This window comes from Oncorhynchus masou, chromosome 27, assembly GCF_036934945.1.
Source record: "Oncorhynchus masou masou isolate Uvic2021 chromosome 27, UVic_Omas_1.1, whole genome shotgun sequence".
Lineage (NCBI taxonomy): Eukaryota > Metazoa > Chordata > Actinopteri > Salmoniformes > Salmonidae > Oncorhynchus > Oncorhynchus masou.
The window spans coordinates 28,278,010-28,566,367 of NC_088238.1; the positions used below are offsets into that span (position 1 = coordinate 28,278,010).

The window sequence follows — 288,358 nt, forward strand, 5'->3', positions numbered from 1 at the left end:
CTGATCTGCAACTACAGAAAACATTTGGTTGAGGTTATTGCTGCCAAAGGAGGGTCAACCTGTTATTAAAAAGGGTTCACATGCTTTTTCCACCCTACACTGTGAATGTTTAAGTGGTGTGTTCAATAAAGAAATGAAAACATATAACTGTTTGTGTGTTATTAGTATAAGCAAACTGAGTCTGTCTTTTATGAACAATTTATGCAGAAATCCAGGTAACCAGAGGGTTCAAATACTTTTTCTTGCCACTGTCGATCTGAAAATAAACACTTTTTCATTCCCTGAAAAGTTTTGTTTTTTTCCAGGAAGCAGACACATTTATTGATGTTGAATACTGTTGAAGAGATGTTGAACTGATGTTGTGTACTGTTGAACTGATGTTAAGTACTGCTAAACTGATGTTGAGTACTGTTGAACTGATGTTGAACTGATGTTGAGTACTGTTGAACTGATGTTGACAACTGATGAACTGATGTTGAGTACTGTTGAACTGATGTTGAACTGATGTTGAATTAATGTTGAACTGGAGTTGAGTACTGTTGAACTGATGTTGAACTGATGTTGTGTACTGTTGAACTGATTTTAAGTACTGCTAAACTGATGTTGAGTACTGTTGAACTGATGTTGAACTGATGCTGAGTACTGTTGAACTGATGTTGAACTGACATTGAACTGATGTTGAGAACTGTTGAACTGATGTTGAACTGATGTTGAGTACTGTTGAACTGATGTTGAATTGATGTTAAACTGATGTTGAGAACTTTTGAACTGATGTTGAACTGATGTTGAACTGATGTTGAATTGATGTTAAACTGATGTTGAGTACTGTTAAACTGATGTTGAACTGATGTTGAGTACTGTTGAACTGATGTTGAGTACTGTTGAACTGATGTTGAATTGATGTTAAACTGATGTTGAGTACTATTGAACTGATGTTGAACTGATGTTGATTATTGTTCAACTGATGTTGAACTGATGTTGAGTACTGTTGAACTGATGTTGAGTACTGTTGAACTGATGTTGAGTACTGTTGAACTGATGTTGAGTACTGTTGAAATGATGCTGAACTGATATTAGTATCTGCTGAATACTTAAGACACTTCTGCCCCTCTATATTTTAGACTCGAGGTTCCAATGGACAGTGAGGACAGGAAGTTACATTATGTGAACTTCCTGAAGGCATTTGACCACGGGACAGGGAAAGGGTGTGAGCACCCCCCTAGGCCCTGTGGATCCCCTGATCTAGCCGAGAGTCTGGAGTGGCTCTGTCCTGGGAGAGCTGCTGATAGGATACGGGAACTGGTCACTGCATCGATGGATATACTCCACAAGGTTAGGCCTCTCCCGACACTCTATCCCTCTTCTTCCCTGGCTCTCATTGTGAAGGCCTCTTACACTGTAAACCATCAACAACATATACAGTTAACGTCAATTTGTTTTAGCTACTTACAGTAATAAACTATTTAAATTGTAACAAATGAAATGTGCTTTTAATATGTATTAAGACTGAGGAAGGTCCTTTCTACTTGCGTAAGCTCAGACATGCTCTCGTCTGGTCAGCCACACCTAATCCTACTTACCTGTCTCTCCGTCTGGTCTCTCAGGCCTTCTCTGCCTTCGACAGGAGTGGGAACGGGACAGTCACCCCTTTGAAGTTCCGGCGGGTGCTGGGCCATTTCTGTGCCCGCCTCTCGGACCCCCAGTTCAGATTCCTGCTCGACAGAATGAAGCTGAACTGGGAGAACCACACGGTGTACTGGAGAGACTTCCTCAACCAGTTCAACCTATGCAACCTGAACGTGTGTGTTTGGGTCTATGTGTGTGTATGAGGGGGGTCCGTACTCTGTTTATACATAGGCCTTAGCATGTGCATTATGCATCTGTTTTTATGTGTGTGTGTGTGTGTGTGTGTGTGTGTGTGTGTGTGTGTGTGTGTGTGTGTGTGCAGACCCCTGAGGATTGGTTAGACAGAGTAGGTCAGTGAGAAAGTTGTCTCCGCCCGCCTGTACACCATCACCAAGGAGCAGGTCACGACACCATCTCCAAAGAGGACTTCAGAATGATGTGTGACCGCCATTTCATGAGGCTCACCTGTGACCATGTCACGCCCTGGTCTAAGTATTTTTGTGTTTTTCTTCATGTATTGGGTCAGGCCAGGGTGTGGCATGGAGTTTTTGTATTGTGGTGTGTTTTGTCTGGGGGTTTTGGTGTGTATGTATTTGGGATTGTAGCTAGTGGGGTTATCTAGCAAAGTCTATGGCTGTCTGGAGTGGTTCTCAATCAGAGGCAGGTGCTTATCGTTGTCTCTGATTGGGAACCATATTTAGGCAGCCATATTCTTTGAGTTTGCCGTGGGTAATTGTCCTTAGTGTCTTGATGTCCTTGTGCTGTGTTAGTTGACACCAGTTTAGGCTGTTTCGGTTTTCATTTTCATTTATTTGTTTTGTAGTGTTTTGTATTGATTCGTGTTACGTTTGTTTTATTAAACATGGATCACAATAGACACGCTGCAGTTTGGTCCGACTCTCCTTCACCATATGAAAACCGTGACAGAATCACCCACCATAAACGGACCAAGCAGCGTGTCAACAGGCAGGAGCAGCCCAAAGAGGAGCTGCGTATTAAGGATTTCTGGACATGGGAGGAAATCCTTGACGGGAGAGGACCCTGGGCTAAACCAGGGGAGTGTAGCCACCCAAAGGTGCAGCAGGAGAAGAGGAAACAGGAGCAGCCCAAAGAGGAGCTGCGTATTAAGGATTTCTGGACATGGGAGGAAGAATTGGACGGAAAAGGACCCTGGGCTCAGCCTGGTGAATATCGCCGCCCCAAGGAGGAACTAGAGGCGGCTAAAGCGGAGAGGCGCTGGTATGAGGAGGCAGCACGGCGACGTGGATGGAAGCCCGGGAATCAGCCCCAAAAATTTCTTGGGGGGGGGGCTATCAGGGAGTATGGCTACGCCAGGTAGGAGACCTGCGCAAACTCCCTGTGCTTACCGGGGGGCTAGAGACCGGGCAGGCACCGTGTTATGCAGTGGTGCGCACGGTGTCCCCAGTGCGGGTGCATAGCCCGGTGCGGTATATTTCAGCTCCGCGTATCGGCCGGGCTAGATTGAGCGTCGAGCCAAATGCCATGAAGCCGGCTCTACGCATCTGGTCCCCAGTGCGTCTCCTTGGGCCGGCTTACATGGCACCAGCCTTGCGCTCGGTGTCTCCGGTTCGCCTACATAGCCCAGTGCGGGCTATTCCACCTCGCAGCACTGGCAGGGCAACCGAGAGTATTCAACCAGGTAAGGTTGGGCAGGCTCGGTGCTCAAGAGCTCCAGTGCGCCTCCACGGTCCGGTCTATCCAGTACCACCTCCACACCCCAGCCCTCCGGTAGCAGCTCCCCGCACCAGGCTTCCTGTGCGTGTCCTCAGCCCAATACCACCAGTGCCAGCACCACGCATCAGGCCTACAGTGCGCCTCGCCTCTCCTGCCCTGTCGGAGCTTTTCTCCTCTCCAGCGCTGCCGGAGCCTCCTGCCTGTTTGGAGCAGCTAGAGCTGCCAGTCTGCATGGAGCTGCCAGTCTGCAAGGAGCTGCCAGTCTGCCCAGCATCGCCAGTCTGCCCAGCGTCGCCAGTCAGCCAGACTCTTCCAGATCTGCCAGTCAGCCAGACTCTTCCAGATCTGCCAGTCAGCCAGACTCTTCCAGATCTGCCAGTCAGACTCTTCCAGATCTGCCAGTCAGCCAGACTCTTCCAGATCTGCCATTCAGCCAGACTCTTCCAGATCTGCCAGACTCTTCCAGATCTGCTATTCAGCCAGACCCTTACAGATCTGCCAGTCAACCAGACTCTTCCAGATCCGCCAGTCAGCCAGGATCCGCCAGTCAGCCAGGATCCGCCAGATCTGCTAGTCAGCCAGGATCCGCCAGGATCTGCCGGAACCACCAGCAAGCCAGGATCTGGTAGATCCATCAACCTGCTTGAGCTTTCTCTCACTCCCGAGCTTTCTCTCACTCCCGAGCTTTCTCTCACTCCCGAGCTTTCTCTCACTCCCGAGCTGCCTCAGTCCCGAGCTGTCCTTCAGTCCCGATCTGCTCCTCAGTCCAGTGGGGTTCTGGGTGAGGACTACTGGGCCATGGTCGGCGGCGAGGGTGGTCTATCCAGGGACGCGAGGAGAGGGGACTAAGACATTGACTGAGTGGGTTCCACGTCCCGCGCCGGAGCTGCCACCATGGACAGACGCCCACCCGGACCCTCCCTATTGTTTTGAGGTGCGTTCGGGAGTCCGCACCTTAGGGGGGGGTTCTGTCACGCCCTGGTCTCAGTATTTTTGTGTTTTTCTTCATGTATTGGGTCAGGCCAGGGTGTGGCATGGAGTTTTTGTATTGTGGTGTGTTTTGTCTGGGGGTTTTGGTGTGTATGTATTTGGGATTGTAGCTAGTGGGGTTATCTAGCAAAGTCTGTCTGGAGTGGTTCTCAATCAGAGGCAGGTGCTTATCGTTGTCTCTGATTGGGAACCATATTTAGGCAGCCATATTCTTTGAGTTTGCCGTGGGTGATTGTCCTTAGTGTCCTTGTGCTGTGTTAGTTGACACCAGTTTAGGCTGTTTCGGTTTTCATTTTCGTTTATTTGTTTTGTAGTGTTTTGTATTGATTCGTGTTACGTTTGTTTTATTAAACATGGATCACAATAGACACGCTGCAGTTTGGTCCGACTCTCCTTCACCATATGAAAACCGTGACAGACCAGGTAAACTGACAGGGTTTGGTCTCAGTAGGCTCATACAGTATAGCTTCTTACATTTTTTATTTATTTAAGAACAATTTAAAAAAATACTTGGCACAATTCAATTCTACTCTATCAATGGGTTGTCATGCAGAAACAACAGGAATAGGCATACGTGTGTGTAAATGAGCTTTTTACACTTTTGATGCATTTGCCAAGTTCTCCTTAGTTTTTAATTATTGCAATCCAAAACAAATTTGAATGTGTTGATAATTATTGACTACTTATTGAGAACGTTAGCCATCCGTGAAGTTCATTAAGCTTGTGTGTAAATGACAGGGTGTGTGTATGTGTGAATATCAGTTTGAAAATGTGGGGTATGATGTGTGTGTACTAAATGTGTAATTCCTCTCTCTCCTCAGTTCGAGAGGGTGTGGGAGAAGCTGCCAGTGAATGTGCTGGGGGATCTGGAGTACAGGGACTTCCTGAAGCACGCCAGGGGAACTGTTGCGATAAGGGACAAGACCACAGACCCAGAGGACATCTGTCCCCTGAAATCCGCATCACCATCATCCCCTAAACTTCTTCACAACAGTATCTCGGACCTGCCTGGTGTGTTCCTTGTTCTTCATGATGCTCTCTGCACTTTTAATGGACCTCTGAGACTATCACAGTGCAGGTGCATTTATACGGAGACTTGAGTACACACAGGTGGATTGTATTTATCATCATTAGTCATTTAGGTCAACATTGGATCATTCAGAGATCCTCACTGAACTTCTGGATAGAGTTTGCTGCACTGAAAGTAAAGGGGCTGAATAATGTTGAAGAATCAACAACAAGTGGGACACAATCATGAAGTGGAACGACATTTATTGGATATTTCAAACTTTTTAAACAAATTAAAAACTGAAAAACTGAAAATTGGGCTTGTTTTCAATCATTCCCATTCCACAGATGTGACAGGCTTAAATAAAAAGTAAAAAAATATAATAGTACATTTGAAAAATAAAAATACAATGCAACATTATTCAGCCCCTTTACTTTCAGTGCAGCAAACTCTCTCCAGAAGTTCAGTGAGGATCTCTGAATGATCCAATGTTGACCTAAATGACTAATGATGATAAATACAATCCACCTGTGTGTAATCAAGTCTCCGTATAAATGCACCTGCACTGTGATAGTCTCAGAGGTCCGTTAAAAGCGCAGAGAGCATCATGAAGAACAAGGAACACACCAGGCAGGTCCGAGATACTGTTGTGAAGAAGTTTAAAGCCGGATTTGGATACAAAAATATTTCCCAAGCTTTAAACATCCCAAGGAGCACTGTGCAAGCGATAATATTGAAATGGAAGGAGTATCAGACCACTGCAAATCTACCAAGACCTGGCCGTCCCTCTAAACTTTCAGCGCATACAAGGAGAAGACTGATTGGAGATGCAGCCAAGAGGCCCATGATCACTCTGGATGAACTGCAGAGATCTACAGCTGAGGTGGGAGACTCTGTCCATAGGACAACAATCAGTCGTATATTGCACAAATCTGACCTTTATGGAAGAGTGGCAAGAAGAAAGCCATTTCTTAAAGATATCCATAAAAAGTGTTGTTTAAAGTTTGCCACAAGCCACCTGGGAGACACACCAAACATGTGGAAGAAGGTGCTCTGGTCAGATGAAACCAAAATTGAACTTTTTGGCAACAATGCAAAACGTTATGTTTGGCGTAAAAGCAACAAAGCTCATCACCCTGAACACCCTATCCCCACTGTCAAACATGGTGGTGGCAGCATCATGGTTTGGGCCTGCTTTTCTTCAGCAGGGACAGGGAAGATGGTTAAAATTGATGGGAAGATGGATGGAGCCAAATACAGGACCATTCTGGAAGAAAACCTGATGGAGTCTGCAAAAGACCTGAGACTGGGACGGAGATTTGTCTTCCAACAAGACAATGATCCAAAACATAAAGCAACATCTACAATGGAATGGTTCAAAAATAAACATATCCAGGTGTTAGAATGGCCAAGTCAAAGTCCAGACCTGAATCCAATCGAGAATCTGTGGAAAGAACTGAAAACTGCTTTTCACAAATGCTTTCCATCCAACCTCACTGAGCTCGAGCTGTTTTGCAAGGAGGAATGGGAAAAAATTTCAGTCTCTCGATGTGCAAAACTGATAGAGACATACCCCAAGCGACTTACAGCTGTAATCGCAGCAAAAGGTGGCGCTACAAAGTATTAACTTAAGGGGGCTGAATAATTTTGCACGCCCAATTTTTCAGTTTTTGATTTGTTAAAAAAGTTTGAAATATCCAATAAATGTCGTTCCACTTCATGATTGTGTCCCACTTGTTGTTGATTCTTCACAAAAAAATACAGTTTTATATCTTTATGTTTGAAGCCTGAAATGTGGCAAAAGGTTGCAAAGTTCAAGGGGGCCGAAAACTTTCACAAGGCACTGTATATGTATACAAAATCTGGCAGCAGTATGTATATGTATACAGAATCTGGCAATCTCTCTACAGCTCCAAAATACATGCAAATAGGTTCCACTTCCAGAGGTACATATTTTACAGTTAGGAGACATATCTGTTTTCATTCTAAGGAGTCTCAAAGGAGTATAATAAAATTTGTACAAAAATTTGTAATTAGATTCTTTCATTTTTACATTGGTAGAGGAGCAGTATAACTCATCACTGATAGTCAGACCAAGGTCCTTTTCCCAGATTATTTTCAAAGGAGTAAAGGAGGAGCCTCCTTTCTCAGAAAGGAGTCTATAGATGTAAGATAGTTTGCCTTTAATGGATTGTGCTGTGACAAGAAGGGTTTCAACTTCATTCAACTGAGTTCTAAACCTCCTCTTGGAGGTAAATAACGAAATTACATGTCTAATTTGAAGATGTTTAAAAAAAATGGATCTTGGCACATCAAATTCACTGCAGAGCTCTTGAAAGGATTTCAGTGTAGTGGTTTTCTGATGAAATAGGTCTGAAAAGGTCCTGATTCCTAGAGTATGCCAAAGATTAAAGTTGGTATCCCTCAGGGCTTTTGGCAAGTCTGGGTTGCCTACTATAGGCGAGTGAGAACATATTTGGGAGGAAATGCCCAGGTATTTCTTACAGTCCCTCCACGCTAGTAGGGTGCTGTAAATCACAAAGGTTTTGGCTATGTTGCCCACTTCACTAAAGTTATTAATGAGTTATAATTGAGCAATGAACCACAGGATTGGGCTTCTATCTGAATCCACGTTGACTCTTGTCTGTTTGTGATCCATGTTAGCATGTTGCGGATTTGGGGTACATCCCTGTTTAACTACCTCTCCCTACTACACCGGTACTGTACACCCCTGTTTAACTACCTCTCCCTACTACACTGGTACTGTTTACCCCTGTTTAACTACCTCTCCCTACTACACCGGTACTGTACACCCCTGTTTAACTACCTCTCCCTACTACACCGGTACTGTTTATCCCTGTTTAACTACCTATCCCTACTACACCGGTATTGTACACCCCAGTTTAACTTACTGTCAACACGGTGCTGTATGAACATAAATGTTTTTACTGCAGGAACTGTGGTAAATTAGTATTTGGGGAGAGAGAGAAAACAGACATTTTATATACCTTTTTTGTCATACTACTCTTTTCTCTCTCTCTGGTCCGTTGTTGGCTCATTAACTGTCACTTTTTCTGGGGACGGTGTCCGGGGAGTGGCTATGTAAAGTAAAACGAGGGGGCGGTGGTGGTGGGTTTCCAGATTGTGTACGCTCAGTGGGGACCTCTCCAACCCTCGGGCTCTCTGCTGTCTCCTTGACAACCATATTTGTCAAGTTTGGTGATTTGTGTGCTTTTGGCACAATGAGGTATGTTAATAAAAGCTTATAAAAATGACACGCGGGTGGCCAGGTTGGAGAAGATCCCCGCCCAATGGGCTACTAAACATTAGCATTAAGCAGGGCCCCAAGCCTCACCAGAGTGAGTGGGTGAGAGCTTGTCTGGCAACCTGCGAGCTGCAAACCATCCAAACCCCCTCTCGTACTGGCTTTGGTTCACAATTATAACCCTCATTATCTACTAACCAAACCAACCATCTGTGTGATAAATCAGAGACCAAGCCTGACGACTCACACTAAATGATTCTGCTGCTGCTCTGTCGTCCGCCACATACTTTAGTCTGAGACTGCCATCATTCCAGTCGTTTGTGGCGACGAGGATCTTCTCTAACCAATCAAACTGTATCCATGTGTGTTCCAATCAGACAGCCCAGAATGTGTTTGCATTCGGTGAAGAGTCGGGGAGGTACTCAGATCCAGACTCATTGCGGAGAGGAAACTAACATCCGTGGGAGTGGCGTAGTGTTTGGCCAGAGCAAGGAGTCTGGGTAGCCAGGCAACCAGAGACCCCTTGTGTACTTAATGCTGGAACGGTCCTTCAGAACAAGTTCATAAAGACTGCTACTTTGCTGAGTTAAACTCATAATCTAATGTGTACAAAATAGTGATATGATTGGAATGATTACATCCATGCAAATAGTCTTTGGGTGTTTGTTAACTCTGCTCCTGTGTGGTCCTGATGCGGTCTGGTTGTGGTTCCCTTGCGGTCCAGATGAGTGTGGGTGTTTTCTGTAGACAGTGTGTGGAAGCCATGCTGAGGCTCTATGACCCGGTCCAGGAGTTCTGGCACTCCATGAGGCAAAACTTTGTTACCTTCGACCACACCCGCAGTGGCAAAATCTCCATGAAGGAATTCAGAAAGGTATAGTCCAACAATCTACTGTTATTTAAAAAGCTGTTGACTAATAACATGTCACACAATCACAGACACACACACACAGCAGATAATCCTGATTGTGTATTTCTACAGGTGCTAAGGCAGTTCAGAATGAACTATCCGAGGAGGAATTCTTCCATCTCACCTCTTTCTTTGACAAAAACACTACGGGGAAGTTCTCCTACAATGACTTCCTACAGGGCTTCCTACACTGACCTCTAACCTCTGCCCTCTAACTATGGCCCTACTGTAGGCTCCTGTGAAAGTTTAGCTAGTTATCACTGATAATTCCGTCCATATTGATCGCTATAATGTTACTGCACCACTGAGTGAAGGAGGGATACACAGAATTATTACAAAATCATGCCATATACATTAAAACATATAAAGTGATGTATTATCAAAAATATATACTGTTGAGGGTTTTCTCCCAAAATCTTGCCCTGGCATATCTACAGCTTTTTCTCCCTCTAGCATACAGATTTATCTCTGCTGTATGACTTTATGATACTGATTGCTTTCCAAACCAAACCCAACCAAATAAAGTGCTTTTGGATGATGTACGGATGCTGCTACACGCAGGGGACTGTCTTTGTTCTCATCTAACGGGAAGCGAAATGGATGACAAGGAGAAGGAGAGGGCATTTGTCATTCATGAGATAGACGGCATCACCGTTGCAAGACAGAACCCAGAGAGAGAGAGAGATATCATTATTTAAATAATCTACAGAAAGATGGAGAGCGAGAAACGGAAGGGGGCAATGGAGATGGAGTGTAAGACCATGGAAAGATAGACAAAGAGAGAGAGGGAGGGATGGATAGAAGGAAAATAAAGAGAGAGAGGAGATGGGAGTCCATATGAAAGGTACTGTATTAATGGTGTAAAGCGAAAAACCATCCGCAAATAAATTACCCCATCTCCTCCGGGATTACTGCTGTAATTATTTGAACGAGGGTTCTCATTAGAATGTGCAGAGGTGTGTAAGAACCAAGCTATCAAATGAGACATGAAGAACCCAGGTTGAGACACTGGAAATTACCTCTGGTCCCGGCCCACATAATTGATATGAGACACAGATACGTTTGATTGGTGCAAAAGAGCCATGTTAAAAAAATATATATAATAATCACGAGGAAAAAGGAAAACTTGCATAAAGAAAGAGTTTGGGGAAGAAAAAGAGGGATGATCCATTGGTCACAGATAAGGTTTAATTAAATTTGTGTAGATAATCTCTCAGAAAACCAGAAGCAGGTAGTTTTAAGAAAGGTATTTTACATTTACAGAGTTGTCTCCAGGGGCAACACATTATACAATACCATTCTAAAATGGTTGGACTTTTTTCTCTTTTCACATGAAAAAATATTGTACATCATTAAAGCTATTTAAAAAAACAATAGTTAGTATATCCCAAACAATGGTAACAATGACATACAATACAAGCAGATTGTCATCAAAAGTTATTAGATTCAGAACAGCATGCCCCAAGGAACGAACGAGAAATACAACGGCAAAAATGTTGAGTTTTCAAAGAAAACAGGAAATACAGAATACAGCTATTGAGGCACAGTGCATAAAAAGTGAGACATTTCAAAGTTATGGTTGAGAGAGAATAGTAAGAAATGGCGAAAAACATACAGACATCCCCCCCCCCGCAGAAATCTTTAAAAGAAAGTACTATGATACAGACATCCCCCCCCCCAACCTAACCTATTCCTACAACAGCTCACTAATCTGCCCCATTAAGACATAGCCCAGATAGCACAATGTGCAGAACAGCAGTGAAAGCCCAGTGACCCTGGGAATAAAATGTAGCCAGAGGGGATGTTGATATATAATGTCTAATGAGAGCAGAGAGAGAACAAACAGGGATGTTGTCATGTTATGGTAACCACACTTTGAGCTCAGCTAGCCAACCAAAGACTTCCAGACGAGCAGAGGAAGGACGCTCATTCACAAGTGCTTTCGAAAGAAAAATGTTACCCTTTTTTACACAGACAACTGCTTGACAACATGAACGCGTTAATAATAGCTACACAAGGTGTGGGTAACCCCGTGCACTCTAAAAAATGATAGGCTAAAAACAACCCAATTTAGCGTTGGTTAAATAGTGGACAGAACGCATGTTGGGTTATTTTGACCCAGCCAGTTGGGTTGCATGAATGACCCAACATGTTGGGTAGTTGGGATTACCCAAACATGGGTTAATGTAACCATCAGTTGGGTATTGTTTACTCTCATGCTGGGTTGACCTAGAAGCTGGGTCTTATTTAACGTAATCCTTAGGTTATTTTCAGGAGGCGTGGTTTATTAGGGGAGTGGCTTTAAGCAAGATCTTATTGGCCATCCGTGAGACTAAATGTCACTCCTGTTCATCATCTTAAATTTACATACTGCAAATTAAAATGTCAATAACATGCTTTTCACACATTCGTCTGTAATATTAAGATTCTTTATTACTTATTATAAGGTATACCATCTTATTGCCTAATAAGGTATACCACCTTATTGCATCCCAACAATGGGATTTACATATACACTTCTGTAAGCATCATTGAAGCTACAACATTTTAAATGTTCGACCTTAATATGTGATAACTATGCAACCGAACAGATGAATAGGAATGACATTTACTTTCATGGGTGGTTAAAAATAACTATCTGAAAACCACGCCCCTACTAAACTACGCCTCCTGTCTTCTGATCTGACCCGCTGGGTCATAACTCAATAACCCAGCATCAATAACCCTGAAGTTTTTAAAGAAAACAACTCGTGAGTTGAGTCAACCAAACAACCCAGCATTTTTTAGAGTGTAACATAGTGCAGCTATTATTATACATGAATAAGCATTTATTAGCCTATTCAAGAAAGAACTGAACTTAGAATAAAATGTAAACATTGTTTCTGCACTGGCTCTTTTTTTAAACAACACACACACATATTTAACAACATTTGAAGTAATCCTTGATTGCTAACATGTTTTTACAATGACAGGTGATGTAGATACAGTTCCCGACTTCATGACAAGTTACGGTACATTAGGCCTACACCGCATCGTCATCCATTGGTCCACTAAGAGTTCAAAGTTCATTCCCATGATACATCTCTCCCAGAAAGGGCACCATGAAGCAGCAAGAACATTCCAGACACCGCTGCTTCTGTACAGGGTCGGGAGCGAACACATTTGCCAATCCGCTCCGTTGGCTATTACGTATTTCCAGTAATTCGTACCAGGAATCAAAATCGTGCAGACTTCCCAGCCGGTGACCTCGGAATAAACTTGTCAGGATCACGGCACATGAGCCAGGGATGAGAGGGTGAGCTGATTACACATGCAACGAGGGATGGAGGGGGGAAGAAGGAGAGAGGGGGAAAAACAAGGGAAAAGAGGAAGAGAAGAGATCCCTCTCCCCTGGTTAAGAGGCTTACTGAGAGTTGTAATGAGACCCAGGGGAGTGGTGTCAACACGTTTGACACTTATACTCACACACAGCCCATGGCAGAGACCTCCCGCTGCCCTCACACACACACTTTGATCTCTCTCTCTCTCTCTCTCTCTCTCTCTCTCTCTCTCTCTCTCTCTCACACACACACACACACACGAACACGCACCCGCACACACACACACACACACACACACACACACACACACACACACACACACACACACACACACACACACACACACACACACACACACACACACACACACACACACACACACACATACCACCATGCCCAAGGCCTGAGAGAGAGAGAGAGAGAGTGAAACTAGAGGGGTAGAGGAAAAGAGGGATCAAGAGAAAAAGGGATGAGGGGAAAGCAGTGTTTTAATCTGCAGTGCAGGAAGTGTGATATCAGAGTACTGGCAGGGGTATCCTTTCTGTGCTGGCAAACAGCTCCACGAAGTCGAACATGGACATTGGGTTCATGTTCTGAAACCCTACTGGTAAGTGTTCAATCACTCCTCAGGGAAGGTCTCAAATGAAGGGTGGACCACAATGTCGCCACTGAGCAACTTCCACTGGTGGCTTAACAGAGTCCTCTATGAGGAACAAGAGAGAATGAGAGTTATCCAGTGTCTTCTTCTGAGAGAAAGACTGTGAGTCCAAACAGTGACACAGGAGACACTGTTCCCCCTGTCCTCTTCTCTATCTGACAGCCAGGTCAGATTGTTAGTGCAGTAGAAGTGCAACAGAAGATTTACAGACTAATGCTGACATGTCCTTATGAGAAATGAGGCATCTGGGGTCTGTCTTTTGCCTTACTTTCGAGTTTGTAAGAGCTTTTGTTGAAATAAAGGAATGACAGTATATAAAAGAACATCGATGGATTTGCCAAGTGAGGATTGGCAACAGCGCCTGTCTCTTTAGACACACACATCGTCTGTAAGAGACTTGGGCTTGTGTGTGTTGTGCCACACACACCCACACGCACACACACAGCATCCGTTAGAGCCTTGACTATATACAGTACTCCACCACACCTGCCCACCACCCTCACCTACCTGCCTTCCCACCACTAGGCTCCTGATTGGAGGGGGGCTCAGCAGGGCGGGGCTTCTCTAGTCATGTGGTCCTGGTGGGATTGGGCAGGTCGAAGACGATGGGCGGGTTCATGGGCTGGAAGTTGACGGTGCAGGCCGAGGCGTTGACGAACGTGGTGGTGCCGTCTGTCATCATACCATAACCTGGAGGAGGTAGAGGAGAGAGGAAGGGAGACAAACTGTGACAGTAACACTCATTTGTTCATTGACTTCTTTACACTCTCTACATTTCCCTTTATTGACAGAACTATCCACATCTAACACTGACAACTGCATCTCATTTGACATGTAGTAAATGATTTACAGGTGAGATATTTTTTGGCCTTTTTCAATCACTCAGAATGAACAGGTCTGATATAAAGAACGTGTGACAAATGAAAAAAGCTACAATTCCTTTTCTCTCCCTTCTTCCTTGCTCCCAATCTATCTCAGTCGCACAGATCCACACGCAGGGCTAAATCCGGCCTGTTCCTCCCTGTGTGAATCTGATCTAGTTACTAATCTGGTCCTCTCCAAAGGGGCCATGATGCTCCGGGGGACCCACGCTGACCTGCTAACCCCAAAAAAAGAATCACTCAGCCTGGAGAGAAGGCCTCCCAGTCCCCCCTGGCCTGGATGAGACGCTGTAGTACCACTTCCAGGCATAATGTATGCCTTTAATAGAATCAAATACAGCCTCGTGGCAAGAATCCATAAACGAGTCATAAAGACGCACTCCAAAGACCTTGTGCTACAAGATCGATAATCTGATTTAAATATGTAGGCTTGTGTAGCAGTATGAGAAACCTCATTCATACAGAATGAAAGTGTGTATGTGTGTGTGTGTGTGTACCTTCGTGGATGTGTCCGAACACGTGCAGCTTGGGCTGTACTCTCCTCTGGACAGTGTTGAGCAGCTCCATACAGCCCACCCGCTGCATCTTCTTAGGAACCCAGTCCAGGAACCCTACACACAGTGTGACACGGGTGAGAGAGAGAGAGAGAGAGAGAGAGAGAGAGAGAGAGAGAGAGAGAGAGAGAGAGAGAGAGAGAGAGAGAGAGAGAGAGAGAGAGAGAGAGAGAGAGAGAGAGAGAGAGAGAGAGAGAGAGAGAGAGAGAGAGAGAGAGAGAGAGAGAGAGAGAGAGAGAGAGAGAGAGAGAGAGAGAGAGAGAGAGAGAGAGAGAGAGAGAGAGAGAGAGAGAGAGAGAGAGAGAGAGAGAGAGAGAGAGAGAGAGAGAGAGAGAGAGAGAGAGAGAGAGAGAGAGAGAGAGAGAGAGAGAGAGAGAGAGAGAGAGAGAGAGAGAGAGAGAGAGACTGATTTAGTGTCACTTCTATAGGAAGCATACCGCTGAATCTATAGAAACACTATCAGGACTGGTCTTTCTCGTGCCATGCACACATTGGTGCTTAAAATCTTGTGAAAAGCTCGAAATAAGTAAATGTAATTCAGCAACAAAAAAAACTCAAATCACTTTGGGCTACTTTACAAGTCCATGGAGACTTTTGTGATGTGAAGAGTAATGGCTCTGTCTCCATTTCTGGACACTCAACTAATTCTCTGCTTGTTTTAAGGCAGCTGGTGAGTAAACAGCTTTCATATAGATTTGTTCCTCCTATGTATCTTCCTCCTCATCGTTAGATTAAAAAAGGCCATATTCCTCCTTTCCTCCATCTCCGTTCCATCGCTTTATCGCGCCCCATAAAAGACGACGGGTTTTGCCGCAGTGCGAACAAACCGCGCCTCTCACTCTTTTTACTCGGTCACTTTACGTCTAGCCCCTTGCTTTCTGTTGTATCCTTCTCTTCCTCTTTCTCTAGACCAACGGTCTCTCTGTAGTTCTCTGTTCATCTATGTCCATTCTTTCCCTCTGTCTCTCTATCTTTCTCTTCCCCACCTCCTTCTCTCTCCTTCTCCTCCCCAGCCTCCTCTCTCTCGACCTGTCTCTCCTTCTTCCCCACCTCTTTCTCCCTCTCCTCCTCTCTATCCCTCTCCCTCTAATAGGCATTAGTGGCCCGCTGTAGCTGCTCCATATGCCAGTGGCTTATGAGGAGAGGGGAGCTGGAGACACTTGGCTAAACTGAAGGGAAAATAACTCCCTGTGTTTAGAGGCGAGACGCCACGCAGCAGCCACAGAAATCAATCACACACACTCGTCTGAGCATCTCCCAGCTGCAGCGGGAGATGAGCTGTGAAAGTGTGCGTGTGTTATGCAAATGGGTATGTAAGTGTGGGTAGATATTTACACGAGGATGATAACAGGAATAAATGACAGATTATTCATAAAGTATTACTGATTTGACAGTCTATCAAAGCACTGAGTGTGCGCACATGTGCGTGTGTGAATGTGCGTGTGTTTGTAACGTGTGTGCGATGATGTCTCATGATTGTGTCCCCCAGGTGTAATGTCTCCCTCACCCAGTGGGGGGCAGTGTGTGACCAGTATGTCGGTGGAGTCGGGGATCTGGTTCCACTTGTCCAGCAGAGCCTGACCTCTTGGCAGGTTGAAACCCCAGCCATAGTACCATGGCTGCCTGGCTCAGAGAAAGAGAGAGAACGAGAGAGAGAGATTAATACAGTATATCATATGACTGTCAACAAAATCACCCAGCAGATCATCATCTCTAATAAGGGAGAGCCCTGTGGGGGGAGAACCCTGCGGGGGGACAGATTAAGTGTGATAGCCAAAATGGCACTTAATCTCTGAACCTCAATCATCTGCTCTGACAAATCAAATCAACTCCCTCCAAACTTTAATCAAACACCACTGCTGCCACGTACAAAGTGCAATAGTATAAATTAGACAGTACCGTAGATGAGCAGGCAGAAAGCGCTAGGATATAAAACCCCAACATTAAACATTAACGTCCGCTTGATTCAACAGTCGGCATTGGAGCTTTCCAGGACGGGAGGGGAAACGAGAAGAGAGGAAGAGGAGAGAGGAAGAGAGGGACTTGGCGGCTGGGTCCGTGTCCCTTCACTTTGATAGCGGACGCCTCTGGTGGGTGAGTGACGGTGGAGAAATTAACATGTCACTAACAATGAGTCCTCAGATCCATCTTCCTCTGTACCGTAAGGCGAGCCACGCGTGTGTAACCACGATGACGCCGCCGTTAGCTCTCTTACCGCCGGCTTTTGTTAATTTGCAGAGAGCAGTCACTGGAAAAGCCAACTTTTATCGGCGCCACGCCGTCCGTCGCTTGGCGCTTCAGTGGAACGTCAGATGGAGGCTGTTTTATCATTTCCTGCCCGTTTGTGTACGTATGCAAGCGAGAGTGTGCATGTGGGGGGGCACACACACACACATGTACACACACACTTGATTAAAGAGACCTAGTGGTATAATACAGCAGGTGATGGTGATGGTGATGGTCCCAACCCTGGGGTCACTGCCTGAGAGGTTAAGGAGACAGAGAGAGATGCATCATGGGAAACGGTGTCCCTTTTCAGCTTGAATCTACTCCATTAAAATTCCATCACTTCAGGACATCAGAGCCTAAACACTTTATGAAACATCTGAAGTTCCCAGTGAACGCAATTTCAATAATTTACACAGTGAATTTTAAAACATTTAAATTGGCCTTAGCATATTAATTGGGCCGGTTAAATATTCATGTCCGTCTTAACATGGATGTCTCAATTAAAGTGAGATGAGCTGCCAGTCTCATCTGCGTTCCAAATGGCACCATATTCCCTAGTGCACTACTTTTGACCAGAGCTATATTGAGAATAGAGTGGCATTTGAGACACAACCCATCCATCCCCTCTTCATATCTGAATGGAGAGATGAAGAGGAAAAACACTTTTCTCTGGTAATCGCAATTGGACTGTAATTTCCCTAAGAGGGTTCGATAAAAAGAGAAAGAGAGAGAGACAGAGAGATAGAGAAGGGGGTAGAAAGGGAAAAGGGGAGATGAGAAAGGGGCTATTGAGAGAGACATGAGATGGAATGAGATAGAGATGAAGGGAATGAGAGAGAAAAGAGTGAGTTTGTACATTATGTAAATACTTGTTCCCACTTCCAGCTCATATCAAGTTAAGTCTGGGATTTTCTACCACTAGGGCCAAAATCACATGCTATAAAGTATCTAGCCGGCTAGCAGATACCTATAGACTTCCAGGCATTGCGCTAACGCTAGTTAGCATTGGATCATGATACTACCACCAACTTCCTTCATACTGGATGCAGAGACATAAAAATGGTATCCACGAGTTCATCTGACTCTGAGGGTGCACCTGACTGTATTATTTTATAAGCACATGGACCATATAAAATGTCACATGTCAGCAGTGTAACATGTCACATCCTTATCCCAGTAGCAAAAGGTAGATACACTGAGAGACACTGTGAGAGTGCAACTTCACTCCAGGAAAAACCCTGATTCTTCTGATTGCAGTCTAAACACGAAAACTAAAAGAACATAATACTATGGATAACATCTCCACGATATGAATAGGATTTGACCAGGAAAGGGATTAGAAATAAACTAGCGTTTTTTGGTGCAGTTAGGGAGGAGAATTGGGGACGTGCTCAGCATATTAAAGATAGGTTTGTTATTTGTTACGGATATGAAAAAGAAGGAAACAGATGTTTGAGTTAGAGCGCTGGATCCCTAGGCGTCGTCTAGGGGCAAAGCAAAGCACGCTGGGAAAAAAACAACGGCGTAAAAATCACTTTCATTTGATGTGATTCTTTTCCCCCTTTTCTAAAGCGAGAGAGAGAGAGACCGACAGAGAGATAGAGAGAGAGAGAGAGAGACTGACAGAGAAAGAGAGAGAGAGAGCGAGAGAGAGAGGTTGAGTCAGGTTAACCCAAAACACCACTTTACTTAAAACAGGGTAATATTATAGAAGGTTTGAAAACAAATAAGAGATCAGTCTCGCTCTCAGTAATGTGTGCGTGTAACTATTTCAGTGTGTGTATGTGTGTGTGTGTTTCTCCATTCTGAAGCTTAATGATATCATTGGAGAAAGCCCATGAATGATTAACGAATCAGGCAGTGCTGAGGGGAGCGAGGCGTTAACCACACACACACACTTTGGTTAACTTCACAGTCGTTAGGAAGAAAAACAGCACGCCAGAAGAGGAATTTTAAATCTAAATCAATTCCAGACTTATTGTGAGGTCTAGAGAGGAACAGGCTTGGTGAGAAATAGAGAAAGAGAGACAAAAGACGAAAGAGAGAATGAGGGAGCTTGCTTTGGTGATGTTGTGAGACGGGAAAAGAGAGAGGTAGAGAAAGGGAGGTGAAGAAAAACGGAGAGAAAACACAGAAGAGAGTGGTATCTATACAGTATAGAACAAGTCTGGGTTCTCTCTATATATCTTTTGACAGACAATATGAAGAGAAGCAGAATAGGAAGACGGAATAGATGAGGGAGGCGCAACCAGAGAGACAGCTAATGAATGTGTGTATGCTATAGGAGTGTGTGTGTGCGTGTGTGTTCATTTCAAGTTTGTTATTTCTCAGAGAATCAGAGTGGATGCAGTCACACCCCACCATCATCACCTCAGCTTGAGTTAATTAAGAGCTACTGTCGACTTAACGACCCTAATAACAGCCTGGAAGGAAGGGGAGGAAAACACACGCACACACACACACTCTCTGCTTGTGTGCTCTTATTAGACTGTGTGTATGTGCGTGTACTGTATGTGTGTGCACGTGTACGCATGTGTGTATGCTCACATCTGGGTAATACTAAAGGGGTTGCTGTCACTTGTCACTCCTAAGAGCTGAGTTTTTCTTATTAAACCCCCTGCCTCCCCGCACCACTTGACGTGTGTCTCCGTACCCCCCCCCCCCCCCTCCTAACCTCGTTAAGAGCCTGTTTCAATTAAAAGTGTTCCGGGGTGGGAGAGGTCCGTTGGGACGCCACTGCTCAGATAGAGGTCAACAGAGCTGCTTAGAGATGCTTTTAGCAGCCTTCCTGTTCTCATTTACTCATTCACTAGCCTGGAGGCTAGGTGGGCTAGTTCAAACAAAGGCTACTGACTGTTAACACTGCTTCCTATTACTGGGTAATTACACACAAACAATACATTCTACTCTGAGGGAACTTCTCTCTGTCAGTATTAGATACTAGTAAATACTGCTAGGTACTCTATGTCCTCTGACTATCTGATATCTCCCATTGTCCTCTTTGTTTAAGTCTACTCCATGAGCCAATGAGGAGCCATTTTAAAATGAGTAAGTTGAAGAAGTAGCATCAACACTGCTTCTGTCCCATTCTCTCTATCACACACAATAGGATTCAAATCTTTCAATAGGACAGTTATAAGTTAATTTACAGACACATAGCCCGCGCTGGTACATGGGAGAAGCAGGAGAGAGTTTGACTCCAAGAAGACGCTATTTCATGTTACAGAGAAATACGTTTCTTTCTCTTTTCCATTATTAGTCCCAACTCTAAACCTTTCTCAGCGCACAGTATTCTCCCTCCCACACACAATGGTTAATGTACAGACTTTGATGTTTAATCACGACTACCACACACACACACACACAAGCCAGTCCACCCGGCAAGATTGATCCTCACAGCAGGACTATTGAGACGGAGGGAGAAAAAAGGGGAAGGAGAGGGATAGGGAAAGGGACGGACACCGACACTGATGCAGAGAGAGAGGGGGACAGAGGGAAAGAAAGGGAGTGGGATAGAGGGAAAATAAGAGATGGGGAAGGAGAGAGAGAGAAGGCTGAAAGGCAGAGTACTGTATATCTGACTCTGACAGTCATGAGGATAAGAAATGTGACAGGGCCCAGCCTGCAGTAACCGAAAGGTCGCTGGTTAGAATCAGCCGTTCTGGCCTTGAGCAAGGCAGTTAACCCCCAACAACTGCTCCCCGGGCACCGATGATGTCGATTAAGGCAGACCCACGCACCTCTCTGATTCAGAGGGGTTGGGTTAAATGCGGAAAACACATTTCGGTTGAATGCATTCGGTTGTACAACTGACTAGGTATCCACCCTTTCCCTGTGTGAGCTACAGAACAGTCCATACTTCAACACCACCGTACCCTCCTGTTCTTCCCGTCACCATCTTTCTTCATTTCCCCATGTCCTTACTTAATCTGTCATTCTCCATCTTCATTGTATCTATCCGTGTACCATAACTCAACCCATCTATTCCTCCTTCTATATTTCTGTCATCTAGTGAGCACCCACTCTCTCCCTCCCCCTCTTCCTGTCTAATCTCACCTCTCCACCTCTTTACCTCTACCTGCCCCCATCCCCACTTCCCTTCTCTCTGTGGAGAGGCAGATTGGGGACATATTGGCCCTCAGCATGACTTATGTAACACCCAGCAGGGTCAGGAGGAAGCGGGCTGACACGCTGACACACACACACGCAAATCATTTAGAAAGAAATATGAACACACACAAGACACCGAAACAGGGAAACTTTATCAGTAAATGTTGACACACGGGAAATCAAGCAATGCTGTTTTGTAGTCTGTCTCTCCTCCCATCTTTCCCCCTCTCAGGGCTTGTGTGTGTGTCTCTGTAATGGCTTAATTGCAGGCGAGTGGTGAGCGCAGTAGGGGTTCTAAGCACTTGGTGGGTGGAGGATTAGGTAACGGACTACCACAGAGCTCTCATCCACTAAACACAGTACAGTCACTGAGCTACACCAGTCAATGTCTAGCCCCGGGGCTGACACACACACACACACACACACACACACACACACACACACACACACACACACACACACACACACACACACACACACACACACACACACACACACACACACACACACACACACACACACACACACACACACAGACACACACACACACTTGCACAACCCCCTCTGAGCTGATATACACATTTTGTTATACACAGACACACCCCTGTACAGCAGTAGTCTCAGAGTGTCCAACCATTCTGGTGAAACTGGAGCAGACATACGTGGCGTCGCAGAGCCCATCTGTGACAGAGTGCAGGAGATCCCCCCCCCCCCCCACACACACGCACACATCAAGCCTCATCAACAAAACAGTGATGGGTACAGAGACACTTGTCTTGTGTGAAGTCTGAAAGGCCTGGTGCTCTGGACCAGTAGCAGTCAGCCTCACAGCTGTGCTCATTTACAGCTTCACACTCATCAGCAGCAGCAGCACACAACCCAAGAACCCCCACCACCTTCAATGTTAGGTTTAAAGCCAGACGTGTGTTCTTATAGGGTTTTCTCAAAGGAGAGCATATATTCTGTCAATAAAAAACTCATCTTTATTAAACTAGCAGCAGCACACAACAATATTATACAGATGTGAAGCTGCCTGTACATTTCCTCTTGAAAATCTACATTTCTTTGTCAAATCAAGCTGGTTTCATCCATTCCCACAGCGAGCCCCATCAATGAAGCGCAGCTGCTGTCTAAACCAACCACTACCCCCCCATAAATCCCAGAGCTCCCACCTCTCTCTCTCTCATATCTACACCTCCACTGTGTCATTAATTCTGCTTGTTTGGTGAAATGCTGAAACATTGTTCCCACCGCCCCGTGTCGATCACATACTCACATGCACACACACTCGAGCTCACACACTCGCATGCACAAACACTCTCGCCCACTCACACTCACACACACACACACACACACACACACACACACACACACACACACACACACACACACACACACACACACACACACACACACACACACCTGGCCGGTCTCAGTCTCCCTATAGACTGATGATTCCCACATTTAATAAAACGCAGGCAGACTTCCTCTAAAGGGGAACGATGAGGGGTGGAGGGAATTAGGAGAGGAAAAAATAGGGGGAAAAGAAATATATGATATACTGTAGGGAGAAGGAGAGATGGATAGACAAAGACAAAAAAGAGAAGGAAGAATTAGAAATGGGAAAAAAAGAGTGATACAGACGTACCACCAGATAGCTAAAGAAAGTGAAACGAGACAGACACAGAGAGAGAGAGAGAGAGGGCAACAGAGGGACTGATGCGTAAGGTTAGTGACAGATGAATAGATGTGTCTCTTGTTCCTGCTCTCCTCTCTTCCTCTGTCACTCTTCCTCTCCCTCCTGCTTGCTGCTCTTCCTCTGTAATCAAGTTGGATGTCAGAAAAGACAAACGCATCCCTGTCCATCCTCGCTTCCCTCTTCTCCGTGCCTCTCCCCCCTCTTCTCCGTGCCTCTCCCCCCTCCTCCGTGCCTCTCCCCCCTCTCCTCTATGCCTCTACCCCCCTCTCTTCCGTGCCTCTCCCCCACTCTCCGCCGTGCCTCTCTCCCCCTCTCCTCCGTGCCTCTCTCCCCTCTCCTCCGTGCCTCTTCGCCGTGCCTCCCCCCCTTCTCCATTTCTATTTATTTTATTTATTTTTTAGAAACAGAAAAGTACAGATCAGCAGAAACTAGCCCAGTCAGAATCTCCGAATCTCAGAGGAAACCGTGTTTGATCAGGGACTGAGCCTCTCACACACGTCTCTCCTATACCCGTGCTATAGCTTACGCTTCATAATTGTACATCTGCCCACACGTCAAATCTACATCAGTGACATGCAATAAAGTGGGACTTAGGAAAGACTACTAGTAGTTAAACATACACAGGACTTTGTAGGAACTTCGGGCTACATGGCAGAATATGACATCTGGGTCGTTCACTATCGTATTATCACCAATATTTCTGGTGTTTTACATCGCACCATAAAACAGAAAGTGAAGCTCTGACACTAAATCAGGCTAAAAGCATTTCTTACCGTATTAACCCGAGAGAACGAGGAGGAAAGAACGCTTCTATTGACAATGTTTCAGCAATTTACTGCCCTTTTTCAAAATAAGTATTTTTACCATGAATTTATTATAAGTTACAACACAGTCGCCGATGCAATCTCAAGCAATATGCGGTAAACACAATTATGTCACCTTGTCCTCACAAGGTTCCAATATTAAGACGCGTAGTCACACTATGACACATCTGTCATGGATCCCTATGACATGCACTGTCAGGAATAGTTACCCTGCAACGGTCATGAAATGCTCTGTGAGTTTCTCCAGATTCTGTAGCCAACTACCCCGAACAAAGACCCCCCTCCTCTCTCCCTCTCCCTCTCCTCCCCCTATCCCTGGATGGGTAGTGCGAGGTACTGAGAGATGACAAATCTGCTGGGTCCTGACAGACGACTTCATGCCCAGCGATAATGAGCTCCCGTCGGATGCTGATCTCACAGGATGCTCAGAGACACGTTACACTAACGTTGCCGCTAGGGTGGGGGGATTCATGTGGACGTCCACATGCCGCCACCTACGTCTTCTCGCAAAGTGGATACACTTGACAGAAAAGTGTGAAAGAGAGAAAGGAAGGAGAGAATGAGAGAAGAAGAGAAGCATGGGGGGAGAAATGAGAGGCCGACGGACAAACAGACAGAGACAGGAAGATTGGAAGACAAAGAAAGACTAAGGGGATGAGGAAGTGAGTCTCTCTGTGGAAGTATGTGTGTGTGTGTGTGTTCAATGTGTGTGTGTTCAATGTGTGTGTATGTCAGCAGCATGTGTGTGTGGAGAGGTAGGGGTGTAGGCAGCGCCTGCTTCCAACATCGTGTAAACCTCCCTTGTTGCAGCAGGTGGAGGAAAGCTGCAGCAGCCCAGTGTGTGTGTGTGTGTGTGATGAGAGCAGGTGGGTGAGAGCTGTGTCATATGGAGGTGCCTGGAGCGGCAATGGAGAGAGGGGTCCAAACCCTGCAGGCTTTGGGGGGGGGGGGGGGGTGAGGACAGAGGAGGGCCAAGAAAGAAAGAGGGGAGGGGGCAGAGTGAGGAACAGAATACACCCAAATATGCCAGCAAGGTTCCCCTTAAAGATTTGTCTGTGCTTTGACCCGCCTAATGCTTAAAGTAGGGATCTTGTTTCAAGCCGGCACTCATGATGTTAAAGCCATGAGTTGACCTCCCATTTGGTTAACACTGATATGGGTCAACATGGTCATAAGGTCCAATGCACACTGACCACTTTGAAGTAAGCTGCAGGTTGAGTAAAAGATCGGACATCTCTAGCCTCTTATACCTGACACTAGCCCTCCTAGACGTTCTCCTGTGTCCATACCTGCCCATACACCCATAATCCACGGTCTAGTCTGACTCCATTCCAAACACCTCTGTAGAGTGTCACAACAGGTCTTTGTCGTATTTTGATTCCCATGGTTGAGCCTAGACTGCCGCCTGCCTGCTTGTCTCATTTCCTCATTTTCCCTAATAACAGCCGTGGCGCTAGGCGCTAACCCTGTTAGCGTAGAACATAATGAATTCCCATTTAAATAGCATTTAGAAGTGCTAGGGAAGCACATTTGTCCCTTCCTGTTCTAAATAATGACCAATTACCATGGAGGAAGAGGTGGCTTCACAGAGGAGGAGAGACAGTTGAGACGGCAGTGGGGGAGACGGGGGAAAGAGTGGAGAGACGGGGGAGGGGCTTTCCTTTTTAATTGGTGGCAGATCTCAATGTGACGCGTATCTTTTTCTTCTTATGATTCTGCAGAGGGGGGGAGATAGGGAGGGAGCGGGGAGAAGAGATAGGGGGAGAGAAAAAGGTAGATGAGGCAAAAAGTGAGGGGAGGAGGGAAAGAGCGAGAGAGAAAGAGGGCGAGTGACAGAGAGCGAAAGACAGAGGAACTAGCATGTGTCTAAGCTGTGTTTGTCTTGGAGGGATAATGTGCGTTAGCTACATCCACTACGGTCTAATTCTGTCCAGAAAAGCTGTTGGACTTCTTTTTTCCAACTCCTTCAGAGTGATAGTTGCCTTGGCAACCGTGGCAAATCTTCCCTTTCTCAAACAGATGTCCCATTTAGTTGGAAATTAGAATGTGCAAAAACCCACGAGACACAAATTATTTCAAAGTTCTCCATTGGACAGAGGGAGGGAGAAGAACAGGAAAGAAAGGAAAAGAAACAGGAGGGCCTTCTACTGATGCTCCCTCCCTCCCTCCCATCCACCAGTCTCCTGTGCATAAGGAAACACACTGATTCGCCAAAGATGGAGGTTGATGGGATGGTGGAGGGTGGGGTGAAAATATGGCAGGTGGGAGTGAAGAGGGACCCCTGTTCTGAACCAGTGCTGGGCATCATGGCAGCACGCGTGCCAGCACAGCAGAAGGGTCTGATATAGAGGACAGAGACACCCTAAGGGGGAAGAAATCACCCCACACACACAAACACTCACAGCATCATACAACCCCACTCACACCCCTGATGCCTTTTTGGACAAGCATTCCTGGTCCTCTAGACTGGTTCTGACTATGTTGTCTAATTGTGGTCAACAAGGACACTGACCAGTGACTGCTCACTGCCTGACCCAACTGAGACCGCAAGGGAGAAACTATACGCTGAGAACAACACTATATATGTGTGTGTGTGCAAGAAACAGAGAGGAGAAGAGGGAGAACATACAGACAGAATCACTTTAATTCAAATGTATTATGAAGCCCACATGCCTTGGAGGGGAAGCATTTGTGTGTAACCAAAGAGGATGGCCTACAGCACCACACACACAGACACACACACACAGACACACACACACATACACACACACACACACAAACACATGCCTTCCTCTTGAGGCCATTTAACAGGTAATTTAAAGAGAAATCCCTACAGGAAAAAGACACACTAAACGCCATCTCCTCCTCTCCTCCCTCGTTCATTCTCTCTCTCCCTCCCTTCTTAACGCCTCACCATAAGTGTGTTTACTCACCGGCAGGGACAGAGACTGACAGCACTTAGAGAAAGAGAATAGAGGAAAGAGATGAAATAACAAAGAGAATCTACAAGTGCTGAAGAAGGTAGTTTTTCTCTCCCTTTTCCCCTCCAAAGCTTAAGTGTCCGTGTATTACTACTCAGTGTTCATCACAGGCTACCTCACTGTCCCTCTTGGGGAATACACCTCAACCACTGGATACAGGCGATGTGGACGAACAAGAGAGAAAGAAGAAAAGAGGAGGGGAGAGAGAAGGATGGGTAGAGCACAGGGGTCCAGGGTTTTTGGGACAGTCTCTGAGCACATCAATGTTAATTTAGCAAGGCCTCTGGTGAGCAGTCCTAGACAATTAACACCCACCACAAGACACTACTGTAGCCAGATAGCTGGTTCCCACAGGGCAGGACGACAAGTCTCCCCTGCTCTCTTTCTCCCCCGCTCTCTCTCGTTATATCCTGTAAGAGCTGTTCAGCAGTAACAGCTAGAACTCATATACTATTTCCAAAGAGGTCAAATTACCTTCATCATTTCTACATGATCATTAGTCCTGCTATTAACAACCCCTCTGAGTATTCTGTCTCTCTCTCCCTCTTTCTCGCCCCGCCACTATCCACCCCTCCTCTCAGTCTACATCACAACACCTGTTCATTAAAAACAGAGCGCAAAGAGATCTCTCCTTCTTGCCATCCCTCCTTCATCAGAGAAGTTTTCAAAACAGGGGGAGCAGGTATTCTGTCCCTCACCATGAATCAAAGAAAGCAGAGGGGGAGGAAGAGGAGAAGACTCTCTTCATCTCTTTAGTTTTTCTGATGAGCTTTCTTAATTGGGCCACTATAGAAAAAAGTGAATTCCTAAATAATTAAAAAATCTAATTAAGGAGTCTTTAGCATCTCCATGCTTAATTATTCCATTCGGAGAGCAGTGGGGAGCGATACATTTCTCCCGTTTAAATTTTTCTTTTTTAAGTCTCTCCTCTCCTCATCCCACCACTCCCCCATCAAGAAACAGCTCCTGATTTCTCTCCTCTGTCCTCCCCCTCTCTCTCTCCCGTCGCTCTTCAGATGTGTGTGTGTGTGTCTGTGTCTGCCGTCCTCAGAGACGGTCATTATGAACACTTAAGAGTTAACTCCACAGAGAGGGCCGCTATAAGGCCTCTGTTACTCTCTCCACCCCCTCTTCTACACCTCTCCCCCTTTCCCGCGCTCCTTTCGCCATTCCTGCCTCTCAATCTCTACATCTCTTTCTTTACACCATTCTCTTACCTGCTTTCTACACCCTCTCCCGTTTACTATCTCCTCTCTGTAATAACATTCCTATCTCCCTGCTATATCTCTCTCTCATTGGTGTTCCAACCTCCCTGCCGAGTCCAAAAGAAGCGCAAAGCTTCTTTGAGAAAACCAGTGAAGAGAGTGAAATACTCGGAGGATCTACGTGGAACTAAAGCTGTAGAAAGAACATGTTTAAAATGACATTTGTTTAACTACAAGGCCGATCATTCATTGGTCAGTCCATGATCAAGGTGAGGGCGACACAGTTGTGTTGAATTGAATCATCGGTGTGGAGATTACCACTGAATCCCAAATCAATTCATCGTTTAAGGGACTGGTTTACGATGAATTGAATCATCGGTGTGTGGAGATTACCACTGAATCACAATTCAATTCATCGTTTAAGGGACTGGTTTACGATGAAATTAATCAGGCCCACGCAGTCTCTGCTAATCATTTAAATAGGCTACATCATTTATAGTTCACTTCTTGGCTATACCAGCAGGGCACACACACACGCACACATGCACACACGCACCACAGTGTTGTGATCTCCTTAATTAGCCATGTGATTAGCTACATTGGAAGTCTGCAGTGAAGCGAGGAGCTCTCTCCCTCGTGTAAAGCAAAACATGTGTTCCCGAGACCTTATACATTCTGACACACACACGCACACACAGCTGTAGACTACACTAATGCTGCCACCTCTGCCCTCTCAGACACACTCAAAAAAAGAAATGAATAAAATCCCAAACACAGTTCAGCAGGTCTACATTAAAACTCCCCTCACTCGTTCCAGTTTCTCCTCCTTCTCCATCGTTCCGCTGTGTTTCTGTGCTTGTGTTGTGTGCAGCGGCTCTGCCTCGTTTGGGCTTTGAAAAGACGACCACTGTGGCTAATTCCCATGCCTCCTACACTACTGTTAGACTATGGTTCGGGGCTCTTCTGTTCTACCGCCATCACAGACACACACACACACACACCTTCCATTCTGCCTCCATGTCCCTTTAGCTCCGAGACGCGGGGTGGCTTTGCGATACGCCCATGACAAATGACTTATAAACTTGCATTACCGTCAGAACAGGAACAGAGGCACACACACACACACACACACACACACACACACACACACACACACACACACACACACACACACACACACACACACACACACACACACACACACACACACACACACACACACACACACACACACACAACTGCTCCCCCATGCTGTCCTTTTGATTCCACATTTCAGAGAATGACAAATTGTTAGGATTTGGGTAGGATGCAGCATGCTATGTTCGGATCTAATTTTGGCTGGAGACTGGGGCGTGGGGATAGGGATTGTGGAGCTGTGTGTGTGTGTGTGTGTGTGTGTGTCTGTGACAGAGACATGGGACGGACAAGAAAGCACCATGCTGCGAGCCACATGCAATCAGACCCCCATGAGGAGAGAGGGATGGATGGAGCGATAGAAGAAAGAACAAGTGATTGAAGGATGACAGAACAGAAGTAAAGATGGATGGAGGGATGGGGAGAAGGAGAGATATGGGCTTGGAGCATGGCTTTGTGGAATAGTGATTGCTGAGGGGATTGAGGGAGAAGAATGGAGGAAATGAGACAGGGAAAGATAAGGGGAAGAAGGGAGATGGAGGGAGGGTGAGAGGGGAGCAGAGGAGAGAATGACTGGAGCAGAGGGGAGAACGACAGGAGCAGAGGGGAGAACGACTGGAGCAGAGGGGAGAACGACAGGAGCAGAGAACGACAGGAGCAGAGAACGACAGGAGCAGAGGGGAGAACGACAGGAGCAGAGGGGAGAACGACTGGAGCAGAGGGGAGAATGACTGGAGAAGAGTGGAGAACGACAGGAGCAGAGGGGAGAACGACTGGAGCAGAGGGGAGAACGACAGGAGCAGAGAACGACAGGAGCAGAGGGGAGAACGACAGGAGCAGAGGGGAGAACGACTGGAGCAGAGGGGAGAACGACTGGAGCAGAGGGGAGAACGACTGGAGCAGAGGGGAGAACGACTGGAGCAGAGGGGAGAACGACAGGAGCAGAGAACGACAGGAGCAGAGGGGAGAACGACAGGAGCAGAGGGGAGAATGACTGGAGCAGAGGGGAGAATGACTGTGCGGTTACAGTTCATTCAGGGCAGATGACTCATCAGGGCAGGAGACACAGACAGACAGGCAGAGAGGCTTCTTTCCTCCCACCACCCCGAGGCTACAGTACAGGCCGGTCACGGGCCATAAAGCAGTCCCAGTCTGGCATCGCCATGGAGACGGGACTGGAGTGGGTAAAGCAGGCGCTGTCCCACTGCTCCTGACAGAGATTAGAGAGAGACAGAGACATCCTCGTTCCCCCGTGTTCCCCCGTGCTCCCACTGCCGAGCCAGCGACATGTGGAGCGCACAGACAGACAGGTGGATTGAGGGAGAGAGAGAGGGATGAGGAGAGGTAGAGAGATAGAGGGAGCAGACAGTGTAGAGAGAGAAACACACGATGCCTCCAGCTGGAGTCCCTCTGTGCTGGAGGAACAGAGCCTCGGGCTGCTGCAACACACACACACACACACACACACACACACACACACACACACACACACACACACACACACACACACACACACACACACATTATTTAATCTACCTTCTGTAGCAAGCCTACTGCACCAGCCAAGCCCGGCCGGTGTTACTGAATTGAAGCTGTGTGCACCATTCTTCCTCTCACCCCCTCTGTCTTCAGTTCTCTCCCTCTCTCCCCCCATCCCTCCTTCCTCTCTCTCCGCCTTCTCGCACTCTCAACACACCTGAGGCATCTCTCCATAGCGGCTATTCCTAACTCAAGGGACCCCACTATCTCAGCAAACCAATTACCTAGCACAGGGGTCCCCACACCCATCCCAGTGCCTACACACTGCCTCTGGGGCCCCTCACCAAAAACACATACTGCATTATGGGGCATCGGTAAACCAGCACCACACACAGGCGCTAACCAGGGAGAGAGAGGAGAGGAGAGAGGGAGGGAGGCAGTGAGAAAGAGAAGAAGGAACCATAGCTAGAGAGGTAGCCAATGAAAAAAAGAGCATGGGAGGAAGTGTGTGGAGGGGAGGGTGAGTGAATGACTGACAGGAAAGTAAGTGGAGAGGAAGGACAAAATGGTTGTGAGAGAAGATTGATAGATAGAAATAGATCAAGTAGTAGGAGTGTTGTCAACTATCAGGTATACTGCAGTTACAGAGTCACCCACCAGGGGGAGCCGTAGATACGGAAGCCTCGTACAGTGACCTCTGAGTCCTGCAGGTAGATACAGTTGGTGAGCAGGGACTGGACGTTTTCGTAGTTCTCTGGTTTCAGCTTGGAGGCCGACGGGAAGTAGTAGAAGTCCTGCTTGATCAGGTCAGCCATGAACTCCTGGTCAAAGGTCAACTCATGGTTCCCCGCAATCACTATCTTTATGTCATACGGCAAGGTGCCTGGGAGGGAGAGGAGAGAAAGGAGAAAATGGACCATCAGTTCAAAAGTAGTCCACACCCATTCAAAAACTTCTACAGGTGCAACAGAGTACCAAACTCCAATGGAAAAAGAGAATTTAATTGAAACGGAATTTCTTTCTTTTTGTCTCATCTGTCATAGGTCATAGGTCTTACTAGCTCCGATCCATCTTAGTTGCAATAGTGTCAACAATCGAATTTGCTTTGTTCGTTCTCACAAAGACATCTCTTATCTGACAGTTACAGTTCCATTAATCACAGATAACAAAGGAATAGGAAAGGAAATATTTCACAGAACTTTTAATACAGTTATTTCATTATTTAGCATTTTAGGAATATAGTAATTGTTTTGATTTTAGGAATATTATAAATAAAATGATTTTAGGTCTATAGTAAATAACAAACATATTCTATCTGAATAACTATTTTCTACATGAGCCATTGCTTGAGCATCTTTATCATAGAATGGACCCTTCATCCAAACTCAGTCAATAATCGTGTACTGTAACTCCTCCTCTTTAATTGGCTATTCGATCCGTGCTGCCTGTCAAACACTGGCAGGCCAACACACACATCTACATATCCCCTAATGGTTTCAAAGGGTTGATGAAAAAAACCTTGTGAAAAACCATGACAAATTTGGGGGTCTTCTTTGTCTACGAGACGTGAGATTCTTCGCCGTTTGTCAGGTAGCACAGTTGATGGAGACTTCAATCACTGTGCGTTTTTTGACAATTACTTCGAGAACGATGTGGCATGCTGTGTGTGTGTGTGTGTGTGTTGTGCTGCTGAAAAGGAGTAATTAAACTCAGCTTTAGCAGAGGCTGCCAAATCAAGAGACGGCTCTGTCACAACAGCCAGTCAGAGAACAGTGACAGCATCCAGAGAGACAGAAGGTGGGGGGGAAGGGGGTAGGAGAAATGGAGGAACCCGAAAATCCTTGAGTGGAAAAGAGGAAGAACTAGCTAGGCTGGATGTAACACTTTTTTATAGGGTTATTGTACAGATAGACATAATGGAAATAAACTTTATGGACCTTGATTTTAGTTTTTCTTACTTATGGAAACAACAAAATAACCTAAACCATAAGAATGATCTTACAACGATTTTTGCACCTGAAAACAAAGGCAAGTTTACATACTGGCATGATTTAACAGCAAAAACACGTGTGGCCTAATGTACACCTCACAAAGAAGGGTCATAACCCAACTTGTAACAATCATATAATTACAATTATAATTTTTCTATGGTTACAATAAATGTTCACAATGTGTAACCATAGAAATAGTGGAATGTGTTCAGGAACAGATAAATAGAGCAATGCCTTTAGTACAGTGCCTGCAAAGGTGTTCATGCCCCTTGACGTTTTTCCTATTTTGTTGCATTACAACCTGTCATTTAAATTGATTTTTATTTGGATTCAATGGACATAAACAAAACAGTCCAAATTGGTGAAGTGAAGTGAAATGAAACAAACAAACAACGGAATAGTGGTGTGTGCATATGTTTTCACCCCCTTTGCTATTAAGCCCCTAAATAAGATCTGGTGCAACCAATTACCTTCAGAAGTCACATAATGAGTTAAATAAAGTCCATCTGTGTGCAATCTAAGTGTCACAAGATCTGTCATATGATCTCAGTATATATACACCTGTTCTGAATGGCCCCAGAATCTGCAACACCACCAAGCAAGGGGCACCATGAAGACCAAGGAGCTCTCCAAACAGGTCAGGGACAAAGTTGTGGAGAAGTACAGATCAGGGTTGGGTTATAAAAAAATATCTGAAACTTTGAACATCCCACGGAGCGCCATTAAATCCATTATTAAAAAATGGAAAGAATATGGCACCACAACAAACCTGTCAAGAGAGGGCCGCCCACCAAAACTAATCAGAGGCAACAAAGAGACCAAAGATACCCATTAAGGAGCTGCAAAGCTCAACAGCAAAGATTGGAGTATCTGTCCATAGGACCACTTTAAGCTGTACACTCCACAGAGCGTGGCCAGAAAAAAAGCCATTGTTCAAGAATTGTTTTTGGTGTTTGCCAAAAGGCATGTGGGAGACTCCCGAAACATATGGAAGAAATATGGAAGAAGATACTCTGGTCAGATAAGACTCATATTTAGCTTTTTGACCGTCAAGGAAAACGCTATGTCTGGCACAAACCCAACACCTCTCATCACCCCGAGAACACCATGTTTTTCATCGTCAGGGACTGGGAAACTGGTCAGAATTGAGGGAATGATAGATGGCGTTAAATACAGGGAAATTCTTGAGGGAAACCTGTCTCAGTCTTCCAGAGATTTGAGACTGGGACAGAGGTTCACCTTCCAGCAGGACAATGACCCTAAGCATAATGCTAAAGCAACACTCAAGTGGTTAAAGAGGAAACATTTAAATGTCTTGGAATGGCCTAGTCAAAGCCCAGACCTCAATCCAATTGAGAACCTGTGGTATGACTTAAATATTGCTGTACACCAGCAGAACCCATCCAACTTGAAGGAGCTGGAGCAATTTTGCCTTGAAGAATGGGCACAAATCCCAGTGGCTAGATGTGCCAAGCTTATAGATACATACCCCAAAAGACTTGCAGCTGTAATTGCTGCAAAAGGTGCCTCTACAAAGTATTGACTTTGGGTGGGTGAATAGTTTTTTTTGTCTTATTATTTGTTTGTTTCATAAGACAAAATATTTAGCATCTTCAAAGTGGTAGGCATGTTTTGTAAATAAAATGATACAAACCCCTTCAAAAAATAAAGTTTAATTCCAGGTTGTAAGGCAACAAAATAGAAAAAATGGCAAGGGGGTGAATACTTTTGCAAGCCACTTGTATATATCTTCATCCTTTACTGACAGACAACCCAAGTGCTATTTCTAGAAAATAAAAACTAAATCCTGAACTCTTCATAACAGAGCCAATTTCAGAAGCCAACCAAGGCCCCAGAGTTCCCAAACACCAACATGGGGTTCCCAAACACCAACACGGATTGGCTGGTATTCACAGTTCCACTCAAGAGAGAAGTGGCATCCTTCAAAATGATCGAAGTCCAGCCTAAGAAATCAACCCTCTGCATCATCCAGCTGACCCTGAAAAAGGTGTTCAGGGACATGTGGCATTTTGCAGCGATGATGAACCATCTCACAGATCTACACGACGGCATGGTTGGCTCCATCTCACAGATATAGACAAATCGTCAGCTCCATTAAGGAATGATGTAGATGCCTATCAGAGGAGCAGGGTCTTCTTGTTCAGATTCCAACATGGTAGTTTGGCACGGAACGCCGGCTCAGTTTTGTAAAAGTAGTGAGGGAAGAGATCAGAAGGAAGTGTACTCAATGACTTTCCTTTAAAGAAGAACTTCTGGTTGCTTTGAGACACCAATACCTGCAGCCAGTGGACAATGTTAGGAGCTTCAGTTCATCTGATGACTTAAAGGGACATTTAATTTTCATCATCACCAGCACCACCCCAACATCAATATGTGTGAAAATGGCGTGTTTCTATGTTTTGTGGAAAAAAAGATTTCCAATTACCTCTTCGGTCTGCATCGTGTGATTTTAACCAATTATGAGTAGGCATTGCCTACTAATTTGTTGATGTTGTCATTGGAAACACTTATCTTCCCCTTTTACCAGAAAACGTGCCATTTTCACATATGTTGATGTTGGGGTGGTGCTGGAGATAATGAATATGAAGATGAACAATTTTGAAATGTCCTTTTAACCTCTTGGAACTCCCCATCCCGGATCCGGGATCGTGACTAAAGCCTCAGGCTCATTAGCATAACGCAACGTTAACGATTTCTGAAAATCGCAAATAAAATGAAAATAATGCGTCTGCTCTCAAGCTTAGCCTTTTCTTAACAACACTGTCATCTCAGATTTTCAAAATATGCTTTTGAACCATAGAAATTGACTAATTTGTGTAAGAGTATGCAAAGCTAGCATAGCATTTTGAGTAGCATTTAGCACGCAACATTTTCACAAAAACCAGATAACCAAATAAATAAAATAATTTACCTTTGAAGAGCTTCTGATGTTTTCAATGAGGAGACTCTCAGTTACATACCAAATGCGCAGTTTTTCCTGAAAGCGTCTGTGTGTAGGAGAAATCGTTCCGTTTTCTACATTGCGTCTGGCTACCGAAACGAACCGAAAATTCAGTCACCTACAACGTAAAACTTTTTCTGGATTAACTACATAATATCGACCGAAACATGGCAAACGTTGTTTGGAATCAATCCTCAGGGTGTTTTTTCACATATCTCTTCATTGATATGCAGTTCGTGGAAGCTTGCTTTCCTCTCTGTATCCCATGGAAAAATACTGGCAGCTGTCTTTTGCGCACCAATTTCGGCGCAGGACACCGGGCGGACACTTGGTAAATGTGGTCTCTTATGGTCAATCTTCCAATGATCTGCCTACAAATACGTCACAATGCTGCAGACACCTTGGGGAAACGACAGAAAGGGCAGGCTCATTCCTCTCGCATTCACAGCCATATAAGGAGACAATGGAAAACAGAGCCTCAAAAATCCTGCTCATTTCCTGGATGCCGTCTCATCTTGGTTTTGCCTGAAGCTCACGTTCTAGGGCACGCACAGAAAATATCTTGGTAGTTCTGGACACGTCAGAGTGTTTTCTTTCGAAAGCTATCAATTATATGCATAGTCGAGCATCTTTTTGTGACAAAATATCTTGTTTAAAACGGGAACGTTTTTCATCCAAAAATGAAATAGCGCCCCCAGAGCATCAACAGGTTAAAGACGATAAGCCTGCAGATACCCCTGGAGAAAGGACAACAGCAGAAGTTGGAACCCCCATACACTGCAAGCCTGATGTCCCATTTGCAGATGATCAGATAGGCTGTCAAAAAGCCTAAGTTAAAGACGTTGGCGATTTGGAGCTTCTTCCCTGCAGTAGCCAAAGCATTTAATTGCGCCCCTGTTACCCTAGATAGGATGTGACCGGATAAAATCCATCAAATACGTTCACTGGCCCTCAGTTAGGAGTGGAGTTAGGTTGACTGGACTGAAACAAACCTCGTTCAATAAACACGCTCCCGCATCCACCTCCATTAATTCAAGTTTTATGGGTGACATTTTAAATCATGTTCTATGAAAGACTGAATCTGCATATTGTATGACTCGGATTATGGCCAGGAGCGTTTCCTGACTACATGACCTTACCAGGAAAAGCTCCTGGTCCTATGTACTTTATGAACACCACCAGTGATAAAAACATTGTGTTCTTCCAATGAGTCAAAGCAGGCCGTGCGTGTCTCTTTATCAAACATAATCTACATAAAGGCACAGTGGATCAACGTAGCAACGCTCAAATCACCATTCCACAATCCAGTCTTTCTCCCACATACCCAAAGCACACACGTTGGACACAATAATTCACTAAACCACAAAAGTAGATGGAGAAAGACGAATGCGATGCTTTTGGAAAAGAGAAAGGAAGGTGAGAGAGAGACGAGAGAGAGTGAGAGAGAGAAAGAAAGAGGCAGAGAGACTAATCCAAATATGCAGGCAGCGGAGCACTGTCTGCTGTTGTTAGCAACCATCTCTTCCCAGCTTTTGTCTTAGATTTCAAAAGCCGCTTTCAAGCAACAAATAGTTTACATTTCCCTGTGAATCACCCGCACAAAGCAGCAAGCCTTCTCTGTGTTTCAGTTCAAAAGAAGTAATCAAATAAAAACACATGTACACACACACACACAGTAAAACACACCCGAAAACATGCACAACACTTATAAGTCTAAAGCTTGTCTAAGCAGCCCTGCACTACATTCTCCTCCCAAAAGACACACTGCAGAGGCACTCTCTCTCCATCCCTCCCTCTCTATCTCTCTCTCTCTCCATCCCTCAGCCTCCCTTTATCCCTCTCATTTCCTCCCTCACTGTCCAGTGTGTGTGTGTGTGTGTGTGTGGTTTATTACAGACCCAGTGCTAACAGGGTTAGTTAAGGGGAGTGATCTGCTGTCTGAAGGGACCTGTGCTTGACTAGATACAGTGGAATGTGCTCTATACTGGCCTTTACAATAACCCCCAAATCCTCAATATCCTAGAAGCCGAGGAGGGCGGTTAGTCTGTGTGTCTGTGTGAAGCTTCCGGCGCTCCCGCCACCATTGTTCCGGTGTTCCGATGGGTGGTCCTTGCCCTTTGAAGAAGAAAATCCCTGTTTTGCCCAAATCCATGGCATGTCGAGGGGGATTACTGCCCTTTGTGTGTGTGTCTCTGTGTGTCTGTGTGTGTGTGTACATGTGTTTGTCTGCAAGCCCAACTTGTTCTAGCTGCCCATGGACATAACAGAGTGTGTATCTACCAGTAATTACTATAATGTCTCCTGTACATTCAATCAAGTCATTCTATGCCATAACAGCCTAGTAACATTGGTCTGTCTACAGAAGCAATAACTTCTGTTGATAAGAAAAAAGACATGTTGAGACTAAACCTGGATTAGCATTACAATGCCCATTCAGTGTGTGTGTGTGTGTGTGTGTGTGTGTGTCTAATCCCTCCCACCTGAACATGAAGCCATGAAGCAGACACACTCTCCTAATTTCCTGTTTAAACACCACCCACACACCCGTGTCACATACATAATCGACAAAAACACGCACACAAAAACACAAGCGACTAAGCAAGCAACACACTCTGCCCTCACACAGTACATTCCTGTAATCACACAAACACACATTTCCTTTGCACACACAACCTAAACGCAAATCCAACAGACGGTAACACCGCACCATCTCCGGCCTAGTAGGAGGTCTCTGTCTTTCCTCTCACTCTCTCACTTTATCTATCTCTCGTTTCACTCTCTCTCTCTTTATCTATCTCTCGTTTCACTCTCTCTCTTTGTCTATCTCTCATTTCACTCTCTCTCTTTATCTATCTCGCGTTTCACTCTCTCTCTTTATCTATCTCTCGTTTCAGTCCCTTTCTCTCTTGCTGTTCCGCTTTCATACCAAGCCTAGCACATACAGAAGACAAAGCATCAAAAGAGCAGCCTGTCCTGTTCTTCGTCACAATGTCACATCAATAGTACAGTGGGGCAAAAAAGTATTTAGTCAGCCACCAATTGTGCAAGTTCTCCCACTTAAAAAGATGAGAGAGGCCTGAAATCAACTGCGGGAGCAATTATTAGGAAATGGAAGACATGCAAGACCACTGATAATCTCCCTGGATCTGGGGCTCCACGCAAGATCTCACCCCAGAACCACACGGGGGGACCTAGTGAGTGACCCGCAGAGAGTTGGGACCAAGGTAACAAAGCCTACCATCAGTAACACACTACGCAGCCAGGGACTCAAATCCTGCAGTGCCAGACGTGTCCCCCTGCTTAAGCCAGTACATGTCCGTCTGAAGTTTGCTCGAGAGCAATTGGATGATCCAGAAGAAGATTGGGAGAATGTCATATGGTCAGATGAAAACAAAATATAACTTTTTGGAAAAACTCAACTCGGCATGTTTGGAGGACAAAGAATTCTGAGTTGCATCCAAAGAACACCATACCTACTGTGAAGCATGGGGGTGGAAAACATCATGCTTTGGGGCTCTTTTTCTGCAAAGGGACCAGGACGACTGATCCGTGTAAAGGAAAGAATGAATGGGGCCATGTATCTTGAGATTTTGAGTGAAAACCTCCTTCCATCAGCAAGGGCATTGAAGATGAAACACGGCTGGGTCTTTCAGCATGACAATGATCCCAAACACACCGCCCGGGCAACGAAGGAGTGGCTTCGTAAGAAGCATTTCAAGGTCCTGAAGTGGCCGAGCCAGTCTCCAGATCTCAACCCCATAGAAAATCTTTGGAGGGAGTTGAAAGTCCGTGTTGCCCAGCAACAGCCCCAAAACATCACTGCTCTAGAGGAGATCTGCATGGAGGAATGGGCCAAAATACCAGAAACAGTGTGTGAAAACCTTGTGAAGACTTACAGAAAACATTTGACCTCTGTCATTGCCAACAAAGGGTATATAACAAAGTATTGAGATAAACTTTTGTTATTGACCAAATACTTATTTTCCACCATAATTTGCAAATACATTCATAAAAAATCCTACAATGTGATTTTCTGGATTTTTTCTCTCTCATTTTGTCTGTCATAGTGGAAGTGTACCTCTGATGAAAATTACAGGCCTCTCTCATCTTTTTAAGTGGGAGAACTTGCACAATTGGTGGCTGACTAAATACGTTTTTGCCCCACTCTATATGTGTAGGGTGAACAGCTGGTTCTGAGCTTGACTTTGAAAGAGAAGAGAAAAAATAATTTAAAAAATACTTTAGTGAACTAACACTCAAACTTTTTTTCATACTAGCTCTGACCTGGCTGATAGCTACTTCATTGAAGAAAAATATACTTACTATGACTTTGATATGTGGTTACCCCAACTAGCTACACTACATGACCAAAAGTATGTGGACACCTGCTCATTGAACATCTCATTCCAAAATCATGGGCATTAATATGGAGTTGGTCACCTTTTGCTGCTATAAAAGCCTCCACTCTTCTGGGAAGGCTTTGCACTCGATGTTGGAACATTGCTGCGGGGACTTGCTTCCGTTCAGCCACAAGAACATTAGTGAGGTCGGGCACTGATGTTGGGCGATTAGGCCTGGCTCGCAGTCGGCGTTCCAATTAATCCCAAATGTGCTCGATGTGGTTGAGGTCAGGGCTCTGTGCAGGTCAGTCAAGTTCTTACACACCGCTCTCGACAAACCATTTATGTATGGACCTGGCTTTGTGCACAAGGGCATTGTCATGCTGAAACAGGAAAGGGCCTTCCCCAAACTGTTGCCACAAAGTTGGAAGCAAAGAATTGTCAAGAATGTCATTGTATGCTGTAGCATCAAGATTTCACTTCACTGGAACTAAGGGGCCTAGCATGAACCATGAAAAACAGCCTCAGACCATTATCCCTCCCCCACCAAACTTTACTGTTGACACTGATATGACGGTAATAACACACAAATGATTGTATTTTTCTTGTCTATTTCTTGTCACTCACAAAATTAGAGTTTGCTATTCACAAGAAGCATTACCAGATGTGAACTATGCCTCGAACAAAAGAGATCTCAGAAGACCTAAGATTAAGCTGGAAAGGGTTACAAAAGTATGTCTAAAAGCCTTGATGTTCATCAGTCCATGGTAAGACAAATAGTCTATAAATGGAGAAAGTTCAGCACTGTTGATACTCTCCCTAGAAGTGGCCGTCCTGTAAAGATGACTGCAAGAGCACAGCACTGAATGCTCAATGAGTTTAAGAAGAATCCTAGAGTGTTAGCTAAAGACTTACAGGAATCTCTGGAACATGCTATCTTCGTTGACGAGTCTACGATACATAAAACACTAAACAAGAATGGTGTTCATTGGAGGACACCACGGAAGAAGCCACTGCTGTCCAAAAAAAACATTGCTGCACATCTGAAGTTCGCAAAAGAGCACCTGGATGTTCCACAGCGCTACTGGCAAAATATTCTGTGGACAGATGAAACTACAGTTGAGTTGTTTGGAAAAAACACACAAGACTATGTGTGTTTGGAGAAAAAAAGTTTCAGCACACCAACATCAAAACCTCATCACAACTGTAAAGTATGGTGGAGGAAGCATCATGCTTTGCTTTGCTGCCTCAGGGCCTGGACAGCTTGCTATCATCGCCGGAAAAAATTAATACCCAAGATTATCAAGACATTTTGCAGGAGAAGGCTATCTGCCCACCAATTGAAGCTCAACAAACGTTGGTTGATGCAACATGACAACGACCCAAAACACAGAAGTAAATCAACAGAATAGCTTCAACAGAAAAAAAATATGCCTTCTGGAGTGGCCCAGTCAAGGTCCTGACCTCAACCCGATTAAGATGCTGTGGCATGACCTCAAGATAACACTTCACACCAGACATCCCAAGAATATTGCTGAACTGAAACAGTTTTGTAAAGAGGAATGGTCCAAAATTCCTTCTGACCGTTGTGCAGGTCTGATCAGCAACTACAGAAAACGTTTGACTGAGGTTATTGCTGCCAATGTAGGGTCAACCAGTTATGAAATCCAAGGGTTCACATACTTTTCCCACCCTGCACTGTGAATGTTTACACGGTGTGTTCAATAAAGACATGAAAACATGTAATTGTTTGTGTGTTATCAGTTTAAGCAGACTGTGTTTGTCTATTGTTGTGACCTAGAAGAAGATCAGATCAAATTGTATGACTAATTTATGCAGAAGTCCAGGTATTTCCAAAGGGTTCACATACTTTTTCTTGCCACTGTAAAAAGTTAGAACCAAGCCCCCATCCTCATCCACACCTCTGCAACTCCCCCATGCGGTTCACCAGGTTACCGTAGGCATGCGCCAGTGTCAGCACCAGCAACATAGCTCTGGGCTCCGTACACCCCACCCCCTGCATCGGTTGCTTCCTGGACTTCCACACAGCCATTTTCACCTGCCGCAACAAGTAATTACCTAGACGGTCCCTCCACCTGTTGACGACACTAAACCTAGGTCCTCCAACGTATTGTATTGTTAGTGTATGCCCCAACACTAGCTCTGTACACCACCCCCCTGGACATAGAAAGAACAAGAGCTGCACTGTCTCCTCCTCCCCACTGATGGATCAAGGTGCGACGAGCGAGAGACAGGTTAACATGCTGAACCTGGATCATGTAGAGAGAGCAGTATGTGAAGAGAAAGACAGCACTCATGAAATGTTTATGATTGTCTTTTCTATTAGTGAGCTAAGGAGAGGGTTGGGTTGAGGGGGGGGGTCATGGAGTGGACATAGTATGTACACTAACACACACCGTGCTCCCAAGGTGCCTACACGGCAATAGCATCATAGGAGTCAACCATCTATTATTCAGGAGAAAAAGGGAGCAGAGAGGAACAGGTGCTAAATAAAGAGTAGTAACCTAGACACAGGTGTCTCTGAACTCTACAAACCTGAGAGACAGACAGACAGAGAGACAGACAGGGAGAGAAACAGGGAGAGAGACAGACAGGGAGAGAGACAGGGAAAGAGATGGGAAGAGAGGGATATGCAAATACAGAGAGTAAAAGACCAAGGGAGAGATAGAGACAAGGAAAATGAAATAAGAGCGAAAGAGCAAAAGAGAGGGAAAGAAAGGAATGGACAGGGGAATAAAGAGAAGTGAGAGAGAAAAGAGGAGTATATAGAGCAGCAAGTTAAGAATGAAAGCAGCTCCATTCTTGACCCCTGTTGGACCCAGAAGCACAATGAGATCCATATTTAACCAGCGATGGAGAGCAGGAGGCAGCACAGAGCACATCTACTACTGGATACAGGCCCCGCTCCGCGACCCTCCACCATCACGTGATGAATGAAGACGCCACTGAAATCTAAAGCAGAACCTTCTCTTTCTCATATAGACACACAGGGACAATGTGCACACGCACTGCAACGCCTCCCCTGACTTAATGCATAGTACAGGTTCATCATATGGTTGGCGTCTTCTGTGTAATTGGTCTTGACTGCATTGATTCCCAATGGGCTGTGAAGTGTTAGGAGCAGTAGTGTGTGTGTGAGGACACTGTATGAGAGGCACTGGAAGCTGATCAAAGAGAGCGTTATTGGATAGAATTGTACTGAAGTGGTGCTGTGTACCCACTCTGTCTACCTACTCTCTCCATCTCTTCCTCCTATCTCCTTCTCCAGTCAATCTGACACCATGCCTAAGATATCATGATTATATGCCTTAACACAAAACCAGGTCTTTCTTAGAATCCACAGAATTCATTTTCACTAAAACAACCAGATCTGTCTTCTGGTTCTCAAGGGACCAAAGCTGAGGATAGCCAGCTACAGATAGACCTTCAATGGGATGAAGTTCAACTCTATCTCCCCATTTTCCTCTTTCTCTTCCACAGTCCTCTCCCCTCCCCTCCTCTCTCTCCCCCCTCTTCTCCTCATCTCCTGCAGTGTGCACCAGCTCTGACAAAGCCTTGAGCCCCTGCCAGAAGAACCGGGAGGAGCCTTCCTGCTAAAAATACTGAGAGAAGAAACGGAGGGAGCTGCCACGATGCCAAGTAGAAAGAGAGAGAGAGAGAAACGAGACCGTATCTTCATAAAGGGATGGAGAGAGAGATAGCGGAAGGGACAGAAGAAAAAGGGAGGGAACCAGACAAAAGAAAATACAGAAAGAAAGAAAGAAATAAAGAGAAGACAGACTTTCAGACAAAGGAAGAGAGGAAAGAAAGGACGGTTGGAATGAGTGTGTTCACCTGGCCATATGACAGTGTTTCCCTACAGTGTGCTTTTGTACCGAGGTACATCAGATCGTAGAAAGCCTAATACTGAGGCCAATGCTGAGCTCTCACTGGAGCCAGGCTGCAGACACAAAGTAGCATGAGCTATACATTCATCCTCTCTGAGTGAGTGAGTGAGTGAGTGCGTGAGAGAGAGAGAGAGAGAGAGAGAGAGAGAGAGAGAGAGAGAGAGAGAGAGAGAGAGAGAGGAACAGGAGAAGAATACAGATTATAAATATTTATACGAACGAGCAGGAGTGAAAGACAACTACAGGAAAAGGAGAAAAAGAGAGAATCGGGTATAGATTGAAAAAGAGAGACTTCATAAGGCACACCGGGCGTGTTTGGCGGGTTTTTATCTTCCTAGCAGTCTCTCCCGCCAGTCGAGGCGCGGGCGAGCAGGTTTTCAGCTCGTGCTCCCCGTCGACTAGCCTTGGGGGGGCTGAGCTGCCATCCCGTCTCCCCCTCCTCGAGCTTCATCCTTATCCCACTTACTCTCCATCGCCTCTACTCCCATCGCAAAGGGACGCTGGAAATAGGAATCACTGCAGCACGCTGGCTGGATTTCTAAAGTTATGGTTCTTACAAGATCTCTTAGAGTTAACGTTGGGTTCATGTTTTATGAAGACAGTAACAGTGACATGTGCCAACTATAATGTTACTGTTCTAACTACTGAACATTAACTGTGTGGGCAGTTTATTTTGCTCCTCTGTTTCCTCTTTTTATTTCTTTTTCATCAAGTATCCTTCCATCCATGACTTATTTGAGTCAAAAACACATTTTCTAATTTAATTTGTGGGTAAAAAATAGACATGTTTTCACTGGAGGCACTGGATTTTGAGTAAGCTAAAACACTTGTTGAACTCTTCTCAATGTCCATTTCTCCTTTCACTACAACAGCAAGTCTGGGCTACAGTCAAATAGAACAGCTTTAATAGTCCATTTTATATCACATTTTTATAGGGTTATTAGGAGACTTTCAGACAAAAAATGTACTTCTAAACGAGGAAGAAAACATTTTCAAATAGGATGTGTGACATTTTAAAATAAATTGTGCACCATTTCAAAAAACAAACATCTGTAGAATTGAAGAAATAAGAAATAGAGTACAAAACGTTGATGTGATTGGTCAGTCTTACCTAGCCAATCATTGAACTTCTTGACCTCAGAGGGCAGGCCCAGCTCTGTGAAGTCTCCAGCATGGATGAACACATCTCCATAGGGCATCTGAATGGCATCCGTACGGGAGTGGGTGTCTGAGATACACACAAAACGGGTGTAACCTGGCGGCTTGGGAGTGTCGTGGGGCAGGGGGTCCACCCTAAAGTCGAGAGAGAACGAAGGAGAGAGAGAGAGAATGGAGAAAAGCGTGAGAAAGACAGATAAACAATGGGAAGTCTCAAAGTGAAGAAGCAGATTTGCAGTGTTAATGTAGTCTGGATCATTATCCATCACCATCCCTTATAGAAAGTCAAAAAGAGAGAAAAAAGAGAGAAATGAAAAGTGGGAAAAAATGGAGAGGTCGGCCACAACAAGGAAAAGGAAAAGAAAGAAAAGCACAGACAGAGAGAGTCCTGTGGGAGTTTCTGTGAGTGTGCAGCAGCCCCAGAGAGTCTCCAGAGGGAGAAGGGAGCTGGTGAATAACAGTGGCCCACTTTAGTGAGCTCTCCTCCAGGTATACAGCAAGCCCTCAACACTCCACCATCACACAGAGACTGAAAGAAGGACAGAGGGACAGAGAGAAATGGAATGAGAGAGCAAATAACAGCATGCAGAAAGGATGGGTCTCAAAGAAAAAGAAAGAGGGAGAAAGGGGAGAGACGGGAATAGAGGAATAGAGAAGGGCTTGGGAACAGAGATAGAGACATAGAGACCAGGTGTCTGAACATATGTAGTGTGTATGCCAGCTTATGTGTATGCCTATGTATATCCGCAGGGGTGTGCTTCTGCCTGCCTGCATGCATGTGTTCTATTTACATGTGTACGTGCGGGGGCTGGAAGCGTCCCTGGTTGATGTTGTAGAAGGTGAAGGCCTGGGTGGGGTTGGTGCTGTATTCATCCACCTCCACGGCCACCCTGCCTGCCGCCCGCTGGGCCTGGGACTGCTGCTGCCGCCGTGCAGCCATGATCTCTGACAGGGTGAAGGCCATGCTTCTGGAGCCTGGGCCTGGGCCGCTACTGGACTGGGGAAGTGGTGGGTTGGGCTGGGGCTGACCCACTCTGGGCTGGCCTGGGGTAGACGTGGTCTGGCCTGGGCTGGAGGTGGCCTGGTCCTGGCACACACAGTAGTTAGGACTGGGAGTGAGGCCTGCTGGAGCGGTCAGGGTTGCGGATTGGCTCACCAGAGAGAGGCCCTCTGTCACAGCTTGGCCCACCTTGAAGAAACTATGCTGGGTTGCTGAGCGAGCATGTCCCCCCTCCAACTCCGGCTCAGTGTCCCCCTACTCCTGCACACACAGAGAACAGAACCACTGAGTGGAAATACAACGCCAATCTGGAATGCGCAGTTAAGAATGTAAATAAATCACTATCCACCAAAGCAACATAACCCAACCCCTAAGAGCATCTAAGGCTGTTACACTGTCAAGCAGATATCACATTTACTACTGCCTTTAAATTACAGCTCTGCTTCTGGGATTCTAGTAGGATTTCATACGGATCCTGTAAGATGGTGAGGGAGGGATGTAAGGAAGGAGGGTGATCATTTGGGGATGAGTGGGGGAACTGGATTTATCCTGGATTGTGCTGCTATGATGTCAGTGTGCCATGTCATTCATGTGAAAACGGCCACACACACCATTTCCTAATTATACACACTTAACACCATGACTCACACAGGCATACTCTTGTGTGTGTATGTAGGTATGTATGTATGTATGTATGTATGTATGTATGTATGTATGTATGTATGTATGTATGTATGTATGTATGTATGTATGTATGTATGTATGTATGTATGTATGTATGTATGTATGTATGTATGTACAGTATGTGTGTGTGTGTGTGTGTGTGAGAGGGAGAGAGAGAGAGCGAGAGAGAGGGGGAGAGAGAGAGAGAGAGAGAGAGAGAGAGAGAGAGAGAGAGAGAGAGAGAGAGAGAGAGAGAGAGTGGCAGTGCCAACAGTCCTCACACTGAGTGAATGAGAGCAGAAGGGTGCATTGGCAGATGCTGAGAGCATGGAACACAGTGAGAATAGAAGAGGATTACACTGGGACTAGGAACAAAGGGACAGGGCCGTATTAACATGAACAGGACCTTGTCTACAGGAAGAATGATGAAGAAAGATGTAGCAGAGAACATGGTGAAGAGGGACGGTTTGATAAATGAATAGGCGTGAGGCGGAATTGATTGATGCACACTCTTCTTCGGCACAGACGACACACTCAGATTTAACGACTGTGAGAAGCAGTCCCATAAAATTGTGTGACAATGTTCCTTCGTTTCACTGGTAGGCTATTCCACGCCCTGGTACGGACACACACCATTAGTCATGTATGTTGGTTAGATTCTTTATGCTGTGTAAAAATGGACTGTGTATGTGTGTGTGCGTGTGTGTGTGTGTGTGTGTGTGTCTAGGCTACAAGTCCTGTTGACAGGCTATGACTGATTCCTACAAGGCTATAGCATATAGCACTGAGTGTGCACGTCTGGCTGACTTTGAACTTGACAAGGCATTGGCAGAATTCACCCGTGTCCCATGTTAACAAAGTGAGAGAGGGGCACATGCATTAAAGGAGAACCACTCTGTCAAATGAAGAGAACAAACATTACAAGATCCACATTTGGGAAAGTAATTCACATCTGGTTAATAAGGCAATTAAGTAATTCCAAGTAATCTCGCATAAACAAGTTGATTTGAGGCATTTATATGAAGGTTTAGTTTCTTGTTTTCACAACAATCGTCATTAATTTTAATTATATCCAGTTATCTCACTAAATCTTACTAAACTAAATTACAAACAAATCAATGAAATCAGATATAATGTCAAGCCTTTATTCTTGGGTGTTAGCCTACTTCAGAAGGCTATTTTGTGTAGTTTAGAAGAGCATAGTCACCAAAACACAAAGGCATGGAGATTAAATAGTTGTCTTTGTCTTTCTAAATGTGAATAATATAAACTTAAAATGTATATTCGTAAGACATTGCTTTTTTGGGTGTTAGAATTCAATTTAGTTGTAGTTAGGACCCCAAGTAAACACTCATCAACCGCTTGAGGGGTTGTTGGCAGAGCTGTTCTGAAACTTGATTATGGCATTGACCAGATAAATATAGGCTATGTAGCATTTCATGGTTCTTTGTGGCATTGACCAGATAGATATAGGCTATGTAGCATACTGTGGTTCTGCTATTTGGATCTAGCATCAAACAGAGAGAAATGTGATACATTGCATTCACAAATGATTCATACCCCTTGACTTATTCCACATTTTGTTGTGTTACAGCTTGAATTCAAATACCCCATAATCACAAAGTGAAAATATGTTTTTAGAAATGTTTCCACATTTATTGAAAATGAAATACAGAACTATCAGAAATATTTACATAAGTATTCACACCCCTGAGTCAATACTTTGTTGAAGCCACTTTGGCAGTGATCACAGCTGAGTCTTTCTGGGTAAGTCTCGAAGAGCTTTCCACACCTGGATTGTGCAACATTTGCCCATTATCATTTTCAAAATTCTTCAAGCTCTGTCAAATAGGTTGTTGATCATTGCTAGACAACCATTTTCAAGCCTTGCCATAGATTTACATGTAGATTTAAGTCAAAACTGTAACTCGGCAACTCAGGAACATTCACTGTATCCTTGATAAGCTCCATTACGTTTATTTTTAACCATGAAAAACTCCTGTCCTTAACGATTTACAATCATACTCATAAGATGATGCAGCCACCACTACGCTTGAAAATATGGAGAGTGGTACTCAGTAATGTGTTGTATTGGATTTTCTCCAAACATAACACTTTGTATTCATACAAAAAGGTAATTGCTTTGCCACATTTTTTCAGTATTACTTTATTGCCATGTTGCAAACAGGATGCATGTTTTGTAATATGTTTATTCTGTACAGGCTTCCGTCTTTTCACTCTGTCAATTAGGTTAGTATTGTGGAGTAACTACAATGTTGTTGAGCCATCCTGAGTTTTCTCCTATCACAGCCATTCAACTCTGTAAATGTTTTAAAGTCACCATTGGCCTCATAGTAGAAATCCCGGAGTAGTTTCCTTCCTCTCCGGTAACTGAGTTTGTTAGGAAGGATGCCTGTATCTTTGTTGTGACTGGGTGTATTGATACACTATCCAAAGTGTAATTAATAACTTCACCATTCTCAAAGGTATATAGATGCAATGTCTTTTTTTTACCCATCTACCGATAGGTGCCCATCTTTGAGAGGCATTGGAAAACCTCCCTGGTCTTTGTGGTTGAATCTGTGTTTGAAATTCACTACTCTACTGAGGGACCTTACATATAATTGTATGTGTGGAATACAGAGATGAGGTAGTCTTTCCACAATATTATGTGACTTGTTAAGATAATTTACTCCTAAATGTATTTAGGCTTGCCATAACAAAGGAGTTGAATGCTTATTGACTGAAGAGGTTTCAGCTTTTAATTTTTTATTAATTTGTAAAAACATAATTCCACGTTGACATTATGGGGTATTGTGTGTAGGCCAGTACCAACAAAATCTGTATTTAATCAATTATAAACTCAGGCTGTAACACAAGAAAATGTGGAAAAAGTCAAGGGTTGTGAATACTTCCTGAAGACACTGTACATAATGAAAACAATCTGGTGGTCAAGCTAACACAGAGAGGAGAGTGGCATTGTCCGAAATCACCATCTTGGACTAGATTTACTAGACTTTAGGCTACGTGAAGTAAAAAAACAAAAACATTTCCGATATAAAAAAATACACATTAGAATAGAATCGAAATCAAGAATCTCTATTTCGGATTGTCATCGTACTAATCCTGTAGCCTGCTATGCAAAACATAGGCAACACCAATTTGCATGCAAGCAGCCACCGCGGCATCTAACCTACCTGCGTTCGCCCGGTCTCCCGGTCCGATGAGCTGAGCCTGTCAGGTTAGGGATGGACCAGTGAAGTCCCGTGGGTCTGATAGAGGAGCGGACAGCGGAGAGGGAGCAGCTAGCGAGTTGCGCTGGTCTGTTTGAAAGTGCAGCGCGTGGTGCACCTGGTTTGCGCTTTGGCTCTCGTGGAAACACTTCATCTCCCGCCTCTTGTGCTGAATGTGCTCGAGCTCTGTGTCTTCCCGCCTCTCCCTGATATGTTCTGGAGCCTTCTGTTGGATGAACAGCTCAATGAAAATGTGCAAAGGGGAGGTCTGAGCACGAATCAATTCATGTCTGACAGACAGTTTGAGCTGTACAATATCAGAGATTCGTCTCTGTTTTTCTATCATGTCCATCTATCACAGATGCAGAATTAAACTGCATTTCATTAAGATCAATTAAGATCAATGTAGAACCAACAATTACATACATTTTACTTTATATTCTCACATTTGGCCTAGTTTCATCCTTACCATAGCCCTGTGTTTCTCTAACCTATTCTGGATTAGTTTACCCCAAACCAGTCCCACTAATTTTTATGTATTGTAGTACAAGTACACCCGGTCAACTAATCATTAGGCTATTTGAATCGGTTGTACTAGTTCTGGAATACATCAAATACATTGCAAGGTGTCATGATGGATGTCTGCAACCCAACTGACCTTGGCTTCAGGGGAACTTTTCATTATTTTCAACAGATTACAGTTGCAAAACAATGATATGAAAATGTATTCTCCTTAACCTACATTGACCGTTTTACAAATAGGAATGGCTCCAAAAGTACACCTACAATTTATAAGAATTATCATGTTGCAAATGTGGACATAGAATAGTTATTGAGTAGGCATAGCTGATGTCTTTATAATTTGTGTAAATGCGACACCGTCTGGTTAAACATATGTTGCCTTTGGAGACTAGGGCCTATTACTAAACTCAACTACTCTTGAAAACATTATTTAAAAGAAGAAGCTGAAGTCAATGAACAACAAACTAGATGTCCTCAATCTAAACTCTGACTTTAATTCATACACAATGAACATAAAAAACGGATGCCGGTGCTGAAAAATAAATATTGTAAGAAAAGAGGAGAGGCATGAAGATAAGACCTAATCTACACATTTACCACTCTCTCATTTGCCTGGAGATTCTCAGCATTGATAAAGTCCTGTAAAGTTCAAAAGAAATTACCAGATTTGGCTGTCAGATTCATTTAATGCTGCAGCTAATGTAAGAAACCAAAATGCTAACGTCGCTGTGATGTGAATTCAGCCAGACTTCTTACACAGCCTCCAATAGGTTCTTCCAATAGATGCAGATTTATAGAATAAAGGTGCAGAGAAGGGATAATTGAATACTGCATTTATGTGCTCAAGACCAAAGGAAAAATAAAATAAATATCTTACAAGAAAATGAACTTTGACTCAGTGTCAATTTGCACTTTGGGTTGTGTGTTGTCTATATCCTCAGAACCGTTATCCTCATTTTGAAATAAGGGCAATATAGGCACAGTCAGCTACATATTTCAGTGTGTGTAAGGTGCCCTGCAGTCACCCATGGAGACAAAAGATGCTAGATAATATAGAAAAGGGCAAAGTAAGGTGTAACAAGTAACATTTAAACAAGGGAAGATCACAGAGCATGGTGGAGTTGTTCTTCTGCTACTGTTTTATTTGAATTTGTTCTTTACTGGATTTTCATGGACCAAACAATGGCAAAACACTGTGATACAGTTTCTCTCTTTGGGTACAACCGACTAACACAAACGTAAAAATTATCCCTCTATAAAATGGACTAAAGTACCTACATACAGTATCTCTCTTTCTCCACCTCGATCTCACAAGCTACTCACACACGGACACAAGCTGTCTCATTCTCTCACACACATACACAGAACATACACTCTTTCTGTATCACACTGTCTCACACACGCACACACACACACACACACACACACACACACACACACACACACACACACACACACACACACACACACACACACACACACACACACACACACACACACAATAGAATAGAATACATTCTCCGGAAAAGTCAGTCATACATGGTTTTGCATTCCATACCGATTTTCATCATCATCATCATCATCATCATCATCAAACACACTAAACGCCCAAAACATCCCTCAACAGGAAGTGGGCGCACCGTACCAACATTAGCTACACCTCTGCGGGCGGCAACCATTTTGAGTGGACTGAGTGGACAAACACCTTGGTTGCATCTGAAAACATTATTAGCTGTCAAATCCATGCTTCCTCCACCCTTGTTAGCTCAAATCCACTCAAAGCTCATTGGAGGAGAGGTTGCAAGGTCCTTCCCCCGGACCACCTCCTCCAATGAGCTTTGCTTTGAAGACCAGTAACATTTTCTGACACAACCCTACATGGGCCAAGTTATCATTCTGATTTGAGAGATTTTTGTAATGTCCTTGTGTAGAGATTCTGTCAAACAGAACACTGACACCTCATCAGAAGAAATTGCTCTACACACAACAGTGGGGGTCACAATTAGACTGGGATGAACAGGTCCTGGATCAGTGCTAGGGCACAATGCAGAATTTATGAATGAGTGACTATATCTGTTCCCATATCATTGGCCTTCAGTATATGGCCTCTAGGTAAGAAGATACAAGCCAGATAATTATGCTTATCATTCTTGTGCCCAGCACAAAGAATTTAAGTTGTTTATAACCGTGTAGTAGTGGAGTATTAGCAGTTTAATAGGTGTGTAATAGATGTACTGTTTATAAAAAGGGTGGCTCGAGCCCTGAATGCTGATTGGCTGACAGCCGTGGTATATCAGACATTATAAACTGGGTGGTTCGAGCCCTGAATGCTGATTGGCTGACAGGTATATCAGACCGTATGCCACGGGTATGACAAAACATTTATTTCTACTGCTGTAATTACGTCGGTAACCAGTTTATAATGGCAATAAGGCACCTCAGGAGTTTGTGGTATATTGCCAATATACCACAGCTAAGGGTTGTGTCCAGGCACTCCGCGTTGCGTCGTGCAGAGAACAGACCTTAGCCGTGGTATATTGGCCATATACCACACCCCCTCGGGCCTTATTGCTTAGACAGACTCTGCTGGGAGAGTGTTATAAGGGGGAGAACAATGAAAGTAATATTTTGTCAGAACGTTTTACTATTTGAGGTCAGTTTGGGCTCTTTCTGGGTTATGGTTACAGTTGCAAGTGCTATGTACATACAGATACTCTCATAGACATCACAATACTTTCAAACCGACCTCTGTCTCTCTGCTACTACATTCACCTCCAAATCAACAGTCTCGTCATCATACAATACATATTTTCTCCACTTGCATTGTGCAGAAATATAAACAAACTAACAGATGTGTTATAGATATTAAATCAACAGTCTAGGTTGATGACTTACAGAAACTGGGAGAAGTCCAAATAGGACAGATTGAGAGTGGACACTCGTAAAAAGCAGGTGGTTTTGAGTGTGCACTTAGTGCCATCATTAAAGAAGCTTTACACAAAACACCCCTTTCCTCTGGCAGCTAGTCACGAGGGTCTTAAAGGGATGAGGCAGAGTTAGGAGATGGGAGCACACACACAACTAAAATAGTAGTGGGTCATTAAGGACATTTCCCTTTAAATTATTACTTACTGGCAATACTGCTTTTCAGGCCAAATGGGTGGATTTGATGGTGTCTGTCTAAAGATATTGAATGCTGTTTTTTTTGTTGTGAGAACAAAAGGGGACATATTTTTGTCTCTCTCTTTGCTACAACCAAGGTGAAACATTTCTATACAACACAAAACATAAGGAATAATGTAACTTAGATTTTTTTCTACAGTTCACAATATAAAATTCAAGTGCAATTAAAGTTCCAAATATGAGTTACATCACATACATTTCTCTCTATAGCAACGTCTGTTACTTGCAGGTAGTTTTTTTCATCTTCTTATATATCTGTCAAAATAAAATTAAAAAGCGACTTTTTTGAAAATCAAACTTATTCGTTCACTGTACTCAGTTTGAGGTGGAATGGTCTGGGATGCTGAAATTAGAAATGTCTTTCGAAACGATTTCCCATGTGAAAATGTGGATGTAAAATATGATTTAAGTGCACCAATCGTTTTCTTTTTTGTGTGTGCACGCCAGGGGCCTTTTAAAATAACACAATAACGATACATCAATGTACCTGCGTGTGACGTCACTCTCACACACCATCTACGTGCACATACGTATGCTCACACAAACACAAATATACATACGTACATACATACACATACATTTTACTTGTAGCCAACATGTCTGTATACGTACATATATATCAAACATCCATGTTGTGGGCTTCTGCAAGTTCTAACACATATAAATATAACCAAAACAACAACAACAACAACACAAAAACAAACCAAACCAAAACAGAAGTACAGGGGGGAAGCTGGAAATGAGGACTGCAGACAAAAAGAGGGAGACGGTTCTCTGTTCCTGTGCAGGGAATGCTGGGATAGCGAGCACGAGGAACTCCTGGTAGGGTTGGGGGGTGTAAGAGAAGTATAGGGGTGTAGAAGAAGTGTTTCAGAGTAGAGGGGGTGTAGAAGAGAGGGATAGATTGGCGGGTTGGGTTGTAGGAGAGATGTAAGGGTATAGACGTGGGGGAGTAGAAGACATATGAGGATGTTGACAGGGGTAAGGACGTAGGTGAAGAGGCGGGAGGAGTAGACGGTGGAAAGGGGACGTTGGATAAGCATAAGGGGTAAGCGTCTGGGTAACAAACAGGGGGCGTGGCAGTTTATTTGTACGGCCGTAGGAAACGTGTGACTTTGGAGCGCAGCAGCTTGATGAACGAGCGGGGGAACATGTCTTTGGACTCCTGTGCCGTGTACCTGAAGTAGTTCTGGGGGTGAGCCAGAACATCAAACAGGGCTTTGATCAGTTTTTTATCCTGCAGGGAGGAGAGGGGGAGGGAGAGACAGAGAGACAGACGGAGGAGGGTGTTATCAGTGAAGATTTTTCTTTTACCTTTATTTAACTAGACAAGTTAGTTAAGAACAAATTATTATTTACAATGATGGCCTACCAGGGAAGAGTGGGTTAACTTCCTAGTTCAGGGGCAGAACGACAGATTTTTACCTTGCCAGCTCGGTTACTGGCCCAACACTCTAACCACTAGGCTACCCGATACGCCTCGAGATAATATACTGTACACTGTATAGTAGTATCTATTAATTACAAAACATAATATACAGTAATTGGACATAATGGAGAGTTGCTTACTTTCAGTATCTCTTGGTGATTCTCTGATGCGTAGAGTCTGCCGTCCCGGACAATGTCCTCTATCAGCTGCTGGTAGTCCTCTACAAAACAACAGACAGGATGAAAAACATCGTTACGGCATTCAGCATTCAGCTGGCTGCCGCCTGCCGCCTTTTCACTCAAAGTGTACTAATATTCCACCATCAAACACACCGTGTCACGCTGTACATTATAGTTGACTTAATAAGGCACAGGTGAATGTTAGGGAGTCTGAGGAGCTTAGAAGTGTAGAAGTTACAGCAGACTGACCATCGTAGGTGACATAAGGGACTTGGAAGCCCTTGCCGCTGTTGCCCTCATTGGACTTGAATTGAATCCAGAGCTTGCGTGAGCGGGAGGTGAAGGCGATTGGTCGCTCGTACGTCTGACACGTCTCATAGGTGGTGATGGAGGTGGGCAGAGCTAAGGGAAGAAGAGGAAGGGGCTAAATGTAATTGACAGACAGATGGACCAACCAAGAGTTTGGAATCAGCTGAAATAATACTTGATGAATATTAAAATAGCAAGATAGACTAACTACAATTAATGTAATAATCGAATTGGCTGGCTAGCTGATGAAATTAAATATCACGCTGTCTGATTGGCTGGCACATTAACGATGACTTTCTGGTTGTGCGTACCACTCTTCCTCATGACGAGCACGTCTCCACACTCGTCTTCGATGGGAAGGAAGATCTCAGGCACCACGATGAGGATGCGTCTCTTGTGAGGGGGGTTGATGGTCCAGATACAGTCTACATTGGACGGGTAGTCCCCGGGGTAGTTAGGAGACTCAATAAATCCTGTAAAGTCCCCCAGCTCACCGCCACACACCTGGTCTGAGACAGGGAGAAGAGACTTGGATGAGGCAGGGTGCACTGGAGACCATGGCTTTGAATTGAACTAATTTAGCAGCAAGGAACACATTTATAGCTTAGAGCAATGGTTCCCAAACTGTGGGGTGAGGTCCAGATCAAGCCCATGTCAGCTACTGTTTTTATATTTAGGTTTTTTAGTCCATAGATATTGTTGTAATTTTTTTTGTCACTCAAATATCACATGAATACACATTAGACATGGAAAAATGTATAGGATTGCATGAAAATGTGCTTAAAAACTACAACATTTTCTTGACAAAATGTGTAGAATTGCAGGAAATACGCTTTAAACCTGCAAGAGAGGTGTGAACAGTTTGTCATGAACAGTGCCTGTGCCCATAGAAATAGACGTGGCACGTGCACGGGATGTTCCCAAATGCTGGAAGGAAGACCCTGAGTGAAAAAGTTTGGGAATTCTTGGCTTAAGAGTACACAGAGGAAACTGAAATGTTTTAGCAGGTGTCACACCAAGACAACTTGTCATTTGTGGGCTATGGTCTAACGAGATGTCACACTTAAATCAGTCCTCTAACCATGTGCAACAGTAAAATAACTCACTGCCCTAATGAACTAATGTGAGACTGGCCTTACTCTTGCAGTGAGAGACGTTGGTGGCTCCGTCAAAGTCGGTGGTGGTGTTGCCAGGGCAGGTGATGCAGTAGTTCTGTCCAAACTCTGACTGGTAGGTACCGGCTGGGCAGCGGATACAGCGGTGGTTACTGGAGTTGTAGTGGTGTCCAGGAGCACAGTGGACTACGGAGAGAAACACACACAGACACAAACATGAGAGTAATACACACACACACACACACACATTCTCTCTCTCTCTCTCTCTCTCTCTCTCTCTGTTACCTTTGGCCTCACAGTCCCTGAAGGCGACAGAGCCCTCGTACTTGGTCATGAGGCCCCCTCCACAGGAGAAGCAGAGTACACGGCCAGGCTCTGGCTGGAAGGAGCCCAGGGGACAGGGGTTACAGGGACGGAACCCATCTGGCGAATACTGACCAGCCGGACACTGGCCTGGGAGAGGTGGAGAGAGGGAGAGGTTTAACAAGGCTCTATAACGTACACCTCTTCAACTGACCTATAATGTTGGAAGTAGAACTCCAATGTCTCATGAGATGGAGTCAGTTCCAGAGTACCGCTGGTGAGGTTTTGAAATCCCTTGTGAATCAAAAGACAACACCCAACGTGGGACTCGAACCCACCACGCTGAGATTAAGAGTGATCGAGCCATAGACTCCTGGTCTTTGCTGCTATCTAGAGGACAACGTGGGAAATGCCTTGAAACATGCCATGGTCTCCAAAAGAACTGGAGTGTTGTTTAACAACCACAGGGTGGAGCCAAACTACAGCAAACATAAGACGAGCACACACACACACACACACACACACACACACACACACACACACACACACACACACACACACACACACACACACACACACACACACACACACACACACACACACACACACACACACACACACACCTCCGCACTGGGAGACGTTCTTGGCCCCAGCGATGCCCTGTCCCTCGGTGCTGGGGCAGGGTTCACAGGACAGCTGGCCCATTGTGTCCTGGTATGTACCAGGGGGACACACGACACACTGATCATGGTCTCCACTATAGTACGTCCCCACACCACAGCTCACTGAGACAGGGAGAGAGACGAGAGAGACATGTTTAGCATATCATGGTATGGTATATCCCACATACACCGCATCAAACTGCAGCTGTGATGTCTAGGCCAAAGAAAACCCCAACATAGAGTGTCTTAATAGGGCGTTGGGCCGCCACGAGCCAGAACTGCTTCAATGCACCTTGTCATAGATTCTACAAGTGTCTGGAACTCTGGGACTCTGTTGGATGTGACACCGTTCTCCCATTAGAAATTCCATAATTTGGTGTTTTGTTGATGGTGGTGCTGTCTCAAGGTGCCGCTCCAGAATCTCTCTTAAGTGTTCAATGAAGGTGCATAAAGATGGAGGAATTCAGGTATGACGTCATTCTTTTTAGCACTACCCACAGAGTTCTTAAACTACGGTGTGCGACCTGGTTCAATGTGCCTGTAAATCAGCACAATCTACTTTTTTGGTTTTTCAAATTGCCGGCATCTTGGCATGCAGTTTACATCGTTGTCATGCTCATTAAACCATTCAGTGACCACTCATCCCCTATGGATGGGGGCATTGCCACGGTAGACAAAATTAATGGCCAATTGGGCCTGCCCAGCATTTTTATACATGACCGTAAGCATTGTTTAGGAATTGCTCAGGAACTGTACCTGCTTTCACTATACTTTGTATCTCTAATTTACTCAATGTTTTTCTTTATTTTGGCAGTTACCTGTATTTGGAATAGTAAGCTACAACAACTCCATATCCCAGGATGCCTTGCACATGATGCTCACCACACTTGCCGTCCCGTAAGACCTGTCCGGTGCTGCATTGCTCAACGTGCAGTGCAGGTTTCTGGGCCACCTCGTACTCGGTACCAGAGAACTGGATATAGAACTGCTGCTTGTTGATGGACTTCCTCAGGGTCCGCATGGCACTCTGTAACCTCTGCTTCATACGCTCCCTCACACACTCCACGTTACACGAGTCTGGGGCGTGGATACACACAGTCAGTACACACACACACACACACACACACACACACACACACACACACACACACACACACACACACACACACACACACACACACACACAACAACAAATGCACAGAGACCACGTTACACGAGGCTGGGGAGTGGAATACACACAGTCAGTACACACACACACACGCACACGCACACGCACACACACACACAGAGTCCACGTTACACGAGGCTGGGGAGAGGAATACACACAGTCAGTACACACACACACACACACACACACACACAACAAATGCACAGAGTCCACGTTACACGAGGCTGGGGAGTGGAATACACACAGTCAGAACACACACACACACACACACAACAAATGCACAGAGTCCACAGTACACACACACACACACACACACACACAACACAAATGCACGAGGCTGGGGAGAGGAATACACACAGTCAGTACACACACACACACACACACACACACACACACACACACACACACACACACACACACAACAAATGCACAGAGTCCACGTTACACGAGGCTGGGGAGTGGAATACACACAGTCAGTACACACACACACACACACACACACAACAAATGCACAGAGTCCACGTTACACGAGGCTGGGGTGTGGAATACACACAGTCAGTACACACACACACACACACACACGCACACGCACACACAGAGTCCACGTTACACGAGGCTGGGGTGTGGAATACACACAGTCAGTACACACACACACACACACACACGCACACGCACACACAGAGTCCACGTTACACAAGGCTGGGGAGAGGAATATACAAACACACACACTCCATATAACAGAAAACTCACATTACTCACACCCATACACCAACAGGTTACATGAGTCTAACATGTGGCATATATTCAATCAACGCACACACACACACACACACACTGACCTGAGGTTGCACAGTCACACTGACCTGAGGCTTCCTTCATCTCCATCTCAAACTCAGCTGTGATGTGGGAAACCTCTTTGGAAGGGGACTTGCGTCCACGCCGCCGCTTCTTGGACGAGTCACACTTCAGATTGACAAAGGTCACCTGGCAGTCGTCAGTACATGGGAGCGGACCCCCTGAGAAGAAGAGGGGGAGGATGATGAGGAAGAAGATAAGGAGAGAAAGTCGATAGGATGCTGTTGTGCATGGTTTAATATTGATTGTTAGTTATGTCCGGTGTAAGAGCACAGCTCAGGACACATCTAACTGTCGTTTATATTACAGCTACAGTATCTTACATCATGTATACCTTCTTAGTCTTAGTTCAGTCTGTATTACCTGATGCTGTACACTCTAAGTTAGGAGTAGCCTGTGTTATACAGTACAGTTTGTACAGTCATTTAGGAGTAGCAGGATTTACCTTGCAGACTCGGCTTGGACGTCTCTCTGTGTTTTTCCTTGTTTCTGGGTCTCAGATGACACTTGGCATCTTTGACCTTGAAGCGAGCCTTCTGCTTGATGGGCGGGGGTAACGTATCTTCATTTACATCAAGGAGAAAGACACAAATATACACTAATGGATAACCTTTTGACATCTTACAAATAACATCAGAATTAGGGACAGGAGTTTTATCCTGATCACCTGACCAACTCCGGGCCCTTAATGATGGTCCACTGCCCATGGCACATGATCACACACTTCAGAGCGCATCTCCAGGCCACCTTTATTGGTGTCCCCTGGTTGAGGTAAAGTTTAGGTCAGAGAGGAACTAACGCAGCCAAAATGCTTCATCGCGCTCTGCCTGTCTCTCTGGCAATGAAGGCAAAACCAAAAACCCACATCATCCCGGTGATCAGCAGTCCAGCCGACACCAGGGAAGAGGTAGACGGAATGTGTGTGTTTGTGTCTGTTTTGTCGGTCATGTAGTGGGTGGTCGGGATGGCTGTCCTTTTAACGAGGTGCTGGAGACAAGCAAGGGTCAGAATGTGTGTGTGTGTGTGTGGTTATGGGTACGCTGAGTGGAGAGGAAGATTGAGAGCGGAGCCAGGTAAACACACAGCACAGTGAGAGGTTCTGTCCATTAACCATTAAAACCATACACGCCAGGACAACACTGGCTCCAGTTTACTGCTGTGGAGCAGAGGCGCTGAATGGACTGAGCTGTTTGTCGTTCGGGACACCACATAGAAGCTGTCTTCATCATCATCGTTAACCGTCGTCATCATCTGCCACTTCCGTTATCAGAGCGTGAAATGATAGACCGTGATGGGAGCGTGGCTGAACCGTAAGCGAACCATATGTCTGGGGGAGCTGTGAGATTCTTAGGGGACGGTCCATGATTGGCACGCTGAGGTGAGCTGTATTTCATATCACTTAACACTCACACCCCCAGCCAGATGGTGAGTCTTTCTATCTCTCCATCTCTATCTCTCTCTCTCACACACACTCTCCATCTCCCTCTCTACCCCTCTCTCTCGTTCTCTCTCTCTCTCTCAATGCATTCCTCTGGCCGTGCGAGGGCCCTCTCCCTGTCCAAAATCTACAGAGTGCTGAAGGAAATATAGGAGTGACGATATGGCGAGCACCAAAGGCAGGGGAGTGAAGATTCCGATGGAGGGAATGAAGAAATTGAGGAATTTAAACCCACTGGCAACGGGAGAATTCAAACGATGACAACTGCATCGACGTCAAAAGGTCATGACCGAGCTGCGAGACCTTGATCTCACTGTATGTGTGTGATTTAACTAGAAGTGGTATGGTTAAATATCTTTATATTGAACAAAAGCATGACATCTCTGACTACATGTCCCATAATGCATTGCATACCTGCACAGGTGAGCAGGGCGGTGGTGGCGTTCCTCTTCTGTGGTGCCTTCCCAGGTTGCACTGGCACACCACAGCTTAGTGTGTAGCTGTTCTCAGAGTCTGGCGGGACACACACAAGTACATGTCAGTTACAACCCTGTCCATCCAAGGTCGATCCATTTAGACCAGCTCTGCTTACAGTATCCCTGTCTTCTGCCACTGGCTGACTTGTTTATGGCTATTAAACAAACAGCACTGAGGGACAGGGTGACATGGGACATGAGGAAATATGGGATTGCTGTCAAAGTGATAGAGGGGTCCGTCTGAGGAGCAGTGTGACCGAATCTCCCTGCTACGCTAACCGCTTGATGTGTGTGTGTGTGTGTGTGTGTGTTTCTCTTGGCTAGTTGAGGTTCTGATGGAGTGCGGAGGAGTAAAATACTTGTATTCGTTTTCTATGGCCTCACTTTCTCTAGTATTTAAGAGCTACAAGAGACTGCCATATGAAGTCTGCCATAAAAGAAAACGCACTCACACACACCTCAGTCTCACACACACACACACACACACACACACACACACACACACACACACACACACACACACACACAAACGCACACGTGCATAAATACACATTTCCTGAGGGATGGAGAAATTATGCACCGAATGACAGATCTATGCTCACTCATGAATGTTCACACACACACGTACACATGGACACACACAAACACACACACACATGTCTAGTCAGAAATGAGGGATGAAGACTTCAGAGCTCATAAAGCGGGACATGACTGAAGAAGACGCAGGACTTTGCGTGCAACCACAAGAATTGAAAAGCTTTCCTTCTCCCCCACATTAAGACATTCTCCAGAAAGATAAAAAAGCAATATTTTTTCACTTTATGTTTGAGAGCTATCCATCAGTCTCACACTACAGCAGCCAAACCAAACGGAGCAAACGTCTACTCAAAACAGTCCCAACAGAAATATGGCAGGCCCGATTAAAGAATGTAATTGTTTTACAGATGTTCGTCTGTGTTAAGCACATTCGCAGAAGGACCAGGGTGACTGCATTGACAGCAAATAGCTTTATAGTCATTTATAGCCTTAGGGGCAACACCAGACGAAATCACTCACTGAGTAAAATACTTTTATCTGAAATGCCCCCTGATGGATCCTTTGGCCAGTGACTGAGAAAGGTAGGTAGGTAGATAGATTAGGCCTTAATCTGAGCCCTTCACCCAAGTGGGAAACTTTCAGTGGAGCTCTGCTTGAATGGAGAGCAGTGTGAGTACTGGCATTGACCTCTAGGGGGCAGCAGAGAGTGTGGAGCGGCTGGAGCTCAGTTAATTAACCATGGATACACAGGTATTGGTCATTGATAAGAGTCAGCTGAAGACTAGCGCATCGGACTAAGCCTCACCAGACCAGTCCAGATCAGAGAAGGCAGAGGATTAATGTAGTTTAACCAGAGAAGGCAGAGGATTAATGTAGTTTAACCAGAGAAGGTAGAGGATTAATGTAGTTTAACCAGAGAAGGTAGAGGATTAATGTAGTTTAACCAGAGAAGGCAGAGGATTAATGTAGTTTAACCAGAGAAGGTAGAGGATTAATGTAGTTTAACCAGAGAAGGTAGAGGATTAATGTAGTTTAACCAGAGAAGGTAGAGGATTAATGTAGTTTAACCAGAGAAGGTAGAGGATTAATGTAGTTTAACCAGAGAAGGTAGAGGATTAATGGAGAGAAGGAGGGAGTGTAGATTGCAGATTGAGGAGAGGAGACAAGGTTAAAGTCTAGGATTCTGCTGGGAAGAAAGAGTGAAGGTTTGGTCTGAGTAAAACAGTTCCTCCATGCTGTAAGGTGTGTGTGTGTGTGTGTTCGGGTGTGTAGGACTGAGCCACGTACCTGCGAGGAAGAGTGCGTTGGACGGACAGGAGAGCGAGCACACCTCCACCCCTCCTCTCTTGTCACAGCTGAGCTGGGCGCGCGGCGCTGACTTCCCATCGGGCAAACACTTCACCGCCTCTGAGGAACATAGAGGGTCACATCACCGTGACAACCACCGACCCGTCACAGCACGAAATAAATGACACACACACGCGCACGCGCGCGCACACACACACACACACACACACACACACACACACACACACACACACACACACACACACACACACACACACACACACACACACTATGTCTATAGAAGACACACACACACACAGTAGATGTTTAGGTGCTTACCTGTGCAGTCCTTCTTGTTCCAGTGGAGTTTCTGACCGGGCGGACACAGACACTCATAGCCTCCCTGTGTGTTCACACAGCTGTGTTCACAGCTCCCGTTGTTAATGCTGCACTCATCTATGTCTGAGACACAACCAAAAAAGAATACAGTCAGAGGGTGTGTGTGTGTGCACATGTACGTGGTTGAGTATCATCAAAGTTCAGAGGGACATCATCAGACATGATGTCCCGGACCTGCTGTTTTCGACTCTCTCTCTCTACCGCACCTGCTGTCTCTAACTCTGAATGATCGGCTATGAAAAAGCCAACTGACATTTACTCCTGAGGGGTCGACCTGTTGCACCCTCTACAACCACTGTGATTATTATTATTTGTGAACGCTTGAACATCTGTGAACGTTTGAACATCTTGGCCATGTTCTGTTATAATCTCCACCCTGCACAGCCAGAAGAGGACTGGCCACCCCTCAGAGCCTGGTTCCTCTCAAGGTTCCTGCCTTTCTAAGGAGTTTTTCCTAGCCACCGTGCTTCTACATCTGCATTGCTTGCTGTTTGGGGTTTTAGGCTTTGCTTGTGGGTTTGCTGATGTAAAAAGGGCTTCATAAATACATTTGATTGATTGATCAGACAGAGCCTGTGCTTCGAGTCAGTGTGTGATGTTATCAGTGTGAGACAGACAGCTCATGTCCTCTCCGTGCTCTTAAGACAGTGGCCTGTTTAGTCTACCACTGAAGAACATGGTTGTCAGTCAGACAGGGCCAGGTGAAGTGGGATCCCAACACACACACACAGCGGTCAAGCCTACTCCCTCCGCACGACATGTGTGTGACAGGTACAACACACACACACGTGCACACACAGGCAGGGACGCAGGTGCGGAGGGCTATTCAGGGGAACTGAGGTATGAGGTTGCTTCCGGCACACACATTAAAAAACACTCTCCCTCTCTTCCTATTTCTCTCTCTCCTCCTCGCTCGCTGTCTTTCTTACTCTCTCGTTCTCTTTCTCTGTCTCTCAGGGCTTCTTAATTTGTGTCAGTCAATTCCTTTCTATCTGTCCCTCTCCATAGCTACCTGTCTGTCTAACTCTTTCTAAGTGTGTGTGTGTGTTTGCATGCAATCCCATGCACGCCTGTGTCGTACTCACCTCCGCAGTGTGTGAGGCCGTACAGAGTGTATCCTTCCTGACAGACACAGTCGAAGCTGCCAGGGTAGTTGACGCAGGTGTGGTCACAGGTCCTCTCAAAGGAACACTCGTCAATATCTGAGAGGAGAAACACAGATCGTATGTAATACTACTACACACGGGGGCTGTCCAGAATGACACTATTCCCAATATAGTGCACTACTTTTGACTACAGCCCCATGGCACTCTATTCCCTATAGAGTGCACCACATTGGACCAGGCCTCTAGGGAATAGGGTGCCATTTCAGATGCTGCAATGAACGGGACCATAGTGAGTCACTCTGACCATGCCTTCACCAAGGACTTATGGACAGTATAGCCAGTGTCTATATGAAACATGCTAAAGATAGACAGAGTTATCCATGTTCTCAGTACAGAGCATCCTGACCAGTTGCATCACCGCCTGGTATGGCAACTGCTCGGCATTTGACCGTAAGGCGCTACAGAGGGTAGTGGGGACGGCCCAGTACATCACTGGGACCAAGCTTCCTGCCATCCAGGACCTATATAATAGGCGGTGTCAGAGGAAGGTCCAAAAGATTGTCAAAGACTCCAGTCACCCAAGTCATAGACTGTTTTCTCTGCTACCACACGACAAGCGGTACCGGAGCGCCAAGTCTAGGACCAAAAGGCTCCTCAACAGCTTCTACTCCCAAGCCTGCTGAACAACTAAACTAATGAAATGGCCAGCTGGACTATTTACATTGATCCCCCTTGTTCTTACACTGCTGCTTCTCACTGTTTATTTTCCATGCATAGTCACTTTACAAATGACCTCGACTAACCTGTACCCCCACACATTGACTCAGTACTGGTACCCCCTGTATACAGGCTCCACATTGACTCAGTACTGGTACCCCCTGTATATAGCCTCAACATTGACTCTGTACTGGTACCCCCTGTATACAGGCTCCACATTGACTCAGTACTGGTACCCCCTGTATATAGCCTCCACATTGACTCAGTACTGGTACCCTCTGTATATAGCCTCCACATTGACTCAGTACTGGTACCCTCTGTATATAGCCTCCACATTGACTCTGTACTAGTACCCCCTGTATATAGGCTCCACATTGACTCAGTACTGGTACCCTCTGTATATAGCCTCCACATTGACTATGTACTGGTACCCCCTGTATATAGGCTCCATATTGACTCAGTACTGGTACCCCCTGTATATAGGCTCCACATTGACTATGTAGTGGTACCCTCTGTATATAGCCTCCACATTGACTCAGTACTGGTACCCCCTGTATATAGGCTCCACATTGACTATGTAGTGGTACCCCCTGTATATAGCCTCCACATTGACTCAGTACTGGTACCCTCTGTATATAGCCTCCACATTGACTCAGTATTGGTACCCCCTGTATATAGCCTCCACATTGACTCAGTACTGGTACCCCCTGTATATAGCCTCAACATTGACTCTGTACTGGTACCCCCTGTATACAGGCTCCACATTGACTCAGTACTGGTACCCCCTGTATATAGCCTCCACATTGACTCAGTACTGGTACCCTCTGTATATAGCCTCCACATTGACTCAGTACTGGTACCCTCTGTATATAGCCTCCACATTGACTCTGTACTAGTACCCCCTGTATATAGGCTCCACATTGACTCAGTACTGGTACCCCCTGTATATAGGCTCCACATTGACTATGTAGTGGTACCCTCTGTATATAGCCTCCACATTGACTCAGTACTGGTACCCCCTGTATATAGGCTCCACATTGACTATGTAGTGGTACCCCCTGTATATAGCCTCCACATTGACTCAGTACTGGTACCCTCTGTATATAGCCTCCACATTGACTCAGTATTGGTACCCCCTGTATATAGCCTCCACATTGACTCAGTACTGGTACCCCCTGTATATAGCCTCCACATTGACTCTGTAGTGGTACCCTCTGTATATAGCCTCCACATTGACTCTGTATTGGTACCCTCTGTATATAGCCTCCACATTGACTCAGTATTGGTACCCTCTGTATATAGCCTCCACATTGACTATGTAGTGGTACCCTCTGTATATAGCCTCCACATTGACTCAGTATTGGTACCCTCTGTATATAGCCTCCACATTGACTCAGTACTGGTACCCCCTGTATATAGGCTCCACATTGACTATGTAGTGGTACCCCCTGTATATAGCCTCCACATTGACTCAGTACTGGTACCCTCTGTATATAGCCTCCACATTGACTCAGTACTGGTACCCTCTGTATATAGCCTCCACATTGACTCAGTACTGGTACCCCCTGTATATAGGCTCCACATTGACTATGTAGTGGTACCCTCTGTATATAGCCTCCACATTGACTCAGTACTGGTACCCCCTGTATATAGGCTCCACATTGACTATGTAGTGGTACCCCCTGTATATAGCCTCCACATTGACTCAGTACTGGTACCCTCTGTATATAGCCTCCACATTGACTCAGTATTGGTACCCCCTGTATATAGCCTCCACATTGACTCAGTACTGGTACCCCCTGTATATAGCCTCCACATCGACTCTGTACTGGTACCCGCTGTATATAGCCTCCACATTGACTCTGTACTAGTACCCCCTGTATATAGGCTCCACATTGACTCAGTACTGGTACCCCCTGTATATAGGCTCCACATTGACTATGTAGTGGTACCCTCTGTATATAGCCTCCACATTGACTCAGTATTGGTACCCTCTGTATATAGCCTCCACATTGACTCAGTACTGGTACCCTCTGTATATAGCCTCCACATTGACTCAGTACTGGTACCCTCTGTATAAAGCCTCCACATTGACTCAGTACTGGTACCCCCTGTATAAAGCCTTCACATTGAGTCAGTACTGGTACCCTCTGTATATAGACTCCACATTGACTCAGTACTGGTACCCCCTGTATATAGCCTCCACATTGACTCAGTACTGGTACCCCCTGTATTTAGTCTCTTTATTGTTAAGTACATTTCTTGTGTTATTTTTTGATTGATTAGATTTTTTTAAACGTTAGTTTATTTAATAAATATTTTCTTAACTCTATTTCTTGAACTGCATTGTTGGTTAAGGGCTTGTAAGTAAGCATTTCACGGTAAGGTCTACACCACCTGTTGTATTCGGCGTATGTGACAAATACAATTTGATTTGATTTGTATACGGGATATTGAATGCATTGAGTTTCACTATGGGGAGTTGTATGAACTGTCTTTTGTTTAGAGTGCTAGAAGCTGTGAAGAGGAATTTCCACTAAAAGTACAATACATCTGAACTGTGAACTGTCAGTGGTGAGACAGTGGATGTGTGTGTGTGTGTGTGTGTGGTATGGGGGTTGGAGGACTGGACACTGCAGGAGCATTTCAAAATGTTCTATCTGGAATAACAGTGTACATTCAGCCTGGTTATGTGGGTGGGAGTCTAAACAGTGACAGGGTTACTGGGTGTGTGTGTGTGTGTCAGGTTGGTTGCTCAAGATTCACACACATAAACACACACACACGCGTAGTACACAAACCCTGACCATTAAGCCATCTTCCTTGGTTGTAGCAGAGAGCATGTTTGCTTCCTTCCTCTTGAGGAACCAACAAGCTGATATATGAGTCATAGATATTACTCTCTATGACTCTTCTCCACACAAACACCCATTATTCAGCCGCAGCTAATAAGACCAGTCCATTAGTCAGACTGGAGTCATTGTTAACAAACAGAGGAGTGAAAAACAAAGCAGAGCTCTGCTCACTAAACAACCCCAAGAGGTCTTCTCAGGTGAGACTTACAAGATCCAATTCAGTGCTTCAGTCAAGCCCTCCACCCCAGGCCTGGGATAGATCAGACCAACTCACTGTGGTCAGGACCAAGGCCTGATCTAGGATCAGGTCCCCCCCCCCCTATCAATATAATCATATTCATTCAGACTTAAAAGGCCAAAGCACGCCTACAGGCCCTGGTTTTGGGTTTATAGTCGTTTTGTTTTATTTGAGTGAGAAAGATGTCATGACATATGTGGGTGTCTGACAGTAGCAACAGCATTACTTCAGTCCAGCGTCTCCAACTCACCTGGGCCAATACCAAGTCATCTGGGCTGCGGAGATTTACAGAGGCTAAAAATACGGTGTGTTGTGATGAAGTTTGTCATGAGGAGGAAGTTGTTGAGGCCTGGCTTCTGTTGGCTCCTGGCTAGCTTTGCTACAGTTCTCCAGGCAACTGTCTATATGAAGGGGTCCGGTTAGACTACCCTACCTGATTAATGAAACTAGCATCAGACCACAGCCCCAGCCACCACGCAGCACTGGAACGACTCGAGAGAGGCGCAGCTTGTATAATCTCATTTCACCGAGAGGTGCCAGTTGTTGGTGTTGTCTGATGTGCAGGTGTCAGTCAGTTTGTGGGGTCGGGTGTAACACACCCAAGGTTAGTGTCCCCGTTTGTTCAAACACCAAACAATGTGGCCTGTCTATAAATAAGCATACTGTGTCTGCATAAGCTAAAGTTCCCTCTGTTCGCTTGACCTCGACTGTATTGTTTGAATACAGCTGCCTGTAGGGAGTCTTATTGGTCCTGGTGATTATTGCCCCATTCTCCATCACCCCTGCCCTTGTACAGGCATAGGGGTAAGTCTAAAGACTCTCTCTCTCTCTCTGTATCTGTCTCCCCCTCCACTTTCTCTCTCAGGAGGAGCCTGGCATAGCTGTAGCTCTTCTCAGACACGTATTACCAGAAGCTATTTTCCCTGGAAGAGCTTACCAGCATGGAAAGAATTAAAACATTAAATAAATAAAAGTTAAAAATAAAAATCTGAACAAAAATACCACTTGTTAGCAGATGGAACAACGCGTGTTTTTGGAGACTGGAAGCTTAGTTTTACAGTCAGGTAAAGCCGATGGGTGGAAGGAGCGTGTCAGTGTGTGTGTGTGTGTGTGTTCCTCCCATCAGCACACACCCAAGTTGAGTGTGTTATTGGCATGTATGGAGTTGTGTAAACTGTTTGTTGGCAGTTCTTTTTGTGTTTAATATGACAGTGTTGATGTTTAATATGACACACACACACACACACTGGGATAGAGTTGTTTGGTGTTTTTGGTTCGGGGACAAAAACACTGCAGGGTGTTGCTGTTCATAAAATAATTTGTGATGTGTGCCTCTCCTGTCTCTCTTGCTGTGACTTGTATAGAGGAATCTGCATTTGTCCTCCAAACACAACCAGGGGATTAGATATAAAGAGAAGCAGAATGCCTTAATACAACTGACAGTATATTACACCCACTGAAGGATGTCAAGTCAATTGTACTAACAAGCCTATCTGTGCATGTCATTCCAGGTGAATGATTTGTAGGCCAACCCCTGTTTTGATTCTATGTATGATCCTGCTCTGAACATAAAGCACATCACTGAGTTACTACCGTAGAGATTTACGATAGAAACTACTAGGCCGACTGCGTATTCTAGTATATCCATTCCTGCGGTCCTTATTCCGTGACACTGTGGCGGCACTGGTTCCAAAGGTGGCCGTCTTAAGGCACTGTGACGTCATCGGTCATCAGACAGCCGTCAGTCAGGCGGGCAGCTCACCCTGGCAGGTGCGCTCGTCAGTGAGGAGCTTGTGGCCCTTCTGGCAGCTGCACTCAAAGGAGCCCACCGTGTTTTTGCAGAAATGGTCACAGCCGCCGTTATTGAACGCCTCTTGGCATTCATCTATGTCTGTATGGAGAGAGGGAGAGAGGGATGGGGGGGAGAGAGGAAGAGACGGAGCATTAGGTCACAGGTACACTAAGGCAATAGGCAATACTGGTCAAAGAGAACAGAGTTTTTACACACACACACAGACACAGACACACACACAGCACATAACTATGCCGTGCTAAAGTGTTCCCCCTTTAGCAGTCTCTCCCACACAGCCACTGCCATGCTGAGATGGAGATCTCCAAATTGGCAGACAACAGGCCAATAAAAGGCTTCACTAATGCCTTGGAAATCTATTCTAAGCCTCTGTAAGAGTCTTTATGGAATAGGGGGAGGCAGGCGGGGTGAGAGTAAGGGTGAGACAGGGGGAGTCAGAGAGAAGTGGGGGTTTTCCTAATGCTCTTATTTGTGCTCGCAGGAAGAAGCCAGGAGTTGGCAGGCCTGAAAGACAACATGAACGCGGGCCGTGCTGCGTTGTGGTGGTAAAGTAGGTTTCCATCCACACAACAAGTCCTAACCGCAGTGCCTGGGTGTCAGTGTGGGGCAGCCGCCCTCAGTCACAAACGTATTGTCACAACACCGGGAAGATATTATCCCAGAGCAAACAAACCTGTGGGAGTCCCATCGCTGTTCCCTGAAGGCCTCACCTGCCTCTTTCATTCTCTTATTCATTCCCTCTTTCTTTTCATTCGTTCAGATCTCTGATAAAATGACTGAAGTCTCATTCACCGGTGGTTTCTGTTCTGCTGCCAGACCATTTCTTTATGCGGTTTCATTATTCTATTGATTTCTTTCTCTCTCTTTCTCTTCCTCTTGGCATGTGTGTCTGTGCGCACGTTTTGTGTGTGTGTGTGTGCGTGTGCACCAGGCAGTGTGTGTGTATACGTGTGCGAGCATGTGTGTGCACGCTCTTGCGTTTGTGTGCACTTGTGTGTGTGTGTGTGATGGTATCAAGTGCAATGGTAGCCTCACGGCGCTCGGCAGCAGACAGCATGGTACAGGCTCAGGGGGCTTGTTGAGAGGGATCCTCCACTAGCCTCTACTGTCTGATCCTACGACACGCTCTTTACCTGGAACTAATGGAACAGCCTGCTGCTACTGCTGTACACAACACTGTCTAGCCCACCATGCAAGGACATAGAGAAGAGGGGAGAGACACAGAGAGAGAGAGAGAGAGAGAGAGAAAGAGAGCGAGAGAGAGTGAGAGAAAGAGAGAGAGAAAGAGAGAGAGAGCGAGGGGGGAGGGGTGTTGAATGAATACATAATTGAACCCACCCCTCCCTCCTCACCCCTAAAGGCTTACCCCATCCAGGGGTTTGATGGACTTTCTCATAACTTCCATCTACCTCTCCTCCCCCCACCTGCCCATGTGCCTAGGTCTTCCTGAATCCCTGTGGAATAAAGGCCCAGGTGTGTGAGACGATCCAGAGACGTAGACCAGGAATAATAAGCGAGCCGGATCCCCTGGGGCTGTGCATGCAGTGCCAACCCTCCAGCCTGGTGGGATCTGATGTCACGCTGCATCCCCCCTAACCCCATCCCTTCTCTCTCCTCACCCCTTCCTCTTTCTAAATATGTGCCCTCAGCCGAACCCTGGAGAGGGTCACTGGGTATATTTCCCTCCTGAGAGGACTGGCAATGCCACACTCAACAAGGGAGGAAAGGAAAGAGGATGAGGAAGAGATGGAAAAGAAAGTGGAGGAGGTAGAAGGTAGATGTAGTGGACGAGGAGAAGCGTAAGGGGAAGAAAGGAGGAAAGTGGAAGGGTAGAGGGAGGAGGAAGAGACGGAAGAGAAAGTGGAGGAGGTAGAAGGTAGATGTAGTGGACGAGGAGAAGCGTAAGGGGAAGAAAGGAGGAAAGTGGAAGGGTAGAGGGAGGAGGAAGAGACGGAAGAGAAAGTGGAGGAGGTAGAAGGTAGATGTAGTGGACGAGGAGAAGCGTAAGGGGAAGAAAGGAGGAAAGTGGAAGGGTAGAGGGAGGAGGAAGAGACGGAAGAGAAAGTGGAGGAGGTAGAAGGTAGATGTAGTGGACGAGGAGAAGCGTAAGGGGAAGAAAGGAGGAAAGTGGAAGGGTAGAGGGAGGAGGAAGAGACGGAAGAGAGGAGAGAAAGTGGAGGAGGTTGAAGGTAGATGTAGTGGACGAAGGAGAAACGTGGAGGGGAAGAAAGGAGGAAAGTGGAAGGGTAGAGGGAGGAGGAAGAGACGGAAGAGAAAGTGGAGGAGGTAGAAGGTAGATGTAGTGGACGAGGAGAAATGTAAGGGGAAGAAAGGAGGAAAGTGGAAGGGTAGAGGGAGGAGGAAGAGACGGAAGAGAAAGTGGAGGAGGTAGAAGGTAGATGTAGTGGACGAGGAGAAACGTAAGGGGAAGAAAGGAGGAAAGTGGAAGGGTAGAGGGAGGAGGAAGAGACGGAAGAGAAAGTGGAGGAGGTAGAAGGTAGATGTAGTGGACGAGGAGAAGCGTAAGGGGAAGAAAGGAGGAAAGTGGAAGGGTAGAGGGAGGAGGAAGAGACGGAAGAGAAAGTGGAGGAGGTAGAAGGTAGATGTAGTGGACGAGGAGAAACGTAAGGGGAAGAAAGGAGGAAAGTGGAAGGGTAGAGGGAGGAGGAAGAGATGGAAGAGAAAGTAAAGGAGGGAGGGAATATTAAGAGGAGGGAGAAAGGGAAATAAAAGAAGAGGAAAGTGGAAGAGTGGAGGGAGGAGGAAGAGGACAATAGCATGGCAGATTACACGGGCTAAGCCCGTTTTGATTGGTGCTCTAAGTGATGAAAACGGCTGGGGATTAACACCTAAGCCTTTGAGTCAGAGTCAGCCAAGCAAGACACCACAGGGAAGACTCATCTAAGAGAGGGGTGGAGGGGAGGAGGGGGAGAGGAGGAGAGGGTACGGTAGGACGAAAAAGGAGAGGAAGGGAGAGAAAGGGGAGTAGGAGAGGAGGGAGAGGTGAGTGGAAGAAAAAGAGAGGGTAGATGGTAAGGGGTAGAGAAAAGGGAAGTCGGTGGGGAAGGCGCAGTCAGATATTGCATGTCTCCATTGTTACCTTTAATAGCCGGTCCACTGTGCAATGAGCCGAGTCATATAAAGTCAGACAAATATATACAGTTGAGTGATATAAAAGAACATCAGAATAAAATAGTCCTCACACGACAGGGCCTGTGTTCTCCTATAACAATGTATCCTGATATCAGGGAACCTCTCCATCAAGGCTGAAGTGCAGTGTAACCTCACTGTACAGTGGAAATCCATTGACTGATTTGAGGGCCTTCCTATTTGCATATAAACTACAACTACAATCAGAGACAGTAAATATTTTGAGGAGCCAGGTAGCCTAGTGGTTAGAAAGTTGGGCCAGTAACCAAAAGGTTGCTGGATTAAATCCCCGAGCTGACAAAGTAAAAATCTATCATTCTGCAGTTAACCCACTGTTCCCCGGTAGGCCGGGGAACAAGAATTTGCTGTTAACTGACTTGCCTAGTTAAATACATGTTCAACTGTCCACAGCCTTCAAGGGGATTGTCCTACATCTGGCTTTCCTCAGACTCTGGAGGTAAGGACTCTCATCTCAGTACTGTCTCACGACCTCATTGAAAGTTGTGCTCTCAAGCAATGACCTCATCAAAAGCTGAGTTCTCAAACAATGACCTCATCAAAAGCAGTGCTCTCAAGCAATGACCTCATCAAAAGCTGTGCTCTCAAGCAATGACCTCATCAAAAGCTGAGCTCTCAAGCAATGACCTCATCAAAAGCTGAGCTCTCAAGCAATGACCTCATCAAAAGCTGAGCTCTCAAGCAATGACCTCATCAAAAGCTGAGCTCTCAACACTGGCAGATTCACTTGCTTTCTTTCTCTCCTCTCCTCCATCATCATTTGCTTTTTGATGATTGCTTTCTTAGAGAGAAGACCTCTTTCTGTTCTGTCCTCTCTGCTCCCCCTTTCCATCTCCTCCACTTTCTGATCATTTCTTCCTCTTGTCTCTCTTTTAAATCAATCATGGCTATTTCCCAGTTCCGTTGCCTTGGCATGCCGACAGCAGATCACATCTCTATAGAAAGGATGGCTACCTTTCTCCCTAGAGGGGATATTCTCTCTCTCTCACACATTCTCTCTCTCTCTTTCTCTCCCTCTCTCTACATTCTTAGAAAAAAAGGTGCTGTCTATAATCGAGGGTTCTACATGGAACCAAAAAGGGCTCTACCTGGAACCAAAAAGGATTATCCTATGGGGACAGCCGAAGAACCCTTTCGGAACCATTTTTTCTAAGAGTGTACCCCCTCTCTCTCTCTCCACATCTCTCTCACGCACACGCACACACACACACACACCTCCCCCACTGTCCCTCAGATGCCAATTGCCCACCATCCCAGACAAGTCTACAGAAGGTATAACAATATCTCAACAATAGCCCAAACTTCCCCAACACAGACAAAGATCCCTAATTATTCAGTAAGTCTGGCAGCCATAACCACTGGCATAGCATAGCATAGCCACCACATTTCCCCACACTTAATGGCCACTCTGTGGAAGCCTGAGCCCAATAATGTCCTATATAATGACCTGTAATAGCCCTCAAATAAGCTTCGATCTTAAATAAAAACATTAAGCATCCACACATCTTGAAATTATAAAACACTGTGTGTGTGAGAGAGAAATTGTGTGTGTAAATGAGAGAGGGAGTGTGTATGTCTGTGTGAGAGAGGGAGATATAGAAGGGGTGTGCGAGAGAGAGAAAAAGAGAAAGAAAGAGAGAGAGAGAGAGAGAGAGAGAGAGAGAGAGAGAGAGAGAGAGAAACATGTGCGTCAACAGCAACCTTGGAAAAATCCTCTGCATTATCATTAACAGCAGACTCGTACATTTCCTCAATGAAAACTACGTACTGAGCAAATGTCAAATTGGCTTTTTACCAAATTACCGTGCAACAAACCATGTATTCACACTGCACACCCTAATTGACAACCAAAGAAACCAAAACAAAGGCAAAGTCTTCTCATGCTTTGTTGATTTCAAAAAACTCAATTTGGCATGAGGGTCTGCTATACAAATTGATGGAAAGTGGTTGTTGGGGGTAAAACATACGACATTATAAAATCCATGTACACAAACAACAAGTGTGCGGTTAAAATTGGCAAAAAACACACACATTTCTTCCCACAGGGTCATGGGGTGAGACAGGGATACAGGTTAAGCCCCACCCTCTTCAACATATATATCAACGAATTGGCGCAGGCACTAGAAAAGTCTGCAGCACCCTACCAGAATCTGAAGTCAAATGTGTACTGTTTGCTGATGATCTGGTGCTTCTGTCCCCAACCAATGAGGGCCTACAGCAGCACCTAGATCTTCTGCACAGATTCTGTCAGACCTGGGCCCTGACAGTAAATCTCAGTAAGACCAAAATAATGGTGTTCCAAAAAAGGTCCAGTCTCCAGGACCATAAGTACAAATTCCATCTAGACACGGTTGCCCTAGAGCACACAATAAACGTAAACATCAGCGCCACAGGTAACTTCCACAAAGCTGTGAACGAGCTGAGAGACAAGGCAAGAAGGGCCTTCTATGCCATCAAAAGGAACATCAAATTCGACATACCAATTAGGATCTGGCTAAAAATACTTGAATCAGTAATAGAGCCCATTGCCCTTTATGGTTGTGAGGTCTGGGGTCCGCTCACCAACCAAGATATCACAAAATGGGACAAACACCGAATTGAGACTCTGCATGTAGAATTCTGCAAAAAATATTCTCTGTGTACAACGTAGAACACTAAAAGAATTAACAACAAAAAAACAAAGCAAACTAGATGCTATTTGGCCCTAAACAGAGAGTACACAGTGGCAGAATATCTGACCACTGTGACTGACCCAAACTTAAAGAAAGCTTTGACTATGTACAGACTCAGTGAGCATAGCCTTTCTATTGAGAAAGACTGCCGTAGGCAGACATGTTTTTTTATTTTTTATTATTGTTTATTTCACTTTTGTTTATAATCTACTTCACTTGCTTCGGCAATGTTAACATATGTTTCCCATACCAATAAAGCCCTAGAATTGAAATTGAATTGAGAGAGCACCTCTGTGATTGCATTGCACACACATCTGGGCTGCCAGGGGCCAGCTGGTAGTTAGGCCTCTATTAACGACGGCATAGCTCATTAAGGCTCACCTACATATGATGTACCATAATGAGGACCTCACTCAGGGAGGGGAGAGGTGGTAGGGGAGACCTGGGGAGGGAAAGAGGGATGGAAAGGAAATGAGAGCAACGAACGGAGTGGAGAAGGAATGGGGATGTCTTATGTTCCAACCTTCTCAGTCACTCACTCTCTCACTCATTCAATCTTCCACTCTCTATGTCCACTGATCTATCTCTCACTCTCCCCTTATCTCTTGTATCTGCCTCTCATTTTAGATATCTCTTTTTGTTCCCATCTCCATCTCTCTTCCGTTCTCAATCATTTGAATCTCTCTAAGTGTCTGTGTGTGAGAACAGGGGTGTCATCTGTCAACGCATACACACACGCACACACACACACACAGACAGACAAACACCCATCAATCTCCCATCCCTGTTTGACATTTACCACCGGTTCGATCGATACCCTGCTTCATCTACGATCAATAGGTCCATTCTGAGCCCTGCTGCTCCCTGAAGATAACCAGCCAATAGCAGCTCATTACCATCTTCAAACAGCCATCTGCCTGAATGGCTTGTTGACTGACTGGCTGGTTGACTGTCTACTGGCTGGCTGACTGGCTAACTGTCTACTGGCTGGCTGATTGACCGGCTGGCTTACTGGCTGACTGGATGTATGACTGACTGACTGACTGACTGACTGACTGGCTGGTTGGCTGGCTGGCTACTGTCTACTGTCTAACTGACTGACTGACTGTCTACTGGCTGACTTTCTACTGGCTGACTGTCTACTGGCTGACTGACTGGCTTATTGTCTACTGGCTGGCTGACTAACTGGCTAACTGACTGGTTAACTGACTGACTGGTTAACTGACTGACTGGCTAACTGTCTGACTGACTGGCTGAATGACTGACTGACTGACTGGCTGGCTGGGCACACTGCTGCTGCTGGGAAGGAGGGCCAAATGGGAAGGGCTAACATCCACCTGGGCTAAGAGAAACAAACGCACTGGCTTACTGCTCCTTGCTCCTCTTAGGATAGGAGGTTGTGGGCCCAAGGCAGCACCTAGGAGCTGTGTTTGCAGTGAGAAATCCAACACTATATGAGATATGAGAACAGAACACAGTGTTACTGCTAAGTTAATTTTTTATATAACCTTTATTTACTGCTTAGTTATTGCTAAGTTAACCTGAGCCCTGAACTGATGCAGAGGAAGGAAAAGCCTTGTGACGGTGGTTTAGGGTTCAACAGACGATTAGGATCGATTGAAATGAACAACAGTGTAGGATAAATAATCGACCGGTAATGAGAATATGGCTGAAAGTTGACCTCTGGCCCTTGACCTCAATACAGTAAGTAGAACAGAGGGATCAACTGGAAGGTCATTGTTGCATAAGATGCTTGTGAGTCGATAAAAGTCCTCTCAAAAGACAAAGATAGGAGATAGAGAACGGAAAGAGGGATAGGCAGCAAACAAGACAGAAAGAAAGAAAGAAAGAAAGGAAGAAAGAAAGAGAAGAAGAAAGAACGTTTGTATTGTAACATAAACTGCAGTCATCGGAAAGAGAGTGAGAGTGAGAGAGAGATGAGGAATGTGGAAGCTCTTTGGCTGCTGCTGCAGGCTTATCTCTGAGCGCTCGCGTAGCCTTGGTACGCACCTCGGGAAAACTGTGTGGTTTTACAAAATATTTACAGTAAAAAGCAATTCATTTGAGGAAACCTGAACCTGTCCAAATAATTTGGGGACGGAAGAAGGGGGATCTACTGTTCATAAAAAGCAGCGTTTACCTCAGTGTGACCACCTCAGGCTGCTATTGTGGGAGACGACAGGCGGCCCGGGCCAGAGCCGGCCGGGTATTTATCAGAGGACTTAAACAGCCCACTCTGTTTGCTTTGTCCCTAAAGACTCTCCTCCGTCTAATAACAGAGGCTCTATGGGCCGCATCTGGGCCAAGAGCAACTTCTGTAAAGAGCAACACAACAGTAAAATAAAGCAGGAGGCAGGGCCGACGCCGGCCTGACGGAGGGAGAGCCGGAACGGTTGAGGGCCGGAGCTGGGCCAGGCTGAGTCATGTAAGGTGATGGAGATAGGAGTGTTATTGGGGAGATTACTGGGCCTGACATGTTAATACCGTGGGCTGTTGAGAGCATTGGCGCATTCTGGAGGCTTTCTGTCTGGACGAGTGGGGGTTTATGGGGACTCCGTACAGGAGCTTCCAGTCTCTTGAGGGCACAAAGTGATAGTGAAGCTACGACAATAAAGCTAGTGGGAGCGGTAGGTGGGAAAGTGAGGGTGAGAATCAAAGGTGTTGCTGACTATGATACAGTTCATTTACTGAGATTGGCTGAGCCACATAAAGTATGTCCCCTTATAACCCAACGAGCGTGTAGCCTGTCACCTGGTTTCTCCTTGTCTGTGTTAAGGGACGACAGTAATGGCTCTTTGACTGGGTTACAGGATGTGTGTGTGTGTTCTGGCGTTCGCTGGTACTGGGGAGTGGAATGCAGGCCAGTGAAGACATGTCCATACACACACTGTACAACTGAGCGGCTCAGTCTCCCTGCACCAACCAACCAACCACACTCACTCACTCACTCACACACACTCACACACAATGAAAATGTGTAAACACACACACACACACACACACAAACACACAACTCATCCACCCTCCGACATGCACCTTCTAATCAAACATCTGGAAACTGTTCCCAAAATCACTTTTCTTCTCCCTCTCTTCCCTCCGTCTCTCCCTCCGTCCGCAGGAGAGCCCTGTGATAAAAACGCCTCCTTCCATTGGCGCGTCTGTCATCGCGGAGCGAGGGAACCGTCTCGTCTGTCAGCGCAGATGAAAGGCTGTTTATCAGACGCTTGGGATTTAAACATGCCCTAAATAGTTTATATTGAAATGATTATGTTAGGGGTGGGGGGGGGGGGCAGGCAGAGCAGAGAGACAGAGAGCTCTGCCTACAGTACCTCACAGCATGACATTTACCTCCCCGCTAACTACTAACCCCACAAAACCACAAACTGCTGTCTACAATACTCTATCTACATTAACAGCACATCACTACCCACTATCTCTATACTATAAAGCACCTCTACCCCCTGGGTCTATCTGCAAATTACAACACACCACTGGCACAACCGAATATGCTATAACACATAACAAAGGAGCTGAACTACGGGAAAAGGCGGGCTGAACAGGCCCCCATTAACATCGACGGGACTGTCGTGGAACGGGTCGAGAGTTTCAAGTTCCTTAGTGTCCACATCACCAACAATCTATCATGGTCCAAACACACCAAGACAGTCGTGAAGAGGGCACGACTACACCTTTATCCCCCTCAGGAGACTGAAAAGATTTGGCATGGGTCCCCAGATCCTCAAAATGTTCTACAGCTGCACCATCGAGAGCATCCTGACCAGTTGCATCACCGCCTGGTATGGCAACTGCTCAGCATCTGACCGTAAGGCGCTACAGAGGGTAGTGGGGACGGCCCAGTACATCACTGGGGCCAAGCTTCCTGCCATCCAGGACCTATATAATAGGCGGTGTCAGAGGAAAGCCCATAAAAGACACCAGTCACCCAAGTAACCCACTGTTTTATGTGCTACCGCACGACAAGCGGTACCGGAGCGTCAAGTCTAGGACCAAAAGGCTCCTCAACAGCTTCTACCCCCAAGCCATTAGACTGCTGAACAATTCATAAAAATCGTCACCAGACAATTTACATTGACCCCCCTCTTGTATACTGCTGCTACTCGCTGTTTGTTTGTTATCTATGCATAGTCACTTTGACCCCACCCACATGTACAGATTACCTCAACTAGCCTGTACCCCTGCACACTGACTCAGTACCGGTGCCCCCTGTAAATATCGCCTCGTTATTCTTATTGTGTTTCTTTTTATTATTACTTTTTATTTTAGTCCACTCGGTAAAGTCTACACTTGTTGTATTTTGCGCATGTGGGAAATTAAGTTTGATTTGATATGATTCATTACACAGTAGAGCACAGTCACACACTACACTCCTTACGGGTCAGCTCAGCTGTGATATCGGTTAGCTTAGCCAAGACCCTATCAGCCCATTTCATCTGTCACAGATCAGGAGATCTGTGTGTGCCGTTGCCAAGGTTACGGGAAGCTTTGGTCCATGCAGGGGGCAGCATGGAGACAAGGCCAGGGGAGTTGTACATGTGGTCAAGCCCCAGTGGACATTAGGGAGCATGAGACAGACAGGCAGTCTAAATGGTCTGAATAAAATGTCTTTAATGATCAATAAAACCCCTGGCTGACTGACTGGGCTCAGGGAGAGATGATCTGTCCCGGACAGAGACAGACTGAAGTAATGCTGGCTGGAGACTGGAGAGGAGTTCAGAGTTTATGGTTGAGTTGGGTGAGTCCAGTCAGTTCAGGGTATTAATACCCCACCATGGGAAGACAATGACTCCATGGTATTTTCCTTCCTGATATGCTTGAGTGCCTGTGCATTCAGTGTATGTGTGTGTGTGTGTGTGTTTGCAGTCAGCGGCAGATGGCTCCCTCCATGTTTTCCTGCTCCATCCCTCCACCCTTCATGCCCAGCTGATGGATGGTGATGGGTGATGGATGTGGTGCTGTCTGAGCTGTCTCACAGCTCCAGCTCAGATCAGGTCAAACACTAGTGGATTTATGGAGCCCAGGGGCCTAACTCAGCCACATTATCTGGGCGGTACACAGCCGGACTGCAGCCCTATCCATCTTCTCCACTCAACTGGCCCCCGGAAAACACAGGAGAGGCTAACTTTTCATTTTCCTGCACCATAAAAGCTTGGTTGTCATGTTAAGCGCACAAATCAAAGGCCGAGACAGACGGGAGACAGACGGGAGACAGACGGGAGGCAGACGGGACACAGAAGGGAGACAGACGAGAGACAGACGGGAGACAGACGGGAGGCAGACGGGACACAGAAGGGAGACAGACAAGAGACAGACGGGAGACAGACGGGAGACAGACGGGAGGCAGACGGGAGGCAGACGGGACACAGAAGGGAGACAGACGGGAGACAGACGGGAGGCAGACGGGACACAGAAGAGAGACAGACGGGAGACAGACGAGAGACAGACAAGAGACAGACGGGAGACAGACGGGAGACAGACGGGACACAGAAGGGAGACAGACGGGAGACAGACGGGAGACAGACGGGAGACAGACGGGAGGCAGACGGGACACAGAAGAGAGACAGACGGGAGATAGACTGGAGACAGACGGGAGACAGACGGGAGATAGACGGGAGACAGACGGGAGACAGACGGGAGACAGACGGGAGATAGACTGGAGACAGACGGGAGACAGACGGGAGACAGACGGGAGACAGACGGGAGATAGACGGGAGACAGACGGGAGACAGACGGGAGACAGACGGGAGACAGACGGGAGATAGACGGGAGACAGACGGGAGACAGACGGGAGACAGACGGGAGACAGACGGGACACAGAAGGGAGACAGACGGGAGACAGACGGGAGACAGACGGGAGACAGACGGGAGACAGACGGGAGGCAGACGGGACACAAAAGAGAGACAGACGGGAGATAGACTGGAGACAGACGGGAGACAGACGGGAGACAGACGGGAGATAGACTGGAGACAGACGGGAGACAGACGGGAGATAGACGGGAGACAGACGGGAGACAGACGGGAGACAGACGGGAGATAGACTGGAGACAGACGGGAGACAGACGGGAGACAGACGGGAGACAGACGGGAGATAGACGGGAGACAGACGGGAGACAGACGGGAGACAGACGGGAGACAGACGGGAGATAGACGGGAGACAGACGGGAGACAGACGGGAGATAGACGGGAGACAGACGGGAGACAGACGGGAGATAGACGGGAGACAGACGGGAGACAGACGGGAAACAGACGGGAGATAGACGGGAGACAGACGGGAGACAGACGGGAGATAGACGGGAGACAGACGGGAGACAGACGGGAGACAGACGGGAGACAGACGGGAGATAGACGGGAGACAGACGGGAGACAGACGGGAGACAGACGGGAGATAGACGGGAGACAGACGGGAGACAGATGGGAAACAGACGGGAGTGGAAGTTGTCCACACAAGCTGCTGGGGTTTGAACTTGACATTGGAGCGACAGACAGACTAGATGTTTTCTCACACTGCAACCAACGCAGAGCTGGACCCTTCCAGTCACAGCTGACCTTGTTAGCAGACAATGACGTGGCCATGGAGGATTCTACAATATATCATTATCAACAGGTTTCAATGACCATAATGGTGTGTCTGATATGATGTGTCCAAACAACTGAATGAACGATATGCCTCTTCTCTTTGCTGGAGATGACGGATGCTGTTAGGTAGTAATGCTCTCTGTAACCCCCCTCTGTTGTATCTCCCCACTATACAGCTGGGTGGCGCTGTGTCAGTCTGTGTGAGTGTGTGTGTGTGTGTACTATATGTGTGTGAGAGGAAAAGAGAGAGACAGTGCAGCGTGGGCCTCACTGTTCAAACAGCTGAAAGTTTGCCGACGAGTCGTCTGCCTGCCAGCCAGACAGCCCCGGCTCCAGTATTTCACACACTTACATGCCACATTCTCAAACTTCTTGACACGAAATACACACACACACACACACACACACACACACACACACACACACACACACACACACACACACACACACACACACACACACACACACACACACACACACACACAGACACTTGGTCACACAGGTACACACACACGCACACGCACACTTGGTCACACAGGTACACACACACACTCACACACACACGACATTGGACATAAAGAGTCGCCGCCATGTAACCTACAAGTCATTGCTATGGCGACTCCTATAGCAGTTCCCCTCCTCAAACGTGTCTTGTCACATGTGGGCAGAGTTGGGTTGAGCAGCGAAGTAACAGCACTCCCCACATCCTCAGTGTGGATCTTCAACTATTCTGATGTGAACCAACTCAACTCAACAGCCCGAGGAAAACGTTTTGTCTTCTCTTCCCCAGTCTCTTCTTCAGATCAGGGCAGATGAAGGAAAGGAGATTAGGAGATGAGGAGAGAAAGTAGCCACTATGCTCTTGAGATGCACCCAAGTGTGTCTCATGCAAGCCAGACCACAGTGTAGCTGTTCCTCAGCCCTATCAATGATCCCTGATACAAATCAACAATACCACTCCACACGAAAGCACTGTATTTTCCATTAGGGTGACCCTGGGGTCAGAAACATCAACCACCCCCTGTTTGTTTAGGGACAAGCCTCAATCAACTATCCGCTAAAATAATCCCTTTCACTGTGTCGATGTGGCAGCCCGGTAGGGCCTTGGCCACTGCCTTTGACGTCACAGGCGGAATTTGGGAAGTGGAAACACTTAGAGGCAACATCAACAACAGCAGCACTGCCAGTGACCGCGCCGGAGACCGGAGGCTCTCTCTGCTCCACGCGAGGAGGCGAAGTGAACTTCGCCACGCAGGGTTGGTTGGTCTTGGCCCAAGATCACTCAGATACCACTCATACCAGCCACAGATACCAGACCCCTGGACCACCTCCGCAAAGGATCCTCTCAACTCAGTACCATTCAATAGCACATAACTTGCCCATATTGCGTTATAATGGCAAAATACGGTTGAGTGCTGACACAGAATGCGTCTTCATTCTTAACAGCACTAGCAGTGTGTTTTCAAGATGAAACGAGCACACTAAAGGGTTGGGTGCTATCAAGGCATGAGTTAAAGCTGCCCGTCACAGGGAGAGAGAGAGAGAGAGAGAGAGAGAGAGAGAGAGAGAGAGAGAGCTAGAGGGGGAAGTAAAGAAGATAGAGGAGCGCCGTAGGGGACAGTAGGGCCACACGGACACACACACACACACCTATACACTGACCTTTGCAGGTCTTGCCGTCTGGCTGTAGGGTGAATCCCACGGGGCAGCTGCAGCGGACCCCTGTAGCCGTGTCCTTGCACGTCCGGTCACAGCCGCCATTGTTCACCGCACAGGTTTCTGGGTGAAACAAAAATATACAGTGGGAGAAAAGAGAGGAGGGGCGGGGGGGCAGGGGAGGGGTGTTAACCTACTGACTGGCACGCATATCTAAAGAGCAGAACGAAGTCTGAAGAGAGAAACAGTAGACAGCGAAGATATGACGGGTGGGTTGAGGAGAGGCTACATACAATGGGGAAATACACAACAGGGTGACGTCGTGTACTCAGGGCATTTGGCTATTCCATCATACCCATTCAGACTTCATTTCCACGATACTAAGCCCGTGTCAAGACATTGTGGTTGTCCATCAGACCAGTGACAGGTTATGAGACGGTACACAGTTGGAATTTCATAGACGGTTCATCAACATGTCACAGACCGACTACAAACTCATACTCAGGACTCTGTTGAACATCATTGATTGGAACACCTGGCAGACCAAATGAGAGAAAGACAGATTTCTACCAAACATACACAGGAGAATAATGGGCAACATATGCTGATAAGGAGAGGAACTCAGTAGCCGAGTTAAGACAGGTGTGCCTTGTTTCCAAAAAACGTCAACATTTAGTCAAAAACGATACTGAAGGTGAAGTAGAGAAAACACGAGAGTCTATAATATAGTCAGTGGTGGGATCGAGTAGTAGTACTTAGGACTGAATGTGTGTATTTTGACTCCAGGAAAAATGTTCTTGTATGTGGCGAAGATAAGGTTTGCTCTGACTTGTGAATATTGCCTGAACTAATCCCAAAACAAACAGCGCCTAATGGCATCTCCACTTTACCTGCGCAGCCCAATGTTGCTTTAGGAAAGCTGAGCTCACTAATCCCCAATGGGTGTCAGAAACTGCTGAGGACGGTGAAACGGTACACTGCTATTAGAACAGGGCTCAATAATAGGCTACTATATTTCCAAAAGAAACGTGTCAGATGAACTATTTGGGTCTGGCAGGCTTCTGATATGTCCTGGGAAAGAAACTCAGTTGACTGGGCTTAGCTAAAGGGATAGTTCATCTACTTCCCCAAACTCGTGGATACCATTTTTATGTCTCTGCGTCCTGTACGAAGGAAGTTAGAGGTCGTTTCGAGAGCAATGCTTACTAGCTTAGCACAAAGAATGGAAGTCTTTGGGTACAGCTAGTGATAATGCTAGTTAGCATTGGCTCGCAAAACTACCTCTAACTTCCTTCATACTGGACACAGAGGCATAAAAATGGTATCCACGAGTTCAGCCAAAATCCCAAACTATCCCTTTAAAGGTGACAGAAGACACTGAAATGGCTCTGGCTATTTGGACATGGACTTGTATGCAAATGAGAGATGGTGCACTTGTCTCTCTGGCACCTATTCCCAGCTCATGAAATGCAAAGAGGTTCTGTGCTCGCTTTAAGGGAGGAGGGGAGAAGATAAACCCTTTCAGACAGGCTAGCTAACATGCCCGGCTCTAGAGGTCACAGCATTAGCATAATACTGTCAATGACTGCAGTGTCACGGACTGACGGCATCTCATCATTGGGCTGATCCGACATGGCCGTCTGTTTGCAGCAAAAGCAAACGGCAGGTGGGTGCTATGAGAGCCAGCATGGTCGCCAGTTTCTACCACCACCGGGAACCTGTCAGTACCAAAAAGGCTCTACTTCAATGAGGCTGCTGGTGTGTTTCATAGAACTGCAGACACCTTTTTGGGGTACTTAACCTGATTCCTAGAAAAGGAAAACAGAGAGAATAGGGGAAGGAGAGATACTCTATACTCCTGGTACACCACATGACCAAAAGTATGTGGATACCTGTTCCTCGAACAGCTCATTCCAAAATCATGGTCAATAATATGGAGTTGGTCCACCCTTTGCTGCTATAACAGCCTCCACTCTTCTGCTTTGCACTAGATGTTGGAACACTGCTGCGGGGACTTGCTTCCATTCAGCCACAAGAATATTAGTGAGGTTGGGCACCGACGTTGGGCGGTTAGGCCTGGCTCGCATTCCGAGTTCCGATTCATCCCAAAGATGACCGATTTCCGTATGGCCCTGGCTTTGTGCACGGGGGCATTGTCATGCTGAAACAGGAAAAGGCCTTCCCCAAACTGTTGCCACAAAGTTGGTAGCACAGAATCGTCTATGTCATTGTAGAATGTCATTGTAGCGTTAAGATTTCGCTTCACTGGAACTCTAAGGGGCCTAGCCCGAACCATGAAAAACAGCCCCAGACCATTACCCCCCCCATCAAACTTCACAGTTGGCACTATGCATTGGGACAGGTAGCATTCTCGCGTTTCCAATGCTACAGAGTATAATGGCGGCTAACTTTATACCACTCCAGCTCACGCTTGGAATTGCGCATAGTGATCTTAGAATTGTGTGCGGCTGCTCGGCCATGGAAACCCATTTCATGAAGACTAACAGGTATTGTGCTGATGTTGCTTCCAGAGGCAGTTTGGAACTCAGTAGTGAGTGTTGCAACCGAGGACAGAATAATTGTACACGCTACGTGCTTCAGCACTCGGCGGTCCCGTTCTGTGAGCTTGTGTGGACTACTACTTCGCGGCTGAGCTGTTGTTGCTCCTAGACGTTTCCACTTCACAATAACAGCACTTACAGTGGACCGGGGCAGCTCTAGCAGGGCAGAAATTTGACGAACTGACTTGTTGGAAAGGTGGCATCCTATGGTGCCACATTGAAAGTCACTGAGCTCTTCAGAAAGGCCATTCTACTGCCAATGTTTGTCTATGGAGATTGCATGGCAGTTGATTATATACACCTGACAGCAATGGGTGTGGCTGAAATAGCTGAATCCACTAATTTGAAGGGGTGTCCACATACTATTGTATATATAGTGTAGCTTGTCTGATGGGTGCTGTAGGGTACGGCAGCAGACCCCTGTAAACTTCCCACTCAGGTGTGTGTGTGTGTGTGTGCATGGGGCTGTTCATGGGTCAGAGTGATTTATATTACTGAAAGCAATGGGCCCTGTCATTAGCTTAGCGTGGGTCCTGCTCAGAGCCCCTCTCCTGCTCTGATGAGCCAGGCCCGCCCACCCCCAGGGCAAGAGGCTGCACACAGGAACACAGACCCGCCAAAACACACTCTGATTGATGTACTGGACATGCCCGGCCTACCCCCGAACAGCCCCTCTGAACCCCCTCCCCTCTTCCTCCCCTCTCCCACCCCTGAATGTTTCTGTCTCGTGCACACTGTATTGCAACGATGCTACAAAGGCTAACGCTCTTCTATTCACAGCCATCCTTTCCACTTCCCTGTGTCTCAATTTCATTGGCTCTAGTCAACATGCTGAAGCTGACAGAGGAAGAGGGACAGGGTAATACCTCTTTTTTAGAAAAGGGTAGTGAAGGTTTTGGGGGAGTTTCTGTGGGAGACATTCTGGGGGAGATTGACGGTTGGAGGGATCCGTTCAAGGGAACCAGCTCTCATCTCTGTGGTGACAGATGAAGATTACTCGTCTGTCTTGTTTGTGTGAGCAGCGGCTGCAGGGCCAGTGGTGTGTTGGCTGAGAGCCAGTACAAACCAACAGAGACACCCCTGACTTGCCCACCCCATAACCCCATCATCACGCCCCTCCATCTCACTGTCTCTCTGTCTGTCTGTCTCTCTCTCCTCTCATCCATCTCTAAGATGCCTGCCATGCTCACACATGCTCTGGGCAGACTTGACTGACCTGCTCTGCTGACGTCAGGAGTGGGGAGATAGACAGTGGGTGTACACACACACACACACACACACGTCCCACATACTCCTCACACACACAGACATGCTGACCAGTCAAATCTCCATGCAGTCTCTCGCTCTCTCTCAGTAAGACATCGTCTCTCAGAGAGGACACATGTTCTATTGATTAAGAGGGAGTCATGAGAAAAGAGGAGTGGTTGTGCTTTATTAAGCATCATGCCAAGTCCCATCAACCCTCCACACACATACTGACTGAGCTGTAGGGGCACGATCGTCTTTCAGCAGGGCCTAGCTAACAGGATCCCCCTTCACTGTTGTCATGGGCACCTAATCCAGCTGTCAGCGCTGCCCCCGTCCTGGAATCACACTATCCACACACACACACACACACACACACACACACACACACACACACACACACACACACACACACACACACACACACACACACACACACACACACACACACACACACACACACACACACACACACACACACACACACACACACGCCCAGCTCAGCCCATCTGTCCTAGGTGAGTGGTTTATTTGGACTCTTCAGCAGCCGAGGTCAGTGTAGCTACAGCACCCCCCCCCCTCTCTCTCTCACACCCAGCCTTTGAAAAGACCTGACTTTTTCTGTGCTTTCACTTTCTTCACTCTTTCCCCTCTATCTCTCTTCCTCTATCTCTCTTCCTCTCTCTCTCTCTCTCTCTCTCTCTCTCTCTCTCTCTCTCTCTCATGCTTTCCTCCATCTATTTTTCATTATAGCCCAGGTCCAGTTGAATCTGTCTTGATCAATCTGGGCTCCAGTGCTTTGGGACAAGGACTTCGGCAGTGTCTGCAGAGAAAATAGCAGCAGCAGAAGTACAGAGAGAGTCCGGAACGCTGTGTGTCAAAGCAGGCAGACAAATGAGGCACGGTGTCAAATCTAACATGCTGCTGCGGGACAGACCAGGCCAGTTCAGGGCTGTTCTAAAGACTTCCATATTCTCCTCCTCTACTATAGCAATACCTACAGTAGGTCTATTCACCCCTGCTAAAGATAATTTGCCTTACATTGGTTTCAATTATAATTTTGACTTGCTTGGAAAGAATTAAGTGAGATTAAACTAGTGAAAATTAGATGACAATGGCATTGTCATTCTGAGATGACAATGGCAATCAGACCTGTGAAGAAGGAAAACAATCTGCAACTAAAAAAGTGAGATAAAAACAATAACACAGGTCATATAGAGCTAAAAACATAAATCATTGTGAGAGACAGAGATATCAAATGTGAGATGGGGGTTATAGAAAACATGGCGGATACAGTGTTGGAATGAAGGGGAGGAGCATCAACAGTGACATCATCAGGTATGAAAACAACAGGAACTGAATCAGGCTGGGGAAAGATTCTTCAACGGAGGGAAGATGAGAAGGATGGAAAAGTGAACATTTAGAGGAGATAGGTGGAGTTGTGTTATCTACAATCACCCCCCCCCCCCCCCCACCCCACCCATTTACTGGCCAAAGTCGTCACCTGTTTAAGTAAGATCTGCCTCTGTATGGGAGAAACCTGCAGGCACGAACACATAACAGTAACAGTATATATACGAGCCCAGGATGTCTGCATGACTGACTGACTTAGGTCTCCGTGTTGGTAAACATACAGGCTGTACATTGTACTGGATCCACTTCTACCTTTGAAAACAAAAGAGTCAAATAAAGCAGACAGAACCATAGGAAACAGAGAGGGAAATGCTGCTCCGAGGCTCCCACATTTTAAGAAGTGCAGTTTTAGTTAGGTATTAGTAGGGGTTCACCCGTTTAGTCTGGTTTAGTGGTTAGTCCAGATTAGTTGAGATATTTCCATTAAAGGGAGACATATTGCAACCACACTTTAACAGTCAGGTAGAACTTCACAGGGGTCTCGAGGTCTGAAAGGGGGAAAAGAAGGGTCACAGGGACAGACTATGTACAGAACGGTGTCATCTAGGAGTTGATTGGCATACGTTGTCTGAGATCCATGTTGTTTGTCCCTTCCCACCAACCCCGTGGAGTGACTTCCATTCAACAGTCAGTCACTACTGTTGAAAGGATGCATCTTCCTCCACTGAGTCGGGAAAGGGTTAACTATTCACACTTTTTTATTCAGTTGTGCATTCATTGAAATTAGTTTTATACTAATTGACTGAGTCATCCGTTGCTGAACCTACAGTGTAGATACAGTATCTGGAGACTGTCTGTCGTGGCTCTTTATGCCACGATGTGGCTGTTCGACTGATAATGCTCACTTGAAAAGCAAGTACTGTCGGCCAAACGAGTGCATACTTGAGGAGTAGGGTGGCAGTCCGAAACGGGAAGATGGCGAGGGGCATATGGTGATAATGAACTGTTAAGGGCCCTCTGAAAGACATCCCTTGAGGAGTACGGCTTCAGATATGTTGGTACTGCAAGGGTCAGGCTAGGCCACGTAACTGGCCAAGGGGACTGAGATGGAAATGATGCTATAGGATGGATGGGAAGATAAAGATCACCAACATTAAAGACGTAGGGTTCTATTCAATCAAAACCGCTATCTGGAAGAAGGCAAGGCAAGCACCGCAGTAGAGTTTATTGAATAAATGAATCCAAAAGACACATTCTCACAACATAAGATTGATGATTTGTCTTCACCCGGAGACTTCCAGATGGTGGATTTGATTGAATGAAGTCCTATGTCATCCATTATAGGCAAAGGGACTCTGCAGATAGAGACCCTTCAAAGATACTAGCTGAGATGTTCTCCATGGCAACGCCAAAGATATAATGGATCTGGAACGCCTCCTTGTGTACTGTCCCTCCAAGCCATGAGTATCATCATGGGGAGGGGCAAGGAAGGACTGAGGGTGTTTAAAACCTCACAGGAACATTTTCGCCTTAATAGTGAACAGTGAAACCGTGTCACAATGGTCAAAGTCCCGAGTTCTTCAAGACCTTTTTCATTGTCCATCAACGTTCCTTTATGTCTACAGCCTCCGCAGTACTTGAGGAGCAGTGCCTGACCACCAGTCTCATCTTTGGAGGGACGTGTAGCTGCCTACAGGACTAACTGTTAGTTACTGCGGGAACTCGAGAGAACATGTATCTTCTGCCGAGACGGGCGATGGGGAGAGGTGGGAGCAGGGTTGGAGAAGTTTACCAACAGACTGGGGACCTTGTGGGTGGACATAGAGGGTACCAAGGACTTTCATAAAAATAAAAATACAAAATTGAGAGAGAGAGAGAGAGAGAGAGGAAAGGGGAGGATACAAGCACAAGCGCCATGGCAACACATAGAAAGAGGAAGAAAAGAGTTACCCATAAGAAGCCGCCGTTTCACCCGCTTGTCCACATCAGCTATTGACGTGGCATTGAACTCAGAGCTCTCAATTGCAGCCTCATCTCTCTCTAAAACACAAGTGACAAGGGGACAAACAGTGAGCAGTAAGGTTAATTAGAAGCCCAATGTCCACCGCCCGCTGCCGCCCGAGACGTCAAGTCAAGTCAGCCCCTCTTGGCGTTTGAGCAAAACCAAAGCCAAGAAGCAAGAAGCCATGAAAAAGCGCCAAAATCCCTGTTAGAGTGTTAATCCCAAAAACAAATCCAAAAGTCCCAGATAGCAAAAAAAAAAAGTTTAAATGAGGGTAAGGGTGGGGGTAGGGGACAAAAATAGAAGTTCAAATAAAAATATAATTTAGCGGGGGTGTGGGGGAGTTGGTTGACGTTGATGTTGTAGCCGTTGCTGTTTCTGTCTTCCATATCAAACGGCCACACACACTCAGCAATGATTCCCTCACATCCGAAAAGGAGGAAGAGGGGGAGGAGGAAAGGAAGGAGCAGTAGAGGGAAGGATGAGCAAACATGTCCAAGACAAGCTGCATGAGTGTTGGGTAAGAAGCAGGGGGGTGAGGATGACAACAGAAGGAAGGGAGAGGGTGACGCCAACGGGTAAGAGGCTATGTTGGGTAAGAGGCTATGCTCGCCACCAGATCCAACAGACACTACAGAGGGAGGGAGCAACTACAAGGACTTCAGAATGACAACATGAAGGGATGTGAGAGAGAAGAAGAGAGAGGAAATCCCGTCCCATCGTGGGCCACAATAGGAGAAGTAAATGGGAGGAGGAATAAATGGGGTTGGGGACTAGTGGGGGGGAGCGATGGAGAGGGCATGCATAGAGGAGAGGAGAAGGAGGTCGTCTGGGGGCAGCGCTGGTTGCCTGTTTGTCTATGGAACACATCACAACTGGCTTTAACAGTCAACGCTGGAAACCATGTTCCCAAGCTGGGGGGGGGGGTGAGAAGGGAGAGGGCAAAGGTCGGGGATGGGGTTACGGTTAAGATGAACATGCAGATATGCAGCTGAGCATACACAGATATGCATGAGCAAACGCTGTGTTAGAGTGGATGGGCTGGGGTGGTGAGGAGCTCTACTGGGCCTTGGGAAGAGTGGGAGTCTTTCACTGGGACGTCAGAGTCATTAGGCTCTGAATGAGCATCTCTCTCTGAAGAACTGAATGGGGGGACAGGCCAGGGCACTGCCACTCAGTACAATGGAACTAGGACTGTCTTTGATGTACAAAGTCCTATGGAGGGGGATTTTGGTGAGGAAGGGGTAACTAAAGCCCCCCCCCCCTCTCGGTCACCCCTGGCTTGGCCCGTTACTGGTCTTTCTCAGGCGGTTAGTTTGGGAAGGTTTGGTAGACAAAGTGAAGGACTCTCTGAAGCAGTGTTCACGAATGAATGGAGGCTTTCTGTCTCTCAACTAACGGTTTGGTGTGTGTGTGTATGAGTGTGTATGTGCATGTATGTGCGTGTGTGTTTGTGCCTGTCTGTGCGTGTGTATATGGGTGACTGTGCGTGTGTATATGGGTGACTGTGCGTGTGTATATGGGTGACTGTGCGTGTGTGTATATGGGTGACTGTGCAATTACGTGCTGGTGTATGGATGTGAGTGCTTGTGAGCGTGTGCATGCTTGAGTGCGAGGGTGTGTGCACGTGTGTATGAGCGTGTGAACGTGTGTGTGTGAGTGGGTGGTTGTGTAAGAAAGGGTGAGGAGGAGGAGGAGGAGAAGAGAGGACCCCAGGACTCCTAAGGGGCTCCAAGGAATCAACAGTTCTAAGGCCAGTTTAGAGGAGGCCTTCTGAGGGGGGTTGTTTAGACTGGAGCAGAACTTACACAGGAAATAATCACTGAAGAGAGGAAGGAATGAATCCATAGCAGTGCACTACAGCTAAGAGGAGAACAGTAACGGTAACCAGTAACGATGCACTGAAAGAAAACAGGAGGACAAGAGTTGGTTGCTATTAATGTAACCGCAATTCAAGGAGGGAAAAATGAAAGAAAATACAAATCTGAACAAATGTAGAACAGTAGGATCTCCCATGCAGCCGGACAGACAGAAACACAGACAGGCAGAAGGGTTGCGTAGATTAGTGACAGAAGTATGGTGAGGACAGACGGGCGGGCTGACAGACACGGAGAGCGTGTCAGAGTGAGAATGCATGCGGCTGGCTGGGGTGACGGCATGACGGAGGTGTTATTGAGAAACAGGCAGGGTTCCTGGTCCCTGTTTCTACAGGTGGATGAGGGAGGAGGTGCTGATGGGTGGGGGTGGGTGGATGACGTGGGTTTCGGGGGTTGCCACAGCAACAGGATTTCGTTTGCTTGTTGAGGCCGTTGTACTGTACTGTTAGGGGGAGGGGGGCATATTGCAGGTTGGAGGAGGGGAAGTTGTTTGGAGCGATGTTCGTTTTTGGTTTGGGTGGGTAGCTCTATGTAACGTTAGATCAGGCTGCAACTGAGATGTTCACTCTAATCCTGTATCATTGTTTTATTAGTTCCCCCAGAGTCTTTAATTGAATTCCCTTTTATAATCTTAATTAAGGATTTAACCCTCTTTGAATTGAATTTGAACATGGATGCTCAGACAAGACAGGCAATCAGTAACTATCACCAGAAAGCAGGAGGAGGTAGGTAGGGAGGAAGAGGAGGAGGAGGAGGAAGAGGAGGAGCACCAGAGACAGCACTACACAAAGGTGGGTCAAAGGTGGGCCCAGTGACAGAGCAGTTGGGACACTCAGACCACAGAGGAGCATTTCCTCTCGCCAGAGAGAAAAAGACACGGGACAGAGGGAGAAGGAGAACAGGGTTTCTCTCTCTCTTTCATTCTTTCGGAGGTTTTCCACTTCTTCCGTGGATGTCGTTGGTCCTCGCATGGCTGGAAAGGAAAATGTTACGGGCACAAAATGAAGGCAGTTCTGTGAGATTGTGTGAGAACACAGCATTGATGATACTGTATAGTAGAGATCTGCTTGTGGGGAGAGAGAGAGGGCTTCTCCAGTGTTCTAGTACAGCAGGAATGACAACACACAGAAAAGGGGTTTATTTGTGACATGACAGAAGACCTGTGTGTGTGTGTGTGTGCATGTGTGTGTTTTAATTCCAGTTAGAACAGGGATTGCAGGGATCATCAACTAGATTCAGCCGCAAATTGACTGCAAATTGACCGCAAGAAGCCCAAACATATAGAATATTTGACTAAAACAATAATTTCAAACCTTGCTTACAATTGCATCACTTCTATTATGGGTGGGAACAGATTTGCTAAATTAAAATCAATTCAAGCTGATTTCCTGGTGTTTTTACAGTCTTATGTCCAACAATGGAAAAAAATAAAAAATACAAAAAAATAATAATATATTTATTTTTTTGCTCTGAAAACTTTTAGGGCCAAATTAAACCACCCGCAGGACAAATTTGGCCCACGGGCCTTCAGTTGAGGAACCCTGAGGTATTGTGTTCAGTGTCTTGCCTAATCTCAGATGCATCTGAACTTAGTCAACTCCAGAAATGGTTTAACTCCTTCTGGGGGCAAATGTACAGACTTTGACTAACTGGTATAACGTAACACAAGAAAAAGAGTGTGTATCTGCCAATCTGCTTTAGCTTGCCACGGATTTTGCAACTCGGTGGGATAAACCTTGTTTAGGAGCTATGGAGAAACAAGGGAGTCTGTAAATCACTGTCTCGTTACGGACAGACAGACACCGCCAGGCTCCCTTCGGAACACTCCGGGAACGTCCAGGAACGTCTCTGTGCACCCCAAAAAAATTGAAGTATTTGTTTTTTTAAAGACAGAAAAAAATACTATTTGGTACGTCCAAGCCTCCACACTTGCCAAATGTGGGACTGGGGTCCGTTGGAAGGAAGGCAAAGAAGAAAAAAAACATGAAAAACTCTTTCACTTACCTGGAACCTCTCATTTATCTTCTGCAAATTCCCCCAGAAAAAAAATCATGAACATTTCCTCTCTGTTCGGCTTCGGAGCCACCATAGCCACGGGATACGGGCCACAATGACAGGCGGGCGTAAAAGTTAGCCATTTGGCAAACAGTGGCATGCAGGCCTGGCGTCTCTCGGGCTGGCGATGGGCATGCGTTACACTGACTTGGCTAGTTTTCCCGGCGTAATGAAGATGATGAATGTGTTTTTCAACTTCTGAGACGTCTCAACTATTCTTTTTCCAGTTTCCACCACAGCCCTACCTACTGATCAAACCCCCTATATTCCTTCTTTCACTCCCTGACACGTTAACACACTACTACTACTACTACACTGACTACTCTGTCGGCAGTCAAAGTACATGTTTGTCTGGGAGTGTGTATATTGGTACAGGTGTAATTGTGTGATTAAAAGAGAAAGAGAAAGAGAGAGAGAAACAGACAGCCAGAGAGAGCGACACATAAAGGAAAGTGACACTGAATGATCATACAACTCCCCTCTACGACATTGCAAATCAGCTATTTTCAACATGCGCTGGAAGCCAGGTTTTTTGAGTACACATTTAGATGGGGAGAATTCTTTATTCCGGCTTCTCCCCATGCCACGATCTCCAAAAACAGGGTGAGCAGTCTTCAGGCCCCAGACAGGAAATAATCACCATCGTCATCGTGAAACTCCGGGCGACATTTTCGGGGTGCAACAGAGCACAGATCTGTGTAAAAATACTGTAAAGCACGTTATAATCTGTCAGCGGGATTACAGATCGTTGAAGAAAAATGTATAATTGAATCACACTGCCAGATTATAATGAGGTTTACGGTATTTTCACACAGATTTGTGCTCTTTTGCACGGCGAAAATGTCGCCCTCCAATTCAATTACTCACAGCTTCAAGTTACTCACATCACTTTGTGTATATTTTCAAGAAAAAAATAAACATTTGAGAATGCACTTTAAGGTTGGTTGATTATCTAGAAAATGTAAATATGTTACTGCGCTCTCTCTAACGATCTCTCACTCATCCTGTCCATCTCTCCTGCTCTGTCTCACTCTCTCTTTCTGAATGTATCAGGGGCTCAATCTCTCCCCCTCTGTCTTTTGTTGTAAGTGTATAAATAAGATGAGGCCGGGGTAGGGAGAGAGGGCTCAGGGGTGAAGTTAACTCATCCCAAAGCCCTTCTCACCAGTTTCTCTCACACATCTATAACATCTACAGCAAAACAATTGAGAAATAATAGAGCTTTAACAGTAATATGTACTCTAATGTGCACTGAGTAACATTACCAGTCAAAAGTTTGGACACATCTACTTATTCCAGGGTTTTTCTTTATTTTTACTATTTTCGTTTTGTAGAATAATAGTGAAGACATCAAAACTATGAAATGACACATATGGAATCATGTAGTAACCAAAACAGTGTTAAACAAATCAAAATAGATTTTGGATTCTTCAAAATAGCCACCCTTTGCCTTGATGACAGCTTTGTACAATCTTGGCATTCTCTCAACCAGCTTCATGAGGAATGCTTTTCCAACAGTCTTGAAGGAGTTCCCACATATGCTGAGTACTTTTTGGCTGCTTTTCCTTCACTCTGCGGTCCAACTCATCCCAAACCATCTCAATTGGGTTGAGGTCAGGTGATTGTGGAGGCCAGGTCATCTGATGCACCACTCCATCACTCTCCTTCTTGGTAAAAAAGCCCTTACACAGCCTGGAGGTGTGTTTGGGTCATTGTCCTGTTGAAAAACAAATGATCGTCCCACTAAGCGCAAACCAGATGGGATGGCGTATCTCTGCAGAATGCTGTGGTAGCCATGCTGGTTAAGTGTGCCTTGAATTCTAAATAAATCACTGACATTGTCACCAGCAAAGCACCCCCACACCATCACACCTACTCTTCCATGCTTCACGGTGAGAACCACACATGCGGAGATCATCTGTTCACCTACTCTGCGTCTCACAGAGACATGGCGGTTGGAACCAAAAATCTCACATTTGGACTCATCAGACCAAAGGACAAATATACACCGGTCTAATGTCCATTGCTCCTGTTTCTTGGCCCCAACAAGGCTCTTCTTATTATTGGTGTCCTTTAGTAGTGGTTTCCTTGCAGAAAATTGGCCATGAAGGCCTGATTCATGCAGTCTCCTCTGAACAGTTGATTTTGAGATGTGTCTGTTACTTGAACTCTGTGAAGCATTTATTTGGGCTGCAATTTCTGAGGCTGTTAACTCTAATGAACTTATCATCTGCAGCAGAGCTACCTCTGGGTCTTCCTTTCCTGTGGCGGCCCTCATGAGAGGCAGTTTCATCATAGCGCTTGATGGTTTTTGTGACTGACCTTCATGTCTTAAAGTAATGATGGACTGACATTTCTCTTTGCTTATTTGAGGTGTTCTTGCCATAATATGGACTTAGTCTTTAACCAAATAGGGCTATCTTCTGTATACCACCCCTATCTTGTCACAACACAACTGATTGGTTCTTACCCATTAAGAAGGAAATAAATTCCACAAATTAACAAGGCACACCCGTTTATTTTAAATGCATTCCAGGTGACTACCTCATGAAGCTGGTTGAGAGAATGCCAATAGTGTGTAAAGCTGTCATCAAGGCAAAGGGTGGCTACTTTGAAGAATCTCAAATGTAAAATATTGGTTACTACATGATTACATATGTGTTATTTCATAGTTTTGATGTCTTCACTATTATTATACAATGTAGAAAATAGTCAAAATTAAGAAAAACCCTGGAATGAGTAGGTGTGTCCAAACTTTTGACTGGTACTGTGTATGATTTGAGAGGATTGAGGAAGTTGATTGCTTGAACAAAAGTGTATGATGTGTGTGTCAATTTAGAGTCTACACTGTTTTGTAAGGTATATAAATTGTGGGGAATGTGTGTGCCTCTCTCACTCTCTTTGTGTGTGTGTGTTACATAAGTGAGTGGGTGTACCTGTATGTGTGTGTGTGTGTGTGTGTGTGTGGCAGAAATGATTCAAAGAGATGAAGTACAGTCTGTTGTCACTCACCGATGCAGGTCTTGCTGTCTGAGTGCAGGGCGTACTTCTGGTGACAGCCACAAACCGGCCCCACATCCGTATCGTCACACATGTGCTGGCAGCCTCCGTTCCCATAGTTACACGTCACTGGCAACATACAAGGATTGTAAGGGAGCGGTATAGCCCCCCCCCCCCATACACCCTGACTATACACTCAAATACCTTACACCAAAAAGAGAAATCTGTTTTTAAGTGCTTGGGCAGACATTAATTCACTGTGTGCTGCTTCTTATGATCTTCAGACACAGTCCCCCAACAATAACAGTGAGAAGGCCCCAGAGTACATTCCTAATGTAGGGTAATAAAGTAGCAGAATGTGAGCCATGACCGGAGCCGGCCTCCCTCTGTTCCCTATGCTCTATCTGCTCTCTTCATGACAGGTGACATGGGTTCACCAGACACTGGGTTGGACCAGGACAGAGAGAGAGAGAGAGAGAAAGCGAGAGAGAGTGGGAGAGAGAGAGAGGGAGAAAGAGAGAGAGAGAGAGAGAGAGGAGAGAGTGAGAGAGAGAGATAGCGAGAGTGAGTGAGAGAGAAATAGAGAAGAGGGAGAGAGAGAGCGAGAGAGTGAGAGAGATAGCGAGAGTGAGTGAGAGAGAGAAATAGAGAAGAGGGAGAGAGAGAGCGAGAGAGTGAGAGAGAGAGATATTATCTACCTTACTTGCTTTGGCAATGTTAACACATGTTACCCATGCCAATAAAGCCCCTTGAATTGAATTGAATTGAGAGAGAGAAATAACAACAATGAGAGAGAGAGAGAGAAATAACAACATTGAGAGAGAGAGAGAGAGAGAGAGAGAGAGAGAGAGAGAGAGAGAGAGAGAGAGAGAGAGAGAGAGAGAGAGAGAGAGAAATAACAACATTGAGAGAGAGTGAGTGATGGGCAGAATAAAAAGGAAGTATTTTTATGGGAGTATAATCATACGCATTGAGACCTGTTAATAACCCCTGCTCTGACGTTTACAAGCTTGTCCTGGAAGAAGAGAGGGGGAGAGGAGGGGGGTGGGTTGGAGAGGAGAAGAGATAACGAGAGAGAGAGAAACAGAGAACAAGAAAGACAGAGAGAGAACGAGAGAGAGAGAACAAGAGAGAGTGAGAGAACAAGAGAGAGCGAGAGAAAACAAGAGAGAGATAGAGAGAGAACCAAAGAGAGGAGCTGAAGCCCATAAAGCTCCTCTCTGTGCTCTGCGTCTCCAGCCTAACCTGGAGCTTTTATCACAAGTTTACTACAGCACGGCTGAGAGTAGTGTGTGTGTGTGTGTGTGTGTGTGTGTGTGTGTGTGTGTGTGTGTGTGTGTGTGTGTGTGTGTGTGTGTGTGTGTGTGTGTGTGTGTGTGTGTGTGTGTGTGTGTGTGTGGGGGTATGTGTTTGTGAGTCAGCGTGTATGTGTGTCAGTGTGTGTGTGAGTCAGTGTGTGTGTGAGAGTCAGTGTGTGAGTCAGTGTGTGAGTCAGTGTGTGTGTGTGTGTGTGTCAGTGTGTGTGTGTGAGTCAGTGTGTGTGTGTGTGTCAGTGTGTGTGTCAGTGTGTGTGTGTGTCAGTGTCTGTGTGGGTGTGTGTCAGTGTGTGTGTGTGTGTCAGTGTGTGTGTCAGTGTGTGTGTCAGTGTGTGTGTCAGAGTGCGTGTCAGTGTGTGTGTGTGTCAGTGTGTGTGTCAGTGTGTGTGTCAGTGTGTGTGTCAGAGTGCGTGTCAGAGTGTGTGTGTGTTTTACTACAGCTCCGCTACAGCCGACACTCCGCTGCCGAGCACATTCCTCTTCACACCGCAAATGAAATACTAACGTCCCGACTCATAACAAACCCTCTTCCTCTTCAGTCGGTGGGACACATTAAATAGAGTGGAGGATTTCACAATGTTTCACTGGCGTTTGTAAGCAGGACAAACTGTGTTACCAAATCAAATGTAACTAATAAATAGCTTCCTTTCCCCTCCTGAATGGCTACTATGAGTTGAATTTAAATTCCATGGCTCAGCGCACAGGATGCAAATAATATGATGAGGTGAAGTTTTTTCTGAACATCCTTAATATGCTTTCATGAAGATTCAGATATGCTATACTGGCTACTGAATGTATAATTGTCTGGCCTCAGTGATAGCTAGCACTGTAGCATAAATCAATTCTAAAAACCCATTATTTAGCCCAGCCTGCCTCCCGTAGCGTTTTGCTGCTATCTAAGCAAATGAAGGTGATCTGTTCTAGGAGACACTGGTGAGGCAGAGCACAGTCCCTGAGAGAGAGACAGAGAGAGAGAGAGAGAGAGAGAGAGAGAGAGAAAGAGACAGAGAGAAAGAGACAGAGAGAGAGTGAGACAGAGAGACAGACAGAGAAAGAGAGAGACAGAGAAAGAGAGAGACAGAGAGAGAGTGAGACAGACAGAGAGAAAGAGAGAGAGACAGACAGAAAAATACAACAACACGGTTGGAACACAACACTACAGTGCATGGCTTTGACCTTGGCTCTGGAGTGGGTGACCCCAACCGGAACTGTACAAAGCGCTCGTATATAATTCACCACAGGGCTGTTTAGGGCCCCAGTGGTGGGCGATAGCCCGTGGAGGGTACGTACATGAACAGTCTCTTTGGTTCTTTGCCAACTCGAACCCGGGCCGGCACTCACAAGCTACGCCACCCTTGGGAGTCTCCCTGCAGATGTGGGCGCAGCCGTGATCCTTGTTCATGCAGTTCATTCCATCTGTGAAGGGAGTGAGCGGGAGGGAGGGAGGTGGAGGATAAAAGAGAAATCATATTAGTGGTAGATGGGTCTGTAGACCTGTAGTAGAGGACCAAAGGTCTTTGTAGGAGCCCTGCAAGATGAATCAGATGACTGTCTGATTTGGCTCATCCTACAGCCCCATGTTATAGAGGAGAACGAGCCATGCTAGAAAACATTAATGAGTATGGTTGTAAAATTCTGGGAACTTTCAATACATTTTCTGGTTTTCCATAAATCCTGGTTGGAAGGTTCTGGATTTCCTGCTTATTCCAGGAGTCCTCCAATCGTGATTGCTGGAAAACCAGTGAATTTATTGAAAGTTCCCTGGATTTTGAAACCCTATTGATGGGGGTCATAACCATGTCTGACTGATTGACTGATGGGTTACGAGCCTGACAGCAGCCAGTTGGACTAACAGAGAGTGGGCTGATGGGAGAAGGCCTATTCAAACATCCTCATGCAAAACAATGGAGGGGGTGAACTTCCCCCTCCATCACTAACACACTACAGACTCCTCGAGGGTCATGTGCTGCGAGATTTTTATGAGCAAAATAAACGTGTTAAACATTCCTGCCTCCCATTCCATCCTCTCTGGGGATAGCTCAGAGGCGTCGCGGTTAGCCCTGGCCGGACAAAGCTGAGGACAATACACATCGGTCATTTTACAATCACACTTCTCTCCTCTCTTTCTCTCTGTGTGTGTGTGTGTGTGTGTGTGTGTGTGTGTGTGTGTGTGTGTGTGTGTGTGTGTGTGTGTGTGTGTGTGTGTGTGTGTGTGTGTGTGTGTGTGTGTGTGTGAGAGGGAGGGAGGGACGGGGGCTTATCAAACGGAGGCTGTGGATCCCAATGTTTTCCTTCCCTAATTGCACAAAGCCGGTTTCATGCTCTCTGACTTCCTGCCTGAGTGCACTGCGGGTCAGGGGGACATTTTGGATTACACATTAGACACATATTCACATACGCACAATTTCTTGCGCACACAGACACATACAAGTCCCAGTCAGAGAGCATATGCCAGGATCAATTAAGCCAAGTGTTAATTTAACGAATCCACACAGTCCAACTCCCTCCTCCCCCCAGTCCTCCCCTCCTCCCTCCACAGTTCAGTGGTGATCTGAGGTTCTTTCAGTCCTAGTGGCTGTACATCCCACCCGTTTGATGTGGCTTCAGCCTCGGCCCATTGATTTACACAGCAGCCCGGCTCACTAATAACTTAAATGCCCCAGTACTTAAATCTTCATTAGAGGGGAGATGAGGGGGGAGAGCAGAAGAGACTTTGGGGGCCGGGACTCTCTAGAGAGGAGTGGAGCAGGAAAACGCAGCCGAAGATATCATTAGGGTCTGGGAAGGGTCGGGACAAGTTACACTGAGCTTTTTGAGAATATTTTGGAATCTCTCCCTGTCGGGAGCAGGGATCCGATGATGAATGTCTTATGATGAATGTCTTGTGTGTGAGTGTGTGATGAGTGTGAGTGTGTGATGAGTGTGAGTGTGTGATGAGTGTGAGTGTGTGATGAGTGTGAGTGTGTGATGAGTGTGAGTATGTGATGAGTGTGAGTGTGTGATGAGTGTGAGTGTGTGATGATTGTGAGTGTGTGATGAGTGTGAGTGTGTGATGACTGTGAGTGTGTGATGAGTGTGAGTGTGTGATGAGTGTGAGTGTGTGATGAGTGTGAGTGTGTGATGAGTGTGAGTGTGTGATGAGTGTGAGTGTGTGATGAGTGTGAGTGTGTGATGAGTGTGAGTATGTGATGAGTGTGAGTGTGTGATGAGTGTGAGTGTGTGATGAGTGTGAGTGTGTGATGAGTGTGAGTGTGTGATGAGTGTGAGTGTGTGATGAGTGTGGGCGAGTACATCAAAGTTACTTAGACACCTTGACGTTCCTAAAAAAAAATCTCAAAATAAAACCCAAAATGGTCATTAAGGTGACATGTCGGGCAGAGAAAAGAGAGATGGATGGAGAGAGAGGGAGGGCACTAAGAGGATGTAGAGAGAGGGAGGGCACTAAGAGGATGAAGAGAGGGGAGGGCACTAAGAGGATGTAGAGAGAGGGAGGGCACTAAGAGGATGAAGAGAGAGGGAGGGCACTAAGAGGATGAAGAGAGAGGGAGGGCACTAAGAGGATGTAGAGAGAGGGAGGGCACTAAGAGGATGAAGAGAGAGGGAGGGCACTAAGAGGATGTAGAGAGAGGGAGGGCACTAAGAGGATGAAGAGAGAGGGGGAGGGCACTAAGAGGAGGAAGAGAGAGGGAGGGCACTAAGAGGATGTAGAGAGAGGGAGGGCACTAAGAGGATGAAGAGAGAGGGAGGGCACTAAGAGGATGTAGAGAGAGGGAGGGCACTAAGAGGATGAAGAGAGAGGGAGGGCACTAAGAGGATGAAGAGAGAGGGAGGGCACTAAGAGGATGGAGAGGGAGGGCACTAAGAGGATGAAGAGAGAGGGAGGGCACTAAGAGGATGTAGAGAGAGGGAGGGCACTAAGAGGATGAAGAGAGAGGGAGGGCACTAAGAGGATGTAGAGAGAGGGAGGGCACTAAGAGGATGTAGAGAGAGAGAGGGCACTAAGAGGATGAAGAGAGAGGAGGGCACTAAGAGGATGTAGAGAGAGGGAGGGCACTAAGAGGATGTAGAGAGAGGGAGGGCACTAAGAGGATGAAGAGAGAGGGAGGGCACTAAGAGGATGTAGAGAGAGGGAGGGCACTAAGAGGATGAAGAGAGAGGGAGGGCACTAAGAGGATGTAGAGAGAGGGAGGGCACTAAGAGGATGAAGAGAGAGGGAGGGCACTAAGAGGAGGAAGAGAGAGGGAGGGCACTAAGAGGATGTAGAGAGAGGGAGGGCACTAAGAGGATGAAGAGAGAGGGAGGGCACTAAGAGGATGTAGAGAGAGGAGGGCACTAAGAGGATGTAGAGAGAGGGAGGGCACTAAGAGGATGTAGAGAGAGGGAGGGCACTAAGAGGATGAAGAGAGAGGGAGGACACTAAGAGGATGTAGAGAGAGGGAGGGCACTAAGAGGATGAAGAGAGAGGGAGGGCACTAAGAGGATGTAGAGAGAGGGAGGGCACTAAGAGGAGGAAGAGAGAGGGAGGGCACTAAGAGGATGAAGAGAGAGGGGGAGTGGGTCCTCCTCTAAAGAAAACATCCCTGGGACTTCAACAACCACGGAATGCATTCTCTCACAAGGGACGTTTACCAAGACAACACCCCCCCCCCCCTCCCCAGACACCCCCTCCACTACATCCTGGTCCTCTCCAAAGCTGTCAAAGAGCACTGGGTAGCCCTCTCTGGTTTTCCCTCTGTGGTGGGATGAGAATAACAGACCATGGGGGGCCCTTCATGTGCCTCATTAGGGGTCCAAAGTACCTCCTTAGATAGGGGTGCTAGGAAGCCCCCTTTACAGACAAATCTAACACCACTGTCCTCAAGCGTCTCCTTTCTAAAGACTCAATCTGAAAGATTCCCTACTCATCGGAGGTGTTTAGGCGACACTGTGAAAAAAATGTAACAAATAATGCTAAATGTTCATATATGTAGCGTGGAATATAAAGTTATTCTTGTTCCTGTACAATAATGTATTTTGGATTATGCAAGTGTACGCATTTCACATTTGAGTTATCCTTTAAATCCACTGAAAGTAAACTCGAATCGGTTAGGTTAGGAAACGTTTCCTTACGGAAAAGGAATATCTACGGCAGCCTCAACAACGCAACAGTTGACAAAAGATGCACTGTGTCTGTTTTGAAGACCAAACTCACAACAAAGCAGTGTGTACAACTTCCTCTATAGTCAAATTTAAACCTGGGAGAAGTCAAATAAACGCTCCCCACCATGTCACATGTCGAGCTCTGACGAACTCAGTTTGGGCTAAAGGTCAACGACAGGGGGGGGGAGAGAGAGAAAGACAGAGACAGAGAGAGAACAGACAGACAGAGAGAGAGACATATCTCAGGGAGTATGGAACAGAAAAGAGCTCGAAGTGAGACGGTAAAGGTTGAGTTGAGAGCAGGGCTGACTGTTCCATTCCAGCACCCTGTTCTCATTGTTTTGACTGGGGAGCCACTGAATCACTCTGTAGTTGAGAAGAGGAGAGGAGGAAGTAGTGTACTGGACGAGAAGAGAGAAGGTAATAGTAATAGTAAGAGAGGAGAAGAGGTAGTAGTACTGTATTAGGGGAGGAGAGGAGGTAGTAGTACTGTAGTAGGGGAGGAGAGGAGGTAGTAGTACTGTAGTAGGGGAGGAGAGGAGGTAGTAGTACTGTAGTAGGGGAAGAGAGGAGGTAGTAGTACTGTATTAGGGGAGGAGAGGAGGTAGTAGTACTGTAGTAGGGGAGGAGAGGAGGTAGTAGTACTGTAGTAGGGGAGGCGAGGAGGTAGTAGTACTGTAGTAGGGGAAGAGAGGAGGTAGTAGTACTGTAGTAGGGGAAGAGAGGAGGTAGTAGTACTGTATTAGGGGAGGAGAGGAGGTAGTAGTACTGTAGTAGGGGAGGCGAGGAGGTAGTAGTACTGTAGTAGGGGAAGAGACGAGGTAGTAGTACTGTAGTAGGGGAGGAGAGGAGGTAGTAGTACTGTATTAGGGGGAGGAGAGGGAGGTAGTAGTACTGTAGTAGGGGAAGAGAGAAGGTAGTAGCACTGTAGTAGGGGAGGAGAGGAGGTAGTAGTACTGTAGTAGGGGAGGCGAGGAGGTAGTAGTACTGTAGTAGGGGAAGAGAGGAGGTAGTAGTACTGTAGTAGGGGAAGAGAGGAGGTAGTAGTACTGTATTAGGGGAGGAGAGGAGGTAGTAGTACTGTAGTAGGGGAGGAGAGGAGGTAGTAGTACTGTAGTAGGGGAAGAGAGAAGGTAGTAGTACTGTAGTAGGGGAGGAGAGGAGGTAGTAGTACTGTAGTAGGGGAAGAGAGGAGGTAGTAGTACTGTAGTAGGGGAAGAGAGGAGGTAGTAGTACGATTCCCGCTAGGGCCACCCATATGTAAAAGTAGTGGCCCCAGCCGACTTGTAAGTCGCTTTGGACAAAAGCGTCTGCTAAATGGGATATATTATTATTATTATTATTACTGTATTAGGGGAAGAGAGGAGGTAGTAGTACTGTAGTAGGGGAGGAGAGGAGGTAGTAGTACTGTAGTAGGGGAGGAGAGGAGGTAGTAGTACTGTAGTGGGGGAGGTGAGGAGGAGAGGGGTTAGTAGTACTGTAGTAGGGGAAGAGAGAAGGTAGTAGTACTGTATTAGGGGAGGAGAGGAGGTAGTAGTACTGTATTAGGGGAGGCGAGGAGGTAGTAGTACTGTAGTGGGGGAGGAGAGGAGGAGAGGTGTTAGTAGTACTGTAGTAGGGGAGGAGAGGAGGTAGTAGTACTGTAGTAGGGGAGGAGAGGAGGTAGTAGTACTGTAGTAGGGGAGGCGAGGAGGTAGTAGTACTGTAGTAGGGGAGGAGAGGAGGTAGTAGTACTGTAGTAGGGGAGGCGAGGAGGTAGTAGTACTGTAGTAGGGGAAGAGAGGAGGTAGTAGTACTGTAGTAGGGGAAGAGAGGAGGTAGTGGTACTGTAGTAGGGGAGGAGAGGAGGTAGTAGTACTGTAGTAGGGGAAGAAAGGAGGTAGTAGTACTGTAGTAGGGGAGGAGAGGAGGTAGTAGTACTGTATTAGGGGAGGCGAGGAGGTAGTAGTACTGTAGTGGGGGAGGAGAGGAGGTAGTAGTACTGTAGTAGGGGAGGCGAGGAGGAAGTAGTACTGTAGTGGAGGAGAGGGGGTAGTAGTAGTGGAGGAGAGGAGAGGGGGTAGTAAGTACTGTAGTGGAGGAGAGGAGGTAGTAAGTACTGTAGTGGAGGAGAGGGGGTAGTAGTACTGTGGAGGAGAGGAGAGGGGGTAGTAAGTACTGTAGTGGAGGAGAGGAGGTAGTAGTACTGTAGTGGAGGAGAGGAGGTAGTAGTACTGTAGTGGAGGAGAGGAGGTAGTAGTACTGTAGTGGAGGAGAGGGGGTAGTAGTACTGTAGTGGAGGAGAGGGGTAGTAGTAGTAGTGGAGGAGAGGAGAGTGGAGGAGTAGGAGGTAGTGTAGTGGAGGAGAGGAGAGGAGGTAGTAGTACTGTAGTGGAGGAGAGGAGGTAGTAGTACTGTAGTGGAGGAGAGGAGGTAGTAGTACTGTAGTGGAGGAGAGGAGGTAGTAGTACTGTAGTGGAGGAGAGGAGGTAGTAGTACTGTAGTGGAGGAGAGGAGGTAGTAGTACTGTAGTGGAGGAGAGGAGGTAGTAGTACTGTAGTGGAGGAGAGGAGGTAGTAGTACTGTAGTACTGTAGGGAGGAGAGGAGGTAGTAGTACTGTAGTGGAGGAGAGGAGGTAGTAGTACTGTAGTGGAGGAGAGGAGGTAGTACTGTAGTGGAGGAGAGGAGGTACTGTAGTGGAGGAGAGGAGGTAGTAGTAGTGTAGTGGAGGAGAAGAGGTAGTAGTACTGTAGTGGAGGAGAGGAGGTAGTAAGTACTGTAGTGGAGGAGAGGAGGTAGTAGTACTGTAGTGGAGGAGAGGAGGTAGTAGTACTGTAGTGGAGGAGAGGAGGTAGTAGTACTGTAGTGGGGAGGAGAGGAGGTAGTAGTACTGTAGTGGAGGAGGCGAGGAGGAAGTAGTACTGTAGTGGAGGAGAGGGGGTAGTAGTAGTGGAGGAGAGGAGAGGGGGTAGTAAGTACTGTAGTGGAGGAGAGGAGGTAGTAGTACTGTAGTGGAGGAGAGGAGGTAGTAGTACTGTAGTGGAGGAGAGGGGGTAGTAGTACTGTAGTGGAGGAGAGGAGGTAGTAGTACTGTAGTGGAGGAGAGGGGGTAGTAGTAGTGGAGGAGAGGAGAGGGGGTAGTAAGTACTGTAGTGGAGGAGAGGAGGTAGTAGTACTGTAGTGGAGGAGAGGGAGGTAGTAGTACTGTAGTGGAGGAGAGGAGGTAGTAGTACTGTAGTGGAGGAGAGGGGGTAGTAAGTACTGTAGTGGAGGAGAGGGGGTAGTAGTAGTGGAGGAGAGGAGAGGGGGTAGTAAGTACTGTAGTGGAGGAGAGGAGAGGAGGTAGTAGTACTGTAGTGGAGGAGAGGAGGTAGTAGTACTGTAGTGGAGGAGAGGAGGTAGTAGTACTGTAGTGGAGGAGAGGAGGTAGTAGTACTGTAGTGGAGGAGAGGAGGTAGTAGTACTGTAGTGGAGGAGAGGAGGGAGGAGAGGAGGTAGTAGTACTGTAGTGGAGGAGAGGAGGTAGTAGTACTGTAGTGGAGGAGAGGAGGTAGTAGTACTGTAGTGGAGGAGAGGAGGTAGTAGTACTGTAGTGGAGGAGAGGAGGTAGTAGTACTGTAGTGGAGGAGAGGAGGTAGTAGTACTGTAGTGGAGGAGAGGAGGTAGTAGTAGTGTAGTGGAGGAGAGGAGGTAGTAGTACTGTAGTGGAGGAGAGGAGGTAGTAAGTACTGTAGTGGAGGAGAGGAGGTAGTAGTACTGTAGTGGGGGGAGAGAGGAGTAGTAGTACTGTAGTAGAGGAGGAGAGGGGTAGTAGTACTGTAGTGGAGGAGGAGAGGAGGTAGTAGTACTGTAGTGGAGGAGGAGAGGAGGTAGTAGTACTGTAGTGGAGGAGAGGAGGTAGTAGTACTGTAGTGGAGGAGAGGAGGTAGTAGTACTGTAGTGGAGGAGAGGAGGAGGTAGTAGTACTGTAGTGGAGGAGAGGAGGTAGTAGTACTGTAGTGGAGAAGAGGTAGTAGAGGAGGTAGTAGTACTGTAGTGGGGAGGAGAGGAGGTAGTAGTACTGTAGTGGAGGAGAGACGGAGGTAGTAGTACTGTAGTGGAGGAGAGGAGGTAGTAGTACTGTAGTGGAGGAGAGGAGGTAGTAGTACTGTAGTGGAGGAGAGAGGGTAGTAGTACTGTAGTGGAGGAGAGAGGGAGGTAGTAGTACTGTAGTGGAGGAGAGGAGGTAGTAGTACTGTAGTGGAGGAGAGGAGGTAGTAGTACTGTAGTGGAGGAGAGGAGGTAGTAGTACTGTAGTGGAGGAGAGAGGAGGTAGTAGTACTGTAGTGGAGGAGAGGAGGTAGTAGTACTGTAGTGGAGGAGAGAGAGGTAGTAGTACTGTAGTGGAGGAGGAGGAGGTAGGTAGTAGTACTGTAGTGGGAGGAGAGGGGGAGGTAGTAGTACTGTAGTGGAGGAGAGGAGGTAGTAGTACTGTAGTGGAGGTAGTAGTACTGTAGTGGAGGAGAGGGGTAGTAGTACTGTAGTGGAGGAGAGGAGGCCCCAGTAGTACTGTAGTGGAGGGAGGAGAGGGGGTAGTAGTACTTTGGAGGTAGTAGTACTGTAGTGGAGGAGAGGGAGGTAGTAGTACTGTAGTGGAGGAGAGGAGGTAGTAGTAGTACTGTAGTGGAGGAGAGGAGGTAGTAGTAGTACTGTAGTGGAGGAGAGGAGGTAGTAGTACTGTAGTGGAGGAGAGGAGGTAGGTAGTACTGTAGTGGAGGAGAGGAGGTAGGTAGTAGTACTGTAGTACTGAGGAGAGGAGAGAGGTAGTAGTACTGTAGTGGAGGAGAGAGAGGAGGTAGTAGTACTGTAGTGGAGGAGGCGAGGAGGTAGTAGTACTGTAGTGGAGGAGAGGAGAGGAGGTAGTAGTACTGTAGTGGGGAGGAGAGGAGGTAGTAGTACTGTAGTGGAGGAGAGGAGGGAGGTAGTAGTACTGTAGTGGAGGGGAGGAGAGGAGGTAGTAGTACTGTAGTGGAGGAGAGGAGGTAGTAGTACTGTAGTGGAGGAGTAGTGGGGAGGAGAGGAGGTAGTAGTACTGTAGTGGAGGAGAGGAGGTAGTAGTACTGTAGTGGAGGAGAGGAGAGGAGGTAGTAGTACTGTAGTGGAGGAGAGGAGGAGGTAGTAGTACTGTAGTGGAGGAGGAGGAGAGGAGGTAGTAGTACTGTAGTGGAGGAGGAGAGGAGGTAGTAGTACTGTAGTGGAGGGAGGAGAGGAGGTAGTAGTACTGTAGTGGAGGAGAGGAGGTAGTAGTACTGTAGTGGAGGAGAGGAGGGTAGTAGTAGTGGAGGGAGGAGAGGGGGTAGTAGTACTGTAGTGGAGGAGAGGAGGTAGTAGTACTGTAGTGGAGGAGAGGAGGTAGTAGTACTGTAGTGGAGGAGAGGAGGTAGTAGTACTGTAGTGGAGGAGAGGAGGTAGTAGTACTGTAGTGGAGGAGAGGGGGTAGTAGTAGTGTAGTGGAGGAGAGGAGTAGTACTGTAGGGAGAGGGGGTAGGTAGTAGTACTGTAGTGGAGGAGAGGAGAGGAGTAGTACTGTAGTGGAGGAGAGGAGGTAGTAGTACTGTAGTGGAGGAGAGGAGGTAGTAGTACTGTAGTGGAGGAGAGGGGGTAGTAAGTACTGTAGTGGAGGAGAGGGGTAGTAGTACTGTAGTGGAGGAGAGGAGAGGGGGTAGTAGTACTGTAGTGGAGGAGAGGAGAGGAGGTAGTAGTACTGTAGTGGAGGAGAGGAGGTAGTAGTACTGTAGTGGAGGAGAGGAGGTAGTAGTACTGTAGTGGAGGAGAGGAGGTAGTAGTACTGTAGTGGAGGAGGAGAGGAGGTAGTAGTACTGTAGTGGAGGAGAGGAGGTAGTAGTACTGTAGTGGAGGAGAGGGGTAGTAGTACTGTAGTGGAGGAGGAGAGGGGTAGTAGTACTGTAGTGGAGGAGAGGAGGTAGTAGTACTGTAGTGGAGGAGAGGGGGTAGTAGTAGTGGAGGAGAGGAGAGGGGTGGAGGAGAGTAGTACTGTAGTGGAGGAGAGGAGGTAGTAGTACTGTAGTGGAGGAGAGGAGGTAGTAGTACTGTAGTGGAGGAGAGGAGGTAGTAGTACTGTAGTGGAGGAGAGGGGGTAGTAGTACTGTAGTGGAGGAGAGGGGGTAGTACTGTAGTGGAGGAGAGGAGTAGGGAGGAGAGTAGTACTGTAGTGGAGGAGAGGAGAGGAGGTAGTAGTACTGTAGTGGAGGAGAGGAGGTAGTAGTACTGTAGTGGAGGAGAGGAGGTAGTAGTACTGTAGTGGAGGAGAGGGAGGTAGTAGTACTGTAGTGGAGGAGAGGAGGTAGTAGTACTGTAGTGGAGGAGAGGAGGTAGTAGTACTGTAGTGGAGGAGAGGAGGGTAGTAGTACTGTAGTGGAGGAGAGGAGGTAGTAGTACTGTAGTGGAGGAGAGGAGGTAGGTAGTAGTACTGTAGTGGAGGAGAGGAGGTAGTAAGTACTGTAGTGGAGGAGAGGAGGTAGTAGTACTGTAGTGGAGGAGAGGAGGTAGTAGTACTGTAGTGGAGGAGAAGAGGTAGTAGTACTGTAGTGGAGGAGAGGAGGTAGTAAGTACTGTAGTGGAGGAGAGGAGGTAGTAGTACTGTAGTGGAGGAGAGGAGGTAGTAGTACTGTAGTGGAGGAGAGGAGGTAGTAGTACTGTAGTGGAGGAGAGGAGGTAGTAGTACTGTAGTGGAGGAGAGGAGGTAGTAGTACTGTAGTGGAGGAGAGGGGGTAGTAGTACTGTAGTGGAGGAGAGGAGGTAGTAAGTACTGTAGTGGAGGAGAGGGGGTAGTAGTAGTGGAGGAGAGGAGAGGGGGTAGTAGTACTGTAGTGGAGGAGAGGAGGTGGTAGTAGTGTAGTGGAGGAGAAGAGGTAGTAGTACTGTAGTGGAGGAGAGGAGGTAGTAGTACTGTAGTGGAGGAGAGGAGGTAGTAGTACTGTAGTGGAGGAGAGGAGGTAGTAGTAGTGTAGTGGAGGAGAAGAGGTAGTAGTACTGTAGTGGAGGAGAGGAGGTAGTAAGTACTGTAGTGGAGGAGAGGAGGTAGTAGTACTGTAGTGGAGGAGAGGGGGGAGTAGTACTGTAGTGGAGGAGAGTGTGGGGTAGTAGTACTGTAGTGGAGGAGAGGAGGGTAGTGGAGGAGTAGTACTGTAGTGGAGGAGAGGAGGAGGTAGTAGTACTGTAGTGGAGGAGAGGAGGTAGTAGTACTGTAGTGGAGGAGAGGAGGTAGTAGTACTGTAGTGGAGGAGAGGAGGGGGGTAGTAGTACTGTAGTGGAGGAGAGGAGGTAGTAGTACTGTAGTGGAGGAGAGGAGGTAGTAAGTACTGTAGTGGAGGAGAGGAGGTAGTAGTACTGTAGTGGAGGAGAGGGGGTAGTAGTACTGTAGTGGAGGAGAGGAGAGGAGGTAGTAGTACTGTAGTGGAGGAGAAGAGGAAGTAGTAGTGTAGTGGAGGAGAGGAGGTAGTAGTACTGTAGTGGAGGAGAGGAGAGGAGGTAGTAGTACTGTAGTGGAGGAGAGGAGGTAGTAGTACTGTAGTGGAGGAGAGGAGGTAGTAGTAGTGTAGTGGAGGAGAGGAGGTAGTAGTAGTGTAGTGGAGGAGAAGAGGTAGTAGTACTGTAGTGGAGGAGAGGAGGTAGTAGTACTGTAGTGGAGGAGAAGAGGAAGTAGTAGTGTAGTGGAGGAGAAGAGGAAGTAGTAGTGTAGTGGAGGAGAGGAGGTAGTAGTACTGTAGTGGAGGAGAGGAGGTAGTAGTACTGTAGTGGAGGAGAGGAGGTAGTAGTACTGTAGTGGAGGAGAGGAGGTAGTAGTACTGTAGTGGAGGAGAGGGGGTAGTAGTACTGTAGTGGAGGAGAGGAGGTAGTAGTACTGTAGTGGAGGAGAGGAGGTAGTAGTACTGTAGTGGAGGAGAGGAGAGGAGGTAGTAGTACTGTAGTGGAGGAGAGGAGGTAGTAGTACTGTAGTGGAGGAGAGGAGGTAGTAGTACTGTAGTGGAGGAGAGGAGGTAGTAGTACTGTAGTGGAGGAGAGGGAGGTAGTAGTAGTACTGTAGTGGAGGAGAGGAGGTAGTAGTACTGTAGTGGAGGAGAGGGGGTAGTAGTAGTGTAGTGGAGGAGAGTAGTAGTACTGTAGTGGAGGAGAGGAGGTAGTAGTACTGTAGTGGAGGAGAGGGGGGTAGTAGTACTGTAGTGGAGGAGAGGAGGTAGTAGTACTGTAGTGGAGGAGAGGGGGTAGTAAGTACTGTAGTGGAGGAGGTAGGTACTGTAGTAGTAGTAGTGGAGGAGAGGAGAGGGGGTAGTAGTACTGTAGTGGAGGAGAGGAGGTAGTAGTACTGTAGTGGAGGAGAGGAGGGGGGAGTAGTACTGTAGTGGAGGAGAGGAGGTAGTAGTACTGTAGTGGAGGAGAGGGGGTAGTAGTACTGTAGTGGAGGAGAGGTAGGGAGTAGTACTGTAGTGGAGGAGAGGAGGGGGGTAGTAGTACTGTAGTGGAGGAGAGGAGGTAGTAGTACTGTAGTGGAGGAGAGGAGGTAGTAGTACTGTAGTGGAGGAGAGGAGGTAGTAGTACTGTAGTGGAGGAGAGGAGGTAGTAGTACTGTAGTGGAGGAGAGGAGGTAGTAGTACTGTAGTGGAGGAGAGGAGGTAGTAGTACTGTAGTGGAGGAGAGGAGGTAGTAGTACTGTAGTGGAGGAGAGGAGGTAGTAGTACTGTAGTGGAGGAGAGGAGGTAGTAGTACTGTAGTGGAGGAGAGGAGGTAGTAAGTACTGTAGTGGAGTGGAGGAGAGGAGGTAGTAGTACTGTAGTGGAGGAGAGGGGGTAGTAGTAGTGTAGTGGAGGAGAAGAGGTAGTAGTACTGTAGTGGAGGAGAGGAGGTAGTAGTACTGTAGTGGAGGAGAGGAGGTAGTAGTACTGTAGTGGAGGAGAGGAGGTAGTAGTACTGTAGTGGAGGAGAGGGGGTAGTAGTACTGTAGTGGAGGAGAGGGGGTAGTAGTAGTAGTGGAGGAGAGGAGTGGAGGAGGTAGTAGTACTGTAGTGGAGGAGAGGGGGTAGTAGTACTGTAGTGGAGGAGAGGAGATGGGGTAGTAAGTACTGTAGTGGAGGAGAGGAGGTAGTAGTACTGTAGTGGAGGAGAGGAGGTAGTAGTACTGTAGTGGAGGAGAGGAGGTAGTAAGTACTGTAGTGGAGGAGAGGAGGTAGTAGTACTGTAGTGGAGGAGAGGGGGTAGTAGTAGTGTAGTGGAGGAGAAGAGGTAGTAGTACTGTAGTGGAGGAGAGGAGGTAGTAGTACTGTAGTGGAGGAGAGGAGGTAGTAGTACTGTAGTGGAGGAGAGGAGGTAGTAAGTACTGTAGTGGAGGAGAGGAAGGAGTTAGTAGTGGAGGAGAGGAGGTAGTAGTACTGTAGTGGAGGAGAGGAGGTAGTAGTACTGTAGTGGAGGAGAGGGGGTAGTAGTAGTGGAGGAGAGGAGAGGGGGTAGTAAGTACTGTAGTGGAGGAGAGGAGGTAGTAGTACTGTAGTGGAGGAGAGGAGGTAGTAGTACTGTAGTGGAGGAGAGGGGGTAGTAGTAGTGGAGGAGAGGAGAGGGGGTAGTAGTACTGTAGTGGAGGAGAGGGGTAGTAGTACTGTAGTGGAGGAGAGGGGGTAGTAGTACTGTAGTGGAGGAGAGGAGGTAGTAGTACTGTAGTGGAGGAGAGGGGGTAGTAAGTACTGTAGTGGAGGAGAGGGGGTAGTAGTAGTGGAGGAGAGGAGAGGGGGTAGTAAGTACTGTAGTGGAGGAGAGGAGGTAGTAGTACTGTAGTGGAGGAGAGGAGGTAGTAGTACTGTAGTGGAGGAGAGGAGGTAGTAGTACTGTAGTGGAGGAGAGGAGGTAGTAGTACTGTAGTGGAGGAGAGGAGGTAGTAGTACTGTAGTGGAGGAGAGGGGGTAGTAGTACTGTAGTGGAGGAGAGGGGGTAGTAGTAGTGTAGTGGAGGAGAGGAGGTAGTAGTACTGTAGTGGAGGAGAGGAGGTAGTAGTACTGTAGTGGAGGAGAGGAGGTAGTAGTACTGTAGTGGAGGAGAGGAGGTAGTAAGTACTGTAGTGGAGGAGAGGAGGGGTACTGTAGTGGAGGAGAGGGGGGTAGTAGTACTGTAGTGGAGGAGAGGAGGTAGTAGTACTGTAGTGGAGGAGAGGAGGTAGTAGTACTGTAGTAGTACTGTAGTGGAGGAGAGGAGGTAGTAGTACTGTAGTGGAGGAGAGGAGGTAGTAGTACTGTAGTGGAGGAGAGGAGGTAGTAAGTACTGTAGTGGAGGAGAGGAGGTAGTAGTACTGTAGTGGAGGAGAGGGGGTAGTAGTAGTGTAGTGGAGGAGAAGAGGTAGTAGTACTGTAGTGGAGGAGAGGAGGTAGTAGTACTGTAGTGGAGGAGAGGAGAGGAGGTAGTAGTACTGTAGTGGAGGAGAGGAGGTAGTAGTACTGTAGTGGAGGAGAGGAGGTAGTAGTACTGTAGTGGAGGAGAGGAGGTAGTAGTAGTGTAGTGGAGGAGAAGAGGTAGTAGTACTGTAGTGGAGGAGAGGAGGTAGTAGTACTGTAGTGGAGGAGAGGAGGTAGTAGTACTGTAGTGGAGGAGAGGAGGTAGTAGTACTGTAGTGGAGGAGAGGAGGTAGTAGTACTGTAGTGGAGGAGAGGAGGTAGTAGTACTGTAGTGGAGGAGAGGAGGTAGTAGTACTGTAGTGGAGGAGAGGAGGGTAGTAGTACTGTAGTGGAGGAGAGGGGGTAGTAGTGTAGTGGAGGAGAGGAGGTAGTAGTACTGTAGTGGAGGAGAGGAGGTAGTAGTACTGTAGTGGAGGAGAGGAGGTAGTAGTACTGTAGTGGAGGAGAGGAGGTAGTAGTACTGTAGTGGAGGAGAGGGGGTAGTAGTAGTGGAGGAGAGGAGAGGGGGTAGTAAGTACTGTAGTGGAGGAGAGGAGGTAGTAGTACTGTAGTGGAGGAGAGGAGGTAGTAGTACTGTAGTGGAGGAGAGGAGGTAGTAGTACTGTAGGGGAGGAGAGGAGGTAGTAAGTACTGTAGTGGAGGAGAGGAGGTAGTAGTACTGTAGTGGAGGAGAGGGGGTAGTAGTAGTGTAGTGGAGGAGAAGAGGTAGTAGTACTGTAGTGGAGGAGAGGAGGTAGTAGTACTGTAGTGGAGGAGAGGAGGTAGTAGTACTGTAGTGGAGGAGAGGAGGTAGTAAGTACTGTAGTGGAGGAGAGGAGGTAGTAGTACTGTAGTGGAGGAGAGGGGGTAGTAGTACTGTAGTGGAGGAGAAGAGGAAGTAGTAGTGTAGTGGAGGAGAAGAGGAAGTAGTAGTGTAGTGGAGGAGAGGAGGTAGTAGTAGTGTAGTGGAGGAGAGGAGAGGAGGTAGTAGTACTGTAGTGGAGGAGAGGAGGTAGTAGTACTGTAGTGGAGGAGAGGAGGTAGTAGTAGTGTAGTGGAGGAGAGGAGGTAGTAGTAGTGTAGTGGAGGAGAAGAGGTAGTAGTACTGTAGTGGAGGAGAGGAGGTAGTAGTACTGTAGTGGAGGAGAAGAGGAAGTAGTAGTGTAGTGGAGGAGAAGAGGAAGTAGTAGTGTAGTGGAGGAGAGGAGGTAGTAGTACTGTAGTGGAGGAGAGGAGGTAGTAGTACTGTAGTGGAGGAGAGGAGGTAGTAGTACTGTAGTGGAGGAGAGGGGGTAGTAAGTACTGTAGTGGAGGAGAGGGGGTAGTAGTAGTGGAGGAGAGGAGAGGGGGTAGTAAGTACTGTAGTGGAGGAGAGGAGGTAGTAGTACTGTAGTGGAGGAGAGGGGGTAGTAGTACTGTAGTGGAGGAGAGGGGTAGTAGTACTGTAGTGGAGGAGAGGAGAGGGGTAGTAGTACTGTAGTGGAGGAGAGGAGGTAGTAGTACTGTAGTGGAGGAGAGGAGGTAGTAGTACTGTAGTGGAGGAGAGGAGGTAGTAGTACTGTAGTGGAGGAGAGGAGGTAGTAGTACTGTAGTGGACTGTAGTACTGTAGTGGAGGAGAGGAGGTAGTAGTACTGTAGTGGAGGAGAAGAGGAAGTAGTAGTGTAGTGGAGGAGAAGAGGAAGTAGTAGTGTAGTGGAGGAGAGGAGGTAGTAGTACTGTAGTGGAGGAGAGGAGGTAGTAGTACTGTAGTGGAGGAGAGGAGGTAGTAGTACTGTAGTGGAGGAGAGGGGGTAGTAAGTACTGTAGTGGAGGAGAGGGGGTAGTAGTAGTGGAGGAGAGGGGGTAGTAAGTACTGTAGTGGAGGAGAGGAGGTAGTAGTACTGTAGTGGAGGAGAGGGGGTAGTAGTACTGTAGTGGAGGAGAGGGGGTAGTAGTAGTGGAGGAGAGGAGAGGAGGTAGTAGTACTGTAGTGGAGGAGAGGAGGTAGTAGTACTGTAGTGGAGGAGAGGAGGTAGTAGTACTGTAGTGGAGGAGAGGAGGTAGTAAGTACTGTAGTGGAGGAGAGGAGGTAGTAGTACTGTAGTGGAGGAGAGGAGGTAGTAGTACTGTAGTGGAGGAGAGGAGGTAGTAGTACTGTAGTGGAGGAGAGGAGGTAGTAGTACTGTAGTGGAGGAGAGGAGGTAGTAGTACTGTAGTGGAGGAGAGGAGGTAGTAGTACTGTAGTGGAGGAGAGGAGGTAGTAGTACTGTAGTGGAGGAGAAGGAGGTAGTAGTACTGTAGTGGAGGAGAGGAGGTAGTAGTACTGTAGTGGAGGAGAGGAGGTAGTAGTACTGTAGTGGAGGAGAGGAGGTAGTAGTACTGTAGTGGAGGAGAGGAGGTAGTAGTACTGTAGTGGAGGAGAGGAGGTAGTAGTACTGTAGTGGAGGAGAGGGGGTAGTAGTACTGTAGTGGAGGAGAGGGGGTAGTAGTAGTGGAGGAGAGGAGAGGGGGTGGAGGAGTAGTACTGTAGCGGAGGAGAGGAGGTAGTAGTACTGTAGTGGAGGAGAGGGGGTAGTAGTACTGTAGTGGAGGAGAGGGGGTAGTAGTAGTAGTGGAGGAGAGGGGGTAGTAGTACTGTAGTGGAGGAGAGGAGGTAGTAGTACTGTAGTGGAGGAGAGGAGGTAGTAGTACTGTAGTGGAGGAGAGGAGGTAGTAAGTACTGTAGTGGAGGAGAGGAGGTAGTAGTACTGTAGTGGAGGAGAGGAGGTAGTAGTACTGTAGTGGAGGAGAGGAGGTAGTAGTACTGTAGTGGAGGAGAGGGGGTAGTAGTACTGTAGTGGAGGAGAGGAGGTAGTAGTACTGTAGTGGAGGAGAGGAGGTAGTAGTACTGTAGTGGAGGAGAGGGGGTAGTAAGTACTGTAGTGGAGGAGTACTGTAGTGGAGGAGGGGGTAGTAGTAGTGGAGGAGAGGAGGTAGTAGTACTGTAGTGGAGGAGAGGAGGTAGTAGTAGTGGAGGAGAGGAGGTAGTAGTACTGTAGTGGAGGAGAGGAGGTAGTAGTACTGTAGTGGAGGAGAGGAGGTAGTAGTACTGTAGTGGAGGAGAGGAGGTAGTAGTACTGTAGTGGAGGAGAGGAGGTAGTAGTACTGTAGTGGAGGAGAGGAGGTAGTAGTACTGTAGTGGAGGAGAAGAGGAAGTAGTAGTGTAGTGGAGGAGAGAGGAGGTAGTAGGTAGTGTAGTGGAGGAGAGGAGGTAGTAGTACTGTAGTGGAGGAGAGGAGGTAGTAGTACTGTAGTGGAGGAGAGGAGGTAGTAGTACTGTAGTGGAGGAGAGGGGGTAGTAGTACTGTAGTGGAGGAGAGGAGGGAGGTAGTAGTACTGTAGTGGAGGAGAGGAGGTAGTAGTACTGTAGTGGAGGAGAGGAGGTAGTAGTACTGTAGTGGAGGAGAGGAGGGGTAGTAGTACTGTAGTGGAGGAGAGGAGGTAGTAGTAGTGGAGGAGAGGAGAGGGGGTAGTAAGTACTGTAGTGGAGGAGAGGAGGTAGTAGTACTGTAGTGGAGGAGAGGAGGTAGTAGTACTGTAGTGGAGGAGAGGAGGTAGTAGTACTGTAGTGGAGGAGAGGAGGTAGTAGTACTGTAGTGGAGGAGAGGAGGTAGTAGTACTGTAGTGGAGGAGAGGGAGGTAGTAGTACTGTAGTGGAGGAGAGGAGGTAGTAGTACTGTAGTGGAGGAGAGGAGGTAGTAGTACTGTAGTGGAGGAGAGGAGGTAGTAGTACTGTAGTGGAGGAGAGGGGAGGTAGTAGTACTGTAGTGGAGGAGAGGGGGTAGTAGTACTGTAGTGGAGGAGAGGAGGGGTAGTAGTACTGTAGTGGAGGAGAGGAGGTAGTAGTACTGTAGTGGAGGAGAGGAGGTAGTAGTACTGTAGTGGAGGAGAGGAGGTAGTAGTACTGTAGTGGAGGAGAGGAGGTAGTAGTACTGTAGTGGAGGAGAGGAGGTAGTAGTACTGTAGTGGAGGAGAGGAGGTAGTAAGTACTGTAGTGGAGGAGAGGAGGTAGTAGTACTGTAGTGGAGGAGAGGGGGTAGTAGTACTGTAGTGGAGGAGAGGAGTAGTACTGTAGTGGAGAGGAAGTAGTAGTGTAGTGGAGGAGAGGAGGTAGTAGTACTGTAGTGGAGGAGAAGAGGAAGTAGTACTGTAGTGGAGGAGAGGAGGTAGTAGTACTGTAGTGGAGGAGAGGAGGTAGTAGTACTGTAGTGGAGGAGAGGAGGTAGTAGTACTGTAGTGGAGGAGAGGGGGTAGTAGTAGTGTAGTGGAGGAGAAGAGGTAGTAGTACTGTAGTGGAGGAGAAGAGGAAGTAGTAGTGTAGTGGAGGAGAAGAGGAAGTAGTAGTGTAGTGGAGGAGAGGAGGTAGTAGTACTGTAGTGGAGGAGAGGAGGTAGTAGTACTGTAGTGGAGGAGAGGAGGTAGTACTGTAGTACTGTAGTGGAGGAGAGGAGGTAGTAGTACTGTAGTGGAGGGAGAGGAGGTAGTAGTACTGTAGTGGAGGTGAGGAGGTAGTAGTACTGTAGTGGAGGAGAGGGGGTAGTAGTAGTGTAGTGGAGGAGAAGAGGTAGTAGTACTGTAGTGGAGGAGAAGAGGTAGTAGTAGTGTAGTGGAGGAGAGTAGTACTGTAGTGGAGGAGTAGTAGTACTGTAGTGGAGGAGAGGAGGTAGTAGTAGTGTAGTGGAGGAGAGGAGGTAGTAGTACTGTAGTGGAGGAGAGGAGGTAGTAGTACTGTAGTGGAGGAGAGGAGGTAGTAGTACTGTAGTGGAGGAGAGGAGGTAGTAGTACTGTAGTGGAGGAGAGGAGGTAGTAGTAGTGTAGTGGAGGAGAAGAGGTAGTAGTACTGTAGTGGAGGAGAGGAGGTAGTAGTACTGTAGTGGAGGAGAAGAGGAGGGAGGTAGTAGTAGTGTAGTGGAGGAGAGGAGGTAGTAGTACTGTAGTGGAGGAGAGGAGGTAGTAGTACTGTAGTGGAGGAGAGGAGGTAGTAGTACTGTAGTGGAGGAGAGGAGAGGAGGTAGTAGTACTGTAGTGGAGGAGAGGGGGTAGTAGTACTGTAGTGGAGGAGAGGGGGTAGTAGTAGTGGAGGAGAGGGGGTAGTAAGTACTGTAGTGGAGGAGAGGAGGTAGTAGTACTGTAGTGGAGGAGAGGGGGTAGTAAGTACTGTAGTGGAGGAGAGGGGTAGTAGTAGTGGAGTCGAGGAGAGGGGGTAGTAGTACTGTAGTGGAGGAGAGGAGGTAGTAGTACTGTAGTGGAGGAGAGGAGGTAGTAGTACTGTAGTGGAGGAGAGGAGGTAGTAGTACTGTAGTGGAGGAGAGGAGGTAGTAGTACTGTAGTGGAGGAGAGGAGGTAGTAGTACTGTAGTGGAGGAGAGGAGGTAGTAGTACTGTAGTAGTGGAGGAGAGGAGGTAGTAGTACTGTAGTGGAGGAGAGAGAGGAGGTAGTAGTACTGTAGTGGAGGAGAGGAGGTAGTAGTACTGTAGTGGAGGAGAGGAGGTAGGTACTGTAGTGGAGAGGAGGTAGTAGTACTGTAGTGGAGGAGAAGGAGGTAGTAGTACTGTAGTGGAGGAGAGGAGGTAGTAGTACTGTAGTGGAGGAGAGGAGGTAGTAGTACTGTAGTGGAGGAGAGGAGGTAGTAGTACTGTAGTGGAGGAGAGGAGGTAGTAGTAGTGGAGGAGAGGGGGTAGTAGTACTGTAGTGGAGGAGAGGAGGTAGTAGTACTGTAGTGGAGGAGAGGAGGTAGTAAGTACTGTAGTGGAGGAGAGGAGGTAGTAGTACTGTAGTGGAGGAGAGGGGGTAGTAGTAGTGTAGTGGAGGAGAAGAGGTAGTAGTACTGTAGTGGAGGAGAAGAGGAAGTAGTAGTGTAGTGGAGGAGAGGAGGTAGTAGTACTGTAGTGGAGGAGAGGAGGTAGTAGTACTGTAGTGGAGGAGAGGAGGTAGTAGTACTGTAGTGGAGGAGAGGAGGTAGTAGTACTGTAGTGGAGGAGAGGGAGGTAGTAGTACTGTAGTGGAGGAGAGGAGAGGAGGTAGTAGTAGTGGAGGAGGAGAGGAGAGGAGGTAGTAGTACTGTAGTGGAGGAGAGGAGGTAGTAGTACTGTAGTGGAGGAGAGGAGGTAGTAGTACTGTAGTGGAGGAGAGGAGGTAGTAGTACTGTAGTGGAGGAGAGGAGGTAGTAGTACTGTAGTGGAGGAGAGGAGGTAGTAGTACTGTAGTGGAGGAGAGGAGAGGAGGTAGTAGTAGGTGGAGGAGAAGAGGTAGTACTGTAGTGGAGGAGAAGAGGAAGTAGTAGTACTGTAGTGGAGGAGAAGAGGAAGTAGTAGTGTAGTGGAGGAGAGGAGGTAGTAGTAGTGTAGTGGAGGAGAGGAGGTAGTAGTACTGTAGTGGAGGAGAGGAGGTAGTAGTACTGTAGTGGAGGAGAGGAGGTAGTAGTACTGTAGTGGAGGAGAAGAGGAAGTAGTAGTGTAGTGGAGGAGAAGAGGAAGTAGTAGTGTAGTGGAGGAGAGGAGGTAGTAGTAGTGTAGTGGAGGAGAGGAGAGGAGGTAGTAGTACTGTAGTGGAGGAGAGGAGGTAGTAGTACTGTAGTGGAGGAGAGGAGGTAGTAGTACTGTAGTGGAGGAGAAGAGGAAGTAGTAGTGTAGTGGAGGAGAAGAGGAGTAGTAGTGGAGGAGAGGAGGTAGTAGTGGAGGAGAGGAGGTAGTAGTAGTGTAGTGGAGGAGAGGAGAGGAGGCAGTAGTACTGTAGTGGAGGAGAGGAGGTAGTAGTAGTGTAGTGGAGGAGAGGAGAGGAGGTAGTAGTACTGTAGTGGAGGAGAGGAGGTAGTAGTACTGTAGTGGAGGAGAGGAGGTAGTAGTACTGTAGTGGAGGAGAGGAGGTAGTAGTAGTGTAGTGGAGGAGAGGAGGTAGTAGTACTGTAGTGGAGGAGAGGAGGTAGTAGTAGTGTAGTGGAGGAGAGGAGGTAGTAGTAGTGTAGTGGAGGAGAGGAGGTAGTAGTACTGTAGTGGAGGAGAGGAGAGGAGGTAGTAGTACTGTAGTGGAGGAGATGAGGTAATACAGCCCTGTTAATACATCCCTGTTAATACAGCCCAGTTAATATATCCCTGTTAATATATCCCTGCTAATACAGCCCTGTTAATACAGCCCTATTAATATATCCCTGTTAATACATCCCTGCTAATACAGCCCTGTTAATACAGCCCTATTAATACATCCCTGCTAATACAGCCCAGTTGATACATCCCTGTTAATACATCCCTGTTAATACATCCCTGTTAATACAGCCCAGTTAATATATCCCTGTTAATATATCCCTGCTAATACAGCCCTGTTAATACAGCCCTGTTAATACATCCCTGTTAATACATCCCTGTTAATACATCCCTGCTAATACATCCCTGTTAATACAGCCCAGTTAATATATCCCTGTTAATATATCCCTGCTAATACAGCCCTGTTAATACAGCCCTGTTAATACATCCCTGTTAATACATCCCTGTTAATACATCCCTGCTAATACAGCCCTGTTAATACAGCCCTGTTAACGTTCTGACCATAGTTCTTTTGTGTTTTCCTTGTTTTAGTGTTGGTCAGGACGTGAGCTGGGTGGGCATTCTATGTTGTGTGTCTAGTTTGTCTATTTCTATGTTTGGCCTAATATGGTTCCCAATCAGAGGCAGGTGTTAGTCATTGTCTCTGATTGGGAACCATATTTAGGTAGCCTGTTTTGTGTTGGGATTTGTGGGTGGTTGTTTCCTGTCTTTGTGTTTGCTGCATCAGATAGGGCTGTTTCGGTTTTGCCACGTTTATTGTTTTGTAGTTTGTTCATGTTAAGTGTCTCTTATTAAAGAACCATGAACTTCAACCACGCTGCGTTTAGGTCCGCCTCTCCTTCCCAGGAAGAAAGCCGTTATTAGTACATCCCTGTTAATTCATCCCTGTTAATACATCCCTGTTAATACAGCCCTGTTAATACATCCCTGTTAATACATCCCTGTTAATATAGCCCTGGTAATACATCCCTGTTAATACATCCCTGTTAATACAGCCCTGTTAATACATCCCTGTTAATACATCCCTGTTAATACAGCCCTGTTAATGCATCCCTGTTAATACATCCCTGTTAATACATCCCTGTTAATACATCCCTGTTAATACAGCCCTGTTAATACAGCCCTGTTAATACAGCCCTGTTAATACATCCCTGCTAATACAGCCCAGTTAATACAGCCCTGTTAATACATCCCTGTTAATACATCCCTGCTAATACAGCCCTGTTAATACATCCCTGTTAATACAGCCCTGTTAATACATCCCTGTTAATACAGCCCTGTTAATACATCCCTGTTAATACATCCCTGTTAATACATCCCTGTTAATATATCCCTGTTAATACAGCCCTGTTAATACAGCCCTGTTAATACATCCCTGTTAATACAGCCCTGTTAATACATCCCTGTTAATATATCCCTGCTAATACAGCCCTGTTAATACATCCCTGTTAGTACATCCCTGTTAATACAGCCCTGTTAATACAGCCTGGACAACCAGCAGAACACGTCAAGTGTTGGACTGAAGGACAAATATGAGAGAGAGGGGGAGACATAGATGTTGAGAGAGAGGAGAGGGGAATGGAGGGAGAGAGAGAGATGGAGGAGGTGAAAGAGTAAGAAAGAGGGGGGAGAAAGGGAAAGAGAGAGGGGGGAGGAGGAGAGAAAAAGAAAGAAGTAGACAGAGACAGTTGGTGGAAGACAGAGAGAGTGAGAGACAGAGAGGCCTATTTTAGTGCCTCAGGTCTCTCCTGCCTCCAGTATTTCTGCTGAGGGATGAGGGATGAGAAGATGGTGGTGTTTATGTGGCAGGCTGGATGCCAGTCAGAGAGACTGAGAGGCTGTTCTCTCTCTCGCCAGGGCTGCCTCAGTCACAACACCGTGAGGAGTCCAGGACACACAGAGGAGCTGCCTGAAGAGAGAGGGGTCCTCTGAGATCTGAGAGGGATGAGCGGCTGTTCTGCATCTCTTTCGAGAGTCGCCAGTCATCACTGTCCCGTGTAAATGTGTCTGAGAGTGTGTGTGTGCTTGTGCACGTGCATGCGCGCATACATGTACGCGTGTGCGTGGTGAGGACCAGTGTGTTTGTACTCCTCTGCCCTGAGTAGTGATCACACAGCACAGCCGCCCATAAAGCTTCCACTTAAAAGGGCCCTTTTAAATAAACCCTTTAAAGGCTCCCAATGTAATATCAAACGGTAAGGACGTTCAAAGCCTCGCTGCAACAATTTATACAACTATTAGAGCTAGGCTAAAGTTCCTCTTCAAAGAGCCTCTCTAGATGCCTGTTTTGTCCTTTCTCTGTAGCGTAGGTCCTGATGTCAGAGAAGGCCAGTTGAGAAAAATTATGTTTGAAGACTAACTTGAAGATTTCATCTCTTGCATAGTGGCTTTTAAGCTGTACGGAGCAGCTATCCTCACTCCTGTATAGGAGAGTTGTTTGTTAACGGACTGTCAATCATACGGTATAAACCACTGAGACAATTTGACTGGTTTAAATCAACCACAATCGGTGCTTTGTTGTATTGAATGGAAGATGTCGGCATCTATAGGTAGATACATGGACGGCTGTAGCCAACTTGGTAGCAAGCATTAAGGCGTCCCTTCAACTAAAAACTGCAGGCTCGTTGGAGGAAAAACCACACACCACACACACACACACCCCTCCTCTCTTCTCTTTCCGTCCGTGCTCCTGTAAATGCCATTTTAATTGAAATCTTTCAGACTCGCGCTCTCTCTCTCTCTCTCTTTCTCTCTTTCTCTCTCTCTCTCTCTCTCTCTCTCTCTCTCTCACTCTCTCTCTCTCTCTCACTCTCTCTCTCTCTCTCTCTCTCTCACTGGCCGACTGAAACCACAATGCTATAGGTACTAAGCCATGAATTTCAATGAGTAGCTTTTCTTCAACGCGCTGCATTGATGTCCTTCAAACTGAGCATATCCCTCCCCAATCTCTTCCTCAAATACAAGAGGGCGCACAGACACTTTCGCTCTCTCTCTGTCTCGCTCTCTCTCTCTGTCGTGGGAAGTGCAGTCTCAGGCGAAAGCAAAGGTGATATTAGTGATTCCTGTCAGTCCTTCAGGACAGTGATGTCGTAACACAGTTTTTTACAATTGCTTACACACTAAAATTGAACTTTTCCCACAATTAGCAAAACCTTACACGCAAGGACCATTACATTACATTACATTGAAGTCATTTAGCAGACGCTCTTATCCAGAGCGACTTACAAACCAAAACACAAGGCTAGATTTGCACAACTGTAAGCACATTGTCAGCGTCACACTATTTGCAAAACATTACACATAGTGATTTGCAAAACACTAAACACACTTGTCTACAACAGACACAGAAGTATATCATGATGTCACTTCCTTGCAATTCCAAAGCAATGACTGTCAAATTACCACACCTACGAGACAATCTGTTAAACACAGCCATCAGGTGCACAAGCACATGACTGCTAAATTGTAGACACACCAATCAGGTTTAAGCACTATACAAACGCAGCAGGTAGGTTCACCTGCCTTCAACCAAAATGGAAGGAGTCAGAAGAAGAGTGAGGGTGAGAAGAGGAGTACACAGAGGAGGAGGTAGAGGAAGAGGCAGAGGCCGAGCCAGAGGTCGAGGAAGACCTGAAGCAGGAGGAGAACGTGCACAAAGAAGAAGAGGACCACATTTATCAAATGACATTCGTGCAACACTAGTGGACCATGCTGTGAACCACGGATTGACGCTGAGGGAGGCTGGACTGAGAGTTCAGCCAAATCTTAGCAGATATACAGTGGCATCTGTCATAAGGACTTTTCGACAGGAAAACAGGTAGATCTGTCCACAGTTACAGTAATCAGCTGCTTATTGTCAGCACCATATCAGCACTTGTGATACCCCTTCCTGTGACATTGTACAGTAAGTTACATGTGTTATTCTCTAGGATAGGATTGCGGGTCGGGAACGACAAGGAACGACAAGGAGGAAGGTGGCCCATATTCACGCAAGAACAAGAGAGAGAGATAATAAACATGGTTTTGGCCAATAATGCTATCCGGCTCAGAGGACTACAAGCCAACATTATCGGTGACCATGTCATTTTCAATCATGTCCATCAGGTCTCAGTCAACACTTGCATGCATCCTGAAGAGACATCAGGTTCAAATGAAACAACTTTATCGAGTGCCTTATGAGCGGAGTTCAGAGAGGGTCAACCGGCTGCGGCATGAGTATGTGGAGGTTTGGATTGTTGACTTTTTTACATTGACTGTATACTAGACCTATCCTGAACTACACAATCTTGTCTTTCACTGTATTTCAGGGAGTTTTGCAGATGGATGCTGAGGAAATCCTGCATGAATTCATATGTATTGATGAGGCAGGGTTCAACCTCACAAAAGCAAGGAGAGGCAGAAATATCATTGGACCACAGGGCTATAATCAATGTCCCAGGGCAACGTGGGGGTAACATCCACCGCTCTGCTTTGGTCCAGAACTGGTTTCAACACCATCCACAGTTGACAGCACTATACCTTCCACCATACTCTCCGTTTCTAAACCCTGTCGAATAGTTTCTCTACATGGCGGTGGAAGGTTTACGATCTCCAGCCCCAGGCCCAGGTACCCCTCATTCAGGCCAGGAAGGTTTACGATCTCCAGCCCCAGGCCCAGGTACCCCTCATTCAGGCCAGGAAGGTTTACGATCTCCAGCCCCAGGCTCAGGTACCCCTCATTCAGGCCAGGAAGGTTTATGATCTCCAGTCCCAGGCCCAGGTACCCCTCATTCAGGCCAGGAAGGTTTATGATCTCCAGTCCCAGGCCCAGGTACCCCTCATTCAGGCCAGGAAGGTTTATGATCTCCAGTCCCAGTCCCATTCAGGCCAGGAAGGTTTATGATCAGGCCCAGGTACCCCTCATTCAGGCCAGGAAGGTTTATGATCTCCAGTCCCAGGCCCAGGTACCCCTCATTCAGGCCAGGAAGGTTTATGATCTCCAGTTTATGATCCCAGGCCCAGGTACCCCTCATTCAGGCCAGGAAGGTTTATGATCTCCAGCCCCAGGCCCAGGTACCCCTCATTCAGGCCAGGAAGGTTTACGATCTCCAGCCCCAGGCTCAGGTACCCCTCATTCAGGCCAGGAAGGTTTATGATCTCCAGTCCCAGGCCCAGGTACCCCTCATTCAGGCCAGGAAGGTTTATGATCTCCAGCCCCAGGCCCAGGTACCCCTCATTCAGGCCAGGAAGGTTTACGATCTCCAGCCCCAGGCTCAGGTACCCCTCATTCAGGCCAGGAAGGTTTACGATCTCCAGCCCCAGGCTCAGGTACCCCTCATTCAGGCCAGGAAGGTTTATGATCTCCAGTCCCAGGCTCAGGTACCCCTCATTCAGGCCAGGAAGGTTTATGATCTCCAGCCCCAGGCCCAGGTACCCCTCATTCAGGCCAGGAAGGTTTACGATCTCCAGCCCCAGGCTCAGGTACCCCTCATTCAGGCCAGGAAGGTTTACGATCTCCAGCCCCAGGCCCAGGTACCCCTCATTCAGGCCAGGAAGGTTTATGATCTCCAGCCCCAGGCTCAGGTACCCCTCATTCAGGCCAGGAAGGTTTATGATCTCCAGCCCCAGGCCCAGGTACCCCTCATTCAGGCCAGGAAGGTTTACGATCTCCAGCCCCAGACTCAGGTACCCCTCATTCAGGCCATGGAGGTTTACGATCTCCAGCCCCAGGCTCAGGTACCCCTCATTCAGGCCAGGAAGGTTTACAATCTCCAGCCCCAGGCCCAGGTACCCCTCATTCAGGCCAGGAAGGTTTACGATCTCCAGCCCCAGGCCCAGATACCCCTCATTCAGGCCAGGAAGGTTTATGATCTCCAGCCCCAGGCCCAGGTACCCCTCATTCAGGCCAGGAAGGTTTACGATCTCCAGCCCCAGGCTCAGGTACCCCTCATTCAGGCCAGGAAGGTTTACGATCTCCAGCCCCAGGCTCAGGTACCCCTCATTCAGGCCAGGAAGGTTTATGATCTCCAGTCCCAGGCTCAGGTACCCCTCATTCAGGCCAGGAAGGTTTATGATCTCCAGCCCCAGGCCCAGGTACCCCTCATTCAGGCCAGGAAGGTTTACGATCTCCAGCCCCAGGCTCAGGTACCCCTCATTCAGGCCAGGAAGGTTTACGATCTCCAGCCCCAGGCCCAGGTACCCCTCATTCAGGCCAGGAAGGTTTATGATCTCCAGCCCCAGGCTCAGGTACCCCTCATTCAGGCCAGGAAGGTTTATGATCTCCAGCCCCAGGCCCAGGTACCCCTCATTCAGGCCAGGAAGGTTTACGATCTCCAGCCCCAGACTCAGGTACCCCTCATTCAGGCCATGGAGGTTTACGATCTCCAGCCCCAGGCTCAGGTACCCCTCATTCAGGCCAGGAAGGTTTACAATCTCCAGCCCCAGGCCCAGGTACCCCTCATTCAGGCCATGGAGGTTTACGATCTCCAGCCCCAGGCTCAGGTACCCCTCATTCAGGCCAGGAAGGTTTACCCCTCATTCAGGCCATTTACGATCTCCAGCCCCAGGCTCAGGTACCCCTCATTCAGGCCAGGAAGGTTTATGATCTCCAGTCCCAGGCTCAGGTACCCCTCATTCAGGCCAGGAAGGTTAACAAGGCCCAGGTCTCCAGCCCCAGGCTCAGGTACCCCTCATTCAGGCCAGGAAGGTTTACGATCTCCAGCCCCAGGCTCAGGTACCCCTCATTCAGGCCAGGAAGGTTTACGATCTCCAGCCCCAGGCCCAGGTACCCCTCATTCAGGCCAGGAAGGTTTATGATCTCCAGCCCCAGGCTCAGGTACCCCTCATTCAGGCCAGGAAGGTTTATGATCTCCAGCCCCAGGCCCAGGTACCCCTCATTCAGGCCAGGAAGGTTTACGATCTCCAGCCCCAGACTCAGGTACCCCTCATTCAGGCCATGGAGGTTTACGATCTCCAGCCCCAGGCTCAGGTACCCCTCATTCAGGCCAGGAAGGTTTACAATCTCCAGCCCCAGGCCCAGGTACCCCTCATTCAGGCCAGGAAGGTTTACGATCTCCAGCCCCAGGCCCAGGTACCCCTCATTCAGGCCAGGAAGGTTTATGATCTCCAGCCCCAGGCCCAGGTACCCCTCATTCAGGCCAGGAAGGTTTATGATCTCCAGCCCCAGGCTCAGGTACCCCTCATTCAGGCCAGGAAGGTTTACGATCTCCAGCCCCAGGCTCAGGTACCCCTCATTCAGGCCAGGAAGGTTTATGATCTCCAGTCCCAGGCTCAGGTACCCCTCATTCAGGCCAGGAAGGTTTATGATCTCCAGCCCCAGGCCCAGGTACCCCTCATTCAGGCCAGGAAGGTTTACGATCTCCAGCCCCAGGCTCAGGTACCCCTCATTCAGGCCAGGAAGGTTTACAATCTCCAGCCCCAGGCCCAGGTACCCCTCATTCAGGCCAGGAAGGTTTACGATCTCCAGCCCCAGGCTCAGGTACCCCTCATTCAGGCCAGGAAGGTTTATGATCTCCAGCCCCAGGCCCAGGTACCCCTCATTCAGGCCAGGAAGGTTTACGATCTCCAGCCCCAGACTCAGGTACCCCTCATTCAGGCCATGGAGGTTTACGATCTCCAGCCCCAGGCTCAGGTACCCCTCATTCAGGCCAGGAAGGTTTACAATCTCCAGCCCCAGGCTCAGGTACCCTCAGCCCCAGGCCCAGGTACCCCTCATTCAGGCCAGGAAGGTTTACGATCTCCAGCCCCAGGCCCAGGTACCCCTCATTCAGGCCAGGAAGGTTTATGATCTCCAGCCCCAGGCCCAGGTACCCCTCATTCAGGCCAGGAAGGTTTACGATCTCCAGCCCCAGGCCCAGGTACCCCTCATTCAGGCCAGGAAGGTTTACGATCTCCAGCCCCAGGCCCAGGTACCCCTCATTCAGGCCAGGAAGGTTTATGATCTCCAGCCCCAGGCTCAGGTACCCCTCATTCAGGCCAGGAAGGTTTATGATCTCCAGCCCCAGGCCCAGGTACCCCTCATTCAGGCCAGGAAGGTTTACGATCTCCAGCCCCAGACTCAGGTACCCCTCATTCAGGCCATGGAGGTTTACGATCTCCAGCCCCAGGCTCAGGTACCCCTCATTCAGGCCAGGAAGGTTTACAATCTCCAGCCCCAGGCTCAGGTACCCCTCATTCAGGCCAGGAAGGTTTACGATCTCCAGCCCCAGGCTCAGGTACCCCTCATTCAGGCCAGGAAGGTTTACGATCTCCAGCCCCAGGCCCAGGTACCCCTCATTCAGGCCAGGAAGGTTTACGATCTCCAGCCCCAGGCCCAGGTACCCCTCATTCAGGCCAGGAAGGTTTATGATCTCCAGCCCCAGGCTCAGGTACCCCTCATTCAGGCCAGGAAGGTTTATGATCTCCAGCCCCAGGCTCAGGTACCCCTCATTCAGGCCAGGAAGGTTTACGATCTCCAGCCCCAGGCCCAGGTACCCCTCATTCAGGCCAGGAAGGTTTACGATCTCCAGCCCCAGGCTCAGGTACCCCTCATTCAGGCCAGGAAGGTTTACGATCTCCAGCCCCAGGCCCAGGTACCCCTCATTCAGGCCAGGAAGGTTTACGATCTCCAGCCCCAGGCCCAGGTACCCCTCATTCAGGCCAGGAAGGTTTACGATCTCCAGCCCCAGGCCCAGGTACCCCTCATTCAGGCCATGGAGGTTTACGATCTCCAGCCCCAGGCCCAGGTACCCCTCATTCAGGCCAGGAAGGTTTACGATCTCCAGCCCCAGGCTCAGGTACCCCTCATTCAGGCCAGGAAGGTTTACGATCTCCAGCCCCAGGCCCAGGTACCCCTCATTCAGGCCAGGAAGGTTTACGATCTCCAGCCCCAGGCCCAGGTACCCCTCATTCAGGCCAGGAAGGTTTACGATCTCCAGCCCCAGGCCCAGGTACCCCTCATTCAGGCCATGGAGGTTTACGATCTCCAGCCCCAGGCCCAGGTACTCCTCATTCAGGCCATGGAGGTTGATGATCTCCAGACCCAGGCTCAGGTACCCCTCATTCAGGCCATGGAGGACGCCTGTGACCAAGTCGACGCCACAGCTGTGCAAGGATGGATTCGACATTCAAGACGGTTCTTCCCGCGTTGTCTTGCTAACAACGATATTGCTTGTGATGTTGATGAAATTCTCTGGCCAGATCCAGCTAGGCCAAGAGATAATGTATAGTATGTTTACTGTAGTATTTTCTGTACAATAATGTCCGTTTTTTTCAGATAATTTTTGTATGTTTGTTGTTGCTGTTATTTACTGTAATTGTAACCTGTACTGGATACAGTATTTTACGTTTGTCTGTTGTTTGCTGAGCGAACAGTGTTATGCACACTACTGTAGTAGCATGACAACTGGGACATGTTTTGTTGTGATTCTCCATGTTGACATGTTGACTGATTTGTGTATATGGAGAGAAATACATGATGTTTTCCTCAGTCTGCAGCATTGGTCTTGTGTAGTGTTTGTGTAGTTGCACTTTCTCTGTGTACTTAAATAATCACTGACAATTAGACTTGCTAAAAGTGTTTTAGGTTGGCAACAGCAGTGTGTAAAAGGTTCAAAAAGATTGAAGTCATATGAAATGTGTGTGTTTCGTATGGTAACAAAATATTATTTTTATGAAGTCGTGTATAATTTTGACAAAAGTGTTCCATTATGCAAATGATCTGAAGTGTTGTGCTACTTTGGTGTAGGTTTGTGCACATTGTGTGTAGTGTTTTGACAAACCGGGACCTGTTTTCAAAATTGTGCTTAAACAATTGAAAAAAACTGTTAAAGGACCAATTGGCACCGCCAGCAATACCACCAGTAACACAGGGCCTCTCCTATGCTGTTGCATTAGTGAAACTAAGTTTACATCCAGAGAGTGACTGGGTGGAGAGGAGGGCAGGAAGCTGGTTGTTCAGTTCAATTTAACAGGGTCCAGCTGTTCATCTCTGTTAAGGGAACAAGGGCTTTACTAACCTGGTGCCAGATCTGTTTGTACTGTCTTGCTCCTATGGTCATTGAAGTTGGCAAGACAGCACAAACAGATCTGGAATCAGGCTACAGTTGTAACTGCCATTTGGGTCAGGAACCTTCCCTAACCTGGATTATTTGAATTACAAGAAGTGTGTGTGTGTGTGTGTGTGTGTGTGTGTGTGTGTGTGTGTGTGTGTGTGTGTGTGTGTGTGTGTGTGTGTGTGTGTGTGTGTGTGTGTGTGTGTGTGTGTGTGTGTGTGTGTGTGTGTGTGTGTGTGTGTGTGCGTGTGTGTGCGTGTGTGTGTGTGTGTGGACAGTGTGGAGATGTTGCGGTGTCCATTCCCCTGTAGCTCTGACGGTTGTAATTAACTCCACACACACACACCGGGTCAGTCACACTCACACTCGTAAAACATTTTGACTCACCAAAGACAAACTCTGGCCTAAAAATACAGCGAACATGGCAGAAGAGTAAAAATGTCAAATGGACAGTCTTCTGAAGTAAATAACAACTCATATTTACCCCCAGAGAGAGAGGGAAAGAGATCAAGAGAGAGAGAGAGTGAGAGAAAGAGAGAGGGAGAGAAAGAGAGAGAAACTCACAACCAAATCATTAGAGGTCATTGTCAAAGCCTTTACACAAACTGGAATAATATTTAAACAAAGTATTTCTAAAATGGAAGAAGAGTTTGTGTTTGAGAGGTGCCTATAGATGCCTGTGCCCAGTCATTTTCAGCACCTCGACCCCGGGCTGATGTCCGGCTGTGTGTGTGTGTGTGTGTGTGTGTGTGTGTGTGTGTGTGTGTGTGTGTGTGTGTGCGTGTCTGTGTGAAAACATTGAGATCCGCCTGGACAGATTATCCTTGTATTCAGTGCAGTTCAAGGAAAGGTCTGCAGCCATACAAAACCAGGCGGGACCCAGGAAAACCCTGTAGCCTGAAAACACTGAAGCGTTTTCCCATTGACTCAATGTGGGACAAAAGACACTGTCAAACGTGTGATTGAATGAGAACAACTCTGGTCTAAGTGTTCTTTCAGAGACATCTTATCCCAATCTTTCTCCGGCCACTCACCCTGTCTTTATTTCCTAGAACCTTACACAATGAAGAAAACCCCCACACACATGAAAGAATACACCCACACCCACAGACACACGCATCATCACACAGGAAACTAAACTCACTCTGAACTGATCTCATACCAAGTTCACAGACATAAACTTGGGAGTCTCGTCCCCAAATCTTAGCCTCAAGATTTGCCTCCAGCCTAAGAAGACAGAGAGCTTGGCCTGACCTGTCTGTCGGAGTGACTGACATACCCGCCTCTCTGTCACACCAGGACCCATCGCACACACTCCTCCCACACCATTCAACCCCAAACTCTGCTCCCCCAACCCCCATACCGCTCCCCACCCCCATACCGCAAACGCACACACACACACACACACACACACACACACACACACACACACACACACACACACACACACACACACACACACACACACACACACACACACACACACACACACACACACATACATACTCACACAGCAGCTTCCAGGATCCCACTGTCCCACCAGGATGTTTGCTAGAGTATGTGTGTTTGTGTGTGTGTGTGTGTTGGGGGGGTAATACAAAGTACAAACACTGCCCCCTCTCGATCCTAGATTATTCTCAATGACTGCACTCCCAGGACCACTTATCTGACAGAGCAAACTGAGGGATTCAGATAGAGGAGACACATACACACACACAATTTTCCTACAGTAATTTACAGGCATTAAAAGGGAGACAAAGTTAAGTGTGTTTAGGTGTAAGTGAAGTCTATATAGTGTTTGATACTATAGGAACTAATTGATGATGACAGTAGTCAGATAGAAGTGTTCCCACTAGTTAAGAGAGTTCAGCAGGACCCTTGGGGCTGTCATTTAAGAGTTCCCTTCACCTCAGATTTCCTGCCTTTGTTTGTTTAAAGTGAGAATTCCTCCGTCATAAAGAGTGTGTGTGTGTGTGTGTGTGTGTGTGTGTGTGTGTGTGTGTGTGTGTGTGTGTGTGTGTGTGTGTGTGTGTGTGTGTGTGTGTGTGTGTGTGTGTGTGTGTGTGTGTGTGTGTGTGTGTGTGTGTGTGTGTGTGTGTGTGTGTGTGTGTGTGTGTGTGTGTGTGTGTGTGTGTGTGTGTGTGTGTGCGTGTGTGTGTGTGCATGTGAGCACAGCAACAGCAGCCTCCCTCTGTCTGCTTCCTATCCTCACACAACTTCAAATAAACACACTTCCATTGGTCAACTCAACTGTGTTTGTCTCCTGTGTTTATTTTTCCCTTTTCTCCATTCCCCAGTTCCCTCCATCCCAATCCCCCAACTCTCCCTCCATGCCAATACCCCAAATTTCCCTCCCTCCCTCCATCCCAAATCCCCCAACTCTCCCTCCACCAAAATCGCCCACCTCTACCCACCCTCCATCCCAATCCCACAACTCTCCCTCCCTCCATCCCAATCCCACAACTCTCCCTCCACCCCAATCGCCCAACTCTCCCTCCACCCCAATCCCCCAACTCTCCCTCCACCCCAATCGCCCAACTCTCCCTCCCTCCATCCCAATCCCACAACTCTCCCTCCACCCCAATCGCCCAACTCTCCCTCCACCCCAATCCCCCAACTCTCCCTCCACCCCAATCGCCCACCTCTCCCTCCCTCCATCCCAATCCCACAACTCTCCCTCCACCCCAATCGCCCAACTCTCCCTCCATCCCAATCCCACAACTCTCCCTCCACCCCAATCGCCCACCTCTCCCTCCCTCCATCCCAATCCCACAACTCTCCCTCCACCCCAATCGCCCAACTCTCCCTCCATCCCAATCCCACAACTCTCCCTCCACCCCAATCGCCCAACTCTCCCTCCATCGCAATCCCCTAACTCCCCTACACCCAAATCCCCCAACTCTCCCTCCACCCATATCCCCCAACTCTCCCTCCACCCCAATCCCCCAACTCTCCCTCCATCCCAGTCCCCCAACTCTCCCTCCACCCCAATCCCCCAACTCTCCCTCCACCCCAATCCCCCAACACAGGGCAGAATAAAGTCCCTCTCTTCTTCAACACATGAGGAAGGCAGAAAGCCTTGAGACTACCTGGGGAAGTCCAGTTATGGACTGGACCAAACAAAAGCTGTCCTGTGTTAATAACTACAGCAGTGGTCACCAGCTTTTTCTGAGTCAAGACCACTTTCGCAGTCAAAAAGCAAGCCGAGATCTACCGCTCAGATTAGTTTTAAACCTGACTTAAAAAATGTAACATTAACCTAATAGAAAGAGTTGTGTAGGAATGAGGTTTGTGTAGTAGGCCAGATACATTATCACAACATATTTGCTATATGTCTGCCCTGACAATATTGTTCTTCTACATGTCTCTGGACCTACTCACTGCCACAGTCATACTCTGGACCTAGTTTTGTCCCATGGAATAAACGCTGTGGATTTTAATGCTTTTCCTCATAATCCTGGACTATCGGACCACCCTTTTATTACGTTTGCAATCGCAACAAATAATCTGCTCAGACCCCAACCAAGGAGCATCAAAAGTCGTGCTATAAATTCTCAGACAACCCAACGATTCCTTGATGCCCTTCCAGACTCCCTCTGCCTACCCAAGGACGTCAGAGGACAAAAATTAGTTAACCACCTAACTGAGGAACTCAATTTAACCTTGCGCAACATCCTAGATGCAGCTGCACCCCTAAAAACTAAAACCATTTGTCATAAGAAACTAGCTCCGTGGTATACAGAAAATACCCGAGCTCTGAAGCAAGCTTCCAGAAAATTGGAACGGAAATGGCGCCACACCAAACTGGAAGTTTTCCAACTAGCTTGGAAAGACAGTACTGTGCAGTATCGAAGAGCCCTCACTGCTGCTCAATCATCTTATTTTTCCAACTTACTTGAGGAAAATAAGAACAACCCGAAATTGATTTTTGATACCGTCGCAAAGCTAACTAAAAATCTTTTCTTTGAGAAAAAGATCATGATCAATAGAAAGCAAATTGCGGACTCCTCTTTAAATCTGCGTATTCCTCCAAAGAACAGTTGTCCTGAGTCTGCAAAACCTCTGCCAGGACCTAGGATCAAGGGAGACACTCAAGCGTTTTAGTACTATATCCCTTGACACAATGATGAAAATAATCATGGCCTCTAAACCTTCAAGCTGCACACTGGACCCTATTCCAAATAAACTACTGAAAGAGCTGCTTCCTGTGCTTGGCCCTCCTATGTTGAACATAATAAATGGCTCTCTATCCACCAGATGTGTACCAAACTCACTAAAAGTGGCAGTAGTAAAGCCTTTCTAGAAAAAGCCAAACCTTGACCCAGAAAATATAAAAAACGATCGGCCTATATCGAATCTTCCATTTCTCTCAAACATTTTAGAAAAAGCTGTTGCGCAGCAACTCACTGCCTTCCTGAAGTCAAACAATGTATACGAAATGTTTCAGTCTGGTTTTAGACCGCATCATAGCACTGAGACTGCACTTGTGAAGGTGGTAAATTACCTTTTAATGGCGTCAGACCGAGGCTCTGGATCTGTCCTTGTGCTCCTAGACCTTAGTACTGCTTTTGATACCATCGATCACCACATTCCTTTGGAGAGATTGGAAACCCAAATTGGTCTACATGGACAAGTTCTGACCTGGTTTAGATCTTATCTGTCGGAAAATATCAGTTTGTCTCTGTGAATGGTTTGTCCTCTGACAAATCAACTGTACATTTCGGTGTTCCTCAAGGTTCCGTTTTAGGACCACTATTGTTTTCACTATATGTTTTACCTCTTGGGGATGTCATTTGAAAACACAATGTTAACTTGCACTGCTATGCATATGACACACAGCTGTACATTTCAATGAAACATGGTGACGCCCCAAAATTGCCCTCGCTAGAAGCCTGTGCTTCAGACATAAGGAAGTGGATGGCTGCAAACTTTCTACTTTTAAACTCAGACAAAACAGAGATGCTTGTTCTAGGTCCCAAGAAACAAAGAGATCTTCTGTTGAATCTGACAATTAATCTTAATGGTTTTACAGTCGTCTCAAAAAAAACTGTGAAGGACCTCGGCGTTACTCTGGACCCTGATCTCTCTTTTGAAGAACATATCAAGACGGTTTCAAGGACAGCTTTTTTCCATCTACGTAACATTGCAAAAAACTTTCTGTCCAAAAATTATGCAGAAAAATTAACCCATACTTTTGTCACTTCTAGGTTAGACTACTGCAATGCTCTACTTTCCGGCTACCCGGATAAAGCACTAAATAAACTTCAGTTGGTGCTAAATACGGCTGCTAGAATCCCGACTAGAACCCCCAAAAATTATCATATTACTCCAGTGCTAGCCTCCCTACACTGGCTTCCTGTTAAGGCAAGGGCTGATTTCAAGGTTTTACTGCTGACCTATAAAGCATTACATGGGCTTGCTCCTACCTATCTCTCTGATTTGGTCCTGCCGTACATACCTAAACGTACGCTACGGTCACAAGACGCAGGCCTCCTAATTGTCCCTAGAATTTCTAAGCAAACAGCTGGAGGTAGGGCTTTCTCCTATAGAGCTCCATTTTTATGGAATGGTCTGCCTACCCAAGTGAGAGACGCAAACTCGGTCTCAACCTTTAAGTCTTTACTGAAGACTCATCTCTTCAGTGGGTCATATGATTGAGTGTAGTCTGGCCCAGGAGTGTGAAGGTAAATAGAAAGGCTCTGGAGCAACGAACCACCCTTGCTGTCTCTGCCTGGCCGGTTCCCCTCTTTCCACTGGGATTCTCTGCCTCTAACCCTATTACAGGGGCTGAGTCACTGGCTTACTAGGGCTCTTTCATACCGTCCCTAGGAGGGGTGCGTCACTTGAGTGGGTTGTGACACTGATGTGAACTTCCTGTCTGGGTTGGCGCCCCCCCTTGGGTTGTGCCTTTGCAGAGATCTTTGTGGGCTATACTCGGCCTTGTCTCAGGATGGTAAGTTGGTGGTTGAAGATATCCCTATAGTGGTGTGGGGGCTGTGCTTTGGCAAAGTGGGTGGGGTTATATCCTTCCTGTTTGGCTCTGTCCGGGGGTGTCCTCGGATGGGGCCACAGTGTCTCCTGACCCCTCCAGCCTCCAGTATTTATGCTGTAGTAGTTTATGTGTCGGGGGGCTTGGGTCAGTTTGTTATATCTGGAGTACTTCTCCTGTCCTATTCGGTGTCCTGTGTGAATTTATGTGTGCTCTCTCTAATTCCCTCTTTCTCTCTTTCGGAGGACCTGAGCCCTAGGACCATGCCCCAGGACTACCTGACATGATGACTCCTTGCTGTCCCCAGTCCACCTGGCCGTGCTGCTGCTCCAGTTTCAACTGTTCTGCCTTATTATTATTTGACCATGCTGGTCATTTATGAACATTTGAACATCTTGGCCATGTTCTGTTATAATCTCCACCCGGCACAGCCAGAAGAGGACTGGCCACCCCTCATAACCTGGTTCCTCTCTAGGTTTCTTCCGGGGCGGCAGGGTAGCCTAGTGGTTAGAGCGTTGGACTAGTAACCGAAAGTTTGCAAGTTCGAATCCCTGAGCTGACAAGGTACAAATCTGTTGTTCTGCCTCTGAACAGGCAGTTAACCCACTGTTCCTAGGCTGTCATTGAAAAAAGAATTTGTTCTTTACTGACTTGCCAAGTAAAATTTAAAAAAGGTTTTGGCCTTTCTAGGGAGTTTTTCCTAGCCACCGTGGTTCTACACCTGCATTGCTTGCTGTTTGGGATTTTGGGCTTGGTTTCTGTACAGCACTTTGAGATATCAACTGATGGAAGAAGAGCTATATAAATACATTTGATTTGATTTGATTCTTCTCAAATCATATTATATTTAGAAAATGGAGCTTTGGTATCAAAATAGATCAGTTGGTGTAGCATTTGCGAGGCACAGCACAGCACAAATTGAAATAATTAGCAAAATATCAAAAATATTCCCAGTCAGTTCCCAGTTGTCTTGAACGAGCTGAAGAAGATGTCATAGTTCCCGAGTTCCCAGTTGTTTTGAACACGGCATTAGTCTCAGCAGAAGGAGGGAAAATCAGCGGAAGGTCCGCCTCTCAAGGTCCCTGCTCTCTCCTTTCTTTCCTGAGACTGACCAGAGAGAGGGGACACCGTCCACCTGATGGTGAAACTTGAGTCGCTCTGCATCTGCCTCATGCACAAATTTATGTTGTTTCTATGACCAGAGAAAGTGAAATATTCCTCGATATCAAAATAGGCACAACGAGCTGCTAATAATAATAAAAACGCAGGGCTATCTATACACTTGGTTACTAATTCATTGCAGCTGCAGCGCGAGAGCAAGTACAGAGAAGCACACAACAGTGTGACAGTACTGAATAAAAGCGTAAACAGACATACATCTCCCAGGTAGGTGGAGGTTGTCTTTTCAGACAAATGAAAAAGTTAAAAATGGGAACTCTTTGCCTACCCGGTGCGCAGGGCTTCTGAATCAATCGCATTCCACACTGCACTTTCACACCAGGACAAAAGGAACACCTATGTGAGAATGCTGTTCATTGACTACAGCTCAGCGTTTAACACCATAGTGCCAGCGAAGCTCATCACTAAACTAAGGACACTGGGACTAAACACCTCCCTCTGCAACTGGTTCCTGGACTTCCTGACGGGCCGCCTCCATGTGGTGAGGGTAGGCAACAACACGTCTGCCACGATGATCCTCAACACTGGGGCCCCTCAGGGGTGTGTACTTAGTCCCCTCCTGTACTCACTGATCACCCACGACTGCGTGGCCAAACACGACACAACACCATCATTAAGTTTGCTGACGACACAACAGTGGTAGACCTGATCACCGACAACGACGAGACAGCCTATAGGGAGGAGGTCAGAGAACTGGCAGTGTGGTGCCAGGACAACAACCTCTCCCTCAATGTGAAAAAGACAAAGGAGCTGATCGTGGACTACAGGAAAAGGTGGGCTGAACGGTTGCATCACTGCTTGGTATGGCAACTGTTCGGCATCCGACCGTAAGGTGCTCCAGAGGGTAGAGCGTACGGCCCAGTACATCCCTGGGGCCAAGCTTCCTGTCATACAGGACCTATATAATATGTGGTGTCAGAGGAAAGCCCATAAAATTGTCAGAGACTCCAGTCACCCAAGTCATAGACTGTTTTCTCTGCTACCACACGGCAAGCGGTACTGGAGTGCCAAGTCTAGGACCAAAAGGCTCCTCAACAGCTTCTAACCCAAGCCATAAGACTGCTGAACAATTCATAAAATGGCCACCAGATTATTTACATTGATCCCCCCCCCATTTGATGTGTACACTGCTGCCATTCGCTGTTTATTATCTATGCATAGTCACTTCACCCCCACCTACATGTACAAGTTACCTCTAACCTGTACCCCAGCACACTGCCTCGGTACCGGTACCCCCTGTATATAGCCTCGTTATTGTTATGTTATTGTGTTACTTCTTATTATTTTTTACTTTAGTTTATTTGGTAAATATTTTCTTAACTCTTTGTGAACTAAGTAAGCATTTGTTGTATTCGGCGCATGTGACAAATAAAGTTTGATTTGAAGTGCACCTTCAGCCAACAGCGCAACAAAAAAAAGGAGTGCACGCTTTTCTACAGAAGTATTTGGTGATCGACTAGGAATGCCTTGAAGATCGCGATCGACTGGTTGGTGACCACTGAACTACAGTACGTCTGACTGCTGTTAGCTAACCTGCTATCTTTCTACTGTAGGTGACATTATCAGTGTTGTGGGGCACCAACAACAGTGACAAGGTCAATAAAGACCTATTGAGCCACAGTGTAACGCAGTTGCTCCAATGGCGCCATACAGTTCCTTACTTGTTCTCCACCAGTGATATAAAGGTTGTGAATGAGTGAGTGAATGGGTGAGTGAACAAACAAATGACTGAACTAACTAACCAACCAACCAACCAAGCAACAAACTAATGAGACAGTGTCCCTATACACCCCCGGTCCCCCGCCATCCCTCAGCGATAAGCTAGTAATCCCTGCCGTTATATATCGTCCTCTCAGGAGCCGTGGACAGGTCATTTCATCTGCCCCGCGAAGCCACATGAATCACACAGAGCCTCTATTTTCACACCCGACGCTCCGAGAGACCCACGACGGCACATACACGCAGACACAGACACACACGCAGACGCAGACACAGACACACACGCAGACACAGACACACACGCAGACACAGACACACACGCAGACACACACGCAGACGCAGACACACACGCAGACACAGACACACACGCAGACACAGACACACACGCAGACACAGACACACACGCAGACACACACGCAGACACAGACACACACGCAGACACACACGCAGACACAGACACACACGCAGACACAGACACACACGCAGACACACACGCAGACACAGACACACACGCAGACACAGACACACACGCAGACAGACACACACGCAGACAGACACACACGCAGACACACACGCAGACACAGACACACACGCAGACACACACGCAGACACAGACACATGCGCAGACACACGCAGACACAGACACACACACAGACACACACGCAGACACAGACACACACACACGACAGACACACACACAGACAGACACACACGCAGACACAGACACACACACAGACAGACACACACGCAGACACAGACACACACACAGACAGACACACACGCAGACACAGACACACACGCAGACACAGACCCACACGCAGACACAGACACACACGCAGACACAGACACACACGCAGACACAGACACACACGCAGACACACACGCAGACACAGACACACACGCAGACACAGACACACACGCAGAAACAGACACACACGCAGACACAGACACACACGCAGACACAGACACACACGCAGACACACACGCAGACACAGACACACACGCAGACACACACGCAGACAAACACGCAGACACAGACACACATGCAGACAGACACACACGCAGACACAGACACACACGCAGACACACACGCAGACACAGACACACGCGCAGACACACACGCAGACACAGACACACACGCAGACACACACGCAGACACAGACACACACACACGCAGACACAGACACACACGCAGACACAGACACACACGCAGACACACACGCAGACACAGACACACACGCAGACACAGACCCGCACGCAGACACAGACACACACGCAGACACAGACACACACACAGACAGACACACACGCAGACACACACGCAGACACACACGCAGACACAGACACACACGCAGACGCAGACACACACGCAGACACACACTCAGACACAGACACACACGCAGGCACACATGCAGACACACACGCAGACAGACACACACACAGACACAGACCCACACGCAGACACAGACACACACGCAGACACAGACACACACACAGACAGACACACACGCAGACACAGACACACACGCAGACACACACGCAGACACAGACACACACGCAGACGCAGACACACACGCAGACACACACTCAGACACAGACACACACGCAGACACACATGCAGACACACACGCAGACAGACACACACGCAGACACAGACACACACACAGACAGACACACACGCAGACACAGACACACACGCAGACACAGACACACACGCAGACACAGACACACACGCAGACACAGACACACACGCAGACACAGACACACACGCAGACACAGACACACACGCAGACACAGACACACACGCAGACACAGACACACACGCAGACACACACGCAGACACAGACACACACGCAGACACAGACACACACACAGACACACACGCAGACGCAGACACACACGCAGACACACACGCAGACACAGACACACACGCAGACACACCACAACCGCAGATGAATGATTTTCCAACCGTCTGAAACAAACGTCATGACAGCAGACAGGGGTTGTCGACTAACTCTCCACACTGCCAACATGTCATGTTTCCACTGTAGGGCTAAGCATGCACACACTCAGACATGGGTCCCCTGTTGTGTATGGTACAATTACTTCATAATGTGTTTCTCTCTCCCTTCAATGTGTCTCTCTTTCTCTCTGATGGGTATGACGTTCCTCAGGCAGGAGGAAAGTACTTTTTTATATAGAAGGATTCTGATTGGTTTCCATGGCCAGGCTCTGAGCACTGTCGGGTGGGCACCAACTCAAATTCCCAATTTACTACTCGCACCAAATTGCCAAGGAATGGAGTTGAGTTGGAAGAAGAATTTACAAGCATATTATATTCACAACATGTGGGGACATCTACTGCCATATTTTACTGAAATAGAGAAGTGTTACGGTTCACTTTGTAACTCTATATCTCCTCTGGGGCACGCTGGGTGGCTGGGGGCCTCTTACTGAACATATACAGGCATTTACACCACTGTTTCTACACTGTTCTACAACTCATTCATCACAAATACCAGTTCCTAATGAATGTGTTGTCTATATGCTGTATGTTTGAATGACAAACTCTGGATTACATCTCAAGTCAATTGGCTGTTTGTCTGTATGACTTGGATGAAAATAAGATCACTTGAGAGAAGACAGAATTTCCTCAACTGATTTATGCGCAGCTAGTTTCCTCAATTAAGTTATCTGTCATGTTCAGTTACTGCCTGGTCGGGTAGTTTTCACACTATGCTTGATAATGGTGGGTGAGGGACATTTGGGAGTGGAAGGCAGCAGTTAGTAAACACCTCTACACTGTAAACAAGTACTCTTTGGATCAACCCCCAAAATTAAGTTTTCTCAATTGAAAAATACTACATTTGTTGAAACCGACGGTATGACTCAATTCCAACTGTTTTAACCAATTATTACCAAACCTATATTTCAAGTTGCAACTTACTGCTTTCAACACTAAATTAAAGACATGACACTCAATGACATTCACTCTCATGGATGGGCAAAAATAACTCCGTAAAAGCTTCGCCCCTAATAAGCCACGCCTCCAAATCTTCAGATAGGCTGCTGCCGCTACATTGCCCCCAGCTCCATTCAATGTGCATGTGCATGAGGTGTTGAAAGCAATTTAGAAGCTTTCTTTCAATTCACAAAATCACATTGATCTGTTGAATTTGTTATTTGATTTCAGACCAATTTAATAGAATAGGTTGAACGACCCAAAGCGAAATGTTCAATCATTCCAGTCAGTAAAAGCACTTCAGATGAACAACAGCATTGTCCCACTGTTTACAGTGTTCTAAAATACAGAGAAAGCCTGGCTGGGCCAAGGTGTTTGTCATGACTGGGAAACACACAGTAGCTTATCGCAATGGAACAAACAATTGCAGATGTGTGTGTGTGTGTGTGTGTGTGTGTGTGTGTGTGTGTGTGTGTGTGTGTGTGTGTGTGTGTGTGTGTGTGTGTGTGTGTGTGTGTGTGTGTGGACGTGTTTAACTATACTTGTGGGGACCAAAAGTCCACACAAGAATAGTAAATGAACAAATATTTGACCAACTGGGGACATTTTGTTGGTCCCTATAAGGTAAAATGATATTTCTAGGGAGTTTGAGGTTAAGGTTAGAATTAGTGTTAGGGTTAGAATTAGGTTTAGGGTTAGGAGATAGGGTTAGGTTCATGGTTAAAGGTTAAAGGTTAGGTTTTTGGGTTAAGGTTAGGGTTCGGTTTAGGGTACGATTTAGGGTACAGGTTAGGGTTAGGATTAGGGTTAGGGAAAATATAATTTTGAATGGGACTGAATTGTATGTCACCACAAGGTTAGCTGCGCAAGACTGTGTGCGTGCGTGCGTGCGTGTGTGTGTGTGCGCGCATGTAAAAGAGAGTGAAATGGAGGTATGTGTGTGTATTTCCTCAACATGACAGAATAAATTCTCTAAAACTCTCTAAAACTCTGGCTACAATTTCAGAGACAGGCACCCGCCTGTGAGGCCCCATGGTAGAATGATGGGGAGGTTCAAGACCCTAGTGAGACCCCATGGTAGAATGATGGGGAGGTTCCTAGTGAGACACCATGGTAGAATGATGGGGAGGTTCCTCGTGAGACCCCATGGTAGAATAATGAGGAGGTTCAAGACCCTAGTGAGACACCATGGTAGAACGATGGGGAGGTTCCTAGTGAGACCCCATGGTAGAATGATGGGGAGGTTCAAAACCCTAGTGAGACACCATGGTAGAATGATGGTGAGGTTCCTAGTGAGACCCCATGGTAGAATGATGGGGAGGTTCCTAGTGAGACCCCATGGTAGAATGATGGGGAGATTCCTAGTGAGACACCACGGTAGAATGATGGGGAGATTCCTAGTGAAACACCACGGTAGAATGATGGGGAGGTTCCTAGTGAGACCCCATGGTAGAATGTTGGGGAGATTCTTAGTGAGACACCATGGTAGAATGATGGGGAGATTCCTAGTGAGACACCACGGTAGAATGATGGGGAGATTCCTAGTGAGACACCATGGTAGAATGATGGGGAGATTCCTAGTGAGACACCATGGTAGAATGATGGGGAGGTTCCTAGTGAGACCCCATGGTAGAATGATGGGGAGATTCTTAGTGAGACACCATGGTAGAATGATGGGGTTATTCCTAGTGAGACACCATGGTAGAATGATGGAGAGTTTCATAGTGAGACACCATGGTAGAACGATGGGGAGATTCCTAGTGAAACACCACGGTAGAATGATGGGGAGGTTCCTAGTGAGACCCCATGGTAGAATGTTGGGGAGATTCTTAGTGAGACACCATGGTAGAATGATGGGGAGATTCCTAGTGAGACACCACGGTAGAATGATGGGGAGGTTCATAGTGAGAGGCCGTCATCAATTAAAATTTCAAGATATTTATATGAGGTTACAACCTCAATCTCCTTGCCCTGACAGGTAGTAATAGGTGAAAGGATCAGAGGTCTATTTCTTACATTAGTTTAGTTTTGTCAGTATTGAGGATAAGCTTCAATTGACACAAGGTATGTTGAACAGTATAAAAAGCACTTTGCATGTTCTGGAAAGCTTTTGTAAGAGACAAGGCACAACAGTAAATAACAGTATCATCAGCATAAAAATGAAGTTGTGCATTTTGGACATTTTTGTCTAAATAATTTACATAAATAGTGAATAAGAGAGGACCCAAGTACAGAGCCTTGAGGCACACCATTCAAGACAGACAATTTAACAGACATAAGCCTATACCCTGATTTGATTTGTTCCTAGTGAGACCCCACGGTAGAATGATGGGGACGTCCCTAGTGAGACACCACGGTAGAATGATGGGGAGATTCCTAGTGAAACACCACGGTAGAATGATGGGGAGGTTCCTAGTGAGACCCCATGGTAGAATGATGGGGAGATTCTTAGTGAGACCCCATGGTAGAATGATGGGGTTATTCCTAGTGAGACACCATGGTAGAATGATGGGGAGGTTCCTAGTGAGACCCCACGGTAGAATGATGGGGGTTCCTAGTGAGACACCATGGTAGAATGATGGGGAGGTTCCTAGTGAGACCCCATGGTAGAATGATGGGGAGGTTCCTAGTGAGACACCATGGTAGAATGATGGGGAGGTTCCTAGTGAGACCCCACGGTAGAATGATGGGGAGGTTCCTAGTGAGACCCCACGGTAGAATGATGGGGAGGTTCCTAGTGAGACACCATGGTAGAATGGAGGGATGTAATAGAAGAGGAATAGTAGAATGATGATTTACTAGAAAAAATGGGTTGATCTGTGGCTGTCTGAAGGATGGAATTAATGAGTAATGGAATAAATACATGCACAGTATAAATGCTTGAGGTCCTCCAATCAGGTGTGAGGGGGGTGATTACTGTACCCACTGACCAGAGCACCCACTGAAAATCCCCTTGGGCTGGGGCGAGGGGGGCTTTGCCTTGCCAGCACCCACTGACCAGAGCACACCCACTGACCAGTGGAATGACCATTGACCATTCGTATCGTCTTTTAATTGTATTTTATTGTATTGCTGTTGTTTTAAAATATTTTTTTAATTACTCAAATGCAATGTAAATGTAAAGATACATACTGCATATATATACACACACAGAGAGAGAGAGAGAGAGAGAGAGAGAGAGAGAGAAGAGAGAGAGAAAGAGAGAGATATGGAGTGAGAGATGGAAACAGGCGTGGAGACTCCTCTGGAACACCTAGAAGCTGCTGCTATTCCTGTCTGGGAGCAGCAGGGAGACAAGCGTCCGATTGAGGACCACAGGGGCAGGCTGTGACTGGACTGGGGCTGGTCAAGAGTGGGTAGAGCTGGGCTGGAGGAATACACCAGGCTGCTTTAGAGACTGTTTACCCCCAGCATCTCTGACAGGCCAACTAATTACACGATAACTGAGGAATGGCTTTGATGTAAAACAAAAATAGAGAGATATAGAGAGGACAGGAGAGGAGAGACTGAGAGAGACAGAGTCGGTGGAAAGAGAGGGGATAGAAGGGTGCGGGGTAGAGAGAGAGAGGGACAGGTTCGTGGGTATTCCAGAGAGCAAACATGGAATGTTTCTATTTCTGTGTCTCTTTCACTCTTTCTTCAGCTCGTCTGAATTCCCTCTGACTGTGTGCCCCAACAGCCCTGCTTCCCTGCTCACACTGCCCTACTAATCCAAGACCATAGAACGAGCTAGAGAGAAAGAGAGAGAGAGCTGTCATCTGATTGCCCCTCACCCTCCTTCACCCCCTCAGTCACTCACCCCTCTCCACATTCCTGAAGTGTCCGATAGTGACATCACAGAGATGATGGATGAGGGTCCTTTCATATCTCTCTGAACTCCTCAATTACAGTGCTGCTGCTGCTGCTGCTGGTGTGTGTGTGTGTGTGTGTGTGTGTGTGTGTGTGTGTGTGTGTGTGTGTGTGTGTGTGTGTGTGTGCGTGCGTGCGTGCGTGCGTGCGTGCGTGCGTGCGTGCGTGCGCGCGCGTGTGTGTGTGTGTTGGTCTATATGTTGAACTGTATATTTTTGGAGGAATGTGCTGTGATTCCTCAGTGTGGAGGAGGATGTTCTCTCTGCCCCCCCCCCCCCGTCACCTCTCAGACCCTCACTGATCCAGACTGAGACCATACATGAAGTCTGACAGGCGGAATGGGTCGGGGAAGCCGGAGCGCCAGAGAGTTTATGGATGAAACCGCAACCAGCCGTAGGAGGATCACACGAACGAGAAACATGCGTCAGAAGTCACGCATCCCGCCCACTCCTCGCCACGTTCCACGGTTAATGGTCACTGCACAAAGGCGAGGCATGGTGGACGCTAGTTTTGCACATTTTGGGGAATATTCAGTGGTGGAAACTTTCCGTGGGAATTAACAGGAATATATGGGAATTAACGGAAATATATGGGAATTAATAGGAATATATGCTAATTAATATGAAAACCATTTAAATGTAGATGTTTTTTGAATTGGATATATTTACCATATCATATGGAGACAGAAACATAACCATTTTACCTTATCATAAGTAGACACAAGTGCAAATGATTAAATCCTTCCAATAGAAGTTTTAGGACACCTACTCATTCAAGTGTTTTTCTTTATTTGTACTATTTTCAACATTGTAGAATAATAGTGAAGACATCTAAACTATGAAATAACACATATGGAATCATGTACTAACCAAAAAAGTGTTAACAAAATAAAATAAATGTTATATTTGAGATTCTTCAATGAGCCATTCTTTGCCTTGATGACAGCTTTGCACACTCTTGGCATACCCTCAACCAGTATCAACCAGCTGCCCCTGAAAAGGCAGTTAACCCACTGTTCCTAGGCCGTCATTGAAAATAATAATTTGTTCTTAACTGACTTGCCTAGTTGGTAAAAGACCAAGTCCATATTATGGCAAGAACTATGCTCAAATAAGCAAAGAGAAACGACAGGCCATCATTATTTTAAGACATGAAGGGCAGTCAATATGGAACATTTCAAGAACTTTGAAAGTTTTTGTGTTGCAAAAATCATCAAGCTCTATGATGAAACTGGCTCTCATGAAGACCACCACAGGAAATGAAGACCCAGAGTTACCTCTGTTGCAGTTACCTCTGCTGCAGAGGATAAGTTCATTAGAGTTAACTGCACCTCAGAAATTGCAGCCCAAATAAATGCTTCACAGAGTTCAAGTAACAAACACATCTCAACATCAACTGTTCAGAGGAGACTGTATGAGTCAGGCATTCATGGTTGAATTGCTGCAAAGAAATCACTACTAAAGGACACCAATAATAAGAAGAGACCTGCTTGGGCCAAGAAACATAAGCAATGGACATTAGACCGGTGGAAATATGTCCTTTGGTCTGGAGTCCAAATTGGAGATTTTTGGTTCCAACCGCCGTGTCTTTGTAAGATGCAGTGTGGGTGAACGGATGATCTCTGCATGTGTATTTCCCAACGTAAAGCATGGAGGAGGAGGTGTGATGGTGGGGGGTTGCATTGCTGGTGACACTGTCAGTGATTTATTTAGAATTCAAGGCACACTTTACCAGCATGGCTACCACAGCATTCTGCAGCAATACGCCATCCCATCTGGGTTTGGCTTCGTGGGACTATAATTTGTTTTTCATTTGGACAATGACCCAACACACCTCCAGACTGTGTAAGGACTATTTTACCAAGAAGGAAAGTGATGGAGTGCTGCATCAGATGACCTGGCCTCCACAATCAACTGACCTCAACCCAATTGAGATAGTTTGGGATGGGTTGGAACGCAGAGTGAAGGAAAAGCAGCCAACAAGTGCTCAACATATGTGGGAACTCCTTCAAGACTGTTGTAAAAGCATTCCAGGTGAAGCTGGTTGAGAGAATGCCAAGAGTGGCAAATGGTGGCTATTTTCATGTTTAAAACATTTTTGGTTACTACATGATTCCATACAGTATGTGTTATTTCATCGTTTTCATGTCTTCACTATTATTCTACAATGTAGAAAATAGTAAAAATAAAGAAAAACCCTTGAATGAGTAGGTGTTCTCAAACTTTTGACCGGTAGTGTAGTTACAAATTGAACTTTAAATAAATGAGTTGACTCTCAATGGGATGATTTCACTGAACAACTAAAGAAAGGGAATATTGAATGATCACATCTCGCAGAAACACTTTCAACATACATCTGTAAAATGATAGTCTAGAAACTAAAGCTTTGGTTGTCTTCCTCTCAGGCTTCCATGTCTTCTCCCTGGACCTCCTCAATGTCCACCTCTTGAACAGACTCTGAGGCCTCATCGTCACTGTCACTTTCCAACCTTGTTGAGGACGGCTCGTTGTCAGGCTCAAATGCCTCAAATTTGCCCGGATGGCCACCAATATTTCAACCCTTGTATTGGTCAGCCTGTTGCGTGATTTGGTGTGTGTGTTCCCAAACAAGGACCAGTTGCGCTCTGAGGTGGCTGATGTTGGTGGGATTTGGAGATGATGGAGGCAACAGGGGAAAGAGCCTCAGATCCACAAAGTTCCTTCCACCAGGTGGCTGGTGAGATATGTTGGCACGACTGCCATATTGCATCTCCGTCCCAAAGCCCTTGCTTGGAAGTGTACATTGCCAGACTGCCAAGAACCTTGCCCTCATCCAGGCCAAGGTGGCGAGACACGGTAGTGATGACACCATATGCCTTGTTGATCTCTGCACCAGACAGGATCCTCTTGCCTGCAAACGTGGGGTCCAACATGTATGTTGTTGCTTGAATGGGCTTCAGGCAGAAGTCTTCATGCTTTTTGATATATTTCAGAACTGCAGTTTCCTTTGCTTGCAGCAATAGTGAAGTGGGCAGGGCAGCATGGATTTCTTCTCTTACATCTGCAAGCAGAGTCTGAACATCAGACAGGATGGCATTGTCTCCCTCAATCCTTACAATGGCTACTGCTATAGGTTTCAGGAGTTTCAGGCTGCTTACCACTCTCTCCCAAAATACATCATCCAGGAGGATCCTCTTGATGGGGATGTCCATATCGGCAGACTGTGATATGGCCACTTCTTGTAGACTCCTTCCCCTCCAGGAGACTGTCAAACATGATGACAACACCACCCCAGTGAGTGTTGCTGGGCAGCTTCAATGTGGTGCTCTTATTCTTCTCACTTTGCTTGGTGAGGTAGATTGCGGCTATATGACCCTTCACATACCTAACCATTTCCTTGTCTCTCGTGTAGAGTGTATCCATTGTCTTCAGTGCCATGATGTCCTTGAGGAGCAGATTCAATGCATGAGCAGCACAGCCAATGGGTGTGATGTGAGGGTAGGACTCCTCCACTTTAGACCAAGCAGCCTTCATGTTCGCAGCATTGTCTTTCACCATTGCAAATATCTTCTGTGGTCCAAGGTCATTGATGACTGTATTCAGCTCATCTGCAATGTAGAGATTGGTGTGTCTGTTGTCCCTTGTGTCTGTGTTCTTGTAAAATACTGGTTGAGGGGTGGAGATGATGTAGTTAATTATTCCTTGCCCACGAACCTTCGACCACCCATCAGAGGTGATTGCATTACAGTCTGCTTCTCTATGATTTGCTTAACCTTCACTTGAACTCTATTGAACTCTGCAACCAGCCAATGAGTAGATAAAGCATGTCTGGTTGGAGGGGTGTTTGCTGGGTGAAGAACATTCAGAAATTTCTTCCGAAACACATTGTCTGTGAGCATCAGAGGTGAACCAGTTGCATACGCAGCTCGAGCAAGACATTCATCAGCATTTCTCTGACTACGTTCCTCCATTGAGTCAAACAAACTTCTGATTCCAGGAGGACCATGAGCTGTTGCTATCGTTAAGGCGCCTGTCAGATTCATCATTTTCACCTCGAATAGATGTAGAGGGACTTTTGTCAGAGGTTGCTTGTTGTAAGCGCTGAGGGAACTTTATGCACTTGACCAGATTATTCTGCATCTTTGTTGCATTCTTCACATATGATTTGGCAAAATGTACACAGCTTTTCCTTCTACATTAGCTGCAGTGAAATGTGTCCACGCATCAGATAGTGCCCATGGAATTTTCCTGTAAAGATGAGAAAAAAAGTAAATCAAACCCAAATACAATTCCATGTACTGATAAATAGTTAAGCAGTTAGATTAAACAACTCATTTGTAAAAAAAAATAATAATAATAAAATCACTTTTTAAAATGAAACATGTATGGAAACAGGTGAATTAACATTCCTCAGTTAGCAGGCTCAAGCAAGCTAAAAACCCACAAGGTAGCAAAAACTAACTAGCAGAAATTGTTAACAAGTTAGAAATGATTTAAACACACTTTGCTGTAGGCTACTATTTACTAGTTAAAAAAAAGAATGTATGTCATATAAAATATACTCATCCCACCCAGTAATGTAATCAAAACTTACCAGAAAGCGTGTAGTCCTTGGCTCAGACTGTGTAGTAGTGTGGGCTCAATAGCATCTCATTTGTGAGCAAGATCTTGAGAATCAGAAGAATGCACTGCACATGTGATGGAAGAATGCACTGTGCATGCAGAGGGTTCCATTGAATTAGGGATAGTTTAACCAAAATATGACCCAAGACCTAGAATTGCCTTGTGTATCACACAAAAAAAGGTTCACTGTTATAAGCTAACTTTTGTTGACACATTTAAGCAAAATCCCCCCAATTCCAGGGCTTAACTTCAGAAATTTACCGGAAAGTTTCCGACCCTTTGCAAACCTAGCAGACGCCTCCGCATTTGACCCCCTCCAACCTCTACCCCGCATTTTGTAGCGATGTCACGGGTCATGTCCAGGGGAAATTAGGAGAAGTACTAATGCTACATATCAGTTGTGATGGTTTGAGAGAAAAAGGCTGGAGAGAGCTGACTGAGACCACCCAGATGAGCACAGAGACAATGGAAAATAACTAAGAACGTGCCACACACTCATGTCCAGTCTCTAAACACACACACACACACACACACACACACACACACTTGTCCACTCACCGTCGGAGCGGTGGATGCAGGTATGCTGGTTGTCGCTGAGGAAGAAGCCTTGCTTGCACATACACTCGTAGCTTCCCATGGTGTTCACACACACCTGCTGGCATCCTCCGTTGTTGTCCATGCACTCATCCACGTCTGAGAGAGAGAGAGAGAGAGAGAGAGAGAGAGAGAGAGAGAGAGAGGGGGGAGAGAGAAAACTACCAGTCAGGCAAAGACAGACTTCCTTAAGGGCGGGATGCTTGCTTGGCTTGACAAACAAGTCCCAAGCATCTCAGTCGTAGACCAGGTAGGCATTTGTGCCTGTGTTTATTGAGGAAAGATTGTCCTTCTCTTTCTTCTTTCTGAAGGCCTATTGAAGTCTGGTGAGGGCGAGGAGATGTGGGGATGACACCAGAGGCAAGAATGCTAGCCTGTGGACACTACTCAGACAGGACAGAGCAGAGCTGAGCAGGGCTCTTTTTAGCCACTGTCTGGTACAGTAAGACTGAGTCAAAGGTATTGAATATGAGAGAGAGAGAGAGATCCTTTACCATTTGTACATTGTTAAAACACTGTATATATATAATATGACATTTGTAATGTCTTTATTGTTTTGAAACTTCTGTATGTGTAATGTTTACTGTTAATTTGTATTGTTTATTTCACTTTATATATTCACTGTATATATTATCTACCTCACTTGCTTTGGCAATGTTAACACATGTTTCCCATGCCAATAAAGCCCTTGAATTTAATTGAATTTAATTGAGATATGGAGAGAGAGATGGAAACTGGCGTGGAGACTCCTCTGGAACACCTATAGGCTGCTGCTATTCGAGAGAGAGAGAGAGAGAGAGAGAGAGAAAGAGAGAGAGAGAGCGAGAGTGAGAGAGAGAGAGAGAGAGAGAGAGAGAGAGAGAGAGAGAGAGAGGAGAGAGAGAGAGAGAGGGAGCAAGAGAGAGAGAGAGAGAGAGGGAGCGAGAGAGAGAGCGAGAGCGAGAGCGAGAGAGAGAGAGAGAGAGGGAGAGAGAGAGAGAGAGAGAGAGAGAGAGAGAGAGAGAGAGAGAGAGAGAGAGAGGGGGGAGCAAGAGAGAGAGAGAGACAGAGAGAGAGAGAGAAAGAAAAACAGAGCTAGAGAGAGAGAGAGAGCGAGAGAGAGAGAGATAAAGAAATACAGAGCAAGAGAGAGAGTGAGAGGGTGAGAGAGAAAGAGACAGGCAGAAAGAGAGCAAGAGAGAGTGAGGGAGAAAGAGAGAGGTAGAAAGAGAGCGAGAGAGAGAGGTAGAAAGAGAGTGAGCGAGAGAGGTAGAAAGAGAGAGAGTGAGAGAGAGAGAGAGAGAGAGAGAGAGAGAGAGAGAGAGAGGTAGAGAGAGAAAGAGAGCGAGAGAGAGCGCGTGAGGTAGAAAGAGAGAGAGAGAGAGAGAGAGAGAGAGAGAGAGAGAGAGAGAGAGAGAGAGAAAAAGAGAGAGAAAGAGACAGAGCGAGCGAGAGAGAGTGTGCATGTAACGGCTGGTGTGAGTGTGTGTTTATGGAGCCCTGTTGTGCTGTTGAAAGTCCAGTAAATCACCAGTGGAGCATTAGAGGAAGCGTTAGTTAGAAACCTATAACATCCTCCAATGAGATTAACAGGGATCAAACAGGGCTGGGCTGCTACTGTAGACTAACAGACAGACAGACAGACAGACAGACAGACAGACACACAGAGAGTGTGTGCCTGCATGTGTGCGTTAACTGGTCCGTGATTAAGCACAAGGCAGTGCGTGCTGTGTTTAGTCTGGTGGTTGTTCAGATGTGTTTGTGTGTTTCGAGCCGGTAGCCAGGCGGCACGGACGCACGCACACTGATGATGCCACAGAGGAGACGGAGAACTGGACCCACAGTTCAGAACAACACTGTCTGTCTGTCTGGCCACAACCTCTGTTCCATCCTCCTTACAAACACATCTGACAGGCGGTCTAAATACCAACCTTATTACCTACACAGTGCACTACTTTTGACCTGGGAATAGGGTGCCATGTCAGACGTGGACCAAAACTCTTCCACTTACTCCAGTGCAACAACTGGCCCGTGTTTATTTAACCTCGGCACTCGGTGGTAGTGGAGGACAGTAATTGGCTCCATCCGTCATCCATCACAAACGGCTAAGTGAAATGAAAGAGGAGCGGCGTAACCATTTCCCCTTGTGAATAGAGTGCAGGTCTTTACAGGGAGGAAATGAGAGGAAAAGGCTCTGGTTTGGCAGACAGTGCTAAGCGCTACGGCAGCGTGGAGCCGGGAGACTCTGTCTCTCTAATCTCATCTAGTCAGGTCTGTCTGCTTCTCTGTGATCTGAGGTGGAGCAACCACCCGGCCGGGCCGTCTGTCTCTGTCTGCCTGTCTCACCCTCTCATAAACGACCAAGATCAGAGTGAAAGGGCCTCAAACAAGACCCTGGTTTACTTTCATAACTCCAGTCCAGGGAGCTACAGTACACTACACTGCTCCTGGTGCCAGGGAGGGGACATACAGTACTGGACTGACTGCACAGTGTCACCTGTCTGTCTGTTTGTCTGTCTGTCTGTCTGTCTGTCTGTCTGTCAACTCATGTCTTTTTGTCCTGGTCGGGTCACCTGGTCATGTAAAACTCCTGTCCTGGTCAGGTCACCTGGTCATGTAAAACTCCTGTCCTGGTCAGGTCACCTGGTCATGTAAAACTCCTGTCCTGGTCAGGTCACCTGGTCATGGTCCTTCCACCTGGTCATTTGTCCTGGTCAGGTCATCTGTCACCTGTCCTGTCATGTAAAACTCCTGTCCTGGTCGGGTCACCTGGTCATGTAAAACTCCTGTCCTGGTCAGGTCACCTGGTCATATAGGCAAGCTTCAATGCCATACAACTCTCCTTCCGTGACCTCCAATTGCTCTTAAATACAAGTAAAACCAAATGCATGCTCTTCAACCGATCGCTACCCGCACCTGCCCGCCTGTCCAACATCACTACTCTGGACGGCTCTGACTTAGAATATGTGGACAACTACAAATACTTAGGTGTCTGGTTAGACCGTAAACTCTCCTTCCAGACCCATATCAAATATCTCCAATCCAAAATTAAATCTAGAATTGGCTTCCTATTTCGCAACAAAGCATCCTTCACTCATGCTGCCAAACATACCCTTGTAAAACTGACCATCCTACCAATCCTCGACTTTGGCGATGTAATTTACAAAATAGCTTCCAATACCCTTCTCAACAAATTGGACGCAGTCTATCACAGTGCAATCCGTTTTGTCACCAAAGCCACATATACTACCCACCATTCCAGTTCTCTGCTGCCAATGACTGGAACGAACTACAAAAAGCACTGAACTGGAAACACTTATCTCCCTCACTAGCTTTAAGCACCAACTGTCAGAGCAGCTCACAGATTACTGCACCTGTACATAACCCACCTATATTTTATCCCAAACAACTACCTCTTTCCCTACTGTATTTAATGAATTAATTTATTTTGCTCCTTTGCACCCCATTATTTTTATTTCTACTTTGCTAATTTCTTCCATTGCAAATCTACCATTCCAGTGTTTTACTTGCTATATTGTATTTACTTTGCCACCATGGCCTTTTTTTGCCTTTACCTCCCTTATCACACCTCATTTGCTCACATCGTATATAGACTTGTTTATACTGTATTATTGACTGTATGTTTGTTTTACTCCATGTGTAACTCTGTGTCGTTGTATGTGTCGAACTGCTTTGCTTTATCCTGGCCAGGTCGCAATTGTAAATGAGAACTTGTTCTCAACTTGCCTACCTGGTTAAATAAAGGTGAAATAAAAATAAAAAATAAATAAAATATAAAACTCCTATCCTTGTCAGGTCACGGGGTTATGTAAAACTCCTGCCCCAAATCATGGGTGTTCAGGGGTGATCAGGGCCTGTTTGTCAAGGAAATCAAGAGAGCTTGCTGTCTGTGTGTACCACGGCCTGTCTGTTTATCTGTGGAGACAAAGGTTAGAGGTTGTGTATATTTTGATGGCACTGAGAAAGTCACAGAGCTTTACAGCTCTGAGTGGCATGTAGGATGGTCTTCATACCAGGCTGTAAAGGGCTGTACGATTATCAATGCTGGACCACTGTAGAACTCACAATGGAGGGGCACTGGACCTGGTGCTCCTAACTTAAGGACTGAGTCTGCTGACAGCCAGGTCAGTCCAGGCTTAATACACCCAGAGCAGCCCTTAATACACACCGACCAGACATTAATACACCCAGACCAGCCCTTAATACATCCAGACCAGACCGTAATACACCCAGACCAGACCGTAATACACCCAGACCAGACCGTAATACACCCAGACCAGACCTTAATACACCCCGACCAGACCTTAATACACCCAGACCAGACCTTAATACACCCAGACCAGACCTCGATACACCCAGACCAGACCTTAATACACCCAGTCCAGACCTCAATACACCCGGACCAGACCTTGATACACCCAGACCAGACCTTAATACACCCCGACCAGACCTTAATACACCCAGACCAGACCTTAATACACCCAGACCAGACCGTAATACACCCAGACCAGACCTTAATACACCCGGACCAGACATTAATACACCCAGACCAGACCTTAATACACCCAGACCAGACCTCGATACACCCAGACCAGACCTTAATACACCCAGTCCAGACCTCAATACACCCGGACCAGACCTTAATACACCCAGACCAGACCTTAATACACCCAGACCAGACCTTAATACACCCAGACCAGACCATAATACACCCGGACCAGACATTAATACACCCAGACCAGACCTTAATACACCCAGACCAGACCGTAATACACCCAGACCAGACCGTAATACACCCAGACCAGACCTTAATACACCCAGACCAGAACTTAATAGACCCAGACCAGACCAGACCAGACCTTAAGACACCCAGACCAGACCTTAATACACCCAGACCAGACTAGACCGTAATACACCCAGACCAGACCTTAATACACCCGGACCAGACATTAATACACCCAGACCAGACCTTAATACACCCAGACCAGACCGTAATACACCCTGACCAGACCAGACCAGACCTTAAGACACCCAGACCAGACCTTAACCCAGACCAGACTACACCCAGACCAGACTAGACCAGACATAATACACCCAGACCAGACCTTAATACACCCAGACCAGACCGTAATACACCCTGACCAGACCGTAATACACCCAGACCAGACCTCAATACACCCAGACCAGACCGTAATACACCCAGACCAGACCTTAATACACCCGGACCAGACCTTAATACACCCAGATCAGACCGTAATACACCCAGACAAGACCGTAATACACCCAGACCAGACCTTAATACACCCAGTCCAGACCTTAATACACCCAGACCAGACTAGACTGTAATACACCCAGACCAGACCTTAATACACCCAGACCAGAACTGTGATTCTGTGTCACACCGCCTGAAATAGAAAGCCACCACATCCTCTCTACCTCTTCCTGGGGTAGAGGACTTTATTGACTCCTATTCATTTTTCTCCCTCTGTCTCTCCTTCTCTCTGTCTGGGACCCCTGTCTGAGTTCCGGACATATCTCCGTGGGGGTTAAGGTCTGCTTTTATTTGAGTGACAGTCTCTCCCGTCAGAGCATTTAGGCAGTCGGCTTGTTAAGTCCCAGTGGAGAGGACAGAGGCCTTCAGGCCTTGTTAACCGTGAGTGGGGAGAGGCAAGTGCTTACTGTCAGAGAGGGGAGAGGAGGGGAGGGAGAGGGGAGGAGAGATGAGGAGAAGGGTCTTGTGTGGTGTGTGTTTTATCTATGCACACATGTTTCAGTGTAAAGCAGTGAACTCCATTTACATTTGATCTGTCTGCATGCCTTTGTGCCTGTCTGACAAAAATATAGGCCTACTGTATATATTGTTTAGGTGCCTAATAAACCTTTAAATATAGTGTTTTATTGTTAGGTACTGTACATATACAGTTTAAGTCATTAAAACTCATTTTTCAACCACTCCACAAATGTCTTGTTAACAAACTATAGTTTTGGCAAGTTCAGTTAGGACATCTACGTTGTGTATGACACAAGTCATTTTCCCAACAATTGTTTACAGACAGATTATTTCACTTATAATTCACTGTATCACAATTCCAGTGGGTCAGAAGTTTACATACACTAAGTTGACTGTGCCTTTTAAAGCTTCTGATTGACTCATTGACATCATTTGAGTTAATTAGAGATGTACATGTGGATGTATTTCAAGGCCTACCTTCAAACTCAGTGCCTCTTTGTTTGACATTATGGGAAAATCAAAAGAAATCAGCCAAGAACTCAGAAGAAAATAGTAGACCTCTACAAGTTTGGTTCATGCTTGGGAGCAATTTCCAAATGCCTGAAGGTACCACGTTCATCTGTACAAACAATAGTATGCAAGTATAAATACCATGGGACCACGCAAACGTCGTACCGCTCAGGAAGGAGACACGTTCTGTCTCCTAGAGATGAATGTACTTGCGATAAGTGCAAATCAATCCCAGAACAACAGCAAAGGATCTTGTGAAGATGCTGGAGGAAACAGATACAAAAGTATCTATATCCACAGTAAAACTAGTCCTATATTGACATAACCTGAAAGGCCGCTCAGCAAGGAAGAAGCCACTGCTCCAAAATCGCCATAAAAAGCCAGACTATGGTTTGCAACTGCACATGGGGACAAAGATCATACTTTTTGGAGAAAAGTCCTCCGGTCTGATGAAACAAAAATGTAACTGTATAGCCATAATGACCATCGTTATGTTCGGAGGAAAAAGGGGGAGGCTTGCAAGCCGAAGAACACCATCCCATCCATGAAGCACAGGGGTGGCAGCATCATGTTATGGGGTGCCTTGCTGCAGGAGGGACTGGTGCACTTCACAAAATAGATGGTATCACAAAATAGATGGTCTAATGAGGGAGGAAAATTATGTGGATATATTGAAGCAACATCTTAAGACATCAGTCAGGAAGTTAAAGCTTGGTCGCAAATGAGTCTTCCAAATGGACAATGACCCCAAGCATACTTCCAAAGTTGTGGCAAATGGCTTAAGGACAACAAAGTCAAGGTATTGGAGTGGCCATCACAAAGCCCTGACCTCAATCCTAGTGGGCAGAACTGAAAAAGCGTGTTCGAGCAAGGAGGCCGACAAACATGACTCAGTTACACCAGCTCTGAATGGGACAAAATTCACCCAACTTATTGTGGGAAGCTTGTGGAAGGCTACCCGAAACGTTTGACCCAAGTTAAACAATTTAAAGGCAGTGCTACCAAATACTAATTGAGTGTATGCAAACTTTTGACCCACTGGGAATGTGATGAAAGAAATAAAAGCTGAAATAAATCATTCTCTCTACTATTATTCTGACATTTCACATTCTTAAAATAAAGTGGTGATCCTAACTGACCTAAGACAGGAAATTTTTACTAGGATTAAATGTCAGGAATTGTGAAAAACTGAGTTTAAATGTACTTGACTAAGGTGTATGTAAACCTCCGACTTCAACTCTAGCTTTGTCTCCCCTTCCCTCCCTCCCTACCCCATCTCTCCCTCGATGGTCTCTCACGGCAGGCAGCCTAGTGGTTAGAGTGTTGGACTGACAAGGTAAAAATCTGTTGTTCTGCCCCTGAACAAGGCAGTTAACCCACTGTTCCTAGGCCATCATTGTAAATAAGGATGTGTTCTTACCTGACTTGCCCAGTTACATAAAGGTAACATCCTCTGCCCTCTAATGCTGTATTCACCTGCCAATGTATCTGAGTGTCTCAGGAGAGCAGAGGGCCTTCTAAAACATGGAACAAAACCAGAGGTGCCAGTGTTTCAACTGCTCAATGGCTTCAGCCAGACCCCTTCAACTCCCCCAGCCCAGCTACAGTCCCACGTCCTCTGGTCCCAGCTGATTAGGAGAGAGGGACCAGCGGGACTGATGGGAAAATGACAAATAAAGAGGGAGTCTGTTTCATCGAAAGTGATTAGATTCATACGTGAGGGAGGACCTCAAATGGCTGACTTAGGATAACACACCATGTTTAGCTGAGCAGCTTTCTCAAGCCTGGACTGTAGAGAGACATGTCACAGCGAGGCTGCAGGGTGAAACAGCATCTGTTCAGAACTCTACCAAGCAGATGCCCTCTGCAGCATCCACCTCCCACAAGCCAACACAATCCACCATCTAACATCCAATATACATTTCTCTACACAAAATACCCCATGACACACCTCACTACTCTCCCAGTCCCATTCACTTCACACTAAGCCATACAGGCAAACCTCACCACTGTCCTGAGACAAAATACACAGCCTTCTTGAGCAAAGGCCTGCACTACAATCTGGAGCTGATCTCTTAGAAGACCCCGATTGAAGTTGACAGTGCTTTCTCATCTCCATTTAGACAGTGGGGTAAAGTACTTAAGTAAAAATACTTCCCATGCACTTAGGTGGTTTTTTGAGGTATCTGTACTATACAAATTATATTTTTGACTACTTTTACTTTTACTTCACTACATTACTAAAGAAAACAATGTATTTTTTACTCCATACAGTTTCCTTGACACCCAAAAGTACTTGTTACAATTCGAATGCTTAGCAGGACAGGAAAATGGTCCAATTCACACATTAATCAAAAGAACATCCCTGGTCATCCCGACTGTCTCTGACCAGGCGAACTCACTGAAAACAAATGCTTTGTTTGTAAATTATGTCTGAGTGTTGGCTATCAGTAAATTTAAAAAACATGAAAATAGTGCCGTCTGGTTTGTGAAGGAATGTGAAATGATTTATACTTGTACTTTTGATACTTAAGTATATTTTAGCAATTACATTTACTTTTGATACTTAAGTATATTTAAAACCAGATACTTTTCGATTTTTATTCAAGTAGTATTTTACTGGGTGACTTTCACTTTTACTTGAGTCATTTTCTATTAAGGTATCTTTACTTTTACTCAAGTATGACAATTGGGTACTTTTTCCACCACTGCCTATAGACAAAACTAAACAGATGACATCAATATGACAGAGACTTTTACTTTAGAATAATACAAAGATACAGAGAAGAGAGAGATCAGAGACAGAGGGAGAGGGATAGAGTGTGTGTGAGAGAGAGAGAGAGAGAGAGAGAGAGAGAGAGAGAGAGAGAGACAGAGACAGAGAGTGTGTGTGTGTGTGAGAGGAGAGAGAGAGAGAGAGAGAGAGAGAGAGAGAGAGAGAGAGAGAGAGAGAGCTGTTGAACTGTCATCTCCAAATTTAATTGATCTTTGCCAACATTTAAACATAAACACTGGCAAGGCACTCTGCAAGTTTAAACTAGAGTGCCTTTGTTTTGCTTGTGTAAACTTTTATTTGGACGCCATGAGGATGTGCTTGACACAAAGAGAGAGAAGGCCGATGGGGAAAGAAGAGGAGAGGAGGGAAGGGTAGAAGAAGGAAGGTGACCAGGGTTGGAAATTAACACCCGCCACCTGTCAAATGCGGATAGATTTTGACATTGTTGGGTAAGAATGTATATTTCATCAGTGGGATTTAAAAAAAAATCCAAAACCCACATGTAGAAGTTGGTCGAAATGACAAGAACGACTACTAAAGTGTGACTTTGACCTCGTGTTTCTTGGCTATTTACATTGTTTTGTTCACATGCTAGGTTGTGTTTCAATGTTAGTTTGAGTTTGCTGCAATTGTCTGCTGCTAGGTCACAGTCTGAGACTTTTTTCATCACAGACAAGCCAGTGCCCAAGTTACCAAGGTAACGGCTTGTCCCTTAAAGGGCCAGCTGAACTATGTCTGTCTCGCAGGTCCCAAAAATTGTTATGAAATGAAGCAATATACCCCATGACTTCTTACTAGTAATACATTAGAAACACGCTCATCCATTTTTTTTGTGTGATTTTATTTGTCTAATTATGGAGAAAAAATATTTGGGCAGGTAAAAAAATCTCACTGGCTGCTAGATTTTTTTTTATCTACCTACCACAGCGGCTAGAGGACCAAAATATTAACTTTGCATCCTGGAGGTGAGAGGAGTAAGAAAGATAAAGGGCGGAGAGGTAGACAGGAGAGGAGGGAAGATGGGAGAGAAGAGAAAGAGTGAAAAGGAGAAATAAATCAAACCATAGACTTTGAGTGGAGATGACCCTTCCCTGGGCCTCCATGTTTCACCCAGTCTCTCTCTAAAGAGATATTAGCAATAGTCTGTTGGCTAACCCTTAACTCTATTCCTCCTCTTCTCCTCCCTCTCTCCACGTCTCCCCCCTTTCCTTCCCCCAATCTGTCCGTGCTGTCGTGTCAGAGTTTCAACATTCTGCAGTCAGGGTCTGTCCCGCTGTGAAGCCAAGGCACTCTTGAGCTAAGTCCGCGCGTAAGACTGAAAAGGACGCGTCAGAAAGAAAATAAACTTGTCTGAGCCCTACAGACGTCCATAGCAAGGCACCAAGTGATCAACATATTGGTCCCAGCTGTGTCCACGGCCAAAACAAAAATAAATACAAGTCTAAATCAAAAAGGTTGAGGAGGAACTGAACAGGACTGACCTTTAATCAGAGTGCAGTGCAATTATGCAATCTTAAATCTTAGTGCCCTAAACTTGTTGACACAACATACATGGGACCATACTTCCTACACATGTTCGGTTAAGACAGACTGTTCTCTCTCTCTCTTCCCCTCTCTCTTGCTCTCTCTTCCTCTCTCTCTCTTCCCCTCTATCTCTCTCTCACTACACGTTCATCTTCCCTCCTGTCTCCCCCCCCCCCCCCCTCTTGTCCCTTAATTTCAAAGCAGCAAGTCTTGAGGTTTCTGGTCATCTATCATTCCGTCAGTCTACTAGAAGTAGTTGGTGTGGAGAAAAACAACAGGTGGTATTTCCTGGGGTTAACGGCCTTCGGAGTAGTGGAACAGCAGTACACCCTAACAATGAAGAATCCCACCAGTGATCCCTGATCCCCAGTCCAACCCCCTGACCCAGACCACTGGACCTGGTTGTACAGCAGCCTCACTGACGAGTAGCCAGGCTGTGGACACGGCATCACACACCTTAGAGTACCTGCAGCACGGAGATACAGGGACTGGGAAGTAACAGGGCTGTGTTAACAATCAAAACTGTTTCCAATACCATTTCTGTCTATGATAGTAGCCCCCAAGATATAACAAATCGCATCAAATTGGCTTCAATTGAGTATCTTGGTTCAGCCGCCTTATGACAGTCACTTTAGGGGCCTTTGCAACGCATCTGAGTACAAACCCAGGGGGAAACGTTGTCGGAGCTCTGTCCTGACATCTAGTTTACAGCAGCGATGAATGAGTCAGAACACAGGAGGCAGGCGGTTACAGTAACCGGACAGACAGACCCTATATTCTCACTCGTCAGTCACGGAATAGACAAGACTAATTTACAGCACCTCCAACCCACAATCCCAGCTACTTCAACCTATGCTGCCGTACGTGTGAGGCTGGTCCCTAGAGACGCGCTTTGTCTGCGACTGTGTTAACTGTCGGCAGGGCCTCCCGGGTGGCGCAGTGGTTAAGGGCGCTGTACTGCAGCGCCAGCTATGCCATCAGAGACTCTGGGTTCGCGCCCAGGCTCTGTCGTGGGTTGGATGTGCGTTGTGTTAAGAAGCAGTGCGGCTGGTTGGGTTGTGTATCGGAGGACGCATGACTTTCAACCTTCGTCTCTCCCGAGTCCGTACGGGAGTTGTAGCGATGAGACAAGATAGTAGCTACTACAACAATTGGACACCACGAAATTGGGGAGAAAAAAAGGGTAAAAATGCAACAAAACAAAAAAAACATACAACAAAAAAAACTGTCTGCCGTTGTTCCCAGTCTAACCTTACATTCACATGGCATTGACTGAAAGGGTTGTTATGACTGGGAGAGACTTTATAAGAAACTCTAATGTTGTTACTGATGAGTCCTACCATTGAAGTGGACAGATTGTGATTGGTCGATGATAGACGGCATCACACACCTTAGAGTACCTGCCGCACGGAGATACAGGAACTGGGAAGTAACGGCAAACTGTGGGTTGACGATGTGTGTCAGCTACGCATAATCCTTATATCGTTGTTCCTATATCATGCCTATGTGTCGCACATGATACTATTTGTGTACAGGTAACTGCCATGCTGCCAACATAAAGTGTCTTAATAGGGCGTTGGGCCGCCACGAGCCAGAACTGCTTCAATGCACCCTGTCATAGATTCTACAAGTGTCTGGAACTCTGTTGGAGAGATTCGGCGCCATTCTTCCTCACGAAATTCTATCATTTGGTGTTTCGTTGACGGCGGTGAAAACGCTGTCTCAGGCGCTGCTCCATAAATCCAGTGTTCAAATGGGTTGAGATCTGGTGACTGAGACGGCCGTGGCGTGTCGTTTTCATGCTCTTCAAACCATTATGTGGCCACTCTCAGGTAGCCAAAATAATGGCCTGCCCAGCATGTTTAAATGACCCAAATTAAGCATGATGGGATGTTAATTAACTCAGAAACCACACCTGTGTGGAAGCAGCTGCTTCCAATATACTTTGTATCCCTCGTTTACTCAAGCGTTTTCATTATTTTGGCAGTCACCTGTATCTCAGAGAGTTGGTGATGAGGGGTAAACACGAAAGGTGGTGATGTTAAAATATCCATGAGTCAATACGCAGGAACTCAACGCTCATTACTCAAACAGTTTACACTGTATATCTGCACGCCTCAAATATAGATCACCAGACCCCAAATAGTACCTCCCTGAGCCTCTCTACCTCTACCAGTGATCACACCTCAAATAAACATCCTGGACCCCACTACAGCACCTCTACCACACCGCCACCCCTCAGCCTATGAAATACAGCCAAATGGTAAAACCCTATGATATAACTACACACATATAATTACCTTAAACCCTGATACGGGGTGGCAGGTAGCCTAGTGGTTCGAGCATTGTGCCGGTAATCGAAAGGTTGCTGGATCGAATCCCATCCGAATGAGGTAAAAATCTGTCGTTCTACCCCTGTTAAGAATTTGTTCTTAATTGACTTGCCTAGTAAAATAAATGAAATACAAATGCCCATATCAAGGCAGTTTGTACCCGCATACCGCTAATTATGCGTGAGCTTTTGTAACTCTTCAGACTACCCTGAGTATCACTCCGTACCTCTACCCAACTGAAATACAGTTGTGGGCACACAAATGACAGCAGTACAGGTTTCTGTGGCAAACTATCACTGCTAGAGAGCAAGCTTTTTAGTGGCCACAACTGTACCCTCAAAATCGCCACACGCAGAGCCCACCCCAATGACCCCATCCACGTTTCCCCCTCCAACCTGACTGTGCCAGATCCATCCATCAGATATCTTGGTGGCGATGATGCTCTGATCTGCTCCTCTAATACTCCTGTGACATTTGTTACCGAGCTGCTGTCTGCCTCATACCACGTCATGGCAACACATGGCAACGCAGGCAGAGCAGGGGGGTGCTGGACTGGCTGGGAAGCTGTGAGCCTATGACAAAGCCAGGTCATGACCTCCGATGAGGGTGAAGTTTTCACAAAATAACATTTTTAAGGAGACAGCGACCTTAGCTCTTGTCATTGTGTGTCAAACCAGGCAGGCCTCGGCATAAAAACAAGATGATCTCAGAGAAAAAGTGAGACGGGAGGCAGAGCGCTGAAGAGCTGCTGATAGAATCTTCCTGAATGAATGCACTTCACTAAAAGAATTGGGATTGGGCAACCAGTTGTGGAGAAGTGATGCCATTCCCTGAGCCACACCTAATGGCTCCCACTGATGTTGAGTGATTCTCCACCTCGGTGCTCTGTCAAGGAGAACTATACTGACCGCTGACAGAATGAGAGACAGAAAGAAAAGAGAAAGAGAAACCAATGACAGATGGAGGGGAAAATTGAGAGATGAAAAGGATAGAAGAGGTGAAGAAGAGAGGACGAAGACAGACAGACAGGGAAGAAAAGAACAGTTGGATAGAGAGAGAGAGGAAGCGAGGAAGCTCCTGGAAGCAGCGGAGGACTCTGAGCGGTGTGCGCTGGCCCTTGGCGGTCCTGACTCTGTTCTCATCCCCATCATCATTCTGTGTTGTATTTGAGACATTCCGCAATAAAGATGTCAAATAGAGAGCAAGTCCATCGCCTCAGGGGGAATGGCTTGGACAGCCTCCAATTCACATCCACCGCCAAGATAACCAAGAGAATATAGAGAGAGAGGAGAAGGAGGTGGAGGAGAGAGAGAGAGAGAGAGAGAGAGAGAGCGAAAGAGAGAGAGATAAAGAGAGAAAGAATTAGGTATGGAACCAAGATCAGAAATTAATATGAAATAAAAGCTACTAAATCACTTGTCATTGTATTTTTCATTATTTAAATGACTGATCATGATTAAGTTGCATCATTAATGTTTGATAGTGATTAAGTGTCGTCATAACCCACTGGGCACAGATGTCAATTCAACGTCTATTCCACGTCGAAATGGCCTGGAAAAGACATTGATTCAACCCGTGTGTGCCCAGTGGGAAATGTCTGATTATAAGTGTTTGATTTCTCTCTTGACTGCTTTCCGATCCCTCCCTTTGAACTCTCCATTCACAGCTAATTAGTGTCTGTTTATTAAAGCTACGTCTTATCAGCATAGTCTGGTTAATGACTTTTTAACAGACATGTGGCCAATTTCCTCCACTCAGCTGTGGAGTGGCAGTGTGACGACTAGAGAACCCTCTATAACCACTCCGACACAAAGACCTGGGTTCAAATAGTACATTATTTAACTTCAAATACATTCGCTGTGCTTGATTGATCTTGCCCGGCGCAATGGAATCCATAGAATAGTTGCCAAGGTGCAAACCTTATCCATCTGGCACTCCAGGCAGACGAGAACAAACGCTGAAAGTATTTCAAAGATTTTGAATAGTAGTTGAACCCAGGTCTGCTGACACATACCCGGCATGTGGCCCATTGATTCCTTCCAAGTGGCCACAGACACATGCAGTAAATCTCTCTCCCTCGTGTTAATTTTCTTTAGTTCACCACAACACACACAATCCAACAAGTCCTCTGCCACCAGCCACCGACAACACAACAGCTGCAGGCACTTAAAACACATACACAGTCAGACAGACAGGCACACCCAAATTAGAAAAAACAACACCAAAACATTAGCTAGCTATCAAACAGGTTTCACGCAACTCCCCCCGTGTCTCAATCCCGCCTTGCTAAACATAAAAACGGGCAGATTTCAAGCATTGAATTTCATCCTTGAACCTAAATAAGAGGGGAGCTTAAGTTGTTCATTTTCCCTCTGACATTTTTCCTTCCTTTGTCCATTTGCAACCGGTAACATAAACATTTGACATGCCAAGTTGAATTCTGGGAAGTCAATAGAATAACAACAGGGGTAACATTAAAGTGACATGTTTAAGAGTTCGGAATAATTACAATCCCATTGCTGTGGAGACTCCAGTGTTGTCCTGGTCCTAACAGAAGGTGGGTTAGGGTTAGGGGGAATGGGAGTGCCCTTCTCTGGTGAACTCTGTCCTCTCTGACTTGCTGCTGAAAACGAGGTAGTTTATGTTTATGGCGTTGGGTGGGGGGGGGGGGGTTGCAGGGGATCTTGGGGCGGGAACAGAAAAGCTCGTCATCACTGAAGATTCATCAGCATCTGGGCAAACTGAAGGAGGACAGAGGTCTGTTTGTGTCCGAGATGAGAGTCAGTGAGGCCAAACTCAGACTAGACCAGAGAGGACCATGTACAAATACATCCCATCCATGTGTATGTCCAGTCGGCCCTACACAGGAGGGAAGGTTTACAAATAGTGGAAGTATTGCCTGAAGTTGTCCAATAAGAACACACATTCTACAGGTCGCTATCAATAAAACGTCACAATTATGTGCAGAGCGTTCGATTTAGCTGTTGGGGGGGGGGAGAAAGGAGACCCCCAGCTCTGCTAAAACCGTTGACAACTACGTGCCGATCATGTATTTTCAGATACGTGAGGGCGGCCGTAGCATACCCATTTGGCATGTAGCTAGCTAGCTAGCGAACGTGTCATTTAGTTTGCTTCATCAGAGATGAGGCTTTTGGAAAGAACTTAACATCGGCAAGGCCTCGCCCTGGTCAAGCTGTCAGTCTGACTACTGTCGTCACCTCTTAGACGACGAGCAAATATAGCCATCTAGTTTGTCCCCTGAAGGTTAGCTCGTTAACAGGCCATATTGACGTGATCTGTTATTAGCTAGTTAGCCAATTTGACTTGGTCCATCAATCACTGTAGCCTATCATGTCTGTCAGCAGCAATCATGTACCACAATGTTTATGCCAACTGTACAACATTTCTACCGGTTGTTTGCAAAGTAAACATTATCAGCTCACAGTACAACGGCAAATGCGCTGTTCTGCTTCTTGACATGTAGAGCCACAAAGGATGGGAAATTAACCTAAATCACTCGTACCTGGCAGGTATGGTTCACTTTCATTTGATATCCCTCAAATATCCAATGAATGGTGGCCAATATCGAGAGATATCATGAGGCCACCCTCACGTATCTGAAAATACATGATCAACTGATGTTTACCGATCATGAAAAGCGCGCAGTTCCTTGCTGTATAACTCTGACAATGGAGCTAAATGTGCGCAATTGTTCTGCATGGAATAATGAGAAATGATCTAACTGCGGTCTTCAAGAGGTGTGGTTGATATTACAACCAAATAGTTCACATTTATTTAACAGTCCCTTGAAAACGGCACGCGGTTGTCAATGCTTTTAGTGGAGCTGGGGGGGGGTCTCCTTGCGCTCCGTCAGGCAAATCGAAATGCTCTGTACCTTATCATTAGGTTTTATTGATAACGACCTATTTGTTCCGTTTCCAAGAGTTTTTTGTTCCGTGCCTACTGAACACGACCCAGGACTCGTCTCTCAGTCAGACCCAATCAGCGGTCCTAAAGTAAATCACGTGAGACTCACTGTAACGACATAGTCCTGAAACATCCCCAGGAGAATCTAACTCAGACATTCCTGACTACACCTAATGGCATGTTCCTCTCCCCCCTCCTCCTCCCTCCCTCCCTGGCTTCCCAGAATCAGACATAAGGCCTACAAATGCCAAAACATGTCCCACCAAATATGTTTGGGTTGCGGGCAAGGGCATCCAAACGACAGATTTTGATTTTGCTTGCGTCAATCAGCAGGGTGGGGAGTGAAAAGACGAAATGTGTCTAAGCACATCCAAGCAGAACCGGCATGTTGCAGGAGGAGCAGAAACACATTTGTCTGCCTGACACTAAGTCAATAAGAGAAGGTCGAGACTAAATGAACTGGATCTGTTAGTCAGTGCACATTGCAGATGCCCCAGACAGATATCGGTTGGAGATATCTAGCTGAGGAAGAGAAGAACTCTTCAACCCTGAGCGCCCTCCCAAAACGAAACCCAAAGAACGAACTGAGGATAAAATGTCCTCCAAAACGATGACAGAGACACTCCCTGGAGAACGAAGGGAGCTGAGAGCCAGACAGACAAACCTCGTAGCAGGTAGAGTGCACAGTATATCCACACACACACACACACACACACAGACACACACACACACACACACACACACACACACAGGGAAAGATCCAGAAGATAGCACAGTCTCATACAAACATAAATGACAGACTTGGATAGGTTGCATTTTGAGTTTAAAAGGGGGTTAAGGAGGACTGCACACTCACCCAGACAGTTGTGTCCGTCGTGGGCCAACATGAAACCGTCGTAGCAGGTGCACCTGTAGTTGCCCGGGATGTTGATACACTCATGGACACAGCCTCCGTTGTACTCATTCTCACACTCGTCCATGTCTGAAACGGAGAGTCATAGAAGACCAATGAGAAGGGTGGAGAGGAATTACTGTGGCTACTGAACAAATGGATGGAAAGAGAGGAAGGTGGAAAGGTAGAATGGATGGTAGGGGATTGGGGGACAGAGATGAACAGTATGGAGCGTCATTGAGATGGGTGTTGGGGTACAAAAGGAGGGGCATATGGAGAGTGTAGAGGTCAGAGGTCAGGGTTGGAGATAAAAGGCAGTCCACCGGTACAGCTTATGGTGACTGCATACATACTAGGGGTAAGACTGGGGTGTTTGGGGGTACAAGAGTCCAGAGGGGCATACGGAGAGTGTCTCGCCATGTTTATTCGTTGACTATGTTCCCCCTTCATGCTGAGCCAGCGGAGGAGTCTTTCACAGGAGCCACTCACAAGTGGTTGCCATGCGGACTGAGCCACTAAAACAAACAGTCCCCCCTCCGTGTGAACGCCAGGGGAGGCAAGCAGACCGATGGCCAGACCCCAACCCCAAATCCTCTCCTTCTCTCCGTCTATCGTCCTCCTCCACTCCAGATGGGCCCGAGCAGGTATCTGGTTAGTGTTCAACTCCTGTATTACTCCCTCTGTCTCTGTCTCACTCGCCAACCTGGCCAAGACGCCGACTCTCACTCCCTCAGTCTGTCTGTCTTTCTGTCTGTGCATCCCTTTCACCTTTTCTCTTGTTGCTTTGCTCGCTCCTTCTCCCCCTCTCTAAAGTACCTTTCTCGCTCTCTTCTATCTCACTTCTTTCTCTGTTCTTTCTTCCCACTCTCTTTCTCTCTCTCCCTCTATTTGTTTCCTATCCCCTTTACCTATTCTGTCTGTCTCAGACACTGGCACACAACATTAGCAGCCTGTCTTTATCCCACACACACACGCACGCACACACACACACACACACACACACACACACACACACACACACACACACACACACACACACACACACACACACACACACACACACACACACACACACACACTGTCCTGACTCTGCCAACCGCAAGGTGGGCTATGTTAGTTCTGGTTCTGTCAGCCACAAACAGCTTTTAGCACTAGTCTCTCTAGTCTCTCTCCGCCTCCTACATCCTGTGGACTGGACAGAACCCAGTCCTGGGGGCCGCGTCCCAAATAGCACCCTTTTCCCTTTAGGGCTCTGGTCAAAAGTAGTGCACTGTATAGGGAATAGGGTGCCATTCGGGACACAGCCCTGGACACTGCACAGCACACCACCGGTACAACGCCAACACACTGAAATATTCCACTGTCGGTCTGCTCACGCAGACCTCTCACCCACTAGACAGCTCATTGTCATCAGGATAGAACACACAGTGTCTTGGTTAAAAGCTATTTTGATGTTCCTGTATATCTACAATAGAAGCTTAGCCTAATCTACTTTTAAGTTGAAAAACGGGTCTACAATATAGAATAGACACCGCCAACACATCTTGGTCGAAATGCTTGAAATAGAGAAGAAATCTGATCTAAAAGTGTTTTTCCTGAGGCATTCCAGTCAGTTAAAACCAATCAAGATAAAAGTTAAATAAATAACTGGGACAGACATTCTTTCCTTTAGAGATGCTCTGGCACCTGCCATGTTTACAGAGCAGGCAATTACACCGGCCTAACATGCATTCTAATCCACTGTTTGTTTTCGACTCTCTTTCCCACACGAACAAAGGAACGGTATGGCCTTTCTGCACTTTAAAGACAGAGACTCGGCCCTGGCTGATGTACACAAACTGGTCCCGGTCATCAGTGGCTCATCCCAGAGGCATATGAAACCAATTTGGGAGCGCCGAAATGAGAGGGCTGCTGGGTAATGACTGTTTTTGTCGGAGTGTTTGGACGAACGCCTCTCCCTGCACCAGCAGACGTGATGCCCTTTACATGCTCTGCATAGCACCCTGAGACCCTCCGATGGAAAGCAGAGGTGTGGAAATACAGGGGAATCAGAGGAACATCAGTCTTTGTACTAGAGAGAAGACGTGGAGGAGGATGTATAGACAGGAGAAATAGCAGATAGATACAGTTCATTCAGAAAGTATTACCTTACAGCCTTATTCTGAAATTGATTAAATCATTTGATTCCCTCATCAATCTACACACAATATCCCAAAATGCTAAAACAAAACCAGGATTTTAGTTAAATTAATTCAATAATTCAAATAAGTTAAATTCCGGGCTCTGGCTGAGCCACTCAAGGACATTCAGAGACTTCTCCTAAAGCCACTTCTGCGTTGTCTTGGGTGTGTGCTTAGGGTTGTTGTCCTGCTGGAAGGAGAACCGTCGCCCCAGTATGAGGTCCTGAGGACTCTGGAGCAGGTTTTCATCAAAGATCTCTCTGTACTTTGCGCCGTTCATCTTTCCCTCGATCCTGACTAGTCTCCCAGTCCCCTGTCATGACGTTAGCCTGGGGGTAGGTTTATGACAGTCATAAATACCTCTTCCCCCCTTTTTCCTCTCTCTCTACCCCACTGATGTTACATTTGCAAACCCCTTGGTTAACATAGAGATTCTGGGAACATCAGAAGGTGAGGGGAAATGAAATATATTCTGGTAATCCAATTTAACATATGCAGTGGTACTTAATGAGTATGATGTCAGTTTGGTTGTCATCTGAGACATTCTCATCAATGATAAGATGACATAAACTCCACAGTGGAAAGTCTACACATCAGAGGTATCGGATTCACATGCAATTGTTGTTCAATTGAAATGTTTGAATATGAAATTATTTGTGATGGGATGAAATGTGACTTTAGCTTCTAAAATGTGAGAATTGGGTTTTCATGAGTGAATTAGCCCAGACTCAGTGGGCCGTCCACGTGAAGAGACATAGGTTGTAAACTATGAAACACACCCCTTTTCTCCCTTCCTATATAAAGCCTTGGCGACAATATAACCTCCTGTTCCGAGGATGTGAAGACGACGGTCCGATGTCAGAATGGTTCAGATAATAACTACAGAACGAAGCCAACATCAGCGTGAGCTTTGGTTGCGAATAGTATGAACTTTGAACTCTTATTCACTACAGAAGTGATACCTCCTAGCTGTTGAGTTAGCAACAGCACCTGCAAACAAGGGTTAGGAAGGAACAGACAGAGTATCCCGTCTATCACCCACAGACGTTACTACAACGTATCCAATTGACAACCAGTAACATTCTTCAAAGGACTCGGTTTGGCAACACGGCCTTCCATCTACCACCAACCTACTGAAGCGCAGCTCAGAGTAAATATTTATTGCATTTTCCTTTTCCAAATGGGCGGTAATTTAGAATGTATAAGATACTGTATTTACGATAGCACAGCTTCGCCCTTTGTTCCTCAGTCTTCCTGCTCTTTCACTCAAACCCAGCCCCTTTTCTTTTGTGTAACAAGCTGTCATATCTGTTCTGCCCGCTCGGGATGTTTTCCTTTATGATGTAATTTGTAATCAAGTTATGATTAATTATGTGTATGTGTAATTCTGTGTGATTAGTTAGGTATTTAGTAAACAAATAATTAAACCCAATTTTGTATTGCTGATTCAATTTGTTAGTCAGGGTTTGTGAAGATAACCAAGAATTTACAACTTTCAGATGAGACTGAATTAAGGTGACGATTAATATTGACTGCTATTGATGTAAAATATTACTAGGTCTTTAAGAGTTTATTCGGAAGATAACAGCTCTATAAATGTTCTTTCGTGGTGCCCCGACTCTCTAGTTAATTACATTTACATGATTAGCTCAATCAGGTGATATTAATTACAGGATAAATTATTTTATAGAATAGCATGTCATATCACTTAGTCCGGCATAGCCAAAGACACGACACCCCATACCATGATGCTGCCACCACCATGCTTCATCGTAGGGATGGTGCAGAGGTTTGGCATTCATGCTAAAGAGTTCAATCTTGGTTTCATCGGACCAGAGAATCTTGTTTCTCATGGTCTGAGAGTCCTTTTTAGGTAACTTTTGGCAAAATCCAAGCGGGCTGTCACGTGCCTTTTATTGAGGAGTGGCTTCCATCTGTCTAAAGCTACTATAAAGGCCTGGTTGGTGGAGTGCTGCAGAGATGGTTGTCCTTCTGGAAGGTTCTCCCATCTCACAGAGGAACTCTGGAGCTCTGTCAGAGTGACCATTGGGTTCTTGGTCACCTCCCAGACAGAGGCCCTTCTCCCCCGATTGCTCAGTTTGGTTGGGTGGCCAGCTCTAGGAAGAGTCTTGGTGGTCCCAAACTTCTTCCATTTAAGAATGATGGAGGCCACTGTGTTTTGCTGGGCCTTCCCCATATCTGTGCCTTGACACAATCCTGTATCGGAACTCTACAGGCAATTCCTTCGACCTGATGGTTTGGTATTTGCTCTGACATGCACTGTCAACTGTGGGACCTTATATACAGTTGAAGTCGGAAGTTTACATACACTTTAGCCAAATAAATTTAAACTTAGTTTTTCACAATTCCTGACATTTAATTATAGTAAAAATTCCCTGTCTTAGGTCAGTTAGGATCACCACTTTATTTTAAGATTGTGAAATGTCAGAATAATAGTAGGGAGAATGATTTATTTCAGCTTGTATTTCTTTCATGACATTCCCAGTGGGTCAGAAGTTTACACACACTCAATTAGTATTTGGTAGCATTGCCTTTAAATTGTTTAACTTGGGTCAAAAGTTTCAGGTAGCCTTCCACAAGCTTCCCACAATAAGTTGGGTGAATTGTGTCCCATTCCTCCTGACAGAGCTGGTGTAATTGAGTCAGGTTTGTAGGCCTCCTTGCTCGCAAGCGCTTTTTCAGTTCTGCCCACAAATGTTCTATGGGATTGAGGTCAGGGCTTTGTGATGGCCACTCCAATACCTTGACGTTGTTTTCCTTAAGCCATTTTGCCACAACTTGGGAAGTATGCTTGGGGTCATTGTCCATTTAGAAGAACCATTTGCGACCAAGCTTCAACTTCCTGACTGATGGCTTGAGATGTTGCTTCAATATATCCACGTAATTTTCCTCCCTCATGATGCCAGCTATTTTGTGAAGTGCACCAGTCCCTCTTGCAGCAAAGCACCCCCACAACATGATACTGCTACCCCCGTGCTTCACGGTTGGGATGGTGTTCTTCTGCTTGCAAGCCTCCCCCTTTTTCCTCCAAACATAACGATGGTCATTATGGCCAAACAGTTATATTTTTGTTTCATCAGGCCAGAGGACATTTCTCCAAAAAGTACGATCTTTGTCCCCATGTGCAGTTGCAAACTGTAGTCTGGCTTTTTTATGGCGGTTTTGGAGCAGTGGCTTCTTCCTTGCTGAGCGGCCTGTCAGGATATGTCAGTATAGGACTCGTTTTACTGTGGATATAGATACTTTTGTATATGTTTCCTCCAGCATCTTCACAAGGTCCTTTGCTGTTGTTCTGGGATTGATTTGCACTTTTCGCACCAAAGTACATTCATCTCTAGAAGACAGAACACGTCTCATTCTTGAGCGGTACGACGGCTGCGTGTTCCCATGGTGTTTATACTTGCATACTACTATTTGTACAGATGGATGTGGTACCTTCAGGCATTTGGAAATTGCTCCCAAGGATGAACCAGACTTGTAGAGGACTACAAAATATTTTCTGAGGTCTTGGCTGATTTCTTTTGATTTTCCCATGATGTTAAGCAAAGAGGCAGTGAGTTTGAAGTTAGGCCTTGAAATACATTCACAGGTACACCTCCAATTGACTCAAATGATGTCTAAATGATGTCTAAATGTCTAATTCTAAAGCCATAACATCATTTTTTTTATTTTCCAAGCTGTTTAAAGGCACAGTCAACTTAGTGTATGTACTTCTGACCCACTGGAATTGTGATACAGTGAATTATAAGTGAAATAATATGTCTATAAACAATTGTTGGAAAAATGACTTGTGTCATGTACAAAGTATTCCAAACCGACTTGCCAAAACTAAAAAAAAACTAGAAATTTGTGGAGTGGTTGAAAAAGCGAGTTTTAATGATTCCAACTTTAGTGTATGTAAACTTCCGACTTCAACTGTAGGCAGGTTTGTGCCTTTTCAAATCATGTCCAATCAAATGAATTTACCACAGGTGGACACCAATCAAGTTGTAGAAACAACTCAAGGATAATCAATGGAGTCTCATAGAAAAGGGTATGAGACTCCATTGAGGGTCTGAATAGTTATGTAAGGTTATGTAAGGTTTTTCTATTTTCACTTTGTCATTATGAGGTATTGTGTGTAGATTGAGGAGGAAAATTGTTTAATTAATCAATTTTAGAATAAGGCTGTAAGGTAATAAAATGTGGAAAAAGTCAAAGGGTCTGAATACTTTCCAAATGCACTGTACATCTGTGTGTGTCTCCAGCAACCACTTTTGAACACAACAACCCTGTTTTTGATAGGCAGAGGGAACTCAGCAGAGTTAGTCATGAGGATGGCTTGCATAATGTCTTCTGTTTTTTCTTCATCAAACAACAGCCCAAAAAAGGAGAGAGGCAGAGAGAGAGAGAGAGAGAGAGAGAGAGAGAGAGAGAGAGAGAGAGAGAGAGAGAGAGAGAGAGAGAGAGAGAAACCACTGGGGGCGCAGAGGACAGTTCAACATCTAGTTTTAATTTGCATTTGGTTGAGTTGTCAACTAATGTGAATTCAACGTGAAATCAACAAAATATCTCACCATGTCATTGGATTTAGGTTGAAAGTTTGGTAAAAAACATTTTTTACTAAATTCCCTTACATTGATTACTTTTTTCAAATCCAATCAGTTTTCCACGTTGATTCAACATCATCACATTGAATTTGTTGGTAGAAATGACGTGGAAATGTAGATTTTTGCCCAGTGGGAAGGAGAAAGAGAACGAAAGAAAGAAAGAGAGTAAAGATAATTAGGGATAAATGAAAAGCTTCCAGTCATTAATTTGCACCTCGTGAGAAGTGAGGCTGGATCAGGCCAGCCTTGCAAGACAAGACAAGGCAGGCGTGGTTTTACATAGGGGAACAGGGTTAGAGAGCACCAGAGATCAGGGCAGGTATCAGGAGGGGGTAGGGTCGGGGTTCACACCTGTCCTGTGGCATGGGGGCATGGGGCTTGGGTCTGGGGCCGAGGGGGCAGGATGGACAATGAGCCATGCCCTGTGCCTAGTTAGCCTCCAGCAGTGATCTCTTCCTGCCCTGGAGCTGTTGTTGACATCTGACAGCGGCAACCCCGACAGCTTCTGAACCGGGCTGCTCGCTGCTTCCGCTGCTTGGACACGCACCGCATGTTTCCTAATTGTGACGGGGGAAATGTTGACGCTCAACATCTCATCAAGTGAATTAGGCACCTCCGCTGACAGGCCCGTGCCCCAAGAGAGCGGAGAAACATGCCCCTTGAGATGGATGAAGAAGGGGAGAGAGGTGAGGAAGGAGAGAGGGGAAGAAGAGGAAGGAAAGAGAAGGGGGAGAAGTGGGAATTGAAGGAAGTGTGTCCCTGCTGTCCCCTTGATGTTTCAGTTGGACTGGTCCAGAGAAGTGTGTCCACAGGAGAAAGTCCTTAGCTCAGCGAAGGGAGATTTCCAATTAGAACTGCAACAGCATGTGGAGGAGGGACACTTCTCTACAGTGGATTGTGTAATTCCCTGAGCGGAAAAAGGAGATCTCTCAAATTCTTGGGGTTGTTTTACTTTTCGGGGCTGTTAATTGTACCTGACTGAATTGCTGAGTAAGGTTTCTATAGGTCAGATGCTTCCACCATCCCAATTGACACCCTACAGTACTCCCTATTTGGTTTACTGCTTTTGACCACGGTACATAGGGTTCTGGTCTAAAGTAGTGCTCTATATAGGGAATAGGGTGCCATTTGGGACACAGCAGCCAATACCAAAGTAAAGGAGACTGGGTATCAACCGAATTCTCTGCACCTCAGAATATCGCAACCTCTCTAGCTACCTATCCCTCAACTTCTCTGAAAACAAAAACCATGTGTATTTACCCAAGAGGTCGAATGACGGCACAAAACCAGAAATAATCCAAATATTATTTCTGAACCTGTAGTGCGTCACGGTTCATTACCAAGGCTAGTACAAAGATCCTCAGGACAGAAATAAGAAAGTGTCCCCATTACTGACATCCAAACACCAGCAAACCACAGACACTCATATGAGCAGAAGGCTGAGAGCCCATGCTTTGTGCCCAGTCAAGGCCAAGGGTTTGTGACAGTGAATTTCTGTTCTGATGCCCGTTCCAAGACTGAAGAACCAAGATTGAAAAAGTGTGTGTGTGTGTGTGTGTGTGTGCATGCATGCTTGTATATGTGCTTGCGTGCACGTGAATGTGTGTGTGTCTCAGGTGTTGAGGCCTGTGCATGTACAGCTTATGGGTATATGAGCTGTATGGCATTGCAGCAATAACACCTCTCCTCTCTCATCTCTTGTTCTGTCAGCTGTGTGAGTGTATATGTGAGTCTGCTCTCACGCTCTTTTCTACAGAGCTGTAGCTATATAAAGCCCCAGCCTACTGGAGCCGAGTCTGACCTGCTCTTCCAAATGTGTGTGTGTGTGTGTGTGTGTGTGTGTGTGTGTGTGTGTGTGTGTGTGTGTGTGTGTGTGTGTGTGTGTGTGTGTGTGTGTGTGTGTGTGTGTGTGTGTGTGTGTGTGTGTGTGTGTGTGTGTGAAGCAGCGAGCCAGTGAGGAGAGCTCCTGAGCAGTGACGGAGTAGCAGACACTGGGCAGACAACGGCCTAGTAATTGTCTGCCACCTCTCCCACAGAGCCTCCCGCCCGCAATATCTCACTCTCTTTCTATCTCATGAAATCTCTCTCTCTCCCTCCCGCCCTCTTTCTCTGTGTCCTTACCTCCTTCACCCACCATCCATTTTCTCCCAGTTGCATCTATGCAACTGTCTTTCCAAATATATTTCTGTTTTTCCCTCCTTCCCTCTCTCCCTCCATAAAACAGGTCAGGTAATTGTTGCTGCTGCTGGGAGAGCAGACTCATGGCTCAGTCTCTATGTCTGAATCGGCTACTGCTGCTGTTCTCTCCACCCCGGCATACAGGTGACACACACACACACACACACACACACACACACACGACTACACAGCTGAGCTCTGACACACACACAGCCACTCAAACACAGATAGTGACAACGCATGTTAGTATCTTCAGCATCACCAGGAAATGGTAGCCTAGATGTTCTACAGAGTAAAGTTAACTGTTTGACTATATAGGACATGGGAAGAGAAAAGCAAAGGCTGTAGTGCTGAAACTCGTTTTTGAAAAGGAGGAGAGGATGAGTGCCAGGGACAAGACCAATGAAAACCAATCAATTAGTCAGTAAGTGACAAATGCTGAGCAAACATGGACAGGCTTTCACAGGACCCTGACAGCCCCGTGGCAACCAGCCCAGTCGACTCCTCTCTGTGGATTGTTGGAATAATCTACTACTGGCTGCTACTGATGAGCAGAGAACCACGTGACTGTTGAGTTATAGGCCTACTCAGAGAACAGCATGGGCCTATTTTTATCCAAACTGAACTGATAGGCAGGAAAACAGTAATAGTCCTTTAGTTTCACACTGTCACTGAAAGCGCAGTCCTTGCTGAGTACATCAATAAAAACAATTCCTGTAGCAAAATAAGAATGATTCTCAGAAACCGGTTTCTCTGAAACCAGTTCTCATTTGTAGCAGTTTCCTTGGAATTAAAATGTCTCCAAAGCACTAATAACAGTAGGGACGCATAGGTGCTATTGTCACGGCCGTCGAAAGAAGTAGACCAAAGTGCAGCGTGGTGAGTGTACATTTTCCTTTCATTTAAAATGTCGCCAACAAACGAGGAAACAACCGTGAAGCTTACAGGGCTATAGTGCCACTAACAAAAGTCAACTACCCACAATCAAAGGAGGGAAAAGGGCTACCTAAGTATGATTCCCAATCAGAGACAACGATAGACAGCTGTCCCTGATTGAGAACCATACCCGGCCAAAACATAGAAACAAAGAAACATAGAAAACAAAACATAGAATGCCCACCCCACATCACACCCTGACCTAACCAAATAGAGAAATAAAACGGCTCTCTAAGGTCAGGGCGTGACAGCTATACTGTAGATATATAGTAGCAACTTTCTAGATCAGCACAACTGTGATCATCATAGATGTGCAGTTGATGCCGCCTGAAACCACTTCGTCCAGCATTGCGAGGACAGAGTGATATGACCTTGTACTATTGCATAACGGTTTATGCTCTTTCACATTGTCTCATTCTTCGGGTTGACAGCGCAGGGCCCAAAGTTCACATTTTTCCATAACGAGCCAGCAATATCAGCCCATGGAAAAATCTACAGAGAGCGGCATTCATAAACGCAAGATCAGATTTCAGAGGCGAGAGAGAGCAGCATTCTGAGGAGCAGCTTTAGAGAAAAGAAAAGGGTCTGCCTCGAGAGAAGCACCATAATCTGATAGGAACAATTATGATTCAAATACAATTTTGTGGTTAATTACAGGTAACCTGCAATAGTCTACATCATTCATTAAATGCCTTATAATAGGACATAAACGCTCATGCTTATAACACGTAATAACGCATGAAGTGTTACCGTAAATTCTACTGGAATGTTGAGTTATCAGCTGCAGACTACTGGGTCCCTCTCTGATAGAGTGTAGCCTCTCTGTCTTCCATCCTGAGGCATAGTCATTTCACAGGAAGTAGAGAGACAGCAGACGGAGAGAGAGAGAGAGAGAGAGAGAGAGAGAGAGAGAGAGAAAGAGAGAGAGAGAGAGAGAGGGCGAGCGAGAGCAGCTCTCTGCTCGTCCTAATGACTCTGTCCTCTGCACCACCGGGGTAATGTCTGCTGATGGGAAACATAGCCGGCCAATTACACAGCCCCTATCTAATCACAGAGGTCAGGGGTCAACTCACATCCACCATCCGTCTTCATTCGGTCACCCATTCACTGGACCTTACGCCTCGGTCCCACCGACAGCGTCTTTGCACAAAACGGTACGCAGCATCATCTGGATGTGTGTGCAACAAAAGTTCAACATTCACTTCCTGCTACCATTTCTGTCAAGCCGTCTACGCATACAGTTTGACACATGCGTTCGATAAATCCAACATATGCGCCACACCGAACCCACTGCAACTGCCTCTGCAACGCAATGCTGCAAGGAATCGGGGTGGCAGGTAGCCTAGTGGTTAGAGTGTTGGGCCAGAAATCGAAAGGTTGCTGGATCAAATCCCCGAGTTGACAGGGTAAAAATATGTCGTTCTGCCTCTGAACAAGGCAGTTAATCCACTGTTCCCCACTAGTCTGTCATTGTAAATAAGAATTTGTTCTTAACTGACTTGCCTAGTTAAATAAAGTTTTTTTTTTTTAAAGGCAAACACAGTGTTCCATTGGATATGTGTGATCGAGGCATTAATTGTGCTGTTTCAGTATGGGACAGGAGGACAGGACACATTGTATTTCAGATACTGAGGCATACACATTCGTCCTCCGTTTCTCCATCTGTGTAACACGTGCACACACACAATTCAATCAACAATCGGGACAAATATATTCCCATCCAAATATGAAATACACCCCTCTTAGATTTTCAATTGAAAAAAAAACAACATTCATAAGCACAATAAATCTGTACACACAGACAGACAGACAGACAGACAAGTCAGCCCTCTGCTCAGACAGCTGTTTCACGGTAGGAGGAACATATCCCTAAAAAGACTCAACCTTTTGTAGTTTACTCTCTATGGACATCATCTAATATATTATTCTGGGCAGCTCAATCTGGTCTATGACCATTGTGTTTCTGACTGAAGATCATCCAACATGTTGCAGAGCTGCCTGGTTCAATATCAACTTTTAGTACAGGCTTTCTAGCAATTCCAGGACGTCTCTCCAATGTCTTAGCTTACGTCCAATGGCGGAGGACGGCCAATAGAATTAGACTGGGGGGCAAATCGAGACAGAGCTATATCAAGTAGACCGCATTGCTGCCAATATGGACTTGCACGCAACTCAACAGAATCAGCAGACACAAAATGGTGGAAATAATAGTCAATCTCCCTTACTCCCTCTCTCCAAGCCAGGTGGGGGATTATTATTATATGTAGGAAGACCGACTCACACAGCCTGAGGCATTTGATAAGTGAGCTAATCAAACAATGACACAGGATCATCTCATTGTGTTCTACCCAGGATGACCAAATGAGAGGTATAGAATCTCTGAATGGGCAATATTCAGGTGAGTTCCTCAAACATAATACCTGCACACTCCCTCTCTCTCTCTGTGTGTGTGTGTGTGTGTGTGTGTGTGTGTGTGTGTGTGTGTGTGTGTGTGTGTGTGTGTGTGTGTGTGTGTGTGTGTGTGTGTGTGTGTGTGTGTGTGTGTGTGTGTGTGTGTGTGTGTGTGTGTGTGTGTGTGTGTGTGTGTGTGTGTGTGTGCGTGCGTGCGTGTTTTTCAGGCGAGGGAGACTGGTACACAGCTGAGCAAACAGCAGAAAGTGTTGGATATAACTCACTGACATACACACAAATACTTAAACAAACAGGAGACACTTGAAAAGGCCTGAACATAGAGACAGTGAAAACCCCTATAGAAAAGGGCCCGTCATCACCACAGTCCTCTCTTGCTCTTCTATCCTGGCTAGCTCTAGGGCCCAATATGACTAATGTATCGTTTTGTGTCCACGCTATTTGCCGTGGTAGCCTATAAGCTGAACTGGCGTTTGCGTGTGCGTGCATAGATGTGTTTCGATTGCATTTGTACGACTAGACAGGCTAGGGTTGGGAGGGAGTGTGTACTGTGCGCTAAGCTAACTCTAGCTCCAGCTGTGGTGTGATTTGAGGCAGAAATGAGTGGAGGTGTGAACGCACAGCCAGGTGCTGCCCCCTCTCACCCTCACACCTTCCCTCAGTCCACTTCCTCCCAGTTAATTAAGAGCGCTGGCGGAGGGACTGGAGTCAGGAAGGGGGAGAGGAGGGGGGATGGGGGTGTTCCTGTGAAACAGCTGTAAAACCTGCCATTACTGCTAAGCCTGTCAGAGAGCAATAGGGGGCGGGTGGAATGAAGTGCGGAGAGGACAGGGGTGTGGGGTGATTGAGGATGATGATTTGGATCGGTGTGGCGGAAGGGGGGGGGGTGATTTAAGCAATATAGAGGGGAGTAATATCACATTGAAGTCATAATAAGACAATGTAGTGAAACTCACCTTCACATTGCTTGCCGTCTCCCTTGTACCCCGGCTTGCAGATGCAGTTGAAGGATTTGGGGGTATTCTGGCAGAGAGCATCAATGTGACAGTCATCCGTGCCTTCAGAGCATTCATCGGCTTCTATAGAAATGGCACAAGGGACAACTGTAAACCACTGGTCTCTAAGGACTCATCAATAGGACTAAGTCTATAAAATAGTGATGATTTTGGTGAGAGGTGAATGGGTTTTGTACAACCTCCATCGAATGTTTTAACCCCGCTCTCTCAGGGAAAGCTCAGTCCTCTTGGCCAAATGCAGCTCCATCCAGATATATACAGGCTGGAAATATTTACTTTAAGATGGCAAACGTCCAAAATGTAAAGCTCCTCGTATAAGACAATAAACTGTCAGGGAGGGACATAGTGGATGGAGGGTGAGGTTTCTTAACTCTATAAATGATACCGGTAGGTTCTCTTGGATAACACTAAAGAGAACAAAACCAATAATAATTTATATGAATGAAATACCATTAGCAGAGAGGTACACTAGTGTATCAGGGCTTAGTGGATGCCTATGGAATACTGAGTGACAACATGGAACCCTAATTGATCAAGTCAATGTTATAGAGTCACATCTGGGGGCTGAATCCAGGGGCCTCGAGCAGGCTAATTCACAGACAGAGAAAGAACGAGAGAGAGAGAGCACAAGTGTAAGAGAGAAAGTATTTATCCAAAATTCTGTTCCCTTTCTCTCCCTAGTGCTGTATCTTGAACTGAGAAGCAGCTACCCTGTCTCCTGTCTTGCCCCTTCCCAGATCAACGAAATGCAATGAAGAAACAATAAAATGTAATTTCAATAAATCTTTTTTATCAAGTGGATGACTGATTTATTTGCTCCCATGTGAGTGCCAGTAGAAATGAAAAATAAAGTGATATAGGAGTAGGCAGTGGAATATAGCCTGTAAAACCTGGACTTGATAGTTCAACTGCCAGGTCTCACTGAGTTGTTGACAGTGAATAGAGAGAGATAAGGCAAGAAACTATTATTGCAGGTTCACCATGGGACTATTTTTATGAAATACCGTTGACTAATAGTTAAATAAAGCCCTCTGCGGTGCTTCAGTGCCCGTCCCAATATTGACTTCTCTCTCATCCATAGTGGGAGGGAGACAATGTGCGCCACTATCCACTGAAAGGTCGTCGATAAGCAGGTTGGGACAGACTCCTCTAGGGACCGCGAAGGCCACCTTTCCAACCAACGTCCATATGGATACCTCTGAGCAGGCAACTGATCCGGGAAATATGCTATGTATCAGCTCATCGGAGGGATTCTTTCAAGCAGAGGGGGGTGAAAAGATGCGTAGTCATATTTTTATTCACACAATTAAAACCAGTCCAGGACCTACTTGACAGATTGATCTACGACGGGTAAAACATTTAAATAGATATCAGTCGACGGACCTCATTTCTTGTACACTCTTCTCACTTGTTTAACATTCAGAAATGGGAATTCAATAAAGCGAAACAAATACTAAACTTGAAATAGTGTTTAGAGTAATATTGTCCAAAAAAAATGGACTAACACGCCGTGTTTTGTTGTCAGTCAAAAATGGGTGATAATAGTTCAGCTCCGCAAGGCCAAATGTAAACGTTTTTGCAGCCTCTGATTTATTTCGCGCGCATATCACGTCACCATTTCAAAGGCTATTATAATTGCTAGATTTGGCTTCAAATGTATATATTTCATTCACTGTTGTGCAAAATCGGTGTTCAGCTATTTCTCCTTTCCATGCTGTTCAAATTATCCATCCTCAACCAAGTGTTTCTCAAAGTAACATGTTATCTCAACTATCTCAACTGTAATCTCAGTCCACAAATACTCTCCAATTCAAATGAATATAATCTACATTAGCCTGTGCATTAAAGAAATCCACTACGTTTCACCTATTCCACGCTGTCATACACTGGTTCAACAGTCATACAACAGTTCAATAAACCATTAACAGGAAAAAAATATAGGCAGCACTAGCCTATTTTAAAAATATGTGTCAAAATTATTAAGAGAGAATGAGAGCTCTTTACCTGCGAGTCCAACATTCCCCATCACCTCACAAGTATTAATGAGGACGAAAAACAAACAAACGTCCCAGGAAAAACAAGCACTTCCCATGGTAAAAGGTGGTGATTGAATGCAGTTTTTTGGTTATGCGTTTCTTTGATAAGAGAACCGTTTTGGTACTGGCAGAGGCAGTAGAAGAGGACAGCGAGACCAGCAGAGCCGCTCTCTGATTGGCTTGCACGCATTTGAAGAGCGGGTTGGAGGTGTAGAGAGAGAAGAAAGAGAGAGAATAAAATTGGTTGCTTTGGTTCAATTGATTACTCAACGCCCGAGACCGCAACCAACCCAGAAAATCATTACACTTGATCAATAAATGTTTTCCGATATTTGTCACGAGCGCGGGGGCCAAATTGTCAGCAGAGGTCTCAATTGCCCATAATGGAACTCATGATTTATCATGATGTAGGCCTAGAAATAAGGTTATACATCTTCAAGTTACAATCGCGGTGAATAATAATGAGAAAAAAAGAGCTCAGATGTAGCTACGTTTTCATGTTTTTCAGATGAGTTGTCCCGCAGGCGCTTATTTCAATAGGCTACATGCGTAGCCAGCCTAATGGGCAGTTTTGGGCACTTCTTAGTTGGTTGTGGTGGGTAGGCATATTCTTGTCATTCTTTGCAATGCAATGTAAATACTTTGAAATAAATTAAGTCATAAGAAGCATACATCTGAAGGGACCAACATTATCTGTAAATATAATGCACGCAAGTGCAACTCCTGCACAGTATTGGACTTGCCACCTTTCAGAGCAGGAACTTTACACAGGGCTGAAGTTTGAGTGTAGGGATACTGTCCTCTGCTGGCCTCGAGACACATTACGTCAGTGCGCTGGTTTTGTCCCGCCCACCTGTCAGTGATAAAGGTACATGTTTGACCAATCACTGTGCAACAAAGCAGGCCTCGCAAAGTGTCATGGCGTCTCCCTTGAAGGGGGCTTGGACCTGGAAAATCTAGCCATTGTCAGTAGTCATTCTCCTCTAAATAGGCCTGTTAAAAAACATTTACTTATCAAACGGGATATTTTTCAAGACAAAGACGTCACCATGGGGACTGTCCACGCCAGGGTAAATCTTCATTTCTTACAACCACGGAACGTGGGGATGAAATTCTGCATGACCTCCCCGTTCAGTGTCTATTGTATGGCGGTGTACCATGGACGAACGCATAGGCCGTGGGCTAGATACATAAATGACATTAATGGCGAAGAGTTGTATGACATGAGGCAAATTGTTATTTTACCATATTTTATGTAATGTTATGCAATATGGATTGTGTCTGATCTTTCAGCATGCTAGCAAATGTACCACCTTGACAGAACGAAGCTAGCTAGGTTGCTATTTAAGCATGGTCATATCTTCACATGATTTTTCTACTTTCTCGACACTATTCAGAGTATGGACCCTCTCCCGATGCACGGGCGTGACATGGGCGTTCATCCCGACGACATGATTGAGGTGCAGGAGGCAGAACATGAGACTAAACAGGAGGTCCTGGAAAACAAAGACGTAAGCATCTCTTATCCAAGCTAACGTTACTCACATTACAAGTTGTTTGTCATCTCATTAGCAAAGGGATTTGAATAATCATTGATCACCTAGTTGGAATGGATGCGGGGAATCTGGCCCTTCATTGCAGGTTGTTGTCCAACATGTCAACATTGAGGGCTTGGGCCGAACGAAAGAGGATCTGCTGGGCTATGAAATCTCAGAGGTCTTCGAAGCTAAAAACCTTATTGATGTAAGTATGAGCACTCTGGACTCCACATACTTGAACATGCACACACAACCTACATACACACTCTCAAATGTTCCCTTTATTTAAGGGGAAACATTTGTGCTAAAAGCAGTTTGTTGGGTCTTTGACAGGTCATGAAGAAGTCTCATATTGCCAGACAGAAATTGCTGCGTCTGGGCATTTTCAAGGAGGTGGAGGTCGTCATTGATACATCAGATGGTACAGTGTGCGCCCATAAACGTGTGTGTGTCTGAAACAATATCACAACCTATCTCAACCATGAGATGTTGCCAATATGAAAGGATAACCAGTAAATAGATATTTGTGTCACTGGAGAGGAGCCCTCTGTTAGTCTAGCTGTGGTCACAAACTGTTTTGGTCTACCCCTCCCAGGTGCGGATGCGTTGCCCAATGGTCTGGATGTGACGTTCGAGGTGACAGAGATGAAGAGGCTGACAGGCAGCTACAACACCATGGTCGGCAACAACGAGGGCAGCATGGTGAGAGAATACACACAGAAACACCCCTCTCTCTCACCCACACACTTACTTACAGGAGAGCTATAACAAAGCATCACACAATATTGTTCATTGAAACCCCTGTTGCAATGACCCAGGGAAGACGTTCCTAAATACAATCGTGTGATATAGAGGTGATTTCCAGAATGTTTGCAGACAGATTAAGCAGCTTCTCTGCCTCATTTTCACTGCAAACACTTCCAAATAGGTGCATTGTGTGGTAATGTACGTTCAGACAGGTGGAACAGGGGTGAGACCCTGACTTGGGAGTAACATTGTCTCTGTCTTCCAGGTGTTGGGTGTGAAGCTTCCTAACGTGTTTGGCCGTGCTGAAAAGTTAACCTTCCAGTTCTCCTACGGAACCAAGGAGACTTCCTACGGCCTGTCCTTCTTCAAGCCCCAGCCAGGCAACTTCGAACGCAAGTACGAACAGTGAACACCGCTGTCCTTACTCTCCGTGTCAGTAGGAACTTGAAATAGCACTTGCAGGCCTCCCAAGTGGCGCAGCGGTCTTAAGGCACTGCATCACAGTGTTGCGGTGTCACTGCAGCCTGTGGTTCGATCCTGCAGCTGACCAGTCGTCAGTTGAATGGTGTTTCCTCCGACACATTGGTGCAGCTGGCTTGCGGGTTAAGTGAGCGGATGTTTAAGAAGCGAGGCTTGGCGGGCCATGTTTCGGAGGACGCATGACTCGACCTTCGCCTCCCCTGAGCCCGTTAGGGAGTTGCAGCGATGAGACAAGATCGTAATCATGAAATTGGGGAGATAAAGGCGGTAAATATTACAACAACAAAATAGCACTTGCGTTGTAATGGCTGCCATTTTGTTTCAAGTTTGATTGTTTCCCTCAGTGGTCATATTGACAGTATGGTATGTTGCCATGGTGATGTATTTATAACCTTTATGTTGAACATATTTCAGTAATGAGACAATCACTGATGGATCATGGCCCTGACAGGTGTTGTCTTGTTGCAGCCTCACTCTAAACCTGTACAAAGTCACAGGCCAGTTTCCATGGAGCTCCCTCAAAGAGACAGACAGAGGAGTCTCCACTGAGCTCAATGTAAGAGGTCTCCTACTGTTTGTGTGGGTCTGTGTGTCTCACATTTGTTGTTTTCATTTTATCTGCCTTGAATTTCCACAGGGATAACTTTCTCTCTCACTCTCCTATAGTTTCCTTTGTGGAGGACCAACCACACTCTGAAGTGGGAGGGTGTGTGGCGGGAGCTGGGTTGTCTGGCACGCAGTGCCTCATTCGCCGTGCGAGAAGAGAGCGGGCACACCCTCAAGTCTGCCCTCTCGGTACAAAGCCCTTTGTCTCTCAGTTCCCTTTATCTAATAATCTTAACCCTTAATGATCTTCACTCTCAAAATAGTAAGAATCTGAGTCAATCCGCTGACCGTAGTTGTCTTGCAGCACACCATGTCCATTGACAACAGGAACTCTGCCATCTTCCCCAAGAAAGGTGCCTTACTGAGGATCAACCAGGTATGTTTGTGTATGTGACTTCCTCTGCATAATACACCACTGTAGATCTATATGAAGTGGCCATGCTGATGTGTGTTGTCTTGTCCTCTGTAGGAGCTGGCTGGCTATACAGGCGGAGATGCAAGCTTCCTGAAGGAGGACTTTGAGCTGCAGATCAACAGACGGCTGGTCTGGGACTCGGTAAGGGAACACTACTCTACTCCCTAATCTGGGGGAAATAGCCAGAACAAATGGAATGTGAATTATGGGGACCTGAGTGTTCAACATGTCATATAACATGACCCTTTTGGCCTCTTTCAGGTCCTCTCTGCCTCTCTCTGGGGTGGGTGTCTCCTCCCCATTGGAGGTAGACCGTCCTCCATCGCTGACAGGTAGGACCACTCCCAACAGATTCATGGCACATGGCTTTGATAGAAATCACTAGGTAGCGTTATTGAGTTAACTCATTCTGTGAAGTATTTATCATTGAGTGTTTAGGGGATGATGTGAGTGACATTTGGCCTGTCATTGACATATTTCTGTATTGTCCAGGTTCTATCTGGGCGGTCCCACCAGTGTGCGAGGATTTGGAATGTACAGCATCGGCCCACAGAGCGAGGGTGAGGTCACGTGCTCTCTGTTTATTTGAACAGGCATGTGTGGTGCACAGGTGTGGGTCAGTAGGAGCCCCATCTGAGACCCATCTGCTAGCCCCGGCTCGCTAGCTGTCTGAATCGCCGTGTCTCCAACCAGCCTCACTACTCACTGGACCCTTATGATCACTCGGCTACGCATGCCTCTCCTTAATGTCAATATGCCTTGTCCATTGCTCTTCTGGTTAGTGATTATTGTCTTATTTCACTGTAGAGCCTCTAGCCCTGCCCAATATACCTTAGCCAACCCTTTAGTTCCACCTCCCACACATGCGATGACATCACCTGGTTTAAAGGATGTTTCTAGAGACAATATCTCACATCACTCAATGCCTAGGCCTACCTCCACTGTATTCACATCTTACCATACCTTTGTCTGTACATTATGCCTTGAATCTATTCTATCTTGCCCAGAAACCTGCTCCTTTTACTCTCTGTTCCGACGTACTAGACAACCAGTTCTTATGGCCTTTAGCCATACCCTTATCCTACTCCTCCTCTGTTCCTCTGGTGATGTAGAGGTTAACCAAGGCCCTGCAGTGCCTAACTCCACTCCTATTCCCCGGGTGCTCTCATTTGTTTACTGTAACCGTATAAGCCTTGGTTTCATGCATTACATTTACATTTAAGTCATTTGGCAGACGCTCTTATCCAGAGCGACTTACAAATTGGTGAATTCACCTTATGACATCCAGTGGAACAGCCACTTTACAATAGTGCATCTAAATCATTTAAGGGGGGGTGAGAAGGATTACTTTATCCTATCCTAGGTATTCCTTAAAGAGGTGGGGTTTCAGGTGTCTCCGGAAGGTGGTGATGATTGACTCCGCTGTCCTGGCGTCGTAAGGGAGTTTGTTCCACCATTGGGGGGCCAGAGCAGCGAACAGTTTTGACTGGGCTGAGCGGGAACTGTACTTCCTCAGTGGTAGGGAGGCGAGCAGGCCAGAGGTGGATGAACGCAGTGCCCTTGTTTGGGTGTAGGGCCTGATCAGAGCCTGGAGGTACTGCGGTGCCGTTCCCCTCACAGCTCCGTAGGCAAGCACCATGGTCTTGTAGCGGATGCGAGCTTCAACTGGAAGCCAGTGGAGAGAGCGGAGGAGCGGGGTGACGTGAGAGAACTTGGGAAGGTTGAACACCAGACGGGCTGCGGCGTTCTGGATGAGTTGTAGGGGTTTAATGGCACAGGCAGGGAGCCCAGCCAACAGCGAGTTGCAGTAATCCAGACGGGAGATGACAAGTGCCTGGATTAGGACCTGCGCCGCTTCCTGTGTGAGGCAGAGTCGTACTCTGCGGATGTTGTAGAGCATGAACCTACAGGAACGGGCCACCGCCTTGATGTTAGTTGAGAACGACAGGGTGTTGTCCAGGATCACGCCAAGGTTCTTAGCGCTCTGGGAGGAGGACACAATGGAGTTGTCAACCGTGATGGTGAGATCATGGAACGGGCAGTCCTTCCCCGGGAGGAAGAGCAGCTCCGTCTTGCCGAGGTTCAGCTTGAGGTGGTGATCCGTCATCCACACTGATATGTCTGCCAGACATGCAGAGATGCGATTCGCCACCTGGTCATCAGAAGGGGGAAAGGAGAAGATTAATTGTGTGTCGTCTGCATAGCAATGATAGGAGAGACCACACTCTGCCAACCCGGATGTCCGAGCCATGTCTGAATCCTGGCTGAGGAAGACCTCCAAAAACACTGAAATTTCCATCCCTAACTATAACATTTTCCGACAAGATAGAACTGCCAAAGGGGCGGTGTTGCAATCTACTGCAGAGAGAGCCTGCAGAGTTCTGTCTCACTATCCAGATCTGTACCCAAACGATTTGACCTTCTACTATTAAAAATCCACCTTTCCAGAAACAAGTCTCTCACTGTTGCCGCTTGCTATAGATGACCCTCTGCCACCAGCTGTGCTCTGGACACCATATGTGAACTGATTGCCCCCCATTTATCTTCTGAGCTCGTGCTGCTAGTTGACCTAAGCTTGATGCCCTCAATCTCACACAAATTATCAATGAAGCTACCAGGTACAACCCCAAAGCTGTATACACGGGCACCCTCATAGATATCATCCTAACCAACTTGCCCTCCAAATACACCTCTGATGTTTTCAACCTAGATCTCAGCGATCACTGCCTCATTGCCTGCGTCCGTAATGGGTCTGCGGTAAAACGACCACCCCTCATCACTGTCAAACGCTCCCTATAACACTTCAGCGAGCAGGCCTTTCTACCTTTTGACCTGGCCCAGGTATCCTGGAAGGATATTGACCTCATCCCGTCATTAGATGATGCCTGGTTATTCTTCAAAAGTGCCTTACTCACCATCTTAAATAAGCATGCCCCATTCAGAAAATGTCAAACCAGGAACAGATATAGCCCTTGGTTCTCTCCAGACTTGACCAGCACAAAAACATCCTGTGGCGTTCTGCATTAACATCGAATGGCCCCCATGATATGCAACTTTTCAGGGAAGTTAGGAACCAATATGAACAGGCAGTTAGGAAAGCTAAGGCTAGCTTCTTCAAGCATACATTTTCATCATGTAGCACAAACTCAAAGTTCTGGGACACTGTAAAGCCCATGGAGAATAAAAGCACCTCATCCCAGCTGCCCTCTGCACTGAGGCTAGGAAACACTGTCACCCATGATAAATCCACTATAATTGAGAATTTCGATAAGCATTTTTCTAAGGCTGGCCATGCTTTCCACCTGGCTACCCATTCCCTGGTCAACAGCCTTGCACCCCACCCCCACAGCAACTCACCCAAGCCTCCCCATTTCTCCTTCACCCAAATCCAGATAGCTGATGTTCTGAAAGAGCTGCAAAATCTGTACCCCTACTAATCAGCCGGGCTAGACAATCTAGACCGTCTCTTTCTAAAATTGTCTGCCGAAATTATTGCAACCCTGTTCAACCTCTTTCGTATCGTCTGAGATTCCCAAAGATTGGAAAGCTACCACAGTCATCCCCCTCTTCAAAGGGGAAGACACTCTAGACCCAAACTGCTACAGACCTATATCTATCCTACCATGCCTTTCTAAGGTCTTCGAAAGCCAAGTTAACAGATTACTGACCATTTTGAATCCCACCGTACCTTCTCCGCTAAGCAATCTGGTTTCAGAGTTGGTCATGGGTGCACCTCAGCCACGCTCAAGGTCCTAAACGATATCATAACCGCCATCGATAAGAGACAATACTGTGCAGCCATATTCATCGACCTAACCAAGGCTTTCGACTCTCAACCACCACATTCTTATTGGCAGACTCAACAGCCTTGATTTCTCAAATGATTGACTCGCCTGGTTCACCAACTACTTGTCTGATAGAGATCAGTGTGTCAAATCGGAGGGCCTGTTGTTCGGACCTCTGGCAGTCTCTACGGGGGTGCCACAGGGTACAATTCTTGGGACGACTCTCTTCTCTGTATACATCAACGCTTTTGCTGCTAGTGATTCTCTGATCCACCTCGCAGACTACACCATTCTGTATACTTCTGGCCCTTTTTTGGACACTGTGTTAACTAAGCTTCAGATGAGCTTCAATGCCATTACAACTCTCCTTCCTTGGCCTCCAACTGCTCTTAAATTAGAAGTAAAACTAAATGCATGCTCTTCAACCGATCGCTGCCTGCACCTGCCCGCCCGTCCAGCATCACTACTCTGAACGGTTCTGATTTAGAATATGTGGACAACTACAAATACCTAGGTGTCTGGTTAGACTGTAAACTCTCCTTCCAGGCTCACATTAAGAATCTCCAATCCAAAATTAAATCTAGAATTGGCTTCCTATTTCCAAACAGCATCCTTCACTTATGCTGCCAAGCATACCATCCTACCGATCCTCGACTTCAATGTCATTTACAAAATAGCCTCCAACACGCTACTCGACAAATTGGATGCAGTCTATCACAGTGCCATCCGTTTTGTCACCAAAGCCCCATATACTACCCACCATTGCGACCTGTACGCTCTCGTTGGCTAGCCCTCGCTTCATACTCGTTGCCAAACCCACTGGCTCCAGGTCATTTACAAGTCCTCGCTAGGTAAAGTCCCGCCTTATCTCAGCTCACTGGTCACCATAGCAGCACCCACCCGTAGCATGCGCTCCAGCAGGTATATCTCACTGGTCACCCCCAAAGCCAATTCCTCCTTTGGCAGCCTTTCCTTCCAGTTCTCTGCTGCCAATGACTGGAAAGAACTGCAAAAATCACTGAAGTTGGAGACTCATATCTCCCTCACTAGCTTTAAGCACCAGCTGTCAGAGCAGCTCACATAACATTGCACCTGTACATAGCACATCTGTAAATAGCCCATCCAACTACCTCATCCCCATACTGTTATTTATTTATTTATCTTGCTCCCCAGTGTATCTACTTGCACATTCATCTTCTGCACATCTACCATTCCATTGTTTAATTGCTATATTGTAATTACTTCGCCACCATGGCCTATTTATTGCCTTACCTCCCTTATCTTACCTCATTTTCACACACTGTATATAGACTTTTTCTATTTTATTGTTGACTGTTTGTTTGTTTCATGTATAACTCTGTTCTTTGTGTCACACTTTATCTTTATCTTGGCCAGGTCGCAGTTGTAAATGAGAACTTGTTCTCAACTAGCCTACCTGGTTAAATAAAGTTGAAGTAAAAAAAATAAACGTTGCCTGGAGTCATGATGATGAAATGTAAGGGTTTACTTGTGTTACTGCAGGTGACTACCTGGGGGGAGAGGCGTACTGGGCAGGCGGGCTCCACCTGTACACTCCTCTTCCCTTCCGTCCGGGCCGGGGTGGCTTCGGAGACCTCTTCAGGACACACTTCTTCCTCAACGCTGGGAACCTGTGCAACCTCAACTATGGTGGGAACCCTGAACTTCATATTAGTCCATGTTCTGTTTTTCATTGACCCCATTAACTAATGATGAGTTACAGTTGAAGTCGGAAGTTTACATACACTTTGGTTGTATTAAAACTCATTTTTCAACCACTCCACAAATTTCTTGTTGACAAACTAATAGTTTTGGCAAGTTGGTTGGGACATCTACTTGTGCATGTGCATGACACAAGTAATTTTTCCAACGATTGTTTACAGACAGATCATTTCACTTATAATTCACTGTATCACAATCCCAGTGGGTCAGATGTTTACATGCACTAAGTTGACTGTTGCTTTAAACAGCTTGGAAAATTCCAGAAAATTATGTCATGACTTTAGAAGCTTCTGATAGGCTAATTAACATAATTTGAGTCAATTGGATGTGTACCTTCAAACTCTGTGCCTCTTTGCTTGAAAACAATTGTAGACCTCCACGTCTGGTTCATCCTTGCGAGCAGTTTCCAAACGCCTGAAGGTACCACGTTCATCTGTACAAACAAATAGTACGCAAGTAGAAGTACCATGGGACCACGCAGCTTTAATACCGCTCAGGAAGGAGACCTGCTCTGTCTCCTAGAGATTAACGTACTTTGTTGCAAAAAGTGCAAATCAATCCCAGAACAACAGCAAAGGACCTTGTGAAGATGCTGGAGGAAACGGGTACAAAAGTATCTATATCCACAGTAAAACGAGTCCTATATCGACATAACCTGACAGGCCGCTCAGCAAGGAGGAAGCCACTGTTCCAAAACCGACATAAAAAATCCAGACTACGGTTTGCAACTGCACATGGGGACAAAGATCGTAATTTTTGGAGAAATGTCCTCTGGTCTGATGAAACAAAAATTTAACTGTTTTGCCATAATGACCATCGTTATGTTTGGAGGAAAAAGGGGTAGGCCTGCAAGCAAAAGAACACCATCCCAACCATGAAGCACAGGGGTGGCAGCATCATGTTGTGGGGGTGCTTTGCTGCAGGAGGGACTGGTGCAATCAACAAAATAGATGGCATCATGAGTTAAGAAAATTATGTGGATACATTGAAGCAACATCTCAAGACGTCAGTCAGGAAGTTAAAGCTTGGTTGCAAATGGGTCTTCCAAGTGGACAATAACCCCAAGCATACTTCCAAAGTTGTGGTAAAATGGCTTAAGGACAACTAAGTCAAGGTATTGGGGTAGCCATCACAAAGCCCTGACCTCAATCCTATAGAAAAAGTGTGTGTGAGCAAGGAGGCCTACAAACCCGACTCCGTTACACCAGCTCTGTCAGGAGGAATTGGCCAAAATTCACTCAATTTATTGTGGGAAGCTTGTGGAAGGCTACCTGAAATGTTTGACCCAAGTTAAACATGTAAAGGCAATGCTACCAAATACTAATCGAGTGTATGTGAAACTTCTGACACGCTGGGAATGTGATGAAAGAAAAAAGAACTGAAATAAATCATTCTCTCTACTATTATTCTGACATTTCATTCTTAAAATAAAGTGGTGATGCTAACTGACCTAAGAAAGGAAATTTTTACTAGGATTTAATGTCAGGAATTGTGAGAAAAAAAAAAAACTGAGTTTAAATGTATTTGGCTAAGGTGTATGTGATTTTCCGACATCAACTGTACTTAGTACATACTGCAAATAAATGTTCAATTGTCTGTTTGTGCATTCTGCCTCTCTTTGTGCCGCCTCTTATGTGTAAGTGTTTCCTGTCCCCAGGAGAGGGCCCAAGAGCACACCTACAGAGGCTGGCAGAGTGTGTCCGCTGGTCGTATGGAGCAGGCATTGTGTTGCGTCTCGGGAACATCGCCAGGCTGGAGCTCAACTACTGCATTCCCATGGGGGTTCAGAGTGGAGACAGGTACAACACACAGACATTTGGAGGAGCAGGTCAGACTCGACTCCTGTAGGCCAGGTCGCAGTTGTAAATGAGAACTTGTTCTCAACTGGCCTACCTGGTTAAATAAAGGTGAAATAAAAATAAATATAGCGCTCTAGAAAAGAGTGAGAGAAGACTCTCATACACTCACAGAGATGCAGTAGTGTTAAGTACTTAAGTAAAAATACTTGAAAGTACTACTTAAGTTGTTTTTGGGGGTATCTGTACTTTACTATTTAGACTTACTTCACTGCATTCCACTTTGCGCCATAGATTTTCCCTGACACCCACAAGTACTTGTTACATTTTGAATGCTTAGCAGGACTGGAAAATGGTCAAATTCACACACATCGCTGATCATCCCTATTGCCAAATGCTTAATTTGTAAATGGTGTTGGAGTTTGCACCTGGCTATCCGTAAGTTTCAAAAAACATAAATTGTGCCATCTGGTTTGCTTAATATAAGGAATTTTAAATGATTTATACTTGTACATTTACTTTGATACTTAAGTATATTTAAAACCAAATACTTTTAATAAAGTTATATTTTATTGGGTGACTTTTGCTTTTACTTGAGTCATTTTCTATTAAGGTATCTTTACTTTTACTCAAGTATGACAATGGGGTTCTTTTTCCACCACTGCAGAGATGATAGAACAAGAGATGAGAAAGGAGAGGTGTTATTGCTGCAATGCCATACTGCTCATATATGCTCTAAATAGACACACAAGCCATAACACCTAACTATACACATTCACCAGGTGCGGCACATAGGTCCCAAAACTTTTTCTTTGGCTCATCTTCCCTCTTTTTCCGACCCTGCCTCAGGATATGCGACGGCGTCCAGTTTGGAGCAGGAATCCGTTTCCTGTGACGTCATCACCCTGCCACCCGGGTCCAGCAGCAGAGAGCACGATGGGAAAGGGAGAAGAGCATTGTCACTTGTTATCCGTTGAGTATAACGCTAGCTGTGGGAGCCTACCAGAATGCACAGTCCTGGAGGAGTGCTCCGCCCCCTTTTTGATATTAACCAATGATATCCACTATGTTTGCTGTGTTACTTTTCCACCAACCAATTACGTTTCTGGCCAAAGAGATTTGGGCGTATATCTCCCCTGCCTTCCAGGACTGCTGAATGCACTATCCATAGGGAAGTGACTTGGTTTTGGTTCTAGATTTATTTTACTGTGTTAGAACTCTTGCCAACTGATTTGTCAATAGAATCCTGTACATGCCAATATGTTGATGCAATAGAAGGGATCAAATTTAATGGGAGAGCAAATAACCAGCACTTTGTTTTGATGACAGAACTCACTTAGCCCATGGAAGGGAATTGACAACTCATGTCGAAACGGTCAGTTCTGCTATTTGACGTGTAGAATTAAGAGTTGACTCCCCCTCTCCACAGCAGCCCCTGTGAATCGGAGTTGGGAACCCCAAGTGTGACCCACCACCAGTGCTCTTACTGTTAGTCTTCTTTTTAATGTTGTCTAAGTTAAGTTACACAATAAATCACATTTGTTCCCCTTAATCTTGTTTTGTGGTGTCTCATACACAGACACACATTTGCGATACTTTATTCAGATCCAAAGTTCTAAAACACCCTCAGACCTGCATTAATGACAGCAGTTACAACACACAGTGTGTCACATACAGGAGGGGTTAAGTCTCACTAGCCAGTTTTATCAGCATGCAGTTATTAAGTCACACTATTGGTAAATAAGTCAACTCCTGATATATTCAATGGCTTGGAAGTGCACCCAACTGTCTACACTTCACTGCAGCATGCAGATATCTAAAGCATGTCCAATTGCAAATAGTGAACTTCACTGCATAGTCAACATTTGACTTACATTGTAATTATAACATATCAAGTATAATCTCATGGTAATCCATCTAGTTTGTACCGATGTAACAGTATAGCTTCCTTCCCTCGCCCTGAACCAGGGACCCTCTGCACACATCAACAACAGCCACCCTTGAAGCAGCGTTACCCATCACACTGCTAACTAGCTAGCCATTTCACATCGGTTACACCGACAATAACTAACCAATTCTACATTTAAATAGTAGGGAAGACTGACTCACTGATCTGTGCCTACCATGTTGCCTTGTCAAAGTTTAAAATGTCATGATGGAATTGTTGCATGCATTGTTTAATTTGTCCTTCCAAACACTGTTCTTTTGTGATGGCTTCATTTTTGTAAACATTTTTTCCCACTGATACATTGCTCTTTATCATGTTGAGCGTGGGTGCTACGGAGGAGTGCCTTATATTTCCCTCATGACATTTTAAACTTTGACATGAGGATACATTGTAGGCAAACAAGACATGTCAGATTGGGGTACTAAGATTATTTCCAAAATGGTAATGGACAGTAGTACACTGTCATGACTATGACATGGATACAAACCAGTAATACAGTAAGTATCCCTTTAGAAATCAGCAGGCTTATAGGGGGCACTAGTTGTCAAAGGCAATAACACTGCCCAGATGACCACAGTGATATCAGTAGACATTTTGTGTGGGGGTGTTCATCCTTGCTTGCACATCTCTTCATACTGAGAAGTAACCCTGTTGACCTTGGCATGGGGGAACCTGTGCCAGGCAGTTCAGTGTGGATCGGGGTAGAATGTTTGATCAGAGCTCATTCACTTTGGGAGTCACAGCAGCTGGTGTGTTCTTGATGATATAGCTTGGCAACACAGAGAGTAGGTACTGGTGTGTTCTAACAGGTGAACATTGAACCAACTGAGTCTGCCTACAATGGAAGATATAATATACTTTATGTTGAAATGGAGACTTATGATTGATTCTGCTTTACAAACTTGAATCTGAATTACAGAACAAATCGCCTTGATACGGATACGATTGTCCTCATAAACAATACAAATGCATAATTCCTCATGTTACACAATTTCCACTCAGGAGAGGGCATAACTGTGGAGTGTTTAAAGCACCTTGTTGTGAATGTTTGGGGTTCCTTCCACTACTATCCAGAGAGCTGCCCTGCTCTAGTTTTCCATCAGGGTGTTCAGCAGAGGTCAAAGTGTGTTTACACATGGATGGTTTTCCTGAGATGGAAAAGCTGTCCAGACCTGGGCCTGTAGCGAATGGATGAAATTAAATGAATTACTAAACAATCACAAAGTGACACATGGTCTGTTATGATACTGATGTGCGTGTGTGGATTTATTATTTTATTATTATGATAAACATTGAAATAAACTAATACAGATAATTTTGTATAAAATGCTAAAATAGTACATAATGGCTGCTATTTATATTTGATCACAATGGAATTATTATGTAAATGTAGCCTACTCGTCATAACCCATTCAAGGGGGGCGCTAGATGAAGGTTAAGCGTTTTTGATTTTTATACATGATCAATGTTGCGTCTTCGTGTCCGGCCGGTTTCGTGGTCTTTTGATAAAATGACATAGATATTCCACTGGAAGCACGCACAATTCATTGCGAAAAGCAATTCTTACTATAACGCAAGACTGTGAAATGTAAAATACAAGCGTGCCTCATTGAAGGAAGTAGTAGGATTCGTGAGCGCGCACGTAGACAGTACCCCGCGCGCACGCCGGTGTGAGCTGGCTGTGGCTAGCTCGAACCGCTGTCATTGCGAGGCAGGTGTTTGTGTCATCAGGAGCTCATACACGTCCCCAGACCACGTTGGACTAATTCTGTTGTTTTTTAATTTGTGTTAATTAATACAGCCATCATGTTGTGGACAGCGAACAGAATCATTAGGAAATTCTCTACCAGCTCTGTAAGTAACATTGTTTATGTTGCATCCGCTATCCCCTGTGTCTCCCCCCGCCCTCCTTTTGTCGCTATGGAGAATCCTAATTGCTTGCCAGCTGATTCACACGATGTTGTCATTGTTGTTCTAATGCATGAATATATATCAGGTTAAAATCGAGTCATCTTCATATGTTACAATGACTGAATGACTCGGTCTCAGATCCGTCAATGCCTGGGTGTGCACAGTGCACACTCACAGTAGCCTACAATCTAATCGAAATACGATGCATGCTTGACAGTTCTCTTCTTTGATATCTGATATGCAACATTAGTAACGTTTATTACCATAAAGGCGAATTCATATTATGTACTATGTATTTGTATTCTAACAACCATACAAAGAAAGACATGTCTTTGCCAGTTACCATGTTATGCACGTTGCCTCCATCGCTGCACGAATTACTTCCATTGTACAGTTCGTGGGGAGTTGCATCAGCTGAACGAGAGACCACAGACAGCTGAACAGAGCGGCTTAGCAACACACTATCCAGAAATCCACATACACGCAACGAACTGCCTATAATTCGACTGACATTGAAGTTACTGTCAGGATATTAGCAAGGAAAAGGGACTGATACGATATGGTTTTGTAGTTGTTGTGTAAACAACACCGGCCCATATCAAACTGCTACTGTAGGTGGTTACAATGTAACGGCAGAAATGTATCTCTTATCATTGCCGTTTTAGCTGGCTGATAGGTAGTCACTCAGTGGTGTAAAATGTTCGCCTACCATGCCTGTCTGGGTGTAAGCGTTCACAGGAGCTGTGTACATTGGGCTATAACAATTGAATAACACATTGTCATAACATGTATTATGTGGTTATTACATTGTTCTAACATGTATTACGTTATTACACATGAACAGCTATAGTGTTTACTTTATTCCTAGTCTATTTCGGCATAGGACACTTGAAACTTTCCATTTTCACATGAACTTCCAGACAGACACACTGATTGAAGTAGCCTCATTTGAACTTATTTGAGCATTCATTCTAGTTGGAGGAGGGGGTTGTGCTCTCTGTAGTCAATAGCATTTCAGACCACCCTCTGTCCCAGAGGACCAAGATTTATTGCCCATTGGACCAGTCTGGCTGCCAGAAACTCCTAAAAAAACTTGGCAATGGAGAGGGAAGAGTATAAATGCTTTTCAACGTTACAAAATGCCTATGTATACTCAACATGAGGGATGTTAGAAGGGAAAATGAATATTGGTCATGGACATGAGTATGGTCCAATTGAAAGTTGGAGTTTGTCTCCATCAGTATTCGGTCATATTGGTTCAAAGCCTGAAGGATATGGGGGAAATATATGTGTTTTGATCTTAAAGCCCACCAGTACAGTATAGGCTATTCTCATGTGTCAGAAAGAGTTTTTACCACTCTAACTCACATGCTCTTTCTTGTCTCCTCCAGAATTATTACCAAAATAAGCTGAGACTGGCTCTGATTGGCCAGAGCCTGTTTGGACAGGAAGTGTACACCAACCTACGGAAGCAGGGCCATAGGGTGGTGGGCGTGTTCACTGTGCCAGATAGGGATGGCAAGGCAGACCCTCTGGGTAAGTATTGACACACGGGGGATGACTGGAGGGAGAGTCTCTCTCTCTTCTCCATTATTTCCTTCTCTTCATCATGCCCTCTTTTTTGGAGGGGTACACAAGTTATCATGACTCAGTGAATGAATATTGCAACAAAACATTTATGGAAGTGGCATGCTTACATCCTCACCAGAGCATGGCCACCTCTTTACATTGTTACCATCTGCATGGTCTCAGTCATGATCCAGTCCGTCCTCTCCTAGACTCCCACGGTCTAACTGAGTTAGTGGAGTTTGTGTCAATGATTGCTCCCAGTCTCTTTTCTAAATGAGATGTAATGGCTTCAGTGGTTACCCTGATAATCTGAGGCGGAAGCCCCTTTAGCCCTGGGTCTCTCTGGGTCAGGAGAGGACTGACTGTCCCTGTCAGTGAGGGAGGTAGATCCATGTTGACAGGCCTTTATGCCTAGCGTTAGGACTGTGGGCCAATTGCTTTAGTAGGGAGAGGCCCTGGTTTGATATGATGCAAATTATTTTACCCAGCATGCATCAGCTGGGATGGCAAGGGTCCCTGTTCAGTGCTTCTCCCCCTCTCTCTTTCTTCATTATATCTCTGCTTTATCTTCTCTCTCTATAGAGAGGATAACTTACTAGATGGGACAATATCCGTAGTTTAACGCCACTGCGTCCTTGCTAGGCAAACAAACAACAACACACAGGGGAGATACACACCCCTGACCAAACCCTGTTAGTCCCAATTACCCTGATTTAGCCTAACTTCAGTTCAGCCTGACTGCAGCAGAAGAGGCGGGTGGGAGAAACTATAGGACAGGCTCATTGTAATGGCTGGAATGGAACGGTATCAAACACAGCAAACATATTGAAACCACATGTTTAACTCTTCCATTTATTCCATTCTAACTATTACAATGAGCCTGACCTCCTATAGCTCATCCTACCAGCCTCCTCTGCTCTGCAGTGAGGTTATACAGCGACCCTCTGTGTTCTTGGCACAGGATTGAGAGATTTCTGCCGTTTGGCTAGGGAAACAGATCTCTGTGTTATTACGATATTTTTTGGCATCCCTGTAAAAAAATAACATTCCCGTTGAGTTGATCTGGCAGAGGACCTCTGGTCCAGAGACCTGTCGGGGCCTGAATTGCTGGACACGGGTACTGTAAAGGAAACCTTGTTACACAATATGGTCAAACATTTTAAGTAAAACATGGTTTCACATTTGATTTCCCTGTTATTAGCCTGAGGCAAAGTATTTACAGAGCAGATGGTTTGATTGTGGGTATTTTTTGCCTACTGTGTAAATGTTTACTTGACAATGTAATGATGATGTAATGTCACATCTATAGACCCATTTCCCACGTCATGAAAAGTTGCATGCACAGTTCATCATCAGAAACCTCTTTGTTTACCTAGCAGTGGATATGATCCCATGCAACTTCAGCTTGCACAAGTTAACAAGCAAGCTAGCAAGTCAAGGTCAAATATGAACATTAGAGCTCAATAAAGCCAGAAGAATAATATACTTGTTGAAAATAGCTATAGCCACCAGTCCTGTGTGTTTTCATGGTCATCACTCACTCGTTTTTAAGTTTGTTTTACATTTACATTTAAGTCATTTAGCAGACGCTCTTATCCAGAGCGACTTACAAATTGGTGAATTCACCTTCTGACATCAGTGGAACAGCCACTTTACAATAGTGCATCTAAATCATTTAAGGGGGGGGGGGGTGAGAAGGATTGCTTTATCCTATCCTAGGTATTCCTTGAAGAGGTGGGGTTTCAGGTGCCTCTTTGTTAAGGTCCCGACATCAGCTTTAGCTATCCTGCTTACAGAGCTTTTTGATGTTGGGATGCACGCACATCACTCGAACGTAGCGTTGGATGGTAAACAGAAACTGTCTCTATTAGCCTAACCGTCTGTGAGTCAAACAGCCTCTAACACTTCACTTATTGCCATGGCATAAAGCATGGCCTTCTTATAAAGCATTACTACGAGGCTACGATCATGCTGAGCACCCAGATTAGCATAGCTGGCTGGATGAGGCCAACAGCTCCATGTGGCCTTTAACACACACACACCGGTGCACACACTCACTCTGAGACGGACCGTGTGCCCCCAGGCCAGCCCCCTATCCTGTCCCACCCCTCCCATCGGCCTGTGTGTGTAATTTAATTTGTGTGGAGCAGGTGGGGCCAAAGTGTGGGTTTCATGTAACCATAACCCTAGTAGGGTAGTAGAGCAGTCTGTGCCCTGGAACTGGTTGGAACTGGGGAAGACCGGAACACCCACGCACACCAGAGTTGGTGTCAATTCGGAATTTCAGAATTTAATTCAATTCAAACAGTGAATTGGAATTGAATTTGAATTGGCCACACACCACAGGAAGCAGAATTTGATTAGATTTGAATTCAAAGCAATTCAACTGAAACGTGAAACATGAGGTCTCATTCATATGAGAAGTCTTTTATCAACAGGATATGCTAATTATTAATGCAAAGAATTCACATACCATTTCAAATATTAGTTTGATTACAACTCAAAGATGTCAAACAGTATTTGTCATTGTCATGAGATGTTCCCTTCCATTCTGCAGCGTTTGATCAAATGCAATGTTTTTTTTTTTATATTTAAAAACACTAAGGGAATTATGAATTATTATAGACAACCCACAACATGATCTTAGAATTTGTCCAGGCCACTAATTATTTTAAATGGTTGAGAATGAGTTTAAAAATGAAATGTTTCAACCTTATGGTACTGGTAACCAACCATGCATGTTATCAAAATAAACATTACTATGGTAATGTGTAGAATAAATAATCCATTTGAATATAATTTAAACAAATTCTACTTCCTTTCATTCAAATTCTATTCAAATTCTGCTTCACGTTGGGTGTGGCCAAATTCAAGAATTTAATTGAAATGAAAGAGCAATTCGCAACTCATTTCATAATTAACCCTGACGCACACCCAGCTCACACAGATAACGGTCACACAGATAAACTGAGATACACAATCACCTACTGTACAAAAGTAAAAACTAGTTTTTAAATTCAGAGAGAAAATATATAAGTATTCTGTCTACCCCCCCCCCCTCACCTTTATCTCCCCCCAGCGGTAGTGGCGGAGAAGGACGGGACGCCAGTCTTTAAGTTCCCGCGGTGGCGTGTCAAAGGGAAGCCCATCACGGAAGTAGTGGAGGCCTACAAGGCGGTGGGGGCTGAGCTCAACGTCATGCCCTTCTGCTCCCAGTTCATCCCCATGAACGTGATCGACCACCCAGCCCACGGTTCCATCATCTACCACCCCTCCATCCTGCCCCTGCACCGCGGGGCCTCTGCCATCAACTGGTGAGGGAGGGAGGGGAGAAAGAAAGGGTTAAGATAGTGTGAGGATTAAGGTTTATAGGCGTGTGGGGTAGTGTGTGTGTGTGGTGAATGGAGACGGTCAAGTGCAGAGGCACATGTGGTCATTTCAGCTGTTGTCAATACATAGCCATGACCAGTGTAAGGTCTTTAGTGTGTGCCTTGTCCATATAGTTAAACACCTGCTGGAGAGCTGAGTAGGAGTGAGAGGTGCTATCTAACTGGTCTGGTTTGGGGATGAACTGTTTGTAATGTGTTTGGCTGAGTACAGTTTGCCTTATCTTTTTCCTACCCTTATCTATTCTCGGTTCCTGTTATCTGTGTTCAGGGTATGTGTGTGTGAGTCTATGTACGTCTCTGTGTGTGAACAGCTATGTGGATTTAGCCTATATTTGACACTGATCTGTGTCTGACTTGGCTGTTTTTCTTGTGAGTGGGCTCTATGGAAAAGGCTGGCTTTCTCTCGCTCTGTACTACAGGTGTAGAATCTTAATTTGATCGCTCTTTCTTTTGTTGCTGAGAATTATCCTGCTCTGCAGGAAATGCAGATGAGCTTCGTGATTGACATAAATTCACTGAAAACCTGCGCACACATACACGGTTATATTAACATTACTGCACTTTTCATGTAGCCTACTTTTTTCCAGCTAATAGCTTTGTCACGATTTAGTTCCTGGTTTTATGCATTACCTGATTCCATGAGTGGCCTTCTCCATATGGTACCATGTATGACCCTGTTTCTGGGTACATCCCTGTTTTTATGTATGACCGTGGTTCTATGCTTGACGTTGGTTCTGTGTCTGACCTGGTCCTGTGTCCTCAGGACTCTGATCCAAGGGGATAAGAAGGCTGGGTTCTCCATCTTCTGGGCTGATGATGGTCTGGACACCGGTCCCATCCTGCTCCAGAGAGAGTGTCATGTGGAACCCAACGACACGGTGGACTCCCTCTACAATCGCTTCCTCTTTCCAGAGGGCATCAAGGCCATGGTAACCATAGCAATGCACCACCATCTCCATCTGTCCATCCTCGGATCACAATCAGGATAAAACATATCACAGTCCCACTGCTGTAACACACTGACATCGCTTGGGGGCTGGTGTATTCCTGTGGTGCAGGTAGAGTCAGTGCAGCTGATCGCTGATGGGAAGGCCCCACGAGTCCCTCAGACAGAGGAGGGGGCCAGCTACGAGGGTATCCAGAAGAAGTCCAACTCCAAGGTGAGATTGTCACGTTCTGACCTTAGTTCCTTTGTTATGTTTCTTGTTTAGGTTGGTCAGGGCGTGAGTTGGGGTGGGCATTCTATGTGTTGTTCTAGTTTTGGTTTTCTATGTGTTTGGCCTGGTATGGTTCTCAATCAGAGGCAGCTGTCAATCGTTGTCTCTGATTGAGAATCATACTTAGGTAGCCTGTTTTTCCCACTTGATTTGTGGGTAGTTTTCTGTTTTGTGTTGTTGCACCTTACAGGACTGTTTCGTTCACTCTCTTTGTTGTTTTGTTATTCAGTGTTCAGTTGATTTATTAAATATTAACATGGACACATACCACGCTGCATTTTGGTCCGATCTTGACTACTCTTCCTCCGATGACGAGGAGAACCTTTACAGAGATACTGAATGTGGCTGTGAAACAGGGTCACCTGGTTAAGGCAGTTTGTAGGGAATGAAGGAAACTTAAGTCAAATATCATGTTAGGAAATAAACATTCAAATAATGTCCTGTCCTGTCACTTTTCTGCTGATATTATTATGGCAGTTTGATGCTGCTCCATTTGTAGCCATTTAATTCCACACTACGTCCATTCATTACGCAGTTTGGAATAGTCCTGTTTAACAAGAGGGTAATGTACTCGGGCCAGTAATGGGACGAGGGGTTGTATAAGGAGGGGGGTAGGGTTTGAGGTGGGTGGGGAGTGTTAACGTACGAGAGCCCATAGCACTGGCCAACATTCTTAAGGCGAGGAGGGAGTGAGAGGTTATTTTTAAGGTCCCTCTTCTAAGTGCTGCATAATAGGCAGCCAACTGTTTGTCCTCCCCGTGGTTCCTAGAAACCAAGGGAAGAAGTGTCTGAAAAGGAAGATTTTCTTCCTCACCCATCTTCTGTCTGTCCTCCAGGTCAACCTCGCCCAGCCGGCAGAGGCTATCCACAACTGGATCCGTGGCCACGACAAAGTCCCCGGGGCGTGGGCGGTCATTGATGGTCAGGTGCGTTCCCTAAAACACACACTTGCACACACACACACACTTACATTTACAATGTATGTATGAACTGTACTGTCGTGTCTAATGTTCTGTTTCTTTATTACCGTGTGTGTGTGTGTGTGTCTGTCTGTCTCATTGGCAGTATGTCAATCGACCCCATGTCCTCTCTCTTCTTAGACTGTGACTCTGTACGGGTCGTCCATGCTGGGGGAGTCGGTGCCAGCCGGTCAGCCCCTGGAGATAGAGGGGGCGTCCCAGCCTGGTGTCGTCACCAAGAACGGCCTGGTTCTGTACGGGTCAGATAGCAAAGCGGTGAGTCACAGAAAATGAGATCAATGGGAAACTAATAGGGAAATGTACAAGCAAGTGTCTAGTGGCAACCCTGTTAACTCTATTACCTGTGCTGTAACATAGAGCACTATATCTATCAACTTCCGATGGCTTCTAAATGTTCATTTTGTGAATGATTTCTCCAGTTTAGTCATTAAGACATAGCTCAGGCCTAACCCTAACTATTTGTTGCCTCTCCTCCTTCTCCCTCTCCTCACCCTCTTCCTCCTCTGGTTCCTCCACAGCTGATGGTGAAGAACCTGCAGTTTGAGGATGGTAAGATGATCTCTGCTGCTAAGTACTTCTCTTCAGGAGACACCGCCCGCGTGGAGCTGACTGATGACGAGAAGAAGATAGCAGAGGAGATACGAGTACGTTTCTCATTGTGTCTCTGAAGGCTGCCACATAGCCATGTGTGATAGTTTGACACTACTACAACATAATCTGTTACTTAGTATACCGCCATGTTGCAAATGCATGATTCAGATAGAAGCTGTTCAATTAGCACAACTGATTCAGTGTGTTGTCACTCCAGGACATCTGGAAAGGCATTTTGAGCAACGTTGCTGCCATTGAGGAAACCACAGACTTCTTCAAGTCAGGAGCTGCTTCTATGGATGTGGTCAGGTGAGTGTATGCTTTCACTGGCATTGGCCTGGTTTAACCCTTCATTTCCCTCACTTGACCTAGAGTTTTTTGTTATATATTCTATTAGCAGTGATCAGCTTTTAATCATCATGGTGACTTTTATGACTCTAGTTGACCCCATTGTACCTGAGTGACATATTCTCCTATGACCTGACATAACTTCACTATGACCCTGCTATAACCCCATCTTCTCCCCAGGCTGGTGGAGGAGATTAAGCAGAGGTGTGTAGGGTTGCATCTGCAGAATGAGGATGTGTACATGGCCACCACCTTCCAGGACTTCATCCAGATGTTTGTGAGAAGGCTGAGGGGGGAGGACCAGGAGGAGGAGATGGTCATCAACTATGTGAGTCAGACAAACAACTGTCATACAGTAGCCTGGTCCCAGATCAGTTTGTGCTGTCTTGCCAACTCCTATGGTCAGTTGTGCAACAATGATCTTAGGAGTTGGCAAGACACCACAATTAATGACCAAAGGAGTTGGCAAGACAGTACAAACTGATCTGGGACCAGGCTAGTCATACAGAGCACAGATGGTGCCGAAGAACATGGCTGACGTTTTACATTCTCCCAACCAATTATGCTATTTCGTTATTTTTTTTGCGTGTTGTGTAACTTATTATTAAATTATTGTGTACATAATGTTACCGTCTCTTATGACCGAAAATAACTTCTGGGCATCAGAACTGAGATTACTGACAGACGACTGTAAGAAACCTTTTCCTTTAACGAGCCCGAGAGAAGAATATCCTGCTTTCACTGAAACAGGCCCAGATCCACACCTTTTGCGCGAAGAAAAGACTCCACAGAGGAAAAGGGGCCACAGATCGGGCAGCCTTCTGAGAATCCGTAGGTGAGCGAGAAACTCACACTGCCATCCGTTCTTCTTGCTAACATGCAATCATTGGAAAATAAATTGTATGACCTACGATTAAGATTATCCCTTCAACGGGACATCAAAAACTGTAACATCTATGTTTCACCGAGACGTGGCTAAACGATGATACGGACAATATAGAGCTAGCAGGATTTTCCATGCACCGGCAGAACAGAGACGCTACCTCTGGTAAGATGAGGGTTGGGGGTGTGTGTCTATTTGTCAATAACAGCTGGTGCACGATGTCTGATATTAAAGAAGCCTCGAGTACCTTATGATAAGCTGTAGACCACACTACCAAGAGAGTTCTCATCTATATTATTCGTAGCCATCTATTTACCACCACAGAACAAAGCTGGCACTAAGACCGCTCTCAACCAACTCTAAAAGACCATAAGCAAAGAAGAAAATGCTCACCCAGAAATGGCGCTCCTAGTGGCGGGAGACTTTAATGCAGAAAAACTTAAATCAGTTTTACCAAATTTTTACCAGTATGTCACATGTGCAACCAGAGAAAAATAAATCCTAGACCCCCTTTTCTCCACACACATAGATGCCTACAAAGCTCTACCCCGCCCTCCATTTGGCAAATCTGACCATAATTCTATCCTCCTGACGAGCTAAATGCCTTTTTATGCTCGTTTCGAGGCAAGCAACACTGAAGCATGCACAAGAGCACCAGCTATTCTGGATGACTGTGATAACGCTCTCGGTAGCCAATGTGAACAAAACCTTTAAACAGGTCAACATTCACAAAGCCTCTGGGCCAGATGGATTACCAGGATGTGTACTCAAAGCATGCGTGGTCCAACTGGCAAGTGTCTTCACTGACATTTTCAACCTCTCCCTGACAGAGTCTGTAATACCTATATGTTTCAAGCAGACCACCATAGTCCCTGTGCCCAAGGAAGCAAAGGTAACCTGACTAAATGATTACCGCCCCGTGGCACTCACGTCAGTAGCCATGAAGTGCTTTGAAAGGCTGGTCATGGCTCACATCAACAGCATCCTCCCGGACACCCTAGACCCACTCCAATTCGCATACTGCCGCAACAGATCCACAGATGACGCAATCTCAATCACACTCCCCTTTCTCACTTGGACAAAAGGAACACCTATGTGAGAATGCTGTTCATTGACTACAGCTCAGCGTTCAAGACCATAGTGCCCACGAAGCTCATCACTAAGCTAAGAACTCTGGGTCTAAACACCTCCCAGGTGGTAAGGTAGGCAACAACAGATCTTCCACATTGATCCTTAACACTGGGGCCCCTCAGGTGTGTACTTAGTCCCCTCCTGTATTCCCTGTTCACCCACGACTGCGTGGCCAAACACGACTCAAACACCATCATTAAGTTTTCTGACGACACAACAGTGGTAGGACTGATCACAGACAATGATGAGACGGCCTATAGGGAGGAGGTCAGAGAACTGGCAGTGTGGTGCCAGGACAACAACCTCACCCTCAATGTGAGCAAGACAAAGGAGCTGATCGTGGACTACAGGAAAAGGTGGGCTGAACAGGCCCCCATTAACATCAATGGGGCTGTAGTGGAGCGGGTTGACAGTTTCTAGTTCCTTGGTGTCCACATTACCAACGATCTATCATGGTCCAAACATACCAAGACAGTTGTGAAGAGGGCACGACAAAACCTTTATCCCCCTCAGGAGACTGAAACGATTTGGCATGGGTCCCCAGATCCTCAAAGTTCTACAGCTGCACCATCGAGAGCATCCTGACCAGTTGCATCACCGCCTGGTATGGCAACTGCTCGGCATCTGACCATAATGAGCAACAGAGGGTGGTGCGAACGGCCCAGTACATCACTGGGGCCAAGCTCCCTGCCATCCCATAAAATTGTCAGACTCCAGTCACCCAAGTAAAAGACTGTTCTCTCTGCTACCACGCGGCAAGCGGTACCAGAGCTCCAAGTCTAGGACCAAAAGGCTCCTCAACAGCTTCTACCCCCAAGCCATAAGACTGCTGAACAAGACTGCTGAACAGCTTCTACCACCCACCCCTCCCTTTTGTACACTGCTGCTACTCGCTGTTTATTATCTATGCATAGTCACTTCACCCCCACCTACATGTACAAATTATATCAGCTAACCTGTACCCCTGCACACTGACTCGGTACTGGGGCCACCTGTATATAGCCTCGTTATTGTTATTCTTATTGTGTTACTTGGTAAATATGTTTCTTCTCTTCTTCAACTGTACTGTTGGTTAAGGAATTGTAAGTAAGCATTTCACGGTAAAGTTTACACTTGTATTCGGCACATGTGACAAATAAAGTTTGATTTGAAATGGTGTTACTATTGATGATGATGAGAAACATACTGTTTCCCACCCACTTTCCACTTGTATTTTCAAGCGTTTATATGACACATATACACATATACACGTGTTTATAAAGACACAGCTGGATCTGGAAATTTGTCTTTGACGTGTAATGTTATGCCACTGTCATGGTTTGGTTCCCAGGCAACTAAAGATGTCAACAACATGACGGTGAAGATGCCTTGGCAGTGTTTCATCAATGGCAAGTATGAGGACGCAGAGAACGGCAAGACCGCCAATACCATAAACCCTGCCGATGGCTCTGTGAGTTGTCATGCTATACAAACAGATACACCTGAACACACACACACACACACATCCTACTATTACTCATCTATCATACTTAGATATACACTCTGATATACGTACTTGTGGACATTGTTGTATTGGTACTTCATTAAATATGAACCCTTTTCCCTAGGTGATCTGTAAGGTAGCCTACGCGTCAGTGGGAGATGTGGACCGGGCGGTAGCAGCAGCCAAAGAGGCCTTTGAGGTTGGTCCCTGGGGCAGGATGAACCCTAGAGATCGTGGCACCCTGCTATACAAGTGAGCACCAAGCCTACAGCGCCTCCTAGAGGCCTGGTGGAGATCTGCCTCGACTCATTATGGAGTATAGTTACTATCAGGGAACTTGTTTATATAGTGCAGATTTATATCCACTTATACAACAATAATATATTTTGAGGACAAAGACTGCCAGTGGACCCTACCTCCATCTCTCTTGTTGACCTCCCCTCCCTACCAGGCTGGCTGACCTGATGGAGGAGCACCAGGAGGAGTTGGCCACCATAGAGTCCATAGACTCTGGAGCTGTCTACACCCTGGCCCTGAAGACCCACGTAGGCATGTCCATTCAGACCTTCCGCTACTTCGCCGGCTGGTGCGACAAGATCCAGGTACAGTTTTACCTGCATGGACCAGATATGTGAAATATAAAGATGTTTGGAGGGGTTTTTGTACGTTGAAACTGGCCCCATTCACATTTCCCTGTTGCCACATCCTGACCGAGTTGTCTCGATCTTTTTCAGTAATCTAGTAGTCTAAGGATATCTTCTATTATATCCTGTCTGCTACAGGGCAAGACGATACCCATCAACCAGGCCAGGCCCAATCGCAACCTGACCTTCACCAAGAAGGAACCCCTGGGGTAAGGGGTCAGAGTTCACATGTGATACAACTCTACTAGGAAATAGCCATATGCATTTAGATATGAACATGATTCATGAGTAGTGGTTTTAGTATGAGTATTGGTTGTAGCAATCACTGCATTTGGCTGACCTGTGGCACCTGCTCACGGTTAGTGTTGTGTGTTTACTGGGTGCCAGTGTGTGTGCCATCATCATTCCCTGGAACTACCCACTCATGATGCTGGCATGGAAGAGTGCCGCTTGCCTCGCTGCTGGAAACACACTGGTCCTGAAACCTGCACAGGTGAGAACACACACACCTGCATACATTACGACAGATTCAGTCGTAGATTTTATACCAGCAGGTGAACAACTTATGTAACACGGCAGTCACACTCGACTCGACCTGTCACGCACAACTCTACCTAACGTAACCTTTCTCTGCAGGCCGACGTGTTAAAATAGCCTCTCTAGCACGGCACATTGCTGAACCACATATGTGAATATCAGATGTCATTTGATTCACTTGAAGAGTTTCCCCGTGTCCACAGCAAGGAACATGTTTCACTCGCTCTCTGCTCTCGTCCAAAAGGTTACTCCTCTGTCAGCCCTGAAGTTTGCTGAGCTGACTGTGAAGGCTGGCATTCCCAAGGGAGTCATCAACATCGTACCTGGCTCAGGTAACAGGACACAAGGGAGCAAGGGCTTGTGGGAAGGGAGAGGTCCTCCAGGAGATCTGTGGGTAACTTATTAGATAAGGTTTTTGATTCTAATCTTTATTTTTCTGTTTCTCTCACTCCATCTCCCCATCCACCACCCTCTCTCCCTTATCTCTACTACCCTTTCTCCCCCTGCCGCCCTCACCCCTTTCTCTCTCTCTACCTCCCTATCCACCATCTCTCTAATAGGTGGGATGGTGGGACAGCGCTTGTCTGACCACCCTGACATCCGTAAACTGGGCTTCACAGGCTCCACCCCTATCGGCAAACAGATCATGAAAAGGTACAGTAGGGGGCTGAGACCCCAGTTAATCCTGATATGCTGATATTGGGCTACTTCCTGCTCAGGCTCACGTGGCATTTCCTGTTGCAGCTGTGCGCTGAGTAACCTGAAGAAGGTTTCTCTGGAGCTAGGAGGGAAGTCTCCACTCATCATCTTCAGCGACTGTGACATGGACAAGGCTGTGCGCATGGTGAGAGAGGGAGGGACAGAAAAGAGAGAGTAACTAAAACAGAAGGAAAAGAGGAGAACCTGCTCTTATTTTCGTCATATTCCTTTCTCCTCCACCTCCCTTTCTGCAGGGTATGAGTTCTGTGTTCTTCAACAAAGGAGAGAACTGCATCGCTGCTGGACGCCTGTTTGTGGAGGAGTCCATACATGACGAGTATATCAGGAGAGTGGTGAGTATCCTGAACCCTCCCACACCAGTCCAAAACGCACAATATACTTCTCCTCTTCCCCCCCCTTCCTCCACCCCACAACATCTGAGTCTCCTTGTAGCGTTGCTCAAGGGTCTCTCAAGATCCTTTTCCTCATCATCGCCTTTGCATTCCTCCTCTTCCTCCGTCTACCCTCCTCTTCATCCCATCAGTTGGAGGAGATAAAGAAGATGAAGGTGGGTGATCCTCTGGACCGCTCCACGGACCACGGGCCCCAGAACCACAAGGCCCACATGGATAAGCTGGTGGAGTACTGTGAGGTGGGCGTGAAGGAGGGCGCCACGCTGGTGTATGGGGGCAAACAGGTGGACAGGCCAGGTAAACACTTTTGAAGCAGTGTCTTTTCAATACTATAGGCCTCTCTTAGTATCACAGTATGCACTCCTACCAAAGTAGCTATAGTAGAATAACCTGTGTTTAAAATCAAATCAAGTTGTTTCAGTCACATACACATAGAGTATTTAGCTGATGTTATTGCAGGTGTAGCGAATTGCTTGTGTTCCGAGCTCCAACAGTGCAGTATTATCTTACAGTTAACAACAATACACACTAATCTAAAAGTAAAATAATGGAATTAAGGAATATAGAAATATTAACATTGTCAGACTCCAGAGTATAAATAAATAAATACATAATATATATATATATATATATATATACAGTGGGGCAAAAAAGTATTTAGTCAGCCACCAATTGTGTAAGTTCTCCCATTTAAAAAGATGAGAGGCCTGTAATTTTCATCATAGGTACACTTCAACTATGACAGACAAAATGAGAAAAAAAATACATTGGGGCAAAAAGTATTTAGTCAGCCACCAGTTGTGTAAGTTCTCCCATTTAAAAAGATGAGAGGCCTGTAATTTTCATCATAGGTACACTTCAACTATGACAGACAAAATGAGAAATAAAATCCAGAAAATCACATTGGAGGATTTTTAATTTATTTATTTGCAAATTATGGTGGAAAATAAGTATTTGGTCACCTACAAACAAGCAATATTCCTGGCTCTCACAAACCTGTAACTTCTTCTTTAAGAAGCTCCTCTGTCCTCCACTCGTTACCTGTATTAATGGTACCTGTTTGAACTTGTCATCAGTATAAAAGACACCTGTCCACAACCTCAAACAGTCACACTCCAAACTCCACTATGGCCAAGACCAAAGAGCTGTCAAAGGACACCAGAAACAAAATTGTAGACCTGCACCAGGCTGGGAAGACTGAATCTGCAATAGGTAAGCAGCTTGGTTTGAAGAAATCAACTGTGGGAGCAATTATTAGGAAATGGAAGAGACACAAGACCACTGATAATCTCCCTCGTTCTGGGGCTCCACGCAATATCTCACACTGTGGGGTCAAAATCATCACAAGAACAGTGAGCAAAAATCCCAGAACCACACGGGGGGACCTAGTGAATGACCTGCAGAGAGCTGGGACCAAAGTAATAAAGCCTACCATCAGTAACACACTACGCCGCCAGGGACTCAAATCCTGCAGTGCCAGACATGTCCCCCTGCTTAAGCCAGTACATGTCCAGGCCCGTCTGAAGTTTGCTAGAGAGCATTTGGATGATCCAGAAGAAGATTGGGAGAATGTCATATGGTCAGATGAAACCAAAATAGAACTTTTTGGTAAAAACTCAACTCGTCGTGTTTGGAGGACAAAGAATGCTGAGTTGCATCCGAAGAACACCATACCTACTGTGAAGCATGGGGGTGGAAACATCATGCTTTGGGGCTGTTTTTCTGCAAAGGGACCAGGATGACAGATCCATGTAAAGGAAAGAATGAATGGGGCCATGTATCGTGAGATTTTGAGTGAAAACCTCCTTCCATCAGCAAGGGCATTGAAGATGAAACGTGGCTGGGTCTTTCAGCATGACAATGATCCCAAACACACATTTACATTACATTTAAGTCATTTAGCAGACGCTCTTATCCAGAGCGACTTACAAATTGGTGAATTCACCTTCTGACATCCAGTGGAACAGCCACTTTACAATAGTGCATCTAAATCATTAAGGGGGGGGGTGGTGAGAAGGATTACTTATCTTATCCTAGGTATTCCTTGAAGAGGTGGGGTTTCAGGTGTCTCCGGAAGGTGGTGATTGACTCCGCTGTCCTGGCGTCGTGAGGGAGTTTGTTCCACCATTGGGGGCCAGAGCAGCGAACAGTTTTGACTGGGCTGAGCGGGAACTGTACTTCCTCAATGGTAGGGAGGCGAGCAGGCCAGAGGTGGATGAACGCAGTGCCCTTGCTTGGGTGTAGGGCCTGATCAGAGCCTGGAGGTACTGCGGTGCCGTTCCCCTCACAGCTCCGTAGGCAAGCACCATGGTCTTGTAGCGGATGCGAGCTTCAACTGGAAGCCAGTGGAGAGAGCGGAGGAGCGGGGTGACGTGAGAGAACTTGGGAAGGTTGAACACCAGACGGGCTGCGGCGTTCTGGATGAGTTGTAGGGGTTTAATGGCACAGGCAGGGAGCCCAGCCAACAGCGAGTTGCAGTAATCCAGACGGGAGATGACAAGTGCCTGGATTAGGACCTGCGCCGCTTCCTGTGTGAGGCAGGGTCGTACTCTGCGGATGTTGTAGAGCATGAACCTACAGGAACGGGCCACCGCCATGATGTTGGTTGAGAACGACAGGGTGTTGTCCAGGATCACGCCAAGGTTCTTAGCGCTCTGGGAGGAGGACACAATGGAGTTGTCAACCGTGATGGCGAGATCATGGAACGGGCAGTCCTTCCCCGGGAGGAAGAGCAGCTCCGTCTTGCCGAGGTTCAGCTTGAGGTGGTGATCCGTCATCCACACTGATATGTCTGCCAGACATGCAGAGATGCGATTCGCCACCTGGTCATCAGAAGGGGAAAGGAGAAGATTAATTGTGTGTCGTCTGCATAGCAATGATAGGAGAGACCATGTGAGGTTATGACAGAGCCAAGTGACTTGGTGTATAGCGAGAATAGGAGAGGGCCTAGAACAGAGCCCTGGGGGACACCAGTGGTGAGAGCGCGTGGCGAGGAGACAGATTCTCGCCACGCCACCTGGTAGGAGCGACCTGTCAGGTAGGACGCAATCCAAGCGTGGGCCGCGCCGGAGATGCCCAACTCGGAGAGGGTGGAGAGGAGGATCTGATGGTTCACAGTATCGAAGGCAGCCGATAGGTCTAGAAGGATGAGAGCAGAGGAGAGAGAGTTAGCTTTAGCAGTGCGGAGCGCCTCCGTGATACAGAGAAGAGCAGTCTCAGTTGAATGACTAGTCTTGAAACCTGACTGATTTGGATCAAGAAGGTCATTCTGAGAGAGATAGTGGGAGAGCTGGCCAAGGACGGCACGTTCAAGAGTTTTGGAGAGAAAAGAAAGAAGGGATACTGGTCTGTAGTTGTTGACATCGGAGGGATCGAGTGTAGGTTTTTTCAGAAGGGGTGCAACTCTCGCTCTCTTGAAGACGGAAGGGACGTAGCCAGCGGTCAGGGATGAGTTGATGAGCGAGGTGAGGTAAGGGAGAAGGTCCCCGGAAATGGTCTGGAGAAGAGAGGAGGGGATAGGGTCAAGCGGGCAGGTTGTTGGGCGGCCGGCCGTCACAAGAAGCGAGATTTCATCTGGAGAGAGAGGGGAGAAAGAGGTCAGAGCACAGGGTAGGGCAGTGTGAGCAGAACCAGCGGTGTCGTTTGACTTAGCAAACGAGGATCGGATGTCGTCGACCTTCTTTTCAAAATGGTTGACGAAGTCATCTGCAGAGAGGGAGGAGGGGGGAGGGGGAGGAGGATTCAGGAGGGAGGAGAAGGTGGCAAAGAGCTTCCTAGGGTTAGAGGCAGATGCTTGGAATTTAGAGTGGTAGAAAGTGGCTTTAGCAGCAGAGACAGAGGAGGAAAATGTAGAGAGGAGGGAGTGAAAGGATGCCAGGTCCGCAGGGAGGCGAGTTTTCCTCCATTTCCGCTCGGCTGCCCGGAGCTCTGTTCTGTGAGCTCGCAATGAGTCATCGAGCCACGGAGCGGGAGGGGAGGACCGAGCCGGCCTGGAGGATAGGGGACATAGAGAGTCAAAGGATGCAGAAAGGGAAGAGAGGAGGGTTGAGGAGGCAGACTCAGGAGAAAGGTTGGAGAAGGTATGAGCAGAGGGAAGAGATGATAGGATGGAAGAGGAGAGAGTAGCGGGGGAGAGAGAGCGAAGGTTGGGACGGCGCGATACCATCCGAGTAGGGGCAGTGTGGGAAGTGTTGGATGAGAGCGAGAGGGAAAAGGATACAAGGTAGTGGTCGGAGACTTGGAGGGGAGTTGCAATGAGGTTAGTGGAAGAACAGCATCTAGTAAAGATGAGGTCGAGCGTATTGCCTGCCTTGTGAGTAGGGGGAAGGTGAGAGGGTGAGGTCAAAAGAGGAGAGGAGTGGAAAGAAGGAGGCAGAGAGGAATGAGTCAAAGGTAGACGTGGGGAGGTTAAAGTCGCCCAGGACTGTGAGAGGTGAGCCGTCCTCAGGAAAGGAGCTTATCAAGGCATCAAGCTCATTGATGAACTCTCCGAGGGAACCTGGAGGGCGATAAATGATAAGGATGTTAAGCTTGAAAGGGCTGGTAACTGTGACAGCATGGAATTCAAAGGAGGCGATAGATAGATGGGTAAGGGGAGAGAGAGAGAATGACCACTTGGGAGAGATGAGGATCCCGGTGCCACCACCCCGCTGACCAGAAGCTCTCGGGTGTGCGAGAACACGTGGGCGGACGAAGAGAGAGCAGTAGGAGTAGCAGTGTTATCTGTGGTGATCCATGTTTCCGTCAGTGCCAGGAAGTCGAGGGACTGGAGGGAGGCATAGGCTGAGATGAACTCTGCCTTGTTGGCCGCAGATCGGCAGTTCCAGAGGCTACCGGAGACCAGGAACTCCACGTGGGTCGTGCGCGCTGGGACCACCAGATTAGGGTGGCCGCGGCCACGCGGTGTGGAGCGTTTGTATGGTCTGTGCAGAGAGGAGAGAACAGGGATAGATAGACACATAGTTGACAGGGTACAGAAGAGGCTACGCTAATGCAAAGGAGATTGGAATGACAAGTGGACTACACGTCTCGAATGTTCAGAAAGTTAAGCTTACGTAGCAAGAATCTTATAGACTAAAATGATTGAAATGATACAGTACTGCTGGAGTAGGCTAGCTGGTAGTGGCTGCGATGTAGCTAACCTAGAAAATCGCTCTAGGCTAAACAATTGACTTAGATACAAAGACGGCTATGTAGCTAGCTAGCTACGATCAAACAAAACAAACCGTTGTACTGTAATAGTTACTACAGTGCTGCTATTCGGGGGCTAGCTGGCTAGCTACGTTAAGAGAACGACAATAGCTGGCCAGCTAACCTAGAAAATCGCTCTAGGCTACACAATTGTCTTAGATACAAAGACGGCTATGTAGCTAGCTAGCTACGATCAAACAAAACAAAACGTTGTACTGTAATAGTTACTACAGTGCTGCTATTCGGGGGCTAGCTGGCTAGCTACGTTGAAAGACCGACAATAGCTGGCCAGCTAACCTAGAAAATCGCTCTAGACTACACAATTGTCTTAGATACAAAGACGGCTATGTAGCTGGCTAGCTACGATCAAACAAATCAAACCGTTGTACTGTAATGAAGTGAAATGAAAAATGTGATACTACCTGTGGAGCGACGCGGAATGTTGACCGGGTAGTTGGAGTTCAATTCGGTAGAGGTTGGCTAGCTGTTGGCTAGCTAGCTAGCAGCATTTCCTACGTTAAGGACGACAAATAGCTGGCTAGCTAACCTCGGTAAATTAAGATAATCACTCTAAGTCTACACACTCTAAACTGCACAATTATCTTGGATACGAAGACAGCGAAGACAACTATGTAGCTAGCTGACACTACGCTAATCGAGTCGTTCAGTTGAGTGTAATAGTTTCTACAGTGCTAGTGGACAGTGGATGTTAGCTAGCTGCTTAGCTAGCTGCTGGGCAGATACGTTAGGACGACGAAATACGATAATATGCAATTGTCGTTGATACAAAGACGGCTATGTAGCTAGCTAAGAAGAAATTGCTAAGATAAGACAAATCAAACCGTTGTACTATAACGAAATGTAATGAAATGTAATGAAAAGTTATACTACCTGCGGACCGAAGTGTAGATGCGACCGCTCGCTCCAACCGGAACCGGAAAAACACACCGCCCGGGCAACGAAGGAGTGGCTTCGTAAGAAGCATTTCAAGGTCATGGAGTGGCCTAGCCAGTCTCCAGATCTCAACCGCATAGAAAATCTTTGGAGGGAGTTGAAAGTCCGTGTTGCCCAGCAACTGCCCCAAAACATCACTACTCGAGAGGAGATCTGCATGGAGGAATGGGCCAAAATACCAGCAACAGTGAGTGAAAACCATGTGAAGACTTACAGAAAACGTTTGACCTCTGTCATTGCCAACAAAAGGTATATAACAAGGTATTGAGATAAACTTTTGTTATTGACCAAATACTTATTTTCCACCATAATTTGCAAATAAATTAATAAAAAAATCCTACAATGTGATTTTCTGGATTTTTTTCTCATTTTGTCTGTCATAGTTGAAGTGTACCTATTATGAAAATTACAGGCCTCGCTCATCTTTTTAAGTGGGAGAACTTGCACAATTGGTGACTGACTAAATACTTTTTTGCCCCACTGTATATATATATGATGGGATGTATAGACATTATGAACAGTATGTGGATAAAATATGTAGTATATCTGAAGAATACCTAGGATATAATAGTATATGGACCACAATAGTTGGTAACATAAGACTGGTCAGTGAATACTGATGATACAGTACAACACAATTGGAGGCCACTGTAATGCAACGTTTCAGCCAACCACCTTCATCATCATTGCTAACTACACTATGATGTGGGCTCCCTGCAGGGTTCTTCATGGAGCCCACACTGTTCACAGACGTGGAGGATCACATGTTCATCGCCAAAGAGGAGTCCTTTGGTCCCATAATGGTGGTGTCTAAGTTCAAAGACGGGTGCGTCTCCTCAGTCTTTAAAGAGACAACCTTTCATCACCACAGACCCAAGTAATAGAGCGGTTTGTGGTTCCCAACCCTAACCAACGTCTCTTTTCTCCCCTTCTGACCGGCAGTGACATAGATGGTGTGCTAAACAGAGCCAACGACACCGAGTTCGGCCTGGCGTCCGGTGTGTTCACGCGCGACATCAACAAGGCCATGTACGTGAGCGAGAGGCTGGACGCCGGGACCGTGTTCGTCAACACTTACAACAAGACCGACGTGGCCTCGCCGTTCGGTGGTTTCAAACAGTCGGGCTTCGGGAAAGACCTTGGTGAGTCTGGGGTTAATCATGTAATCATTTAGGCAAGGGGTTTCATGTTGGATACTGTCATATTGGAATGTGGATCATATCGTATGCTGATTTTTTGTTGGTCTGTCATAAATAGATATCCATGTATTTTCCATTGTTGATCTTTTTCTTGAAACATAGTTCAAAGACAATGGGCCTAGGAGCTTTGAATAGCCTTGTGAGCCCAACATGCTTGATTTGAGTTTGACTGATTAACTGTGCTTCGGTTCTGTCGGCAGGAGAGGATGCTCTTAACGAATACCTCAGGACCAAAGCAGTGACTGTGGAGTACTAAGGCAGCCTAATAAACTGTAACAACGACTGAACACTCAATCCACCTGATCACGACTCACCAGTCAGTCTTGATCAGGAGTCCAGCTCCGCTTTCCTAACAGCAGGTGTGTGTGAGAGAGGAGACCTTTAATGTGTAGCCTACCCTCTGCCACAACCTCGTCTCAAGGTGCCTACAGTTTGAGCATTCTGGTCGAAAACTTGCATTACGGACACATCATGGACACAGGCGGTTTTCCCCAAAGTTACAAAAGGGAAATGCACATATCAAACGCAGAGGTGGATTTCAGTATTCCAGAGCCACGGTGGATTTGACTGGATCAACACCCCTTCACTTTGAGTTTAAGGTTTCGGTTCCTCCACTCATCATGAAAGAACGTTTTGCTTTTCAAAAGCCGAGCGCTTCAGGCAATCTCCTCCTGCTCTGTTACAGTCACATATCTTTTGCAACATTTAATTTTAACTCAAGCATGCAGGTTCAAATTCGTATGTCATTTCTGCTCAGCAATGTTAGGTGCCACACTTCTGCTGAAAATATCCACAACTCCCTTAGTTAAATTTGTAAATATTTTATAACAAAAGAAAACACACTGAATAATTGGATATATTTTTTTGACATTGTATTTCTGTCAGAAAAGGAGCACTGTAGGTTACAACACTAGATTATGCATTTTTTAAGCACTCCAACCTACCTGCCCCTGTTTTGGTAAAAAACTGAGGGATGGGACGGGAGAAATGTAACTACTCTCAAATGTATAGACAGAGCTATGGATGCAAGGACTGACCTTCCATGACATCAACATTATAGTTTTAACCATGATTTGAGGCTAAGTAGAAAAAGCTTATATTTGGGGTTATGATGGGGTACGACAGTTCAACTAAGCTCATTAAGCATTTCTAAAGTATATTCAAGAATCAATGAGTAGATATTAATTTGTCAAAAAATATATGTAGAAACTGCAGATTGTCCCTAAGTATTTAGTAAATAATATATATTAATTTAAATACGATATTAAATAAACTACCTTTGAAAGACTAGTGTTGATATACGAATACAACGGCTAACACTTAAGAAAGTATACGTTCAAGAATATATTTTCATTGTATGTGCCATTATAAATTAGCATTTTGAAAACTACAGAGAAATCTGGTCTCTATGGAGATGTGAGAGACTATTCTCCTCCGAACCTTGTGCAAAAACCTTGTGCACTTACAGTATTGTTTGTCTTCCAACATGTACTACCGTTCAAAAGTTTAGGGTCACTTAGAAATGTCCTTGTCTTTGAAAGAAAAGCACATTTTTTGTCCATTAAAATAACATCAAATTGATCAGAAATACAGTGTAGACATTGTTAATGTTGTAAATGACTACCGTAGCTGGAAACGGCAGATTTTTAATGGAATATCTACATAGGCGTACAGAGGCCCATTATCAGCAACCATCATTCCCGTGTTCCAATGGCACGTTGTGTTAGCTAATCCAAGTTTATCATTTTAAAAGGCGAATTGATCATTAGTAAACCCTTTTGCAATTATGTTAGCACAGCTGAAAACTGTTGTGCTGATTAAAGCAACAATGGCCAGAAACAAAGACCTTTCTTCTGAAACTCGTCAGTCTATTCTTGTTCTGAGAAATGAAGGCTATTCCATGCGAGAAATTGCCAAGAAACTGAAGATCTTTGTGCAACGCTGTGTACTACTCCCTTCACAGAACAGCGCAATCTGGCTCTAACCAGAATAGAAAGAGTGGGAAGCCCCGGTGCACACCTGAGCAAGAGGACAAGTACATTTAGAGTATCTAGTTTGAGAAACAGAAGCCTCACAAGTCCTCAACTGGCAGCTTCATTAAATTGTACCCGCAAAACACCAGTCTCAATGTCAACAGTGAAAAGTCGACTCCGGGATGCTGGCCTTCTATGCAGAGTTCATCTGTCCAGTGTCTGTGTTCTTTTGCCCATCTTAATCTTTTCTTTTTATTGGCCAGTCTGAGATATGCCTTTTTCTTTACAACTCTGCCTAGAAGGCCAGCATCCCAGAGTCCCCTCTTCACTTTTGACTTTGAGACTGGTGTTTTGCGGGTACTATAGAGACAGTTTCTGGACATTTTGAGCCAGTAATTATAACCATAAAAGCAGATGCTCCAGATACTCAACTAGTCTAAAGGCCAGTTTTACTGCTATTTTAATCAGAACAACAGTTTTCAGCTGTGCTAACATAATTGCAAAAGGGTTTATTAATGATCAATTATCCTTTTAAAATGATCAACTTTGGAACACACATTGGAACACAGGAGTGATGGTTGGGCCTCTGTATGGCTATGAAGATATTCCATTTTCTTTTTAAAATCAGACGTTTCCAGCTACAATAGTCATTTACAACATTTCTAATCAATTATTTTAATGGACAAAAAAATGGCTTTTCTTTCAAAAAACAAGGACAGTTCTGAGTGACCCTAAACTTGAACGGTAGTGTAAATGTCGTACAATGGTGAATACTTCATACACTTATGAAATACAGTACATGGTTTCGGTACTTTTTGTTTCAGGAAAGAATTTATCTGGGAAAAACTTCACAGCTCACAAACCTTGTGACCAACCGAAACATAATGCTGGAACTAGGACTATTCATAAAACAACGCAGACAGATATAAAGCATTTGTTGAAGATGAGAAATTCAGTCAAACAGTTCTGCTTCAATAATTCAAATGTAGCCTTGATTATCTATGCTAGTGATAAATCATATTTAAAAATGTACACAAACAATATGAAATGTTCTATTGGGGGCCTCCCGGGTGGCGCAGTGGTTAAGGCGCCGTACTGCAGCACCAGCTGTGCCATCAGAGACTCTGGGTTCGCGCCCAGGGGCGACGCACAATCAGCCTAGCGTCGGGATGGGATGTCCTTGTCTCATTGCGCACCAGCGACACCTGTGGCGGGCCGGGCGCTAACCAAGGTTGCCAGATGCACGGTGTTTCCTCTGATACATTGGTGCGGCTGGCTTCTGGGTTGGATGCGCGCTGTGTTAAGAAGCAGTGCGGCTTAGTTGGGTTGTCTATCGGAGGACGCATGATTTTCAACCTTCATAGCGATGAGACAAGATAGTAGCTACTAAAAACAATTGGATACCATGAAATTGGGGAGAAAAAAATTGGATACCATGAAATTGGGGAGAAAAAAAAGGGGTAGAATAAAATGGATTGAATAGGCGTAATTTCTTCAAGCCACTATGAACTTTAACCTTAAGTGTATCCTACATCAGATAAACAGGAAATTATGTAAGGCACATTCTTACTGCACATGCTTGAGAAGGCACTCACTCCCCATCTCATTATGGCTCAAATAACACTGTTGACACATGATATTTGGCCCTTATGTAGACACCAGTGTCCCCTTTATCCCTCACTGCAGCAGGTCTCCATCCACTGTTAATCCATTAGCCCTCCAGGACCATGTCCTCACTGACCTACGGTAAGTTCTTATTCCTTCACTCATAATGGTTATGAAAAGGACTTGGAGAAGGAGAACGTCAGTTGATTAGTTTTACCAACGCCTGTCAACATTCTACACTGCAATTGTCCCAGTAGTCTCTTTAGAGGCCTATAACGGCCTAATCCACTTGTTTCTCCAGGACTTGGATATGAACCTTCTTTATCTGCCTCTGGCTGTTGCCAGGCAGTTTGAGGTTCTCCTCTGTGAGCTCGCTCTCCTCCTCAGAGTCTGAGTTGGCGCCGTTGTCCTGTGAAGACTCTCTGTCCGAGTCGCTGTCCGAACTACTGAGCTCCACCAGCGACACATCCTGATAGAGAGACAAGGGAACCAATGTCATCAAACACATAACACAATTTATCCAATCACCATATTGAGCTCATTTGAATGGTAACCCGAAAGTCGGACACTGATGTGGTTTTCCAACAGCAAGGCTCAGTGCAACATAGCAGTGGTACCGTTTTTTCGATAAGTTTTTCTTTATTATGTCAAAAATAAACAGGTCTCCAACCCACATATCACACTCACAAACTGAAAATATATGTGTACATTGTACAATCAATTGGTGAGAAAAACTCAGTTGGTTCCTGTTTCAATCACGTCCTTGGTCAGGTTCATGGGGTTCAAACATAAACAGCCTAATGATTGGTTGACAATAGAGCCTCCCACAATGCAGGTGATGGCTGCAGGGGGAAGTTGGTGAAGAGCAACTGCAGAAACTCGCAGTCAAAACTTGATGACCTTTAATCACATGATTTTTGTGAAGATCGTGCAGTCGACATATAGGTGCAAGTCGGACTATTTTTGTCCAACGATGGTCCCCGACTTCACAAAAGTGATCGGCTCGAACTCGCACAACGTCTCACCTGCAGTTTAAGGACAGTGTCAGCAATGTGCAAAGTAAACAGCAGAATATGGAAGACTTCTGCAAAAACTATGAGTGCGAAGCACAAGGCTAAATTTCACGGTTGTTGCCCCGGGAGCTATAATGTTGCAGGAGAATGACAAAAACCCAGCCGTGCACAAGCACATTGTCTTGTTGCACTCATCTGTGGTTCAACCTGTTAATTGTGGCAATGTCATATCGCAGAGTCTCAGTTTCATTGAGCTGATGGAAACTGGAAGGACCCTTTCTCTGCTCAGTTGTTCCACAAAATGTGGCCTGAACAGCCACTAGTGGTCGCTGTTTACCCATCTTTTGGAGTGGGACCGTGAAAAGACAGATAAACAGCGACCACTAGCGGCTGTTCAGGCTACACAATATGATAGGCCTGTTCCGAAGTCACACTTCCCCTCGCTATAAAAGCCAGCAACACTCACCATCTCTATGACCTTTCCAGACTCCTCCACCCTTTCTATGTCATAGTGGCCCTCAGGTGCCTGCTCCATCTGCAACTTGAGCTTCTCATTGGCCTGGGCCATCTGGGGTAGGAAGTTTTGCAGTCGGTCCATAACTGAAACACGACACATGTACATAGAACTGTAACTACACACGTAGTAATCTACTTAACATATTTAGCAAGCAATACACGCATTGCAATGGCCTAGAATCTGCAAAAAGCCATAGTGTGCTGTTATTATTCTGTTTCTGTCAGGGTAATGACCTGAAACGGAATAACAGCATACCCTGGCAGGAGATGTGGCTATTTGTAGATTCTAGCCCATCTACAAACAAACGCTAGAAATGTTTAACTCACCACTACTTCTTGGGACCCTCTCGGTTTGCAAAGAACTGCCAGCCTTGGGCCCCTTCGACTTGAGGAGAAGCTTGTCATGAAGACCTATGTACAAGGACACCGAAATGTTACATCTGATCACACTGATAGTATGAACACAACAGTGGATGCTGCTGAGAGAAGGTCGGGTCATAATAATGTCCAGAATGGTGTCAAACACATGGTTTTTCCACTCCAGACATTATTATGAGCCACCCTCCCCTCAGCAGCCTCCACTGGAACAGTGTTGTTAAGAGTTTGTGCATGTAGCTAAACAACTCCTCAGTCAAATCAGTTGATAAAGCAGTTTCGAAAAAAGATCAAACCTCCGTTGCCACACGCGAGCAAGTCTTGTGAGCTTGTTTTCTTATTGTTCAAATTTAATTCCATTTTCGTTGTATGATGATTCAACATGTGTGAGGCCGCTGTTTTTTGCTTGCTTCCGCAACGTGAGAGTCTACTTCCGGTGTCATGAACGCCGACGACGTTTCAAAATAAAAGTCCCCAAGTTTCGTAGCAGGAATAGGATGTCACGTGAACGGGTTTCGTGCAGTGAAATGTTCTGTTATGACACAGCGTCAGCCATAGTACAGTATTATTATATATATATATTTTTTTTTTATTAATAACAAATCAATACATAAATCACATGAGGGAACACAAGCATACATAGATTACAAACAATAGACAATCGAGCTAGGGGGTACAATATCACATTACAATTACACAAGGACCTTAAGGGACATGCATATACTTACAATTCTAACAGCTTTTTTGCTAATAGAGCATTTAACTGTCTTAAAATACAGTTCAATTTCTTTTTGTGGGGTACGAAAATGTGGTTTTCTGTTTGTAAATTTACCTTTGTGTATATGAAATTTGGCCAAAAGAATAATGAAATTAATTACATAAAAATGTTTCCGCTTATTTCTATTGTATGTAAAGAATCCAAACAGTACATCTCTCCACAATAGTGTAAAATCTTCATAAATGTGTTCAATTGTAAACCTACTGATGTCTTGCCACAGTTTTCTTACATGCATACAATGCCAAAAAAGATGAAAAACTGTTTCTGGGTGGTGATTACAAAAGGAGCAATTTGAGTTGATGTTTTCCTTAAACTTCTTCATATAGTGGTTGGCAGGATAATATTTATGAATAATTTTAAAGAAAACTTTCTTAACTTTGTTAACAAGTAGGAATGTGTGTGGCAACATCCAAACTTTTTTCCAACAGATATTATCATTAAATCCATTCCAATAAGGCATGACATAAGTTATAGATACAACATCCTGCTGAAACAAGGATCGTATCGCTCTGTTGTTGAATGGACCAAAAGAGAAACAAATCTTTCCTACTGATGAGTCAACAGGGTCAATAGAAGGCTCTGAGGGTCAGGTCTTGACACGTTCCTGAATAATAAAGCAACACCTGAGGGAATGGAATCTAAAACAATTGCAAAATCTTTAGGTGTTACAGGGACCTTGTAAAATGATAAGAATTCTTTATAACTGAGTAAAAAACACTCTGCATTTACCAGTTGGCTCAGCAATAGGATATTATTTCAGAACCAATATTCTAAAAACAGAGAGGTATTTTTATACAATATATCCAGATTATTCCATATATAATATCTGTGTGGAGAAAAATTGTGTTTATAAATTAAGGACCATGACAAGAAAACCTGCCGATGAAAAGCAGAAAGTTTCACTGGAACTTTGTCAATATTATAATTGCAAAACAACATGAAGTTAAGGCCACCAAAGGTAGAGAAGACATGAGGAATAAAATTCCAGATAGAAGTGGGTCTTCTTAGGAATTGTTTTATCCAATTGATCTTAAAAGTATTATTTAAAGTAGAAAAGTCCAGAAAATTCAGTCCACCATTCTCATAAGTGTTCATTACAACAGTTTTCCTAATGTAATGGGTACGGTTTCTCCACAGAAAGTTGAAAAGCATCTGGTCTATCTCCTTTCTTATTTTACTGTCAAGATATAAAGATAGAGCGCTATATGTTAGTCTAGAGATACCTTCAGCTTTGGTTATTTGGACTCTACCTTTTAAAGATAAGTCCCTCTGTAGCCATTGATTTAGATTCTTCTGGGTTTTTAATAAGAGGGTTAAAATTTAGTAAGCCTCTAGACTTCTGATCCTTTGTAATGGTTATGCCTAAATATGTAAGTTCTTCTTTTACTGGAATACCATAATATGAAGGTCACACAATCTTTGACAGCTATGAGTTCACATTTATTAATGTTAAGATATAGACCAGACCCTTTGGAAAAGGATTGTATCACATTGATCGATATGGGAATCTGGTTAGCGTCTTTCAGAAAAAGTGTAGTATCGTCAGCCAGCTGGCTTATAATAATTTCTTTACCAGCTATGGAAATACCTTGTACAGGACTATTATTTAAAGAATTTGCAAGAAGTTGGGTGATTAATAAAAACAGGTATGGAGAGATAGGACAACCTTGCCTAATTCCTCTCTTTAACACAAATCTAGGTGAGGTGCCATATTTCACTGGGGTCCTGTGTGGCTCAGTCGGTAGAGCATGGCGCTTGCAACGCCAAGCGTCGTGGGTTCGATTCCCCGCTGGGGCCACCCATATGTAAAAGTAGTGGCCCCAGCCGACTTGTAAGTCGCTTTGAACAAAAGCGTCTGCTAAATGGGATATATTATTATTATATTATTATTATTTCAATTTGATAGAGCTGTTACCATTTGCATAGAGAGTCTTATAATAGCCTTACAGAAAAAATCCCCAAAGCCAAGTCTCTCAAGGGAGTGGAAGAGAAACTGATGCTCTACTTTGTCAAATGCTTTATAAAAATCGAAAAAATAATATGAAGCTATCCTCAGTTATTAGGTCTGACTAGTCAAGTATGTCTAATACTAGTCTGACATTGTTAGAAATATGTCTGTTCCTCATGAAGCCAGACTGTGTTTCATCAATGATTGCATCCAGGACTTCTTTAATTATTTTTGCAAATAGTATGGCTAATATCTTATAGTCATTATTAAGAAGACAAATTGGACGCCATAGTACAGTAGTATGGTGCCCCTGGAACAAATTTGGGTAAAGTGCCTTGCTTAAGGCACAGCCGGCTATGCTATTTGTGGGTTTGGATTAGGGTTAGCTAAAAGGCACAAAATAAAATCAACTTTTGACATTAATTTGACAACAAAATGTATTAAATTCCCTCAAATTACATAGGAACAGAAAAAGCGTCTGTACTTCAGAATAATATTATAATGCAATATTTTATGTATGAAGTTATGTGGTCTGTCATCTTTAAAAATATATTTTTACATGTGTTCTTGCCTGACTTTAATCATTTGTCAATAAAAAAAGTATTTAAAAAATATAAATAAATATTGTTTTGTTTAAAGAATATTTATCCCTGTTCTAATTTCATGGTCAAGATCATGACATTGATGGTCAAATTAAATAGCTATAATTGTGCAATTTGTCAACTACTTTTTTAAGTTGATTTTTTCTGGTGATACAATTTGATTAATTATATTAGACTCCAAATGATTGGTCACTACTGTCTGTATTTATATATATCATGAATACTATTATTATAATGTGTTACATTTAATATTATTACTGACAGAACTGACATGTTTTATGAAACCTATGACATTTGTAGAGCATCAGGAGTGTGAGTAGTGCAGTTTGTACAAAGAAAGCATTTGGAGCTTTATGATGTTGTAAATAACATAACAGGCTGAGGAGGTTCTGGCAAACAAATCAAATGTATTGATAAAGTCCTTCTTACATCAGCACATGTCACAAAGTGCTTATGCAGAAACCCAGCCTAAAACCCCAAACAGCAAGCAATGCAGATGTAGAAGCAAGGTGGCTCGGAAAAACTCCCTAGAAAGGCAGGAACCTAGGAAGAAACCTAGAGAGGAACCAGGCTCTGAGGGGTGACCAGTCCTCTTCTGGCTGTGCCAGGTGGAGATTATAAGAGTAAATGGCCATTAAGGCCAGATTGAACATCTTGAAGAACAAATGTCCATAGATGACCAGCAGGGTCAAATAATAATCACAGTTGTTGTAGAGGGTGCAACAGGTCAGTACCTCAGGAGTAAATGTCAGTTGGCTTTTCAGTCTAGCATTCAGTGTTCGAGACAGCAGTTGCAGTAGATGGAGAGAGAGAGTAAAAAACACCAGGTCCAGGACAAGGTAACACGTCGGGTGAACAGGTCAGGGTTCCATAGCTGCAAGCAGAACAATTGAAACTGGAGCAGCAGCACAGCCAGGTGGACTGTGGACAGCCAGAAGTCATCAGGCCAGGTAGTCCTGAGGCATGGCCCTAGGGCTCAGGTCCTCCGGGAGGGGAGGAAGAGAGAGGGAATTAAATTCGCGCAGGACACCAGATAAGACAAGAGAATTACACCAGATATAACAGACCTACCCTATCCCCCTGGCACATACACTATTGCAGCATAGGTACTGGAGGCTGAGACGGGGGCGTCTGGGGACACAGTGGCCCCGTCCAACAATACTCCCGGACATTGCCAACCAGGCAGGATATAAACCCACTCAATTTGCCAAAGCACAGCCCCCACACCACTAGAGGGATATCAACAGACCACGAACTTACTACCCTAAGACAAGGCTCAGTATAGCCCATGAAGATCTCCTCCACGAGCCTGAGGGGGCGCAAAACCAAGGGGGCGAAAACACAGCTTGTACATTAAGTAAAGTGTTCTGACATACGATCAAATGATCCGAGGAATTATCACCAACCAGTGGCAACCTGTCATTCATTTTGAGCCCCACATTTTAAGCAAAAAAATATATATATAAATGTTTTTTTGGGGGGGCTTGTCTCTTTGTTATTTTGGCATTAATACGTGTCACATATCAGTTTGCAAACAATTAAAAATATATATATCATTGAGTTAATAAAGTCGCATACAAACATGGTCTCTTTTTTGTTTCCTGTCGTAAGACAGCTCCAAAATGCAGGTGTTTCAGCCTAGTTCAGTGCTTCTGTGGTGGTGCGGCAAGCCTGCAGAAAATACGGACGTTGCGCTGTGATTGGCTCACTGTTCTGTCACTCATGGGGTCACCGCCAAGTCTAAGGGTTGTCGTGTCTTTACTATCATTAAATTGAAGAATTAGTTTTTATCAAAGATTCTCTGTTATGAGTATTACGAGATCAAACTGATTAATCATGTAATTGTAATTAACTAGGAAGTCGGGGCACCAAGGAAAATATTCAGATTACAAAGTCATCATTTCCTAAAATAACTTTTCAGATATTTTATATCTGATCATATAGTCTTCTGATTAATGAATTATTTACTTTACCTCACTTTAGTCTCATTCCAAACGTCGTAAATGGTTGGTTATTTGCACTAACCCAGTCTTCACTATGAGTCATCCATACATCAATTGTCTTAAATAATTTATTTATTACTAACTAAGTAATTCACAGAAATGCATAAACAAACAAACAAAGTCAATATGGTTACAAGAAATGATAAGGGAATGTGCCCTAGTGGGCTAAACCGGCATCGCGGCTTGGTGGACAAAATGGGGAGTGGGGGTCAGCTGAGAAGTCACAACAGAGTTAATAATTATAACAATTGAAATGCTAATCCTTTACACATGAACGCTCACTCATTCGGGGACAATTGCAATCAATATATATATTTATGCTCAGTGTGTTGTCTTCATCGCTGTTAAAAAGTTTGTTTCTTTTGTATAATTGTCCGTCTCTCTCTCTCTCTCCCTCTCTCTGTCTGTCGTCTGTTGTGGTTAGAGTGGATTGTTCAGAGTGACATTCATTCATTATAGGATGGATGTTTCGGCGGTTGTCGTTCTTTGCGTTCAATGATACCGAATTCCTAGTTGCAGACTAGTAATTAATATCAAAGACTTGTTCTTATTCTGTCGGTATCGATAGTCTAAGAGTTTAACCACGTGGTATGGTTAAAAGATTCAGCAATGGTCTACAACCTTTGTACTCCCGTGATTGAGAGAAACATGGTCTGGTGATAACTTCTCAAAGTTGGGTTTTATTCAGAATTGCAGAAAAGGGGCTGTCCCAGGATGCCTGACCCTACTGGGTTCAGGGGCGGTCCTCTGATTTAGTTAAACTCAAAAGGGATTTGGAGTTTCCTTTATGAAACAGTCCAAAATCACATTGTAAAATTGTGTAAACAGTATCATACTCACTCATTCATCATACACATCAATTAGATCTAAACCTAATATCTGAGGATATTATATAAACAGCGTTATGGTAATGTGGCCACACTGTCTCCCATGAGCTTCCCCAAGTTGTAACAAACGGACCAGCCAGTTCATAGCTGGATTCTTCACCGATCTTTTATACTTTCTCCGGAACATGAAATTTGTTCGGACCTCAAGTTCTGTGAGGTGGAAGAAATCCCTTTGTTCTCTATGAAAATTCACTCTGTCTCTTATACTGTGTGGCCATGAGGCAGGTCTTCTCCTCAGGAATTTACGACCTCTCTCTGACCACAGCAGCCTAGTTGAAGGAGGCAGGGGGAGGCAGGGAGAGGGGGGTGGGGCTTGCTGTACCCAAAGAGGGCAACGTCGTGACAGGGTGCTGCCAGAGTTTCATTAGAAGTGCCCAGCCAAGATGGCTCAAGGTCATTGGTCACAGATAAAATGACATCAAATCATGTTATATGTACAGTAGCTTTGATTGAACTGATCATGTCAACATCATACTTTCAAAATCTTAGCTAGCAGTCATCATCATGAATTAAGTCGACATTCTACTGGCAAATCCTTTTTAATCCTTGACATATGAAGAGAAAAAAATAAGAAAAAATATCATTAAAACTTATTGGTGCTCATCAACCATTGCACATAAACATTACACAAGAAGTTGGAAATCGCAAATTCAACAATGAGTGGTTTGGAAGGTATCAGTAACAGTGGCAAACTGCAAGTATTGCAAATAAATCACTAGCCTGCTATTCAGTGGATTGGCTGTGTGGTTCCAAATCTGGGATTGATGTGCTCTTTTCCAAGTTTAAAATGATAAACATTTAACAAAGGCCATGCTGTGAATGAAGCATGAGTTGTGCGGCGCTCAAAACGATTGTTAACTAATATCTGCGAAAACTTGACATCAGTGAGTTCAAGGCAACTGGGAAGTCGTGAATAAACAAGCAACACTGAAGCATGCATGAGAGCACCAGCTGTTCTGGATGACTGTGTGATAACACTCTCGGTAGCAGATATAATATAAATAAATAATATATCCCATTTAGCAGACGCTTTTGTCCAAAGCGACTTACAAGTCGGCTGGGGCCACTACTTTTACATATGGGTGGTCCCAGCGGGAATCGAACCCACGACGCTTGGCGTTGCAAGCGCCATGCTCTACCGACTGAGCCACACAGGACCCCATATGAGCATGAGCTTTAAACAGATCAACATTCACAAATCCGAGGGGCCAGACGGATTACCAGGACGTGTACTCAAAGCACGCAATCACACTCCATAATGCCCTTTCCCACCTGGACAAAAGGAACACCTATGTGAAAATGCTGTTCATTAACTAGAGCTCAGCGTTCATTAACTACAGCTCAGCGTTCAACACCATAGTGCCCACGAAGCTCATCACTAAGCTAAGGACCCTGGGACTAAACACCCTCGTCTGCAACTGGATCCTGGACTTCCTGACGGTCCACCCCGAGGTGTTAAGGAAAGGCAACATCACGTCTGTTTACACTGATCCTCAACACTGGGGCCCCTCGGGGGGGTGTGCTTAGTCCACTCCTGTACTCCCTGTTCACCCAGAACTGCGTGGCCAAGCACGACTCCAACACCATCATTAAGTTTGTTGACAACACAGCAGTGGTGTGCCTGATCACCGACAACGATGAGACAGCCTATAGGGAGGAGGTCAGAGACCTGGCAGTGTGCTTCCAGGACAACAACCTCTCCCTCAATGTGAGCAAGACAAAGGAGCTGATCGTGGACTACAGGAAAAGGCGTGCCGAACAGGCCCCCATTAACATTGACGAGGCTGTAGTGGAGCGGGTGGAGAGCTTCAAGTTCCTTGGTGTCCAAATCACCAACGAACTATCATGGTCCAAACACACCAAAACAGTCGTGAAGGGGGCACGACAACACCTAGATCCCCTCAAGAGACTGAAAAGATTTGGCATGGGTCCCCAGATCCTCAAAAGGTTCTACAGCTGCACCATCAAGAGCATCCTGACCGGTTGCATCACCGCCTGGTATGGTAACTGCTCGACATCTGACCGTAAGGCTCTACAGAGGGTAGTGGGTATGGCCCAGTACATCACTGGGGCCAAGCTTCCTGCCATCCAGGACCTACATACTAGGCGGTGTCAGAGGAAAGCCCAAAAATTGTCAAAGACTCCAGTCACCCAAGTCATAGATTGCTTTCTCTGCTACTGCACGTTAAACGGTACCAGAGCGCCAAGTATAGGACCAAAAGGCTCCTTAACAGCTTCTACCCCCAAGCCATAAGACTGCTGAACATTTAGCCAAATGGATTATTTACATTAGCCACCCCCCCCCCATCCATTTGTTTTTTACACTGCTGCTACTTGCTGTTTATTATCTACGCATAGTCACTTCATCCCTACCTACATGTACAAATTACCTTGACTAACCTGTATCCCCGCACATTGGCTCGGTGCCGGTACCCCTGTATACAGCCTTGTTATTGTTATTTTGTTGTGATACTTTTTATTATTTTTGACTTTAGTAACATCTAGTAACATTTTCTTAACTCTTTCTTGAACTGCACTGTTGTTTAAGGGCTTGTAAGTAATCAAATCAAATTTATTTATATAGCCCTTCGTACATCAGCTGATATCTCAAAGTGCTGTACAGAAACCCAGCCTAAAACCCAAAACAGCAAGCAATGCAGGTGTAGAAGCACGGTGGTTAGGAAAAACTCCCTAGAAAGGCCAAACCCTAGGAAGAAACCTAGAGAGGAACCAGGCTATGTGGGGTGGCCAGTTTTCTTCTGGCTGTGCTGGGTAGAGATTATAACAGAACATGGCCAAGATGTTCAAATGTTCATAAATGACCAGCATGGTCGAATAATAATAAGGCAGAACAGTTGAAACTGGAGCAGCAGCACGGCCAGGTGGACTGGGGACAGCAAGGAGTCATCATGTCAGGTAGTCCTGGGGCATGGTCCTAGGGCTCAGGTCCTCCGAGAGAGAAGGAGAGAATTAAAGAACGCACACTTAGATTCACACAGGACACCGAATTGGACAGGAGAAGTACTCCAGATATAACAAACTGACCCCAGCCCCCGACACATAAACTACTGCAGCATAAATACTGGAGGCTGAGGCAGGAGGGGTTAGGAGACACTGTGGCCCCATCCGAGGACACCCACGGACAGGGCCAAACAGGAAGGATATAACCCCACCCACTTTGCCAAAGCACAGCCCCCACACCACTAGAAGGATATCTTCAACCACCAACTTACCATCCTGAGACAAAGCTGAGTATAGCCCGCAAAGATCTCAGCCATGGCACAACCCAAGTAAGCATTTCACAGTAAGGTTTACACATGTTGTATTCGGCGCATGTGACAAATAAAGTTTGATTTGATTTGAAAATACTTTTGAATGGTCATTCAACTCGGAATTGTAAATCCGGCTTCTTTCTAGACCTACGATCTGAAGATCAATGACGTCATCTTGATTCAACCTTGTTTTTTTTTCTGAGTTCCCAGTTGTTTTGAAAGCACCATAAATCCAGAGAATGCCAGACTTTGTTGTTCACCTTCCTGTTCAAGTGAGTACAGCACAACAAGTTGAGTCCAAAAATGTATTGTATGCTGCTGCATAAATTATGTAATATGCCAATGAGATATGTATACTGTAAGCTAAGAAAGTAATACTAAGTGTATGTTTTTTAGTAAGATGTTAGTAGCTCATGTGCATCACCCTAATAATTTGGTCTATTTACCCCTCTTCACATCGCCTACTGTTCTGATTTGGTGGTGCACATATAGCCTATAACCTGTTTTAGAGAAATATAATCATTGAATATTGTAAGAGCTTTCATTGTCTGCTTATATGCCCCCTTTATTTATCCTACGGTTCTGACTTGGTGTACAGGGAAAACACTGTAAGAATGGCCCATGTTCTGAATTCTGTCACTGTATATTTCAAAGGTGCTAAACAAATAGTTATATTGACTACGTCATTCCAAGCTCGCTCATTAATGTCTTAATCGAAATGACGGATTGCCTCTAATCCATTTGTCGTCCCCTTATGCCATAGTTTGTACATCTCAATTGTCATTAGAAACCACATTTGTTTAAGCAAGTCAGCCATATCAACTATGTTTATGTAAATGAGGCTGGTGAAACTGTTTCGCTGCCAGACAAGGCTCCACTGATAGCCAGGTGTAGCAGTGGTAAGATGTTGTGACTGCTGTTGGGACAGCTTTATCTAGGCCGTTTGTGGGCACCGTTTGTCAATTAATGAATTGTTTAGTGTTGTGTTGCGTTGTGGCTTTGCAGGCATGCATCCCACGTTTATTTTATTTTTTGCCCCACCAAGATTTACATGCTAAAATCGCCACTGTCTCCAAAGTCAGTGGGCGGTGGGCATAGAGATCCTCCTAACTTACTAGAGGGGCTATATGCTATGTCATAATCCTTTAAAATTCCAGAATGGAGTGAAAATGGCAGCCATTTTGGTCTGAGAGAAATCCAAACCAGTCTAAAAAGAATGAATGGCAGTAGAGGCATTAGGTGATGCATTTCCTGCTTTTACTTATGCAGGAAAATAAAAGGCATGTAATATATCAGAAATTGTGTATTAAAAACATTGTCACCCCAAAATATTGTTGCATAATTATAAATACAGTGATGAAGCTTTAATACACATGTTCTGCATAAATAGCCTCTAAAATATAAGTAAACAGAACACACATTTCTAAAATGGTGTTTTCTTGAGAAGCTGTGAGTGTTATTATATGATACAATATCAGTAGGCCTACTTGTTGCATTTACAATTTGAATAAGTCCTTTCATCAACTGATTTATCTCTGTTGGTAGAGCATGGCGCTTGCAGCGTTCGATTCCCACGGGAGACAAGTATGAAAAGCAGTATTAAAATGTGTACACTCACTACTGTAAGTCGCTCTGGATAAGAGCGTCTGCTAAATGGCTAAAATGTAAATGTAATTTCAGACAGTGAATGGCTGTGGATTGACTGCATTATTTAAACGGAATGCTGGCATATTGGCAGTTAATTAGCAGCTTCTCCTTCACCCAAAGCTGATGTTCAGAAAGAGCTAAAGAATCTGGATCCCTACAAATCAGCTGGGCTATACAATCTGGACCCTCTCTTTCTAAAATTATCCACTGAAATTGTTGCAACCCCTATTACTAGCCTATTCAACCTCTCTTTCGTATCGTCTGAGATGCAAAAAGATTTGATAGCTGCCGCAGACATCCCCTCTTGAAAGGGGGAGATACTCTAGACCCAAACTGTTATAGATCTATATCCATCCTGCCCTGCCTTACTAAAATCTTTGAAAGTCAAGTTAACAAACAGATCACCGACCATTTCGAATCCCACCGTACCTTCTCCACTATGCAATCTGGTTTCAGAGCTAGTCATGGGTGCACCTCAGCCACGCTCAATGTCCTAAACGATATCATAACCGCCATCAATAAAAGACAGTACTGTACAGCCGTCTTCATCGACCTGGCCAAGGCTTTCGACTCTGTCAATCACCACACTCTTATTGGCAGACTCAACAGCCTTGGCTTCTCAAATGACTGCCTCGCCTGGTTCACCTACTACATCTCAGATAGAGTTCAGTGTGTCAAATCGGAGGACCTGTTGTCCGGACCTCTGGCAGTCTCTATGGGGGTGCCACAAGGTTCAATTCTTGGGCTGACTCTTTTCTCTGTATACATCAATGATGTCGCTCTTGCTGCTGGTGATTCTCTGATCCACCTCTACGCAAGCGACACAATTCTGTATACATCTGGCCCTTCATTGGAGACTGTGCTAACAAACCTCCAAACGATCTTCAATGCCATACAACACTCCTTCCGAGGCCTCCAACTGCTTTTAAATGCAAGTAAAACTAAGTGCATGCTCTTCAACTGATTGCTGCCCACACCCTCCCGCCCGAGTAGCATCACTACTCTGCACAGTTCTGACTTAGAAAATGTGGACAACTACAAACACCTAGGTGTCTAGCTAGACTGTAAACTCTCCTTTCAGACTCACATTAAGCATCTCCAATCCAAAATTAAATCTAGAATTGGCTTCCGATTTCACAACAAAGCCTCCTTCACTCATGCTGCCAAACATACCCTTGCAAAACTGACTATCCTACCAATCCTCGACTTTGGTGATGTCATTTACAAAATAGCCTCCAACATGCTACTCAGCAAATTGGATGCAGTCTATCAGTGCCATCAGTTTTGTCACTAAAGCCCCATATACACCCACCACTGCAACCTGTACGTTCTCGTTGGCTGGCCCTCACTACATATTCGTGACCAAACCCACTGGCTCCAGGTCATCTATAAGTCTATGCTAGGCAATGCCCCACCTTATCTCAGCTCACTGGTCACCATAGCAACACCCACCCATAGCATGCCCTCCAGCAGGTATGTTTCACTGGTCATCCCAAAAGCCAATACTTAATTTGGCTGCCTTTCCTCCCAGTTCTCTGCTGCCAATGACTGGAACTTGTTCTCAACTGGCCTAACTGGTTGAATAAAGGTGGAAATAAAAATACAAAATATGGAATTATGTCTCTAAAACTGACTGGCATTCCTCTAACAAACATACAGTGCAGATAAGGTTCAAAATTCATTGTTTTACACAATAAAATAAAGGTAAAATAAAAATATTATCACAGCAGTGGCGAACCATGGTTGACTAACTCCCTTACCAAAATGGCTGACCTTTTAGACTATCATAAGGTTGATGGCGATTGGTGAGTCACGGATTTCCCAGCATGCACTGCAGATCAGTTATTTTTATGGGTTGGATTTTCTGAGAGGCGTTGCCGCACTAGAAGCGAGTAGACTTTTAACCTCCGCAGCCTAGCAATTGTTCATACAAACGCATTTGCAGCCGCCTACAGTGAACTTCTTGTCAATTTAGCCGGAACCTTTCATTATGGCCAACTACATTCATGTACCCGACGAGGCGCCCGCTGTACCCAAAATAGATGTCACGTTAGACGAGAACGATTACAGATCTGGTGCATTGAGATTGATCAAGGAACTGAGACCGTTCTGGAAACCATCCGAGGTCAAAATGAAGGTATTACATTTGTCACATTCGACGTATTAATTAATAATATTTTTCTACGATGACCGTAAGAGACTAGTCAGTCGTCATCTGTCGCATACTGCTTACCAGGCAGCTATTACATAATTCTGAAACTGGAGTGTTGCGCCTTTTTAAATAGAAGCTGCGTCAACTTGCTAGCTAGCAACAGTGTAGCATTCAAGCCAGCCGATTGACGGATGAAAAGAGGCAGTGGAATTCATAGGCCTCTTGCTTGACGTAGTTTGCATGATCTAGTAAGATCAGTAAGTAACTCACTGTGCGTCCTGTATCACATCAAGAGATTGCAACAAAGCTTCTATCAAATTCAAGGCTATTATAGGCGTCATCTGGCACAAAACACAATTGGCCAGGTTTAGTAGTTGACAAACAGCTAGCTATGCATTTGATCTGGTGCCAATCTTCTTATGTCTTTGTAATATTAAGTGCCAGTTCAAGACAACTTCCAGGGATCTATGATCATGAGTAGTGGGACTGGTTGCCAAGTAACGTTAACTCAACTCCAAAAAGGAGCTGAGCGCAGACTAGATCTCAAAAACCCTTCAGCCACATTACATTCGCCCACATTTGGCGCCCGTGTAAACTACAATTCCGACGCTGTGTTTTAACGTTTAAAAACGTCAACCATCGCTTTTGAAACGGTTTTCGAAACATTGTGATATACCCCTTGTCTTTGTCAGCGATATATAAACGTTAAAATAAAAACGTTTGCTACTTGCTGTAGCAGTCCATTCAATGCTTGCCTCCAGGTGACGAACTACACTTCTTCTCCTGTTAGTTTACACACTGGTATTCGGTGCACGCTAGATGACTAATTAGCACAGGTGGCGACGTCGTCCGTCTGTCTTCCGTAAACAAGCGCTGTAACATGGAGATATGACCGTGTGGGTACACTAAACCTATACATGTGTCGTAATTTATCTATATTCAGTACTTGCTGATATGAAAGATACGTTCCTCATCTTTCCAAAACAGTACCGCAGTGAACTATGCGTGTTATTGTTTAGAGTAAGAGTTGGGGCTTTTGAATATGCACTATGCAGAAATCGCTCTGCCATTGCCTGGTTATTGACAAAACAAGCACGTAGAGTCATTGAACCATCTGAACCGCTTTGAAATATATTGGTGTACAAAGGGAAAAAACGGAAGCATAGAAATAGCGCACACAGAACATATCTACCGCTTCTTAGACTTGCTTTCAATAAGACTGATAGATCTATAACGCACATTCTGTGTAGGTCGCCCAAAAAGTTGCATATTGCAGCAAAACTTCACCTATCAATATCTATGAATGAGGTAAGTTTTATTTTTTATTAACCTCTGACTTTTGATACTTTGACGCATCGATACTTCAAAAATGTAAATGTTTAAACCCTGTCGCAACTGATAATGTAATAACTGCCAATAAAGTAATGGGCTCCTAATAATTGTATAACTTAAATTTTTAATGTAATAAATGCTGATCATTTAATAAATATGCTTAACACAAAATAATAGTTTTGGCTCACTATGCATTGATTATTACATTATAAAGTGGCCAAATGTTTTTATCAATAGTGTACAGACTTAAACCAATAATGTAATGACAACCTAAAATCACTCTCTTAAAGCTGCAATATGTCACTTTTTGGGCAACCTGACTAAATTCACATAGAAATGTGAGTTCTTTGGATCTGTTATTCTCATTGAAAGTGCATTTTTTTCCAGGCTTCCTGATAAGTTTTGTTTGTGATTATTTTACTTTCAGTTTTGTACACCAGCTTCAAACAGCTGAAAATACCAAATACATTTTGGTAATGGAAAATATATTTCACAGCGGTGTAGATGGTACAATGACTCGACACTATACGTGCTTGTTTTGTCACATTAAGTGAATTATTCGATTTTTAGCCACTAGGAAAGGGTGGAGCGATGAAAAAAAAATGTACATTTTCCCACTTCATATTCATCATCTCCAACACCACCCCATCACCAATTATGAGTGGGCATTGTCTACTAATTGGTTGACCTCATTGGGGACACATCTTCCTATATAACTATTTTTTTACTACAAAATGTAGAAATGCACAATTTTCACATAGTGCATTCGGAAAGTATTCAAACCCCTTCCCCTTTTCCACATTGTTACGTTACAGCCGTATTCCAAAATGTATAAAATATTTTTTACACACAATAACCCACAATGACAAAGCGAAAACAGGTTTTTAGACATTTGTGCTAATTTATAATTAAAAAAAATATAAAAAAATACCTGATTTACATAAGTATTCAACCCTTTGCTATGAGACTCAAAATTGAGCTCCGGTACATCCTGTTTCCATTGATCTTTCTTGAGATTTTCTCCAACTTGATTGGAGTCCACCTGTGGGAAATTCAATTGATTGGACATGATTTGGAAAGGCACACGCCCGTCTATATAACATCCCCACAGTTGACAGTGCATGTCGGAGCAAAAACCAATCCATGTGGTAAAAGGAATTGTCTGTAGAGCTCCGAGACAGGATTGTGTCGAGGGACAGCTCTGGGGGAGGGTACCAACACATTTCCACAGCATTGAAGGTCCCAAGAACACAGTGGCCTCCATCATTCTTAAATGGGAGAAGTTTGGAACTACCAAGACTCTTCCTTGAGCTGGCCGCCGGCCAAACTGAGCAATCGGGGGAGAAGGACCTAGGTCAGGGAGGTGACCAAGAACCCGATGGTCACTTGGACAGAGCTGCAGAGTTCCATCTCCACAGAGATGGTTCTTCCAAGGATGGTTGTCCTTCTGGGACCGGACAACCATCTCTGCAGCACTCCACCAATCAGGCCTTTATGGTAGAGTGGCCAGACGGAAGCCACTCCTCAGTAAAAGGCACATGACAGCCCGCTAAAGGACTCTCAGACCATGAGAAACAAGATTATCTGGTCTGATGAACCCAAGATTGAACTCTTTGGCCTGAATGCCAAGTGTCTCATCTGGAAGAAACCTGGCAGCATCCCTACAGTGAAATATGGTGGTGGCAGCATCATGCTGTGGGGATGCTTTTCAGCAGCAGGGACTGGGAGACTAGTCAGAATAGCCCGATCGTTAATCGAGGGAAAGATGAACCGAGCAAAGTGCAGAGATCTTTGATGGAAACCTGTTCCAGAGTGCTCAGGACCTCAGTTTGGTGAGACGGTTCACCTTCTAACAGGACAACGACCCTAAGCACACAGCCAAGACAACGCAGGAGTGGCTTCGGGACAAGTCTCTGAATGTCCATAATTAAGTGGCCCAGCCAGAGCCCGGACTTGAACCAGATCGAACATCTCTGGAGAGACCTGAAAATAACTGTGAAGCAACACTCCCCATCCAACCTGACAGAGCTTGAGAGGATCTGCAGAGAAGAATGGGAGAAACTCCCCAAATACAGGTGTGCCAAGCTTGTAACGTCATACCCAAGAAGACTCGAGGATATCATCGCTACCAAAGGTGCTTCAACAAGGTACTGAGTAAAGGGTCTGAATACTTATGTAAATGTGAGATTTTTTTAACATTTTTATAATACATTTGCAAAAAATGTTGTAAATATGTTTTTGCTTTGTTATTATGGGGTGTTGTGTGTAGATTGAGAGGAACATACTACTTAATCCAATCTGAGTTTCTCCTGGGCTCTGTGTGATTTTAAAGTTGGACTTGTTTAAATGGTGAACACACTTTTGAGAAAGGAAACATAGCCTAGTTGGTTAATTTGCATCAGGACATAGTTTTCCATTCACTAGTCTTATCACCCACTCGTCATGTGGTTTGTTCTTGGCAAACTTTCACTAACCCACCACACAGGTTTACACCACCTCGCTTATGTAAACAAGTAGAACAAGTCTGTCATGCATGCTGATCGTTAAACGGGCGGTATTGTCAGACTAGTGACCATACAAGAGCCTCACGATTGGGGCAATTGCAGTTTCCACATCCTAAATAAAAACAACTGGGTGGTCGTCTTGATGAACACAGAATGGGGGTGTGGTTTCTCTATGTAAACACAGCTCTAGGGGGAGTGTTGTGGGCAGGGTAGACACACACACAATCACCCTGCCTCTTTTCATTCACAAAGCAAGGACTCAGCACATGCCAGCCTTGGCTTCCTCCTGCAAAATAAAATTCCGGACATGCCTCTCTGCTCATGGTCAATCCCTGATGGTGTATACGATCAGGGATGGAATGCCTGCCCCCCCCAGAAATGTTCCAGTGTTCATTGGGGATGAAAAGAACCATTGGGTTTAAACCCACCCAGACAATTCCTCTTTTCCGTCAATGCATTCTGGGGTCCTTTTGTTTTTCCCTCGGATCCAAAATCAATTGACAAACCTATAAAAGGAACCATAGAATTCAGTCCCAGGATGAAAATGATACTGCAGTAGGTGGCAGGATACTGTGTGTGAATGGTAGGGGGCCGCGCTTGCAGACATATTCGTATTTAGAAATGTCCTCATCCGTAGTATTAATCGAAATATGATAAAGCTGTAGCCTACCTGACAGGAAGTCAACTGTACCTGTAGTATAGGATACCTATAGTAAACCAGCTATATAATAGGGGTCTATAGCCATCCCTGTTATGAAATCCTGCATGACTTGACATAAGCCTATGAATAACTGAGTCAATTGTCCTAAATATATGTATTTTATACTGAGGCATTAGATGCGTCTTCCAATCATCTTTTTCTCTCAGTTCTTCACAGATGGAATCACCAATAAGTTGCTGGGCTGCTACGTGGGCGGGGTCATGCAGGATGTGGTCCTGGTGCGTATCTATGGCAACAAGACAGAGCTGTTTGTGGACCGGGAGAACGAGGTGAAGAGTTTCCGGACGCTCCACGCACACCGCTGTGCCCCTCGTCTCTACTGTACCTTCAACAACGGCCTCTGCTATGAGTTCCTACAGGGCCAGGCGCTGGAACCCGAACACATCCGCAGCCTGCCCACATCCAGGTACAGCGACAGATAGCCCACCGCGCTGAGTACAACCCCCCCCCCCCATAACCCTTAGGTTTGGATAGAAAAGAGTAGAAACTCTGAGCTATTTTTTTATTTCACCTTTATTTAACCAGGTAGGCAAGTTGAGAACAAGTTCTCATCTACAATTGCGACCTGGCCAAGATAAAGCAAAGCAGTTCGACAAATACAACAACACAGACTTACACATGGAGTAAAACAAACATACAGTATCAACAAGTCTATATACGATGTGAGCAAATGAGGTGAGATAAGGGAGGTAAAGGCAAAAAAAGGCCATGGTGGCAAAGTAAATACAATATAGCAAGTAAAACACTGGAATGGTAGATTTGCAATGGAAGAATGTGCAAAGTAGAAATAAAAATAATGGGGTGCAAAGGAGCAAAATAAATTAAATACAGTAGGGAAAGAGGTAGTTGTTTGGGCTAAAATATATGTGGGCTATGTACAGGTGCAGTAATCTGTGAGCTGCTCTGACAGTTGGTGCTTAAAGCTAGTGAGGGAGATAAGTGTTTCCAGTTTCAGTGCTTTTTGTAGTTCGTCCCAGTCATTGGCAGCAGAGAACTGGAAGGAGAGGCGGCCAAAGAAAGAATTGGTTTTGGGGGTGACTGGAGAGATGTACCTGCTGGAGCGTGTGCTATCCTACTAGGCCCTAATCGTAGAAGAACTACTCCCACATAAAACAGGCAGTGCTCTATGTACACCACACCTTTTGAATTCATGTTCAGGTGAAACCACACTTTTACACGTTCCATAATCTCTGGCATTGTCATGTAAGGTGTGGTGCTTCTGTGAACCTAATATATGGGTGAGTCCGCATGGTAAGGTAATGTGACTTGTTCCCTTGAGGAACATTACTAACAGTGGAAACATGGGCCATAGATAGATAGCTACAGGTCAGGACTGTGATTGAAAGCCCATCCTGGCTCTGGTTACAGAACCATTCTTTAGCTAAAGCCCAACCGCTCCAGGGCTATGCATTCAGTTCACAAGTGTCCAATATCGGGTACACCAAAGTACATAGACAAATATAGCCTCATCCGTAGGTGTGAACTCACCTTAAGCTTAGCGAGTTGGCAGTCTTGGGTTTCTCCTATGACCTGACTTTCATTAAATTCTGGGATTCTTTACAAATATGGCCTCTAGTGTATAAGCTAGTACTGAAGTAAGAGTTTTACGGTCTTGGCCTCAAGAATTGGTCCCTCTTCTCAAAACCCCCTATCGCCGACTCACATGGCTTCCACCACCCTACAGGCTCATCGCGAGGCAGCTGGCTAAGTACCATGCCATCCATGCTCACAACGGATGGGTGCCCCAGTCAGACCTGTGGCTGACCATGGGCAAGTACTTCGCCCTGGTGCCCAAGTTCTTCCAAGACCCAGAGATGAACATGAGGTGAGTGGTGTAGATAAGGAAATGAACTGGGTCCCAATATCCAGACCTGCATGGTACGGGGGTATGAAGGCCTGTGTTGGCGTATTCATGCCATGCACACTGAATAGTGTGCTAGTTGAGCTATTGGGACATAGTTGAGGTCTAGATAGGAGGACTGCGTTATCTTTCTCGGGACACCTGAAATCTGGAGGTTTCTCATCAATACCTTTTTAAGGGTATAAAACTGTTATTATTGATGCTTGAATATTTTGCCTCCACCTATTTCCTACTTTATGACTCATTAACATGGCCAGGAGTTTTTCTAGGTAAGGTCTGTTTACATAGTGATGAGGAAACTCCCTGGGGCTCTAGTTTGGAACTTTCCACCAGGAAGCTATTGAATGGAACACTAGAGTTATACGAGAGATGCTTGTCCTGTGACCTCAGGCATGCCTGAGCGATTGCACAGTGAGTGTCTTCCATTCCTCACATTGCTTCACCAGGTGTGTTTACCTGAAGAGGACGAGCCCCCCTGTCACTCAAACCACACCCACTATTCAGGAACAATATGTATCATTGCCTAGTTAAATAAAAAAATACTGTACAGTTTTAGTTTGGGATGTTGACCCTTTTAATCAAGTCATGTGGATTGGAGATTATGCACTATTCTTGGAGTTTCAAGCCTTTTACAAGACTCCTCTATGCAGTCATAGTTTATTGATCTGAGATTACGTGTTCAAGAGTTTACTCTTGACTGATGTCAGTTTTCTAGCAGATTCCAACCCTCTTCTTTTATTGGTTCGATATGGAACAATAATACGGTACCTCTGCTATTGCGCAACACCTCTACTTCTTTCCCTGTGTACTTTGGTAATCTCTCTTTCTCCCCCCCCCCCCCCCCCCCGTTTCTCTGCCTCTTTCGCTCTCTTTCCTTTCTACCTCCACCCTCTCCCTCCATCCCCAGGTTAAACAGTGAGGTGCCTAGTCGAAGGCGACTGAGGGAAGAGATGGTGTGGATGCAGCAGAGTCTGTCTGTGCTGGGCTCTCCTGTAGTCCTCTGCCACAATGACCTGCTGTGTAAGAACATAATCTATAATCAGCAAGGAGGTGAGTTTCACCCTGCATGCTCAAACATACTGCACTGCACCTAGCCACTATTGCACTGTCCACCACTACCCAGTCACAGGTAGGCCTGATTTCGTATACTGCACCAGAGTTTGGGGTCAATTCCATTTTTAAATTCAGTCAATTCAGGAAGTCGACTGAAATTCCAATTCTGATTTTCCAAATTTAATTTTAGTTTAGTTCTGGAGTTAAAATAGATTTGAGGCACTGCACTCCTGCTCTGCACGGCTTTCTCCCAGTCACAAACCACAGGAAGGACTGACCATAGTGTTCAGTAGGTAAACATTTTGAGAGGACATTCTGAAACAGAGGAGGTATGAAGTATCCAAAGTTGTTAAATTGGCTTATTTTGGTTTGTTTCAAAGTGTTTTCTCCTGTTTTGCTCAACTGAACAGGGCCCTGGCTTTAGTGCATCTTGTGTAGCCAACTACCATCACAGAGCCAACAGGCTTTGCCCATCATGGTCATGCTAGCTAAGGGTGGGAAGGGAGGGAGCTCCGTAGCCCATTTACATTTTTATCAATACATGTTTTTATTTGTGGTTCTTTGGGAATGCTGTTTTGTTTGTGTTGTGAATGCCTTCGGTACTAACGGCCGCCCGTGTACAACGAGGATGCAAGTAGAAATGGTCTCAGACCAGACTACCCGCCAGGTGGCCAATGGTTGCAGAGGGAGTTGTGGGGTGCTTTTACCGGAGGGTGGTGGAGGAGAGCATTCTTACCTGAGGCTAAGGTGGGGGAGAGGGATTCAGCTGGTTTTTACCTGAGAAAACATGGGAATGGGGGAGAGCACTGTCTACCCCTTCGCTGATCTGTTCGGTGAGGGGGCGGGATGATCTCACAGCTCGTGTCCAGCTTTTCTCTCCTAAGAGTGACAGGAGGGAGTGGCTGGCCAGCCAGAGGGAGGGTTGACGGACCCAGTTCAGAACACACCACTGTTCTACGCCTCAGCTCAGAGCAGCAGTAGGGCCTATCTCACTCATTTCACTCAGACAGTGACTGACCTCTCTGTGTTAGCTAGCTCAGTGCACCATTTGCTCTTAGTACATTCACTCCGTGACTGACGGCCCTTGCAGTGCTAGCTCTTTACCATACTGTTATCCAACCCAGTGCTAGCTCTTTACCATACTGTTATCCAACCCAGTGCTAGCTCTTTACCATACTGTTATCCAACCCAGTGCTAGCTCTTTACCATACTGTTATCCAACCCAGTGCTAGCTCTTTACCATACTGTTATCCAACCCAGTGCTAGCTCTTTACCATACTGTTATCCAACCCAGTGCTAGCTCTTTACCATACTGTTATCCAACCCAGTGCTAGACCACAGCTGGCTTACTTGGTGACAGGGTAGCTCTTTTCTGTTTTATGAGAGGGAGGGAAACCTCAAGCTTTGGCAATAACAAAAAATAATTGCTGATAACATAACTAACTACAGTTAAAGTGTAGGCAGAGCACACACAGCTTTTTCAACCACAGTCTCTCAGCGAGTATTTTAGTACGGTCTCTCTGTGAGAGCAGAGGGAAGCCTCTTCCTTCCAACAATAACAAAGCAATTTACCCTCTGAAACAGACTAAATTGAAAGATTAGGGAAACTTTAAAATGATTTAAGATGTTTACAAGAGTCGTTTCAGTTCACCCAATAAGAGAGCAGGGTTGTTTGTCTCATTAATCTGAAAAAGTGTCCTCCCCTTCTTTTTTTCTTCCCCCCAAGGCCTCATTGCTCTGTTTATCTTTCTGCTCTCAGTCAAGTCAGGTGACGAAGGGAGAGAAGTAGTCAAATTCTGCCCCAAGTCCCCGAGACTCAAACCCGTGCTGCTTAGTTTACAACAGGAAGCCACTCAATTATCTCATTTACATAAGAGCAGGGAGGTGTCGTGCCATTAGGTCCCATGTGGACCAATCAGAGTGTAACTTTGAAGGGGCCTGTTCCGAAAAGGGGGAAGTGTGAGAGACCAAAGGAGAGGAGAGAAGTGGCAGTTTCTGCAGTTTGTGTGACCGTGGTTGTGTGTGTGAATGCGAGAGAGTGTGTCTGTGTCTGTGTGTGTGATGGATGTGAGTTTGCCCAAACCTTTTCGTCTGCTGTACAGGGCTACTAGCCACTGACTGGAGGTGTTCTGTTGTGTCCTGCTAGGACCGCCCGGCGTCCGGTAACCATCTCACGTGTCTTTACTAAGTCAACCTCAGAAACACACACCAAAACACTCATACACACACTGTATGTGGAACTGTACTGTGACAAACACATTTGTAATTTAAGGTGCTTCAACAAGCACTCTTGAATATGACCTGCATAGTAAATTAAATTATTAAATGATAAAGACCCAAAAGCATTTGACTGGGTATTTTTGTTGTCAGGGAGAGAGCTAAAACAGCTCTTTCAAGTTAGATTTTGGGGGTAAGGCTTTGCATGTTGACATCACCTTGTGCACTGTTTCTTCGCTAGAGGGCAGTGTTGTGTCTCTTTACCTCCCAACACCACATTCCTTCTGCATGGTGCGTCTTTTTCCATCTTTCCACCACAATCACTTCCTCAACGCATGACCTTTTACCAAACCAGTTCCACTGCAAGTTCCACAACGGCATATGAACCAATCTAGCCGTGGAAAGTAATATAGATTTCTAAACTTTTTTTAAATGACGCATTTCGACTCCTTTTCATATTCCTCTGTGTATTTATTTCTAACATCTCACTAACCAAACAGCAAAAACTAAACATGTAAAAATGCTACATTATTCCTCTGTGTATAATGGCATCTGTGAGCTAATTTGTTTGCGAAGCCAATCAGGAGATTTCCTGGAAAAAGTTGATAACTGACCATGTCTTCTGAATTGGATAATCCAATCCATTTTTCAATCACATTACTGGTTCCTGTAGCCTACGGTGGAATTGGGATCCCCCCCACTTTTATATAATGGCACAAAAAAATGGAAGTGAAACTGAGAAGGAGAACATAAAATCAATCTCTTTTTGATTTCTATTTTGAAAATATCAGTTAAACTTTTTCCAGAGCACATTGAAATTCAAACTGGGTGGAAGCTGGTCCTACTTCTGAATGTTTTTTTTTTTTAGCTAACTCTGACTTATATTACATGACAACCACTGTCATGACCACGCCAGTCAGAGGAATCAGCTAAAGCACATTTACCTGTTTAGGACCAGGCAAACTGCATGTCTGCATCAGTTAGGCCTATATGTCTGTCTGCCCACTTTCTATGTGTCTGCATTTTTATCAACTTCCTTGTCTTTGTTATTTTTACTTCCCTTCAAAATGCAAACTCTTACTCCTCAACCCCAGAGGCCTACGGTATTTACAGTAGGCTGTCGGTGGGGCTTCAGAACCACTTAGACTAGAGAGAGGGATGATAATGGGTTAATAATGCACAGCTTTATCATTTCTAATGTGACGGGTCTCTGTCCTGTACTAAACAAACCTTCCTCTCTGCTCCTTTCAGAAAATGTCAAGTTCATTGACTACGAATACGCTGGGTACAATTACCAAGCCTATGACATTGGGAACCACTTCAATGAATTTGCAGGTGAGTGTGTGTGTGTTTTGGGTCACGTTGCCAAGTGCGAATGCTCATTGGTCATTTTACTAAGTGCTGCGTGTACAGTATCTGTTGTGGTCCACTGTAGCTCAGTTGCTAAAGCATGGCACTTGCAATGCTAGGATGGTGGGTTCAATTCCAAGGGCCACGCGTAAAATGTGCACTCATGACTGCTTTGGATAAAACCATCTGCTAAATTATTATATTATGGTCAGTGTGTTAAGCTTGTTTGGTCATTGTACTAAGCGTTTGTGTGTTTGACCTTTTACTTAGCGTGTGTGTGTGTGTCCTGTGTAGGTCTGAATGAGGTAGACTACAGCCACTACCCAGAGCGGAGTTTGCAGCTGCAGTGGCTGCGCTCCTACTTGGAGGCCTATAAGGAACACAAAGGTCAAGGGTCAGAGGTCACTGAGACAGAGGTGGAGGTGCTCTACGTACAGGTCAACCGCTTCTCCCTGGTGAGTTCACGCCTCCTTTTTTTCGTGTAGTTAATTTGTGTTTTCCACCCAAGACTACGTTGGCGAACCTTCGTACATTTGTCACATTTTTATTTGAGTTTTGTTTACAAGATGAAGTATTAGACTGATGTTTAGTGAGACTTTGACACCGGGAAATCAGCCAGTAACATTCCTAGGTAAAGTTGAAAGGCTCTTTTTTGAAGCTTTTCAACAAGGAAATCTTTAATGCCAGTCATCTCCGTCTGTTTGGTGTTCTCAGTTCACTGCTCTGCCCTTCAACCCTCTTTCTTCATCCCCTCCTCTCTTCTCCGCTCACTTCTTTCAGAGAAACGACACAATGTACCCAACACAAATCAATTGCACAAGGATGTGTGTGTTCGGGCCAATCGCTCAAGGTTAATTGGTTGGGCCTTTAATCAATGGTTAGGGCAGTGTAGTCTATTGTGTTGAACTGTCTCCTCTGGTACCTAGCAGAGATTGTTGTTTCCCTGAACACATAGACACATCTAGAAGGTATGTCCCCTGGGAATTGAAAGGCAGAGGAGAACTTTGAAAGAAACACATAGTAGACCTGCAAATGAGAGACAAATGAAGCAGGATAAATGGTTTTGTAAATCTTTCTAATTGGCTGACTGTTTGCTGTCCAACGGAAGTGCATCACTGCTAATTTACCAGTGTACTTTACACGACAGCTTAGCTGAAGAACGTTCCAAAGCGTTTGAATAGCAATAGATCAAAGGAGGGACCATACTAGATCGACTTTTTTACACAATGTCACATAGAGAGAAGTGACCTTGCAAACGTGTGGAAAACGAATGAGAAGAGTTGAGCCTTGTTATGGACAATAGAGTCCCTGGGGGTATTATCCATACGTTAGCTATACATGGGGGTAGGGCCGCAAATCCATAGGCTAAACAAACAGCAAAAGAAGCTTGCTGTTCTGGTTTTGAAGTAGGGAGACTCAATAGCATGCTCCTTAGAGATTTCCAGGACGATCCTCGAATTCTGATTTTGCACAGTCAACAGTAGCACCCTCCTGGGTGACTATCCCAACTCCACCTGAGACTGAGGCCCTACCTCCTCCTTTGGTAACTACACGTGTGTTTACTGTAGATAGAAGTGGTAGCCTTGGTTTCCGCGGTAGACAACGCCTTTGTTGGTTGTTACTATGGGCTTTGTCATGTTTGCTGTGACAACGGTGTTAAAGATTTCCATTCTAGTCAGGACTATGAACACTGAACCACATTTAATAACATGACTATCCTCCATTCTTTTCCCCCTCTCTCCAGGCATCTCATTTCTTCTGGGGCCTATGGGCTCTGATTCAGGCAGAGTTCTCCACCATTGATTTTGACTTCCTGGGGTAAGTGGCTTCAGAAATGTAGGTTTTGATCCAGAGACGAGTCGAGAGCTTGGCACTATAAGGTTCTGTCTGCAAAAATATGCTTTTGAGATAATTGGCTGTGTAGTTCCGAACCCTCATTGGTTTGAATGGTGTCAGCAATTGTTCTGCTGTATTCATTTCAACTTGCATTGGGGTATTTCGAGTACTATAGAGGTAGAGAACATTGACCAGAACAAGGCTTTGTCAGTAACAAAATGTTGTCCGAAATGCAGATGGAATGTTATAGTCTCAAGCTCTCAAAGACATGACATTACAGCCCTAGCAGATATAACATATTCATAGTTTCTGTGATAATGTTATGTTGAGTACTTTGTTTCACTCTGAATGACCTTCTGATGTTATGCCCTTACGCAGCATGTTTTTTTTTGTTTTTTTATTTCACCTTTATTTAAATAGGCCATGGTGGCGAGGTAATTACAATATAGCAATTAAACACTGGAATGGTAGATGTGCCGAAGATTAATGTTCAAGTAGAGATACTGGGGTGCGAAGGAGCAAGATAAATAAATAAATAAATACAGTATAGGGATGAGGTAGGTAGGTAGCTAGATGGGCTGTTTGCAGGTGGGCTATGTATATTGTCACTGACTTGATATTGTGTTACTAACGTTGACGTACATTGGCTCGCTCGTTTCAGATACGCAGTCCTTCGCTTCAGCCAGTATTTCAAGATGAAGCCAGAGGTTGGAGCGCTGCACTTTCCAGAATAAAAGTCCTCCCTATCTGGTCCTCATGTCCACCGTAGAGTGCCCTCTAGGGGGTGTCGGGAAAGAAGACCCGGAGAGAGCCTAGTCCACACTTCCTGTGGATTTAATTCGGCACTCACTAGAGACTCATAGAACCCGATGGGAACTTGTAGAACTATATTAGAACTCCTAGAACCCTATGGGAGCTTATAGAACTATATGATAACTCATAGAACCCTTTGAGAACTCATAGCTGTTAGTAACCATGACTCGCCATCCATTGACACTCCACAGGGCCAATTCCATAGCATCACTGCTACAGACAGATCCCTACCTAGCTCGCTATAGAATCCTAGAACCATGCACCTCTTCATAAAGACTAAAGTCTTTAAGACCCAGCCCTCCAAAATGTCAAAATATGCAAGGGGACAAAAGAGCACTATCATGGCCTTTTTTGTTGTTTAAGAACAACCAAATGAAAACGGTGTCACGTAAAATACGGTGAATTCAGTGTGACATTCCAGTAGCATCTCTCACCCCAGTCTGTTACCCACAGGGGTAACTCACAACAGGGGAGACCTGGACCAACTCTGTAACTTGTCTCCTGTGTTGTGCTGCTGACTGACTGGGAATATTAGTGTGTGTGGGCTCACTCCGAGCCATTCCTATTGGATATATACATCTCTTGTCTGGGCTCGCTGGTCCACTGATTTAGTCACCGGTATAGCTGTTGGTTTAATGGTAGGTTATATAGTAAGTTACCAATATGTGTTGGTGCACTTGGTATAGTCACCAATATATATATTTGTTGGTTAAATGGTTAGACCCACTTACGTACTGTCTCCTAGGTAACAAACAGGAGTGCATCCATCTTGTTTACATTCTGTTCCCCTGACTGAAACGACGTCCACTTCCCTACCGTAACTAGGCTGTAGTTTGATTCATGGGAAATGTGTCATGATGACGGCCAGGAATATTTCCTGACCATTTCCTGGTGAAACTCTGACCAGGAGAAACTCGGGGCCTTCTGGTCTAGAAACCCTCCAAGCCCAAGTCATGACTGTTATGTTCACTGTTATTATAAGTAATTTAGATTCACTTTTTGTTTTATCATGTAACCTCATGGGGCAGTTGTATTTGGCTAGACTCAGCCTGATCCTGGACTAAAAGGCACTTTCAATGGAGAGTTGATGTTCAATGGTGTCACCTTTGGAAGTGATTTTTAGTCCAGGAGTATAGGCTTAAGCTGGTATATTGTTGCCTGGCTACCCATCCACATCACTCCGGCCAACTGAAGTTTCTTCTCCACAATGAGTCTGGATTTGCATCCCTCCCTGATGATTTCTAGAATGTGAACACATTCTGAGCGTTCTGATTGGTCCCAGAGTCGGGCCTACATGGATGACATTATCAACTTTGATACTCTGGTTAAGATTGTTAGACCATCCAATTGCTGTTGAATTTGATTTGTACAAATGCCCCTCGTTTTGAAGTCACACAAACAACTTCTAGGATGGCAGTTTCAGACCATGTATGTAGGGATCGATAGAGCAGCAGAATTAAATTCAGGGTGAGTCTGACAAGGTTTAGTGCAACTCTCTGTGAGACAACTGAGGTAAGACCTATGATTGGAGGACCAACGGCTTTGGTAGGGAGTGTCTTTGAAAGATGCATCTTTAACTGAAAGATTCTAACAGTATAGTAGTTAATGTCTTCATCTTTTTATAATGTATGCGCTGCTTGGCTCTAGAAGTTCTTTTATGACAAAAAGTTCCATCTAATAGGTAAAAACCAACCTACACCAAAGTGCTGGTCTTTTTTGCTTGTACATAATTGCACATTGTATTTTTCCATTTAGAAATAATACTATTGATAATGTACAATATTTACTTTTTAAAGTGCAGTTTTATACCTATTTAAGTGATCATCTGTTTTCTGACTGGGAGGTCTTGGAGTATGTTCGGAGTGTGTTAAAACAGATTCAACGTTGGTCAGGGCAGGTCTGTGCTGTCACTGCACAGACGCCGGGATGAAGAGACCTCTTGATAGGCTGCTGAAATAGCACCCTATTCCCTACATAGTGCACTACTTTTTGACATGGGGCGCTGGTCAACAGTGGTGCAGTGGATAGGGGGCTATTTCGAATGAAGACAGATTGTATTTTCCATTCATACTCAGCACTTCCATGCCAACGGTATCAGTCTGCAGATCTGCAGCCGTGGTCCTAAGGGGTTGCTAGCACCTGTGAGAACCGCATTTCAAGGCACCTTTTCAAGGAGCGGCTGCGAGTCTATAGACCGATGCCGCCCTATACCCTATGCTCCTGACTTGTGCAGCCCTCTACATGTTAAGTGAACCCCGTCGACTATAGCGAAGGAACCACCAATTGGGAAGTCAGCCAGGCGTTACGGTATATGTCTGTCTTAACTCTTGTGTTCACTTATTGTTTCGAGCATGCCTTTTTATTTTGATGTGGCTATGTTTTATTGATAATCAACATGTCTGTTTTCTCGGGTTTATGACTGCAGTGTCTGAGATGGTAGGTGTATGTTCCCTCACTGGGAAATGGACGGGGCAGAAATCGATTGTTGTTCAGATCCTAACTTGAGAGATATTGTGCGTTTTTTAAGTTTTTGCTTTTGTGAAAGATCCCTACTGAAATCTGTGCATGGATTTATGAAAAGGTTTGTTTTACACTTGACTCAAGTTAGTGTTGCGTTTGTGTGTTGTCCTTATCTGCAGACCATGCCATGTTTTTAACCACACAGGGTGCACGAATAGTGCTGAAATATACTGTCAAATTGTACAGCTGTAGCTTACACACGTGCGCTATAATGTTAAAACGGAATCATAAGAATACTTCGTAACGCAAGTCTGTTTCCCTGTTGAGTTTCATTCTGAAATGAACACGAAGACCAAAAAAAAAAAAAAAAAACATTTCTAGAAAAACAATACTTTCAGCTTACTCAATACTGGTCTGCTTCTTTAAAGTTTGTATAAATGCTCTACTCTTATTTCTTCTCTGGCATTTGTAGCATATGTGTATATGTACATTTCAAAATCAAATGTAATATCTCTGCTTGAACTGTCAAATGTGAATGACTGTACATAGTTTTTTTTTCTCTAAACATTGCTCCTAACATCAAGTAGTCTTTTGATTTAACTGTGAAATAATCTAACTTTTGAATACTGTACACAAGTGCTGTGAAAGGAGATTAAAGTCTATTAGCCGGTCCTGTTTCTTTTTTATATATGCCCCTCTGGTAGAATTTAGTTTGTTCGATTACTCCAAGCTGGAAGTATTTGCCTGTTAATTACAGATCTACCACAAGGTTACCAGGAGATGGCGCCAAACATGAAATGAAAGGCCAAGCGTTGTTGCATTTGTACAGGTAACTGCCAAAAATAAAAACACTCGAGTAAATGAGGGATATGAAGTGTGGCTCAGTTGGAAGAACATGGCTCTTGCTGCACTCGGGTGGTGGGTTATATTCCCACGGGGGATCAGTATGAAAAATGGATGCGTTCACTACTGTAAGTTGCCCTGGATAAGAGTGTCTGCTAACTGATAAGACAATGTTAAAATACAGTGTATGTAGAAAACAGGCGTGGTTCCTGAGGTAAATGAGCAATCAACATCCCATGTTTAAGAATGCCCAGTTATTATTTTGGCTACCGTGGCTTGAAGAACAGATCTCATTGACTTTCAAAGAGGGGTTGTGTGTGTGTGTGTGTCACCAGATCTCAGCCCAATTTAACACTTATGAGCGATTCTGGAGCGGCGCCTGGGACATTTTCCACCATCAACAAAACACAAAATTGCATTTTTCGTAGAGTCTTTTTTTGTAGAATCTCTGCCAAGGCGCGTTGACGCTGTTCTGGCAACTCGTGGTGGCCCAACGCCCTATTGTTTCTTCTCTTTTGGCAGTTGCTCTGTACAAGTGGATGGTGTTCATTTGAATGAACAATCCATCATGTCAGTTTGTGTACATGGTCCTTGACGCAAAAGCAGTTTGGAAATATGCATCCTATTCCAGGGCTACTCGAACCCTACAGAAGGACAACTAGGAGCTGTGGAGGAGGCTACACAACACAGCATTATGGACTTGCACACAATATTTTCAAACAATCATTTTGAGAGCAGCCAGGCAGATCATGGCTTCAGCTCGTCTTAATGTGAGCAGCAGTTTCAGGGTGGAATAACTACAGCATTGCTCCAGCTCTTGTCTAATTTACACGTTCATTGTGGATTCAATATCTGCTAGTCAACGTGTTCTCATTTCACACAAAAGGTCAACTTACAAGAACCACTTCCAACTGGAACAATCTTGGAGAGTGTGCAATGCCAGTAGTCATCCCAGGGCAATTAAACAGACAAACACTCAGGCCTACAGTACAAGTGTGTAAATATGTCAAACATATATATACATACACATATACACACACAAAGGTGATTTAGTATAATAACACTGCAATGTAATGTACTGCAATACCATATAAATGCACTGATATAAAAGACACCAGTTTGATGAAAGTCTGTATTGAGGTACTGAAAGAGTACACCAAAGCTAAAGTGCACATGGGATAATCTAGTGACACCTCTGCTGTATTTCATACTATTTGCAAGTAGCTCTCCGTGTCTCTACGTTGTAAGTGTATAGAATACATCTCAAATAATGTCTTACAACTACACCTAGTATACTTTAAGTGGGGTCATTTTAGCACATAGAAGTACAATTCGTTGATTATATAGTACTGTAAAGAACTTACATTTATTTAGCACAAGTACAGTTGGTCCAAAATAACAAAACAAAAAAACATTTTCCCCTTATGGCAGCCCTCAAGTCACATCGTGGTCCCGGGGAACATCCATGAGATCCATCCTGAAAGGAATATGATAAAACACCTCAATGTGAGGCTGTACAAGCAGATACATGAAATAAGTGAAAAAAGCATATATTGGTTTGGGACTGATAAAGTTCATTTACATGTCTCCTTCATATTGAAAAATGTGTTGTTCCCTAACCGTGGTCCCAGGAAACTAGTATAACCATCTCTGGAAAGCTAAGGGTGGGATTGGTATTAGACTGGACATCCAGTAGTGCAGCAATATAATCAAATTCATACTATTTGTAGTGGTGATGTAGACAACCTATACGTATCAGTCACGGAATCTACCTTCCAGTTGATTTGGTTTCCCAGTTGAGGGGTTTTCCCCAAAATGTAAATAAAAGCCCAACTTAAAAAGTTGCCTAGGCACTTGATTTTAAAGTCCCAGGAACATCTGAGGAGGCACAATATGAAAGAGTGGGTCAACAACCTAAATAAGGCTGGTGAAGCATAACAAATAGATAAAAACATCCCTTAACATATTACATTTGATTATTATTAAATGTAACAGTTAGAGACTATACTTTATAAAAACAGAATTTCAAGCAATACATCATTATTCAAATAGTTTTATGACCAGAAAAAACATGGTTTCTCTGGGGATGAATGACAATGTATTATTGCTACAGCCTGATTGATGTAATACTGATTGTTGCTAATCAGTATTACATCACTCAGGCTGTGGCAATAATGCATGCTTTAAATATGGCCTCCAATTAGCACATTGAGTTACAAACAATGTATACATTTGAGCTACATTTACAATAGGGATATACTTGACATTGGCCAGAACACAGTCATACATTACTTACTTTCTATACAAGCATTTGTAGGACTCTGTTGAACTGGTTGGGTAGGTGGAAAGAGGCCTAATGAATGCAGGTGAGCACCTTTTACTGGGAATGTCCCGCCTCTTTCCAGGTGGTCATTATTGGGTTTTTGATTACGTTTGATAAAGGTGTGTGGCGGCCAATAAGGGGCGGGCTCCCCTCCGCGGAAGGGGGATGTTAGAGTTTTCTATAGTACCTGTAAGACATTATTTGAGCTGTACTCTCTAAATAGACAATAAGAGCAGCATAGAAGAACTGACTTGAAGTAGACTATTGCCATGCATGGTTTTGATGGGATAATAGTAGATAGGTAATGTCTGTGGCTTCATAATAAGCATTATGCTTTATGAGCATTGTATGTGTCACGGTGAGGGCTGCTACATGCTACATGACTGAGCAGCAGCAGTAGTAGTGAATCAAAACAGACAGAACAGTAGAGAACAATGCCTGGAGCCTTATAGGGGAGAAGAGAAGGGGGTCAGAGCGTTCATTCATCTTGATTATCTCTGCCAACCTAATTACAAGCCAAGGAAACAGTAATTAGCACAAGTCTCACCTCATTAATCAACTAAAGGCTTCACACTATTTATATCTGATTAATGGCTGCTTAAATATTGTCACAAATGGCACCCTGTTCCCAGCCTAGTGCACTACTTTTGACCATAACCCATAGGTAGTGCACTACGAGGTGACCATAGTAGTGTTGCACAGAGAATAGGGTGCCATTTGGGACACAGGCCATGAAGTGATATTTATATTTCTGTTAATTGTACACAGCCTGCCTTGTTGCTCCGTGGTTCCAGTGCCTGTCACCAGGCACTGGAAGCACATGTTTTCTATTGTTACGCTCATAGTAGTAGACGCTAACTGAGATCAGAGATGACTTAGATTAAAGGTTTGCTCTGTATAATTACACCTTGAATTTGAGTTGAACACTTCACTTACAGCCATTTGCACCTTCCAGCTTCCTCAGTCTCGTGTACAACTCTTGACCCCAGGTCAAATCAAATCAAATTTGACACAACAGGTGAAATGCTACATTACAGTGAAATGCTTACTTATGAGCCCCTAACCAACAATGCAGTTTTTAAAAAACAGATAAGAATAAGAAAAAAACAACAAGTAGTTAAAGAGCAGCAGTAAAATAACAATAGCGAGACTATATACAGGGGGGTACCGGTTCAGAGTCAATGTGTGGGGGCACTGGTAAGTTGAGGTAATATGTACATGTAGATAGAGTTATTAAAGTGACTATGCATAGATAATAACAACAGAGTAGGAGTGGTGTAAAGGGGGGGGGGGGGGCAATGCAAATAGTCTGGGTAGCCATTTGATTAGGTGTTCAGGAGTCTTATGGCTTGGGTGTAGAAGCTGTTTAGACGCCTCTTGGACCTAGACTTGGTGCTCCTGTATCACTTGCCGTGTGGTAGCAGTGAGAACAGTCTATGACTAGGGTGGCTGGAGTCTTTGACAATCTGACACCGCCTGGTATAAAGGTCCTGGATGGCAGGAAGCTTGGGTCAGTGAGGTACTGGCCGTTCACACTAATCACTGTAGTGCCTTGCAGTCGGAGGCCGAGCAGTTGCCATAACAGGCTGTGATGCAACCAGTCAGGATGCTCTCGATGGTGCAGCTGTAGAACCTTTTGAGGATCTGAGGAACCATGCCAAATCTTTTCAGTCTCTTGAGGGGGAATAGGTTTTGTTGTGCCCTCTTCACGACTGTCTTGGTGTGCTTGGACCATGTTAGTTTGTTGGCGATGTGGACACCAAGGAGCTTGAAGCTCTCAACCTGCTCCACTGCAGCCCCATCAATGAGAATGGGAGTGTGCTTGGTCCTCTTTTTCCTGTAGTTCGCAATCGTCTCCTTTGTCTTGATCACGTTGAGCAAGAGGTTGTTGTCCTGGCACCACATGGTCAGGTGTCTGTACTCATCCCTATAGGCTGTCTCGTCGTTGTTGGTGATCAGGCCTACCACTGTTGTGTCATCTGCAAACTTAATGATGGTGTTGGAGTCGTGCCTGGCCGTGCAGTCCCGAGTGAACATTGAGTACAGGAAGGGAGTAAGCACGGACCCCTGAGGGGCCCCTGTGTTGAGAATCAGTGTGGCAGATGTGTTGTTACCTACCCTTACAACCTGGGAGTAGCCCGTCAGGAGGTCCAGGATCCAATTGCAGAGGGAAGGGTTTAGTCCCAGGGTCCTTAGCTTATTGATGAGCTTTGAGACCACTATGGTGTTGACCGCTGAGCTGTAGTCAATGAATAGCATTCTCACATAGGTGTTCCTACTGTCCAGGTGGGAAAGGGCAGTGTGGAGTGCAATAGAGATTGCATCATCTGTGGATCTTTTGGGGCGGTATGCAAATTGGAGAGGGTCTAGGGTTTCTGGGATAATGGTGTTGATGTGAGCCATGACCAGCCTTTTGAAGCACTTTATGGCTACAGACGTGAGTGCTACGGGTTGGTACTTGTTTAGGCAGGTTACCTTAGTGTTCTTGGCCACAGGCACTATTGAGGTCTACTTAAAATGTTGGTATTACAGACTCAGGCAGAGAGAGGTTGAAAATGTCAGTGAAGACACTTGCCAGTTGGTCAGAGCATGCTCGCAGTGCACGTCCTGGTAATCTGTCTTGCCCTGCGGCCTTATGAATGTTGACCTGTTAAAAGCTCTTGCTCACATCAGCTGCGGAGAGCATGATCACACAGTCTTCCAGAACAGCTGGTGCTCTCATGCATGTTTCAGTGTTATTTGTCTTGAAGCGAAAATAGAAGTAGTTTAGCTCATCTGGTATGCTCGTGTCACTGGGCAGCTCTCGGCTGTGCTTCCCTTTGTAGTCTGTAATAGTTTGCAAGCCCTGCCGTGTCCGACAAGCATCAGAGCCGGTGTAGTACCACTCGATCTTAGTCCTTTATTGACGCTTTGCCTGTTTGATGGTTCGTCAGAGGGCATAGCAGGATTTCTTATACGCTTCCAGGTTAGAGTCCCGCTCCTTGAAAGCGGCAGCTCTAGCCTTTAGCTCAGTGCGGATGTTACCTGTAATCCATGGCTTCTGGTTGGGGTATGTACGTACGGTCACTGTGGGGACGACATCATCGATGCACTTATTGATGAAGCCATTGACTGATGTGGTGTACTCCTCAATGCCATCTGAGGAATCCCGGGAACATATTCCAGTGGGTGCTAGCAAAACAGTCCTGTAGCTTAGCATCTGCTTCATCTGACCCCTTTTTTATTGATCTAGTCACTGGTACTTCCTGCTTTAATTTTTGCTTGTAAGCAGGAATCAGGAGGATAGAAATATGGTCAGATTTGCCAAATGGAGGGCAGGGGAGAGCTTTGTATGCGTCTCTGTGTGTGGAGTTCTTTTCCCTCTGGTTGTACATTTAACATGCTGATAGAAATTTGGTCAAACGGATTTAAGTTTCCCTGCATTCAAGTCCCCGGCTACTAGGAGTGTCGCCTCTGGGTGAGCGTTTTCTTGTTTGCTTATGGCAGAATACAGCTCATTCAATGCTGTCTTAGTTCCAGCCTCTGAACGTGGTGGTATGAAAACAGCTACGAAAAATACAGACGAAAACTCTCTAGGTAGGCAGTGTGGTCTACAGTTTATCATGAGATACTCTACCTCAGGCGAGCAATAGCTTGAGACTTCATTAGATATCGTGCACCAGCTGTTATTTGCAACAATCGCCTACGAATTCTCAGAAGGCAGCCCGCCCTCCAGCCCCTTTTTCTCCGCCTGATGCAAAATCACAGGGATCTGAGCCTGTTCCAGAGAAAGCAGTATATCGTTCATGTCGGGCCTCGTCAGACTTGTTAAAAGAAAAAAAGGATTCTGCCAGTCTGTGGTGAGTAATCGCATTCCTCATGTCCAGAAGATATTTTTGGTCATAAGAGATGGTAGCGGCAACATTATGTACAAAATAAGTTACAAACAACGCAAATAAACAAACAAAAAAACACAATCGGTTGCTGTGATTGCTGTAAACATCGCTGTTAACATCGTTAGAGTCAACCGACATGGCATTGTTCTACATTTCAGTCATTTAGCAGACACTCTTATCCAGAACAATTTACAGAAGCAATTAGGGTTAAGTGCCTTTGCTCAAGTGCACATCAACAGATTTTTACACCTCGTCGGCTCGGGGACTTAAACCAGCGACCTTTCAGTTACTGGCTACAACTGTACATAGATAGATAATACAGTACAGAAGTGTGTCAATCCTCTTTCTGAACAGCATTACAAAGGTGTAACAGCTCATTAGATCTCTATGATCTCTATAACAGAGATTATTTTACATCTGCTAATAGATGGCCGACAACAGAGATTTTATTTTCATCCATGTGGAAAGATTCCACCACAGATCGACAGCCAGTGTGTGTGTCTGTGTGTGTGTGTGTGTGTGTGTGTGTGTGTGTGTGTGTGTGTGTGTGTGTGTGTGTGTGTGTGTGTGTGTGTGTGAGAAACAAAGGCCACACCATAATGAGAAAGGATCAAATCGCTAAATGACGGGCTGAAGATACTGAACCAGATTAACATGGCTCTTACAATACCAACAGCTGTTCATAAACTCACACAGCTAAAGATATCGTTTCAGATTAGCACTGACGTTACAATACAGGGGGCTTCCGTCTGGAATGGCTTAATACAATAGAGAGATGGATCGGTGGAGGGATGGAGGAGAGCAGGGGGGAGAATAAAGCGCTACAATAAAAACATGTGTTATCATCACAAAGGGGTTGTCAGCTTCAAACGTCTTACATCCCCTCCGATCCCCTCAGGATCAAACAGGCTTTGCCTCCCAGAGCTGTTACTCTCTCGCCACTTACTCTCTATCTCAATCTCTCTTTCGCTCCCTCGCTCTGTCAGTTTCTCGCATTCACAGACTCTCTCTCTCTCTCTCTCTCTCTCTCTCTCTCTCTCTTTCTCTCTCTCCCTCTCTCATAGGCCTCGGGGGCTAATCTTAACTCCGTTATTCTCGCATCTATTGTGAGAACCACCACTAACAGAGTGTGGTGCTGACACTATTGAGGATGGACGAATAATAAAGTTAAACCCCTTTGTCAGGAGTTTATTTGTCCCTGTTGTGGGATCCATCAACAGCAACAGCTGTATTGTAAGCCACTCAGCTTGTACTATTACCAGTGTAGCTACATTGTTTAGCCAACAGCGGTTTAGTATTGTATGAATGCATTGTAAGGCCCCTGAGCTGCCTATCATCAATATGAATGCTGCCTCGCAATTACAGTATTAGCAAAAGAACCGCTTGCTAAAATCCGTTACCAGTGACTCTCATATTAGATAAACTTGCTATAATTGTTTTTATTTTTTAATTGTTTTGCTCATGCATATTCGGGGACTAATTTCCCTAGCCACTCAACGCTGAACGCCTCCAGTGTTCTAGTCATCATTAGTAGTGACACACGAATGTGTGTGCGCACACACACATACACACACACCCTGCCCCAAACACACACACACACTTCCTGTGGAGTGACATATCTCCAGTCCCTGTGAGGACTGAGCGAAAGGGCTGTTGACACAGACTTATGGAGGGGACACTGTGGGGCCTTCTGCTGTGAAACAAATCAGATTGCACCCAACAAGACTACATTAAACACAATCCACATCACAGACGACATGTTCTCTCTGCCCTGTCTGTCTGGCCCAAGAGGGCTGTGTGTGTGTGTGTGTGTGTGTGTGTGCGTGTGTGTGTGTGTGTGTGGCCTAGGAGTTGAGATGGTGAGATACGTCAGGAGCTCACAGAAGCATTCTGGCAAAGTGGAGGGGGGCCAAATGGACAGCAGGGCATTGTGGGAGTCGGGGAACAGGAGAATAGGTAGACAGAAGGCAGGAAACAGTTTCTTGATAAAACGCACACACACACACACACACCACAGGAAGTTGGTGGCACCTTAATTGGGGAGGACGGGCTCATGGTAATGACTGGAGAGGTATAGGTGGAATGTTATTAAATCCATTCCACCTGGTTTCCATGTGTTTGATGCCATTCCATTTATTCTGTTCCAGTCACTATTATGAGCCTTCTTCCCCTCAGCAGCCTCCGCTGAAGCACATGCACACACACGCACACACACACACACACACACACACGCACACGCACACGCACACGCACACCCACACCCGCACGCACACACACACACACGCACACCCACACATGCACACCCACCCGCACGCACACACACACACACACACACACACACACACACACACACACACACACACACACACACACACACACACACACACACACACACACACACACACACAGTCCCTACATAAAAGTGATCTCTATAAACATTATGCAAGGAATTATTTTTCAACACACAAATTGTACATTTCTCAGTTTTTCCGCCAGATGGTAGCAGTGAGCTTTGCAAAATGTTTAGGTCTTATCATATGGCTGATGTGACTAAACTTGAGATCGATCGATCTTAAGGCAGACCTTAATGAGCACTTATCTAGATACCTCTGAATATTGACGGCATAATATCCCAATCGCCTCAATAGAAACGATTTATTTACAATTGATAATTTGGTACATTTGAGCACAAGTAAAAAGTCCACATGAATGTAATCAATATATTCTCCAGTTGTTAGATATGAGAGATTCTAATGCACTACAATAATTAAACTCCAATTCACATCCTCTTAACAATTTAGCTTTTAATATCTGGATTAAATGCTTATAAATATAACGGATCAACCTAGATTCATCTATTCATTTTGAGTTGATTTACTGAGAATTGTGATAATATATTTAAACATTGTACAAGTTCAAAACACAGGGCAAAATACAATATGGCAGACATGATATAATAGAACATTGAAATAATTATAGACATTCCTTTAAAATACATTTTACTTTAGAGACCAGGTGCGAAATTGTGCCCCAAAATGCACATTTTTGTTTCAGACAAAATGGAGGGAAATATACTATGAGGCAAAGCCAGTGTTGTTCGGTCTCACATAATTAGATAGTACACATCATATTATGTTGTATCTCTATGGTCAGTCTGTGAGTTACTTACCACACATTTATCCTGCTTTAACTAGCAGAGAAAAAACAGGTCTCCACACAGAACATAAGAGAGATGCTACTATATGTGCTCATTGATTGGCAGGTGTCATTGTAATCAACATAATGCATCTAAAATGATAACATCATTTATTTGTTTATGTTATTTATACATTACTGCACTGACATTTCTTTGATCGTGTAATTCCTATGTTCCAACAAGATCATTTCCCCTTCATTGAAAGGTATTGATTTAGTCTAAATGTACTCAAACTTCTACATATATAGAGAAAGAAGACTACAGAAGAGAGGAGAAGAAAATAGATAATAAATAAGTAAATAGAAAGGTTTTTGTATTTTTTATGTGTAGAGTGCTTGAAAGATGCCTGATCCACAAACATCAATTTCAGTAACCTTAGTAACCCACTTTGTAAACGTTCTAATTTTTACTACATTTTTTTGCCTAAATGTGTCTTCCTCCTTTTAGTCCGATGTGATGCATTAGCGTTTTAAAACCCCCTTCTCTAGAAAATAAACAAAAACACAGTAACAAATCTTTTTTCCAGTTAAAGTTACTAAACTCAGCAAAAAAAAGAAACTTCCCTTTTTCAAGACACTGTCTTTCAAAGACAATTTGTAAAAATACAAATAACTTCACAGATCTTCATTGTAAAGGGTTTAAACACATGCTTTCCCATGCTTGTTCAATGAACCATAAACAATTAATGTACATGCACCTTTGGAATGGTCGTTAAGACACTAACAGCTTACAGACGGTAGGCAATTAAGGTCACAGTTATGAAAACTTTAGATACTAAAGAGGCCTTTCTACTGACTCTGAAAAACACCAAAAGAAAGATGCCCAGGGTCCCTGCTCATCTGTGTGAACGTGCCTTAGGCATGCTGCAAGGAGGCATGAGGACTGCAGATGTGGCCTTGGCAATAGATTACAATGTCCGTACTGTGAGACGCCTAAGACAGCGCTACAGGGAGACAGAACGGACAGCTGATCGTCCTCGCAGTGGCAGACCACGTGTAACAACACCTGTACAGGATAGGTACATCCGAACATCACACCTGCGGGACAGGTACAAGATGGCAACAACAACTGCCCGAGTTACACCAGGAACACGCAATCCCTCCATCAGTGCTCAGACTGTACGCAATAGGCTGAGAGAGGCTTGACTGAGGGTTTGTAGGCCTGTTGTAAGGCAGGTCCTCACCAGACATCACTGACGATGTCGCCTATGGACACAAACCCACCGTCGCTGGACCAGACAGGACTGGCAAAAAGTGCTCTTCACTGATGAGCCGTGGTTTTGTCTCACCAGGGGTGATGGTCGGATTCATGTTTATCGTCGAGGGAATGATTGTTATACCGAGGCCTTTACTCTGGAGCGGGATCGATTTGGAGGTGGAGGGTCCGTCATGGTCTGGGGCGGTGTGCCGCAGCATCATCGGACTGAGCTTGTTGTCATTGCAGGCAATCTCAACACTGTGCGTTACAGGGAAGACATCCTCCTCCCTCATGTGGTACCCTTCCTGCAGGCTTATCCTGACATAACCTTCCAGCATGACAATGCCACTAGCCATACTGCTCGTTCTGTGCGTGATTTCCTGCAAGACAGGAATGTCAGTGTTCTGCCATGGCCAGCGAAGAGCCCAGATCTCAATCCCATTGAGCACATCTGGGACCCATTGGATCGGAGGGTCAGGGCCAGCGCCATTCCCCCCAGAAATGTCAGATAACTTGCACGTGCCTTGATGGAAGACTGTGGTAACATCTCACAGCAAGAACTGGCAAATCTGGTGCAATCCATGAGGAGATGCACTGCAGTACTTAATGCAGCTGGTGGCCACACCAGATACTGACTGTTACTTTTGATTTTGACCCCCCACCCTTTGTTCAGGGACACATTATTCAATTTCTGTTAGTCACATGTCTGTGAAACTTGTTCAGTTTATGTCTCAGTTGTTGAATCTTGTTATGTTCCAACAAATATTTACACGTTAAGTTTGATGAAAATAAACGCAGTTGACAATGAGAGGACATTTTTTTGCTGAATTTATATGTATGACTTGTGTCAAGGTTACACACACTGTGCTGTAAGGAAAGTCCAAATATTATGGAGCTGTGAAGAGTAGAGAGAGGCTACATATGCTTGAGTGGTGTGTGTGTGTGACTGTGTGCTCATGTGTGTATGTGCTTCTGTGTGTGTGAATGAGTGTGTGTGTGTGCGCTAATGTGTGTGTGTATGTGCGCACCCAGTGTTGGTGGGACAATAGGTCATCTGTGCCCAATTCTAGGGGGTGGGGACTCGAGAACCCTAGAGACCTAGCCTTGGCTGTTGATTGGACGACGCGCAACTCTGAGAAGTTTACTTTACAGGGTGCAGTTGGCTGAATTTTCAATTAAGTGTGGAATGCAGCCTTCTTAAAGGCTTTTGTGGGTGTGTGCGTGCGTGTACACGCTAGCAAGCGTGCAAGTGTGTGTGCGTGTGTATGTGGGAGTGTGTGTACGTTCGGGCCCTGTGTTGACTCCGGCAGTATGACTCCATGTGGATGCCATTGTGACCCAGGAGGAATAGCCCTGGTGTGTTCAGAAGCCTGCTCTTTGGCCCGGTGACATCTCCATCGGTCACCAAAGACTTCTCGGGCTGTTGTTTACCATTTGTTAGCGCTGTTTTGTTCGGCAGCTGTGATCAATGGAAGCCTTTTCCTTTCAGCACTCGGAAGAATGCGTGGCCTGGTTTCAAAAGCCTTTTCAAACACGGATATACAGGCTTCGTCGGGTTGGAAAGGTTGAAAAAGAGCGCGATATTAAAATAACATTCCCCTCCAAAGGAAGAGGAAACCAGGGAGGTGGAATATCAAATATTAGACTCCTGAAAAGGGGGAAGGGGGAAAAAGAAAGAGGGGAAAAACATTGAGGAACGGAAGCTGCGTTACCAAAACACACACACGTACTTTCATCAAGCGCTTTCAAACGTGTTTTCATTCTCCCTTCAGATGCAGAAGGAACATCACAAGACCTGCGATCTGAGAGAGTGGAGTAGAAATGCCTTCTTTAGACCCAAATGGGTCTCATCTGAAATAATGAATATGTCCTTGAGAAAAACAAAGGCCAAAACAAAGCGAGCAAAAAAAGAGGTTTAGAGGAGGAGGGAGATGGCTGATAATTGCTTTCAAGTCTTGCACCACTCTGTAAATGAGTTCTGTTGTTCCAAACACTGTTTCCTATCTTTTATGTGTCTCACTCCCTCTCTCCCTTTTCTCTATGCCTTTGTTTTCTTGTTATCCAAGCCTGAATTCTTACCCTCTCCTTGGGTCTCTCTTCTCACTCCTCTCTCCTCTCCTCTCTTTGAGCTCTCCTTTTGTGTCGCAGGCATTTTACACCGTTGCCTGACTATTCCTTTGCTTTGCACCTTCACTACAGGAATGTGTCGTTAGGACGCTGATTGTTCCCTGAAAACTATTTCCCTTTGACTCATTAACTCCTACAGTACTGTACAGAACACAACACTTCAACAGCTATTATCCATAGGCCTAGTCTTCTCCACCACACTTATTGTCCTAGGCAGTGTTTTGTAGCGCAGTATTGTACAGACAGTATTGGATGAGCTAACAGACAGGTGATTGTGTGTCATTGCTTTGTAGCATTTTTGTGAATATGGAAGTTTCCTTCAAGATCCAACAGTGATGTAGTTCAGTCTGTGTGTTTGGACCACAATAGTACAGGTTTGCAGGGTCACAGACAAACAGTACTGGTGAATACAATGCTTTATTGTGAAGGAGCATTCACTTCCTTATTTCACTGCCAGAGTCTAAGTCGCTTCCTCTCTTCGCTTTTCTCATTTTTTTAGCTTTAAATGGAAGCTGCAAACGGTCCTTAGATACAGTCTTCAGGCACCTTTTCGTTCCTCTGTCTTCAGTTTGTCATCCATGGGTAGCTCTACTCAGGGGACCTCTGCTCAGGGAGTTATATTCTCTCCAAGGAGTCTGTTCTTCTCAATGTCTGGACTATGACAATAGCTTTTATACAAGGCCTATTGAGACGCCAAGGTTCCATTAAATATCACTGTGTCATTATAGTTCATATTCTTAATTGTACTTCCCCTAAGGAAAATCATAGAGGCCACTTCTCTCCACAATCTGTCCATATGGTGATTAATTAAAAGTTTTCTTAAGAATAAATTGGATTCAATTAAATTGAAACTGTAATGTCATAACACAATAATGGGCTTAGCCTCCTACTACAGCACTGTAACCGAACAAAACAAATGTTTGCAATGGAAAGCCCCCCCCCCCAAAAAAAAATTAAATGCAGAACAAAATATGCAAAAAGAAAATATCACTAAAGCCTCCTACATGCTAGGAAGCCTCAGGCGTCACACATGAACATTGCTGCAGCTATTTCTAGATTCCACCCTTGGAATTCATACCATGACAAATGAACCATTGGAGTTAGGAATTCCTATTTATCTGCCTCGTACAGAGACACTTCACCGGGGTGTGAAGAATAAAGGATTTACACAAACATAAAGACGTTTTAGAGGATAAATATATATCTTTTAAAAAATAGATTGTGTTTTTTTGGGGGGGGGGGGGTAAATTATTTGTTTGCTTCTGTCTGATCAAGGTCTTTTGGTTGGTTGATTGTGTCTTCTTACTAGGATCATGTACCCTTTACCAAACCTATTACCAAACATAGATGTACAGTACATAGCCCAATAGTACTGTCTCTCCATTCTATGTATTCCATCAACCTGTATCAACAGATCCTAATAGGCGTAAGTATGACAACAAGCTTAGCTCTTTGAGGGAATAGTATTGATTAGTAAGTAGGGAAATGTCTTCAGAGTATCTGTTTGTTACATAAACGGGCTCTTCCCCAAACCATCTGTTTGGTGTGATGTGCTGACTTCATTTGTTGACGACATTGCAGAAAAGTGGCTAGGGAGTGAAGGATGACTTTATTTCCCCATTTCGCTCTTTGAGCAACGAAGAACCCTAAAGCATAAACAAAGCTCAGCATAAACAAGCTTTTTCCTCCATGTGTGTGTTTGTGTGTCTTGTCCTTGGTTGCTTCGGCCGGGCGAGGCTGCTCACTCAGCCTCACTCTAAAAGGCCTGCTGGAACACTTGCAACAAAACGCCCCACAACCAGCAGCCTACAGGTTACACAGATACACACACACACACACACACACACACACACACACACACACACACACACACACACACACACACACACACACACACACACACACACACACACACACACACACACACACACACACACACACACACACACACACACAAATGTACACACAAATGTACACACACACACACACACACACACACACACAAATGTACACACACACACACACACACGTACACACACAAATGTACACACACACACACACGTACACACACAAATGTACACACACAAATGTACACACACACACACACACACACACACACACACACACACACACACACACACACACACACACACACACACACACACACACACACACACACACACACACACACACACACACACACACACACACACACATATCCTTATTGAGACCAAATAATTGATTCCCATCCAAATTCCTATTTTCCCTGACTCCTAACCCTAACCTTAACTCAACCTCTAAGCCTAGAATAGCATTTTTCCTCATGGGGACTGGTAAAATGTCACCACATGCCCAAATCTTCCTAATTTCACTATCCTTGTGGGGACTTCTGGTACCCACAAGGATAGTTAAACACACATACACACACACACACACACTCTTTGACAGATGGCTTTGAGGATCAAAAGTTATGGTATCTAGAAAACAGCGATCAGCAGCTGGAACAATAACAAAGCAATCTCACCACAGTTTCGCTGGGCTGGAGACATGTAACCACTCTAAAATTCATAGACAGGGCTATGGCTGCAAGGACTGGCCATCCATGATATAAAAAGGATCGTTTTAACCATGTTTTGAAGCTATACAGTGTTTGTTTACATTTATTTTGTTTACTTACATTGGAGTAAGTAAACAAGCTTATATTTTGGGCGCTGATGGGTTACAACAGATGAACTAAGCTCAATGGGTAGGCCTATTTATCATTAATTTCTAAGTTTAAAAAATAGATGTAGCTACTGCAGATTACCCCTTTAAGATGACTGAAGTAATTGTAACCCCTGGTTAGCAGATATTAATGCGAGTGTAGCGAAATGCTTGTGCTTCGAGTTCTGACAGTGCAGTAATATCTAACAAGTAATCTAACAACTTCCCCAAAATAACCTAATACACACAAATCTAATGGGGTGAATGAGAATATGTACATGTAAGTATATGGATGAGTGATGACTGAGCTGCAGAGGCAAAGTGCAATAGATGGGATAAAATACAGTATATACATGTGATATGAGTAATGTAAGATACTATATGTAAACATTATTAAAGTGACATTACTTAGAGTGGCATTGTATAAAGTGACCAGTGATCCATTTATTAAAGTGGCCAGTGATTGGGTCTCCATGGAGGCAGCAGCCTCTCAGAGTTAGTGATTCCTGTTTAGCAGTCTGATGGCCTTGAGATATAAGCTGTTTTCAGTCTTTCGGTCAAAGTCTTGATGCACCTGTACTGACCTTGTCTTCTGAATGGTAATGCTGTGAACAGGCAGTGTCTTGGTTGGCCTTCCTGCGACACCGGGTGCTGTAGGTGTCTTGGAGGGCAGGTAGTTTTCCCCCGGTGATTTTTAAATTTTTTATTTTACCTTTATTTATTTAACCAGGTAAGCTAGTTGAGAACAAGTTCTCAATTACAACTGCGACCTAGCCAAGATAAAGCAAAGCAAAGGAGTGCGACACAAACAACAACACAGAGTTACACGTGGAATAAACAAGCGTACAGTCAATAACACAATAGAAAAAAAGAAAGTCTATATACAGTGTGTGCAAATGGCGTGAGGAGGTAGGCAATACATAGACCATAGTAGCGAAGTAATTACAATTTAGCAGATTAACACTGGTGATTAATGATCAGATGATGATGTGCAAGTAGAGATACTGGTGTGCAAAAGAACAGAAAAGTGAGTAAAAACAAAATGGGGATGAGGTAGGTAGATTGGGTGGGCTATTTACAGATGGACTATGTACAGCTGCAGCGATCGGTTAGCTGCTCAGATAGCTGATGTTTAAAGTTAGTGAGGGAAATATCTCCAGCTTCAGCGATTTTTGCAATTCATTCAAGTCACTGGCAGCAGAGAACTGGAAGGAAAGGCGGCAGAAGGAGGTGTTGTCTTTGGGGATGACCAGTGAGATATATCTACTGGAGCGCGTCCTACAGGTGGGTGTTGTTATCATGACCAGTGAGCTGAGAAAAGGTGGAGCTTTACCTAGCAAAGACTTATAGATGACCTGGAGCCAGTGGATCTGGCGATGAATATGTAGCGAGGGCCAGCCGACTAGAGCATACAGGTCGCAGTGGTGGGTGGTACAAGGGGTTTTGGTAACAAAACGGATGGCACTGTGATAGACTGTATCCAGTTTGCTGAGTAGACTATTGGAAGCTATTTTGTAGATGACATCACTGAAGTCGAGGATTGGTAGGATAGTCAGTTTTACGAGGGTAAGTTTGAGGAGGCTTTGAGTGAAGGAGACTGTGTTGTGAAATAGAAAGCCGATTCTAGATTTGATTTTGGATTGGAGATATTTAATGTGAGTCTGGAAAGAGAGTTTACAGTCTAGCCAGACACCTAGGTATTTGTAGTTGTCCACATATTCTAGGTCAGAACCGTCCAGGGTAGTAATGCTAGTTGGGCGGGCAGGTGCGGGCAGCGAACGGTTGAAGAAAATGCATTTGGTTTTACTAGCATTTAAGAGCAGTTGGATGCCACAGAAGGAGTGTTGTATGGCATTGAAGCTTGTCTGGAGGTTAGTTAACACAGTGTCCAAAGAAGGGCCAGATGTATACAGAATGGTGTTGTCTGTGTAGAGGTGGATCAGGGAATCACGACATCATTGATATAAACAGAGAAAAGAGTTGGCCCAAGAATTGAACCCTGCGGTACCCCCATAGAGACTACCAGAGGTCCGGACAACAGGCTCTCTGATTTGACACACTGAACTCTATCTGCAAAGTAGTTGGTGAACCAGGCGAGGCAGTCATTTGAGAAACCAAAGCTGTTGAGTCTGCCGATAAGAATAGTGATTGACAGAGTCAAAAGTCTTGGCCAGGTCAATGAAAACGGCTGCACAGTACTGTCTTTCATCAATGGCGGTTATGATATCGTTTAGTACCTTGAGCATGGCTGAGGTGCACCCGTGACCAGCTCGGAAACCGGATTGCACAGCGGAGGAAGGTACGGTGGGATTCGAAATGGTCAGTGATCTGTTTATTAACTTGGCTTTCGAAGACTTTAGAGAGGCAGGGCAGGATAGATATAGGTCTATAACAGTTTGGGCCTAGAGTGTCACCCCCTTTGAAGAGGGGGATGACCGCGACAGCTTTCCAGGGATCTCGGACGATAAGAAAGAGAGGTTGAACAGACTGGTAATAAGGGTTGCAACAATGGCGATGGATAATTTTAGAAAGAGAGGGTCCAGATTGTCTAGCCCAGCTGATTTGTAAGTGTCCAGGTTTTGCAGCTCTTTCGGAACAACTGCTATCTGGATTTGGGTGAAGGAGAAGCTGGGGAGGCTCGGGCAAGTAGCTGTGGGGGGGGGGGCTGTTGGCCAGGGTTGGGGTAGCTAGGAGGAAAGCATGGCCATCTGTAGAGAAATGCTTATTGAAATGTTCGATTATCATGGATTTATTGGTGGTAGCCTCAGTGCAGTGGGAAGCTGGGAGGAGGTGCTCTTGTTCTCCATGGACATTGCAGTGTCCCAAACGCTTTTGGAGTTAGAGCTACAGGATGCAAATATCTGTTTGAAAAAACTAGCCTTTGTTTTCCTGACTGACTGCGTGTATTGGTTCCTGACCTCCCTGAACAGTTGCATATGCGGGGACTATTCAATGCTATTGCAGTCCGCCACAGGATATTTTTGTGCTGGTCAAGGGCAGTCAGGTCTGGAGTGAACCAAGGGCTATATCTGTTCTTAGTTCTACATTTTTTGAAAGGGGCATGCTTATTTAAGTGAGGAAATTACTTTTAAAGAATGACCAGGCATCCTCGACTGATGGGATGAGGTCAATATCCTTCCAGGATACCCTGGCCATGTCGATTAGAAAGGCCTGCTCGCAGAAGTGTTTTAGGGAACATTTGACAGTGATGAGGGGTTGTCATTTGACCATGGACCCATAGTGGATGAAAGCAATGAGGCAGTGATCGCTGAGATCCTGGTTTAAAACAGCAGAGGTGTATTTGGAGGGCAAGTTGGTCAGGATAATATCTATGAGGGTGCCCATGTTTATGGATTTAGGGTTGTACCTGGTGGGTTCCTTGATGATTTGTGTGAGATTGAGGGCATCTAGCTTAGATTGTAGGACTTCCGGGGTGTTAAGCATGTCCCAATTTAGGTCACCTAACAGAATGAACTCTGAAGATAGATGAGGGTAAATCAATTCACATATGGTGTCCAGGGCACAGCTGGGAGCTGAGGGGGGTCTATAACAGTCGGCAACAGTGAGATACTTGTTTCTGGAGAGATTAATTTTTTTAATCAGAAGCTCGAACTGTTTGGGGATAGACCTGGAAAGTATGACAGATCTTTGCAAGCTATCTCTGCAGTAGATTGCAACTCCTCCCCCTTTTGCAGTTCTATCTTGTCGGAAAATGCTGTAATTGGGTATGGAAATCTCAGTATATTTGGTGGCCTTCCTCAGCCAGGATTCAGACATGGCAAGGACATCAAGCAGTGAGTAAAACAAACTTAGGGAGGATGCTTCTGATGTTAACATGCATGAAACCAAGGCTTTTGTCGATTACAGAAGTCAAGAAATGAGTGTGCCTGGGCACACTCAGGGCCTGGGTTAATCTCCACATCACCCGAGGAACATAGGAGGAGAAGGATGAGGGTACGGCTAAAGGCTATCAAAACTGGTCATCTAGTGCGTTGGGGACAGAGAATAAAAGGAGCAGATTCCTGAGTGTGGTAGAATAGATTCAGGGCATAATGTGCAGACAAGGGTATGGTGGGGTGCAGGTACAGCGGAGGTAAGCCCAGGCACTGAGTGATGATAAGAGAGGTTGCATCTCTGGACGTGCTGGTTATACTGGGTGAGGTCACCACATGTGTGGGAGGTGGGACAAAGGAGGAATCTGAAGCATGTAGAGTGGGACTAGGGGCTCCACTGTAAACTAAAACAATGATAACTATACTAAACAATAGTATACAAGGCATATTGACATTTGATAGAGACATAAAGCGAGGCATGAAGCAATCACAGGTGTTGATTGGGAGAGCTAGCTAAGACAACAATGGGTATGACAACAACAGCTAACCAGCTAAGACAACAACAACAGGTAAAATGGCAGTGAATGGGCAGAGAGGGTTGGTTAACTAGACACAGGGCCTGAGTTAGGGGCTAGGGCTGACAAATAAACAAAAAAAATAAACAAAATGGAGTACCGTGATAAATGAACAGTCCAGCAGGCATCAGCTATGTAGCCATGTGATCATATGGTTCAGTGAACAGCAATAGATGGAACAGGGAAGCCGCAGGGTAGTCGTTACTACGCTAGCACGCGGGAGACACAGCGTATAAAGTCAGCAGGCCGGGGTTAGTAGAAGCGTCTGTTCAGACGTCCGGCAACGGCCGGTTGAAGGCATTGCAGGTGGAGTTACGTCTGTGTTTCAGTCGTGGTGGCACGTTAAAATCCCCAGCTACAATAAATGCATCCTCGGGATATATGGTTTCCAGTTTGAATATAGTCCAGTGAAGTTCCTTGATGGCCATCTTGGTGTCTGCTTGAGGGGGAATGTACACAGCTGTGACTATAACTGACAGGAATTCTCTTGGTAGGTAAAATGGGCGGCAGTTTATTGTAAGGAATTCTAGGTCGGGTGAGCAGAAGTACTTGAGTTCATATATGTTGTTATGATTACACCATGAGTCGTTAATCATGAAGCAGACACCTCCTCCCTTCCTCTTTCCAGAGAGTTGTTTGTTTCTGTCGGTGTGATGCATGGAGAAGCCCGGTGGCTGAACCGATTCCAACAACATATCCCGAGAGAGCCATGTTTCCTTGAAGCAGAGAATTTTACAATCTTTGATGTCTCTCTGAAAGGCGACCCTTGCTAGAATTTCGTCTACCTTGTTGTCCAGATACTGGACATTGGCTAGTAATATACTTGGGAGCGGTGGGCGATGTGCACGTCTACAAAGCCTGACTAGATGGCCGCTTCGTCTGCCCCTTCTGCGGCGTCGTTGTTTTCAGTCGTCTACTGGAATTAGATCCATTGTCCTAGGTAATGGTCTGAAAAAGGGTCTGCTTATATTCCTGGTCGTATTCCTGGTCGGAAAGTTGTATTCCTGGTTGGTGGTGGGATCTTCTGTAACGTTTGTCGTCGGAAGGAGACCAAGGTGCAGCGTGGTAGGTGTGCTTTCTTTTATTTAAATGTGCCACCAAGAAAAACAATACAACGAAGAACTCGAAGCGAGGCGACAATCTCTGTCGGCGTCATCTTAACAAACGCCATCTTAACATTGTTTCCATGTCATTTCAACCAACACAATCCACGTGAGAACATTGAATCAATGTGGGAAACTGATTGGATTTGCAAAAAGTCATCAATTTAAGGGCATTTAGTATTTTTTCACCCAAATTTTTTGCCATTTTTGGTTGATTTCACATTGAATTCACGTTAGTTGAAAACTCAATCAAACGTAAACCAAAACTAGACCTTGAACTGACGTCCGTTCTCAGTGAGAAGTCCAGAGTCTGCTAAATGACTAAAAAGTGAATGTAAAATAAATGGTAAAGAGTGAGGGTCAGATAAAAAACGATATAAGATACAGTGAAAGTACTTGGTCCTCAGACTACAATAATAGTTGTAAATAAGTGTTTAGCGCTTCCTCATGCTATTTTAGTGGGTCTCTCACATATTATTCTGCCACCAGTAACGGTCATTTCCTTATATACCATGATCCTCACACTCTAAAACACATCAGTAAGGTCAAACAGAGTCACTTTAGTGGGTTCATTTTAGATAATAGAAATCACATGATTACATCCATCAGAGCAATAGTAGTGTCAAATCAGCCTCATGTCTCTCTCCCATTCTCTCAGGTGGGTGAAGGATGGGGAGCTATTGTGGACCAGGGAAGATAAGCGTAGAACGTGGCTCAGGTCATTGTCATCAAGTCTTGGTAAGAACAGATGGGGGAATGGGAGGTCAGAACAGGGGCCACTCTTTGATACGGCTGCATTATAATAGATGGGACAGAGAGACGGACAGACAGACAGATCCCCCTATTCATTCAAAGACTGAAAAACACATTTGGAATGCTTTGAGGATGCACACTTGCTTTGATTGAATGAATCAGAAAGATAATCTATACTGCAACAACAATTCAAAAACGTCAGCACAACAATGGCAGGTTTCACTGAAGGGAAATTGCTCAAACAGAAAGTACTGCGAACAAGAGCCATCTGAAGGAAATGATTCCAGCTATTTCTCTAAGCAGCCACAAACAATCATTTGAAAAGTGTGCTTGAGTGAAAACATTTGCTGTCAACAGCCAAGCTTTTAAGTAGGCTGTCAAAACAGATGTGCATCCACCACAGGAATAATACCCAGTCATTTGTTCTAGTAGAGGTCTTCACGCTGACAACCACATACAAACTGACTGTGAGAGAAAACAAAGCCAAGTCAGAGGAGGTTTAATGCTGATGACATATACAAACCCATTCTTGGCTATTGTCCTATTCCCTGTTCCCTGGGCGGGGCAGACCTGGGTTCAAATAATATGACACTTCATTCAAATACTTAAGTAGCTGTGTTTGATTGAGCTTGCTTACTACAGATGGAATCAATGGAATAGTCCCAAAAGTGCAAACCCCACCTCTCCTGGCACTCCAGGCACACTCAATCAAATGCTCAAAATGATTTGAAAGAAAACAAATACAATTTGAAGCCAGGTCTGGAGCTGAAGTCTGAGGTCTAGAGCTGGGCCAAGCAGGGGCCGGTCGGGCTGGGTCAGGCTGGCCTCGGGGGCTTCTGCCCTGGGAGTGGTGTTAAGGAGAACAGGGGGATTCTCGGGCCTTGTTTAGCCTCTCTGTTCTGGGTCACAGCAGCACCTGGGTGGCTGCCCTTAAAACAACCCACAGGGGGAGAATCTTTTTTTTATTTTTTTTAAACCACATGTTCTTAACATGAGGCAACACCAAACAACACGCACTAAGGACTTATTTTTTGATTTCATGCCTTGTCTTGTCTTTGGCATGCTGTGTGACTTGTAAGAGGCAATGTTGATAAACACATTTGATTTTCACTAATGCATTATTTTGCTCCTTCACTCATCTTACAGTAATAGTATATATCAATATATTTATTTTGAGCTTAACCCTAACCATAACCCTAGGTTGCGTGTTGAAATTTCATTGCGGACAACTTTAGCATTTTAGCTAATTAGCAACTTTGCAACTACTTACTATTTTTTAACTATACTTTGCAACTGCTAGCATGTTATCTAACCCTATCCCTATCCCAAACCCTATCCCAAACCCTCACCCTGACTCCAGCCTTAACCCTAGGGCTATTGAGAGCGAATCTAACTACAGTTGTACGATCTTAATTTGATCCCCCTGTTGCAGGAGAACTTTAAAAATGTTAAACGTGCAGTGTATTTGAGGTTTAAAAAGGCTTCTGAAGTTTTCAATTTCCACTTTGGAATTTCAGACTTGATTGTCCCTATACGAAAAATGTCCATTAATTATGATCCACATAATAATTTACATTTCTTGTTGCTGCAGGATTATTTTCCTGCTGCAGCAAACAAAAAAAATCAAATTAAATGCGATCCGGAACATCCAATATGATCCATAATTGCCCCGTCTGCAAACAAGATCATTGTGAATTTGTGTGTGTCTACTATGCTATAACCACACTACAGTATAACCCTATAATTACCCAATTCTCCCCCATCCCATCATTTCCCAGTTCATCTCATCACTTCTGCAGGTTGTCTAACATCATCATGACTCTAGTCATTCAAAGGAGAGGAATAAAAAGTTATCCTTGAACTCTACAGTGCTGGGCTGAGACAAGTGAGTGAGAACGAGGGATTGAGAGAGAGCCTTGGACTCCACAGTATTGGGCTGAGACAAGTGAGTGAGAACGAGGGATCGAGAGAGAGCCTTGAACTCTACAGTGCTGGGCTGAGACAAGTGAGTGAGAATGAGGGATTGAGAGAGAGCCTTGAACTCCTCAGTGCTGGGCTGAGACAAGTGAGTGAGAACGAGGGATCGAGAGAGAGCCTTGAACTCTACAGTGCTGGGCTGAGACAAGTGAGTGAGAACGAGGGATCGAGAGAGAGCCTTGAACTCTACAGTGCTGGGCTGAGACAAGTGAGTGAGAACGAGGGATCGAGAGAGAGCCTTGAACTCTACAGTGCTGGGCTGAGACAAGTGAGTGAGAATGAGGGATTGAGAGAGAGCCTTGAACTCCTCAGTGCTGGGCTGAGACAAGTGAGGGAAAACGAGGGATTGAGAGAGAGCCTTGAACTCCTCAGTGCTGGGCTGAGACAAGTGAGGGAAAACGAGGGATTGAGAGAGAGGGAAAATAGAGAGAGAGAAAAAGAGAGAGAGAGGAACATTCTTCTATTTTAATTGAGTGTCAGGAATGGCCCCACAGATTAAAACAGCCCAAATCCCCATAAATAAAAGATTGGGGTCTGATGAGGCTAGGAAAGGGCAGCTAGAGGGGCTAGGGGCCCTAATACCACCATACCAGATGTCTTATTTGTTATTGATATTTACTGGGTGTCATCCCAGTCTCTCCGTCCTTCGGCTCGCCCATAGGGATTAGTGGTTAATAGCTGTAGGGTTTATGGGTGTCGTTTGAGCCCCTGTCAACCCAAGGGTCGTTTAGCCATCACCACATCACCGAGATTATGGACCCTGAATGATGCCTCTTTTAAGTGCCAACTGAGATGATCAGAGGAAGAGAGGAGGAGAGGGGGAACTTTGTTCAACTTCCTCGTCGGTGAAGGGCTGGCTGCGGAGGACCCTTTTATTGGTGTTTTGTGATGATGAGCTGATGTTGGATGGGTGTCATGGTAACTATTATGTAGATTCAGATAATGCTCTCTCTCTCCCTTCTCCCTCTCTCTCCCTTCTCCCGCTCTTACACCTGTTACAGGTATAAACAAAATTACCTCAGATTCTGATACCTTCTTCATGCATCCATACACCTACTTCTTCCTTGTACCTTTTCACTTGTACTTTTTCATTTTCTTCATTCTGTCTCAATGTCTCACTGTACAGTGTTGTCTACTCTTTCCGTCCCTCCTCCATTCTGCTGACAGCCTTGCTCCTATGGCATGGGCCTGCTGTTCCTCAGCTTGTCTGTGTGATCAGTCGCTCTCTCTCTCCCCAGCTCCTCCACACACTCCACACACACACTTCTTCTCATCTTGTTAGTGCTCCATTTCAGAGCCACACACGCGTGCGCACACACCTCCCTCCCTGCCAATTCTCTGTCTATATTAACTCACATACCATCTTATGTATTGCCAAAGCAGCTTGTGTTCGGAGGGCAAGCAATTACAGGGGGAGGGTGGGGGATTTGAAAAAAAAAATGGTAATGTAATTTTGGCTGCAATATTTACAGAAATGGTAAAGCCTTATAAGCGAGCGACATGACAGAGTCAACACCGCGGAGAATAATGATTTAGCGCCGAGATTTAGTGGGATGGGATCTGGCACTTCACTAATTACGAAAGGCCAAATGTCAAGCCTGCTCACTGTCAGCGTGGCCACTGTTTTTTCTCTCTTTCTGCAAGTTTTTATCCGTGTTTTAGGAATCTCATTATAAGTCATTAAAGTGTCGTGAGATTTTCAACAGCCTCTACTCGGTGGCCTGTAGAACCTCTCTGGAAAAGAAGAGAGGAGAGGAGGAGGAGGAGGAGACACGGGGGGAGAGGAGAGAGGGAGGAGAGGAGAGTAATAGGTTGTTTTCTCTACTAGGAATTACCGAACATTTTTCTCAGGAAGTGTCTCCAATGGGGTGGTGATGTGAGGTGATATCAACAAATTACTTATAGACTTTTGTAGCATAGCCTAGCAGCACGTCTAAAAGGTGTAGAAAGGGGTCTCTCCGTTGTGTTTCCATTGTGGAGAGCCTCAAAAAGATAGGGTACAGGTAATTGTTGGTCACGCTCCCAATTACAGCATCAATAGATGGGTTCACCCAGCCCCAGCTCTGCCCTGCCTTACTGCTGGATGTCCTTCACTGTGCTTATTATGTCTCTCAGATTCTTTGTCCCTGTATTTTCAACATCTGTGCCCTTCAACTGTCTCTGTTTTCTCCCTCTCTCTCTCTCTCTCTCTCTCTCTCACACACACACACACACACACTGTCTCTCTCTCTCTCACACACACGCACACACTTTCTCTCTCTCTCTTGAGTTGATTGGGAAGTTAGTTATCTAATAGGACTGTAAGGTTGTGAGTGGCTGGGCTGTGTGCCGGTGTGTCGGGGCTCTACAGATGGCTTGGTGCTGTGGAGGTGACAGGAGTGTGTGTGTGAGAGAGAGAGAGAGAGAGAGAGAGAGAGAGGGAGAGAGAGAGAGAGAATGTGTGTGAGTGTTTGTGAGAGAGGCGTTGGCGTGTGTGTGACAGATAGAGATGCTCAGAGCCTTGGGCATCGACGGGTGCCCTGAGAGTTGGCGAAGAGAAACGTGCGAGGCCTGCGTGGGTGAGTCGACAGAGAGGTACGAACCGGGAGGGAGAGAGGTAAAAATGAGGATGGAGGATAGGGATGGAAGGAGGTAAGGGGGAAATAAGAGAAAGAGATGTAAGAAATAGGAGTGTGGATGGGGTTGAGGAAGAGAGGGAGGGGTAAGATATGATTTAGAAGGGAGCATGAGGAGAGTGGGAAGAGAGGAGTGAGAGAGGTGGGACAAGCACCTTTACTATCACCTGTCTGTCACCTGTTAATTGTCTCTAATAAAGTCTGAGGTGTTGAAGATATTCTCTTGCAACAACACTGTTTATATTAATTAAACTGCTTTGACATACTGAAGTTGGTTTTTATTTAATTCCAGTACACCATTTAGTTTTCATTCCGGCGTCTGACGTTGAGCTACAATGAAAGTCAACAGTGAACACGAGTTCTTCCTGTAGCTACACTACTGTTCAAAGTTTGGGGTCACTTAGAAATGTCCTTGTTTTTGAAAGAAAAGCACATTTTTGTCCATTAAAATAACATCAAATCTATCAGAAATACAGTGTAGACATTGTTAATGTTGTAAATGACGACTGTAGCTGGAAATGGCAGATTTTTAATGGAATATCTACATATGCGTACAGAGGCCCATTATCAGCAACCATCATTTGCTAATCCAAGTTTATAATTTTAAAAAGCTAGTTGATCATTAGAAAACCCTTTTGCAATTATGTTAGCACAGCTGAAAACTGTTGTGCTGATTAAAGCAACAATAAAATTGGCCTTCTTTAGACTAGTTGAGTATCTGGAGCATCAGCATTTGTGGGTTCGACCTTTCTTCTGAAACTCGTCAGTCTGTTCTTGTTCTGAGAAATGAAGGCTATTCCATGCGAGAAATTGCCAAGAAACTGAAGATCTCGTACAATGCTGTGTACTACTCCCTTCACAGAACTGGCTCTAACCAGAATAGAAAGATGAGTGGGAGGCCCCGGTGCACAACTGAGCAAGAGGACAAGTACATTAGTGTCTAGTTTGAGAAACAGACGCCTCACAAGTCCTCAACTGGCAGCTTCATTAAATAGTACCCGCAAAACACCAGTCTCAACGTCAACGGTGACGAGGCGACTCCAGGATGCTGGCCTTCTAGGCATAGAATATAGAAGGGACAATTACCTGCTACGTTTCCATTGAACTGTCTTGTCGACGAAAACAGCTGGACATAATGACGTCACCCCCCCCCAAAAAACAATAAACGGTTTTCTCAAAAACCTAGAATGTCTAATAAAAATAAAGTGGTTGAAGTGTTTCCATTATCCATTTTGGCAAATTGCGCGGTAATAAATTGGTGACAAAGAAATTATTGTGACATGTATAATGGAAACGGCATAGGGACATTTTTAGAAACATCGACAACACTGTTATCCGTCTGTTCGTGAGGAGTTGATTTTTCTTTTTGTAGGACTTTCTGTATGGTGACAAATTATGGTGGCAACTGTGTTTTTTGCTGTAAATTATGATGGCCGATTACTTTTGAAGGTGATGTAAGCACATAACTGCAAGCTCCACACCACATTTCATTCTAAATGCATACTGCTTGCAAAATAAAACAAATTCAACAAAAAATGTTGTTATATGTTTCTTTGCAGTCAGGATTGTCCTGACTTTCAATAATACCTGACTTGCTTTGCCTTGCTTTTCTGGTTGGCTGGTACGTTTAACCATCCAATTATTTCTACAGAAATGCACGTTTCAACATGCCACGGACCTTGGCCATATATTAGCACATGAGATTATTAGAATATGGTAAATATTAGTGGGAGGGCATACAAGCTGTTGCCAGTTCATTAACGTGCATTTTGCCTAAATGGGTAATGGAAACCCTTCAACCAGATACAAGATAGTTAAATGTAAGCTCCTCCCGGCAGACGATTGTTGCATCTATTTTAAAGAACGTTGGACAAAAGAACAATCCGCCCCTGTTGAACAGATCCAAATGTTGTCAATCTTTAGAAACATGCCTCCCACAGCTGCCGTTCCCATTACACATGTCGCAATGTATTTTTTTGTGACGTGCTTTTGTTGAATAAACCTGGGTCAATGGAGACCTGCCGACCGATCTCGCAGAGGGCCGCTGAGTCGTTGTCAATGGAGACCTGCCGACCGATCTCGCAGAGGGCCGCTGAGTCGTTGTCAATGGAAACCTGCCGACCGATCTCGCAGAGGGCCGCTGAGTCGTTGTCAATGGAGACCTGCCGACCGATCTCACAGAGGGCCGCTGAGTCGTTGTCAATGGAGACCTGCCGACCGATCTCGCAGAGGGCCGCTGAGTCGTTGTCAATGGAAACCTGCCGACCGATCTCGCAGAGGGCCGCTGAGTCGTTGTCAATGGAGACCTGCCGACCGATCTCGCAGAGGGCCGCTGAGTCGTTGTCAATGGAGACCTGCCGACCGATCTCGCAGAGGACCGCTGAGTCGTTGTCAATGGAGACCTGCAGACCGATCTCGCAGAGGGCCGCTGAGTCGTTGTCAATGGAGACCTGCCTACCGATTTCGCAGAGGGACGCTGAGTCGTTGTCAATGGAAACCTGCCGACCGATCTCGCAGAGGGCCGCTGAGTCGTTGTCAATGGAGACCTGCCTACCGATCTCGCAGCGGGCCGTTGAGTCGTTGTCAATGGAAACCTGCCTACCGATCTCGCAGAGGGCCGTTGAGTCGTTGTCATTGGAAACCTGCCTACCGATCTCCTCGCAGAGGGCCGTTGAGTCGTTGTCAATGGAAACCTGCCTACCGATCTCGCAGAGGGCCGCTGAGTCGTTGTCAATGGAAACCTGCTGACCGATCTCGCAGAGGGCCGCTGAGTCGTTGTCAATGGAGACCTGCCTACCGATCTCGCAGAGGGCCGCTGAGTCGTTGTCAATGGAAACCTGCCTACCGATCTCGCAGAGGGCCTTGAGTCATTGTCAATGGAAACCTGCCTACCGATCTCGCAGAGGGCCGTTGAGTCGTTGTCAATGGAAACCTGCCTACCGATCTCGCAGAGGGCCGCTGAGTCGTTGTCAATGGAAACCTGCCGACCGATCTCGCAGAGGGCCGTTGAGTCGTTGTCAATGGAGACCAGGACTTGTCCTAAGTGGAGGAAGATGTCAAATTATCTAGTAGTGTAAAAATAATTATGACCTCAACAGGATTGGGGCAAGGATGTGTAACATGGGTAATGGGTAATTGGGGCAAGGATGTGTAACATGGGTAATGGGTAATTGGGGCAAGGATGTGTAACATGGGTAATTTACTTTACTGAGGTTCTCAGTAAAGTCAACGTCAGCCCAATAAGTTCACTGTTCAACCCTGCCTCGGTCACATTTGCTAATTGAGGCATATCATAGATTGGTTGAGAATAGAGCAATCAGAAACTGCCATGAATATGATGTAAGTACTATGTGGCTCAATGATTGGTCAATGCTGAATTGGTCCATGTTGTAGTTGTTTAATCAGGTAATGAACCACCAGAAAATGTGTAATCCACTCATTTCATTACACTGTGATTATAGTGTTATTCACTGGCACTCACCACAGCTTATTCAAGGCTGTCCTGCTTCCTGCTTCTCAACTGGACCAGATCATAATTCACCATATATGGTGCTGATGCTGATGTAGTCCATGTTCATTGGTCAGTTCTTTGCGCTAAAGAATGTGACAGAAATAGATGGAATATTTGAATGGCACAGCCG

The 288,358-nt window shown here is 45.6% G+C and overlaps 6 protein-coding genes across 15 annotated transcripts; 3 read left to right on the forward strand and 3 right to left on the reverse strand.

Moving 5' to 3' along the window:
* Positions 1–13,486: 13,486 nt before the first annotated feature.
* Positions 13,487–50,046, reverse strand: LOC135515325 (metallophosphoesterase domain-containing protein 1-like). Its single transcript, XM_064939006.1, has 7 exons — positions 49,789–50,046; positions 45,720–46,189; positions 44,882–45,063; positions 31,227–31,452; positions 16,416–16,531; positions 14,852–14,965; positions 13,487–14,163 (listed from the first exon to the last, which is right to left on the reverse strand). Exons 2-7 carry the CDS (start codon positions 45,890–45,892, stop codon positions 14,042–14,044), a joined length of 933 nt encoding a protein of 310 aa, XP_064795078.1. The 5' UTR covers positions 45,893–46,189; positions 49,789–50,046; the 3' UTR covers positions 13,487–14,041.
* A 1,416-nt stretch (positions 50,047–51,462) lies between these two features.
* On the reverse strand, positions 51,463–186,599 carry LOC135515949 (signal peptide, CUB and EGF-like domain-containing protein 1). Of its 9 annotated transcripts, XR_010451878.1 has the most exons (25): positions 186,455–186,599; positions 184,391–184,513; positions 171,086–171,211; positions 153,393–153,527; positions 101,202–101,327; positions 98,608–98,724; positions 96,236–96,289; positions 91,612–91,701; positions 84,509–84,625; positions 70,365–70,493; positions 64,772–64,888; positions 63,627–63,749; positions 63,288–63,407; positions 61,402–61,500; positions 59,995–60,111; positions 59,534–59,710; positions 58,409–58,603; positions 57,488–57,649; positions 56,847–57,014; positions 56,586–56,747; positions 55,758–55,955; positions 55,387–55,539; positions 55,099–55,178; positions 52,901–54,766; positions 51,463–52,819 (listed from the first exon to the last, which is right to left on the reverse strand). XR_010451878.1 is itself a non-coding variant. In XM_064939833.1 (24 exons), exons 1-24 carry the CDS (start codon positions 186,540–186,542, stop codon positions 54,614–54,616), a joined length of 3,105 nt encoding a protein of 1,034 aa, XP_064795905.1. In that variant the 5' UTR covers positions 186,543–186,599; the 3' UTR covers positions 51,463–54,613. The 9 variants fall into 9 exon arrangements, 8 of the variants coding, with proteins under 8 accessions (XP_064795905.1, XP_064795904.1, XP_064795910.1 ...); XM_064939833.1 differs by having other exon boundaries at positions 51,463–54,766; positions 59,558–59,710; XM_064939832.1 differs by having other exon boundaries at positions 51,463–54,766.
* Positions 186,600–187,383: 784 nt separating this feature from the next.
* On the forward strand, positions 187,384–199,145 carry LOC135515950 (sorting and assembly machinery component 50 homolog B). The gene is made up of 15 exons (XM_064939841.1): positions 187,384–187,556; positions 187,884–187,997; positions 188,128–188,229; positions 188,358–188,445; positions 188,620–188,726; positions 189,037–189,167; positions 189,720–189,807; positions 189,918–190,046; positions 190,162–190,233; positions 190,327–190,413; positions 190,534–190,604; positions 190,765–190,832; positions 195,579–195,725; positions 197,455–197,596; positions 198,443–199,145. Exons 1-15 carry the CDS (start codon positions 187,536–187,538, stop codon positions 198,486–198,488), a joined length of 1,413 nt encoding a protein of 470 aa, XP_064795913.1. The 5' UTR covers positions 187,384–187,535; the 3' UTR covers positions 198,489–199,145.
* A 2,074-nt stretch (positions 199,146–201,219) lies between these two features.
* LOC135515953 (mitochondrial 10-formyltetrahydrofolate dehydrogenase-like) lies at positions 201,220–223,751 on the forward strand. Its single transcript, XM_064939852.1, has 23 exons — positions 201,220–201,395; positions 202,844–202,988; positions 206,101–206,335; positions 207,174–207,339; positions 207,469–207,570; positions 208,464–208,553; positions 208,728–208,862; positions 209,126–209,251; positions 209,416–209,507; positions 209,727–209,874; positions 212,891–213,010; positions 213,168–213,295; positions 213,495–213,645; positions 213,826–213,896; positions 214,075–214,180; positions 214,469–214,556; positions 214,785–214,878; positions 214,969–215,068; positions 215,178–215,276; positions 215,468–215,633; positions 222,201–222,306; positions 222,423–222,622; positions 222,880–223,751. Exons 1-23 carry the CDS (start codon positions 201,348–201,350, stop codon positions 222,933–222,935), a joined length of 2,772 nt encoding a protein of 923 aa, XP_064795924.1. The 5' UTR covers positions 201,220–201,347; the 3' UTR covers positions 222,936–223,751.
* A 2,326-nt stretch (positions 223,752–226,077) lies between these two features.
* On the reverse strand, positions 226,078–228,598 carry LOC135515954 (NOP protein chaperone 1-like). Its single transcript, XM_064939853.1, has 4 exons — positions 228,458–228,598; positions 228,114–228,197; positions 227,737–227,870; positions 226,078–226,726 (listed from the first exon to the last, which is right to left on the reverse strand). The coding sequence occupies exons 1-4, from the start codon at positions 228,543–228,545 to the stop codon at positions 226,538–226,540; spliced, it is 495 nt and encodes a 164-aa protein (XP_064795925.1). The 5' UTR covers positions 228,546–228,598; the 3' UTR covers positions 226,078–226,537.
* A 12,560-nt stretch (positions 228,599–241,158) lies between these two features.
* Positions 241,159–258,267, forward strand: LOC135515951 (ethanolamine kinase 1-like). Of its 2 annotated transcripts, none has more exons than XM_064939842.1 (8): positions 241,159–241,435; positions 246,154–246,413; positions 247,692–247,832; positions 248,776–248,918; positions 252,390–252,473; positions 252,783–252,943; positions 254,233–254,306; positions 254,986–258,267. In XM_064939842.1, the coding sequence occupies exons 1-8, from the start codon at positions 241,289–241,291 to the stop codon at positions 255,056–255,058; spliced, it is 1,083 nt and encodes a 360-aa protein (XP_064795914.1). In that variant the 5' UTR covers positions 241,159–241,288; the 3' UTR covers positions 255,059–258,267. The 2 variants fall into 2 exon arrangements, with proteins under 2 accessions (XP_064795914.1, XP_064795915.1); XM_064939843.1 differs by lacking the exon at positions 241,159–241,435 and adding an exon at positions 242,647–242,758.
* The last annotated feature ends 30,091 nt before the right edge of the window (positions 258,268–288,358 follow it).

Bases quoted from the DNA above. Each gene is read 5' to 3' on its own strand.
- LOC135515954 (XM_064939853.1), bottom strand. From the start codon at position 228,545: ATGTTGAATCATCATACAACGAAAATGGAATTAAATTTGAACAATAAG. The intron at 228,198-228,457 runs GTTTGATCTTTT...CCTTGTACATAG, and splicing joins GCTCGCGTGTGGCAACGGAG to GTCTTCATGACAAGCTTCTC. The intron at 226,727-227,736 runs GTGAGTGTTGCT...TCTCTCTATCAG, and splicing joins CTGGAAAGGTCATAGAGATG to GATGTGTCGCTGGTGGAGCT.
- LOC135515950 (XM_064939841.1), top strand. From the start codon at position 187,536: ATGGGGACTGTCCACGCCAGG. The intron at 190,047-190,161 runs GTACAAAGCCCT...GTTGTCTTGCAG, and splicing joins CCCTCAAGTCTGCCCTCTCG to CACACCATGTCCATTGACAA. The intron at 190,605-190,764 runs GTAGGACCACTC...TGTATTGTCCAG, and splicing joins CCGTCCTCCATCGCTGACAG to GTTCTATCTGGGCGGTCCCA.
- LOC135515953 (XM_064939852.1), top strand. From the start codon at position 201,348: ATGTTGTGGACAGCGAACAGAATCATTAGGAAATTCTCTACCAGCTCT. The intron at 207,571-208,463 runs GTGAGATTGTCA...TCTGTCCTCCAG, and splicing joins AGAAGAAGTCCAACTCCAAG to GTCAACCTCGCCCAGCCGGC. The intron at 214,879-214,968 runs GTACAGTAGGGG...TTCCTGTTGCAG, and splicing joins GGCAAACAGATCATGAAAAG to CTGTGCGCTGAGTAACCTGA.
- LOC135515951 (XM_064939842.1), top strand. From the start codon at position 241,289: ATGGCCAACTACATTCATGTACCCGACGAGGCGCCCGCTGTACCCAAA. The intron at 252,944-254,232 runs GTGAGTTCACGC...CCCTCTCTCCAG, and splicing joins AGGTCAACCGCTTCTCCCTG to GCATCTCATTTCTTCTGGGG. The intron at 254,307-254,985 runs GTAAGTGGCTTC...CGCTCGTTTCAG, and splicing joins ATTGATTTTGACTTCCTGGG to ATACGCAGTCCTTCGCTTCA.
- LOC135515949 (XM_064939832.1), bottom strand. From the start codon at position 186,542: ATGGGAAGTGCTTGTTTTTCCTGGGACGTTTGTTTGTTTTTCGTCCTC. The intron at 91,702-96,235 runs GTGATTATTTCC...CTTGTGTTTTAG, and splicing joins GGAGTTTCACGATGACGATG to AGAGAGATGAGGCTGCAATT. The intron at 56,748-56,846 runs GTAACAGAGAGA...TTCTCTCCGTAG, and splicing joins CAGGGACTGTGAGGCCAAAG to TCCACTGTGCTCCTGGACAC.
- LOC135515325 (XM_064939006.1), bottom strand. From the start codon at position 45,892: ATGGCCTTCACCCTGTCAGAGATCATGGCTGCACGGCGGCAGCAGCAG. The intron at 45,064-45,719 runs GTAAATAGAACA...TCTCGACTTTAG, and splicing joins CAGCCCCCGCACGTACACAT to GGTGGACCCCCTGCCCCACG. The intron at 31,453-44,881 runs GTAAGACTGACC...TCTCCCTCCCAG, and splicing joins GAAGTTCAATGATTGGCTAG to GCACCTTGCCGTATGACATA.